Here is a 268,137-nt window from a genome sequence, read left to right as displayed (position 1 = left end):
AAAAGTGACATCCCTTACGCTTTCTTGTGACGCTGTAGTGCAAGCAAGTGTAGTTCTTGTTGGGAAAGAACCTCAATGTGTACTGGTCAGCAGTAGAGGCAGTAAAGTGTACTTCAGTGCTGTGTCTGTAAAGCATTGAATTTACTTTTTTAAAAAAAAAAAAAGCATTATCCTTCATATTAGTACTCAGGACTTGACTATACATGAAACTGAAGCCATACATGGACAGAGCACTATTGTAACTTGCTTGTCGTAACAGTGGTGTGCCTTGTATCCTCCGCTTGTGGAAGTGCGCTCCTGAAAGGACCTGTGTGTTGGTCCCTCTGGTGAAAGGAGGGCTGGGGTTTGGATAAGGAGGGATACCACATGCAGGCTGCCATGCTCCCTTTCTGACTTTTATCTTTCTAAAGCAGGCACCTGTAGGGGGGCACAGGGGACTGAGACTGGGCAGTAGGGTACTTTTTAAAAAACTTAACAAGAAAAATTAATGCGAGTGGGCGCAAGTGAAATTGTAACTAAGTTCTTATTACAGACATTGCGTAAACACCTATTCCTTTTGAAACTTTTGTAAGAGACGCGATTCAGCTACTGCCTGAATATTTTACTTCTTTCAGTGGCTCAAATGTTTGTCTTGCACCTTCCATTGCAGGACTAGCATTTTCCCTTATTTTGCACAGGTATAAATGTGCAAGTTACTTGTAGTAAATTGGTTTGGGATTCAGGTTCTGACACGTCTGATAGTGGAGTCTTGTCGCTAGTGCATTGAAGACGAAGGAAAAAGTCTATCTTTCAGAGCTTACTAGAAAGGCACTGCGTTTCCTAACCACCTTCAGCTTTGAGTGTAACAAAGCATCTCCACAAGAGATTAATCTCTGTGAAGTGTCATCTTCAGAGCTTGAGCCCAAGATAAATAGCATCTCAGATTTTCTAGAAATACGGTGCAAAAAGCAAGTAGTTTATTTAAGTAAGCACCTCCTACATGCCTTTTCCGTACTCGTTTTGGCAGACTGACAGTCTTTCATTAGGTGGTAAAAGTGTACTGGCCCCTGATTTTTCAAAGTTGTGTTAGAATTTTAAGAGTGTCCTGTCCCCTCCAGAGTGCCGTGTATTGCCCCCCCCACCCCCTGAAAAAGGAAGAGATCTAGGTACTTGAAACAACTGATACTTTAATATAAGTGAAGAACAGCACTGTCAGTTCATACAAGGTTGTAGTGCAAACAAAAGTTGTCCTTGGAAGAACAGTAAGGTTTGTAAACTTAGTTTCAGTTGTCACACCAACGGTTTATTGTTCAAAGGAGAAAAAAGAAACAAAACAACAAAAACCAGTTAACATAATTAGTGTGCCTTAGAGTTTATCAAACTGCATAAAACATACAAAAATATTTCTCTGAATGCATAGACTTACTGTTATTATTACAGTCAGATCATGATTAAAGTTTTAGTCTTCTGACATTAACAGTTATTTCTTTGTGGACACTAAAGCAAATAAAGCTTTATTTTTTTAAACCAGCTGCTCCTATAGCTGAATGTTCAGTAATTAGTGGAGGCAGTCTTTAGACTGATTGCCTAAACAAAGGAACTGAAAAGAAATTAGATATTCTTAATTTGGAGCCATTTAAGTACTACTGGTTTTCAAACAGTTATTGCACATAATCTGAACTAGCCTCCAAATTATGCTGAAAAGATAAATATACATTTGTTAAAATAAAAACTCCTTTCCTGTCCTACAAGAAAAACAAAGTGTGAGCCAGAGTTAGGAAATTTTACTTTATCCTGTGTCACAGTCTTGAGCTTCCCAGGAACTGGTCTTTAAAGTAGCCCAGCTCCTGGAGGGAGAGGGGCAGGATTGAGAAGGGGGAGTTCGCAGATGGATAGAGAGCAAGGGGGAAAGGATGACAATTATTTTGAGTGCACTAAGCAGGAATTTTAAGCCTTAAGTAACCTGGCAAAAAACCCTGAGCCCAGAGCCCAAGTGTCTCTTCTGCTGGCAGGAGGGGTTCCTGTACTCTGGACGTGCAGTGCCTTTACTAACCTCGCCCGGAGGAGCCTCTTGAGGGCTAAAGCAGCTGTGCTGCGGGAAGCTGAGGCAGGCTGCAGCCATGCTGCTCCCACCAAAACATCCTGATTGTACTAGTTACAGTCTGAATGTCAACATTACAGTCCAGATCAACAACAACAAACCCTGCATCAGCTGCGCATAAACTCTGCTCTAATGCAGCTTATGTCCTGAAAAAAACAACGCCCTCCCCCACCCCAGTACCCAGTTAAGGTTTTTGGTGCAAAGATCATCATCGTAGTTTTTGGTACAAAAGAAAACAAAAAGCTTCCTAAGGTATAACTTTACAGACTACCACATTAACAGGAAAAGCTTCAGGCTGTTAATACTCCAGCAGTGCTACAACTTAAATACTTTGTTCAGATTGAAAGGGAGTGACTTCAGGGTGTGTTTTAATGATGAATTTTGCCATTCATAAAACTCCAGATGGATGTTTTCATTTCTGACTTGCTTAAATGCGAGGTAAACAGTCTGTAGCCTAAATAGAGTCTGGGTTTTTTTCTTCCCCCAAACAAATCAATTGAAAGCACCTGGAGGCATTCAGCCCTTTTGGTACTCACCTGGCTAAAAACTTTGGCCACCATGTGAAAGTGATAGCAGACTGTGCAACATGTAAAGTTACAGGTTATTTATTTGCTAATGGTGTATGTTTAAATTTAGTATGACTAACCAAGCGCATGGTCTGCTCCTTACATTGTGATACCTCAAGAGTATACTGTTGTGCTTCTCCTGCTCCGCACGCAGCAGAAATTAAATCAACCACACACCGTGTAACCGGTCTGTGAGGGTGGGCTACACAGAAGTTACCTGACTTACCAGAACTGACTTCTGGTGTGAGTAATGCATAGTCTTCTCACAGCGTTGGGGAAAATAAATCAATAAAACCATGGGCACAGATGTGGGATCCCCTCCCTAGCTTCTGAAACATTAGGGTTTTCTTTTGAAAGGGTACTTGAATTTGCTTTCTGACATAAATGCTCTTTAATTAAGAGAGGCTTTGATAATTTTTTTTGTGGAGGTGGAAGGATTAACTTACAATATTCTCACATGGGAAAGAAACATTTAAATGTGGACACCTACTCCACTTACTTACCTTCAACACAGTGAAAGTTTTTCTCCTGTCACTTCAGAGTATTAAATATTTCTGTCCCCGTCAGGAAAGACGACACGTCTTACTGAGTCTTTGTGATGGGACAAGAGATTAAGGACTTGCAAGTTCTATATTTTTAGAGAGCAACTGTTCATTTTGTGCCAAATACACTTTGACGTTTAATTTAATCAGGAAGTTTAAAAAATAAATACATACACACAAACACTCAATTTCCTGAATGTCTCTTCCATGCCTCTTATTTGGTCAGAGTGGGAGTACTCAACATACCGCTCGTCAAGAATTAAGTCTTTCCTGCCCTCTGTTGCCAAAGACAATCAATAAGCTTAACTGAAATACACTGGAAGCATGTGATTTTTAGTAGACAAATGAGGTATCCCTTATCTCAATACAGTATCAAGTAAAAAAATAAAAGCAAAGGGGATATTAAATATAAAAGATAAACTATTAGTTAAAATAGTAACCCTAACAATAACTTAAGGTTTTATACACACTTAGTTCACTGCCTTGAAAGGCAGCAGCATAGAATTACCAGGTTTTCACATTCTAGATGCATCTAGAAGAGTCAGTAAGTCAGTTTTGATGCTCTGCTGTTGTAGCAGGGTCTCTCAGTCAAAGTCGATGCAGCATTTCTGAAAGGAGAGCTGTCGCTTTTCACAAGAACTAACTCCAGCTCTTGGAAGTCCTGGAGTCTGGCAACATCCTTGTCCTTTTAAAGAACAGACAGAACTACGCGTTACTTCTAAATATATCTAGTTGTTATTATTATTTACAATAACAGATAAAGGAAGTAAAAACTAAAATTCCAGGAAGGTCACACCCAATGATAGTAATAAATAATGAAAGAAAAAACCTACCAGTATACTCTCTTTCAAAGTGTGTTTGGGTTTTTTCCCCCTCCTTGAACTGTACATTTTTTTTCTCCTTGAAACTCATTAAGAGTTGACTGTGCTTAACTAAGAGCTGTGACCAAATGCACGTCATTTACAGACCTCCAGAACAGGTATTTTTGGAACAGAAGAGCGCGTTCATTTGTTAATGGCATATCTTTAAATTATTCACATGCCAATTTGTGGGGGTTTTTTTCCCCTTTACTATTTGTTCTTTTTAGGCAAGCAAACAGTGAAGCAGTACATGGCAATTATGTTAACAGCACACTAAGGCGCTGATTCTGACACGTTTTAAAAGTCAAACTGTAATAGTTTCATGCGCTTTAGGAGCTTGAAATACTCTGCCTGTTTTGACAAGAATATTTTTTAGTAAGTTATGATGAAATTTTACGTAAAGTCCAGTAGCCTTTTGAATTTGTGAGCTTAAGTCAGTTTTTAAGACAAGGCCATCCATGTTTTGATGATCGTTTTCAGAAATCCCTTCTCTGATGTCCACAAAGTCAAATTAATCTCAGATTTCAATTCTTACCTTTCTTACTAGTGTATTAGGTAATTTTCTGATCTTCTCTACTTGTTCTGGATTAACTCCCAATTCACAGCAACTCACTCTGAGCAGATCTTGATACGTCAGTTCTTGTCTGTCCAGTTCAATTTCGATGAAGTCATTGTCTCTGAGGTTCTGGACCCTCACCTTAAGCACAAGTTCTGATTGAAAAAAACAGATTAAAAGGGTTTTTTCCTCAAAAAAAAACCCCAAACCAACACAAACCTAACCCTTAAAGTATTTACCATTATCTTTTGAATTCAGGTTTTAATACAATCCCTATTATCTCACTGAGAAATACCATGCAGCTAATAGAAGCTTCCATTTGAACAGCAAGAACTACATGGGGGAACCATGTTTACAGTGTTAAAAGTCTGCCCATCCACGCAGAAAGTCAAGTTGTTACCAAACTCCAAACTACCCGAGATGCGTTTGATGCTATATAATACAGTGCAAAATTTGAATTTTTATATTGCTTGGACTGATCCATCCATCGGTTTCCAAAGTATTACCATGTTTAAAATACAGTTGAACAGTTATTGTACTTAGCAGCACAGAAAAAAAAAACCTCTGCCTACTCTCGGCCAAAGAATTCAAAATCTCTGCCTCTACGCCACATGAGTGTGAAAGTGGAATGATTCGTTAACTTCACCTTTCTCCCAGTCACAGAGACAGGGAAGAGAACGGAAGGATGGGAAATCACACTTCATTACCTTGCATGTTATATGGGAATGTTCCAGTAAAGAAAACGGGCTGAAAGGCTGGCGCGGGACCAGTGGGCGAAGTGTCGGGTTGCAGAGGTGCCGTCGGCGAGCAAAGCCCGGCGCTGCGGGTCCGGGCCGGCCGGCAAATGGGGCCGTTGGGCGCCCCGGGCTCGGCGTGTTTCGGTGCCCCCAGAGCTGCTGACGGGGCGGGTGGCTCTGCTGCCGCTTCCAGTGCGGGGAAATCGTCTTCGCTGTTGCATGATGTAGGCGTGCATGTGCTTTCAACCTGAGCTGCTGATGAACAAGGACTCGTTTCGCACTGGGAAGCAGAGGAAATGGAAGCACTTTCGATCTGGGATTCCGCCAAGGCGTCTGGAATGCTGTCTTCAGTGTCAGTGCAAGGGAATGGCGGGTTGGCCAAGTAGTTTGCAACAATTGGCAAATTTAAATCCTTCACTCCTTGACATTCAGTTTCTTCCTCTATTAACGAAGTTCAAAAATGAGGGGTAGGGGATGGAGAGAGGAAAAAAACCCCATCGTGTTACTGGTTAGGTCTTTCTCATTTTGACGATAGTTAGGTTTTCCTATTGTGTCTTAAAACTACATCACATTCTGGGGCAATCAAAGGATGACACTAATGTATCGTAAGCATGTAACACCTGGAAGGTGAGTAGCTGTAAAATGAAAGAAAAAACTACAAATTTCTACAACATACTGTGGTTTTTAGAAGCAAAGTGGTAAAAGAATAACTGTTGAAAAATATATGATTTCTAGCAGTGTTATTCCAGCACTATCAAAGGAACCGACGAGCAGTTCTTTGCGAAAGCTCATTTTGCAATGCTTTTAATAACACTGCTGTAAATAGTTTATTATGACTCATGCCAACAAATTAAACTGAGTATTTCTTCAGGTACGAGCCTATTTGATACAATACCCAAACCAACTCTTCTCTTGCTTAAAGGTGCTGCAGCAAATTACATTCTTGCCTGACGGAGGATTACAGGAGACTAATACTAATGTCAGAGCAGTTCAGAAAGATCTGCTCAATAGCACTGTTGGTGACTAGTGTGTTTATTCCCCAGGAAACACATGAAAGCATAACAGACAGAAAAATAAGGCAATCATGAATAGAGTTCATTCATGCACACTTGACTGTTCAGGTGTTAAAAACCAAATGCAAGTCATTTGCCGTGAACTGAGTCCAAGAGACGAGCACCTCGCCCAAAAGAAAACAAAAACGCTCATGTAAAGAACATGCCATTCCTTCAGCTGTGACTCTTGCAACCTTAGTCATGATTTAGCTGTAACTTCATTTAAGATGACCATGCACTGTTGATGTAAGAGCGTATCACTGTAGAGAGCAATTTAAGTGCAATTAGCGAAGATGACAGAACATCAATGTTTACAAAGGTGAAGTCCTTAAAATTTTTATCTGGAGTGCAGTACCTAGATGCTGATGGAAGCAGGCACTGGTAGTGCTCAGGAGTGTTGCATGCAATTAACTAGGTTTGCTGTGCATATGAAAAGTGTAAAATGACAAAATCACAGAGCAAAGCCATAGACATAGACTTGCATTATACTGCAAGTCGCAGTATAACAAAATGCTCAGAACTAGCTACTGCTTAATGAGAGCAAACAGGACTGCAGCAGCACGTTTCCCAAAGCGTACAGCTCTTCAATCTCTTGATGACACAGCTCACAATAACAGGCCTTCCTACCTGAAATCCCCAAGTCTATTTGCCCGAGTATGAATTACAGTTATAAATCAGAGCTATCTAATGAGATACGATAGTCCTGGCCAAAGTTCTGCCAATCTACTGCCTCAGATAAAAGCACTAAAAATGCTTTAGTCCTTAGACCAAGAATTCTAGATGATTTTGAAGACAGTACCTCCCAAGATCTTCCGAATGTCTGGTTTCGAAGTCAACTGCACGGCCAGCTCTCCCTTCGCCGTGAGGATGTGCTTATCTGCCCCAGCGCCCAGCAGGCAGGAGACCACCTGGGCCTGGTTCCGCTTGCAGGCCCAGTGCAGGCAGGTCCTGCGGGAGGGAAGCAGAGGGGGTGTTGTGCTGCCAGTCGCCCACCCGCCGCCCCGCTCCTCCTCGCCCGCCCATGTCGGGTGACCACAACAGGGAATAAAGTTTCCTTCGCTGCATCACTTTATTTTTAAAGTTATGACTGCAAGTTCTGCAGGGTAAGAGCCTCTTTTGCCTTGTTACAGGGTAACGAGCTGCTGTCCCAGAGCCGTGTCGGTGGAGATGGACAACTTTAGAAGAGGTCCTCGAGCAAGCACTCGGTGACAGGTGGAGGGAGGGCGGCCTCCTTTTATTATGATCCTCTTTAGCAGTAAATCTCAAAGCCTCCCGAGATTAGCATTTCCTTTTTTGTCCATAGGAAAACTCGGAAGAGCTGCGTCCTCCGAGCAGCCCTGCCCTGGCTCTAACGAGGGGCACCCACCCTCCCGCGGGGAGCCCCGGCCACGTCGGCCCAAACACCCAGCGCCAGCCAAGGCCAGCGACGGCCTCCCCGGCGGGGAGCGGGGCCCGGCAGCTCCGGGCCTGCCCCCGGGCACTGGCAGCCCGGCCCACCGGGGAGGAGGAATGTACCTGCCCGCCGCGCCATGGGGACCCCGGCCCCGCAGCCCCCCGGCCCGGCCCGGCCCGGCCGCCCCTCACCAGCCGTTGATTTCGTTGCGGGAGTTGACGTCCGCCCCCTCGCCCAGCAGCCGCCGCACCTCCTCCACGTCCCCCAGCGCCGCCGCCTCCCGCAGCCGCTCCTCCAGCTCCCGCGCCTCCGCCGCGCCGCTCATCGCCGCCGCGGGGACGCCGGACGCCAGGCAGGGCCCCCCCCGCCCCGCCTCGGCCCGGCTGCGGCCGCCGCTGCAGCCCCACCCCGCCGCGGCGGGGCGGCCGGAGCCCGTCACGAGGGGACGGCGGGACGGGCGGCCTCCTCAGCGCCGCGCCGCCCGGCCCTCTCCGCCCCGCCGCCCGCCGCCGCCCCGGCCCTTCGCTCCGGCCGGCGCCCTCACGGCCGCCGCCATCTTGTGCTGGCGGCCGGGGCGGGGTGCGGGCCGCGGCCCTTGGGGGCAATGCCCGGGGCAAACCGGCCGGGAAGGGAGCCCGCCCTCCGGCGCTGGGGTGAGGCAGGGGCCCGGCGAGGCTGAAAACACCAGAGCCGAAGCGTTTCCTCTGAACGTCTCTTCCCACCCTCGCCCACCCAAGGGACAGCCCGAGCTGCGCCGCTGCCCGGCCCCTGCCTGGAGCCGTGAGGCCGCCATGGACGGACACGAACCTGAGGCCGGGTTCAAAGCCCGTGGGCTGGGAACGAAACTCACCCAGGGTTTCCCCAAATCCCACCCCCACAACCCAATTCCCAGCCCTGCCCCTCTGGCACGTTGCTCGTGCTTCTAATTCTCCTAACTAAATCACTGCAGCATGTGTTGGGGACCTCTTTTTAACTTGGTTTAGCATCAGTGTCTGCTACCAATGAAAAACTTGCACTAAGGTGGGTTTTTTTCTCACCGTGCCTCTTCCATTGCTTACTTTCCTTATTAGTGACATTATTTTTAACGTGCCGTTTAATTTAGGACTTGGGTTGCAGCCAATCATCTTCCCTTTAATCAGCCGGGAGGGGCCGGGGCCCACAGGCCAGACCTGTCAGCTGCATCCCTGTGAGCCACCGCCACGAGCACAAACGGCCCTGACGTCTTTAACGAATATGACAGAGGTTACACGGTGACGCAGTGGCACCTTTTTTACCACCAGAGCACACGCTGTTGATCTCACGTAAGAGACGGCAACGGGCTGAGCAAAAATTTTGCCCAGCTCATACCAAAAGACACGAGCAACTCTATGGGAAACAACTCTGCTAGAGAATGGTTTGCAAACAAGATTTATCCGGTGACAACTGCAAATTGTCCAAGACCTTGGAGACCTGGAAGCCCAGCTCTCACCTGGCCGCTGCTGTCACCGAGACCTTTTTATTTTCACTCGCTTCCTTTTTCAGTAAAAGCTGTCTTAAATGATCACACTTTTTAACCCGTGACCCCTTTTGTCTATTTTCAGCATCTGTAGCATAAAGCTGTAAAGCAAAGACACGGCACGCAAATGCGGAGACACGGCGATACGCTCTAGGAAGCCGAACGCTCTGTTGCGCACTCTGAAAGCTTTAAATTCCAACTTACTAAATCTGGAAAAAAATCCAATAGGATAGAGTGGCAAAATAGCCTTTTCCAAAGTCGTACGTGGCTTCTCAGACGGCTGGGTCAGGAGATGAGCACAGGAGCAGGCCTGAAAACAGCAACACCGGCCCTAGTTCATGAGCAAAACTGCGGAGTGCCACTAGATGTCACGGTGGAACAGCAAGAGGAGCCCGACGTGCAGTTTTGCACTTCTTGCTATAACTGTAAAATGCCTTTAAATCTGTCTCGCCACATCCATAGTGCCTCCACACGGCTTTGATCCGGCGGATTTCAAAGCTCCGCGCAGTGCAAAGGGACATTAGGCAGTGTTTCAACAGCAAGCGCAGGGAAGCCCTGGGCAGTGAGCTGATTCCTTTAGGGTTTTGGGGCTTTTTTTCTTTTTTTTTTTTTTTTTTTTCTTTTTTTCCCTCTACTTGAGCTGTTCTCCCAAGGCCGCTCCAGGGCTTTTAAGGACTCGAAGCCGGCGGGCGATGCACTGAGACGGTCTCTCTCACGCTCTCTGGGGATGAGTACCCTACTCTCTCCTGCCTGTGCCAAGCCCTGTTAAATGCAACTCGGGCTCACCATTGCTTAGTTACACAACGTACTTCTCCCCGCAGTCATGAGATTTCCTCCCGCAAGAAAGACTGGGTAGAAGAGGATTAGCAGCGAGTTCACTTTGACTCAAAACTCCCCACTGCCGCCATGAGCCTTCCTGCGCCTTCCCCGTTTACCAGCACTGGAATTGCACACACCAAAACCCCAGCAAAGCCAAGACCAGGTTCTTTCCCTGCTCCTTCCATCCCTTTTCCCATATGGCAGCTGGGTTTGTGCCCGCGCTTGGCAAGCCCCCACAGTGGCTGTACCTGTGTGGGGCACATGTGCCTACATCTCCCTGCCGAGAGCAGCGGGGGCTGCGCGGAGCTGGATGCAGGGAAGGAGGCAGAGGGGCAGAGGGCCAGCCATCACCTTTGGAAGCTGCTGGGAATTGCACCCACTGCTGCGTGCTCACGGCTCGGCTGCACAAAAGGGAGCAGTCCCTTCGCCTCCCAAATGTCCCTGCTGAACGTCCTTGGCCTTCAGCAGGAACAGGCTGAGCCACTGCGGGAGTGTTTGTGCGTGGAGCTCAGATCAGTGATAATTTGGGGGGGGGGGAGGTTGGTGGTTTTCTGGTTCTCAGAGCTCGCTGTGCGTTCAGCATCCGAGGGGGATCCACATCCACCAGCCGTGGGTGCAGCCCCGACAGCCTGCGGGCAACGGTGGGGAGCGCTGGGACGTGCCAGCGCTTGGCTTGGACATCCTGCTGCTGCTGGGAGTAACCACAGGGGAGAGTTGGGCCATTCTTTGTCCTCAAAAGCATGTTTTCCAGATTCTATTGGTTTAGTTTTAATATCTGTCTTTTTGCAAGCTCCTGGATTGGTTCTTTTCTCCTTTTTTGGAGAAACCATGGTCTGTCTGTTTGGTCTTTGCTTCTGCCTTTTTTTTAAGGCTTATGAAGTTTTTCGTTCCTTTTGTATTTCAGGTTTCATTCCCCAACTCCTTTAACCAAGTTCTTAGCCATTTAAAATTATTATTAAACATCTTTTTAAAGGCTTCATTCCCCGTTACACAGTGATACAGTTGTACGATCGTACTTGAAACACCCAGTCCACAGAAGTAATGTTTCTGGCAATTTCAACCAACCCTGCATTTGTGTAAGGGCATTAGAAGTAAGATTTAGGGATAGTCAGAAACCTTAAACATAGTACTTAATGTGCACGCGCACGCACACACACAGATTTAAAGCCATTATGGCATTAAAGCCCAGGGAAATTGCAGGACTGGTGGAGAATAAAGATAGAATGAATTAAACGTCAAGCCCAATATTCACCTAGATCTAAACTAATACATGCTGCTTATTTTGGGCCTTTCACTGGTGTTTGGATGCGGAGGAGATGGTCTCAGGAGGAGAAGTCAAAGTCACATGGGAGAAAGAGTTTCTATCATACCAGTTTTTGTGCTGGCCCCGTGGAAGTCCCTGCGTGAGAGTTTGTAGGTGAATTAGGTTAAATTCGAAGCTCCACGTTCCCAAGTCTGAGCCTGCGTCACCCAATGCTCGCTTTGTGCCCATGGGAAGAAGCGTGCAGCACGGAGGCTGATTCATCTCATCCCGGGGCAGGTGTCTAAGAATAGCGCAGACAAATCATCCTCTGGAGATGCCTATTGTGTTCTACCTACTGTCAGAGGAGCCAAAGGTAACGAGCTTTCAACCCAATAATTTCCAGCTGTCTGGTGTCAGGAAGAAGAGCACCTGAGGCAGGGTGTCTGGGGCCCTTCCTTCAGCTTCTCTGTTCTTGATGAGAGAAATAAATCCTTCCAATGAATTGCAAAATTGCAGGGAACTCACCGATCACCTTTCTTTTGACCTTAAATCGTGGCTTTTTTCGCCAAATCGCCGAGAAGCAACAACGATGGGGTACAGATGGGGTTTAGGACAGGTCTTAGCCACTTGGAGCATCCCTGAATTGCAGCGCAACCAGCTATCCCATGGATTTTTCGGCCTGGCTGAGCATCCCGCAGGGGCTGGAGGGAAGCTGAGTGCCTAAGAATGAGATTTTTCAGGCGGTGTGAGCACACACAGACGCACACGCCTGCAGCACGGAGTGAAATTTGACGGGGGTTTGGAAACTGACATTGATATTTGGGGGAACGGTTACCTGCAGGGGAAGGATCTGCTCAGGCAGCCAACTCCCTTTCGAAATTACGCACGGTGCGCGGCTCATTTTTTTTTTTTCATTTGTTAATTTAAGAATGTACTTATTTGTAGGACAAACAAATAACTTCTGCGCAAACAAGTCAGAGAACTAGAACCTGAGGGGGGTGGTACATCAGCTCAGGGACTCGTGGTTAAGAAGTCCAATAGATTTTGATAACAACTGGAAATTGTTCAGTGGATTAGTGTCTAAAGCCAGTTTGGCTTCATGTAATGACAAGCCTGAGCTGCAGTGCCGTGGATCCAAACTTCTCCCCCTGAGGGTTGCTGTTGCGGTTGTGGGTAGGGTCCCCAGGCATGAACCCAGTCCCTTCTCAGCTAAGAGATGTCCTAACCCAGAAAACTGAGCAGATGAGGGGCCGCCTTAGCTTTTTCTCCAGACATCTGGCTCCATTCCTCTCTGCCCGTGTCTGCAGTCCCTCGCTTTGCTGTCCCAAGCCCTGAAAAGGCTAATCTGGAGGACACGGGGCAAATATATGTAGTTGCCCAATTCCTGTGTAGGGCCATGTCCTATCTAGGTGTTCGGAGCCAAAAGGCTTCTGTGGACCTTGTCCCAGATCGTCTCCTGCAGGAGCTGGCTCCTGTGGAAAGTGCGCATGCTGTTAACAAGATGATGGAGGTAGTTCACCTACATTCCAAAGAAAAAAATTGTTTTGCTGAGGCAAGGTCTACATTTGTTTCTGCGGGGCTTTCTTCTTTAGAAGAAGGTGGCCCCATACAGGAGACCAGATCAAGGTGTCTAAATTCTCCTTAGGTTGCGTTTTGGCCGTCAAGGAGAAAGCCACAAAAGCAAATCATAATGGGTTACATGTAGGGGCTACGCCCTCTGCAATCTTCGTGGTCCTGAGACACCATGGCTGGTCAATTAGAAACTCTCCCTTGACTTGGATGGGCTTTCAAATGGACTCTATACAATTCAACAGAGTAATTAGCAAAGCTGTAACGAAAGAGGTCTCCATGGAGATTGACAGCATCACCTCCCAGCTGGTACATTCTCTGCCTCCTATTCTAAATTTGTTCTCGCTGTCTTCCTGGCTCTAGCCCATAAGGTTAGCAAAATCTTCCAACATTTGCGATACGTGAAAGCAGTGGAGAGAAAGACAAAGGCAGTTGGGAGAGGGCAGAGAAAGGAATAATCGAGTGCCTTAAGGAAAGCAACAGAAACTGTTCAGACATACATAGTCAGAGTTTCCAGAGCGGGATTAGGCAGAGCAGCACCTCTGCCTGCCTGTCACTTGCAAATTCTTGCTAATACTTTAGGAGCTTATTGGAGGTCAGCACCAAACACCCAAACAGACTAATCTGTATTATAGACACATAATCAAAGTCACAAGGTTTTACATAATATATATTGGTGACAGAAGAAGTGTTTGTTCGAATAATTTTGTCATCAAGATTAGTGTCCATGAAAGCCTCTACTGTGCGCTAACCTGGTTTTTTATGGCCATTGGTGCGCCAGATTCCTCAAAGAAATCGGGAAGGAGCCGAGAAAGTACAAACCAAGTATATGTTCTGAAACAGTGACAGTATTAGGTTTCTAGCCATAGCAAAGTTAAAAAAAAACCAACACAAGTGTGTGTGTGTGTGTGTGAGATAGAAATGGTTGTGCTTAAGCTGCAGCTTAAGACACACAAACAAATTGCGGTAGATGCAATTTTTGCATTTGTCACTTTGTTCAGGCAGTTTTGGGGTTGCAGCAAATCACGCCTCACACTCACACATCACTTCTGCCGCAATGGCAAGAAATTGGGATTTAAAAGACAAACTGATGTCACTTGACCCACTTGTGAGCTTTGCGTTCCCCTCCAGGGAGGTGGAAGCCGTGGCACAGAGGGAATAAGTGGCCCAGGCTCACGGAGTACGTCAGTGGCAGAGAGAGGAATGGGGCCTGTGTAGCTAACAATTCCATATTGACAGATCTAATTGATTTTAAAAGGAAATTAGTTTATGGAGATGTTTGGAAATATATGGAAACGTCTGATTTTCCACCCTGCACAGCTTTGTAACTACAGTGTTATAAAAACACAAAAGAAATATCTGTAAAATTACAAAAGAAGAAACACAAAAGAAAAAATGAATTCAAGACCATTTTCTCTGTCATGGGAAGAGACAAAGTCGCAGCTCAGGCCATGGGGTTGCGGAGATGCACAGATTTTCCAGGCTCATAGGCCACCTTGTTCTCATGGCTGACGCACAGCAAAGCCAAAGGTTTTGTGAGGGTACCCCAAATCCTCCTGTCCCGCTGCAGGCGTTCATCCCACCAAGCTGAAGGACCTAATTAGGAATCTCATTGCCCTAAACTTCCCCCACAGTCAACGAGGAGAGAGAAAGAGCGATGCCAGCCAGACATCTGCAGAAGAGAAATCAGAACTTGGGAGGGCTGAATCGTCCTCCAGATTTACCGCAGTTCACATGCTGCTGCCATGTGAACCCAGGGCTGAAATCACTCCGGCGGCTTTTACAGGTCTCCTGAAAGCTCCTTTGTGGCAGCAGAGCTGACTGAACTGGCCTTCAGGTCAAGAAAAAATCAAGCGCTGGGTGGGATTTCCAAGAGTGTTTGGCTGTAACCTCACCCAGCTCCCCTTTGAAGTCAGCAGAATATTTACCATCGACTTCAATCGGAGAAAAATCAGGCCATTACAGAGCATGTTTGAAACACTCGCCTCTAACGATGCTCCCATTCCTTTGTACCTCCCTGCTCAAAGGCAGCCCGCTGCGTCTATCATTAAAACACAATCCTAGCAATTGGTTAGCTAACGCAACGAGCCCAATGTGCGGGCCCTGGAGGCACAGGAAAATTATAACGATTAAACCACGTGAATCTCTCAAACATTACCTACAATCGCTCTGCCGGCCACCATCACGTCAGGCAATCAAGGACCGGTTCTCTTCAAAACTGCTGCGGGAAAGAAAGTGCTGCGTCTCAGCGAACCCTGCTACGATGTAGGCTGCAGGTGGACTCTTCATGCTGCAAACAATAAAAGATCAAAATAAAAATGTGCGCTGAACTAGCTGAAATCAGAAAGAGCAACAATGAAGAAAGGCCATTAAACGCAGACAAACATCGCGTTGCCAGGGCAGGCAGGGCTGACTTGCTCCTCTAAAGCTCAATGGAAGGAGATCATCACCGCTTTGCAGACATCTCGCACACCTCTAGCCTGTGTTCAGCTCTGCTGCCGAATGAATGCCGGGAGAGGAGCCCCCTGTTCACACCACGCCTGCGTTTAGTCTCCTTCGGGCATTTCGAGGAAGGGTGCCAGTGGCCCAGCAGAGATTTACTAACTCTCTCTGAAGGCCATCATCCGGGTTCAAGCAATGCAGCCCGTATGGTGGCTTGCATCTGGTGGTGAAAGAGGCCACAGGGCAAACTGAAACAAAATAGTTCCCCTCTTGAAAAGACTTAATACACCCAGCTTACCAGGTAGGGGACTGCTCCTGGCAGAGGTCACACTCGGAGCGTGGTTCGAGGACAGACTGTGCGACAGCCAGGGCCGCGAACAACCAGCAAAGCCAACCGAAGGCAATAACTCTTCAGTTAAAAGGAATTTTGTCCTAATTTAGATTTAAATTCCAAGAAGACAGAATTGATGCTAAAAGGATTTTGTCATATTTGCAGAAATGGAAATAGTTCCATTTTGTGAAAATTAATTATTGTTTATAGTGAAGTTTTGGATACCAAACCCTCGGAGGAGCTCTGGGACTTCCAGGTTGTCTGGAGAAGCCAACGCTCGTTGCCTGATGAAAAGCCCAGTCGCTGGGAGCTGCTCTGCATCTTCTGGAGAGGCTCCCAGCCACAGCGAGGGCTTCCAAACTTCGACGGATTTAGTGCTTTGGTGAAGTCTCCCAAGGAAGAACAAGGCCAGGCAAAGCTCCCAAACTCTCAGCTCAGACCTCACCCGCTGAAGGGTTCATAAACCTTCTAAAAGGATCAGCTCAGAGTGATGGTGAGATGGTACCTTCATGCTGAAGTCACAGGGAATTATGGCTTACAGTAGAAACCGGGAGAAATTCTGGGTTTTCAAGGAAGAAAGATGACAGCTGCGGGGGGGGTTAAATTAAATTAGCGCAGCAGGTTAAAACCTTACTGTTTGTATAAGTTGAATCCCATCGCAAACAAAAGCAACGTGATGTTTCTATATGAAGTAGCTTTTTGCCAAGCAAATGGTGCCCCTGGGGTTGGACGCAAGGTCTCAGGACTCCAGCCTTTCACCGCTGTTGCTGTGTGAGACTCAGCAAGTGATTTCCTCCCAGCTTTAAATTCCTAAAAGTAAATAAAGCAGGTTAAATTAGGGTCATTTGCAGACCGAATTGAATCTGTGCAATGGGTTTAATAATATTCATTAGCCTCCTACATGTGGAAGTAAATTAACCCACGTTCCTGGAGAAACATCACCAGCTTTGGTGATAATGTGCCGAGCACTAAGCCTGAGCGCGTGCCAGCCCCGCACCTCGCTTTTATTCTGAGCTTTCATTCAAATTGAGCTGTAACCGAGCAGAAAAACTGAAAATCATAAACAACGACAACAAATGTACCAGTTCAACACTGAGGTTTTCGTGCTATGGCTTATACAGCCAAAGCAGTGCTGCAGGACACGGGAACGTCTCCATTTGCACACCATGGATTTGGCGCCAGAGTTTCCTGAAGTGCTGTTACTAAAGGTGGCCACGAAACTGGCCATAAAACTAACCACGAGCTACGAAAACCTGCAACAAATGAGGGGCTCAAGCCGGTCTGCTGTAGCCGTGTGTCTGCGTGGCAGGGGTTTCCCCACGCTCAGGAGGTGACAGTGCCCTTGTCCAGCCTCTGCGCCAGGTGAGCAGACAACTGAGAGGGTCCCCGTGCAACGATGCCACTGTTTCTTGGCTTTCCAGGCTACGGATCTCCCATTTTCCTAACTCAAAGCTTAACGGAGGGAGCAGGTCTCACTCCACATTGAAGGTGACCGAGAACAGGGCTGGAAGGGACTTTGGGAAGGGACTTAGACCCTCCTGCTCTAAGGCAGGATGAACTCGTTCCCAACATTTGACCTTTGCAATCTCGACAATCCAAAGACACCAACTCCGTGGCTTCCCCGAGTTATGCACAGGATATGTAGGGCTTGGCCTCTGAAAGAGAGAGGGAGAGACAAAGAGATGGGCCAGTGAAAGACAAGGCTCTGAGCCCAGCTTTCCCCCATATCTCACTGATAACCGGTTGATTACCTTCCTTTGTACCCTCTTTGCCTCTTGCTGTGCTGTTTCAGACAGAATAAACCTAGCAATAATGAGCCACCATCAAACCGGCGATTGCTTCCTGCCCAGCTTACGTTAGCAGAGAAAGAGAAAGCAAATGATGATTAGTCGTATGTCTGCACTCAAAGATAAAACCCCCGAGCAGAAGCCATCTGCCGAGGCATAAAATAATAATTCTGGCGCTAGCCTTGTCTGAGAGCGATGCCATCAGCTCTCACCAAAACACAATGTATCGCGGGCCTAATGCTGAGTTCTAGCAGGTGGCCCATAACCCTGTAATAAACTCCCTGACATTATTGATTTTCCCTCCCCAAACTGAGCCCTTTTGTCTAACTACATTAACTTCTGCTTACCGAGCATCTGCGCGTGAGGCAGAATGCACATCAACCGCGGCTCATCTCGGTGAGCAATCGCTGCTCTAAATGTGCCCCCGCTTCCCCGAGCCTGTCCGTGCACGCCGTTATCTGCTCAGATGGGTTATTTCAGAAGCCAAACCCAGCAGTTGTTAGCTATGGGCGCTTACAGGGAACCTTGACAAAAATCTTGAGGAGGGGGAAGCTGAAATATGCTTCCACTGCTAATTATGTATACGAACAGCCCAAAAAATAGGACACGGGTACGCCATTACCATTGCACGCCTTCAGCCTGACTCTGCCCCCGTGTGTGCCTCCAGAGCATGTGGCCGGCACGGCGGCCTTTGCCATTGCTTTGATGTTGGGAGGTGCATCCCACCGAGATCCTGCTCCCTCGGCCGCCCTCATGAGACCCGACTCCTCTAAGAGAGGTGGGAAAGCGCCGGCTGGGCCCCTCCGCCATCCCCTGAGCGGGGCCTACCGAGGCCCGTGGGAGGAGGGCATCGCTCGAAGGAGAAGGTCTGGCCCGAAGCAAGCTAAAACCGAGGTCCAGAGGCATCGTCTGGATTTCTGCGTGGGTTTGGAAGCATCGTTAGCGCTCGAGGCAAGCGGCTGGCAGCTGTGCTCCAAAAGGGATCTGGTGGTGAGGTTCCCTCTCAAATGCCTGGCTGTCAGTGTTAAGTGCAATAAGCTTTACGTACAGACTGGAACATCCGCACTTTGCAAATAAGACGGGTTATTTTAAAAAGTACTTTTCTGTTGAGACATTACGTTTTCGTCTGTGCAGGGCCAAGGAGCCACCTAAGGAGTGTGGATGGTGGTGGTGGTGGGGCAGAAGAAGAGCGTGTCCCTGGGACACGGTCGGGGTCCCCGCGGGCAGGGCAGCTCTCAGTGCCCAGTTTGGAGGAAGGGGCAAGGCTCTGGCCCGGCGGTGCCGGGAGTTCGCGTCAGTCCTGCTGTGCCTGGCAGCCCATGTGGAGGAGGCCTCAAGGACTTTAAGCTACGCTTGGAGGCAGAAGAGCTCCAGGGGAGGCATGGAGGTCCCGCAGCCCGCGAGCACGCCTCTCCTGGCGGTGGGTGCCACGGGCACCCGTTGCACCCCCAGCACAGCCCAGTGCCCGCTCCAGCTGTGAGCCCTCGCCTTAGGGCTCCCAATGCCGCGGTGAGCAAGCCACCGCCCGGCAGCGATGAATCAGGGCCCAGAGAGGGGGTGGTTTGTGTTTGTGTTGGCAGAACCAGCGGCGAGTGGCGTCAGGCCCAGACAGCACGAGAGGCCGACTCGGGAAGGGCCCCTTTGCGGAGGCAGAGATCAATGGGCGATGGGAGGTTCGGCAGCGCGGGGAGATGGCTCCTGCCCAGAGCCCTTCCACAGGAACACCAGCAAATCGCCCCGCCGGCCGCTGGGTGACCCCAGACGAGGATTGCTCGGTTTTGCCTGATAAATACGACCAACGGTTTGCTGGTCCTTTAGCAGCGGGTTAAGAAAAAAAACCAAACCCAACACAATTATACCTTCCTGTGCATCAGAGATCACATTTCCCTCCTCGATTAGAAGGGGGTCACAGCAAACACTGGGTCAACGCTTGGCGCAGCAGAGAAGGGCAGGGACACCTCATAGGAGCTTGGGAAGAGTAAGAAAAAGGGCAAAGAAATTATCACTGATGACAACTAAAGCCAATTCTAGATCAACAGCCCTAACCGGGACCCTGGGCATTCTTGGAGGGCTTTTTGGGACTGTGGTGTAGATGGACATCTGTGGAACATGGGTTGGTCAGGGGCCGTGTGTCCCCACTGCCGGCAGCAGAGCTGGGATGTGGCTCGGAGCCATCAGGGCTCAGGTTTGTCCCTCTGCGAGCCAGAGAAAGCTCATCCCAGGTCCCCATCCAACAGATGCAGATCAACACCATGATTGGAAAAGGGGATCTGGGTGGAAGCGGTGTTTCTTCTAAGGCTTTAACTCATTTGGGAAGATCTTTATAATGTCAGTATCTGACATGAATGAGATGAGATAAGCCATAATTTTGGCATTTGTAATAGATTTGTTCACAGAAATGGAGAATATGGATTCTTTTATTACTTTAAAGAAAAAAATCCACGATGGTCTATGGACAGGAACAGAAAAACTATGCCCAGGAACCTTGACAAAGACCCCCATTCACAGCTGATGTGAGCTGCTGGTGTTCTGGAGAACCCAGTCAGATCCACTGAGGTCAGTGCAGTTAAACTAATTTAAACCAGGTGAGAAAACATCCCTCAGTGAAACCCAGGAGATATCGAGTGCGCTAGGCAGAGCCTGGCCATCCGTGCTGGGACAACCAGGGTCCCCGCTATCCCTGAGCCAACCCGGGGCAGCCTGCAGAGCGGTGTCCTCTCCTGGATGTGCTCCTACAGTTGGGTAACAGCAAGTCTGGGATGTCCTGGCAGGGACGGGGCAGCTCTGGAGGGTTATTCAGAGTCCTCACTGCCTCCTCTGACCTCAGGAGCTGCCTGCCCGCATTCACGAGGATATTTATGGTGCTGTTTTCCTCTCTCTCCCGGCTGCGTTCAAGTGGCCAAGGGACTGATCCTTCATGGGGCTGAGCACTCCCTGTTCCTGGAGCCATGGGAGTCGGAGCGTCTGTCCGGTTTCCATTGGATTAGGCCAGGATTTGATTCCCTAAGAGACTTCCTTGCTGAAAGCATGATTCCTCAGTTAACACCAGTTTCCTGTGCCTCATTTGTGATGTTAGTACAGCGACCCAACAAAACTGTCGTTGTCATTAACGATAATTTCTTTGTCCTTTTTCCCAAGCTCCTATGGGATGTCCCTGCCCCTCTCTGCCGTGCCAACTGCTGACCCGACATTTGGGGTGGCAATATATCAAATCCAGCCATCCAAACGGCCTTTCCTTGAATGACCCCACTGACCTGCAATAAGGACACAATTAAAGCCGCTGAGTTTCATGCCCCGTGCAACCACTCCTTCAACTGCAGTCATTAACCTGCCGCCCCTTGAGCTCCACCGTCCTGGCCATCGCGCACTGAACACGGAATCTGGGTGCCGAAAACAGAAAGCGGTGGTTGGACTTACCTGTCCCTGGAGAATATCCCTCTGGATGGAGAAGAACACAGCAAAGCAGAAGACTACTCCATCTGTCTGATGCAAACCAGTGTCTGATTCTTCTGAGCCCCGCTCTGCTCCCCCGCAGCTGGAATGTGCCTCCGGGCAAAGGGGATCCTTGGTCTGGCAGGGGGGAAAAAACCAAGATGGTGTTATTCCTTCCTCCTTGGAAGGGAGTCCTGCCTGGGGTGGGTCCAGGCGGTGGGCGCCCAGACTGGTGGGTCTCTCACTCAGCGTGGCCAAAGCATGCGAGGAGGTGGCTTTCTGACACCAGGAGAGGAGATGGAGGCTGCAAGAACACCGTGGACCAACCAGCTCCCCACCTCTGGCCCAGCAGGTAAGGTAAACAGCCCCAAAAGACTAAAGATGGCAAGGAAAGATGACTTATCCATGGCTACAGGGCGGCAACCCCATGGGCCAAGGACAAATTCCCTGCTCGTAGAGCAGCTGTCGGGGTGAGACCCCCACAGTCACCACAGCATCTCCTCCAGCGCCCAGGACACCCGCGCTCTTCCAGCCCCACATACAGCTGGTTTCAAAGCTTATCTGTAGTCAGTTTTACAATATAAAGTGTCTTTGTTTAGTCAACAGAACCACTAATACATGTGATTTTGTTGTTAATAGAGCTGTAAGAATTTTAAGTACCTCTTGGGAATGTGTCATTTTTGGTTGGCTTTTTTAGGCATCACAGGGTGCTGCGTTTGTCTTTGTAAACAAGTATTGAATAAAACATTCTGCGCACAGCCGCACTTTGTACGAGTGTCATGCAGGTTTCTAAAGTTTCAGAGAGAATAAATCAACTGCAAACTGCTGCCTGGCGGTTGCCTTCGCTCCTTATAAATAGCTAATTTGGACAACTTCTCTCCGCACGTCATATGAAATTCAAATACTGTGCATATCGTTAATGCGGTCACACAAATCAAAACTGCTACAGCCTCTTTTCTAAGCCTGGGCTGCCACAGAAATGCCACAGCCGAGGGTAGATCTGCTCCAGGTCGCTCTCCCTTCCTCTCGGAGGTGATCCTCGGGCAACACCAGCAGGTCACCGCACTCCGCTGCCTTGCCCCAGGGGAGGAGCAGGAGCCCCATGGCCTGGGGCGTTGCCTGTATGGTGGCCCAGTTCACTGCTGGTTGCACTGGTTGGCGGCCATCATCGCTCAGAGGAGAATTAGGCCCAAACTCAGCCATGAAAAACAACCCTGGTTTAATAAACCCAACGGAAAAACTTCACTAAAGTGAGGGTTGATGGCGCCGGGGTCCCTTGGCTTTGCCCACCGCTGCGCATGGGGCAGAGGATGCGGGGCTGTCCCTCCTCCCAAAGCGTGGTGCTGCCGGCCCAGTCCTGCCGAGCCCCACGTGGGATGCAAACTCACCTGGTCCCCCCCCGGAGGCTCTTGGCACCGCGCGGGACCCATCCCAGCCCGCCCGGATCTCGGCCCAAAGGCTCCAATCCTGGAAGGTGCTGAGCAACTCTGGCTTCTGCCACTTGTCTCTGGCTTTTGGCACGTGTTCAGCATGAGCAGGATCAGCTCCGTGCTGTAATAAGCAGGGAACGAGGAACTCAGCTTGACTGCATTTCCCCCCCGCCCCCCAATGCAAAAATGCTGTACATTCCTTTATGCAGGTTTCCATAGAGTTGAACTTCTACTATTTTTTTGTTGTCGCTGTTAAAGGGGTCAGCAACGCACTGTACAATGGGATCTGGCTGTCGGGAAATGGGGAGGAATTCAACGACACTTTTAACATCTCGCTGGTGGGGCTGGAGGGCAGCATTAAACCCGGAATCCTGGAAACCTCCCCACCAAAGAGAAGAAAAAAGCCCAGAGGAGCCCCGGGAGAAGTTATGAAGACACACTGCTTTGTCGATCCTGGGTTTAAATCAGTTATTTCTTCCCTACTTCCTTTGTTAAAATATGATATTCTAGCTTTAATTGCTTCAATCCTATTACTTGTTCCTTTTGGCAAGCGATTGTGTAGCCCCTTGCCGTGGGGAAATCCCCTGACCGCGGGTCCGTGCTATTTAGACAAGTCCTCTTTCAGAAGCAAATGCCATTCTTAGCATAGGGAAGTACTTTAGGTCTAAAGGGGTTAAGAAGGCCTCCCTGCATTCAGAAACATGCAGGGGTCCCACCGTGCCAGTTCCAGCCTTTTAAACTCTTTCCAGCTTTTTTTTCTTGCAACAAATCTGTCTGACTGCCACCAGGACATAGGAAGCGTGTGCCTGTCAAAGAAATCAAGTTTACTTTTTCTGACTTGTTAACAGAGGCAGGGTATAAATAGAGCTAACTCTGCTCAGACTATTAGCATTTCTCTTAAAATAAGGGGGTAACTTCCTAGGACCTTTAATCCAATGAGGTCCAGACCAACTTGCACTATCAACAGGGGCAGCAAAGGAGCTTGCTGAGGTTTTAGCAGACGTCAGGTGCATTTGGGTTCCTCGAGAATTTAAGGCTTATCCAAAAAAAAAAAAAAAGAAAAAAAAAAAAGCAACCCCAAGGAAAACAAGAACTACCTCCAGCTCGGTCACTGCCATTGCCCTGGAGAAGTTCTGAGATGTTGTTGGTGCTGTTCTCGCGGTGGATGTGGATCTTGCTGGGGAAGAGCAGTGTCCTCTTGCTTCTGGAGGTCTCCCTGAAAGGGAGAGCCCTACCTCCCATCCGGTACTCCCACGCCGGGATATGCCCCAATGACATGAACCCCAACCTGTGGGTCGACGCGCAGAGCACTTGCAAGAGGGAGTGCGAAGCTGACCTGGTGAGTGATGCACGTTTTTATCTCTCCGCGTGGCGGGCGGCGGGCTTTGTCGGCGGGCTTGTTTGCACCCGCAGCCTGTTTCTGCTCCAGGTAGGAAGGCACCGGCGCTGTGCAGGGCTGGGTGCGGGCAGCGCGCGCATTGAATTGACCCGTGACCTACATAAAATAGAAAAGGTTTGGCGATTTATCGGTTAAGCGGGGAGGTGTGTGGCAGCTGTCACTTATGCCGATGCGGGTCCAGCACTCGCTTCGTTTGATCATTTTCCTTGCTTTCTTGTCAAAAGAAACGCCTGAATTCGATACTCCAGAACTCAGCATGCCTTGGGGCCAATCCGTAGTATTTCAGCAGTGTCACCATGCTCTTTGATGGTGGTGACCGTCATCGATGCTTTATATTCCTGAGGGAATCATGTATGAAATCATTTGATTTAACGTGTGAAGCATCAGCCTTTGCTGCACTTGAAACGCAAAGCGTGCCTGGAGTGCAAAACAGGGGCATGATTAAAATGACCGGGCAGATGTTCTCTGTGATGCTCCCAGCTCAAAATGTGCTTAGCTTACAACCCTAAAATTCATTTTTCAACCTGTCAGCGCTGCCAGCTCAAGCTGGCATCTGAAAATACCTGCTCGTCCTGCCTCTGACATCACGTCCAACAGCCAAGCTCCTGCAGCCCGGACCAGGCTGACAGCAACGTCTGCCACGCCGAAAAGAGCCATCGGGTTTCTGTTGTTGCTGCGCTGCTAAAAGGAGTGGGGTGGGGTGGGGGGGCATAGAGAAAAAGGCTGGCCATCAAGTAAACAAAGAGTTTGCTCAGATGGATCCCATGTGTTGTGAATGAAGGTGCTGTTTGTGCTTTTGCCCTTCCCAAATAAGCCCCCTTTACTCCGACTACCAGGTGCGGCAGTGAATATTAAAACACTTTGCATAACCCCAGCAGCAGCAGCAGCAGAGGACGTTGTTTTAATAATTTACCGGTCAAAAAAACTGAAAGCCAGAAGCCACTGGTTAAAAAGATTCGCTTTTGCCTTGTGGCAGCAGAGAGTGCCGGGAGCTCGCAGGGAGCGAGGGGGCTGGAAGCAGCCAAGGGCTCTGCCCCCAGCCGCGCTCCGCAGCCTCGGCCGGCAGCGCTCCCCGTTCGGGTTTCTAACTTTGCTGCTGAAACCTAGTAATGCGCCGCTGGAAATGGGGGAAGAGTTATGTTATTAGGTCATCTTTTTCCCAATAAGGAAAGGATGCTGGGCTCAGGGGAAGCTGTTTAAGTTTGGCGACTTAAAAAAACCCATTTTGTTCTCACTTGCGGAGAAAGCCGTTGGGTGTCAGGGGGGCTGCAGAGGTTTAACGCGGGGTGGAAGCGTGCCCCGTTGTGTACATGGTGGCAGCGTTCGTGGTCCCTTAAAGTAATCCGTAACAACACAGCAGCTGTGATCATATCAAATACCTTTTCTGCAGAGAAGATGAAAATTCTGCTAAAATTAACCGCAATTTAGAGCTGACTGTAGCTGAGACGGGGTGTAATAAATCACTAGAAGAGCGATGCTGCACTTGAAAATAGGACTAAAATAGGACAGAGAAGCCATAATGAGCTGGTTTGTGTTTGTTTTTCTAAATACCATAGAAAAATTATTTTCGGAGCAAGAACTTCCTTACTTTTGAGATATTCTATTATTTCCTCTACAATGTGAACAATTACAAATCCTTGGCAGTTTCACCTCCAAGAGTAGGCTGTTAGTCTCAGGGAATTCAAATAATACTTTACATACTTCTGTGGAGAATAAGAAGGATTACTGCCTACAGCCATATGATAAGACTTTCCATCCGCTCTTGTTTCTCAGGGCTTGTCCTCAGGCATTTCGGAGAGCGCGGAAGGGGGGTTGTTGGTTCGGTAGTCAAGAAGTCCATGTGACTCTAGGAAAGATTTATGATGAGGTTAGTGTTTAAGAAACAGAAACACATTTTCCTTCTCGAGAGTCTTCTCCTGAAGCACTTCAGAAACTCCAGGGTGCTTAGACACCTCTCGGGAGATGCTGGGGGGCGGCTTCTACTCATTGCCAGTGCGGACACTGAGTTTTGGACCACAGACATCTGTGGCAGACCAGGTCCCCGCCTTGAAAGTTTCTGGTCTCTCTGCTTGCTTGGTCTCTGAAAAGGACTTTACTCTGTCCCCAGTAATGAGCGGGTCATTTTCTTTCCCTGCAGGAGTGCGAGACCTTTGAGAAGTGCTGCCCTAATGTCTGTGGAACAAAGAGTTGCGTGGCGGCTCGGTACATGGATGTCAAGGGGAAAAAAGGGCCGGTGGGAATGCCCAAAGAGGCAACCTGTGACCGTTTCATGTGCATCCAGCAAGGCTCAGAGTGCGACATCTGGGACGGGCAACCCGTCTGCAAGTGCAAGGACAGGTGTGAGAAGGAGCCGAGCTTCACCTGTGCCTCCGACGGGCTCACCTACTACAACAAGTGCTACATGGATGCAGAAGCTTGCATCAAAGGCATTACACTGAATGTAGTCACCTGTAGGTACCATCTTACATGGCCAAACACCAGCCCCATCCCACCAGAAACAACAGCTCGCCCTACTACTGCCTATTCTGAGACAACGGTCATCGATATCTTGCCGCCTGCTCTAGTGAACAACCCCGTCCATCAGTCAGTCTACGTGGGAGAGACCGTCAGCTTCCTCTGTGATGTTACAGGGAGGCCCAAGCCAGAAATCACGTGGGAGAAGCAGGTTGATGGGAAAGACAAAGTCATTATGAAGCCAAATCACGTCAGAGGGAATGTTGTGGTCACCAACATTGCCCAACTCGTCATCTACAACACCCAGCTCCAAGATGCAGGCATCTACACCTGCACCGCCAAAAACAGCGGTGGCCTTCTCAGGGCTGATTTCCCTTTGTCAGTCATCAAAGGAGAACCCACATCCAAAGAAGCTTCCCAAAACAAAACACATTTTCCAACCGATGAGTGCCTGAAGCAACCGGACAGTGAAGACTGTGGGGAAGAGCAGACCAGGTGGTACTATGATGCAAAGAAAAACAACTGCTTTACTTTCATCTATGGGAACTGTAACAGCAACCTCAACCACTTTGAGACCTATGAGAACTGTATGCTAACGTGCATGAACGGCCCAATCAACATTTGCAATCTGCCGGCCCTCCAAGGCCACTGCAAAGCCTACGAGCCCAGATGGGCCTACAACAGCTTGACAAAGCAGTGCCAGTCCTTCATTTATGGCGGGTGTGGAGGCAATGAGAACAACTTTGAGAGCCGGGAGGCCTGCGAAGAGATGTGCCCTTTCCCGAAGAACACACACTGCAAAGCGTGCAAGCCACGCCAGAAGCTGGTGACAAGCTTCTGCAAAAGCGACTTTGTTATCCTGGGCCGTATAACCGAGCTGACCGAAGACCAAGACTCGGGACATGCCCTGGTGACAGTGGAGGAGATTCTCAAAGATGAAAAAATGGGATTAAAATTCCTAGGGAAGGAACCACTAGAAATCACACTTTTGAACATGGACTGGAGCTGCCCATGTCCCAACATGACCACAGTGGATGGCCAGCTCATCATCATGGGAGATGTCCACAACGGTATGGCTGTCCTACAGCCAGACAGCTTTGTGGGGACCTCCAGCATCCGGCGCGTGCGGAAACTCCGCGAAGTCATCCACAAGAAAACCTGTGAGCTTTTGAAAGAGTTCCTAGGATTGCATTAACCTCCTTCACACGTGTCAGCCTTCCAGACCCGTGTGTTACGTAGGGCTAACAAGCGCTAGGCTAGTGCACAAACTAAACAAGCGGTTTGAAGATACACCGTAGGAATTATGCAGAACCCTTATTTTAATCCATTAACGATGCTTAGCAACAATGTAGTATGGTCTTTGGCAAGCACGTAAAACAGCAGCAAAAGGCTATTAATCTCGCATTGAAATCAATTCCTCCATATAGGAGTGCCATTTAACTAGATGACTCACTGCAGTAATTATACAATTTTTATGTAGCTTCCATCATAAAAGACGGAATTCATAGCATTTGTTTAGCTAATTGGTACACAGCTAAGTCATATATAATGTCAACTTAATATGTCTCATTTACAGTATGGAAACGTTATGGTAAGTCATTAGAAGTAAGTCACACTCTTGTCTCCTTGTAGCAGCACTAATATTTCAAGAGAAAAGCCTGTAAATTATTGTCTATATTTACAATTGTGCACATTTAACCAATCTATGCGTTATGAATTTGCTTCTTTTAATTGAAATTTTCCTAGCAGTTTTCTTTGGATTGTACCTCGTTTCTAAATGGCAACTACTACCTGTCCTGCAACCCTTACCGGAGAAAAAAACTCCCTTGATCCTATGCCCAGGACAACAGGTCCCTGTAGAAGCCCAAGGCACAGTCTCACCCCAAAATGACTTCTCTGTCACCAGAACAAGGTCAGCAAACACCCTCATTCCATTGCACTTCCCTATTTTTGGTTTAATCTATCACAAAAATGGTTTGTCTGTCACAAAAAAGTCCAAGGCAGAAGGACGGCAGTGTGCTGCCAGCTGTCTTGCTTTTGAAAATCCTTTACATCTGAGCGTATGCAGCAATTTATTGCTTATTTTCATTAGAAATCCTGTTTTTATAGGTGAGAGAGTAAAGTAAGAGGAGCCAGAACAAAATTCAAAGTAGAGAAGTGCAATACTTAGTCTGCAGACTGCACTACACAGACACAAAGCTGCTGCAACTAAGACACACAGACACAGAGGCGCAGAGTGGACGCTCTCTGAAGGCGTTTCTCAATTTGACCCTTTTAGAGCATTCTTTCAAACCACAGAAAACATTTTCCGCCGGGCCGCTGTACATACGCGCGTGAATAAATACCCTGGGAACGACAGCACGGGCTGTGGGTGTAAGCGTGCGCGTACACATAGGATTGATCATTTTAACGTGTGTGTGTCCAAAACTGTAACATTTGCCTATGCAAAAAAAAAATTTAAAAAAAAAATAATCCTTAAATAAAGAAAATTCTGATCCTGGAGAAATCCTGCCTCGCTAAGGACTGTCATTGCAGGGGAGGGGGCCAAGGGTGGCACGGGCCAGCCCTGCCATTGCTCTGTGTCGGGTGGGCTCAGCGGTTGCTTTGCCCAGAGCTTTCTGCCTTGTACCAAAGGCCAGTTTCAGGCTGGACCAGTGTCAAGACACGTCTTGGGGAGAGGAAGGAAGGTGCAGCGAGCGCTGTGCCCTGGTGCCATCTAACGGGCAGGACGGCGGCTGGTGCCCGGCGGTGGGCATGCGTCTGCTTTGGCAGCCATCTGCCGGGGCTGGGGGCGGTGAGGGCTGGGGGAAGGAGATGAAATAGGGGCCCGCTGGGCTTCAGCGGGACGTGGAAGGCTCTAAACCCCCCGAAGCCTGCAGGCGTTGGGTATTTTGCTGGTGCAGGGAGGAGGAACGGCCGCGAGGGTAACAACGTTGAACGTGGTTTCTGTGAAGGCTTTCCATGCCCGGCACCAGCAGCTGAGCCACGGGCAGAGACCACGGCACGATGGAGAGCTGGGCTCCTCTCCCTGTGTTCCGGGCTTGGGTCATGTCTGAAATGCTCCGGCAGCAGGAACAGATCTAAATCTCCGGTTATTTGTATAATTTCAGTAGAAGCTGGGTGGGAGGGAGAGGAGCCTGGACCAGACTTGCTGGCTGAGAAAGTACCTGCTTGGTTTTTTTGTTGCACCTTTCCTAAGCTTACGTGAGAAAAACTCCAATTAAAGGTCCGTAATGTTTGTGTATGTTCTTGCGAAGACTGTTTTCTGGAGGCAGGAGACGCCAGCCCCGCTGCCCTCCTCTGCCGGATCATCCCTGGCAAGTGCCGCTGTTCCGATGGCTCATCTGTCATTTTTCAAGGAAGCCGTAGGAAGTGCCATGTTCTTGCCATAGTTTCTAACACAGAGGCATCAGAGGATGAAGGTTTAATAAAGATTGGCTTTATATGGCTCTTCTTTTCCAAAAGCTAAAAGATTTTGCAAGTGTGGGAGTGTTGGAGTGACTCGGGAGACATGTACCCGGTTGTTCCAGAAGCGCTGGGATGCCAACGTAGCTGACAGCAAAAAGCAGACGATTCATTGCTTTTCCAGCTCACACGTTACAGCGCTTAAGCCTGGGGTCTAAAATGCCATCTTAGCTTTTACTCACGGTGAAAACTCTCACTCCCATGAAGGAAGCACACACTTAAAGCGAAGTGAGTGTGCAAGGGCTGTGCAGGGCTCTCCCAGCCTGCTTCGGGCACGCGGGGCTGGGGTGTGAGGGCTGGCTCGCACAGGGCATCCCGGGGGACGTTTTGGGTCATTTTCCAATGCGGTGCAGTGCAAGGGGACACCAAACAGGCCAGCCCAGCTCCCAGACACAGTACAGCCACGCTCGTGTAGCTCCTGCCCAAACCTACAGAGCTGGGCTGCTTCCGAGCCCCGCAGTGTCTGTGGGACGCATGGGCCAGCATCAAACCCAGCCGCCATGCCACCCCAGCCCCACGCAGGGACACGGTCCCAGCTCTGCTATGGATCAGGTGGATCCGTTCAGCTCCTGTGGCCACGATGGTCCCGTTGTCCGGGACCAGCTTGGTGCCAGCAAGCAGCCCCACGGTGACAGGTCACCCAGGGAAGACAAATGCTGGACGTGACCAGCCCTGTTGGGAGTGACGAGCCGTGCTCTGAGCCCCCTGGGGCAGAAGGAGCAGTGCCATGGGCATCCCCTTGCCTGCTCGCCAGGGGAAAAACCATCCCTGGCCATCCCGGGAGCACCGCACCTCCCCGTGGCACGGGACTGACCCTGACCCCGAGCCTCTGCACCTTCTCACCTTGAAGAATTCAGCTTCCTGCTCAAAGCTAGTATTTTAGTATCTTATTAAATCCTTAGGAAGCCTAAAATTCAAGTCTGACCAGTCAGCCAGCCCCAGGGAAGCCTACGCACAGGGCCAGGCGCTGAAGGGTGGCGTTAAAGCCTTTGCAAGGCTAATAGGCACTTGCATGTGGCTCCTGATCAGAAAATCCCTTTTGTGGTGCTCACGCACTCAGTTTTCCGTCCTGCTCTCCAGGGTGCACCTCTCAGGGTTGCCAGAGAGCTGGAGGGAAATGCCAGCGTTTAAAGTTTGTATTAAATGTATGAAAGAAGAGAGAGAAGGGGAAGAGCCTGCTTGATTCCTCCCCTTGCATGGCAGCAGGCTGGGAAGGAGCGTGAGCTCCTGTTGAGGCTCCAGGGAAGAGCTGGAGGAAGGATGCCACCTCCAAAGCCACGTGGCCACGGCCATCAGCTGCTGTCAAAGTTCTCCTCCGCCTGCGGACACCAGAGAAGCAGCATTGCCCGCAGACACCGGCACGGGAAGCAGCAAGGGAGCAAAGCCATGTTAGCCGGGTCCGAGACCTGCAGGAGCTCCCCGGGGCTCAGGGACGGGTCTGACGGACATTTCTGGGGGCAGGAGGACAGCGCGGAGCCGCCAGCACCAGCACCGGCGTGCAACACGTGAATCTGTAAACCCTGCAGCCAGAGCTCGGTGGAAACCATCCAGCGTATGGATCCGAAAATGAGTCACAGGTTATTGTGCAAACCCTCTGCCCGGCCCAGGGAGCAAAATCCCAGCACAAAAGTGGTGGCGTGCAGCTCCTGCACGGGGCACTGCTAGGCCACGTCCCTGTGGGGCCTGACGGCCGGCACGGCCGGCAGAGCCGGGCACGAGGTCCCCGCGCTGGCACGCACGGAGGGATGGCTGGGGGAGTGCTCAGAGACAGGATCCTGCACCAGCGCAAAGCCCAGAGCAGCTGAGGTCAAAGGAAAGAGGAAATTGAGTGTGTTCTCATTGCAGGGGCTCGAGATGAGGTCAGGCAGAAGTTTATATGGGCAACCAGCTCCAGAAGTAGGGGCAAACAGAGATGATGACGCCATTGGAATATGATTCAGACAGCAAAGGTATTTAAGAGCTTAGCTCCCAGTTGTTTCAAAGGGAATTAGGGACCCCTGCGAGAATTACTGCCTGGCCACGGGTCCGGGTTCCTGCGGGAGGTGGCTGTGACGAAGGTCACGCAGGGCTTCAGCCACCACCTAATGACTTCCTGCAAAACGGAGGAGTCATTCGGCTGGCACCAAATTAGCACCTTGCACCACGAGACCCGCTTCCTCCACCCGAAGCACCTTGCACCCTGCTCTGCTGTAATTCCTGCGGCGTGCACGTGCCGGGAAAATCTCCGCGTAGATAATTAGCAGGAAACGATCATGGCCAGGCTGGGTATCTACACCGAGGCCGGATGGAGCCAGGTTTCCGAAGGCACGGCTGTGAAAATGTCACCCTGAGTGACAACTTCGAGTTTAGAGCCTGTGTTTTCATACCAAATATTTGGTGTTTTCCCCTTCACTGGCGCTGGTTACTGATTGACTACAAGTGACCTCCAACTGCCTTATTGATTTACAGCGGCTGTCAAAGGACAAAAAATGGGCCCCATGTCCAGGATCTGAGAAATACTCTGAATGGAGGTTGCACAACTGAATAAATGTTCTGCCAGCTCTTTAAATCTTGGGGGGAGTGGAAAAAAAAGTCAGCTCTAGCTCCTGATCTACAGTGCAAACACCGGTGGGATATGAAGATAACGCTGCAGCACTAGCGGACGTATCTATTAGCCAAAAAAGCGGCGCAGCCTGTTCAATTCACAGCTATTTATGGCTGGGCAAACGATACGACATTCAGGCCTGAGAGTTTAGAAAGCGAATGGAAAGTCTTCCAAAGGCTGCTCTGCAGTTCAGGTTTCAGTCAGGAAACTCTGATTTCGGTGTTTTGCTCTGCGCGCATCCCTGTTACCACCTTTTTGCTCAGCCAGCCCTCCCCGGTGCCAGCCTCGCTGGTCCTTACCCATCCAACTGCTGAATTTTGCGCCCAACCAGCAGGGTTGGGATGGTCTCCTCCAAACTTCAGGGTCGCTGGTGGGCACAAACCTGTACGTGCTGCAGAAGCCCATGGCCAGCGCAGCTCTGGCAACGGCATTGAGAGCAAAACCCAACGGACAGGAACGTTCATGTTTCAGGATTACGGGCAGTTTGGGGTGGGGATGAACCTCCTCCAGACCCTACTCTGGGCCCTCTTCTGCGATCCTCTGGAGCTTACAGGATGGCAAAGGCCATGGGTCTAGTCCCACCTGGCAACTCCTACCCCCTCTCATTTGTCCCAGCGATGGCTAGAAATGCAGGAGGAAAGAAGGCTAAGGAGAAGAGAATGAGGAAAAGATTCATCTAGAGGGAGGAGGGGGAGCATTTTTTCACCTTAAACTGTCATGACAGCACGGTAGTTGGACTGGATTAGCTGGTTTCATTAAAAGGAATTACCCATAAAGGGGTTTGTGCCTTCTCTTCCTCCGTCGCTCCACCCCTAACACACCCAGACCGAGGGGGTATTGTAACACGTGTAAAGGACACGACTTCTTCTACTGCTTGAAATAAATAGCAAACCAACAGCAATAAGTCTCCAGGATCAGATGGTATTCACCCAAGGGTAAAAGTACTCACGTAAAAAATTGCTTAACCATTAACTGCAGCGGATAACCTTTGCTTCGGGCTGCGGCAGGACCAGAGGGCAGAAGGGGGCAAACATGGGGCTAATTTTAGAAAAGATTTCCTGGGGGGCTGAGTATGAAAACTCAGCAAGTCTGGTAGAAACCGTAATAGAGGGTAAAACTCACGGCTGAATGATAAAGATGACGTAAAGAGGAAAAGTCTGTGGACTTCAACAGAGGGAAGTGATGCTCCGTAACACTTAACTTTCTTTGAAGCCATCACGAGGACAGAGATGGTCCAGCTGATAGAGTCGAGTTGGATCAAGGCCTTAGAGCAGCTTCCTCACCCAAGGCTTTTTCTGACATTCAGCTGTCCTGCGGGGAGAGGTCAGGCAGTCTCTTGAGCCAACAACTGGTTGAAACATCGGCAGGAAAGGGTGAGACTGAAAGGTCAGTTTTCACAAGGAAGGGAAGTTATCGGCAGCGTCCCAGGGGACCTGGGCGAGGGCCTGGGCTGCTGGACGTGGATGGTCTGGGAGAGGGATGGGAGAGGTGGGCTGCGAAGGTTGCTGTTGAGATCGAGTTATTTAGCGCTGCAAAAATGCAAGCTGACTGCGAGGAGCTGTAGAAGGGTATCGTAATACCAAGTGACAGGATGATAAAATAGCAGATGAAATGCAATATTCGTTAACACACATGGCGGGGGGGGGAGGTGAGCCCTCGCTGTGCCTTCCTATGATAACTTCAAACAAGCTGTTCCCGTTCGAGCCCCGGATGATCCGCACACGGATCCGAGCAGGGCGGCCGGTCCAGCCTGTCTCTGCTGCGCAGGCAGCCCCCGAGCCCATCCTGCACATCGCACCTCTCCAAGCAGCAGCACACCCCTCAAAACAGCTTCACGACTTAAAACGCTCCCATGAACAAGCACAAAAGCCTACGGACATCTTAAAAACCCAGCAGCACTTGCACGTCATGCTCAGCCAGCGTTGGTTACTGCCTTGCTAAGAAAACGCTACTTGCTATTAGAGACTTGCTCCTCAGAGCGCCAGATAAATCTCAGCCACATCCCAGCCCCAAAAATCTTAAAATACGAACCTTACCTCCAGCTGCCCCCACAAGCACACCGTGCTGCAGGAGGGACGATGGTCACAGACACAAACCCTTCCAACTCTGGAGCCCCGAGTCTCTTTAGAAGCTGTTCTGCAATTGCTGCATCTATGGTGCTTGGGGACGACGCTGGAAATCACACAGCTCCCTCTGGAAACGACTCCAAGGCTGGCCTTGGCCAAGTCACTCCATCCCTGGACAGAAGGCAAGGTGCAACCAGGACCTTGTAGAGACAGCTGTGGGGCAGAGGAGGTCCCACTGCCCTCAACAGGACTCACCATATGAACAGGCAGGGTCAGGTTCTCCATCCAGCAGCGTCCAACCTATAATTTAATCACATGAGCCAAAAACAAGCACCAGCACCGAAGAGTGACACACACCATTATTGCCCCTGCCACGGCCCCAGCATGGAGGACCCAAGGTCTTCCTCACACGGTCACATCTTCCTATTTTTTGCAATATTTGGGGTGCAAAGAGGGAAAAAAAAAAAACAAAAAAAGCCTCATCCCTGATCCCTGAAATGACGCCAGATGGCTGGAAATTGGGGCAGGAGCGTCCAGCTGCTCCCAGCGCCTGACACGAGATGGCGTGTGGCGTCAGGGTTTGGGGACCTCGCACGCACGGGGCCCCCGCCGGCTTGGGAAAGTGAAGCACCCCCCGTTGGGGTTGGATTTGCTTCGCCCTCGTCCATGGACCTGTTTGGCGGACACTTGGCTGTATCATTCAGATCTTCTGGGTGGCAAGCCAGCCCCCCTGGAGCTGGGTGGCCAGGTCTCATTTGACTGACCCCATCCTTGTCTGGGCGCTAAGACAGCCGGAGAGATTTTAAGGTTTATCGGGGGGAAAAAAAACCCAAACCATAGAGTAGGGAGTGTGGTAAGGCAATCACATCCATTCCCAGGGCTGCAGGAAAAAGAGACAATGTATAATTTAGTTGAGGCTTTTTCTCTCCCTGTTTGCAGATTGCAGTTTCTAAATATATTGGTCCAGTTATTCAAAATTATTCATGAATCTCTTCAGTGAATAATACTTGACCTGCAGATCATCCACAACGCGAATATTGCAATCAAATTCTCCGTTCCTGCTGTAATTTATTGTAGCTAACAGATGTACGCTACATGCAGGTAATTAACTCAGGATGAAACTCCAACTCTGTGTTTGATTAGAATATTTGCAATTCACGATTTTTACTGTGCTAGCCGGCTCCAAAAGTCATCTAATCAAGAGATGGGCAAAAGCACCTTCTCTCTGACATAACGACACTGGTACTTCTGTTGGGGGGGTGGGCGTTCGGGTGAAGGAGCAGCTGCTCACAAGTGCGGGCCACCAGCGCCGCAGCGCTGCGCACAGATGCAGCCGGTCTGCGCAGGCTCAGCAGGGAATAAACAGATTAAAAGGAAAAAGTTAACGGCTTTCTCAGATCTACTCCCCTAACAGGCGTGATAAGCAGGACTGACACCAAAATCTCCTTATCTATTGGGTCTCTGATGATGCTTTTCCCCTGAAAATATCAGGAGCGCGGTGGGGGTGGGCATTTTTCTCCTTCACTGTCCAGCCCGTGCCTGCGCTCGGGATTCCGGTACCGCGTTTGTCTTATGGGGGGGCCTGGAAGGGGGCCCCAACTCTGCGAAGAGGGACGGAGAGCTGCAGCTGACCCGCGGGGAGCTTGCAGTCCCAACAGAGGGGCGAGGGGAGGGAGCGAGGGGTCCCTCGGTGCCACGCGGAGCATCCCGGGTCCCGCTCCTGGAGGCTGGAAGGGCTGGGACCACCTTTCTGCAATTGTTACTTGTTGGGCTTTCGGTTACAGAAATATCTAAGCGCAGCCCAAAGCACTTAGGGATCATGAGTCACCTCTCGGTGTCACAAACTGGGCTTTAAAATCTTGTTATTTCTTTTAAATAAATAAGTCCCTGGGTGTATTGTTCGTTCTTGTAATTTGCCTTCAGATGGCAGAGCCTTTCGGCGATCACAAGGTTACGCTTTCCTTTGCTGCCCCCAGCATTAAACGCATGCTCTTTTTCTCGCTTTTATTTGTGAATGGAAGTTTCAGGTCTCACTTAGTCACATCATCTCCAAAGCAGGAGCTTTCGGGAGTCTGTCAACCCCGAGGAGACTCACAGGAGGGTCAGGAGGAGCAGTGTTGCCACCTAGGGACCTTCCGCGAGCTCTGGAAATCAGAGTTTTCTCCAAGACGGGATGCTCTGATGCCATTTCACTGGGGGAAGTGGCAGTTTTCCTGCTCGCTGGAGGTTTGGAGATGGTCTTTTTGGCTTGGCTTTTGTTTTCCTGCAAAATTATTAGCCCTCGTGGCTCAGGAATGTGTGCCAGCCAGAAATCCTGCCCCGCAGCCACCAGCTGCCCCATAAACATCGTCACCCAGCCCCTCCGCCCCGGGAATACATCCGTCCTGAGGTGCGCCTCTACACCTGTTACTTACCCATTCCATTTTTCGTGTTCAGCCGTAGGAGTTTTCCAGCAGACAAAAACTGCAGGAGGATTTGCTGCTCCCACCCCGGCAGGAAGATCTACACACGAGCGAATGATTTGTAACGAATACAGCGCAAGATAGATGGAGCTGCTTCTCTTGTTCACAAATTATTCACAGGCTACGGGCTTGAAGAGGAGAACTTTTTCCCTTGCTTTGTAAAACACATACACATGCATTTTTTTATTATTATTTATGACTACTTTCACTGTAAAAAACACTCCTGAGAGCACCCTTTTGCAGAATTATTGCAGCTCACAGGTGGTTTAGTTGGTAATCTCGAGAGAGGACAGGTTTGGGTTTTTTTTTTTTCCCCCTTTCTTCTTTTTTTTTAGTCGTTGCCTTGACCAGTGAGACTTTTGTCACGGGTTTGAGCCTCTGGGCATTACAGGGTGATAAAACCTAAGTTTCTGGCCTGCACTTTTCTCCCCAGCCTGCTCAAGGGAGCGTATCGCAGCAGCGGCTCCTGGGTTTTGCCAGGAGAGCTCAGGCCTTAAATCAAGCTCCAGGGCAAACGCTCCCGAGCGAGGGTCTGCGACGTCATTCTGCAAGCGTTGCCCAGCCTGGCGAAAAAAGTGCTGTTTCCAGATCCAGGAAGGTTTCTGGCAAGAAGGGAGGTTTCTACAGCCTCAGGTGCCACCACGGGAGGAAGCGGTGGGAGATGGACACGTAAATAGAAACAGGGACCCCCGACACCCTGAAGGGCTCAGAAAGATGTTTCTAGGTAGGACCTTTGGAGTTCTGCTTATATTCCATATTTCCCATATTGAGGGACTCGTTTTCTTTTTCCGGATAAGACTTAACTTCTCCCCACTTCCCTAGCTAGAATTAAAATGCATCTCCGTGTCCTCGGCAATGCTGCGAGGGGGGCAGGTCCTCCATCCAGCTGTGCTACCGTCGCGTGCGACGTGGAGTTTCCCTCCCGGGCCAGCCGGGCGAGCCGAGCAGCTCCGAACCTCGCCCTCGTGGCAGCCGCAGCCTGGGGATGTCCCGCAGCCCTACGAAACGGCCATTGCTCCGGTCTGCCTAATAAACTCTAACAGTTCCTTAAAAACAAACAAAAAAGATAAATAAGTCTATTTTTGCCCTGAAGATCCGGCCGCTGCTAGGTGCTAACTAGGTCACTCTTCAAATCCCTGTCTTCACGGCGGGCGTGCTGCAGACGTGAGCACGTGTGGCTGCGTTGCACATCGATTCGTGCAAATCATGTAACATACGCAAAACTCATCGGCCCGTGAGCTCAGCAAATACACAACCGGTGCGCGAAGCCATTACTGGTAGGAGCAGATGGGTTGCTTGCTTAAATAAATGCATTTGCAAACTTGCAAACTCCTCCAGGTCCTGCTTTCAAAACCACCCGTTTGTTTATAGAGCGTGGCGTAGCCCGGCTCCTGCGCCCTCCGCTCGCCCAACCTTCCCTGGAGGGCAGGTGCTTGCGTTTTTGCATAAGGAAAATCTGAAGGTGAATACATTTTTGCAAACATAACTAAAAAAAAAAAAAAATAAATATAAATACCTCTTTCGATTTGTAACGTATGAGTAAAGCATTGTTTACATTCGTGCACTGCTAATTGGAAGCATCCATAACACGAATACGTCAGCCTGAGGCAGAGCAAAATAGACACAGAATAAAAATATCTACAGTGACCTGGTCCTGCAAACGCTGAGTAACTTTATGCTCTGGAGCAGAAGTGCCTTGAACAAAATAAAGCAGCATTGCTTCTGGGGCTGCGCACAGCGGGTGGCTGGAGTTAGCAAGGGCACGGGAGGGAAATAAAAAGCTACATTTTCCCTTATTCTGCTGTTGCCTCCTCAGCTGACAGAAAAAGTCAACGGGCTGGGGAAAAGCGCGTTTGTTTGCTTTGCGGCTGCTTGGGTGGGTGTTGCTCGTTCCCCTGCGGGAGCCCATTTCCAGCCAGCCCAGTCCTCCGTCCCAGCGCTCGCACAGCCCTGCAACCTGCCAGAGACCTTCTGCGGGACAGGAGGAGGAGGAGGAGGAGGAGGAGGAGGAGGAGAACATGCTCACGTGGCTCATCAGCTGCCTGCGCAAAAGCAAGCTGGTGGTTTCAGCCCCGTTCCCAGAGCACAATCGCCGAGAGCAGAGACACGGCGGGCTCTCAATGGCCACCTTTGTTGGCAGCCACGGGCAGGAGCGCGCAGGCTGCTGACGTGGCACCAGGCCGTGTCACCTTGCCCTGTCCCCTGCTGCGGCCGCACCGGGAGGCTGGACGCGGGGAGAGCCCTTCGGCTACAAGCGGGGGCTCAGACCACCTTCCTTCCTAATCGTTATGTTCACTTTCACGTCTTAAAATGAAAGAGAAAAGAGCACAAAGAGCAGAGCCCAGGGAGGAGGTGGAGGCATTTCCCCTTCAATAGGTCCTTCCTCTTTCTTCAGTTCCTTATTTCCCCCCCTTCCAGTTTCTTCCCCTACCTGTCGAGACACGGTTACCGCGACACGATGGCGGAAAAGCTGCAATTTTAATACGTGAAGCTGGTATAATTTTAAATAACTGCTTTAAACCAAAACCAAAACCAACCCAGAGGAAGAAAGCGTTTCCTCCCTCCCCCCCCCAACTCCTCTGCCACCCGCAGCACCCGGTGACACCGACCGCCCCGCTCCACCGGGCAGACACCCGCCCGCCCCGGCAAAAGCCAATGTTTACATTTGTCACATATATTTTTAGAGCATCCTAGACCCAGCCGTGCCTCAACCCAGCCCCGTGGGCCAATTGCCATGTCGAAAGGCTCCCCTCAGCAAACGTTACTTCACCGCTGGGACGATGGAGGGAAGAAAAAAAAATGCCCAAGTGAGTCCCGGCAGGAGCCGGCTGCAGGGTCCCCGCTTCACCAGTCCGTCAGGTTCTTCCAGTTCGCCAGGACAAAGTGCGCAGCGAAGGCATTTGCTCTGCAAGTGGCCTCCCAGAACCTGACCTCTGCAAGGGCAAACGACGCTTACAGCGGCAAAGCGCCCGGCACAGACCCTCTGCCTGGGCCGGCCGCACCGCGGGCGGGCATCAGCATAAACCCGCTGGGTTTTGGTGGGCTTTTGGGGACTGCTTCTGGGAGGACTTCAAAGAGTTACAATGGGTAATGACCAGTTTACAATTTTCCTTCTTTTTGTCTCAACTGGCTCATCCCCATGCTGCTCGGATGCTGTTGAGTGTTACACACCAATTAACGCGTCTGTTGTGGGCACCACACGGCCCGGGTCATCTCCCGCAGAAAGGATTTGTGCCCCTGTCTATGTTAAGCGACAGTCGCTGCCATTTCATCCCGCTCGACATCAGCTCCCTTGAAAACATCCCCAAAAAGCAGCTGTCCCCAGTTTACGCACACCCCAATCACGCAGAGGATCCTGAATGGACGGAAAGCAAATACCACTTTCTCTTTTCCCGTGCTGTGGGAGGGATCGCGCACTTCACAGGAGAACAAGGGCCACCTTTGTGGTGCCAAAGTCCACAGCTCACCTCGTCCCTGGCTCCTCCACCTCTCCTCTGACCCGTCCCCACCTCGAGGACGGGGACAGCGATGCCACATGGGGCTTTTCTGAGGATAGAAGTCTGTTGATGACTGGGCGGTGCTTTACAACAGCAGCGACGTTGTACCCCCGGGGTCTCCCAGGGCTCTCAAGCGAGAAGGAAACCTCACGGCTCCTCTGCAAGGCACAGAAACAGGGCTGCACCTTGTGCTGACGGGGAATGGAGGCCCACCAAAATGGGAACCGCTGCTGGAAGCCAAGGAGCAGGCGAGCACAGTGAGCAGGTCATATCCTTTCATTCCTGGCTCTCCACAGCATGATTTATCAAGTGGTTACAAAAAAAAAAAAAACCCCAAGTAAAGAAAGAAATAACTGGGTAGAGGTTATACAGCCTGGGCTCCCCTTTGTCTTTCATCCTGCCCAGATAAATGCCATTATGGGAAAGGCTGGAGATCAGACACAGCCCTCGAGTTCAGGAGCTCCAACGGGGAGTGGAAGAAAAGGCTCTGGATGAAGATAACTGCAGCAGTCACGTGACTAATCCCAACATCTACGGACATCTTCACCTCTGCCTGTAAGAGCTATGTGATCCTAAGCATCCTTAAGGAAAACAACTCCACTCTGGCTAGCAGGTGACGAACTGCTTGCAAATAACACAGATACCTTTTTAGATATGACAAAAGACCAAAATATCCAAGATGATGGTGCCCCACAGAAGCGGCTCGAAGCCGGGGCACTTGAGCACAGATAGCTCTTTCCGAAAAGCAACCGGGAACCGGACGACGCGAGACCTGGCCATAGCATTCCCAGCCAGAATGGGCCTTTTGTTCCAGCAAATGCAAAGGTCGTGACTGGGAACGGGCCAGTTGCCGCCCCGCAGCAATGCCCTCGGCAGCAGGGTCGGGCTGGCCAACCTCAGATCTCTCTGGAAAACAGGCAAAGCCAAAATCGTAGCTCTAAGCACTCTGACTTTTGTAGAGAGTCATCTCAAAGCCAGTCTCACAGATGACCCCTGTTCTCCACTTACATATCATTCATTTCTAATTTCGTCAGGCAGACATTTAGGAGTGGAGTCTGTGCAGGCATCCAAAAAGCCAAACTCATTGGAGACCTCAGAGCAAAATGTATTTTAAAATGCATTATTACCCACAGAGCATATATAGAGAGGAAAAGTTTCAGTGACTGTAAAAGGCAAAAAATCCGCCCTGCCCAGTTCAGGTTTCCCTGCCCCCAGTTACCTCTGCTGTAGGTGAACAGGGTCATCATCCTCCTCTCCGTCCATCCTCCTCCTCCTCCTCGCCTCGGTGGGCATGGGGGTACACCGACTGCTTCAACAGCAGCGGCGGCCGCGGCCATCAGCCTGGGAAGGGCTTCGGGATGCTGCAGGAGGGAAAGGGATAAAGTATATGATATTAGTACAGCAGGACTGTTTACAAGATTTAAGAGTCCCCCGTTGCCATTGACAATTAACTATAGACTAGCAGAGGAACATCGTTCTCTACCATAATTATGTGTATTTTTAGATAAACATGTTCCACAAATGCTTTGTAAAGGAAGCTTCTTTGCCTAAAGCATCTCCTTCTTCTATAGCCTCCAGTGGTACAGCGTAAACCGTGTCACTAATAACAATTGTTCCTGCATTTGTTTCTTGAACACAGATCACAAAATACACAGTTTATCTGGGAGTGTCTGTATACTCTTCTATTTCTGTCCTTCTTATTCAACCCTGTAGAGTAAAACAGGCAGCAGTGAGTCCGGAGAGGGACACAGCCCTGCCCTGAAGAGATTACAGTCTCCATCAGATAATACGCTGCAAATTATACATGGTGAGGCACAGACCTCGGCACGGGAAGAACACTTGGTTTGGGAAAGAAACTAAGAAACGCAAGTTTTAAGGAAGACCTTGAAGGAAAAGAGAAGAAAAATAGAGAGGGGGAACCTAGGAATTTCAAAGAATAAAGGAGGTGAGAGTTTGTACAGCAACACATTTAAAAAAGGACTGATACGTAGAGATGAGATCCGGACCCTACGTTTAACCGATCTTCTGCTGTCTGACTTCGGGCAGGGCAGCTGCTCCAAATACCGAATTCTTAAAACCAGACACCGAGACTTCAGAGACACTGAGAAAAAACAACCTTACCGACCTCCGAAAGTTCATCGCCCCCAAACGCATGCCATCTACTGAGGTGATCCTCACGTCAACCTTGCCGACAGCTCTCTGGTGTCACCATCACCTTCGCTCACCTCCCACCAGCCACTGCCACATGGCATGCGCGGGGACAGCAAGGCGATCCCAGGCAAGGTGGGACAGATGGCTTGTAGACCCAGCAGCTCCACCACGTGATGCCTACGCTTCCCTCCTATTAATTGGGCCAGTAGAGCACCTCCCATAGTAGCTCACCAAGGCTATGCCTTCGTTTGTAGGCTCAGCCGGGCAAGAACGAGCCCGGCAGATGCGTCGTAGCGGGGACAGTGCGAGACGTAAGTGAGGCAAGGGCAGGGAGAGGGGACACCCTTTATTAGGTCAGCTGCTGTACTTGGAAAAACTAGACACGCTTTCAGGCGCATAAGGCTTCCTCGGGTCTGAAATAGAAGCAATAACCTTAGAGCTAAATACAGGTTGAGAATAATTGTTCTGAGTTAAACTTCATTATATTAATGAATTAGGCAATTTGAGGGAAAGGGTGATTGGTTCCTGTTGATCAAAGGGAGGATAGTAGCCAAAGGACAGCTGATAATGTCATTTATGGCACAAAGAGAGGGCGAGAGAGACAGCAATAATTATTGCCTAGGGATGGCCGGTGGTAGCAAAAATTATAATGTAATACGCAATCAATATCTGAGTGATTTTTATATCCTAGAGTCAGGAATTTTAGTAGTCGGATTGTCTTTTGAAGCAGTTTTGGAGACCTTCCTTGAAGGTCGGGAGTGAGAGGTCAGAGATGCAGCGGTTGATCTCTTACCGAGGGTTTCTGTCCTTTATCAGTTTGTACAAGTTAATTCGAGTTGGTTGCCGGCAGTTGTTGCCGCCAGACTGTCGGATCTGTGATCAAACCACACAGGCAGGAGGGCGGTGGTAGGTCTGGGTCCTCCCGTATCACTTAGACATCTGATTCCATTAAGCAGCCGTGGTTAATTGCCAAAACTTCTCAGTTCATCGCTATCCCTTAGATATTTTGTTTCCTGTGAAGTGCCAGTCCCAGGGAACCTGTGATTTCCTAAGGACCCAAATGCTCACATAAAAATTAAGTTCATAGAGGACTCATAGAGAGAAGTTCGAACATTCTGAAATCTATTTAACTCTATACCCAGAAGATAAATGAACACGGTGCGAGGTTGATTATTAGTTAAGATTACCTCATAATTTCTAAAATATTCTTGGAGGCCGGAACCACAATTTCTTGAGTGGTTTGGCAATACTGAAGGACTGTCTTTAAGGACAGCACTAACAGTCTAGAAGGCACAAATGGGGAATATCATTACGCATTACTTAAAAATGAAGTACCGACTGTTCTCAAGTAAAAGAGGGTCTATGGCTCGAAGCAGTTAATAAATATGAGATTCACAAATACCTGCAAAGTCAGTAATTGCCGCAGGCATTAACACTTTCGGCAGCAGTCAGGAATTTTTCACTCTTCCCATTAAATTGCCAAACGGCGGTGCTGCTCGTACCTGACTAACCCCGAGAGACGGACAGAGAACCCACTGGCTTCAAAAATACGTTGCGGTTATCTACGACATCTGAGACTCAGCAGGGAGTTAAAAGGCTCAAATTTGGGCTTAAAACCACCGAAACTACTCTTGACAGGGCTGAAGCGATCTGTTGAAGGCTGGGCAGACAGTTCATAGCACAGCTGGCGGCAGAAGCCTGCAGCCCTCTCTCTGTGCTGGCGCGCAGGGTGCTAAACCTTATGGTCTAACGAAAATCAAAGGGGAATTTGTTTTAGCTCGTAAAATCTGTATGCAAGTCTAATTTTGACCAGCAGCAACTTCAGCGAGTAGGCTGGTGTAAAATTTTCACATGATTTGTACTGGAGGAATATATACTTCCATATCTATAGAAACACCCACAGAAATTCTTTTAGAGAATCACAATAGTCAGTATGTGAGATCTCACTGCTCCGACGGTGGGTGAATCAGACTCTATATACCATGGACAATGAGAATCAAGTGCTTCACTTTTATATGCATGCCTTATTCCAAAATGCAAAGGTCACCTAATACACCTTAAGTGAACTGTACAACGGAGGAGACTCTCAAAGGCCACCGAGACTAAAGGCAGTAGACGGAGGGAATGGCAGGTCAACCTCAGAAGATGCTCCTGTGGCACACAGCAACTGGATGAAGTTCCTTATTGACCGCAAAAACACAGCAACAGCCAGCTGACGTCTGACACTTGCTAACAGGGAATTTCAATGGAGACAGAGGAGGAAACCAACACAGAAAAGGGCAATGACTTGCCCAGAGCCAGATCTGGAACGTGGGGTGCCTGAGTTGTCATCTGTTATACCATGTTCATCACTAACCTGCCACCTCCCATTTCCATCAACGGGACTAAAAACTCCCAGGCTGTTGCGTTACTGGACGAGGCTGCCCAAGCAGCAAATCCATGAGACTGTGAGCATCTAATACAATCCTTAACTGTATTCTGACATTCAGTAGTTCTTCACACTATGCCTTTAGAGAGAAAGTCAAGTAAGCCGCAGCCCATCAAGGGGTGGAGGGAGAGGGCACCTTTCGGCAGCCAGAGCCTGGCGTGCCCAGCTCTGCCGTGGCACAGCAGCTCCTGGCGTGGAGCAAATTCAGAGATGAGGTCAGAGAGAAGTGGAAAGGGGTGAAAAGAAGAGTGGCGTCAAAGCCCATCGCAGCAGAGCAAGTAGCGAGAGACGGCGAACAAAGGGAGCACGCACAAGCTGGTCCTTCTGAGGATGCTGTGGGAGAGGCAGAAAAGACGAAGGAAGGGGTTATGGGCGTAGCAGGGAATGGATATATTCTGCCAAGGAAAAAGAGGGTGGTTTTCCAGGTCTGGTTTTAGTTACATTAGCCTGCCCTGTTGGTACAACCTTCTCAAAGCAGCTCGCAGGGGCACTAAACAATAATTAAGGCACTACATTCCCAGCGCTCTGTTTTGTTTCATGCTACGGGCAGTGTTGAAGCCAAGGGGAAACGGGAACGAGTGCAACGAGCTCCATGAGGGCACGGAGACGACAGCCTGTTTAAATGTAATGGTGTCCCAGCTCTCAGAGGAGGAGAGAATCTCTGGTTTCAGGCCTCTGAAGCACTAAATTACCCAATGAAAACTACAGCAAGTTCCACCAAAAGTGCAGCCGTCAATACTACAGATTGTTTTGAGCAAACAAAAGTTGACAGAATAAAGGACGGGGGTTGAGGGATGTCTGTGCTGTACGCCAAGGTTTTTCTAAAAATATTTTACACCTGCTATTTGTTCCGCACACTGATCATATTTTGCCTATGAGGTAGAGAACTCGCAGTGCCAAAGGGAATGTGGTTTATGTTCCCGAGTCTTAATGCTTTTTCCCTTCTGTAAGGCAAAACTCCTTACTACCGTCACTAAAATAAAGCCAAGAGGACAAAAGTCACACGCGCACTGCCACGGTAACAGTTTAACCGTTCCTCTCGCTGATCTTTGGAAACAATCCCTTCAGCAGGATTTTACAGCTCTGGCACTTCGATTTAGCTCTGGCACTTCGATTTAGCAAACTTTTTATGCAGCTCATGAGAGGAATGCAGCCAACTCTGTACACTCAATTTAAATCAACTTGCTGATGATATAAAAAAGAGTGCTGAACCACCGGTTTGCTTCATCTGCTCCAAAACTACCAACACAAACTCGGAGGTATTTATTCCTGAAACGTTAATAGAACAGTCTGGGGCGTCAGATCAGTAAATGAGCTCTGGTTTGATCCCATGCTGGCCCAAAGAGCTGATTTAACAACTAGTTGTTTGGTTACTTGATATTTCAGAAATGCAACTGGGCTGTTTGCTGCTAACGGGGCAGGGATACGGCGGGACACGGGGTGCTGGGTCATCATCTGCTGCCGCTGTCTGCACAAGCAATGTTAATAGCTTTCTAATGTTGCACGGAGAAGGGTGGATGGATCTTTTGGTGGCTTACACCCTGGTCTCAATTGGTATAAATGATGATAGCTTAGCTGGAGTTAAAAGAATGACAAAACTTGTACTCACCGAGACAGCAGTGCCCGTCCAGCCTGTGCCCTCTGGATCCCCGTCGGCAGCAGGAGCCTTTGCCAGCAGGACACAGCGACGGAGAACTACGTATTGTCAACTCCACCTGCGAGCCGGCTCTCCTTTGCAGAAATAATCACATCAGTTTAAATTTGGTGACCGCTACTAGACTTCCGATTAAGAGTAAGGTCAGCTGCCTACCCACAGAACAAATGCAGCAGAGACCACAGCTGCCCGTTGAACCCCCTCCGCCCTGCCCGGCCACGATGCCCCCGCATTCCGTTTCACAGATCCCAGATTATGATCTTAAAAAGTTATCACATTGTGCTGAACTGAGCAAGCCATACAGCTGAAAGTGCGCTGAACTTGTGCCTGGGTGGGGACTTGGAGTGAAGAGACAGGATGCACTAAGCAGCATTGAGGGGGGACACATATTTAAGGTTGTACCCTTTTCTTCACTGTAAATTAAAGACACCTTCCGGGGTTTAACTTACACTGGCAATTTTAAGGAAGTAAACTGCATGTTCACACGAGAAAATACAAAAGAACTTGCACAACTGAGCAAATGCTTCCTTTCCCCCCCGCCTTCACTCCTTTTTAGGTCCCCGCTCTCGAAGCAAACGCCCTTACCTGGCAGCAGGCTCGAGAGCACAATGCTGGCTGCGTGCAAGTTAAACCAGAGACTGACTTGGCACTCACTTGGAACAGAATGTTGCAATGTAAATGTTTGATCTAACAAATTCAGCACCAAACTTTAGCAAAAGATAAATAAATGGGTGAAGTAGACTGAAGAGAAAGCACACATCTTTAATTTCTATAAAGAGAAAACATTCAAAGTCTTCCGATTTGCATTCTCTGAGAAAACTAGCAGCTCTCTCTACAGATTGTCTCCTTGCAAAACACCATCAACAACCCAGGGAGAACAAATCTCTGCTTATTAAAATCTTTGTATTAAAAGGTGCTGCAAAAAACCACCTTGTTTCCAGAGATTCCTCCTTGCTGCAAACCACCGCCCTTCACACGCGGAGCTGGAAGTGAACAAATCAGCATGGGAAGAGGATAAGCTCGATGACCTTTAAGACAAATAACCTCAGTTTAAATCACAGGAATAGCAATATGACAGAACACGCAGAATCATCTCTGCCGTCAGAGGTGCTCAACCTCCTAGGCAGTTTAGGTATTACTATTATATTGTAAATACTAAAATTGTAGTAAGTCTTAAAGTCTAGGCACACAAATAGAAACAATACACAGAGCTAACATTCTCAACTTTTCAGTAATTCATCCAATATTTTTTTTCTTATTCTTTTTTAAAGCAAAACCATCCACTTAAAATTAGACACCAAACTTTTAAGTACAGTTCTGTCTACTGATGTGCCCTTAGTGGAAAGATAAACCAGATGGCAAACTCAATAAAAAGGAGCCAATTAAATACAGACAGACGAATGCCTAAAAAAACATTCGCTCCATTATTGCTTTTCAATTGGTTGCCATGGCATTAGAAATCGATAGCATCGTCAGCCTCCATCTCCCCCACATCCATTTCTTCGCAGCCTGACCAAAAGCAAAGATCTCACGCTTGGTGTAGAAAAACACCCTCTTCCTTGCAGCACTAGGCTTTTCCCACCAAAACTCTGCTTGCAGCAAACCGGGGGTAAAATCAAGTGCATCAAGTAGGAAGAGAGTCTCAAAATCCAGTTTCGGAATACTAAAATTCAGATAATTTTAATCCTGTTCCACTCCTGCAGCTCACAATTCATCATCATGAGCCAAAGGATGACCCACTTGGCGTGTTGTCATCTCTTTGTACAACTGGAACCGCCATGGAAAATAAGTTGATGTTTGTTAGATTTACAGATTAAAGTTTCTCTTTCCCTTGACAATGTCCACTAGCAAGGAGCACTATTTGCCGAACAGACGGAAAAGAGTACGGGATGTAACTTCAAAATAGCCCTGGAAAAGCTGAGTTGTTTTGTCAGCCTCCGAGTTTCTCCTCCTACTCACATTCACTGTTTGAGAATCAATTAAGTCAGAATCAGTAAAATCCACTAAAATAAAACCCTTAAATGTCACATTGTACTTGCATTACATTTCTCTTTTTAATAGAGCATATAAAATAAAAGTTTACAATGAGTTTAGTAAGCTGTACATCAGCACTTTTATTCAGTCTAGTTTCTGAGCTATTAATCCCCAGTAGAGAAGCAGAACGCTGATGCACTGGTCTAGGACCTCTCCAGATAATAGTTCAAATCCGTTCTGATGACACGGAAAGTGAATTCCATTGAATCACCTGAGTCCCTTCTAGATACGTCATATCACACAATAACTGCACGTTTGCAAAGCTTATAGTCTTAACTCTCAAGGAAAAAATAAAAAAAATAAAATTACCTTCTGGCTTCAGTGAGCTGCAGTTACAGAAAACAAGTGAAAGTTTGCTCAAATAATTGTAGGCAAGTCCTTAATCAGGCTATGTGCTTTGTCAGTAGTATTTTAGGTAAAGCAACTCATTATTGTGGTGCATCAATACACAGCAAGCCTTTCCATCGCTCCTTTGTGAGGCACTGAGTCAGACTTTTTTGCATCATTAGCACTGACAACACAATAAACGCCGCGCTCTGATCTTCAGCAGAACAGTAAAAACACAGACCACAACAGTCAATTAATTTTGAAGAATTTTAATACAAACTTAATATAAACTATTTCAGTCCCTCTTAACATGTAAGACACTGACTCAAAATACTTTTATACCTTTTTTCAAGTATTGCACAATGTAGGTACAAAATTAATATTTACGATTACATTTTCTTCCATAATATATAGCAAAAATCTTTAAACTTTTAACAGAAAATACAATTTGTGTTTCTTTTGAAAAAAGCAAATATTTCGTACATTTTAATTCCACCACTAAGGAATATTCTGTACACAACTTTTTATTTTTTTTTTAGAATTGATGTCTTTAAGATGGATATCTTACAATTTCAGTAAAAAAAATACAACATGAAGCTGCTGCAGCTGTCACAGATCACTGTAGTAAAAAGATATAAATGCAATACCATGTTGTAGAAACAATATATATACTCTGATATTTTACAAACTTTGTACTAAATTAAATTATACAATTAGAAAAAGACCAATAAACCCACCTATTAGTGCCAATTTTTTTAATATATATACATATATGTTTGTGTACATATATATATACACACATGAAAAAATTAGCCACGTCCTTGCTATATCTTAAATACTGTAAGAGGCCTTATTTTGAGAGTATATTTTTGTAATGTACAGTCAGTATAAAATAATTTTGTGCTTGGTTGGCAAATGAAAAAAAATGATGCATGTTGTATTTATCTAACCAAGCCTGAATGTATTCATACTACAAGCCTTAAAAAAAATCTCAAGAGGTGGAAAAAAAGATACACCCTTGGGTACGTGCATTTTAACTTGTACAATAGTATTTACTTGTATTTCACTTTCGTTTTATTTTTAGTTAGCCATAACTGGCTGGAATTGCTGGTTAGAATACTGCATGTTGTTTAAACTAAAATTCAAGCCATCCACAAAAGACTTCTCATTTAGACCTCCATAGGCTGCAAACATATCAAAGGCATTACTGTACTGGAGAGGACTGAGGTTAAGGGGGCTGTCACCAGGAAAGATGCTACTGGTACTACCTTGACCCTGCATGTTAGGGAAAATGAACTCCTTTGCGTTAGGAGAAAGGGCAGAAGTCTTCTGCTGTTGTTGCTGCTGCTGCTGCTGACTGCCTAAGCCAAGCCCGTAGAGAGAGTGCATGGAGGAGGAAAGGGCTTTCTGCTTCAACAGGTCATTGACATTCAAGCCAAGGTTGGTGGGAGAGGTGCGGGCGACCTTGTTGCTACGGCCGCTATTCTTCATTTTGGTCGAGCCAAACTTGGTGGCAGCAAATGTGGCAGTGGTGAAGGTTAAAGGCTGAGTGGAGCGGGGCATGAAAGTTGGGCTCACAGCAGCAGAGTGACCAAAGGGAGGAGAAGGAGAACTAGACACTGAAGATGCTGGGTCACTAATTGGCATGAACACCTGGGCCTCTGGGTTAAAGCTGTTCTTGATCTCCTTATCCAACTCACATCCATTTTCATTATCATCCACATAAAGCACTTTCACTGGTCCCTTTTCACCGATTTGGTATGAAACCTCAAATGGGTCAATCCAAACACTAAGATCCTGAGGCAAGTTGCCACGAACATCATCAATGTCCAAACCACTCTCTTTGGATGCTTGTTCTATGACTGGGTCCACTTTCTCCCCTATATGTATACATCTAAACCCTGATCCTTTGTATGGCTTTTCTGGATACCAGTGGCCTTCATACTTCTTCTTAAGAAGTCTTTCAAGCTCTTCACCAAAAATGTTGACACGTCGTCTGGGAAGCTTATTGTACAAATATGAAATAATAAAATTGAGTGCTACTTGGATTTCAAGCTGCATAGCTGCTATGCCACAAAGTTATAAGTCTGTTTCAAAACCCGAAGAAAGTGTTCAAGATGCCACAGGGAAACAAAATTTCATTCAAAGTGCTGATTCTAGTCGATTATTATCCTTCACCTTGAGTGCTCTTGTTCCTTTAAGAAAAAACAAAAGCAAACACATCCAAATAAGGAAAGCATAAGATCAAGCTCCAAGGCCTATTCTCTCAGCTTCACCTCCTGCATAAAATAGGTTACTTTTTAAAATCAAAAAAATGTGCATCAAACTACTTATGTTCATGCCCACGGAAGGTAAGGATGTCAATTACATTCAGTATGACTTAGAAACAATACTGCAGAAGATGCACCAGGCATGTGTTTACATATACAGCATGGGGCATTTCAAAATCACATGAGCTTGACGTTTAGTTATTCACAAAGCAGCAAGGATAATTTTTAAGACATCACAGAACTGCCAGGCCTGTCAAGGGTTCAATTACCAACCCGTATTTGGATGATTTATAGTACTCAGCTGCAAAATTTAGCACCAGACTATTAGTTCAGCTCGAAAGGTCTTAGTCCAAGCGTCATTTATCATTTTAAAGTTTGCAAACATATTGGTTGCACCATAAGCTACAGAATTATAAAAATGTTAACAGTTGCTTTAGAAGGTTTCACACAAATAACTAAAATTATGCAACATTCATTTTAAAGTCCAAGCAAATCATCCGCATAAACTGTGCGCTGGCAAAATTATGCTAACTGAAGAGAAAATGTCCGCTGTACATATACAACAATTCTTCCTCAGAATAGCTAAAATGATAATGCAGCCAATGCATACAAAATAGATGCATATATCTTTTGTCACAAGGGTGGCAATGACCGTGACATTCTTACAATAAATTAATTCAAATTTTTTCCCTTTCTATGAATTATTCGATGTTATCACATGTAATATATTAAAATTACTAAATTCATATATTGGGTTATCTGTAGCTCAGATTTCAAGAAGTTAGGGGAGCTAACAGGGCTTTTGACAGCCTCAAAACCAATTGCTTTTCTCCTTCTCCCTGACTCCATTTTACATTTAATATAAAATATGGTTGCCACTGCTTCACAAAGGACAAAAGAGAAATTATCTACCTATAAAGTTAAAAAAGGGACAAGAATCAAGTATTAGCTCATGTACTGCTAATGAAAATCCTGCAGTACCTTAGCATAAAAGGTACTCATCCACAGGAGACACTTTTGTTCAAAAAGTTCCAAAGAAACAAAATATGTGTTTTTTGGCTCAAGTTAAATGTCCAATGAGAATTTAAATTAAGTGTGCTTTTCTGCACTGCATCACTAGGAATGAAATTTAGTGTAGCTGTCACTAAAGAGTAGAGAAATCAAACTCAATATCAAAATCCTTTAGCAATGTGAATGCAAAGCTTTTTTATTTCTTGCTCCAAATAATCTCCTTTTAAAGTCTGGAACCCTATTTCCAAGCCACTCGTGTTCTCCCCAACATGGTATGGGAATAGTTTGAAAGCCTGTACGATAAGGCGACCTTTAAACGTTTGCTGGATCAGCACTGGGTGGGGATAAGGAAAAGATCAAGGGCAAACAGAAGATATTTACAAAAGGCACACAATCGGTACAGAAAAGCTGATTGGGTGGTTAACAGGGTCATTTAAACATTATTTATTAATCCATCTGGTTTGTTTCCCTTCCGCCACGTCCTTTAGGAATGAAATGATCCTTTCAAGGCGCACTGGGCAGACGCTGTAAATTTTCCTAAGCCCCAAAAACTGATCCACGGTACAAGCAGCTGGTCAAACAAATCAAGAAAGATCATTTAAAACTACTTTTTTTTTTTTTTTTAAATTATAATCATTGCGAGGGGAAGCGCTCCCCGGGCCGGGCCCTGGCTGAGGGCAGTGTGGGGAGTTACATAACGCGGCGGCCGCCCCTCATTAGCTCGCTGCTCATTAGGTTGCTGCTCACAGCCCGGCAGCAGCAGGAGGAGGAAGGGCATTTTCTGAGCCCCTAAGAAAGAAAACGAAGAAGAGGAAGGGGGATGACTGGAAGGGGGATGGTGGTGGTGCAGGGCCCTTCTCCTCAGCCCAGCACCCCGGGCTCGGGCACCCCCTCGCCGTGGGGCAGGGTCCCGCAGGGCGGCTGCCAGCGCTGCCCGGAGCGGCCCGGGCAAACAGCAGCCCTTAGTCAGCCGCAGCCGGCAACGCTCACTCCTCCCAGCCCGAGCGCCTCCAGGGGATCGCCTTGGGAGGGACCCCCTGGCAGCCCGGCTCCCCGGGCCGTGCCCTCTGCCTGAGGGGCTGCCGGCGGTTCCGTTCCTGCCCCCCCCCCCCCCCCGCCCTCCTTCCCGTCGGCTCCTGTGCCGCCGCGCCCCCCCGGCCCTTCCCCTCTCCGCAGGGCCGTGCCCGCCTCGGTCCCCGGCACCGCGGGGTCGTGACCGGCTCGGCACCCCCGCCTCAGGGGCCGGCGCCGCCTCAGGTCCCTCGTCACGGCGGCCGGGGCCGCGCCCGCCTCAGCCCCCCGCCTCAGGGGCCGCCGGGAGCTGCCTCAGGCCCGCCGTCACGGCGGCCGCCTCGGCCCCCGGCCTCAGAGGCCGGGCGGTGGCTGCCTCAGCCCCTCGCTCGCCTCACGGCCGGGGCCGGGCGGTGGCTGCCTCAGCCCCCCACCTCAGCGTCTGCCTTCGGCCTGGGCCCCCCCCAGCGCAGACGCCCGGGCCGTCCCCCCGCCCTCAGCGAGCGGTACTCACCCGGGTGGGTGTGCGGGGGTTAGTGCAAACGATCCCGGCGGGGGTGTGAGTGCGGGGTGGAGGGGGGGTGGGGGCGGCTCAGCACCCGACCCCCATCTCGGAGAGCCGGCTCCCTTCGGCGAGGATGGGAGGGGAAAGGAAAGAGAAGAAAAAAAAAAAAAAAGGGAGGGGGGAGGGTTGGAAAAAAAAAAGGGGGGGGAGGGAAAGGGGGGGAGGGCTGCGCTGCTCACACCCCCACGACGGGCGCGCTCGGCGGCCGCAGCTGGGCTCCTTCTGCTACTGCCTCGCCGCCCGGCGCGCCCCTATATATCCCCTCCCTTCCCCCGCCCCCCGCCGCGCGCCCCGCCCGGCCACGCTCACAAATCCCGCCCTCCACTGGCTGGCGTCGGGTTTGGCCCCGCCCACCACCCGCCAGGCCCCGCCCCCGTGCGCGCGCGCAGGTCCCTCTGTTGCCTCCTCCCCACCGCGGCGTGGAGGGGCCGCTCTCTACGTCAGCCCGCTCCTCACCTCACAACACCGTTGCGTCACTGCCTACGTCAAACCCTGCCCTCGCGCCCCTCATCTCCGCAGGGACGGGAAGGGGTGGGGGGCGCGATGAACTACATCTCCCATGACCGCCGCTGCGGGGGGTGGGGGGGCGGGCGGTGACAGCGCACGGGGAGCTCGGCGGCGGCCATGGCGGCTCCGCGGGGGTCGGCAAGGAGGGCGCCCCACAGCCCCTCACAACCGGCGGGGCTGAGGCCGGGGGGCGGCCTCCCCTCAGCGAGGGCAGCCCGCCCTCACGGGCGGGGGCGCGGCCCCCTCACCCGCCCCGCCGCGTCTAAAAATACTCCCCACAGGTAGCAACGCTGACCGATTGGCTGCCTGCCCGCCCCGCTCGCCGCCTGATTGGTCACTGCGGATCGAGGAGGGAGACGTCAAACCCCAGTTTTGGGGGGGAAAAGAGTTACCGGGGCGGTGCGGGGGGGGGCGTGGGCGCCGCCTGAGCCGCCGCCGGCCCCGCCGTGAGGAGGCTGCGGCGGGGTGAGCGCGGAGGCGGGCCGAGGCGGGCCGCCGGGGGCCACCGAGCCCGGGTTGGGCCTGTCGGGAGGAGCCGGGCGGCCCGGCCTTGTCTTAACGCGGGGCTCGGTTAAATCTTGGGGCGGGGGGGGAGCGGCGGGGCCTCCGCCTCCTGCCCCCAGAGGCGTTTGGGGTGAGAATCAGGCCCTCTCTGCGTTAAAATATCCCTGGTTTTGCTCTTTAAATACCGCTTTCGGGTGTCACTGGGGTTGGGGTTGGTCGGGTTAGCTTCAAACCGGCGTGCAGGGCCGGCTTTTGGAGGACAAACTGCGGAGGTTGATTTTGTTTTGCTTTGGGTTTTTTTTCCTTTTTTTTTTTTTTTTTTTTTTTAATCTCCTCCTCTTGCTCTGTGTTTGTATAATAATAAAGCATTTTGGCATAGACGCCACATGGGCCCCAGGAGAGATTTGGAAATGCCAGTCAGAAGAAATGCCAGAACTTTAACCCTTTGGAGCTTGGAATATAGACGAGACTGTGTGGGAGGCGGGAGCCTGAACACCGAAATGTTAAGAAAAGGAGGATAGTAGGAGGAATTGTGGGGATTTTCCACTGCCGAAAATTTCTGCGAGAAGGCCAGATTCATTGTAAAACACATAGTCTGTTATTCAGATGTACCAGTGTTGATGCTACTAGGATTGCAATATTGCAAACAACTTGAAAACCTTAATTCAGGCTCAAAATAGTTATGATTTTTTCCCCCTATTTTTCATTAATTTTTAATCGTAAATGGTTGCAGGGGCCTTCAATGAAAATTGGGTCATCTGTCATCACTGTACACCCCAAATGGAAAATAAAAGTATGAAGAGTATAAAATTATACACATTGGCAACCGGGAGACTACTGAGAATTGCTGTAGCTGGGAATCCAAACGAGTCTTGGCTTCTTTGTTTTGAACAGGTTGTCATTACTTTTGCCACCAAAGTTAAGAGACCATGTGAAATAACTATGAAACAGATAAGGTGAGAAGGCAAATACAGTTGATTTTTTTTTTTTTTTTTAATTAGAACTTAGAAATCTCCCTAGTACAACAAACGCTGAACAAATTGACAGGTATAGCCATCAGCCGTGGCAGTGAACACTTGGACACGTTCCTGTGCTGACGGGGGTAGCAGCAGCAGCAGCAGATTTCTCTTTGAAGTGGGAAAAACTGCACAACTCCGTAGATCGATGTTTTCAGGTGAGATTTAGTAAGGCGCTTTACAAACCGAGTAACTGTGCTGCTGAGTTGCTAAAAAAAAAAAAAAAGGTTGTAAAAGCAGAGACTTCCTTTTAAATGGCTTTAATGCTACATGAGAAGCATTAGGAACTGAATTAAATATACAGAGCTAATACATTTATAATCGAGGCAGCTGTGGGATCCTTTAAAGCTGTAAAAATGATGTACTTTTCTGTGGCTTATGTAAAGGAAGCTCCTACTGCAGTCAGTGCTAAAATTGCATGCTGTTAAACAAATCTGATGTTGGATGTTGAAGGCAGGTGATTGCCCTAAGAATAACCTCTTCAGGTCAGCGAGAATCAGGCCCATTCCTAGCGGCCCAATGGAAGTTTCAATTCGTTTGTCTGAGAAGAAAACTCTGACTTTCAAACTGCAGCGGTCATTATGGTGTCCACATATAACGCATCAGAAGTAGGTGGCCAAACTGTAGTAGTGTTAAATTATTAGCCCCTAAAATCAGAGCCTAATCCAGGATCACTTGTATTCTTAAAACCTCAACGGGCTTTTTGATCCGCAAAGAGGTCAGAATAGGGCCTGCAGTATTTCTCAGTCCTTTTGACTAATACATTGCAATAACAAAACATCTACCTCTCCCTGCTAGAAAAATCTTTAAAAATGCAGTCAATACAAAATAACAACTCCAGCAGCAAAGTTTTACTCCCGTTGCCAATTCTATTCAACTGCAAGATTAATCTTAAAAGAAGAAATACATATTCTCGTCTTTCCTGACAAAACTTGGCAATTTTTCTCACCAGCAGAGCACATCAACAGGGGTATTCCAGAGCGTGGCAGGGAGGCAGGAGTGAGATTGGAAGTAAGACGACTTTCTTAATCTATATTAAACGAGAAGGGCTTTGATCTCATCCCCTGTTCGTAGCCATATCCTGCGATGCTGGCCAGCAAGACGACCATCAACAGAAACCAAACTACAATTTCTGCAGAGCCAAGATCTCTGCAGCATCGAAGGCCTACAGCTCTGCAAGACCTTTTAGAGACTAGATACTCTCTGCAAAGGGACATTCTTTTTTCTACTAAAGCAATCTAAATTTGGTTCCCGAAATAATTGGTAGCACTCTTTCAAAATCTAAATCAATATTATTTATTGATGAATATGATACCTAAACGCAAAATACAGTTTCTTAGTCTTGAAAGCTGTTTAAAGGAATTAAAAATAGCTAAGAAAATTTTTACTAATCTATGTCAACATGGACAAGAATTTAAGCGCCATAGAAAGCAAGGCCCAGAATATCCACCACGCATCTGTGTCCTTTTCTTCTTCTCTGCTGAATGAATGTTGCTGTTCCTTACAGAATATATAAGATTTATCCTGACAGTGGACCTAAAGCTTTGTAAAGTACATTCCCAAATATAGTACAGTCTCTTTTTTAACGTTTTCCTATTTAGGGGAACAATTCTTCTTTTAGCGTGGGAGCCTGGGCTTTGATTTTGAAGAAATGGAAAGCTTTTCCCATTGTATTCGTCCCTCTCTAGCCCAGTTTTATCCATTTGCTGATTTTAACACCAGTTCCTTTTCCCCATCATCTATCAGTGTGAGCGACCAAGCCTGGCTGCTCTCCAGCATATAGCTTAACAGTGATTTTGAAATGTAGTGTAGATTCTCTTACGTTTCACTTCACCAAGTGAGCAGAGATTTTTCCGTCAATGCAGGTCGTAGGGGCTGTTACACAGTTGCCCGGCTTCAGGAGCTCTCGGCCCACAAAGATTATTTTTTTTTTTTTAGATGGGAACCACAAAATCAGCTTGTATGTACACGCTGTTTTGATAGAAGAACCAAGGAGAGAATTCAGCCCAAACAGAGAAGTTCATGGGACATTGTCCCAGCCAGGTCATCTTCTAGGGGAGCCCCAAGCTCTCCCTCGTTATGTGAAGGGGCAAAGGGTTAGTTACCTCCCATCGAGAGCAGGCGGCTGGAAGGGGCTCCTGCCTGCGGGTTTCTCTGCCAGGTTAAGGGCACGCATGGCAGGACGTGCGCGCCGTAACTCTTGTTTGCAGACTCCTACTCCCAGGACAAACAGCCACAGCCAGCGACTGGCTGCAAACCCTGTGGCTCCGCAGCAACCCAGGCTGTGCCCGGACTTGTTCCTCCGGAGCGCAGGGCGATGAGGAATTCCGAGGAATGGGATTAGTGTCCCAGGGATATGGGAGCATGCAGGGAAGGGCTGGGGGAAGGAGGACCTGGGGGTTAGATAAATGTCTATTGGTCTTGACAGGGGTACAGTTAATCCTGCCGCAGAGGGGGAGAAATAGCCTTTGAAGTGGAAGGAGGGAAACGTTGGGGTGAAAGGGGGAGAATGGAGGACAGAGGGTACAGTAATGAGGGGCTGTGATTGTGAGAACAGCATCCCTGCATCCCATCCTGGAAGCCCAGAAAGCCCGGGTATCGATTCTCATGAGATGCTCTGGGACTGGCCTGGCCCACGCAGCTCAGCTGGGCGGGCAAAGCCAAGCACCAGCCACCCAAGTTCCTCTGCTAATATAGCGTATGATGGTAGCGGCTCCGGTGATGCTAAGATTTCAGAAACTTGGCTATCAAGAGCTGGAGCTTGTATGCCAAGGATTGAGAAGCAGCTTCCAGATCTGGGGTATCTACAGCTTTGTGCAGGCAGTACACTCTGAAAAAAAAAATCCTTCTAAGCTGCTACTTTCTTAGATATTAGTGACCCTTCTTTAAAAAATAAATGAATAAGATTTTGCTGGGCCAGTATCCGTAAAGGGGACTGATCTGCAGGAGCTTAGAGCTTACAAGACCATCATTCTCTCTTAAGTGGCATGCTACTAATGTTATAGCTTGCCTGGCAAAAGTTACTGGAGTCCTGAGCAAGACACAGAAGGCAGCTGCTGGGTAAGAAGGGAAAATAAAAACAGGAGAAACCTGACACACTTTAATAAAGGCTTTGCACCAAAGCTTTGCTCTTCCCAAAGTTCCAGCCACCTTCCAGGATGAAGTAAAAAGTTTTGGGGGTTTTTTTGTGCTGAAGCTGGTATGAGGCAGGATCCCTTCTTGAAGAGAAGCCTGGTATGTGACATTTTGAGAATGGGGTACAGATCCTGAGAAGACCAGGTAAAAAGAGTGAAATGAGGAGTAAGGAATCTAAATAAAAATGCTGAGAAAAATAACGGTCACAGGTAGATAGATACTGTAATAAGGCGAGGGGGAGGGAAAATGGGAAATATGTGAAATATTTCACGAGTATCAGAATTTTCTATAGCTATGAATAAATGGGCTGAAGAAGAAGGAAGGAAGAAAGATTGATTTTATACCTTAGAGAGGTTGACCTTTGAGGAAAGTTTTATTAAAATCCAATATAATTTTTTCCTCGTGTTCACCTTTGCGCTGGGATTCTGCCAGTTTAATGTCAGTTAGTTCCGCAGTATCTGCTAATAGATGAAATTATGAGGTTAGGACTGTCCTAGCTGATAGCCATGGAACTTCTTAGTTAATCAGCTTCAAATGCTTTACTACGCTCATTCCAAACAATGATTCATAAACAGTTTTAAAGAGACAGAAAGCTGCTTTTTAAACTGTAAGGGCTGCTTACATGAGCATGAGGAAATAACTCAGTCTGCCTAAACCGAAAGAAGGAGCAGTGGAGGGGCATCTGTTCACCGAAAATGCCTGATAAACACAGAGATTCTGCTAATTTTTTGACATTCTGATTATCTCCAGTTAGGGTAAAAAAAGATGATCTAAGAATTACCAGGGGGGTCCCTTTGAAATAAATGAAACCTCAACTTTCTTTAGGCAAAGATCCAGACAATAATATTTTTCTTGCTAGCCATGATATCCTCTAAGCCACTGCTCCAAATTTGCACCCTTTGGCTCTCCCAGCAATGTTTTTTGTTTACTTCGTAAGGATCAGATGAACCCCTTACTATTCTCTAGTCCTTCGAGAAAACAAGGTAGATGCGTCTTGAATGAGAAGAGGAGGAAGGATGTTTCCCACAAATTGACAATTTATCATAGAGAAGCAAGTAGAAGATACCTCGATTTTTGCAATAAAATCTGTAACAAAACATAATTTTAACATCCCTAGGAAGACCTCACCTGGTTCTTGACTAAGAATTTAAAGCAACCAAGCACAGTACAGCTCAGTACGAAAGCATTCATATCGTAAGCTTTCAGGTGGGAAGCAATCTGTTTTTCTGGAGCACGACTGGGTTTCTTGTGCCTTTCTGCAACACCGTCCCTGTAAGTAACGGTGCTTTGTGCAGAACCCAGTACTTGCCCAGGGCTTTGAGAGTTCAGTTAGTGGCTGCTACATGACATGCAGAATATCACATTTAGGAAAGCCAAAGGTTACAAGTATTGATACTGGGTCTGAGAGCATTAATTTGAGAAGTGCTGAGTTAACCGGGTGTGCCGTCAAGCTGTGACCATGTGAATGATGGCGACTTCAAAGTAAAATGAGTTCAAATGTCAGTGCCTTGATGAATACAGTCTGAAAATCACTCTCATGAGAGGAAGATCATGGAAAACTCTCTTCTTGTTAATAAAAATCCGAGGGTGTTTCTTTTCAGATGAACAGAAGCCTAGTGACTCTATTTGTGCAGACACGAAGAGCTAGTTGAGTGGAAAGATGCCAGCTTATGACAGCTGAAGGTTTGACCCTGAATCTTTAAGAGTATTATGCATGGGGAAAAAAAAAGCCAATGGAAACTTCTCTTCAATTTGCTGCGCTCCTGATCTGGCCCTTATTCAACTCTTCTTAAAGTCCATCAGGTCATGGTGACAGGAATAATGGAGGGCAATGAAGATTCAAGCTGTGTGTTTGCTCCCAAGACATACAAAGTGGATTTTAACACGGTTTGTGCATCCTGATTTTAACACAGTTCATGTATCCTGTTCTTGTAAGGAATAGTTCATGGAAGACTGAATCTGTCACTGGCATTCAAACCATCATTGAGTTTACATTGTTGATTCAAAGCATAGTAAATCACTCATTTCCTCTCCAGCTCCTGATTCCTAAAGGTATAATTGCTCCAAAATAATATAATACGTGCCTTAAAAGATTAAGCAAAAGGTCACATTAGCATAACATCTTTCCTGGACTGGTGGCAAAATGCTGTGTAAACCTGGAGCCACACCTTGAAATCTCGCAGGAGCGTCAGGGAGAGAACACGGATTCTTCTGTTTCACAGCTCACAGACCTTTACCGTGTGATGGACAGACTGAGCAATCCTCACGTACCTACATATATATAACCCGCTTCATTGTAACAGAATGTTTTCTCTTGAATACACAGACCAGTAGGAGCTATTATCTCATATTATCTCATACGCTATTATTAATGTGCAAGACTTCAGACTGTATCTGCACACAGCGGTGGACCTGTCTAGTCTCAAGAGTAGCCATAACTAACAACTTCAGAAGAAGGGATAAAACAGGCACGTTGCACAATTACGTTGGGTTTGGCAATGGGAAGAAGAGATTTCTTCTTGATCCCAGATGATGATTATCTTCTACGCTGGAAAATGAGCTCTCGGAGTGACATACTTTTTATTGTAGCTAATGTAACTCAGATTTGTAAAGAAGGTGATTCTGCTATATGACCATATTATCTAAATTGCTTTGTCGCCAACGCATAGAAAACTGAATATAAAATTGCCTGAGCATAATTGAGTGCTGACTCACCCTCGATTAGGGTAAACGGTGCAGCGTTCCAGGGCGTCTTGGAGCTTTCCATAGTCTCACAATCCTATGTGAAATCTTCTGATTGATTTTTCTCCCCTCCAAGCAAACTTGCGTTCCATGCTCCTATTTGAGGCTAGATGCTACAAATCCAGCTGCTGTCACAAGACATCCTCCCCCTGCTTCGTTATCTTGATCAATTTTCTGCTGAAAGTCTCATCTTTCATCCTGGCTGGTGCAGTTGCCTCCCTTGTGATTATTCCAACTCCCGGCTCTCCATATTCATAGCCACTCTCCGAGCTCCAACTCTAACTCTCTAGTTTCTAAGGCTACATAGCTGTGAATGTTTTCTCACAAAACCCTTTTCCATAAATTCTCCCAATTTCATTTCAGTCAAATCTGAGGCTGCATCATTTTACATACATGGCAGTGCTCATAGCAGACTCTTTTAATAAAAGCACCTGCAAAAATGAGCAAGAAAACACAGCCCCAAGTATTTAAATGGATTTTTTTTTTTCCTTGAAAATGGCCTCATATCACAAAACTCCATTTGGAGGTGTGACTGTGGGACTATCCTTAAAAACAGAAAAATTTTCAGGTATTGAAATGTAAGTGGAAGAAGGGCAATTTTAAGAAGCAACGCCAGAAACCCGAGGTGAACTGAGCCACGGATACTGGGCAGAGAGCTCAAATTTAGCTGACTGTGGCACTAAGACAAACCAACACTTGTGCCTTTGGGTAACCTCTGCTCCGACTCTGTCACTCAGGTAGTGAATAGAAGGCGTGGAAGAAGAGCTGTGACATAAATAATTGGGACAACAGCAATTATTAACCAGCAATCCCACCCACAAGGATTTGCAGAAGACGCCAGCCCGCAGCTGGAGGATCTCGGAGTGAAACCAGTGATGGAAGTGGCAGAACTTGGTTTAGTTTCCAGCTAGCTATGAACATCTCCTTTCTTGCTGACTGAAATATCGCATTAGTAGCTGTTGAAAATCAGGTAGGGAAGAGGCTGAAATTTGTTTCCTTTAGAGGTGGGACTGGTTTCATATCAGGTAATAACTCAGAAATGAAGAGTAACTTCGGCACACACATCAGGCTTTGGTTCTCCAGAAGCACTTGTCACTGCACAGCCCAACCTCGTTCCTTAGCAGGAATTTTAACTTTTGTTGTCTGGTAATAAATCATACCTGCCTTCCCCCAAAGAGGATAAATCTCATTTATTGCCAACTACAGAGAGGTAATAATGCAATTGTTCCTTCATACGGGGAGACCAGGCGTCTGTTACCTAGAAGTTCTCTTCCAAGTTGGATCAACTTTTCTCCAAGTACTTCAATCCGCAGAGTAAAGAGAAACTCAGTTGGAATGTATTTCCAGAGACGAATGAACCCCCAAGATAAAAGAATAACATTGATTGTAAAAAAATCACCATAAATATGGTATGGCGTGTGAAATCCAGAGCTGATCTAGAGCAGGGTCAGAATACATCCAGAATTAAGGATCTGATCTCTTCTGGTTGATCTGCACAAACGCTGTACCATCACAAAATACAGGCACATTTAAAAGACATAATAAAAAAAAAAAAGAGAAATCTTCAATGGCGAAGAAAACAACACATTCTGAGAGAAAAAACGACTGTCTGAACCCTTCAAACGTAGCAGTGAAATACATGAAAATGTCCATGGCTTCCCCAGCGGGGTTGGTTGGTACTCCCAGCCTGGGCTGCCTTTGACAGCTCTCTCACTTCCACTACGAGAAGTGTGTTTTCAAAAGGGGGAAAAAAACCCAGATGTTCGAGCTCAGTATTTCTATCCAGATTGCTCTTGCTAAACGTTTGACACCAGCCTGTCCAAGTGACATCCGAGTGGGGACAGCGGAAGTATTCATGTCCCCGATTCAGCTGCATCAGGGAAGTGCCCAGATGACAAGGAAGAACATCCCCGGGAAGACTCGAGGGAGGCCCTCGGGGGGTTGCAGTGCAGGGCGATGTATGCCGACGTCTGCATCGCAGCAGTCGTGCCAGCGACTCCAGCGTTTAAATGTTTCATCTCCAGCGACTGCTGGGTTGCTGGGCTGCAATTTACCATCGGGCTGCTGGGAGGAGCGTGGGCAGAGCGGGGAAGGCAGGGGACCCTCAGCTGAAAGCCTGAGCTAATTCTGCAGTGAAGATAAGCCCTCGGATAGAAATTCTTCAAAGGGATGTGACCAGGCAGACTGTCACCATGGGGGTCTCGGAGCAGGCAATAGGTCCCCCTCCTTTAATAAATAGAAGAAGATACAAGATGGTCAGGGAAGAGTACACTACTTAAATGTGCTGGAGAAACAGGCAGAAACATCTCTGGTTACTGAAGCGCAAGGCGACAGAGGTGTTTGAAGGAGCAGTAGCGCCCGTGTAATCAAACGGGAGCGACTGTGCTGGTCCTGCCCCGAGGCTTGTGCTCTAAACTATAACTAATGAGTGTAAAGGCACTGACAAAAAAGCTTCCACAGAATCCCTTTTCTAAGGCCTTTGATTTTACTGGAACATGCACAGCAGTAAAATTCACATAGCCAACGGGAAAGCCACGTCCTGGCCTGACCCTACCGCAGAAAACAGCAAAACAAAGGGGCAGGGATTTGGGGTCACGTTTGGGGAGGATCCATGATTCAGCATGTCAGTTTACTAAATCTCCTCTAATTTGTCATGTAATAAGGGAGTGGGGCAAATACCTGCAGCTCCAGGCTGCTGCTTCGTTGCGAAAAGGTATGGCCCAGCCAGTGACGAGCATCTGAAGAATAAATGACTCTCAATTAGGACAGTAGGTCAGAAAGAGCAAGATGATTCATATCCAGGACATACTCCAACCATCCACAATAACACTCAGCAATTCTAGAGAGCTTTGTGTCTTCAAAGCGCCTACAAACACCCTGTCCTTTCAATGGCACTGGCAGGTAACAGGCAGCGGGGCTTGAAACGTGCGCTCGAGACCTGCTAATTGTTGGAGTCATTGAGCTAAGGTGGGAAGAAACAGATTCCACTGTCCCTGCAGCGATAGGAAGGAATGAGGCAGCTCTGCCCTGGTGACAGCATGCCACCACTGGTCTAGAAATCAGGGGACACGGGGATTCACACCCCAGAATTAATAAATAAGGTCCCCAGAATTAATAGCCTCTTTTAGAGAACTGGCTGTATGCAATTTTCCCAGGAGCAAGCAACAGGTCGTGACAGATGGGGTTTAGGAGAGCTTGGCTCCTCGGTCGGCACCCTGACAATGCCTCCGCTCAGCTGTGCAAATCGTATTTTACTTGCTCGACTGTGAGTTGCTGGGCAGTGGGATGTAATTTTCCATGCTTGCAGTTGGCGCTGGGTTTTACCTTGACTTGCATTTGACAGCGCAAGCTCTGTCAACATTGTTTCACCTCTTGGCAAATAATAATTAAGAAGCCTGGACGATAGGTATATATTAGCACCCAAGAATTCAATGGCCAGCTCTAGCCTAGTCACCGTGGTTTACTCCTCTACAACAAAATGCCTTTTCCAGATTTACCTGAAGAGTGGGATGTCAGAAGAACTCAGGGATGCCAGACGTATGCTTGGTTGACTTTGATCTCTCTGAAGACAAATCTTTTAAAGTTTAGATCAAGGAATCTTTTAATGAAACAACGAAATCGTGCCACTTGTATCAGTTCCAGATATAAATAAATCAGCTAGAAATAAACAGGAGCAAGGCAAACGTAAAGGAGATGGCCGTGCGCTGCAATGTCAGTGCAAAGTGACTGTCTGATGGATGATAATATGGCTGGCTCAGAAAAAAAGTCAGAGTTTAAGAGTCTTGCTGCCAGCCATCTGGCAAATCTTCCAAAATATATTGCAGTAAGACTTCACTGAATTGCTAGCTTTTTTGCATCTCCTGCTACCAAGACAGTCTATTTACTTTTTAAGTGTAGTGATGATTTGGAAATCTCTACTAAGACTCTCTCCTTAGGGACTCGTTACATCCCTCCCCGTAGCCAACTCATTGTCCCTTCCCTCCACCTGTCTGCCATATACGCATAATCTGCCCAAAGTAAAGATGCTCTTACACATTTAGGGGGTCACTAAAACACCAAGCACATGTAGCTGCTCCGGCTGCTGCAGCCGCGCTCTCTGTGCGGTCTCAGGTGCCGTTCCCTTGTGCTGCAAACGGAGGCAGGAGCTGGTGGCAGGGCATCCCTCCTCTTGCTCCAGAAGCATCGTTACTTCTCACTTGGAACGGAAGGGCGACATTTCGTACGTCTAAACAGTACAGAGCGTATTTTCATAACTGAGTAATTTGGACTCTGTACCCCATCGGGCAATAGTAAATATTACCACTTGCCACTTCCTAATGATCTGTGGCAACATAGAGCGATAAAAAATTATGGTCACTTAAAAAAATCGTTTTCCATTCCATGAAAATTAAAAATCTCTTTACAGAACGGGCTGCCCTGCTGAACGCTAATGAATTTTTTTTTTTCCCCTGTTTCATCAGCTCCTCCCACCTGGTCCATAATCCGCTGTAATCAAGTCCGCAACCCTCCCGAATTGCGATGAAGGATAATGGCTTGTGGCCATAGTACTGAGAGTACCGGAACGCAGATAACCCTCCGACACGCCGTCTGAGAGGCAGCTGGAGATCCTATCTGGTGTCCAGACACTCCTGGGTTCTAACATGGACTCAGTAAAAGCTATTTTCAGCCTAAACGATCTTTGATACTGAAACTAGAGTTAACCTGGGCAGTGAGTGGAGGAGATCATCTGCTCTGAGAAATAAACCAAGGGAGAAGGGGGAGGAAGAAAAGCAGGAAGACAGCAAAGGAGACGAACCTTGGGGGTGGGGTAGGGATTAAATTGAAAACACGCACTGATGGAAAAGGAGCACAGGAAAAAATTATGTTGTTGCATCTCCCCATCAGGACAGATCAGGGCCCTGTCCCCCCTCAACTGCCAGCCGTGTTCACCATTTGTAATTCTCAGCCTTCTTAGATAGATGGGGCTAAGCAACAAAAGCTGTCTCTTTGCAGCCTTCAAGCTCATCTCACCTTTGTTACAGCTCGTTTTAGACATTTTTAGTCAAATTGGTTTGGTTCTTTAATATGGGCTTGACTCTAATTTCGCCATGTACAGCGGTAACTTGTTAACAAGCTGCTCCAGGAGATCTTTATAGGACAGTGGAAGGCAGGGAAAGGAAATAATTACAGCATTTCCACCTACGGTAGTCTGCTTCAGGGCAGGTATAAATAGATCCATAAGTGTTTGTTCACTTAAAAGCGAGCTCAGCCTAACTGCTTTTTCAGTTGCCAGCAGCAGAATTGATGGTTTGGTTTTTTCCTTAAAAATGAGGGCAAAGATCATCTACTAAATATCACCCTCCCTTTCTCCAGACCGCAAGTAGCATTTTAAAAGTTTCAGAATTTTTACCAAATCCAGATGTCGGGTGTATAAAAGTATGGGCAATTTTTCAAAGCCATTATATTTGTGGAAAGGAGGACTAATTAGATCAGAAAACTCAATTCAGCTTCAGAACTGAAGAAATTAATGAAAAAAATAGTCATTCACATTTCGTTCACTTGGCGCATCCAAAAAGCTCTGGACCGATTCATGCAAACAGTAACTCCCTTTGGGGTCCCACCACGAGTTTTAGGAAAGCACTTGCTAAAGTGTCTGAAAACGCCCCGTTTCTGGTCCGTAGGCAGCTGAAGAGCAGAGCGGGCACAACCCAACGCCCAGCTGGGATGGGACTGGGGTCCCAGCAGGTCAGGGGGGGATCCATCTGTGAGCAGAGCAGCAGGACCCTTCCTTCCAGCTCCAGCATCCCAGAAACAACCTACCCGACTCAAAGAAAGTTAGGAAGCCTCTCCCCGGGGTCCAGCACACCTTGGTGCGGGAGGGAGAGGAGCCCAGTGTGGTGGCCCATCCAGGGTGCCCTGGACCTCTCTCCTGGAGCCACCCTCCCGTAGCTCCATTTGCTGTCCCACGGCTCCGGAGCCCAAAGCCCTGCCAACATCCACCTTTCCCTGCATGAAATTGTTTAAATAAACTTTCCCCACCGTGGGCTCACAGAAATGCAATAAACATCATTTAGGTAGTCTCCTCGGTAGCTCTGCTGATGGGCGGGCTATAATGGCGTTACGGGGGCTTTCTAGGCAAACCTGCTGGATGCTGCCTCGGGCCTCCCGTGTTAAAGCCTCACCTCGGTCCTCGGCTATAGCCCACGAGCACGTACTCTGCCACTGCCTATTGTTCAAGCTACAGGTACTATATTTAACTGAACAATAGCTAATAAACAAAAGATATTTTAAGTGGTCTGCGGTGTCTGCTGAGCACCAGCTGCCCTTTTTGTGTTTTACTGTGTCTTCAGTCCTGATGCTCAGGTCTCCCGACTCCCATTCAGCTGCAAAAGCCCACGGCTACAGCGAGAGGAACAAACTAATCTGATAGGGAAATAAAACAATTGATGGCTCATAAAAGCAAAAGGGACAGATATTTGAAAGGCAAAAAAGCAGAACGGATTCAAAGCTAATTGTAAGTCCTACCACAGGAGTGCCGTAGAAGCAGCGAGTTCCTCCACGTTCCTCCGCTCGTGCCCCAAGCCAGCCAGCTTCACGGGTGCCCAGACTCAAACCGGTGATTCCAGGTAGCGTTAATAAGGTTTAGATCAGGATGAAACCACTCTTCTGCTCGCCTGGGGATGTGATTCAGACCTCCGGTCTTGTGGCATGCGGCAGCCTTGGCTGCTTCAGGCCATGCTGAAGCACCTGGAGGTGCACATTTGTGGGTCCCAGCCCAAAGCCCTGGGACAGGAGCTGTGTGTAACCAAAGGAGGTGAGCTCTGCTGGAGTCTGCAGAGAGCTGAGGGAGGGAAGGAGCTGCTCCCAAGTTTCCCATGGGGAGCTGACTCCAAAATCAACGGTTTTGAAGGCAACAGCAGCTCAAGCTCCCCAACAGCACAGCGATACGTGGCTGTAGGCGAGGAGGACAGGAGGCTGAGCCCACTCACCCAATACCCCGCCTTCCCCCTGGCAGGGCAGTGGGTAGAGTCAGCTGCTGCTCTTCAGGGAAAAGAGGAGCCCGGGACCTGCTCGGACACCCCTGTGGTGGGGGGTGACATCCCTGGGGCTGGCAGGGACCCCCTCCACGTCCCAGCTGTCTCAGCTGCAGGGTTTGGGGCTGTCACTTCGCATCCCCCGTCTCTCCCCGAGGCAGCGGAACGAGGGCAGTGGAAATCTGAAGTAGAGAGATTTACTTTACTCGAGGATTCCTATTCAAAGCTACAGCTATTGACAGATATTTTTTCTCTTCCTGCGTTCAGTGGGAGGAAGCTGATAGTATTTATTAAGCTGATCTCAGGCACCGAGGCTCGATCCTAACTCCAGATACGCAGGCAATCATCAGAGCCTGTTGTGTCTGCATGAATATACTAATCCTGCCTCTGCTTTCTGAATACATAAAGTGATGCATAGGACCATTCATCTATGACAGAGTCGTCTTGATGGCTGCAGAGGGCAAGACAGTATTTTTTAATATGGAAAACTGTATGGCAAGCTATTTTAGGACCTTAGGATCATTAACATTTTTGAATGTCTGAGAAGCTGCTAACATTTATAAGACTTTACAACCAAGATCCATTCTCCCAAATGGAGAAAGAGCTCATATTTTTCACATACACTTTAGATATTGATAATTTTCTCATTTTCTGATATGACAGGGCTTGGGGATTTTTTTTCCCCGCTGAGACAAGATGACTGACAGAAGGAGATGAGAATTTCTCATAAAGAGAAGCAATGCCTTTTTACACAGCCGAGGCTGGAAGAAAGCAATAATTGTCCTAATACGCAGGCACGGTTCTCCAGAACGGCTGATGATTTATTTCCAGAGACACCGCTGACAAAAATGCCAGGCATGTCTTCCCAAGCCAAGACGTGAGGTGGGATCGGTTTGAACAAACCCTCGCCCGCCTGCCGTGCTGCCGGTCTGGGGTGAGTTCGGTGCCAGCCTGGGACACCCCGTCCCCGATGGACGTGGATCAGTGGAGCTTCACTGACCGGCACCTCTGCCATGGCAAGTCCGACCCGCAGTCCCAGAGGTGGGCTCAGTGGATGCTGGGGCGCTTAGAGGCGCCGGGGAGCTTTGGGCAGAAGTTAGAGCTGCCACTGCTGAACCCCTTTGGCCCCTGCTTTAGAAAAAAACCCAAACAAACCCCAAAAATGGAGAAGCTGCCTCCAGCGCTTGGGCCAGCGCAGAGCCTGGGAGCAGCCCAGTGCCCACCACGGGGATGCCTGTCCTCGAGGGTGACCACTGCTCCTGTATAGCCCTACAGCGGCCGAGCAGCTTTGCTTTCTGCGTGGCTCCTCTATAACCCCTGCCTTTTCCCAGGGCTTGCACCTTTGCAGTGGCTGTAGCTGTTTCACTGGTCCACACAAGCCAAAATTTACCCCCCTTTACCTGCTTTCCTCCCAGCCTCCTCTTCCAGCTGTTCTTTGTCTCCTCTCTCTATCTGCATCTCATGTTCTTCTCTGCTGTTCCTAATAGCTTTTATCTATGCCAAGTCCCATCCTACTCATCTCTCATTAAACCCCAGACCTTTCGCAGAGCTTTTCTGCATTGATCTCCCAGCCAGCTTTTGTCTCTTTGACATCTAGGTTCTCTTCGTTTGTACTTTTCTCTCTGGATCTGGGAATAATTCTGCCTCTATTGATGTTACTGGATCCAGGCCCTTATATTTTATTAAACTCCTCAGGGTAAGGATCGTGGCTTTCAAGGGATAGATGCGTATCTCCTGCTTCGCAGATATGATGGTGGGTACGACTGCTCCCTGCACCAGCAACACCCAGGGTGTCAAGAGGCTGATGTGCATCACAAACAGAAGGAATCTTACCCTGTGCTCGATACTGGCCCAAGAGAGACGTTATCCCTGGCAGATGCCAGCTCCACAGAGACATTTTCCATGGCAGCTCTGCCCAGGAATAGATCCTGACTTCATTTCAAAGAGGAGCAGGAGCTGGTTGTACAGCCCCGTGCCACTCGCTGGAGGACGGCATGGCCAGGGCGAGTGGGGCAGGGGTGGCCTCTGCGAGACCCATGGTGCCTCTGCCTTCTCCTGCTCATTTTCCGATGGCGTGTTTTGCTCTCCTGCGGCCTCACACCAGGATCTCGATAGAAAGCTGCGGATATGAGCAGCCCCTGCCGGCAGCCACCGCTCCCCGGGGCATGAGGGGTCCAGGAACGCACGCTCTAAGCAGATCTCTGATTTGGAAAACTAGATGGTATCGACTATTTATAAACCTGAGCTTAGAGCGAGGCAAGGCCAGCTGGAAAATACGCCACCGTGGGGGAGTGAAGGTGCTTAGTTAGGAGCAGAGCAATGGAGGTTTTCAGCCCCGAATTACAGGGCAGCAGTGAGCAAGCGGCTTTGCTTTTTCTTTTTCCCCTCCTACTGATTTAGTTTGGAAGCATTTCAGAGGGCACTTTCTCCTGTTATATGGTGATAAAACCCTGGGCTCAATAACTGAGATCTGCTGTCTGGCATCAGAGCAATACAAATAACAATAAAAGAAACAAAATAGTGGTGAGTCAGGCTGGTTTCGACTTGGAAAAACATCAGTTATCCTTATTACTCACCAGCTCTGTCGTCTCCTGTGGGGGACTCTGCCGGCCACCAGTGAGTCTGCAGTCTAAGGGAGGCTGTATTTAGCTCAGACCCTCCTAGGAACGGTTTTCCCTGGGGTTTCGGCGGGTCAGCGGTTGCGTACCCACATCATCAGGACTGTGGGTGCGAGCAGCCTTTTTGCAGAGCAAGAAGCGTTTTGCAGCTGAGCCCAGTGGGAGCACGGGGCCGTAGACCTGACGTGGCATGGAAGGGCCACAGCCCAAGGTGGGGTGGACAGTCCTTGAGGTCTGTGTCTTCATCCAGGTGAAAAAGCAGGAAAGGAGCCCGGAGGGGGGACAGCCCTGTCCCCAAATGCTGGCTGGGGTCGCCCATGGGCTCCTGAGCGATGTGCGAGCCACGGCTCTGCCGTGCCCCGCAGAGCATCCTCACAACAGCCCAACATGTCTGAAACACACCCAAGGGGCCAAGTCCGGCTGGAAGTTGATTTTTGCTATCGAGATTTGTATTTATTAATTTCTAGCCCGTTCGCTTTCTTTTGGCACCATTTTTCTCTGCAAGTGAAAAATTTAGCCTGAATCACAGCGTGTTATTTCCACTTGTCAAGATAAAGGTTAATGAAATACCAGGAACTGCATCACAAATCTAGCTCTGTATCTATCAGAGATTTTTATATGGCATGTTATGCTGCACAGCCTATGCCTAGAAAAGGCTGTGATTAAAGAAAAACCAAAACTGTCAGAGGTCAAGAAATTCACAGTTAGAGCAGCTGAGCCTCTGCCCTTCGCTCCTCACCTCTCGCCTCTAGGATGAGGAAGAAGCCCTTCCGCAATTGGCACAAACGAGCGGGGGTCGAGATTTAATCCGGCACACGCGATCCCGCAGGAGTGCGGTATTTAAACAGCATTTTCCTTTGCAGACATTCTCTGCCTCTGGATAATGGCTGCTTGGATATTTATACGCTATGTAAATAATATATAAATTACATATATCATAGAATATCTCAAGTTGGAAGGGACTCATAAGGATCATCGAGTCCTATAAACATATACAGGATTTAGAAGCAACATAATGCTGTATTTGCCATGTAGCTGTCTTCAAAGAGCTTTGCACCAGAGGTGCCAAGAGAATTTGACATACTTGTTGCGAAGAGTTTCTCATGCCCTGAACGGGAAAGCGGGGCTGGCAGGAGGGTGCGGGGCGAGGGGCTCCCTGCCCCGGGACTTGGGAGTCGAGTCCAATTATACAGTGACAGACACCCCCCCTCCCGCCCCCGGCTTCGAGATCCGCGGGCACAAGATGAGACCCCACACGAAATAGGTGGAAATAGAGAAGATGCACCCGCTGGGCAGCAGTTGGAGCACGTGAGCTTTCGGGAAGGAAGGGAGGAGCTGCTTTGTTTTCTTCCTTGGGAAGGCCGGCGACGACGGATGGATGGGATGAGTGTCAGAAACTGCCGTTTGGGATGAGTCAGGAGATTGGCATGGGGCGGTTTGCATTAACACCGGCTTGGATGCGGGCCAGAGAGGATTTCCAAAATTCACAGCCAGCTATTTCTTGTCATAGGGTTAAAAAAAAAATATAAAAATCCTATAGCCTGTTCTTCCACTCCAAGGCATGCAATCAAAAGCCTGGGGAGATTACTCTGAGGAGGTTTGTTTGTTCTGTAAATATGGTTTTAAAATCTTGAATACAGATGACTAAGTTTAAAAAAAAACAACAACCAACCAGCAACTCAAAAACTTTCAACAGAGCAAACCCTCTCACAGCGAATCTTTTCCCTCCTCCGAGGTGGATAAAAAAGCATTGTTGTGAAATCCCAGTGCAGATTTTATTATGGGCTGAATCAAAATGCTTTGGAGTGTTTGGAATTCAGATCTGAAGTTCATCGTTTCAGCCCATATGCTCCATATAAAAGTAAGATAAAGAAAGGGAGTACTTTTTCTTCCTTTTGATATGCAAAGATTTAGATGAAATACTTACTTTCCAATTTGCTTTTCAGTAGAAATTCACCAGAGATCCTACTGAACGTGAAACACCCTGTGAAACCTGAGGAGCTCCCGAAATGATGGATGGATCAAGAGCCAAAAGAATATGTACAAAACATCTGAAGAAAGAGATCCTTAATCACCCTCTGAAGCCTGTTGATTTGTTGCCGTCTACTTAACTTAGAGCTTGTGCTGTCAGATATCTAACTTTAAAATTTAATGACCCATTTGAAGGAAGGAAATCTCTGTTAAAAAGACCCCAGCCCTGTCCCTTCAGCCGAAGTGTGAGCAATAACACGCTTCATCAGATATTCTCAGCAAGCCCCTCCTTAAAACAGCGGCACCAGGTGAAATCCGATTTCCCTAATGTTTGCAGGCTACAACGCAAGAAGGAAAATATTTAAGATCTTATGCATTCCTGAAGACCAGTAAAAAACCTGGTGCAAGCTCCCTTCCCCAGGTCATTTGCTAGACCTCTTTCATTAACAAGTATTTTAATGTTGAAATTGAATATCAATACTATTTTTATTAAAAAAAAAAAACCAACAACTTTTGCCCACTAGATGGCTGTAATTGTTACGGCCGTGCTTAATTTTTGGTATCACATTCCCATCTTTAATGAAGTCTTCTACCTTTTTTTGTTATTCTATATTATACCGTCTCGATCTCCAGCGCAGCGTTTGAAGCGATGCAAATTTCAGCTGTTTATAGAAAATTTAGGTGTTCAAAATGGCTGCTGCAATGGGTTTGTGCCACGTCTGAGGAACAGAAACCCGCCACCATCTTGAAGGATAAAGTGGGAATTATTTTCTCATTATTGCAAGAAATACCGTGTTTTCTGCTAATACAAAGACTGGTCAAAGACTCAGGGCCCTTCGGAAGCACTTTTCCGACAGTGTGCCATTTAACGTGAGCAGCTCGTGGTTGCTGTTGTATCACAAAAACGTTGCAAATCCGATGGCGGGGAGCCCAGAAGGCGGGATTGAGCGTCTCCTGCGTCCTGGATTCAGTGGAGGAGCTGATGTGAGAAGGCAGCAGGATCTGCTGGAAGGGGAGCTCTAACGCCCCATGGCAGGGAATACCATCGCGCTGCTGCCTGGGGGGGCTCTGGCCCGGGAGCAGGAGCGGGTCCGTGCCATGGAGCCGCACAGCATTTGCTGCCTGCGCTTCCCCATTCCTGCATTTTTCCAGAAGCTCCACCTAAAGGGAAGGACCACGTTGGCTCAGGTGCAGAGAGAGACTTCCCTGATGGAGCTGGCGAGCAGGACACGAACACTTCATCTGAACAGAGCCGCTGGAATAGAAACATCTATCATGGGTTTGACAGCTCTCGACTACAAGATACATGGAACGGGAACTGGCGCTCTCCTCACTTTTTAAGCCAAACGCCAGTTTTTAAGCAGTATGCAGAAAAATTTGTAGCATCCCTCCACTGGGCATGAGTCTGTAGGGATTCGCCGAGGCATCGCCGCAGCCCCTCGGCACGGTGCCTGGGTCTGCTAGCGGCTTTGCAGCCCCTGCCCACGTCAGCTTGCCGATAAATCGGCCCTCAGAGGGAATTATTTGTTATTCGATGATGAGTTTGCCCTCCCACTTCAGTTCCGCCCCCAAGGGGGTGCTCAGGGTCCGGCGGGTTTCGTAAGACTTGCGGGCAACTTCTCAATTAAGTGTCTGCAAAGAGGGTTTGCTCGAGCGGGGCCTCGCGAGCCGCTGGGATGGAGCAGCGCCTTTCCCCTCGTTAACAGCACCGCACCAATAACGAGCGCACCCCCAGCACCGCAGGTAATTGGAAAGAGAAAAGACCTCTGGCAAAGCGGGTGCTGCAACAAGATTTGGTTCAGAAGCAGCTCAGGACCGCTGTAGCGCCACTTTAATATCGGTCAAGTAGATAATTTCACTTATTGCTCGCTCTTGCAGAAATACCACGTCAAAGTGCTTGGAGGCCCCAACCGCAGTCAAACCGGTGCACCGCCCCCCGCTTTAACTATATTTCTGCCTAATTCAGTATAATTAAGCACTCTCTTCTTGTGTGTGCGCAAACGGGTCCGGTGCCCTGTGGGTGGGGGAGGTGGGCGCTGGGGACGCCGAGCCCCGGCCCCTCTGGACAGCAGTGCCCGGCGCGCCCTCAGCCCCACATCTGGCACAGCTGCCCCCTCGGGGTGGGCGCCTGCGGCAGGTTTGTCTTCTGCCCTTCCCAGTGGCCTGCAGAGCCAGTGGCACGGATTTAAATACCTGAGCATTGAAATCACGTTCATCGCCCTGCTAGCGGAACACCTTATAAAGCGATGTTAATCAAGAAAGAATAAGGAGCCTTCAAATTAATCATAGAATCACAGAATGGTTTGTGTTAAAGATCACCCAGTGGCACCCCCTGCCCTGGGCAGGGACACCTCCCACCAGCCCAGGTTGCTCCAAGCCCCGTCCAGCCTGGCCTTGAACCCCTCCAGGGATGGGGCAGCCACAGCTTCTCTGGGCAACCTGGGCCAGTGTCCCACCACCCTCACAGCGAAGAATTTCTTCCTAATATCCAGTCTAAATCTACCCTCCTCAGTAGTAAACTCACTCAGTTGTAAGTAAGGACAAAGGGGCTCTCATTCTAAACTGGTCCTTATTTCTAAGGCTTCTACAAAACAGGAAAAAGTATTTTTTATTCTGTAGCAAAACACTTGGAGATTAATGGATGAAAAGAGCTAGGTACTGCTCAGGAGGATGGAGATCTTTTTTACCCTCTCTTCCCAGTCCCTTGAAAGTAATTCCTGCTGTCATCCTTTGAAACAATCTGAGTAAGTCCTTAAAACTCAAGGCACTTCTTTGAGATCCTCTGACTTGATGACTTTTCTGTCTCTCTGTGCCTACAGCGAATCTTGCTGAACAGGTTCAGCCAAAATAATCTCTGTGCAAACACTCTGCAAATCGATCAATGCCATATCCTGTATCAAACGTCCGACCTGGAGCCCGCTGAATAAGTGGATGTCTTTGCTACAAAATTAAAACCCAGAACTTCATGTAGCATTGTAACCATGTAGATTTGAAATAATTTAACTTTCAGCATACGAGTTTTCGGTGCTGTAATAACAGCAGTATCAATAGCCACGTTTTCCGAGCATTGTGAAGGACGATTCCTTAAGGTCAGCGTCCTCGCAAGAGTAGTTTGTCTTTGGTGCCTGATTTAAGACTATCTGGAGCAGACCACGAAGGCTCCTGTTAAACAGTGATGGAGTTTTGGATGCTTTGTATTTTCTGGTAATCACCCCGGAGAGATTTTAACCTGTGCACACAAAATCCAGAAGTACGCAGAACTGCAAGATGCTCTCAGAACGACGGCAGCTGGCTCGCGGAGGGGATGGGGCTGGCTGAAGGCCGCGGCGCCGGCTCCTGCAGGCAGCGAAGCTCCCTCCGAGCTCGGCGTTGTGGAGCACACGCCCTCCCACCAGTTCACCTTCACCCAGCAAACCAGGTACCGCGGGGACGGGCTGGGTAAGGAACGAGCCACCTCTGCAGTATAAGCGCTGGGGAGAAGGAGAGGCAGGGCTGTCACGGGCGCTCCTGGCCTCGCCTAACTCGCCCCGGGAAGATGCTCGGGTATCCGGGAGAGTGGCACACGTCAGACCGGAATTGAGATGTGTCAGACCCCACCAGAGTTGCCTGAATTGTGGTAGAGATTTCCAGCTCAGACTCAAAGAGCTGGAGGACGCCGCAAAGGCTGAGAGCAACCAGGTTGGGTCGGATGCTGCTGGCTTTTTCCGGCCGAAGCACGTTGAGCTCCCGGGTCCGGAGCCAAAACCCCCGCAGGAGGCTCCAGCCAGGGTCCCTGGGCGTCCGACGGGGCCTCGGGGAGGTCCCACGCTTCCCAAGAAGGGATGTCTGCCACCTTCATTAATCTTATCTAGGGATTGCTCCGAAACAAAGCATTTCGTGAGCCTGAACACAAACACTGGGCAGCGCTCGGCGGCGAATTCTTTTGCACGCTCCCTTTTTGTTTTGTATGATTTCCAACATTTCTGGCAAAAACATTTCCTCTGACTGTTTTCCTTCTAGAAACAGCCTCTTCCAGATAGGGCTGCTCTGCCACTATTTAGCCGGGTAGACACGAGGCTATTTAAAACACGGAGCTGGAACATTAGCAAAACACTTGTCTCATTCCAAGACAAGCAGGGGAGGGGGGTGCACGGCGCAGGGTGCAACCTTGCTCGTCCCCGGGAGGTTTGTGCCTGCGTCACGCCGATTTGTGCTGAATTTAAGGCTTCTGGGGACGGAGTCTGTGACAAAATCTGACAAGATTTTTTAGAAGGCGCTGGTTCGCAGCCTTGAGTACTGATGATTTTTGGCTGCCAGCTCTGGCGCACTCTGCGGTCAACGGTTTAATTATTTACCAGGCTATATACGGCACGGCTCAAGCGGCAACCATCAAACCTGACATTTTGATAATGCGAGGGTAATTGGGTTATTTTTTTTTTTTTACTATTCTCTTTTTTCTCCCACCAGCTCAAAGCCCCCGTTCTGCCGGGAGATGCAGAGTCATAGCTCTGCCGGATTGGCTTCCCGCCACCTCGCTGCTCCTTTAAAACCCCATACCTCCCATTGAAGGAACTCGGTGTCCTGTTCGCCAGGAGGACGTCAATGTTTCTATGGAAACTCTTCCCAAAGATTCTCGCTCCACGCTGCCGCCGCTGCGTATTGTATGACCGGCTTTGTACACTGCAATTCATTATCGAGGCTGTGACGAAAAGGGAGCAGCTTTCTGCCCGAAGGGAAAAAGCATTCAAAAAAAAAAAAAAAAGCTAAAAAAACCCCACCTTAATATTAATAAAATAAGCCACTAAAACCAAAGGTGCTAAAGCTGTTTGGTACTCGAGTTATGAATGGAATCTGCTCGCCTGTGCTTCTTGTAATGAAAAATACCCTTTGCTGAATAATTAGCTCAGCTAAAGCAGCTTATAAATTCTACGTAAGGTCCTTTTTCTTCTGAGTAGCTAGAGGAAAATTTTCCACCTCTCGCCATTACAATCACGATGATGGATGAGTGTCACGTAGATAACAAATGGGCCTGAACAGGAACCCTGTGCCTGAACTGCTTTGGGCGCGGGGGAGGCTCAAACCCAGGCTCAGATTTCACATTTGAATTAACGTCTGCAAAGGGGGACACAGAATTAATGGGTTGAAGGAAGATTCACATTAATTTCCCATTTTCCTCAATAACAGGAAATCGCTGGGACCAGCGGAGAGCGTGTTGATGGTGCTCACGTACACCTCCCTCACTAATTATGTCCAAAGGTGGCCAGACCGCGAACCCTTCTGCAAACGAGCACCAGGTGTTCCATACCAGGAAGGCAAAAGGTCTGGATTTTGTTCCCACTTCTGCCCTAGATTTGCTGTTATGTTATATTCAGAGGTAACTGTTGACTTGGAAAATCTGCAGTTTCCAGGTGCGGGTCTGAGGGACGCTGGGAGCTGGTTTTGAGCAGGGCTGGGGAACCTTGACTCCTGCTGGAAGCGTCTCAGGAACTCAGACTGCAGGTGTCCCAAAAAGCAGGGACCCCGACACCGAGGTACTCCATTAGTGACACTTGCAGAAGGGCCACCCCTTAACCCAGCAGAAGTTTGAGATCTCTGGAAGAAAGAAAACATTACGTTTATCTACTATGCTGGGAGACAGCACCGAGTAAAAACCTGAGTAAAGACGAGGACGAGGGGAGACAAGTACTTTATTTTTAAACCGTATGAATTTCTGAGTAGTTCTGCTTTGTCGCTTTGCTAGGGAGGAGGGCAGGGTGGGGAAAATGGGAATTTCAAATCCTGCTGGCTCCCTGATACTGTGCTAAAGACTTGTATTACCTTTAATTGATGTTTCTGAGTGCATCCTCATTGATTTACTGCAGCCGCGCTCTTTATGCAGAGAACATTCTATTCTCAGAGCGTAATCTAGAGCCATGCAAACAATATAGATGTTTCCTGATAACATAATTTAGAAAGAGGAGATGTAATTACTGCCTATGCTGAACACACAGCATCTCTGTGCTTGCCAGTGCACTGCGAACCTGTGACCCCTTTCGGAATCCGTACAGAGAGAAACTCCCAAATCCTTCAATGTGGTTTTCATTTTCCTGAAAGCCTTTTCCATCGTATCAAATACGCTGGCCCTCGTGCCTTTGATTTCTAGCTGCCTAACGATAGCGCATGCTGAAATTATTTAGAAGGATCTCAAAAGCTCTCAGAGATGAATCTCAGGGATCATTCCTGCGGAAATGTGTCCATTGGTGGAAGAGGGGCCAGCAGCCACGTGGGCTTCTGCTGCCGAGGAACGGGGAGGGACCCGGCGCGTTCTCCCTGGGGGAGCTTGTTCTTTTAAGAAGTGCAATGAGGCAGGTTCTTGCTTTTGGGGACTTCTCTTAAATACTTGAAGAGGAGGCTGGAACTCATCTGTCCTGCTGCGAGAGAAGTCTGCTTGCCTATATGTAGTCCAGTTGCTGTGATTGAAGATGAGTAGTTGGAGCGCTTTGGTCTTATAAATCATCCCATAAGCACTGCGTTTCGCTGACTTCCCGCTGATGGAAGGATATACAGGGTGAGACATTACAATCTGAATTTTCTTCTCTAGGGTCACATCTGTCTCAGTTCAGTAGTGGCTGGAAAGCCTTGCCCCGTAGTGGGGTTTTATGTGAAATAAGCACGCGTCCCTCCACTGCACGGTCAATTGAGATCCATATCACAGAGAAATCACCACTGTAATTGCTCCCTGTACCAGCTGCCTCAGGAAAAAAAAATAATAAAAAATAATAAATAAATAAAAAAGTAAATCAATGACTGAAAATTGGCCCTGGAGACTCAATAACTCTCCTCTCATTTAGCGAGCGGTCCCTCCTGAACACTTTTCCACGTTGCAAAGCCACCACATAATGGAACAATTCAGCTCAACTGACAGCCTCGGCTAAAATAGCCCCGGCGCTGCCCGGGGCGATGGCAGAGGGGGTGTAGGTTAGCGCCGCGGTGCTTGGCAGGGTTGGCAGCGGGAGCCGTGCCCACACTGAAAGAGTTTTTGAAATGACTTCAGCAAGACCAGAATTAGCTCGTAAGCCTGATGCAATGGATCAGTGCGAGGCCCTTTTGTGTTTTGAGCTCCCGCTCGTCAGGTACCGGGCTTCTGCCCACGCTCTGCAGCAGCTTTCCGGTTGGAAAACGGGCAGTTAACGAACAGGTACGTGTTGGGTCTGGGACCCCCTGTCAGAGGAGAAGCCCCGACTCCACAATCTGTTTCCTTGCGGGGATCTGATGGAGCCTAAATTTAATTTGCCCTATGAGCCTGGGTAAAGCCCAGCTACAGACAAAAAGCATTTTCTGTTTAAAAAAAAAATATCTTTAAACATGGTCCTAAATAGGTCTTAAGAACCAAAGGTGCATATTGCAATTGGACGTTGGGGAGCAAAAGAGTTCAGCAACCGTCAGGATTAAGGGAGAGCAAGGAGACCAGCTTCAGGGAAAATAACAGCAACCGAACACAGCGTGACCCTGCAGAACATACAAGAAAAGAGGAACCGGTTTACACAAGTGAGGGTAAATACTACTGGCAGCGTTAATCTTTTAGTCTTCATACCGCTACGTATCCTCCCAAATCTGGTGGGACCAGACAACCCAGTGGGTTTGGTTTAAAACCAGTTCAGGTTGATTCTGCAGAATTAGCATGGGTGAGACTAAACCGTATCGCTCGTGACGTAACAGTTTTACTGTGTTCATGCTAAGAAACCAAACTGAAGTTTAATTTAAAAAAAAAAAAAAAAGCCAGCCATTTTCAAATAAGGCAGAAGTGCAGATAAATCAATGACAGAGAGGAACTAAAGGTGAAAGTTGAGAAAAAATATAAATACATTTATTTTTGAACTTTTTAATTCAAAGTCACAGGAAAACCATTCACTCTGTACGGTTCCTGGGGTTTCTTTAAACAGGGAAAGAAGATTAAAATACTAATCTCTGCCGATTTCCCTGTGCAGCAGCAAAAATGAGCGTGGCTAGAAAGACTGACCTATGAGAAAAGATTAAGAGGAGCTAAATTTGTACAGCTTGGCTAAGCAACAACAGCGGACGGGGGACACACAGGCAGGGTGCAAACCCAGAGAAAACGGAGTATTATTTGGAAAAACAACAGGGTTAGGATGAAAATTAAAGGAAGGTCAGGCAGAACACTAGAAAAATGTCCTTTAAAGCCCTGTCATATATTTTAAGTAATGAAAGCAAAGGTACTCCGAAAATATAAGCACGAAGCTGAACTAAACGCTGGTGTGAGGATCGTTGGACGCGACCAGTGACTTCAGGCACTTCTGTTCCTGAGTGTCCAAAGCAAATCACCGTTAGAAAAGTGACGGCTCAGCTCGTACTATAAATCATTTCTTCTCAAGCTGGGCATCCAGCAGCCACTGAGCCTTTCTTGAAATCTTGAGCAAAAAATAAACCCCAAGGAACAATCCTGCGCGCTGGGGGAATGGCCAAGCTCATCGAATACATCTTTGTCATCTCTGGTTTCCATGACAGTTGCATAATCAGACCTTTATGTAAGAAGAGGTTTCCTCCTTAAATAGCAGCCTATGATCTCATGTGCACCTACGGTATAGCCCATTTGAATGGAAATGACGTGCCAGTCATGTGTAAAACTAATTTTTTAACGCTTCTGCCTTATTTTTTATTTATTTATTGTGGCAAACCAGCCCGGAGAGTGCCGCTCACACATGACTGACTTCTTGTTGTGGTGTTTTATTGGTCCAAAAATAACCACCGTCCCCAGGTCTGATGAGCGGCCGGGCTCCACGCTTGCTCAGCGATTCAGTATGGAAAACCACTGCGTATTCCCGAATCCCGAGCCCAGCGCAGCGCCTATACCAGCAGCCTTCAAGCGGCTCTAATCTGCAAAGGTTAATTGTTGCCCTCGGACGTGGTGTCAGGTTTGCCGCGGGGTCGGGATTTCCTCGCCACATCCCGCAAGGACCGGGGCGAGGGCTGTGACGGGAAAGCTCCAGGGGTTTGTCTTGGCCAAACTGGGATTCCTCGGGGCAGGAGGAAAACGCCCAGGCAGAGCCTTCCTTCCTCACGGCTCCTCCGAGCTCCCGCCTGTGCAGAGTCCCATAAAGCAATGCCAAAAATACAGATGCCTTCCCATGGGCGATATTAATTGAAATGGGGGGGGGAAGAAGAACCGGCCTGTGAAATCTCAGTCCTACTCCCACCTAAGTTCATGTAATAAGAGCGAAATGCAAGCGAAAGTAACTGCAGCTAAATCTGCTTGCAAAAATAAATAAGTAAGTAAATAAATAAATAAAAAATCAGCTACCTGAAAGAAGCGGCTTTTATCTAAAGGCTGCAGACATCAGCAGCCTAGGGAGTTGATCCCAATAGGCAAAGAGTTCTTTATATGGTTATTCTGGGGTATCAGAGACTCTCCAAAACCTGTTCAGAAGCTGTGTCCGCTTAGTCGATCCCGAAATGTAAGTGGTCCTATTTAGACTGTTCCCTTAGCGCTTTTTTGCATCACTCCGCAGCATCCACCATATGCAAAAATATCCCCCGAGAAGAGGCAAAGGGGCAAGAACAGAAATGTAACCCGTTCTGCCAGCCTTTGCAGCCTCAAATCGGTGGGGCTCTTGCCAACCTCTAGATGTTGCGGTGCCTTCTCTCAAAGATCCCGCTATTAGAATAACACAAAGTATATTACGGACGATTGTTCCCAATGTCAAACAATCAGCAAAAACATCTCCGCCTGCTCCTCAGCTTAATCTCTCTTTCTCCCACTGAAGCTGATTTAGTCACAAAGACAGAGGGGAAAAATAGGATGGATTGGGGTTTGCAAGTGATGGGCAATTGGATTTTGTAAACCCAGCAGTATCTCGGAGCAGGCTTCAATTTTCCCTCAACCCCCTGCAGCTCCTATTAGCCTCGATAACTGCTTCTAATTTTGGCCAGGACATTCGCCCAGATTTTTGAAGGGGATGGGAGGGGGAGGGGGGGGTCATTTGATTGTGCAAAGCGACTCCTACCTCCGTGCAGCAAACACGGGCTGTGTAATGGCTTAATTACAGCGAGCTTTGCCGCGCCGTATCGCCGGGCTCTGACGCGCGTTACGTAACTGGATTGTTAATGCTTTTTATATGTTGGCGGAACTGAAATTAAAAGAGGAAATTATTCTCCTGATGCTCAACTCTAATCCCCATCTGTCTGTGTTTTTACTTTTCTGCACTTGCAAAGCTCCCTGATCAAAAGGTCTTGAATAGATTCCAGATTTCCAATTTAGTTTGCTTATGCAACCCAAAATATTATGGCAGTCTTTCCTGGGGGCGATTAAGCATATATTTTCAGTTCCTCCAATTCTCTCTGTTCCAAGAGCGCTAAAAATGGCATAAAGCTTTAGCTCATTCCATACCGTTAACATCACAAACAACTTTTTTCTTTTTTTTTTTTTTCTTTTCCTAAAGACTTCTTTAGAAAGATAGGAATAGCCAAGAGCTTTGCAGAGCAGGAATATATTCCGAATAAAATGTGATTTGTTAAATGTCCCCCATGCCTTGGCAAAACAAAGCAGGGAGTCTGTACTGACAGAGCTGCAGCCAAGGCAAACAAGAGGGGAACAGACGGGCGAGGAGGGAGCGGCGTCCTCAACAACCAGGGCAGATTCCCGAATCCGAACCACTTGAGAGCTCTTTGGATCTAGACTTTTGCTTAGTCCCATCCTCAGGATGAGCTTCGGCTGGACAGCTGGGAATAGATCCGATCTCTCATGTGGTACTTGGATCATCCCTGTCTGAAAATTGGCACTGATTTTTTTGTAGCCATTTACTCTTCTTTCCCATTCCCAGCCCTTCGCCTGGCGCTAGAACTCCATGATCAGCAGCCAGTTTTCATTCAGGCAGGGAGGAGGCTCCTTATGCTGGAAAATGTAGCTTTTTACCCAAAGTGACAATGAATAAACCCAAAGCACCACTGCTAACACTTGCATTTCATCGTCTCGGGTTTCCAAGCGCAGGACGGGAGCCAGCACCCACGATGCTCATCCTCGCCGTGCGCGGTCTCAACGCTGCGGCACGGGAGCAGGCGACAGGGGGGATGCTCGGTGCCATTTGCCTTGGGTGCACTGTTGTTAAAGAGATATTTTTATTTTTAAATACAGAAGGAAAGTGTTTGCCCACGGCTGATGGGTGCCTGCTGGCACAGGTGACGGTGCCTGATGCCGCACACGGGAGGGTGTCACCCCTTCTGGCCAGCGATTCCGTGCTTACGGCAGCTGGCGAGTGACTGCGTCCGGGTGCAACTCTGGATCAAAAATTTGAATGGCGCTTTCTCCAAATTTGGATTACGGAAGTTGTGATTTAAGGCTGATGCTGAATCCCAGAAAATACCGATTTCTGGCTCAGCCAAGGCTTGGAACATTTCTGCTTTCCAGGATAATTTGATTCGAGAGTCCGAGCGCTGCCAATCTCCCAGGTTTCAGAGGAACTCGGCACGGGAGGTGGCCAGAACCGAATTGGTGATCTCAGGGGAAGCCCGGCTGATCCCAACCTGCCTGGGTTTGCTGGACTCGGCGTCCGACCATCTCTGCTGACTATTTTGACAAAGTGCCAAACTCTACCCAGAACATCTCCAGCCTGAGCTCTCCCTCCAGCGGGGTCTGGTCTGAAACGCACCGACACGCTTGGAGCCTTGCAACGCTTGAAGCCTTGAAACAGGAAGGGTGCAGCAGAAACCCCCACCACAACAGGGACGCCCAGAGAAGGCAGCAGGGCTCAGATGTGCTCGGCAAAGAGCTCCGGTCGGATTCCACGGGCCATTTATTATCTGTATTTCAGCAACACCCACAGGCTTCAGGCAGGGACCTGCGCTCTGCGCGTACGACATCCAAATATAGAGCAATACGACAGCGCAGCCACAAAGCTCCGCTGGCTCCAGCAGCAGCCCTCCCCTCCCCGCCCCGGCACCAGTCCCTCCAGCCCCAAACTGGGGAGGACGGTGTGGGACAGCCTGTGCCACCCGGGGAGGAGCCGCTCACGCTTGTACCAGCAATAGGCTATTTTAAGGAATTTTTTCTAATGTTTTTAGCAGCGTGACAGAGCCACTGGCACTACAAAGGCAGGAGGGTAATCACCTGCCAGAGCTGCTCAGGCTCCGGGTTTGGGGAGTATTTCAGCATATGCTGAAAATCCCTTGTCTCTGGTTAACGCGAAGCACGTGTTTAAATGCTTTGCTGAACAGAGGTGGACTTGAGGACATACCTAGCTTTAGGCATGTGCTTAACTACTTTGTAAAATTAAACTGAAGATAATCAAGTGCTTTTGCTGAATCAGGCCCAAGTGCTTCTCAAACCCCCATCCTCTTAAGCAAGGCATCTTTCATCAACATTTAATTGGAAAACATGCTCAGAAAAGACAGTTTAAAAAAAAAAGAAAAAAGTTAAAGAGCCAGGAGCCTTTAGAGAATGGAAATAAATAACTAAAAAAAAAAAATAATCTGAGGAAATCATTAAGCTGCACAAACCAGCAGTGGTCTTTAAAAAGAAACTTTAAGTTGTGCTAGTTCAGCATTTGCACATCGATGAGAGATGCTGCAGCTCCAGGGACCTGATTCACAAAGGATTATTTCCCCCCCCCAACTCAGGCCACAGATGCTGCCGCCAGTCGGGCAGGTTCAGCCTCACACGTTTGCCCTTCGGTCTGGCCCAAAAGCAGGTTATTTTGGCAAACCGGGGTGGGAGGAAAGCTGCGGTAACCGGGGTGCGCTGGGGCAGGCTGTGCGGGAGAGGTCCCCGATCAAACGTTGCTGCAGCGAGCACCCCGCGTGTAAACAACCCCCGATCCCCCTTCCGCCTGACCGCCACGTCCCAGCCCTGACAAACCAGCTCCCTGCAAATCCAAACTAATCCAATTCACACCCCCGTCCCAGACAAGCCTCCCCATGGTTTTTGGGCTCCCGTCCCAGCACGGGGTGATGGTGATGCCCCCCATAGGGACGAGCCCCGCCATAGGGACCAGCCATGGCATCAAGGGGGATCGTCCCCAGACGAGCTCGGCTCAATCCGATTCAGCTCTGGCACCATTGGGGTGGTTTTGCCAGGGGATGGGGTGTACAGCGGGGGGGGGCGGGTTTAACCAGTGTGGAAAAGGTTTGATAAATGGGATTTGCACATTCTCAGATGTCTTAATACAAAGTAGTAAAGCTTAGATAGAGTTTACAAGACATGGAGTTGTGCTTTGCAAACCCTTACTCTTTTTTTTTTTTTTTTAATAGGTCTTTTGAAGGCTAAACTAACTGCAGACAAAATTATTGACATGCACGTAACACGCAGATCGTGCCCTCTCCCCCTCGCAGACTTTCATCAAGAGGAGATTTCCTGGTTCGACTTCGGCTTTCAAATCTCAGGCCAGGCTGGCAGCGTTTCAAGCCAACTTGGGCTGATTTGGAGCTTGGATGCAAAAAAACCTCAGTGACCCGAAACAGAAGGAAACGTGCCTGTTCCCGCATCGGTCTGTACCCAAAATGCTGCTGCTGCTGGCCCGGCTGCTCAGGGCAAACTCGCGGGGAAAAGGGCACCCCAAAAAACAAACCCCTGGCCAAATATCCGCCTGTGCACGCAGACGCCACCATTATCATTTATACTCCGTGCAGCGTTCCTCAACAGCTCAAGAAGAAAGTGTTCTTTCTTTAGGAGCCTTGCCTTCCTCTCAACTACAGTTGCCCAAATAAATCTCAAGCGCCAGCCCGCCTGACCTGGTTGGGATTTTTTGCTCACCATAAAGTGTCTACCACCGGGCGTTTTCCTCAAAATTTGATTTTGAAATTTTATCAGAACAACAAGAACATGAATAACCTATAATTCCTTCCTGAGCAATTTGTTGTAAATATTTAAAGGCTTTAAAAAAAAAAAAAAAGATCAAAGAATCAAGGTTACCGTTGGTACCGCTAAACCCCACGGTGCATTTCTATCCCATTGCTGGAATTACATAAATCTACACGATTTATTTTTTTCTTGCACAGATGCTTGGGGAAATGCAAACTTGAAGATGTGCTCGATGCCAGTGCTTCCCAGCGATGGCATTAAAATTCCCAGCTCCCACAAACATTCCCGGCAGCACAAGGTTTTGCAGAAGGCAAGTGGAAAGGAGTCCTGCGCTGCCGCTTAGTTAAATGCTCCCAGGATTCAGAGTAATTACTTCCCAGCACACCTGGTCAGCTCTACGAGCAGCAGAGCGGAACGCTCGAGTGCATTTTCACATTGGCCACTGCAAGAAAATCCTGTTTTGAAGCCACGGGGGCATCTCGTGAAATTTTGAGATACAAGACCCATGGTTCAGTGACCCATTCCATACAGGACGCGGGCTTCCACCCCGGGTAAACCCACCGGCCAGCACCCCTCCAGCATCCGAACCCAATAAAAAGTGCCAAGTAACAAACTTTGGAGCATGTGGAAAAGTGAAACATCCAAAAACTGGCCTCAGAAAGTTCATGGACTTCTGAGTTTGTGCCTTCAGACCCTGGCTAAGGCGCAGCTTGTGTTGCACGGGGCTGAGCCCAGAGCAGGGAATAGCGGCCGCCGGGCAGGGAGGGTACCCGGGGGCCGTTTGCCAGGGCTGAAGGTAAAACCCTCGCCCTGAAGACACGAGTGAGAGCAGACGGCAGCGTTTTCTCCCTGCCAGCAGGTCTTGAAGGCTTAAAAGCTTTGCTTTGGTTTTAAAATGCTTCTTTCAGCATTGTCAATGCCCAGGGAAGTTTTAAATTTTTTTTTTAGTATTTTTGTGTGTGTATATATAAATATATATATAAAACTTTTAAAAGTTGAAAGAAGGTCAGAAATCCTCTTCCCTCATTTGAATTCCTCATTCGAGCAAAATTCCTCATTGAAGGAATAATATACAATTTATTTTTTTTTAATTTTTAATTGAACGCTCTCAGCACACTGTACATTTGAGACGATGTTTTTCCACAGCCGGGGCTTTGGAGCCTGTTTAAGAAAGCAGAGCGTTCAGAGCGAGTGGGTTACTCAGTATTTATTTGGACAAGTAGGTTTCAAAACCAGGTATTTTGCAACCCCTCGTCACCACGGGTTTGGGCCTGAAGCCGTGCTGCGTTTGGGCCGTGCCTGCTTCTGGCAAGAAACATCAGCTGCATCCATGGCTCCAACCCATGGCAAGTTGGGCTTGTGTTTTAAGCACAAACTCTCCTTCACAGGGCTCTTAATTCCTCACTAATTGACAGCCTTCAGTCTCGGTACCCCCGAGGTACCGAGGTACCCCCGGGCTGAAGGGCCCCGTGTCGTGCTGGGCAACTTCAAAGTCATTTTAAATAGCGCGACTGCTTGTGCTATTTGGGATCTCGGAGGGAATCCCAGCTCATCCCCAAAATATTTCCATCGCTTGCTTGTCCTGACCACCCTGTGAACCCAGGAGGTCTGGCAGGTCCAGCGGGGTTTTTGTGCCGGTGCCAAAGCAGAGGTCAGCACAGTGATACCCGCCCGGAGATCGGGGAGGCTTATTTACCAAAATATTTTCACTTTTTTTTCCCCCCACCTCCAGATAAATAATGAAGGACCTACTAAATTGGAAGCTGGGACCATGCTCGCCGGCTCGACTGTGAAGCTTTTAAAATATAACATTAAAAAAAATAATCAAACAAAAAAATTCTCACTCTTCAGTGTAAACCTTACTTTCAGGGTTTTTCATTATGAAAAACTGCAAAGTAGTGATATCCCAGGTCAAACTGTGATTGCTGGAGACACTGCGCAACTGTATTTCAGGTAATTTAAAAACGCTTCTGAAAAGCCATATATGGGATACTCAACGCAAGCTATGAAACTTCCTATCAAAGAACCTCCCTTATTTTTTCCCTTTCGTCCCCGGCACCACCACTTTTAAGCTGCCCCGGGGCCGCAGTGAGGGGGAGCCCAGCAGCCCCTGTGTTTCCCGGGAGGGGTGACCACATCGCACCCCCCGGGGACCCGCCTTGGAAACGCTGTATTGGAAACAGAGCCCTGAAGCAGCGCAACCCCTCGGCTAAATATAGTTGTGTAAAGACGGTTTATTCTCCTGCAAGAGCGAGGGAAGCGGCGGCTGCCCCCGGGGACTTTTCACACACTTCGGCTCTGGACGAGCCCTTCGTAGCCAGGCTGACGGGAGCAGAATTTCAGTGCTCGGGCACAATCTGTTATTTGCTGCAGGAAAAGCACTGGTGCCTCTGGCAGACCATGATCTGCTTCATACACGCCTTTTGTACCACTAGAAACCATCACGGCTGGACACACGACATTTATCATCGCCGGTTATAGTAGAGACCCTCTCATGTAGAAGCAGTTAAAAAAAGAAAAAAATCCACGCTGCCCTTTCCTGCTGTAAAATAAATATGTTGCTATAAGCATCTCTTTTTTTCCCCTACCCCCATTGCCATTCGCACACAAACGTTTGCAAGAAGAGCTAAAGTGGAAGAACAACCAATCTTTTCCTTTCCTTTCTTCTGGAATTAATTTCCAACGCGTTGGGGTTTTAAATTGCCTGATAGCAAAGTCTAAAAGAAGTATGTCTCCAGGATGGCCTGGGTGTAATCTAACAGTATTGTAAATCTATCAAAACCAACATAAACTGTTATTTGTATTTTTCTGTGTTCACAGGAGAAAAAAACGTATATACTGAGATAAACTGAACCTTTCTCTTTGAACTTTTTCTTTGTTTGAAATAAACACTCTGGAAGGCAGCAAGTTAATCATGCTGCAAAACGCATCAGGTTTGCAAATTCAGATTATTTTTTTTATTTTTTCTTTTCAATGAGCAAGTGTTCTTGTGATAACTTGGGGAATTATACTTTCTGAATGGTGGGAAAATACACAATTATGTCACATCCCTTCAAATAAAACACACTAGTCAGGGAAGAAGAAAAATTCTTTTTCTTTGCCTCTGTACTGGAGAGCTTCAGTTGGGGATTATAATTCCTTTTGAAATGCTCCTTCTTAATGATGTTGCTCCTATTCATGTTTCTGTCTCAGCGTTTCTGAATTGTTTTAGGTATTTGGATCTGATTTCTTAACTTGGAAAACATATTTTCCCCCTTATAGAGTAACGCTACGTCTTAAAACCCTTTGTGTTTTGATGTTATGAAGTAGGTACTCTTGACATAACTGTTAATGCCTCGTGGTGCAATTAATCGTCTTGCCGCGTTTCCGAGGGTAAGTGCTGTTTCTGATACAGTAAATCACTCGTCCCCATCGATGGGCAAGTCTTGGGCAGGCTGGGGGTCGGCTGCTCTCCCCCTCTCTGCACAGTCTGACCCCAGCTCGGCAAGAACCTGCTTCTGAGCCCTGCAAGAAGAGACCAGAGCAGCCAGTCCGACCTCTTCCAGTGCCCTCAATCCTCCACCTCCATGTTGTACCCTTGGGGCAATCCCCTCCTCTCCTCACAGCGCAGCTTTCTCCCCTCAGAGCCTCAGCAAGGATGTGACACAAACCGATAACCGTCAACTGGGCTTGATGTGGGCTCTGGGAAAAAGCTCAGCATCTTTCTGCGGAGCTTTCCAGGCAGCAGCTGGCATTGTTTAGCTTTGAACCTCTCCGATTAAACTTTTCCGCAAAATTTATTTTGATGGGGATTTTTCTTGTTGCAACAAGAAGCCATGCCAGCTTTGGGAAAAGCCAAGCCGTTCCAACCAGCGGAGAGAAATGTGCAAATTGCAAAACGTGGTGAGTTTTTCAGGATGGAACGAGCCCAGATGGATTCTCCTGTTTCCTTTGCCAGGAGGAGAAGTGACTCAGAGCTCGTGCATTCTATGGCAAAGGCTCGGCACTGGGCCACGGGCCCCAGGGACAGGACTGGGACAAGAGAGCAAAGGCAGGGTTCAAAATCAGACACTTTTCAATTACTGGAGACCAAAGAACAGATCCTGGCACATCAAAGTTGAAGGACAAGCATAGTTTTTGGTGCTTGTTAGAAATGTCTGCTTTTTTCCCCAGAAATCGGCTCCTTGTTTCCTTAGTAACCCCTCTTGGTAGAAGTAAATGCACCTGAGCGTAGCTTAGCAATGGGAAATTTCTACATACGTTGCTGCATCCATTTCCACCCACTCGCAGTGTCTCCATCAGCTCCCATGTCAGCCCTGCCGTTACACGGTGTACGGGCTGACGGCTCCAGGAGTAGGTGCAGTTGGAGACTGAGAAGCCCGTTAACCAAAGTCTTAGCGAAGCCCAAAAATAAACCCTCACCAGTCACCGTTGCAAACGTTGCTCCCAAGGGATGGGGAAAAACGTACGCTGCGATGTGTGCGCATAAGCCTGCCTACGCCTCTGTGTGGGAAGGGGTTTAATAGAGAGCCGAGAAAGAGCCTGCACGTAGGAGGAGAAAAGAGCAGATGTTAGCAGTGCCTTTTTGTTTTCCTGGACGGCATGGCAGGGAGGGAAGATGGAAAGGAGAGCTCCCCTTCTGCAGAAAGAGAAGCTGGAGACGGGTAAGGCTTTTTCCATTGGATTCAGGGGCGTTTGCAAGAGCAGCGCCGGTGAGACGAGGACTGGGGGCTCACTGGCAGCACCACGCAGCCGCCATCCTGGAGCACCAAGCACGGCACGAGCCTTGTTCTGGGGTGTCAGGCTTGGAAACGACTTCTCACTGTGCTTGTGGAGACTGGAGCAGGTCCTTTCACCCTCCCCCAGGGACTCTGGGGCTGGAGACAGTCACAGACTGCCAGACTCGGCGTTCTAAACCTATGGTTAGGGGCTTCTCCCGTCACAAACCCCTTATCAGGTTTCCAAATATACCCATGGTTCCAGTTCCACTACAAAGACTTTGGTGACTTTCCAAAGAATCATCTCTCTCCCCAAAATAGCCGTGTGGGATGCAAGTACATGTAATTCGACGTGTAACGCTCAAAGCAGCAGAGGGCTGGATAATTCACCACATCAGACGGGCGCATTATGCTGCAGGGCCATACTACTGCATTCAATACCTTGAATTTTATGCCAGGCTGTTCCATAATCTACAAATTCCAGGTGGACGGCAGCGCCCGGTGAGCCACAGGCACACAAACCCCGCTGCTGCCAGCAAAGAGGCTCCTTCTCAGGAGAAAGGACTTGCAGGTCAGATACAAAGTGCAAAACTAAGTCAGAGGAGGAGCGGAGCTCTGTTGATGTGGAACACGGGACTGGAAGTTCGGAGGGCCAAATAACGCCTGGCCTTGCCACAAACGCCCTCTGTAATTTAGTTTGCACTACAGTAGCTTTTAGAAGCCCTGAAGGTAACCCTCAGCGCTGCGCGGCAGAGAGTCCCCGCTCAGAAGATTTTTTTCAACTTTAAATATTGCACAGAGTTTCTCTGTGCTCGGAGAAGGGCCGGGACTGCATAAATACTGCAGGAGTGTCTGGATTCTACAGGCAGAGGCCATTTGGGTGTCAAACTAATTGTCCTAGCCACGTTTTTATATGTATTTATATATACCTATATATACTTCTATTAACTGGCAAGGGCTGAGCAGGCTGCTCGCCCCGCGGCTCAGCGCAGTGGCTTTGCGAGGCGGAGATACAGGGGCCCTTTAAAACTTGCATGAATGAGGCTCTCATAAATTCCATATTTGAGAAACTCTGGCTGTATCCTTTGGTCATAAAAAGAAATTAAAACTGCATATAACATTCAGTACCCTGTAATCCCGCTGCGCAGCCTTGTGCCTGCATAAATCAGAGCCTCTCATGAATATTGCACTGTACCTGCAGCTGCCTGACCCACATGTTTAAAAAAGATAAATAAAATGAAAACAAAGCGACAGTCACGTAAAGGCTTCACAAACAGCACCTGCTTTCTGAAAGCCTGAAAGGTCACCAAAAGCAACCTGAGAAGTACACAGATTTCAGGAACCCGATCAAAACCTTAAAAGGAGGAGAGACCGCGTTTTTTTTCTTTCCTCCCTTGCAACAGTGAAGAAAGCCCTGTAACGCACGGCAAACCCTCTGGCAGGAGTTTTGTGGTTGGGGAGAGGGACAAGCTGCAGAACACCCCGAGGGTGGCGAGGAGAAAGGAAGAAAAGCTATTTTATAAGCCTGGGAGAGGGAAGGAGACCTGAGCTTCAACAGTAAAGCGCCTTTCCGCCAGAAATAACTCACAGAAGTTTAGGATTTCAAGTTTTGCCTTGGTTAGAGATAAGGATCCACTCCATTTTTGTTTTTTTTAAATCCCAGAATTTTACAGAATAAAAATCTAGGTTCCTGTCCAGCCCCAAAAGAGAGAGCAGGAACCGCTGCTATTAGCGACTTCCCCAGAGACCTAGAAAACGCATCGTGGTGCTCAGGGGGTGGGTTTTGGTGCAGGATCTTCAGTAGAGGACAATAAGATTCAGCCAAGAGATCACCCTCTGTCCCCTCCACCTTTCCCGGTTTGTTTGCTGCCCAGCAGGTCTCACTCCCGGTATTTGAGCATGGGAACATCACAAAGGCAGGCAAGAGACAGCGAAAAGCACAGTGTAAAGCCACCTTCTCTGGAGGGACCAGGGACCACAGACCAAGATTGTCACTCTCTGGCCACTTACTGGCTTTGCAACCTTTCCCAAGTTAACTGCTTCTGCCTCGGTTTCCCCCCTTGTGAATCGTAAAACTTTGGCTACTTCGAACTCCTTGGTGTCCACCAAGCGTCCTAGAAGATACCTGAGCTTTGGCCTGCACGATTTTCCGCGGTGGTTTGTAGGGACCTGCTGCACACTACCTTCCCACCAAATATGGGGTTTTTTTTCTTTAAAAAACCCCTTTCAGCTCCTCACATCGCAGCTTTTCCCACATCCACCAGAAACACAAGGCAGCATTGTACCCCCCACCCCCCATTGCTGTATCGCAAAAATCCCATGTCTTAAAACATTGAGCGAAGGTTTGTATCGTAGCCAGAGAATACTGTTAAAAGGGTATCGAATGCTTTTTCCATTGCCATTAATTGAGTGAAGAGAAAACAGACTCTGCTGCTGTCATATCACATCAAAATAATTAGCTCAACTATAAATAGCGCAGCTTACTCACTTTTTTGCTTTTCCTCTCTTTTTTTAAGGTCAAGACTGCAGCCAAAAGGAGTAGCAGCGCATCCCAGAAGAGCATCCCTCGCTTCTGCTTGGATTCAGACAAAACAGCGAGGCGAGGAAGTGCATCTGTAATCAATGATCCTAAGGCCACACAATTACATCATGATTAGAGAACTAATTAGTCCCATTTAGGTAAGAAGAGGGGGGGGAAAGAGTGTTAGCAAGCCCACATCTATGCAAAATTACGTTAGCTTAATTAATGAGCATTTTCAAACCAATTTTAGCTCAACTGCCTTTGTTTTCGTTGGATGGTGCCTCTGTATCAAGTTAGCTTATTCTTTAATCACTTCAGCTTTAAGTAGAGCTTCTACACGAGTCAAATGAGTAGAACAAGCTGTGACACCAAGGCATTTTCTTCACCTTAATTAGGGGGCGTCAACCCCCAAGCCAGAGGGAGCCCTGCCCTTGCGTTTGCGGCAGCTGCCCCTCGTCCCCTCTGTCCCTCGTTAGGGGTTATATCCTGAATATACCTCTGGATGGCACCGTATCGAGATCCTACAAAGAGCAATAAGAATAAGCAGTCGTAGCAACACTGAGCGCAGCGCAGGCTCTTTTACTCTGCTCCCGCACGTTAAAACAGACACAGCTGTAAGAAAGCTACTTATTGCTTGACCCAAACGGCAGCCGCACCGTGTTCCCGCAACCTTCCTGCTGCATGAGCTTCGCCATCGTTTCAGGATTGTCACCGTGTTAACAGCAGTTAATACCTCCAGCAGCCAACAGATCAAATCCACACTAGATACCCGTAAATCGTAGTAGCGTTAATTAGAAGGGGTCCTTGAAGTTTCTGCACGGGGGCTCTAACAGAGCTGTTTGTGCGAGGTTATTGTTAGCCCCTGGGAAGCCCTGATGCTTACAGCTGCACTTAGGTATTAAACTCCTTTTCAGTGATGTTTATTTTGTGCAGTACACAGTCTCAGTTCCAGTCCAGGGCTTGCACAACGGCGTATTTAGATCCACCTCCAGCCGCTGTATGAAACCTGAAATAATCCTCTTCATTCTTCCTAACTTCCCAACTCTTTCTAACATCATAAATCACAGACGCCTCACCGTGCTCGCTCGGGGCCTTTCTGCAGCAGTGTGTGAGGGGGAACTGAAGTCTCTCTCCACTGTTCAAAGCAAAAGAAGATTTTCTGCCATCACTGAGTTTTCACGGGAGCCGGTGGGAGTTAAATATCCAGCTTGAAAAATGTATTTGCACTCAGGCAGGTCTGGCAGGTCTTCAAGTGGATCCTGACCTACTCGCAGATATTCCTTCCTGGCTAGTCTCACATGCAACCGTATTTTCCAGATACGCTTATCTACCTGCCATATGCAATGATGTACAACACTGAAAAAAGCAAAGTGGGTGATTACCTTTCCCCAGTCAAGTGCAGTAGAAAGGTCAGGTTTAATGCGAAGCTGAGGGGCGATGAAGTGACACAGAAACCGTACAAAAATAGAGCGTAGCCACGCTGAAAGGCGAGCGTGTCTGCTCGTCCGGGTGAAACACCCAGCAGCACAAATGCACCATTCATCTCCACAGAGGCTCTTTATTGCTCCCTAGTCTTCAATTTGGGATGTGGCTCCACTTCCACGGGAGATACCTTTTTTAGGAAGAGCCTGGGAATTAAGCAGGTGAATTATTTTCATCTGCGTGGCCTTCGGCCCCCCCGAGAGCCCCCTCCTGCAGCATCCCCCGGCCTGGCCGCAGGCTCCGCGCAGGACCAGTGGCATCCAGCGGCCGCCCGGCTCCCTCGCCTCTCCCCAGAGGAGGGGAGCTGGAGCCCACCCGGATCGTCCCAAGCTTTTACAATGGAAAAGATATTTTTTCCCCAGTCCCACCCTTCCGATGGCTGGGGAGCTGCCACACGGCGCACAGGCAGCCCTACAGTTATGTTTTAATCTTGGTAGTATCTTTGTCCGAGCACCGCCGGACCGACAAAATGGGCAGATTGTTCACAGAAATGGAAATAAACGCACAATCCAGCAGCTCCTTGCGTTTGGAGGAATACAGTGGCAGTCCCTCTCCATGCCCTAAATGCAATCGGATATTTCACAACCTCTACATCTAAATTAGATTTTGCTATGTACGTTTTTTTCTCCAATCCCCGCCTAAAGCCTGCAGCAGATTTCAAGGAGAAATTCTGACCACTCATTAGGGTTCAAGCCCCAGATCTGAAGCCCTTGTGTTAAAGATTCAGGATCAGCCACAGAACATCAGAGCGGCTCTTAAAGTAATTCCACAGCTGACAACTAGCTCCTGCTTTTACTCTCCTGCCTCATTTTTGAGTTCAGGATTCAAAGTGCCTTTCCAAACTCAGCTCTGGGCAGACCTGCTTGGGTGGATAAATGCCTTGAAGGTTGTGGGTAAGACATCAAACTTGGAAGTGGTTATTCTTAAAGCTGAGAAAGGAAAGCTTCTGAAGCTATCTAGGATAGGTCGATAAGAAATAATGGAGAATTGTTTCTTTTAAATACAAAGAACAATTCAGTCATAGTATGACTCGTGATAGAGACATTATGAAAGTTATCAGATGAAAGTCTGCATGCTAAAACTCTTTAATATTGAAGAGAAATGTAACAATTTACTGTCCGTGCTAAAGCCTGGGCTTCCTGGAAGAGTGTCTTGCCTTGCTTCTGCTGCTCTGCATTCCCTGGATCTGCCTCTGTCTTTTAAATGAGTGCCATGAATCACAGTCTAATAATAATTTTTTAAATAATTACTTCTTTCCTAGGAAGTCAGATCAAGCCCAGTTAAAAGTCAACTCTGTGAATGTGCCAAATATTTAGAGAATAAATCTAAAACCCAATAGTAATCTGCTTCCTTTATCTACAGATACTGGGCGTGATCCAGATACCAGCACTCCCATTATCTCCCGTGGGCCCATGGTGTGCAGCTTATCAGGGGAGTTTTCAAGGAAAAAAGAAAAATTACATGTAGAACCAAAAACATATTCCAAAAAACCACTAACAGCTAATTCTGGCCCGCTAGAAAATCAATATAGGATCTAAACCAGCCATCTAGACCTTCCCTGTTGAAAGTCTGCTTTCTAGCAGGGCCCCCTTGAGCACCCTCCCTTCATCTGAAATGTAGCACCGCTAAGCAGAGAGCTGGCTTCCAACCTCTTTAAGGCCCATATGAAGAGTCCATGCCCTGCAGCAAGTTTGGCAGTCAGCACTTTAAAAAATAAACTCAGCTACAGAATGATGATTTGCATAGTGCATGGTGACTAAAATTAGCCTGCCTCCTCTCCATCTCGAGAGGAAGTCTGCCTTGCCGCTGCAGTTTCAAGTTTCTTGGCTTTAAGAGAAATTCATAGCATCCGAGGAACACGGTCGTGTCTCCTGCGCAGTTCTGCTCCTCTCGGCTGGCTCTCGTCTCCAACCCGAGGCGATGGCTACGCCTCAAAGCTGTCCTGCACCACCAGCAAAAGCCTCTTTCTTCCTAACGTGGGAAATCAGAGTACGCTGAAACCTGTGAAAGCCCCATTTTCAGTATGAAAATGCTTAGAAGATGATTTATTAAGGAGCGAACGTGCTGCAGGTCACAAGATGGTCTGTCCTGGACGTAGGAAGGAAAAAAACCTCTCTGAGACTTAATCGCCACATGAGACAGAGGTTTCTTAAAGCAGAGGTGCGGTGAGAGGTGCTCTGCAGAAGACATACACAGTGTAAAGTCGTTTTAGGCTTGGTAGATTAATCTTCATTAGCTATCGGCTTAATGTGAGATACCCCGACTTGATTCTCAGTCATTGCCCCACATCATCCTTGCATAACAGCTCGTGTTCCTCCATCATCATTTAATATTGTGACCTGGCTGGCCAAACAACTCACACGCTCGCTCTGTCTCATTTAATTCTGCAGATGAATGGATGTCCATTGGAGGTTACGCCAGTCCACCATGGATGTCTCTGATGAATTTAAATTATTCAAAATGTCAGTCATCAGCTAAGTGCTAAGCTTTTTTTTTTTTTTATTTCAGCTCGAGATGTGGCTATAGCCTCTCTCCCCGAGATGTATAAATAATTCATTTCGTTATGTAGTGGGATCGCTCAGGCCCCGTGCTACAGAGTGCTGCTTGCGCAGATCCCCGTCTCACCTACTGCACGAACTCAGCTCGGCTCGACCGTATTCCATCCATCCTCCACAGCTGACGTTCGGGCTTGGGCCTGGGCCCTTGGACCACGTTTCTCAGCGTTTTGTTTCCTCCATCACCGTGAGGTTCCAGGTACCTTCGAGTCTGAGTTTGTAGCTACCAGAGGTTCATAGCTTAATGCTTGTATTAAATTTGTGCAAAATAACCCTGCCGTAGCGATGATCCAGTTAAGTATTGGGTTTTATATTTTATATGAACGTAAGCCAGCATCTAATTTCGTTTTCTGCTGTGTTGTAGAATTGAAAGGTAATGATTCACTCTTAAAAATACATTTAAAATGATTTAGTTACTACTTTGACTACAGCCTATATCTTATGGAAGGAGCCCAGAGTAAAAGCTCACTGATGTGCAGAGTCCTGGCTGGTTGCAATTAGGAGCAGAACAGCCCCATGACATGAAATCTGATGATACACTGAACTTCTGACCTACAGCAGAAATCTGATCGTCACAACCCAGCTTCTTCTTCATTTCAGCTCTGCTCAGGAAAACAAAAGTCTTCATTCAACGTTCAGTTTTCTCCACCCTTCACCACTGGAATTTTTATATGATCTGAATTAAATATGCCAGTCTTTGAAGGTAAATGTTTTAAGTGGCTAAGCGAAATCCATGGTGTCTTTCTGTTTCTTTAGCTATTGTCATTAAGCCTTGTACTGATCTGCTGGGCTCTGCAGGAAAATGAGGTGCTGCTGCATCCAACTTCACTGTGGTTTAAGCAGAATAAAATACTGAATCTAGTATTACTGGATTTTATTATTTTTTTTCTGGACGGGAGGCAGTCATTGCTTTTTGCCAACCATAGCCACATTCTCTGCTCCGAAATTTAAGAATTAATCCTGAAGTCCTTATTCAGGACTCCTAATATCCAAGGCAAAGTTTGAGTATGGCATAGACTACCCGAAATTTAATTACCGTGCAGCGGTGATGAGCTGGGGTAGAGGTACCCAATAACCTGCGGTGTGTCACAGCCACGGAGCTGACACTTCTGCAGCGTTGTGTGAAGATAAGAAGTTCTTAAATGACATGCCACCATGCTGGATGGAGTCCAGTTCAGCAGACCTCCTGATCTGAGTTTCTGCCCAATTTTACACACATACACTCTTTGCTCATCAACGGACAGCCTCCATGGGAGCCAAGAGTGCGTAAGAGGACGACGGCTTTACCCACCCACACTTCTGATAAGCTAAAAACAGATTGAAGGTCCAAGTCAATTACACTTAAGCATGTGACAGAATTCTTTGCTAAACTGGGGCCTAAGTCAGTGTGATCTTAGGGTGGAACGCAAATAACTGCTCTTGGAGGAAGAAGAACGGGCACAAGAACGGAGCCAAAGGTTCTCCTGTGGTGACGGGCTGGGCCGAGCAGCAAGAGCCTGAGCAAATGGGAAAACAACGTGATCCGAGAGAAGGAAGGATTGTATGACTGGCTCCGTGGCTACGGCTTGGGAGGAGGAATTTCCTCGTGGGAACATTGCCAGGAGGGTGAGGAAATTGCTTGCTTTTCTAAGCAGAAGTAACTAATAAAGGAGGGGTGAGAACAAAGATTCTCGCCTGCGTTGTAGGCAGTGTCACTAGGACATAGTACTAGTGGCACTTTGAGTTGTGTTGGCTGAAATAGCATGCTTCCTTTAGACTTTTAAAAGTCAGATAAAGTAATAGAGTTCATCTCTCGTAAGCATCTGTGATCACCATTCAGGAGGTCTGCAGCAATGGCTTGTGTAGTCGAGAATAAAAACAGCCCAGGACTAAGACATCAGTCCCAGATTTCACCTTAAGTTCTGGAGACCAAGTGTTAGTGGAGTCCCTGGAGCTCTTCATCACACCGAGCTGCTTCTGCCGGGCTGCCTGCTCCCTGTTTCCACACTTACCTGGGGGCGTTTGGGCCACCTCTTAGTTCCTTGTTCTAAAACATGCTGAAAGTGCTTCATCATGAAATAAGGGAGAGCTTTGTCCCTCTGGAAGAATTTGTGGGAAAGGCGTGGAAGGACTAGAAAAGATTATCAACACATGTTTCAGGCTTTTGTCCCTGTTGGAAAATAAGTACATTGCAATCTGGATAGAGGGGTCCTTAGCTTCCCTGGAGAACATTTCAATACATCAGGAACTTAATACTGAAATTGGTAGAGCTGTGCGTGCCAGAACCCGGCCTCACCACACCCAAAGACACGCTAGATTAGATAGAGCCAAAAAGTCTGTGAAAGGCAGAACCAACCAACCTCCCAGAAATGACCCACTCCCCCCAAGGGGGCTTTGGGGCTCTGTGCTTGCTGAAAGAAGCTTGGAGCTGTGCAGGAAACCTGTTTCTGGAGATATTCCTACTGCACGGAGGGAAAAAAGACTTCATGCATGAAGGATCTCTGTGATTACATCTCCATTTCGTAGGTGCCATCTACAATTGGTTACAACCCAAAAATGGTAACTACTCCTGCTCAGAAGAGACAGGAGCCACTTTTCTCCCATTATACCAGAAAAAATTGTTTTGAACCGACTCTTCTAGATAAATAGCACTTAGATGTAAGTGTAGCTCTCATGATGAGTCTAGTGTAGGGTTCCGCAGTCACTTTTCATGCCAAGGATCACAAATTAATTAAGAAAATCTTGTCGCTTGGAAACTCTTCTATTCACAGGCGCATCAAATCACTGTAGCAGTAACTTGCATGGAAAAATAACATTAGGGATATTTTTATTTTTAGCTGTCTTAATGAAATATAGCAGATGGAAATAAAGAGGAGAAGCCCGTCCTATGTGACTAGCCATCTGTCTGGGGATCAGCAACAAGTATTTCATGGATCACAGCTAGAAAATTAGTGGGTAATTAATGTCAGTCTGCAAGCTACCTTACAATTCTTCACTCTCATTATTCCACTCTATAGAGTGGCTTTCAAATGCCACTCATAACTTACCCGGCCATGAGAGACATGCTCATAGCACCACCCTTAGCTTTAGAGTACTAAACCTTGGGTTGAGCTCCAATGGTTCCCTGCAGTCCCTCCCTCCTGCACAGAACTGCAAAGCGGTCAGTGCTCACGTAGCCATCCACTCGCCATGAGCTCCACTACCAGGATCCTAAGGACTATTCCAGCCGATCTAAATTTGCCTTAAAGACATCCATATCCCGCCCTCGGTTCTGTAGCACACCAAGCACTGGGACTGGCACAGGACCATCCCCTGTACTAGGCATGTCATGGAAACCAGCTTACTAACTTGAACAGGGAGTAAAGATCTAATATCCCAAACTAATATTTTTGTGTTGGGTTTCTTACTGACATGTAGCTTTTCCAAGTTCGTTAACTAGCTAGTCTGGAATCTCGCTCTTCAAAACTGCTCCAATTACTTCTACGCACTGTTGAGTTGGAGGAAGCCTGTCTTGTTTAATGACATCCTAAACAGACACACAATCCTGAACGCTGCTAAAGGTCACACAGCCCGAGCTTTTGGAGATGAGATACTTATTCAATGTTGTCATCGTTATACCCTCTCGGTGCTCACACATGCTGCGTTACGGCTGCAGCGTTTTCTCCCTTTCCTTTTCGGGAAAATCAATGCCTTGTCACAAGAAAGTTTTTATATTTCACCATTACAGAGTATTGCTTATTCTTCTCTGGTAACGGGATATTGTTATCGGGCTGTTTTAACTTTGTTTATTACCTCCATTCTGCTAGCTCCTACAATTCACTTGATACTGTTTTGGTTATTTTTATGCTTTGATTTAAGAACAGCGTGCTCCAAGACTGCACTTTAAGAAATGCCCCGAGGAACAGAGCCACGGGAGTCATCAGCTCATTTACTGGACTGTTCTGAGCCCTACACGGTGCCTTAGGAAATAACCTCTCTTCCTGGAAATCCACGGCTAGCTGGTAAAACTCTACTATATGGCGTAAACATAATTAATCTTCACCAAGCCCTAGACACGCAATATCTGAACCCAACATAGCAGGTGGAAATTTTGTTGTTCCTCATACAAGGAAAGTGGCCCTACCAACAGAGCTCAAATCTAGGGAAACCAATTTGTAGACCTTTTTAGCTATGTCTCTTATTTTTGTGGCCCCTTTTTTCCCCCCTTCTGAATGGTAAGCAATCTCAGTTTGCTGAAAAATACCAAATATTCGCAAACAGGTTTCAGTTTACCCCTTTGCAAGCTTGCAGGTACATTTACAAGTCGTGGAAATGTCCCCTCGACTCCATGACAATAACTTCACCATCTCATCCCCCTTCCTTTAGATCAGCCGAAGCGCCGGTGGGGGCCGTGCTCGGCAGCGGGGGCCGAGCCGGTGGCATGGCAGCTGGTCCTTCTCAGCATCGCACCCGCCGAGGGCGTCGGGGCTGGGGCGGGATTGGGATGTCAATTAGAGGGAGGCCATCAATCAGCCCCTCCCTTCCAGCTCTCCTCCGAAAATGCCTGTTAGGAAATTATTAAAATGCATCCCTGCTGATGCCCCCCGGCCTCGTCTACCGAGGTGTAAATGAGAGGAGCAGATGTGTGAGTTCGGTGTGCACTGTTTTTTCAGTGGTGCCACCGCACCGGCTCTGTGCCACCGCGACGCTCAGGCCAGCACCGTGACCCTGTGCCGCACGGTGGCTGGGTGACAGCCGGGCTCAGCCTCCCCGTGCCAGCGAGCGGGGTTCTGCTTTGATAGAGTCTCTCTGCCTAAAAAAACGGGGATTCTGTAGCTTACCGACTTCATAAAGAAATGGTGAAGATCGTCTAATGGATGCTCGGAAGGGTTGCTAGAGAACTGCAAAGTGAGAGCTTATGAGATGTAAAATGCCATTTGCTTTTCAATGAAGAAAGGATAAAAATATGATCTTAAAAACAAACATATATGGAGCGCCATGTGCCTTCTGCACGTGCTTTGCTGCAGCCCGGTTTGGGGTTTGGTTACCTCAGCACATCTGGGTGTGCACACAGCGGCTGGAGGGGAGGGATCGAGCATCTTCTGCTTCCTGGAGGCTGGACAGACATAAAAGCCGACGTGCAGAGATGCTTGTGGCCCGGAGAGGAGCGATCCCTGCTTTACTCCTTCGCTGCACCGCTGGCTGCGCTTTGAGAATATGTACAGCCAGAAGACTGACTTCCCTGATATTTTATATCCAAGCTAAGGCAGTAAGATAGCAGGGCGGCTCCAGGCCTCTCCCTCCTTTCCTCTCCACCTAAAATTTCAAGCAGGCAAAAGGTTGCACAGAGACCAAGAGGAGGAGAACTTTTTCATAAGCTTTACCCAAGCCAAATCCCCCAACGGTCAGCTCTAAAGTAGCTCTGGAAGAGCAGTTAGCTCTGCTGTGGTTTCTGTCTCAGCCACAGGAACAAGCCTGAGCCTTTCGCAAGGCCGGCAGCGCCCGTTGCCCAGCGGGCTGCCATGGCCGGGCTGGTGCTGCCGGCAGGTCGCAGCCAGGCAGAGCTCGGCACCGGCCCCAAAAACCACCCAGATGTTGGCTGAACTGGCTGGTTTGAAGCTTGTCTGGGGCTCCGGGCACACGCTGTGCACATCCTCAGTTTGCCTCCCAGGGACCACGAGGAGCCTTTGCCAGGTCTTCCAGTACCTTCTATTTCCCACCCATCTCAGCCCGCTGTCGACAGCGCCCGTAGCAGCAGGCAGGCAGCACTGAGCTCGTTTCAAAATCCACTTCTGCTTTCGCAGCCAAATTAACCTCCCAGCTATCCAGGAACAGTAACAAAACCCCATGGCTTCATGGGCTCGATGGTCTGTTAATGACGCACAACGTAATCATCCTCCCCCTCTACGCTGCCATCCCACACGCAGAAATCCAAGCCTTTTTATGGTGCGTTTAACCTGGAGCTCTACCTCCCTGTAGGGATATGGCTGGGATTTTCAAATGAGTCCACTGGGAATTTGTTGCTCAATTCCAATGGTGTTTCTGGGGATTTGGCGAATAACTCACAGCCTCTTTTAAAAAATCACAGAACGGCAACGGAGATAATTTGCAGGTTATCCACAGAGGCAGACTGCTCGAGGTTCATTACAATACCAGTTAAATGTTATTTATCTCGTTCATCGTCTCATTCTAGTTACTCATTTTCCCTGGAAAGCCAAAGAGTTGGACACAGGAGCTGGCTGGACAAGGTTCTTCTTTCAACTGTCGTTCTCTGTTTAGAAATAATACCTAGAAATATCTTTTTCTACACAGTCTTAAGCCGCCAGCCAGGGCAAACAACTGCTTATTACAGGAGCTCGGATCCAAAGTTTACCACCATTCATGGGGAGCTGGATCCAAGGTTTTGGTTTGGCTGATGATAAAGAGAGGCGAGCAAAGCCGGGTAAACCCAGATCCCGACTCCTCCCGGTGTCAGCGGCCAGGGCCTGGTCTGCTTCCAGCTTATCTTCACAAAAGCCCATGGTCTGAGCTGCAAAAGTTAATTTTGAAGCAGCAGAACTGGGTAAAAACGCATTGCTGTTACTAACAGTAAATAAATATACGAAGCAAGGCCTGCTGCGGTAAAGAAAACTGCACCTGAGCGGTGATATTTGGAGCCCTGAGCTGCACCCCCAGGACTCGCACCCGGGGCTTGCCGGGTGGCTGCGGTGCCGGGGGGGCGGCTACCCCCGGCCCAGGCTTTTCTGAGAGTTGCCGGTGTTCGCTGGGCTGTCAGCCAGCCCAAAGGGCTTCGGGCGCTGGGGTAGGTGACATACAGCGCAGCTGCTCGGGGCGCTGGAGGAACGCGGAGGGCACGTATCATGCTATTTGATCCAAGGAATGGCAGCGGAGTCCCGGCGAGCCCCGGCAGGCACGGCCGCTGGAGCGGGGCTGGGCAGGGAGAAGGCGCATCGGCCGGGTGCTGCTCCAGTGGCAGCACGGCCGTCGGCCGCCGCAAACCGAATTCTCTCCCTGATCCCTCGTTTCACCGCCCAGACACAAACACGAACTGGCCTTTGCAGCTGCAGCAAAAGGGCAAGCGGGTTTCTTTTCCCTGGCAACCCCGTCCGGACCGTTCAGATGTTGTGAGTCAGAAATCCCCAGTATTTTTTTGAAGTCTGAAGGCTACTGAGTTGCAACTAATTCCCTGCCATTGATCTTAACGTTACTGTTTGAGGACTGTTTTCATTACAGCAGTAGTAAGAAACTATAACAGAAAAAAAACCCAAACCCCAGATTTTCTTTTAGTTGCGCAATGCCAGGAGGCAGATATAGAAAAATGACTGCAAGCCTTCGCACAGATATAATTACATTGCAGAAAACTCCATCCTACTCCTCAGCACTTAAATTCTCTTTTCCAGCAAAACGCGCCGACTGAGCTGGGGTGTTTCCCAAATGAAGGCAAGTTCCCGAGCCGTGTTGTCGGATGCCAGTCCGATGAGCACGTGCCTGAATGCTCTGCTGAACCTCTGTCTCCCAAAGGACCTCTCAGCTAAACACCTGGTAGCTGCTGGAGCTTATAGCGCTGAGGATCCTCATGGGACAGATCCTTCATAACCCACTTAAAAATCAAAATATAAGGAAGTCAGTTCCTGCTGGTATTGGTTTTACCTGCCCTTGCTAAAACATCATCTTCAGTTTCCAAACTCGCTGCTGCCTTTCTTAGGACCAGAATGATAACCAGGCTCATCGGGCTGGAGGATTGGTGAGTCCAGGCTCTCATCCTGCTTCCTCGGTACTTGGGAATCATACTGCGTGGTTTGGTTTAGCCGTCCCCTAAAATAAAAGAGGTGATGCATGAAAAAGGCAATAAAAGCCATAGTCTTATCCAAAAGCACTGTGCCTAGCGAAGTGCTGTGGCCCCAGTGTACGCACCTCCCTGCTGGCTGCCTTTTCTCTGGGGATGGGTGCTGCAGCGGGTCCCCGCTGTCACCCTCTCCATCCTGGGCGACAGGGTCATGCGGCACTCCCTGCTTCCTTTCAGGACATGCACTTTTTGATTTTACTCATTGATCAATAATAGCCAACGTGGTTTATTTTCACATCTGCTTCAGTAGTGGGGGGGGTGTCAGGTGGGCTTTGTGTCCATCTCAAAGTGGTGGAGACCAGCCCAAGTCTGGGAGGTTTTGTGAATGTTCTGCGCAATGGAAAAAGTCTGATGGGGGAGAGGAGGAGGGACCAAGCCAGGAGAAACTTGCTGCTGCTTCCAGCCAGGGCTCAGGCAGGGCCCAGCATGAACATAACTCTTAGTGAAGGCTTTTCATCTCCTTATTTTTTTTTTTCAGCTCATGGACAGAAGTTGAAGTGTGTGTTTCCAATCTAGAGGAGCAATACCGAGTCAGTCCTCTCTGCAGCACAGCTCCAGGTTGTCTCACCCACCTGTATGAACCTGGTTTTCTCACCCAGTTTATATATTAAGAGCTACAGGGACATTCTTACTGGTAACCCTCATAAAGTGCCCTGCCCAGGGGGGCTGATGGACCTCCTTGTACCAACTGAATACGCACAGAAAGACCTTGCCATTGCCAGGCAAATTAACGGGTAGAAAGACACAACATGTGCATTAAATCATATTGAGCAGTCCAAAGGATCAATTGCCCTGTTCACATAAGGGATGGTGGAGAAAAAGAAGCTTTCGAAGGGTTTAAGTTTCGGGCCCGTCACTTTGCTGTGCGTCTGGCCCTCCCACACCGCCTGGCAGACAAATCTCTCAGACGGGGACTCTGTGCTCGGAGCCCTCCGCTGCCGCTTGCCCTCCGCAGACAGACACGCGCGTGTGTGAGTGCCACACGTCACCAGCCTGCGCTTCCCAGCAAATTAGCAGAAACAGCACGGCATTACATTTGCTGGGATCTACCTGTCAGTCAAGGAGACTCCTATGGTCCTTCCTGATACCAGGATCGCAACCGTCCACTATTTGCTACTAAAACTTGAGTCTCTGCCCACGAAGACTGATGGAGGCATCCAGCTGGTAACGTCTCACACCCGGACCCGGGGCTTGGCCTCCCCCCTGCCTGGAGTGGCTGCAGCAGCAGCCAGCAGCGGGGGAGCTAGACCATAAAAAGCGCACTAAATAAACCCAATCTTAGCACCAAGGTTGATACAAAAAGCCATAAAAAGCAGGGACAATAAAAAAGAAAAATGCACGGCAGCATCAAATCCGAGACGCTGACATGAAAGGATTCTGTTTGAAAAAGCCTGCCCAAAATTCTCTCTCCTGAAGGTGATCGCCACGTCCTGTCCTAGCAGGATTACTGCTTGCACACACATGCATACGTCAGCTTGTATTCATAGCCCTAAAATGTTCCTGTCAGTTGTACGCTCCACAAATACCAGCAAGATCTGAGATTCTGCTTCCCCCTCGCCCCAGCCCACCCCTGGTGTTGCTGCATCTGCTCGTTTCATCTATCATTGCTCCCGTCCCCGTCTTCGCCTGAGCATATGTTGCAGGAGGAGAAATATAATTAAGTTTGGAAAATTCATCTCGAGGTAACCAGATGTCTTGCACCACCTTCAACATATTTCCCACACCTTAATTAGTGGAGGGAAAGTCACTGCCCGTGGCTGAGCGGCGCTGACGGCAGCGGGGGCGGCCGGCAGCCCCTGCCTCGCCGCAGAGCAGACAGGCTTCACCCTCCGACGCGGGGAAGCATCCTCGCCGGGAACGCATCCTGCCAAGGCTTTCGGAGCGCTGCCGTGGGTTTGGAGAGGACTCAGCTTCTGGCGCTCATCACCTGTACACGTCCTGATTGCCTACACGCATGCTTGAGCTGTGACTTCCCTTTGTTTTGCTTCAGGGCTGCGTGCTTGATTTATTACAGTCAGACAAGTGTGGTTATGCGTTCGAACACTGAATCTGCGTCGTTAATTTGGGTCGTTACTTCTGGATGCTTGCTGGGTACCTTGGTGCCGGATGGGCAGTCATACAGCTGTGCTCGGGCAATGCAGTCGCAGGAGCTGCATGCACTAGATCAGGATTAGCTGTGTGCCTACAACACAGACATCCACCAATAACCTGTGAAAATGACCTTTCTAGATTGCTGGTTTACAAGAAATGCCTTGTTATTCTGTAAAAAGTTGCAGGAGATGCCAGCCTGCCAGTCAGGACCAGATATTTCCAGAGCAGCAGTTTGCACGGAGCAGCGGGGCTAGTTTAGCGCTCTGCAAAAATCGTTCCTTCCTCTGCCAAAGCCTTAAACCCCTCTGACAGCCTTGAGGTGAACTCCTGGCCTGCGGAGAGGGACGGGATTGTGTGTAGGGGTCGGAGCGATGCTGGGAAGCCTGGAGATGGTGGGAGCAGCTGGGAGAAGTGCTGCTGGGAGGATGCTGGACGCTGCCCAGGTCACTCCTGTCAGCGCAGAGGGATGCTCGCTCCAGGGGAGGGTTTTCCTTTTTCCTATCTATGTCCATGCTGTGTGCCTGCTGTCTAGGGAACTGAACACCGGCTATTTCTGTACCCCCGTCAGCAGCCAGGAGCGATGGGGTATCCCTTTCCCAGCCCCGCTTCCACCCCCAGGGCCAGGTGTCCTCCTCCCGTCCCAGCCTGGCGCTGGGTCCCTGCCAGAGGCCCCGGTGCCAATGGAGGGGTGACGCAGCACCGGTCTCCCTTGCAGGAGCGGGGAGGGACGGGGGAGGGACTCTGAACTCTTCTCTGACTTGTGCCCTTATCACCCCCCAGCTCCCTCCTGTCTGCACGATCCTGCTGCGTTCCTGCCGGGAGAACCACGCTGGTGTTGCATTTGCCGCAGGGATGTGTCTTCCCTTGCCGAGAGCACCCCGGAGTTTGCCAAGCTCACACCTCAGCTGCGCAAACCCCAAAGCAACACCCCAAAACCTGACATGACATCCCATTTCTGCATCATCAGCTGCGTTTGGAAACGGCTGAGATGGACCCACCGCAGTCTCCGTTTCCATCAGAAACAGCCGTGCCCATCCCAGGAGCAGCAAAGCCGTGCCGGGGCAGTCAGAGGGATGCAGGTTCTGCCCTGGGACTGGGCTCTGGTTCTGGGCTCAGCTTCCCTGGCTGGGTTTCAGCTGCCGGCCAAGCGGAGCGGTACCCGTCCCCCTGCACCCTCCGAGCCGCCTCGGTGTGTCCCACGGGGACAAAAATACCTCCCCAGCTGCTGCCCACCTGGTGCCTGAGACGAGTTTAGGAAACAGCAATCAGAAACTGAAAATAAAAGGCTGAAAAGAGATAGATACAGGGCTCGCACCAGAAGTGAGAGAGTTAAAAATAGAGGTGATACGATCCGGCAGAGCTATAGGTCATAATTAACCGCTCGAGTGTCTTCAGGCATCGAGCAAGTGCAATAGGAAACTCACAGGGGTTTAGCAGCCGAGACGGCGTGTCCTGGGCTCCCGGCATGCCACCGCTGAAAATAGATGTGTGGACAGTCCCCTGGCCAGCTGATGCCAGGCACCCGCGGCGGGGGGTACCACCCTCCGTCCCGCACTGGGGACCGCCACACTTCTTTCACCCCTGCCATAGAGACGGGGATTTCCCCTGGGATGAGCCACCCCTTTGCAGGGTGAGCCAAGGCCAGGGAGGAGCAGGCAGGCGCCAGCCCGGGGGCACCCTCACCCTGCTGGGCACAAGCCCACTGCCGTATTCCAGGTGGCTGCCAGGGCTGCTGGGAGACGGGTGCATGGACGAGCTGCAGGAGCTGCTTGCAGGGAGCCTGCATAAGCCTCAGGTGCAACAGCATTTCCCTCGTGGCGGTTTGGGAAGGAGAAGCCATAGCCCTGGCTCGTCTTTGAGCCTTGGGACCAGGGGATCGGGGCTTTCTCGACTGCCCGCGTCAGGCCGCGTGCGGCACCTTCCATGGGGGTTTCTCCGTGTCTGCCCCTCACCAGGACCAGCACTGCTGCGTGGCTTGGTTGCAAGCCAAGCTTTTGTCCAAACCCTGCTTGATGCTCAAGTGATCGAAGCGATCACGGCAAAAGGCCTGGATGTGTCCCATCTCCCCCGAGCGGGGCCGTGCCCGCTCTCCAGCTCCAGCCCTCCCAACACTCTCATCTTTCACCGAGCGCAGCGACATCCCCCCGGCCGGGAGGGACCACCCGCTCCTCAGGGTGCCCCATGTCACCAGGGAAAAAGGGGGCTCGTAGAAAGGACGAGGGTGCAGGAGGAGACTGTGAGAACCGAGCAGGGTAACGCTGCCGCAGAGGGGGGTTCGGCCCTGGCCCCGCCGCTGTGCTCAGCCCAAAGCCCCACGGGCCCAGGGCTCAGACCACTGCCCGCACCCAGTGACGTCTTGTAACAGTCACGGGGATGGATCTGGCAGATCGAAATATCACGGTTAGTTAAAAGGCTCCTCTCGAGTCAGTTTATGCTTGATATTTAGTTTCTGTATATATAGGACATTGCGCATGAGATCAAGTGGAAAGTTTCTTCTTTAATTCCTCCGGAAACAGAATTATTCAACTGAGCTGCTATTCCCTGGAAGCAGGAGACCCAAACATTACGACACTGTGATAGAGGAGAAACTCAACACCACCACCACCACAACAGCCCTCAGCTGATCCATTTTCTTTTCTGTGAGCAGGAAAGCTCAGACAGGGAGAAAGACATTTCAACCAGTTCAGCTCTAACAATCATAGAATTGTCTAGGTTGGAAGGGACCTTTAAGATCATCAAGTCCAACCATCAACCCAACACTGCCAAAACCACCACTAAACCACGACCCTAAGCACCACATCTACCAGAGTGAAATAGGTAAGGATTTTAAAAACAAATATATGACTTAATTGATCATGATCCTAAGCAAAGTTAAAGCAGCGACAAACCATAAAGAATGTGGTGGGTTTTGGTGTTGCCTATTACGGTTGAAGAAGCCTGATGTCAGCCCTGGGCTGGGCACAGCCCCTGCACGGCCAGAGCTGAGCTGGATGGGAACAGCCCGAGATCCCACCAAAGCTGCCCGTGAGCGCTGAGCTCGGTGGGGGAGGCGAGCGCTGACCCTTTGCAAAAGCACATGGGTACCCACTCAGATGCCGGTTCCCCAGCTTGCATCCCCCAACGTATCTGCTTTAACTCCTGCACGGAGCCTCTCTTACCTCTCGCGGGGTTCACACCTGGCCCAGCAGATGCCCGTATCCCATACGTTCCTCGGGGTAACGTTACATGGTAGAGACCAGACGTAGCCCGATGCCCTGGGAAAAGGGCGGCCTCAGGGACGAGCCGTGTGCCCGAGGGGACAGGGGGGGACAGCTGGGCTCGTGCAGCTGTAGCCACGCAGGGTGCAGGGGGACGGATACACAACAGGTTTGTCCTGGGTGTGAACAACTCAACACTTTCTAATCAGCATCTCGCTCTCATGGCTCCTGCTCCCTGCCCCCAGGTCCCGGTGCTGCTTCTGCACAGCATGCACAAGACCTGGAAGGAGACTGAAGGGCATTGCGTCTGCCTGGGGCTGAGATTTAGCAGAACTTTGGATTTCATGGCACAGCCAGTGCCATCCTGACCAGCAGGAGCACAGCACTGGGACCAGGAAGAGGAGACCAACATCATCTGCACGGCCATGGCCAAGGGTGCATCCCCCAGGGGTGCCCTGGAGACCTGCCGCGGCTGCAGAGCTAGACTGGGTTTGAGTCAGAAGAGCTTGAAAGTCATAATTTTATTTTCTCCCATTCTCCCTATTTTTGGCTTCAGATTCTTGGATGTCTCCTGCCTACTCCCAAAATATGTGACAAGGAGTAGGCTTGAGATAGTAACAATATTAAAATGAGTCAAAGTGCAGCATGAACTGAAAGTTAGCACAAATGCAGTATCAAAACTCTCAGCAAAAATATCAGCCAAGGAACAGGAGGATCCAAGCAGGAGATCCTCTCCAAGCAGGAGATCCTCTCCAAGCAGGAGATCCTCAGGAAAAGACCAGGGAGCAAGGGGGGATCGCAGGCTCAGCAGGGTCCGCTGCTGCACGGTTTAGGAAGCCTCATGGGGACTGTCACACGTTCGATGTGCTCTGCTCAGCACAGCTCAGTCTGAACAACCGAGGAGGGAAAATCCAGAGAGGGATGGAAATGATCGGAAAATATGGGTTATGAGGAGAGAGAGAGAGATAACCAGGGTTTGTAGTCCATGGAGGGCCAAGGGAGATATAGTAACAGCCTCCAGAAGTTACTGCAAATAAGAAGGGAATAAAATTGGTTTCTACATCCATTGACTGTGAAAAGGGTAAAACTGTCCCAACTTGCTTTGCGTGACCTCCTGAAAAGCCCCAGCCGAAGGGATGCCTTATCTCTGACATTTAAATCTGCTCTCGAGTCAGTGGTGAAGAAAGCTGACCTGCCTCGGGCACAACGCGGATCCCTCTGGAGCCTCCGCAGGTCCCTCTTCCAGCTCAGTTCTCCTCCAGCAAAGACACAGAGGCCTTTCAGGGAGCTACTGCTGCCTTTGACAGATCTCCTGATACTCTGGTGAACCGACCTGGGCCAAGCCCAGCTGTGGTACCCACGGAAGAGAAGCTGATTTCTGGGGAGTGCGACGGGAGCAAGGAAGGAACCAACACAGTGAGAAATGCTCATTTGCCTCATGCTGACCCCTCAGCAGGAATGGGTCTGGGGAGGAGGTGGACCACTTGCAGCTTCCAAATTAAAGTGACCTGTGTTAACAAATCACAGTTATTCATCGCCGCCTTTAGGGCACAGAGTCTTCTCTGTAGAAAATATATGTTGATGCTGAGTGATCCATTTAAAGGCTCTATTCTTGAGCCAGACATTTGAGCATTCAGCTCCGGCCTGGAGAAGTACAAAAAACTTCATGAACAAAGTTGGGAAGTGAGGAAATGAAAATGAGCCAAGCATTCGAGGGATCAATCAGACCGTGGAACAGGCTAACACGAAGCAGCAGATGCCTCATGGTTTGTGCAGACGCCAGTTGGGTGGAGAAGATGGCAAACCAGGATTATAACAAAGGGGAAGCAGAGATAGGAGAAAAAAGGCTTAGAAACCTCGTGGACCACCTCGGCGTTTGCCAGGAGTGTATGGTGCCGGGTAATGCCCCTCACTCCTGCACGGGGCAGTGACCCAGCCCAGCATGCCCATGTGCCACGAGAAACAGCAAACCTAATGGCCATCTTCTGGGAAATGAGAGCGTGCTGGCTTCTGAATAAGTCATTTCATTGAGGAGATGGAAAGAAGCGAGATTTTTCCCCAATCGCCAGAGTTCCTAAGTCTAAAGTCGTCATTGCCACCCTTGTCCTTCCTCCGTGGTAATAAAGGAACTCACAGTATTTTGGGGGGGAAATCTTATTTCTCACGTCCCTTCTCACACCCTCAATTTAAGGCTTGCAGAGTTTGTAATCCCACAAGAAGCAAAGCGGCCGCTTCCCGTGGGGACATGAATAGCCCCATTGAAGTCATGTGCTGGGACTTTACGTGTGTGCTGAGAAGTTTGCAGCACTGAGGCTGTCGAGCCCAGGGGTCGTTTCTGGGAGAAGCGTCCCTGACACCCCAAGCACCCCACAGAAACTAAACGTACGCAGACCGTGGGTTCAGAGTCCCTCCTTCGGCAGGCATAGGGAATTGGAAGCCTGCTCCGGGAGGGAGGCACACCACAGTCCGGGTGCCCGTCCTCGGGCCACCAGCTCAGCTCTTGGCATTTTTCTCAGCTCCAGCACTTGTCCCGGCCCTGAACGGACCAGGACAGTCCCTAAATTGCACTTACCCACAGAAAATGTTTAACATTGCCCAAGTAGGTGCGTTTTTGATAAAAACATTTAATTACGGTACTTCCTAAAGCATCCCAGAAAGCACAGTGCTGTCAGGCAAATAAAATCTCTAAATAACTCCCAGCTATTAAAAGCCAATAGGTTGTCGCACCCTCCACAGCCATAAAGCCTGCAGAAATAAAGACGCCAGGTACTGACGCTATTCAAAGGGAGGGCACAACATCATGTCACCGTATGGTGACGTGGCGCTGGCCAAGTCCGTCAATTACACCGCGTACATGGCAATGGCTCATTTTTTTGCTAGTGCCCAGCTTTCCTGGGGCGCGCAGGCAAACAGCAGCACCCACACCAGAACCCGGCTGCCTCCACACAGCAGCTCCCACCTCTGGGCCAAAGCAGCCCAAGTTTGAACAATCCCAGAGTACAACTGAACCAGCTGCAGGCCAGGCTGTCTTCAGCCCAACTGCTCGCTGAGTGACTCCAGTACCCTTGAGAAAGTCGCTGCCATTGTGCGGGGTGACTCATGGCTGGAGGGGAAGGCAGGATTTTGCAGCGCCGGTGATTTATTTAGTTTTTGATGAGAAGTGATGAGAGCTGCCCAAGTTCAGCACATGCAGGGTGTGAGATATACTTAAAAAATGGAATTGTACAAACAAGAGAGGAAACTGCAGCAGCTGCGGGGATCAGCAAACACTCCTGTGTGGTTCGTCCAACCACCAAAGCTTCCCTGGAGGAAGGCGTGCTGCAGCCTAAGGCCGGTATTTGGGAATAGAGCAGCTGGAGGACCAGAAGGACCACCAGCACTGAAAATCCTCTGAACTGTGCCTGTCTGGTCTGCAGTTCTTGTAAGCCATGACCATTCCAGCTAGTTCTTTAGCTCCCATTTTCTCTTTTGGGGACCAGCCTGAGAAGAGACCTATATTTTATGGTGTGCAGATACCAGCCTAAAGCAACGCTGAGCAAGCAGTAAGAAACGTGGTCCAGCTGGGGATCACGCAACCCAGTTGCTTGAGGTGCCAGGAGCCCAGTAAAGTCCGCTTTAACCATAAGAGGAATATGGAAACAAATTGTCACTTCATCAGCAGGGCAAGCCCAGCCAGAGCTGCTGGCCTTCCTCTGGCACAAACTGGAAACGCTCCTTAGGACCCGCTCTGAGTTACTTCTCCTCCCTTTGTCTCATTTAAGATCACACCTTGCAGTGTTTGCAAAAGCCAGCTCACAAAACAGGAACGCCTTCAACACCCAAGTGCCGCTGTCAGCCCGAAACCCTGCTGCCGGCTCAGGCACAGCTTTGTTAAAGTCTCTTCATTCCGCCAAAAAGTTTCCTCTGTGCTCCCTTTTGCGGAGTTTCTGACCCGTTTGTACGATTCCCAGGCTGAATGAGTAGCGAGGGCATATCCAGGGCAAGGCTGGCTGCCGTCTCCTCCGGGGACGCGGTACGGTGATGAACCACGTCTCCTGCCCTCTCCGCTGCTGTCACACGGGGGGCTCAGATGCCCCCAGCCCCTCTGATAAGCCCCACAGCAGTTACAACTACTCCTTTTCACAAGGCCGTGCCAGTTGCAGGCTTTTTGCCTTTGAGATGCCAAATTTGACCATCAGAGCCCTGAGCTTCTTGCAAACCAGGACCGTAGCAGAACCCAGAGGGGAAGGGTCTGAAGAGCCATCACTTTTCCTGGGAGGACCAGCCCCGCAGGACGGTGGTACCTCTCCACCTCGCCTCGCACCCGGGCACGAGCTGCCCGCCCGCCTCTCCATGCACGGCTCTGCAGCGGCTCAGCCGTGGCTTTGGCCCAAAGTTGACATTTCAGGCTTTATTGCAGACACGGGTTGCTATGGTGAAACGACCTTCCGAGCACCCTGAAAAGTTTGGAGATTTGGCTGAGAAATAACTTTTGCAAACACTTGCCAAAGCCGGTCATCCGACGCGCTGTGCTGAGCTGACGGCGGGTCGGTTTGACAGCCCGGCATCACCCAAGAGGCAGCAAAACTGTGTCCTTACCCCCGTCGCATGAAGTCTTTACCCTGTCCTGGAGTTTTACAGCAATGGAAGTGCCAGTCGGACGTTGCTGGGGATGTTCCTGGTGCCACCTGCCCCACCTTGAGTCATCCTTCCTGATTTTCTCTTCCCGCACATGGAAAAGCACAGCCCCCCGCCGCAAGGATGGAGACCTCAGGTCTGGTGCTCTGACTTTGCAACGTGGCTGCTGGGCTCCAACTCACCCCACACCTCCCAGGTCTGGCTGGGCACGGAGACCCCGGCAGCAGCATCCCTCCTTCCCGGGAGCAGTGACATACAGGCACATCTGCAAAGGGCAGAAGAGCTTTTTTTTTTTTTTTTTTGCTACTGAGCACCCACACAGTGTTTATTTGCAAGTGAGTCAACCGGACTCTGATGGGTTTGTGGATGCCGCACAACTCACCTCTCTCTTATCTCAGGGATTTTCATTACCTTTTGGGCAATTTTGACAAGAATTCAATTTTCCCTGCCCACGCACACATCCTGCTGTTCTCTCATTGAACACATCAATTAGCAGCCAAAAAAGTCCTCAACATCTTTTCTCTCCTGGATTCAGCCTCCCCCCTCAGCCTTTAACACCATTTCCCAGTACAATTACCCACCCCAAACTGCTGCCAGGTCTGGCCTGAAAGACTGAAGCTCTTCACCCAGCTCCATGTGCTTCTCATGCCCACAGGCATCTCTCCGCCGTCCCGGGGAGCAGAAACCAAACGCCCCACACGAGCAGGGACAGAGCCCTGCATGGCACCCGCATCCCTGCGACAGCATCTGCCAGGAGCGCCCATGCAGCAGTAAGTGTTAAGTGGTGGAAGAAACAAAGTTTTATCTCATTCTCAGCATTTACCACATCCAGAGGCATATCCAGAGGTATTCCAGCTGCCTTCACAAACCAATGACTTCCTGCTTTTTATTCCTGCTGGGATGCAGACAGCTGCACCGTTCTCCATCAATCCTGTTGCTTCCAGAGGCAGAAGCTGAGTCTTAAGCCTGAAGGCGTAGCAGGCTGCGGGGTCACCTACAGCTCTGCCCCGTTCTTACCCTCTCCTCCCAGCGTTTCCTTTCAGCCACCCTCAGACAGGACACCAGGACCCCTGTCTCACCCACTGCAGCACCCATCAGCTTTTTTTTTCCACCCCTGAACACAAAGGAAGCATCAGCCTAATTTTATTTTAAAGGGAGACCCTGAGAACCACATCTGCAAATGAGGCCATGAGATAGCGTAACGATGACACCATAACCAAGTGCCACCACTGCCACGAAGCTGGTCCAGAGGTGGGACCCGTCTGGCAGCAGCTCCATCCCTGCCCGCACAGAGCTGGGGCAGGGCCCCGGGGCCATGGGGACGCAGCGCTCCCCATCTCGGCCCCACGTGCCGAAAGGTGGAAGTGAAAAGCAGATGTGAAGTCTGGGAAGCTTTCCAATACGTTTTGTTTTTTCCTTTATTCCTCACTTAAGCTCCAGACCTGAGCCAGCCTACGAAGCAGGAGCCCCTGGGCACAGTGACGTTTTGTGCAGTGGCAGCAGCCGCAGCAGGTGATGGCAGCAACCCTCCCCTCCGCTGCAGAGACCGCCTGCGCGTCCCACAGCCCTCGGCCTCTGGGGTGGCAGAGGAAAGGGGAAGGTCCATGGCCAGAGGAGCACCACCCCCCCGGCCATTGCGGCCAGAGCTGCTGCTGGAGTGCGGCTTTCACAGGGCTGCGCTCCAGGCAGGGTGTGAATTAACGGGGTCGTTAATGCCCCACTGCCAATTGAAGCAGGACTTCCCTGGAGCTGGAGAAGCAGCAGGCAGGGGGACGGATGCTGCTCGACACGCTGCCTGGGCCTTCTTTAAAGAGGGAAACTCTTGCCCTTTTCTCTTTCTGAGCATCAGATGCAAAGGGCTGAAGAGGTCCCAGCTCCGGAGCAGCTGCCTCCAGCCCAGTCTCTTGGCTGGGGCCGTACCGGAGTCAGACAAACCCCCACAACTTGACTTAACCACGGCAGAGAGGTGGAGGTGAGGGAGAGCCATCTTCCGAACCCTTCGATGATGAAACACGCAGATCGTCCTTTCCTTCCTTTGACCACTGACTCAACAGCTTCACCCTGAAGAGCTGCTAGAGGAAACCTGAAACGTGGATGTTGAGAGAAAAGCAGGGAGAAGAGGATACTCCAGGAAAATGAGTTTTCCCCCTCCGTCTCCACATTTCCTTTGAATTGTAAGAGCACCATCTTGTGTTTAAACCCAACACGGCCGGCGCCCAGTCCCGGGGGTTCCGGCCTACCTAGAAGCACAAGCAGAGAATAACAACAAGCCACGTCACTTCTCACCAGCTCCCTCCTCACCATCACTTTACAGAGTGTTTTGAAATGCAGGAAAACAATTCTCACGCTTGGATTTGCCATCTCAGAATACCTCTTTAAGAATTTAACTATTATCCTGCAAAATTGCAGCAAGACCTGAACGCTATGCCATGAATCGGAGTATGGTCTGAGGCCAAGAGACCTCCTCAGAGCTTCTTTTGCAGTAGATTTAAGGGGCATTCGTGCAGAGACCATCATAATATTAAATAACATTTACAGACTGTGCTACTCAAATAACTTTCACACAGGATGCTGAAGAAGGGGGGTGATGGCAAGAAGAATCCTTCATTTTGGTTTGCTATTCCATTGTAGAAAAAGGGAAACCATCTCAATCTCTGTCAGCAAGTTTGAGGTTTAGTTTCCAGCAAACAAGTATTTTCCAATAAAAAGCGTTCACATTGAAACATTTTCACTTCCTGTACGATTAACACTTCACATATTACGATTTGAATACCGCTTTTTATAGGAGACTGACACACCTGAGAACTTTTTTGGTACCTGCTGCAGAAGCGGCGAGTGCTTTCCCCGTTATCCCCATGTTCGTTGCAGAAGGACCTGGGTATTTTCTAATGGCTTAAAACTTCAGTCTCCAAATCTCATTCGTAACACCTTAACCCAGTTCACAATTCTATTAGCACTTCTCTCTCAATACAGGATCTGAAAAATTAAATCACTTACCCACAGACCCGAGGTGCTGCCAGAAGGGCGTAAACATTTGCACAACAAAGATTTCTGATGCTTCTTTCTATTTAAAACATACACGCGCTCTCTCGGCACACGGCAATGACATGACGTGCATCTGCATGGACACATCCCAAGAATAAACACTCCGAGGAGAAGGAAATTTGTCAGTACCTATGTTCTGGAGGGGCAAAAATCTTGCAAGAAAACTCCAGTGAATGAAAATAAAAAATAAACGTATTTTTAAGCACCAAGGTGATAAAATTTCAAGTTGGTACAACACTGGTTGTAGGACACTGTTTTCTGAACCACGGATGGATTCATATGTTTGCATGGGCCAATATGAAGTATTTGTATCCTAGAGGTACTCAAAATCAACGGCTTTACGCCAGTCCTTCAGTGGTGCTGAGAAGCGCGTGCCCTGTGCTTGCACACGTGCCTGGGCAGGCAAGGGACCAGCCGGCACCGTGCCCCGGGCACTCCGGGGGACAGTTTTCACTGCACAAGTCATAGAATCATAGGGTTGGAAGGGACCTCTGGAGATCATCTAGTCCAACCCCCCTGCCAGAGCAGGGTCACCTAGAGCAGGTTACACAGGAACACGTCCAGGTGGGTTTGGAATGTCTCCAGAGATGGAGACTCCCCCACCTCTCTGGGCAGCCTGTTCCAGTGCTCTGCCACCCTCACAGGAAAGAAGTTCCTCCTCATGTTTAGGTGGAACTTCCTATGTTCAAGTTTGTGCCCATTGCCTCTTGTCCTGTCCCCGGGCACCACTGAAAAGAGCCTGGCCCCATCCTCCTGACACCCACCCTTTAAGTATTTATAAGTGTTGATAAGGTCACCCCTCAGCCGTCTTTTTTCCAGACTGAAGAGACCCAAATCCCTCAGCCTTTCCTCCTAAGAGAGGTGTTCCAGTCCCCTAATCATCTTTGTAGCCCTCCGCTGCACCCTTTCCAGCAGTTCCCTGTCCCTCTTGAACCGGGGAGCCCAGAACTGGACACAGTACTCCAGGTGCGGCCTCACCAAGGCAGAGTAGAGGGGGAGGATGACCTCCCTCAAGTTGTGGGGGGGGAATCACCCCAATCCCTTATAGGAAAGGTTTCCCAAGTATTTTCAGTGCCCTGGCCACTTGTTACATACTAATCAAGATAAATTGTTGGGACAAACGTGAGTAGGAAGTGGCAGATGAACCAGAAAAAAAAAATTAAAACCTGGTTCTAGGTGAGAAATGAACGTCTTGTCACGGAGTTCTCATTCTTCTGCCTTATAAATATACTACTTCCTTTGCTGTGTGGTAAGTAACCAACTTGCATTTGAGCCTTTTGAATCTCTGGTAAGGTGTTAAAACTCAAACACCAAATTCCAGTGCCGGCGCCTACCCCAGCCGAGTTCAGGGGGTCTCCTCTCGCTTCACCCTCCCTCCCAGCGGCGTGTGGCCGCGCGGAGGCGAAGCAGCACGGCAGCAGCTGGGAGCCAGGCCCCGAACAAAGTTTTTCTTCAGAGTTTTTGCTCAGGCCCAGTAGGAGACAGCAGGGGCACACCAGTTGTGGGCAGACTCAAACACATCACTACCCATGTTCATGACGGCAATACTTGGCTGCTAGTGTGAAACACCCACTTACTACTCCTTCTGGTAGCATCAGCCACCTCTGAACTCAACATGAGACTACAAAGAACACACCAATCCGATGCATGTTTCATATACATATTTATATATATTTCATGTACAAAGTTACATTCTGAACCCCATGGATTCAATAATAGAAATAAATACTGAAATAACTACACTGCTATATGAGCTTTTCTGCTCACAGAAAAGAAGCCTCAAGTTTTAACAGACAGCAAGTTTAACGCTGTAGTATCCATCTCGGATTACAGAGGCAAGTAAAATTCAGCGTAAAGTGTCCAACAGACAAAACTTTCAAAAATTACAGACCATAAAATGTTTAAAATATATGTTTAAAAGATTGAGAAATGTGCATCAACAAAATTAATAAAGGAAACTTAATCTTGTTAGAGGGCGGGAGAGACATTTAGTGTATAGAAAAATGCTCTGAGGTGCAACATAGGTTGTTACAATATGGCATGACCCTGTTAGAAAAAACATTTAATTTCCCTAAAGAACTGTATTTGAGTTTACCATGTCTGGTTTTACAGAGCAGGGCCTTCACAAGACCCCACCTCAACAGGGTCACTTACAAGAGTGCTAAGTCAGGTTTAATCCTTTGGTAACTTTTATAATACTCACATGGAAATAAATATTCAGTTACACAGCATTTTAAAAGACACACGTTCTTTAGAACAGTTAGTATAATAAAACAGATTTAACATTTGTTTGTTACTAAGGCAGCCTATGATAAAGTGTCTACGCTCTGCCAGCTCTATCTGATCCAACGCAGGAAGACCTTTACAAGAAACGGACGATGCAGCAGCTTCTACGACGCGTTTCACCTTTACCATGCAAACACCCTTACCCAGGCAAGTCATGTGCTGCATATTTTGTGCTCGAAATGTTTCCAAACTATTAACAAGCTGTAGCTATCAAGAGATTAGCTCCTATTTATATGATGCTTTAATCACATGAGTGTCTGCATAAACGCATTCTCGAGGCGGATTTGGAGGAGCGTATCGTCATCTCGGTGCCGGGGTTTTTTACCTGCTTTGTTACCCTTCAAAGCGACCTCAAGTAGAGTTTATAAATCCCGGCGCGCTGCGATGACAATAGGGACCCATCGAACCTACTGTACCTTAGGACAGGGGATAAAGTTTTTAAATGAGAAATACAGAGAAGTGCACATGCCTTTTATCTACACCCACAGTGGTACATAGTTAACCTATTGTTTTCTTTAAAACCCTTCCACTTTTGGACAGAAACAATCATTCTCTGAAAGATTTGCAAGAGTTGGCCCACTGAGGTGACTAAAATGGCACGGTGGACCAGATACATTTGGCAAAAGACCAGGTACACACTTGCCAGCTTGAACCGCTCCATTAGAGAGCGGGAACGCCGTCCAGAGAAAACGGCTCATCACTAGTTACAAATAAAATGCTATACAAGAACCAAGGAACAGAATTGTGCGCTTTTTTCTTTTTTTCTGAGAACATGAGAATGTGACAATCAACCAGTGAGTAAAAGCTTTGGAGACTGTGTTTTCCAAAGAGGGGGGGGGAAAAAAAAAAAAAAGGAAATTTAAGAAAATGGCAGGAAAAGCAACGGAACTGCACCACTCACAGTGAAGGTTCTGCACAACAGTAAAAGTTTAGACAGCATTTTTCTTAGACATCCAATTTCCTAAGTTAATTCAGATGTGCTTCAGGTTCAGCATACGCGTCTGTAAGTTTCAAATCAGTCTTTCCAAGAGTGTTTAGCCAGTTTACTTTCCGAATTTGTATTTTTTTCAAAAGCTCCTAGGCTTTATATTTAAGCCGAAGTACTTTAAGAGTGACGTTAAAGATGAATTTGGAAAGCAAATTATGAACAACATGCTCTCATCGCTTTTGGCATTCTGAAGAGAAAAATACTACCAAGATATTAGACATCTTTAATAAGGATTTTTACTACATAGTTCATGTCCTAAATACATATTTACGAGAGGAACAGCTGTGTACAAAATATGTCGCTTAAAAAGTATTTATACATATAAATCTAACCAATAGACCTGAATGGAGTTTTTCTGGTTTATCAGCTATGATATGCATTTGAAAAAGCTGCCTAAATATATATTTACACAATAGACTTCAGCTGAATGTGTTCATTTAAAAAAATTAAGAAAATATATAAACACATGTTTGCCTGATAGACCAGAACTGCTCCTATTGCATAAAAATGTTTAGGCAGTTTTAAAAAAGTGTTTCTATATTTACTCCTCTGAAACTGTTCAGTTCTCTCACATAATCAAGTCACTAAATTTCTCTGCTAACCCAAACGGAACAGTCCCAGCCTTCTGGGGGTAAATGCTGGATGTTTATTAAAACCCCGCAAAACTTTTACTTTCCAGAGACTAAATGAAAGAGCACATCTGGGTTTTAAAATATTCTGAAGTACAGAAATCATGAAGCATTTAACTCAGGCTTGATACTAATGTAGGAAATTCAATGTAAAAGGAAGACAGTCTTCAACTCACATTTATGGTTAAAAAAATAGATGGTGAGTAGACAGAATGTCAGCCTAATATTAGAGTCTCCTGACTTTCATCAATTTACTCAGTGTTACCTGCTAACGTTGTCACTAAATTTTTATTTTTTTATTTTTTTTTACTAAATTGGGGTATGCGATTACGAAAAATACATTTTGTACCTAATTATCTGGCACTAGAGTTCCTTTACAATCTCACTTGGGCAGAACGCAGTTTTCCTGTACACTCTCAGTCTTTTCTCATGCTCTAATTAAGGTCTCTAACCTTCACACATGTAGTGCCTCATGAGTTTGACCAGCTAGGCAGAGAAGATCATTCTAGTGCTTAGGACATAAAGAGTTAAGACAAGAAAAGAACAAAACATACCCCCTGTTCAAGAATTTTACCATTATTTTCAGCTTTAAATCATCCTAAGAATAACCTTTGGAAACCGAGTTGTTCCATATCTGGAAATGCTCAAAAAAATGCTCAAAATCGCTCGTTATTGAGGGCAGCAGTTCTCAAACTTTAAGGTTCAATAGTGAAAACATGTAATTTTATTTAAATATTGTCATCTTAATTCCTATACAATCCCCTCTTCCCCCCATAAATTCTCATGAATGTAACAAATTAAGCCATATACATTATGTAAGCAAGATTTTCCAGGTTTGAAAACACAAGCTGAAGTTTACAGTTTGCTTTAGCCCTCACTGAATATTTGGATGAGTCTTAATAATCCATTTTATAATTTGTCAATTTTTCAATACTCTGGGAATAACTTTGCTGTTTTACTCAATGCATTATACAGTGAAATGAAGCTCAGTTGTAATAACGCTGAACTCAAGTGAGACTACCGAAGAAGTGAACTACATTAGATTGCTGTGGTACAGTAAAACTGATGTCTCAGTTGCTTAATAGGGTGTGCACACCAGTTTTGAGAAAGGTCTGATTTCATTATACTGTTCCATGTAACACGGGTGCAGTAAAACAGCACAAGCTAATTCCTGTATAGTTAAAGGTATGACAGATTTGCAATATAAAGTTAAACAGCAAAGAAATGCTTCAACATCATGTAGTGAAACAGGTTTCACAAAATAAAAAAAACATGCAGAAGCTTTTTTTTTTTCTTTTTTTTTTTTTTTCCTTTTTCTTTTTTAAGGTCTCCAGCTGCATCCTACAGGCTCACTCACCGCCACACATTACTTGCCACACTATCAAGTGACTCCTCTCAGCTTTGGCTACAGAAGGTTCAAGTTGAAGAGCCTCTCCAAGGAGTTCAGATTCTCCACCCTCATCACCTGAAAAGCAACAGCTCAGATTCAGGCAGACAATAACAACCAGTATTAACACCAAACGCAGCAAGACAAGTGACACCTAGGTTTACAAGAAAAACACTGTAAGAGACAGTAGCTGCCATATGCGCATATAAAAGCGTATTCAAGATTATGAATACATACATTACAAACTGAAAGACTGTTGCATAATTATTTCAGAGCCCAGTATTCTGATGGTCATATTCTTCAGTTCTAGCCCCCCAAATTAACTGTAGTTTAAGTATCCATATTCTACATATTTCTTTACTTATAGCTCTTTGAGGCAGAGAAGCAACTACCTCATTTGCAAACTCGCAGTCCCTCCCAGGCAGAACTGGAGATGGTTACGCTAAGAGAAAGAGTGCTAGCATAAACACATAAACCATATAAAGTGCTCTGGAAATACGAGCAGTAATTGAGCACAAGACAGACAACGCAACACTCATGTCTATGATGAACCTCTCCCCATCTTTCCTCTTGTTCTAGTTATCCTAGCTTGTCACGGCTCTGCACGCTGGCACAAGACAGCCTTAAGCCTGTTCTCCATTATTGCTCTTCAAAAGAGCAGAGCAGTTTTATAACTGCGTCTAAAGTCTTGATGACATGAGCTGACTCGCATCAAAGGTGACTGACTAACCACTAAACAAAACTGCACGTACACAGTAACAAACACCAATACAGAGGCAGCCTTGTGGTACAGAACGTCAGTTCAATCAGATGAAACGGGAATGGACCTACAACTTCAGGAAGGTTTCAAGTCACACTGTGGCTGGTTTTCTGGTTAGACTACTTTGGAGACCTGAGGAATCTAAACACAGAATGGCCTGAGCTTGCTCTTCAGCCAGTTTGCTGCACTGATGTGGTAGCGGCTGAGCTAATGCAGCTCTAGTACTGACGCTGAAGCTCACGGCTTTGCATCGTGCTACAAGGCCAGCAAAATGCACGTTTGGTACACAGCTATACCAGCTCGCTCGCAACAAGCACAGAGTTTAATACCTCACTACAGTGTGGCACAGAGTTGCCTCAAGTCCTGTCTCCGGTGTAACTCCCCTTCATTGACTAGTGGGATGACAGAATTTGGGCTGGCCTTCATAGGTTCTTCTTTGGAGTGTTGTTTTGGGATCTTGGTGGTTTTGGGGGGGTTTTTTGTTTGTTGGTTTTGGTTTGTTGTTTGGGTTTTTTTGGTTGGTTTTTTTTTTGTTGTTGTTGTTGTTAAAAACCACTACAGACAGATTAAGGCAAAAAGTCAAAACAAGGTCTAGGAGTTGTGACTGCTTTTTATGCACTTTTTGTCAAGGTCTTCAGCTGCAGATTCTAAGCATACAACAAAGTGAGAGTGGTTATAGTTCTACTTCCCCAAAAGCTTCAATTAAAAAAAAAAATGTTTACACAATAAATCCTTTATGGGGTAGATCACGTAAAAGTGCTATCCAAAAAAAGCAGCATTTAAAATAAGAAGCACACACAAAACCAATGGTGAAGCACATTTTCCCCTTTTCACTCAAAAATGAGTAAATTTTAGTTTGAGTGTTCTTCATGTAACACATGACTTTTTAGAGTCAGTCTGCATATTTAAGCAACTGGACATATTTTCCAACAGTTGGGGACAGAAGACTAACCTTTCAAAGGAAGAATGACAACATAAATGGTAAGGCGGTACATGGCTACAAAGCACAGTTTCAAATAAACCTTTTTACAGAGTCAGCTCAGAGGCCGTGGTCTACTGGGAGAAGAGGAAACTGAAGGTGCATGTGTGTGTGAGAACACATACTTCTATCCTCGCACTCGCTCAGTAAAGACTACGTACTGACCACACAGACACGCTCTGCAATCGCAGTGGAAGTTATTATATGGTTAACGACCTTTCACTATGAAGAGGTTACAACTGATTTTAAGCTCAGTATTTCTTACCCATTCTGAAGTCAATATATCCTTCTCCACCACTTATCACCAACATTGATTTTAAGGGACTCTGGTTGAAGGACTCTTGGGCCGGTTTATCAGCTGTTAGCTCTGTTCCACCACTACTCTGTGGGCAAACAACCTGACCTGGATTAAAAACAGAATACAGTTTTATGCCACATCTCACAGAATACTACCACACCTGTATTTGGTCATTGGACGACATAGTTAATCCCTAACGATACACTTAACTTTGGATTCTAGTATCTCTTCAGCAAGGGACAGAAAGCTAGCTTTGCCCCAATTTCATCTCTCTAAAGAGAGATCAAGAATCTGCTCAGGTCAGTTCAATGGAAATCAGAAAATTAAATGCCTCTTGATAGATTTCACAGCACAGGCATGCAGATCTAGAGAATGACACTGAAACAGACTTCAGGACTTTCAGAGACACAACTGAAATGATTCAGCGCGTGTCAGCCCATTAAGCAAACTTCTGTCATTTACTTCCAGCACATGAGGTGCACACAAGCACTGAGAGGGTATTCAACCAGCATTGCCCTTCTAGGGAACTCTTAGCTTTTTCAACTGAGATTCTTTCTTTTGGGGGCTTCTCCCTTAGCTCATCCTTCCTGCAGGATGTCAGACGCTTAAATTGGACCTTATATCAATTAGCAGTTGACTGCCGCCTTAATAGGCAAGTACTCACCACAGCACCTTTTTCCCCAGAAGGAAGCAAAGCACTTCTTTGTGACCAAACCCTTTCCCTCCCATTAAACAATACTGCACTTTGGAATCAGACAAGTCTTGTAAACAAAATATAATAAATTGTTTCTGGATGTATGATTATTTTTTTTCCCCACTTGCTATATTTGCCTAAACACTATGTTTAACTATGAGGGAGAAAAAGAAACTTCATTTGAAGCACGGCAATAAAACCTTACCAGGTACTGCGACAAAGAATTTTACAGCATCACGGTGCCCGTGGAAGCAAAGCTGCGCATGTGCCATTGAACAATACGGTATAAATGTTCCAGGAGTGACTTTGTCGCTGTTTTCATCACCATATACACGTATTACACTCCCTGGACGGTTTCCGGAGCCTGCTGCTGCTTTATTAGCTGTAAAAGAAAAGAAGTGTTTTCTACTTGAAGACACAAATTACAGGAACGGTTATTTGTTAAGAAACCTTATGGTACCATCTAAAAGCTAAAGCCAACTTAGATAAAAATGAAACAGGAGGGCAGCAATGCCAATTCAAGACAGAGCTGGAAAGAAAAAAAGATTGCATGCTTCGTTATTTTAAGTACATCAGAAAATGGAGCAGGATTCTTATTAGTCTAGCATAAACATCAGATTTTAATATCCTACTTTTGGAAAAAAATAATTTGTGAAAAGGACTGTATCTTTCATAGAAAATAAGTACCTCTAATGTGTTTCAGTATGAGCAAATTCAATGTACTTAAACATATAATTAAAGACAGTTTCATTCCAACTAATCATAGGGTATCCCCTTGCCAGCAAAGATTCTCCAAAAATAGCCACCTGTGGGCATGAAGGAGCTACCCTATTATAATTCTACATCTAGTTTTTACTGAGAAGTTTTAAAATCCATTAAAACAGAGAAGTACTCATGCTAGACATACAAGCCATCTCCATTCCAAAGACTATCAAAGGAGTGAAAGAAACAGTGATTTGTAACAAGACAGTAAATGATGTGGATTAATGACAAAGTTATAAGATATGGTATCACATTGGCTGGAAGAAAAACAAAGTCTGTATGAAAGTTCAGCTGCAACACAGGATGATATACTAAACTGCTGAGCAGATTGGTGGCTGTTTAGCAAACATAAAACTGCTGCAATGCAGTAACTGCAAGTGGAAAAACATTTAGGAACATACAAAGGGTAAATCTATAAGGAGTGGGAAACAGCCTTGAAGTGGCTATTAGAAGCCTGAAAACAGATTTTTGTTCAGGATCTGCACTTACCCCTCAGCCCCAGTAAACGTCCCTGGTGGAGGATTACAGCTAAAGTGAGAAAGGAGGAAAGGGGAAATGGATAGGTATGACAGTAGAGGAGAAGGATTAATGAGAACCCACCACTCTTGTATTTTGGATTTTGATAAGGTAGAGCTTAAAATTTCAGCTCCTAAAACAGTAAATATCTAATTACAGAAGATTCAATAAAAAGTCACAAAGAACAGCATCTTGTTATAAAAGTTTCAGGACAAAATGGACAACAAAAGCACTGACACTTTCACGTGCTTTATTGCTATAAAGTTTATTATTGATTAGCAACTTTTCCCCTTTCTCTCTTTCCTTTGTAGGAGGCTACCAAAATAATATATAACAACTCATGTTTTCAAGTGCCCTTTTGAAACATCATCTGTAGATCTGGAAAATGCCCTGCTATTGAGACCCAGGGAACTGAGATATGCAATTGCTTACGCAAGGATAGGACTGTTTTTGAAAACCATGAATACTTCTAAGAAGGTTTCTCAAACCCATTAACAGGCTACCCATGAACAGTTGTTCTGATGCATGAACTAACAAAACTGATATTAAACAGAATAGCTTTAATAGGGATTTTTTCACGTTCACTACTGTTTTAAAACAAACTCCTCTGGAAACATTAAATTAAACTTGACGCAAATTAAGAGCTATAATTTTTGAAAGCATGATTTAAACTACTTCAAATTCATGATAGGAAGTCTGTCCTTCCTTAGTACATTCATGCAATGCAAAAAAAGACATTTACTGAATGGATGGACAATGTAATGGAACAGTATGAGAAACAACGCATGTATGTGCTGTTCAACAAAGCAGATACAACATGAAGAGTTTTTGCTATTAAATAACCCTAAGATTCCACCTGTCAGGCTGTACTACTTTCTATATAAGAATACTACAATTAGGACAAAGGTCTATATTTAGTTTTCTGCAACTTCTGTCCATGTGTTTTAGTCTCAGGCACAAGCGTTGGTTGGGTTTTTTTATTATAATTGTACATTGTTGTTGTTTCAACATTGCATTGTTGTTTTAAATGCAATCAATTTACACACAGATTCTTCCTAAGCTTTACCTATTTAAGATTTATTTTGCCCTTGAACTAGACTGTTCCCTCCTCCTGAGGTTCAAGTGCCCATGCCTGCATGCTTTCTCTCCCACCCCCAAGTAGTTTCAGCCCATGACAAGAGTTTGGGGTCTGTTTTTAAGCAGATACCTGGATGCGCATGATTGGAATTTTACCCAGAAGTTAATGCTCTATTGTAGAATGTGTTTACAACTCTTACAACTTTGAACGTGCCCGTTAAAGCAGTCTGTACTACTGCTGCTCCAGTCCTTTACACCAGCTTTGTAATGAATTCTCAAGAACTAAAGCCAATCACATTGCATTAGCAACAATTGCTAATCAAATTGCTTTGCTCAAATCAAACAAAAATCTACTTTGGTGATCATATGGCAGTCAAAAGTAACATTAATTAGAAAACTAAAGCCATTTCTTACAAGCAATCAACTTCTATAAATACTGCTAATGCTCGTAACACCTCTAAAGCTTCAAAGCATCTCTTTCATTCAAGCCACAGCAACTCTGCTCAAATTGAAGTACAGGAAATTTTGGAGATACGCTTTTTGCTCAAAATAACTGAAAACATGTACACAGATTAGGTGCTAAACATCACACAGGCCCAATCTCTTACGAACCTGAAAGATTCAGCCTGTCAGTAAAGCTTTCTATCCATTAGCAAGCATCTGAATGGGTTTAATATTCTCTTTTTGTGTCTACAGCATATTGCACAGTGCTATTCATTTATATTTTACTTACTTTCTGTTAATGGAATGGAGATGATGACACCATTTCCTGTTCCTACCCATAAACGATTACAAGACACCATAAGAGCTGTGATTCTCACAAATGAGAATCCCAGTTTACCAGTACCTAAAAACAAAAGATGCTTTTCATCAAAAATTATGAGCAAGAATAGTTTTAGTTCCATAACAGAGAATCTTAACTCTAACTCCCAAACCACGCAGACAAGTAATTCCCCCCCACTTCAAACAGAAACAAGGTAGAGGAGTACATTTCAGTTGTAAAGATAATCTGAGAGGCTCTGCTAATTAAGTTGCGAACCCATACAGAAAGAGATTAACATTAACTGTGAGAAAGCACAAAGCGTATAACAGCTCCATAATGCTGCACAATAAAAATCTTTTGGAGCACCAGGGCAGCTTCTCAAATAAAACAGAAAAGGTGAGTTTACAGATGTAAGATAATGGTTTCTCATTCATTAAAATTAATTTCTCTTCCATTAAGCACTATGAGGGGAGAGGAAGAAGGCTGACCAGCTAAGCACAATGGCACAGTAGTTACTTGTATCTGTTGTGTTATGTGGGTGGTCAAACTGCTCTTATATAAACATTAAAAAAAATATCAGGAAGCTTATTAGCTTCAATAGCAATAAAAATTTGCTTTTTTGCATTTTCTTTTCAAAAAAAAAAAAGGCAATTTTTCCAGGCAAGTAATGGATTCTTCCCACTTTCAGATTTTTTTAAAAAAAGACATCAGTACAGTTAAAAACAGAAAGATTTTAGTGTGTCTATTGATGCCCGCCCAACCCAACCACCATTGTCCTCATTAGTTCTGAGTTTTTAGGGACACCTTAGACATCAGGTAGGATCAACAGACTGTATCAGAAGACCTATCATCCTCATCATGCTTTTCAGACTGACTTAGGCTTCTACTTCCAGATTCAAGTTTTCACAAAGAGGATTTGACTAGCATTCCACCCACCCTTCGCCCTAGCTTGCAGTGAGAACTGCCTGATCCATAACAAGAAAAGAAAGCTCCAGGCAGCAAGAGATGTAAGAATACAACAGTTTTTTCTTATCAACTTACCTAGCATTTTGCTTACATAAGGTTCAATGTCCACATCTTGTAGATGCTGATACGTGTGCGCATGATAGAGACGCAGGGTGGAGTCCAAGCGAATAGACACCCATACCCCATCACCCACCCATGCCAGCTGTCTCACTTGGCTTTCTCTTCTTGGGTGCGCATCAAATGACTTCTACAAAAAATTAGATTTTAAATTAGAAGATGAAACGAAGGAAAGAGTAAGAAAGGCTTCTCTGTTGCTCTTACACTGTCAATACTGGCAATTTTCATAAGTCATCTACAATCCTCTCATTTGCAAGACGACTAGCAGATACAGTGTATAGCTTAGTTACAATTACCATATGATGCTGATAAAGTCAATAGTAGAAGTGCTGATTCCCTTCCCTAGAGCGTGATCTCAAAGCCATAGTTTCCTACTGCGTCTTCATTTATATATCACATCCCAACCTACTCTGGCGTCTGTCTCCATTTAACCTGGAGCCTTTTCGGTATGAGATCCTCCTGTCACAGCACAAGGTACATATGCCCAAAAAGTGGTTTTCTCCCTAGTTCTGTCAAGCCTTGCTCTTGCCTACAAACCCACCCATACAAAAAACACTCTTCTCCACCAGCAAAACAATTAGTTTCACTGTTGTATGAATTCCTTCATTTCAGTTTTCCCATACATATCATCTTCTTCACAAAAATAGATGATTAATTGGGTGCTTGATATTTTCAGAAGAGCTGAGCAGTCGCCCACAAAAGGTCTGGCCCATGTCTCAGGCCAATTAGCAGAAGCTGAAGTATTAATACTGCTAATGGCTTTCAGAAACCTTTGCCACTTTCTGTATGTGAGATGCCAGGTACAACACTGCAGAAACACCAGCTTACACACCTTGTATAAACAAACTATTTAATAACTGGAGGAAGAGTACACTCAAGATTAACACTTACGCGCCTCTAAAGTATGCAAAGAGAGATCACAGAGCAGGTTACAGGCGGGTGGAGAACCTAATGAGACATGCCTGCAGAGTAAGCTGGCAGCTAGCCGTATGAGCTCTGCACAAGGACACTTTCCAGTTCCTGGCCAGCTAGAAGTGGAGAACTAAACCCCCAAAAAATTGGCTTCAGTAAATGAGAACTGTCTCCTCATGGCTTAAAATCTTCTAAAACAAGGAAAAGAAAATGTAATAGTATTTCCCAAGACAAATTTGTTTGGTAGCTTGTTTTCTGATGAACAAATAACTTCTCTGGAGTTACTCTGGAGTTTGAGCTGTTGCATGAGATGGCATTAAAACATAACATTTATTCATTTTGAACACCATTTTAACTTGCCTCTATTTTCATGGCCTTCGGTTGAACAACATAGATTTTGTTCCTGTAGCCACACCAGACCTTGTCATGTACCACTGTCATGCATCGTATCGAATGATGTGGCCGGCCCAGGTCTAAAAGGTGATAGTTTGTCAAATCCCATTGACCATCTTTAAAAACAGAAGAAAAAGAAGAAACAAAACAAAACATAGGTTTCTATGAGTTTAAAAATATTTTAAAGTACAGGTAACTATCTTAACAGTCTAATTTTTTAGAAGCACTGTAGTAATCTAGATAAGTCAATACAAATTTATGACTAGACTCCTCATTAAAAAAGCAACCAGTTATACGAACTACCAACATCCCAAATGATACTTTGTTTAAAGATAAGGTTGTACAGTGACTCATGTTCGAAACACGTCAAAATATTTTTCAAAACAGCAAGTTACCTAGTGCTAACTGCTTTATTTGGTATACATTATACAGTATACATTACAAGCAGCAACTACCCACACAGCACCAGGCACTTGCTGCTTGACTGAACAGAGAAATGTTGGCCAGTGCATCAAGATGTTTTAGAATATGCTGCAAGATCTTCAGAAAGGCACCTGAATTCTACTAAAAACATACTAAATTTGGTCATTTGACACTAAGTAAAATTCTTCTGTAGGCTGAGCTAAGCCACAGATCATCACTGACATTTACTTGAGATCCTTAAGGATTGTGAACCACTAGAGTTTGAGATGAAAAAAAAAAAAAAAAAGAAGAAAACCGAACAATTTAATCCCAGATGCATCTTTCCCAATATTTGCATTACTGATGTGCAACCTCTGTAACTCTTCTAAATGCTGAGATTTAAATGCCACAAGGAAAAGAACAAATGAGTAGGGAGTCTGTGGAACGAGGTAACAGCTAAGTTCCAGTTACTCCTAGTAAGACCTTCCCCTCCCGGTCATTATTCTGGAGGCTGAAGAATGGAGCTCGTCCAGGAGTGGTTTGGCAGATATTCTGAAGGGATGCTTACAAAATTCTCATTGAAATACTTGGCCACAGACAATTATTAACACTAATAACAAAACAGGAAACATAACTATTGAGCGTGATGGAAAAGCAAAAAAGACGATGATCAAAGCAGACTTCACTGCTTTTCGCTATTTAGCTTAGATATTCTCCTTCTCAGAGTAAGGAAAAACTCCAGGAATGCACCAGGACACTGCAAAAATGGTAACTGAAACTGCAACTGAAATACTAAAGATTTCTCAAGACAACCTGTAAAAAGGCCATTGGGGAATACAGTTTCAAAACACTATTTATAAATGGCACATTTCTTTCCTAAATACCGTTACAACTTCACTGGTTTCAAGGTCTAATAGAATGCTTACCAACTCCTCGGTGAAATATTGCTAGTGTTCCATCAGCTAGTGCAACTAATACTATTCCTTTTACATGTCTGGGAAAAAAAAGGAGGCACAAGAATATACACCGTTAAACTGCATTTCTCAAAGTGCAAGTTCAAAGCAAGGTATAACCGTTTTATATTGCAGCGTACTTTCTATATTCACGTAAGCCCTAGTGCTTTGATTTCTACAATACAGCTCAAGAGAAGGGACAGTAACAAGGCGTCAAAATCCAGTTCAGAAAACTTGAAATATATCTATCTACAACGCCTGAAGAAAACAAAGGATAACAACCTATAGCTGTTTTGAGTATACAGGTACAAAGAATACCAAGTATACAGTTACAGCTCATTATTTGAGCTATAGTATTTCCAACAGATACAAGATTCCTTTTATTTTCCTTACTCCCCAAGCGTTTTCCACTGCCCCTCAAAGAATATGCATGCATTTATGGCAACTGACATTCTCAATATCTGAGGAGGAAATATAAAACTACTTTGCAAATATTTTAACAAAAGTTCATTATGATTTACATGACATTCTTTCAGGACTTACACAATACTGAGAATAGAATCTTTAAGTTTAATGGCATGAACACATTTCCTCCACTGGGCCACTGACGAATGAACATAGAGGCTGCAAAGACAAATCAGGAGGGATTAAAAGCACTAGGAAAGGTCTACCAGACAGGAAAAAACCAAGCAAAAACCCTATAATTGAAATCCACAATCAAAGGGAAAGTAAGTTTTCATCTTCCACTGAAAACTATGTGTAGACTGAAAGAAAAGCTACATGAGCAGGCAGAATGGTTTTTCACAGGCCTAAAACGTTACCAACTCCCTTGCAGATACATCTGCAGTAAAAAGGGCAACGTACTTTTCTGGCATAATGAAATACTGGAAGTTATGGAGTTATCAGACCATAACTATTTATCTGACTACAAAAAAAAAAAAACCAACCAAAACTTTTCTGCAGATAAAAGTGTTATCCACCAAAAAGAGCTTACTAATCACCTACAATACTTTCTTTGAATTCTAAAATTCCTAAATATAGCAAAGCGTACAAAATTCAGGCTCTCTTGAGGTCATCTGGAACTTAATCTTGACTGGAGACAGTTATCGGGCCTGTAAGCACAAGAAGCAAGTTTAAAATAATTTTTCCAAATACATTTATCAAGATTAGCATTTTCTTACCATCCATTCTGTGCTCCAAGCCACATTGTCGGCAAAAGGCTACTCATTTTCTGTGCTTCTTCTCTCACTAGATCTTGCTCATTTGGCAAAACTGCAATGTCTTTATATAACTCTGACTCAGTACTGAAAAAAAAAAACCACAACAAAACAGTTAAATACATTGAATTTTAAGAAGATTGTAAGAAAACGTAAAAGTTAAGTTTTAACTTAAGAAAAAAAAAAAAGTATCTGTTTCGTCCCCATGTTGTGTTCCTGCAAACATGGTTTTTTTTTTTTAAAAATACATTTTAAGAGGCATGAGAACTATGTACCTAGGGTGGTACACTGGAGACGCCTCTGTTGTATTCTGCACTCCCAGAGGATCTGTAAAGACATGCTCTGTGTAGACTCCAGTCTGTGCAATATCAGCTGTGTCTTCTCCTGTCCCTGCATTGACTTCTGTTGCTTCTGTTGCCTCCTCTGCTGTTGGAATGTTCTCATCTACTGAATTACTTTCAGTTGCAATATCTATGGAACAAAACATTTGAAAAGCTTTTAACAATCTCGAGAGAAGAATTCTCAACTGTTTAGAACAGCCAGAACTTGATAGTTAAAACTTAGGTGAATAGCTGTAATAATCAATCACAATGCAGAGTTTGTATTTCATCTAAATAAAAAAAAAAATCAGATGAGAAACAGTGCAACCTACTAAAATTTGGGTATCAACAAGTGTCAAATGCAATTTATGTGGCGACTCAGTGACTGATAGCACAGCTTGCCCTTTAACTCGATTAACCAGAATAGCAGTGAAATCCAATCAATTAAAACACACACAACTGTGGCACAGTATTATACACCAGAAGAAAATAAATGACGTTCAAGTCCAATAACCCCACATGCATTAACAATCCTATCACTATACAGCTCTGAAGGGTATATGACAGAAAATATTAAGAATGCCTACAAAGGAAACAGATTCATTTAAATCTCTATTAAGACTCTCTAAGATTTAAGGCTTATATCCATCTACATTCTCTCTAGTCATCTGTCAGCAAGATCTACATTTCAAATACCAAATAACTTAAAAGCTCTCTTTAGACCACACACAAGATACATTCTTTCAAATACTTTTGAGAACTGTGTTTAACATCTCTCCACAAAGTTTTCAGCTAGAAATACACAGTGCAAGTACGTCAGACTTATGGGCCACTTCCCACAGAGTACCTCACTGCTTACAGACAAGCTATTCCGTTAGTACCCGTACCATTCATTTCTCAGTTACACCTAACGGTGTTTGGCCAGCCTTGGCACACTTGTAAGATTTTCATACCCGACTGTTTATCTGTCATCGGTGAGCCACCGTTTGCATCGTGAGCTACAGGTGCTCCTGTGACACCCTCTGCAGTGCAGCCGACCACGGTTATTCCTCCCAGCAAGCTGTCGGTTTCCGCAGAGCTGTTGCTCGTCATGCTCCCACACAGAGAAGACTTGTCCACTTGGCTGGGATCTGCGTCTTGAGACCCTTCTTCTCCCGCAGGATAGTCTGTCTCCCTTGCCCCTGGAAGAGATTCAACTCACATCTTTCTTGTGGGCATAAAGAGGAGTCACTTTTCTATCTAACAACAAACTAAGCTTTCAAACTGAACGAACCCTCCAGCAACTGAGATTTAACATGCAGATACCCATCTACAAGCTTATTTTAACACGATCAGCAGACATTAAAGATGCCGTCACAAAGCTCAAAAAGCAAAAGCAGTATCTGCACATCTGAATGTCATACGCTGTATTCCAATATGCAGTTTTCCAACTAGTTTATTTCTATTTCAAATAATTTTTCTATTGAAATTAGATTTCGTAACAGTGCATATATGCAGGGATACCTTTCTACATCTTTATGAAGAATTTAAATGCAATAAATCTTTTGTTCTGGGAGAAAAGCTGCTTTTCTCTCATACAACCCTCTCGAATATTTTTAAGATTTAAAATATTATTGTTGGTTTCTTGAAATTTTTATCTTATCTTACTATATTTATGCTGGTTTGATTTTACAAGTTATACATAGTTTCAATGGAGCAAAACCTCAGACTTCACTGCAAAGAGATTTCTTCTGAGCTCACTAAACAAGACTACTTCACCAGAACTAGCGCTGCAGACTTCTGTAAGTGTAAGTCAAGAAACAAGAAATTCAAAAGCACAATTAGTTTTTCTCCAGAATCATAATATCCTCCTAATTAAACTTCCCTCAGTGCACTCTCAACATACGCTCCCAAGGTAATAACGATTCCTCTCTAGGAAGCTCCAAGACTTGCTACTTATCTTCAAGAGACTGAAGAGGTCTAAAAAACCAGCACATTTTTCTTTTGTGATGTTCACAGTTCCATAAAACATTGGCACTATTGCACAATTTATAATACAGCAGACAAAATAGTTGCTCCTGGTGACTGATGTCTCTTTACCTTTGAGTTAAAATAGGTCAAGAGCCAACTGAAGAGTGGAACAGTAGAATAGAAATCCAATAGTTTTCCCTCCAACTAAACACTTTCTATTGCTGTGGTTACCGTTAACACTTTATCACACTAATTAACAAATATTTGGCTTTTCATTGTGTAAGAAAATCCAAATACAATACAGTTAAAGCCTGAGCTAAAACATCACAAGTCTTTACCTGGTACGCTAGCGATACAAAGCACATGAGAATTGCAAACAATGAAACTGTCCAGAATATTTCCTGGTTGATTAGCGTCAATGATGATAACTTTTGTAGCAGAATGCGTGCTAGTACAGATCCAAACTAGACTGGATAATTCTTCCTGATGTTTCAGCTCCTTCTGCTGGTCCTGAAGGAGAATAAAGGCAGAAGTGAACAACAACAGGAAGGTGGAAAAGAACTATTGTATTTGATCTTGTATGTTCTTACATTATCAACTTCAGAAATATACATAAATGTGTGTTAAGTTCAATATCTTTAATGCCATTGTAACATTACATGTATTAACTTGTTCTCTATGTACGTGGGACATAAAGCCCCTCATATTTCATACTTGTGTAAAAAACTATGGAAAATAATTACACCGCACAGTTATGCGGTCCGACAAGTATAAAGCTACAGAAGGATGCTATTTACGTGCCAGCTACCACACTTGGTATCGCCACAGATTAAAGTACCTAAAGTCCCCAAGCACTTCAAAATTAAGCCTTTGTTTCTGTGCCCCTAATACAAATTCCATTCATTGCTTCTTCATGAAAACATGAAGACTAACACATTTTTAAACAACTGTACAGACACCTAAGAAAGCTTTTTTTTAAATGGCAGTCAGAATGATTCTGTCACCAATGTTTTTTAAAGCAGCCAGCACTGGTATAAGCAGTGCATCATTTTGATATAAAATTGATTTGTTTCTCAGATTTGCCAACAAGCTGGCACACAGGAATCACACAAATTTTGTAGATGGATTCAATAACTCAAATATCTTGGGTTGATGACTACCCAAGAAAGAATTATTCATTACCAATAAACCCAATTAAAAAATTTATTATTAATCTACATATATACAGTAAAGATGTTTAACTATAGAAAATATTTAACATGCCTTACTGTGATCTTACCTTGAGCTCCTGGTCTAGTTTATCTAAGCTACTTTGAGATCCTGTTTGCTGCTTGTTGCCGTCTGCGTCCATACCAGTCACATCATTGTAGAATACACTGGCACCAACCACAGACCCGCCATCCCGTGTTTTCCCCCCTGAGAGGTTTACCCCTACAGCACACCACAGCTTGAAAGAAAAAGAAACACTTCACTTACACATTAAGCTAAAAAAAAAAAAAAAAAGATACCCCTATTGTTACATATACTGAATTAAATCAATATTATTATATATCTGCAGTCCATTTTAAGGAATTGATGAAGACTGAAGTCATGTACATTTCTACTGAAGCTTGAATTCCGATTCCCCTGTGCTTTAAAAAGAAACAACTTCATTTCAAAAGGAAAATAATCATGTCTAAAATAAAAATATTTAAGCTATAGGTCGTCCAGTTCTCTATATCATTGGTGTAAGCGTCCTACCTTCATAGAGGTATCCTTCTCATCTAAAGGTCTCAGGTAAACAGGTACAGGCAAGTTCTTCATCTTATTGTCAACCTGGCCACCATTTGCCACCTAGGCAAAAAACAAACAAGCAATCAGAAAAGCCTTCCCCTTTAAAAGAGGTTTACAGTCTTTGGGCTCAGCTGATCAGACTTTGTTAAACACGATTAAGAATTCTGCATTGTGTTTTTTTGTAGAAAGGCTTTTTTAACTGCAAAAGTTCAACAAAAAAAATGCTGTAATCACTCAAAACACAAGCTGTGAAATTATCCTCTGTTCAAATTTCACAAAACACAGAGTTGTTACCACTACATTTGAAAATATAAGCATAATACCTGTTTGTACTTCTGAGGTAGACTCCAGCCAAATGCTTGCACTCTACCATCCTCTTTCTGAACGTGTGCTTTCACTTGGCGGTACTGCTCCCTCTTCTGCTCTCTGCGGGAGGCTAAACTGGCTTCGGTTCTAGGGAAGAATCATTATTAAAGAACCTGTTATTTATGCTCTTTAGAATTCTTTCTGTAATGGGAGTTGTTATTAAACTCAATAGACAAGATCTCTGTGGAAGCACTGGGTTACCAAAGAGATCACTGGTTTTTCACACATCAGCTACAGAAAGCCAAGTTTCCCATGAGCTATTTCTAAGGGACCCGTGAAAGACAGGCAAAACCAGAGAGTCTATTGTCAGTATTCTTAAAGAAAATTAGCTTGGGTTATGTACCTCTACTAGAAGCTTTACGAGTTGTAAAGACGCACAGGAGGAAAAAAAAAATTACAGATACTTGATAGTCTGACTGGTGTTATTCCATTTTTCCACTGAACTTAAAGTGAAAGTATCTGTACAGTTATTGCTGAACTACAACACTTGCTTATAAAAGTTTACCAAGTGCTGCCTCCTGTGCCTGAAAGCACTTTTATAAAAGCCAGTGACATTTGCCAAATAGAGTACTACTGCCAGGAACCCAGCATACGCATCCAGTGCTGTGCATTTCAGTCCGCACTATGTTGATTTCTTGCGTATCAACACTCATCTCAGGAGAACGTTATACCTATACTTGGCAGTATGCTATTTATCTCAGGGGATTAAGAGAGTAAATACTCGGTAGAGCATATCTAGTACTGTAACACCAAAATGACTTACTCTTCACTGAGGAATTCAAAGGCTTTAGATTTGTCACTAGGTAATTGAGATAAGGTGCTGCTTCTTTTCTTGACTGATGGAGTAATATGCGAGGTTGGAGCATTGTATTTAACGTTGACAGGAGGTTCTGGTTTCTTAGCTGTATTGCTAGATGAACTGAAGAGCCTGCTAAAACTAGAAGAAAAGAAAAGAAAGATGAGAGTTCAGATTTGTAAGATACATCCAAATTAGACTATGCAGACAAAACACTGCATATGCTAGCCTGCTCAAGCCAGTTAGACTAAGAAACTGGAGCCCAACATAGCAGCAGCCACTGCACAGTCAGCAACACTCCCAAAGCACTGAAACTCACGTCAGTAAGAAAAATTGTTAAAGAATTATCATCCCGTTCGTTTATCAGGTTTAATGGGATCTTCACCTTGAATGAAGATCTACAGGGAACCAACAAAATGAGGATGTGAACATCACACCCGCTAGAAAGTTTTACGAAGCATATTAGTTCATGCACTGAGCACTTTAAAAGCCCCACCATTTTCTAGGCTAAAAGATAGAATAGTTATTAGCAAACCACAACATCAAAAGGATTATTTGACAAATATCTTATTGTGAATAACACTGGTTTAGATTTAAGGAGCTTGAAGTTAGAAAGAAAAATTTAACAATCAGTAAGTGGTACTTCACAGAGGAAAAGGAAGATGAAATAAATGCAATCCATTCAAGTTTCTATTTTTCATCATAAAAAAAAAAATCCAGAAAAATGTTCAGAACAAGAGCCCTGGTGCATATTCAGCTAGAAAAAAATTACAGCACTTTGGCATTTAACTTCACAAAGTGCACAGCCATTCACTACGCAATGCAGCTTACGATACATTTTGTCTTCAAGAACAGTCTTACCGAGCTGGCATGCTAGGTAACAAGAGGAGAACAGTTAAGACATCTTAATCTGCCAAAAGATAATTAGCTAACACACAAAAATGTGCCAGCTAATTGGTTAGGGTCTTTTATTTATTTTTTGCCAGCGAGTTGCATTTCAATACTTACAACTGCCAAATGCTTGATCTCTTCTTTTCTTGCATGGCTGGATTTTCTCTTGATGCTCTACAAGAAATGAATTCCAAGTTTACTGAGTAAGCATTAATTAAGAAAAGGAAAGGAACAAACAGTGTGTAACACTTATTTAAAAAAAACAGGATAACATATCAAAAATATCAAAGCTTACTTCTTCACATTGCCACTTCTTTTCTGATCAGAGCACAATATTGAAATTCTCACTAGATGAACTGAAGTCACATAATAAACATCATCCACATTTATTTGTATCACAAGCACAACTGGGGACTGCTTTTCAGACAGAAGACACAAATCTGTGTAACACTGCAGTGAAAACAACTAGAAGAACGCAGCCAATAATTTTAAGTTCTTCTGCCTCCTGTTTTTTTAAATATTTTAACCATTGCCTCTTATTTTAAGACCTCTTATTCTTCAACATATCATTAAATAAATTATAAAAGTGATTGTTCCTGAAGCCATAGATGCATTAACAGAGATACGAGAGGATTTCTACAGGAGACCACAGCTACAGAAAAGCAAAGAATGTCTGCTTGGGAATAAGTATTTTTCCTCTCACAGGCTCAGAGCTGAAATGGCTCACAGGTATTGAGGACAACAGAAAAAATTAAATGCCATTGTTATACCTGACCGGCAGGCGGCACCAAGTGACACCGTTACCTCTGGACGGGACACGGCTTGGGGGGATGTGACAAGAACAAGCTGGGCTGAGGCCAGGGGCAGGAGACTTTTGTTTTTAAAAAATCATACCTTCCAGACAACTCAATATTCAGGATGCAAATTAGACTGAAACACCACCTTTATTGCTTATATTTAACAAACCTTGTGCAGTTTTAAAATTGTGTTCTCTCCTGAACAAGCCAAGTCCCAACAAATGGCTTACCCTCAATCCGAAGACTGTAGGGTATTCCTGTTTTGACCTCCCAGCTGACAACTGGGCCCACTGCTTTGAGGTACGGGCACACATACACACAGGAACGTTTCCCGCCCACCAATTAATTGTTATTTACAATTACCAAGTTTTGTAACTGTTCCAAAATACACACATTTCTTCATATGATGTGAAATAAGCATCCCTTGAAGTACTACATCTTCACTGAGGTCTCACCAAGAACCCATTTGGACAGGGTAAGTTCTATGCTCATAACTTGAAAATAAAGCTATTCACGGGCATGCAGGGAGACAAGCAAAAGGGCAATTAAGGCCTCATAAGCGAACGTACTGACCAGATCCCTCTGCAGCTAAAAATCAAAAGCTTGTAAAATCCAAGGAGCTCTATCAAAGATTTTAAAAGAGCCAGTTACCTTATCATCTCCGTCCATCGGACAGCTTCCTGAAGCTCCATCAACCTCTCTTTATACTGATTTCTTTCCATCAGAACACGGGCCATTTCAACACGAGTAAAACGCTTCCGCTGAGCGGTGGGGACATCACTCTGAACACACAGAAAAGCAAACATGGGACAAACAAAGGAGCACAGTAGGGCCTTGCAGAGTCAGCCTCTGCCTTCCCGTAAGAGTCAGTTTAGGGCACAATTCCAGGTTCCAAATCGTTTGGGCCTTTGTAAAACTAACTCAATTTTACCTTCCTCTCCTCCCATCCTTTGTATGTAGTATAATCTGAATAAAAACAGTTCTTCAAAAAGAATGTGACACACAATAAATAGGCAGAGAGGAAAAAGAAAACCAGACATGGTCAGTTTAAGTTTACTTGTGCTCTTTAGATCTTCTATATTTTCTATACGTGGACGAAGTTTACCACCACTTATTAAGCAGTAAAGTTTAGTAGCGCTCCCTAAATGCCTGTGAACTTCTAATGTCACACTGTGAATTATACATACAAAAATAAACACACACACAAACACCTACATCATCATCATCTTTAGCTTTCTGTCTTGCTTCCTCTGCTTCTGCACGAGCTCTAAATACAAAACAAAAAATAGCTGCATTAGATACCACAGTGGTATTTTTTTTCTTTCTTTTTCACAACCATAGAATTAAACTTACTTTCTCAGCTCTTCTTCCAGTTCCTTATTCTTCTCTTCAAGCTTTTGTTTTGCTTGTTTTACAGCCTCTAATTCACCTTGTAGTACATCCTTCTCACAGGTCAATTCATCCACCTTTGCTATCAAATCATTCTTCACTACATTCAGTGCATTTCTACACAAACATTAAAAATACACCATTACAAGGATGACTATGGTCTCAGTAGTTTAGCTTCAGCCTGATTTTATTCTTCAAGACTTACAAATTTCTTACATAGAGCTGCTGTAAAAAGATACAGCTTTCTAAAACGAGTCAAACCCTCTCCCCCCAAATCTCAAATGCTCAAGCGCGTTCACACCTCTGTATTAGAAGAAAGTACTGATAAAGCAGAACAGTTTGCTTAGAGGCTGAATTCCTCAACAGTGCTCCAATGGATTAGCTTCTGCAATTACTGCCGTGTTTCTAACAAAGAGGCAGGGCGTTGATCTCATTAGGACACGGCACTGCATTTCTTGTTGCCTTACAAGGATAAAAGCAGCTTTTGCTTCTTAGGTCCTTAATTTCTAGAAGGATACCAACTAAGCTATGTACTTAGCCAAATCTACATACAAATTCAAAATACTTATACCACCACTACTCTCAGAACTGAGAGCATATTTGAATAGTTTCAACTTTCTGGGTATGAAGATATTGAAGATATAACAAAAAAACCAGAGGTCGGTATTTTTTACATACACATTCTGACTTACTTTGTCTCCAACAGCTGAGTGTTTTCCAAAATAAGGTTTTCAACTTCACGACCCATTCCTTTCCAAAGGAAACAAACACATGAAATTAACAGATAAAATTGATGTTATTGTCTTTGGTTGTTTTTCCAAAACCTAGGTTTTGCCATTGTCTAGAAACAGTTGAATTTTAAGTATGACAAACTTGGCAAAAAAGCTACGAGCTATCTGAAGTTTCAGGAGCGACCTACTTTCTAGAGTTAGCTTTCCCCTCCACCTTCTTCCCAATCTGCCTTCAGTTAAAGCCTGAAGACAACCCTGGCTGACCACTGGCTAGTGCTGCCTCCACCTACTCTATGTATAATTTGGAACAGGTTACAGTACTAGTAAGTCAAAAAACAAGCATAGCATTACTGGGGAAGTATTAGTCCACAAAAAGTTAAGTTTAAAACACTGGACTGTCTTTTATACCATGTTAGATGCAAAAGTACATCAGTTACAGACACAAGACATGCTGAATTATAAAGCTCAGACTGTGAAAGCCCTGCAGATTTCCCAGAGCAGATGGTACCTTACCAAAGAAATTATGGTCTTTAAAGGCCATGCATTCCATGTAGAGCAAAAACAAGAACAAGAAACATTTCATGTAAGGTGTAGTATGAGCGAAGAGCAATAAAAGATTTAGACTTATGAAGTAAGAGTGAATTAAAACAAAGCCACCACCAAAGATCTGAAGTGGAATGTGATGTGATTAGAAGCAGGATTTATATGAAAGACAGATGTTAAAGTTAAGTTTGTCACACCCATTTCTACTGGTTAGACCTCTTATAAAAATCAGTAGCTTAATGAAAGCCTATCTCATTTTCTGTGAAATAATTTAGAAGCACAGTACTTGGAAGAAATGCTAAGCCCTTCAGTAAAAGTTCCAAATCAATATGCTGCTATGGAAAAAAGTGAACATAACTCTTTAGGTAATTACTTCAATATGATTTAAATTTCTAGAAATTAATTTCTCACCCTATCGTCTGCATGCCTCAAATAATTTGTAGGATTTTGAAAAGATAAACTTTCAGGTAGAAAATAATTATTTTACATCTTGAACAGCAAAATAATTACCACACTGATAATGGCAGAAGTTATGCTAATTCACAATTAACACAACAAATGAAAAAGGCATCTTAATGGTGGAGGCCTTTTAAAATACTCTATGAACACAATCTTCTAAGCAACTTTGATAACAGAAGACTTAAGATATTTGGATAACAATAAAAAAAGGTATCTAAAAATAGACATGCAAGTCAAAGGTCCCTCTTTGGGAATTTCTCTCTCTGGGTTTTGGATTAAAAGTAAATGACATTTAATACTGAAGGAACTTAGATCAGCTATTGTTACTTTAACAATATCTAGAGAAATCCCCTACACTACAGTCATCCAGAGGTTTTATTCGAGTGGCTATTGCTTTTTAAATGTTTTCAGTATTCAGAGATAAAAGTACTTAGGATCAATTCCAACAGGTTTCAAGATCCTTTATAATGCAAGAACAAAAACTAGAAAGCCAGAGTGCAAAGGTAAAAAAAAAAATAATGTTACCAAGCAGGGAAAAAATGCAGAGAATGTATTTTATGAGAGCAGCAGCCAAGAACGCCTAACTGTAGAAGCAACAGATTTCAAAGAATTTTTTTTAAAAAAAGAAGCATACACACCAGAATATTCCCCTGGGTATGCAGCCCAAGAGAAAACAGATTAGAGAATCCCAATTAACTACTTTTACAGTTTAATGCTCACTTAGAACAGATCCAAATGCTTGAAACACATCGACTACCCTGGATGCAGATGTGGCTTTTAAGTAACACAGAGTAATTCGGACTGTGGTTGTGCTCGAAGTGAAACGGTGATTATATAGTAAAACTTTCAGACCAACACATTCTGCATAACAAATGCAGTTATAACAATGTGTTCGTTTTGCACGCACTGGTGTGTAGTTTTACAGAAAATGGTAATGAAGTCAGTGACAAACTTTTGATATGTTATACTAAAAAGTATATTATTTTTGCCCATGGAAAACAAAGCATCTATTACCAGGAAGTCCTGACAGTAATTTGATTTCTTTAAACAATTTATCATATAGATAAGGGATGGAAAGTGCTATATGTAAATAGTTCTTCTCAAGTATCTGTATTTTTGCATGCAGAATGTGTCATCAGTTGTCCCTGTGACAACAGAGTGCAAGAGTTTTGGATGAAGGTCGTTCCAGCAAGGACGTGGTGGTCCTCACTCAGGATTCAAAGCAGCAGAGAGCGACAACAAAGAAAACCCATCTCAGACTGGAGATAGGCCCACTACTCCCAGGGAGTAATACTTTGCAGAAATGTCACCTGCTTGATGTAAAATAAGTTTCTGGTGGAACACTGAACAACCAGAAATCCAGATTGCACACACAACGGTTCTAAACAACACTAGTAACAATCTGTATTTCTGCTGGGTCAGACGACAGAAGCAAACTGCTGATTTTCTATACAACACATTCCTAAAACACATAGGAGTTGCATCGGCATTTTATACATTCCATAGTACCAGCTTTCATTATTTCAAAATGAGGCCTGAACACAAATATGTCCCAAAATATCTTGTTATAATACATGACACTCATTGTTTATAGAAAGATCCTTCTTTTAATGACCTTTTTGCTCCTGATCATCTCGTATTCCCAAAACCTACATTCTGTTCAGTCAGCACACAAGCAGCAGCAAGCCGCTCAGAGAGAGGAGAAACGTGGGTTCCCCCTCCCATTTCAATTAATGGTTTGATTCTCAAATTACCCCCACTGCATTCTGCTGCAATTCCTTCTTACATGTTAAATTCCACAGAGAGGTGATAAAGCCAGGCCATTACAGATTGGGCACAATCGCAATTAATCTATCTAAAACTAGTTCAAGATAAAAATCCTTGCTCAAATTAAAAAAAAAAAAATCTTTGTATCAGAGAACATAAGGGGAAAACTGAAATACAGAATAGTGTCACAAGCGCCCCTAAACATTAAGGCTGATATTATCATATTGAAAAAAAGAACAAACACTTTCTCCTGTTTTTTTGAATTCCAATAACCACCTTAGGATGATATTCAAAAGATTTTAATGCAAATGAATCCTAACAGTAAATCCATCAAGGATAATTAAGCTCTACTAACTAAACTCCACTAACAAGGAATTTCCTCTTTAAATAACCTTTCTTACCCAGTAAATCTGCACCTTCATCCACATCTCCAATTAGGCCAGAACCAGCTGATGACAACTCTTCAAAGAGCGACTCTGTATTACGGTCAAATGCTTTGTTCTCTATGCCTTTGGTTGGAGTGCTATTCAAAGAATTAAAACAAGACATAAAAAAAGCAGAAAGAAAACATTCCCAAATTGAAGAAAGTTTTCTCCATGTTTTTACTACTACTTCATTCGTTACCCCCCAAAAAAAAAAAACAAAAACAAAAAACCCAACAAAACAAAGCAGAAGTAAAATTTTCAGAAGGTTTCAACTGGTGAAGAGTCACAAATTCTATTTTCAAATACTATCTTGGCATCAAGTAAAGATTCCAAACTTGAGGTATCTGCTGATAATGAGCTGGTCAGGATTTTAATAAATTAAAGCATATCAAGTTTTGGCATACAGAAATTCAGCCCCTTAGTCAGCCCAAACGCTTGAAGAACAAACAGCTCAGCCAAACTGGAAATCATTTAATATAACAAGAACGCAAGAGAACCAAAAAGAGATCAAAATGTTCCTCTGGCCAGAAAGGGGGCTTCTCTCACACAAAGATCTTGCACTACTAACATTCACTATATAAGGTCATTTTTTCCATCTCACCAGACGAATGAGACACAAAGACGTGTAACATATTGGAAGGACTTGGGGCCAGACCCTAAATTGTCCAGGGCCTGCCTAGAAGATCAGGCACACCCCCCATTACTAAAACAGCACTTGGTTATTTTTAATGGGGCTTTAGACTTTTTGAAAGAACTGTTATCCCCCACAAGCAAAAGCCTACAAAGAAGCAGACTCAGGAAAACCAACACTGGGATTCCACCATCAGAATCTGATAAATAAATGCTGTAACATTTGCAAAGTCAGCCATAAGTCCAGATTTTAAAGATACGGGTGAAAACACAAGGGCCCAGCTTGGAAACTGCTAGTACCTTGAAACCTCGATCTAGTGAGAAAAGGTCTCTTGGTATAGACCCTTTGCTTGAAATACGGAAAGAATATTTATTTAAGCATTCTTAAGTCTGCTGCAATACGAAGTACCCTGAACATTCATCAGGCGCAGCAGAACAGAAGGAAGAACTGCTGTTGCACTTAAAACCTCCTGAGGAATCTGGGGAAGTAAGGTCACGGAAGTAGCAAGTTCATTATACAAAGCGTGTTATCAGTCTGGTAAAACTTCTAAACAAGTCACGAGTTCAAAACCAAAGTCTGGTACCTTCTAAAATTGGTCTTCCTACTCAAAAAAAAAAAAAAAAAAATCACAACACTCAACTTACCTGGAACCCTTATATCCACTGAGATCTTTATCCATATCCAACTCTGGAGTTGACTCAATGATTGCCTGAACTTCAGATTTTTCTTCATTTTCATTTCCACCTAGGGAAAAGCGAGCGGTATGTCTCCATAAAACAAAAATCACTGTGACATATGACATTATCTAAACATAGTTGTTATTAATCAGTCATCAAGTTAGTAGATTTCAGTTCAAAGACTTAAAGTAATTAAATGAGAAGGCCTATGGATTTTGATACTCTAGTGCAGACACTGGGATTTCTAAGTCTCTCCTGAATTTAACTTATGTCATCCAATGGTAATTATTTCCCACTTCTTTTGCAATCAAAACCAAGCAGATGTCTACCATCTCAGGACTTTTTCCATCTAGATGAGTGCCACTTCGGCTGTTTACAAGGAAATGTCATAAACAATTCTAATTCTAGGAAAATATAGACTACAGCCAACAATAAACAACAGGCTTGTATCTCTTACCAATATTCCGTACTCTAAAAATATTGAGAAAAAACATTTCTCATTTGTGGCACAACAATTAAGATATTTCATAAAGGATTAAATATGAGGCCTATAATAACCATATACTAAAGAGTTTAAAGCAGCTCACCAGTGGACACATTTCTTGTCTCTTGAGCTACCTGTACTTCGATATTCTTGCTTACGTCCAGCTTCTCATTCGGCATATCCGTGTCCTTTGCAAGCCCTTCAACATCTTCCTTTTGAGGAGTTTCAGCAGGCAGCACGGGTACATCTGAGGGAGCTGTGGATGCTGGAGTAGTAGATTTTGAGCCTGCTTGGCTAACGTCAGAGAGCTCATCCTAAAATTGAACAGTTACCATTTGAAAAGTGCATACAAACTTAAATTATTGTTAGAAGAGCTACGTAAAGAACAAACACCAACATTACTGTATTTTACTGAAGAATAGGCAAAATAGGCAAATGCAAAGAAACAGGAATGGAAAGAATATACTTTAAGCCAGTACTGACAAATTAATCTTTAGACTATGGGTGTTTCACTTCTGTTGAGAAGGTTATAGCTACATAACACATGTCCTTATTTTTAATACTGGTGTTTGATCTCAGTTGATAATTATAGTGACAACTTTAGGATGCTTTTCTGTTAAGTCTTCCAGACAACAGGCAGCATTCCCATATTAATAACCCTTCTAGCTGCACAAGGAACTGCTGAATCTTCCCAAAGCTGTTATAAAATTAATGGTTCAACATGTGCATGATTTCTTAAAACATCTTCTTAAAAAGCAGACATTGAAGCACTGATGCAGAACATGGATTTACCTGACACAGTATTTGCAAGCACTTCACTCAAACTGTTTTTACACGCTTTCCAGTCTGAACTGTAAGCTCTGGATGACATTGGAACGAGACCTTGAACTGCAGTGACTACTTGTCTGGTTAGATTTCATGTCAACTATAGAACATCAGTAAATAGCTCCTTCTTAGAAGCTGATTCCTGGCAACAGTTTACATTAGAGTGCCGCTGCATGGAGAAGGGACAGTATGGCTGTTAATGCTGCAGCTGGACTCCAGATGACGATCGTTACTCAGCCAGGGCTGCATCAGGCACTGCATTCCAGGGCAGGCTGGACTGCGATACAACTGGAGGCTACACCTGGGAATAACAACAGCCCTTTTCTGGACTTTGTCTCCTTTCAGTCGCATTTCACCCCTCGTTCACAACCACAGTCATACCAGCATCCAGATGTCTAACTAAGACTTAAACAGCACGTAACAGTGAAAAAGCACTCGCTGCTGATATGAAAACAAATTTGTCTGTTTAGGCCAATATTTTCTAGCACACAGTGTTAGAGGAATCTCCTTGGGAAAAATAAAGACAAAACATCAAGGCTGGTAAGTGCAAAATGAAGGCAGAATGGTAAGTTTTCAGAAAAAGTTCTTTTAAGGGTTTTTTTTGGGCATCAGAGGTGAAAGCAAGGCTCCTAGACAAGTCTGCAACATTTAAAGAAGACGAATCTGTTATCTCAGGAAACCTAAACTTGTCAAGAATGAACCAAGTTTAGACTTTGTGAAGCATCACACTGCTAGCATCCCTTTTTGAAAAGGAAGTGACACTAAATTTTAAGGTTATTTAAAAAAAATACAGGCAAGACCTGCATATAGACACAAATTCTCTCATTCGTATTTAGTATAAGATGACTAAAAACTAAGAAACTCTTACTTTTGAAACTTCTTGGCAAGATAAGATTTTAATTTCTGGAGTCAGGGAGGAAAACACATTTATGTATATCAGAATAAATGAAAAGCTTGCATCCTATAGTGACATCCCCACATGGAATTTGCAATCTTTAGAAATAAAATTCACTACTTTCCAATTTTCATCCTTTTTTAGTAAATCCCCGAATAACTGGTAATTAATATTTAATATACTGACAAAATTATTCAGAAATATAGTCCACTAACAGATGCCTTTAAAGGAATAAAACATGTTCACTTACCCGTAGTAATACAAGGCAACAAACCTGACATATTAACGTATTACGTCCATTAAAAAAAAAAAGAAAAAAGCTACACAATTTACCCACTTGCCTTTTGAACTGGTGAGGTTCAGCTGATGGATAGTGATTCATACTTCAGCAGGCAGATACAGAAGGGAGGAAATGGTTACCCCTTACCAAGGGAATCCGGAGTTCACACAAACAGGGAATGAAACCTCAACAGAGCTGTTGGCTCCGTTCAAACATTTCTACATCTTTGTATTCCAAAAGCATCCACTAACTGATGCAGCACAGACTGATCACTGACTTTCACACACAAAGCTCAAGAAAACCAGCTTGACAGCACAAGAAAAAACAGTGAAGAAAATGGTCCTTTCCTGAAAGGAATTTCAAATAATCCCATCTATTTTACATTTCTAACTTTACTGTCTAGCTTATTTTTTTCACTAACTCTTGGAAACTACGCTGATTAAACTATCATGAGTGTTTGTTTCTAGAACTAAAGAAAATGAAATGCAATTCCATTAAGTGACAACGAATTAATCAAAATATCTCAAAGCGTAAGCATCTGAAAGGCAATGCTGGGTTGACTTAGCAAATTTGACTTTTTTGGCAATGTTGCCAAAAGATTGTTCTGGAAAAAAGAATTAGTTTAAAAATTAGATAATTAAATCTGAAGCAGCAGCAGCTCATCTGCAATGCTTTGCAGAAATAAGCAGAAGAGAATGAACGGCACAGAACTGTATGTTGTCTTACAACAATACCCAGCAACGTCACGACCGTACAAGCTATGGGATACCCAGTCTTTTCACTCTGGGTTGCTCCCCAACACCTGCTCTTTGTGATACTTTTAGAGGAAACACTGACTGTTAGTGAAATGCTCGTGCATGAATGGAAAGCAGATGCCTGAAAGCAGCAGAACATTGCTTGTCCCTTGTACTTGATGTTAGAAGTATTTAGAGGAAATAAAAATTATTAGAAAAAAGTTTCAAATTCTGGTTATGGCTTCAATACATTATATTATTCAACATGTTCACTCCAGAAGTACTTTACATTCACGGCTAAAAAGTAAAGATGCTGCTTTGAACCTAAGGAACTTACTCTGACTAACTAGGTTTGGAAAATTACAGTCTGTGCTGTTTTGTAAATTCTCTTTTAGCAGTGCATTATTCTTAGAAGAACTATACCAAGAAGCCTATTTTGACAATATATAGTAACCAATATGATTTTCTGAGGGGAGAGGATGGGATCAGAGACTTCCCTTTTTACCTCATCTTCACTTACTCTTAGTCATAACTTCAAGTTATATTTCAGTCAGCTCTCCTGAAGTCTGTCAATTTACTGATGTTAACTGACATAGGACAAAAGGAATAGGACAAATTTAAGATCCAAAAATGATCCTAACCAAGAGTTTGTTAAGTGGTAAATTTTTAGATCCAAACTCCTGTTGTCACTTTGATATGTTTATCATTACTTACATTACTTAATATATTTAGCCATTACTTACACTTCCAATTATCTCCAGATGACCTCTAGGCAAAAAAAAGTCTGGGTTCCAATTATGTCTGGATAGTTGTTTTTTTTTTTTTTTAGTTCTTACCAGTTGAATATTCCCCTGCTATGGTATTAAGTTCATTTGGAGGAAATTCCTCTCGGCTGTATGCCTTTTCAGAAAAAACAGTACATCCATAGTCTTCCGAAAAAACCTCATCAACATAAAGATACAGGGAGGCTTTACACATTCTGGAGTTCTTCACCCTGCAGATGCCTCCTCCTGCTGTGCTGTTAGTGCGCCCTAGTCCCGACTGCCGGATTCACCACACTCCAACACCACTCACCCATTTTTCCATTTCTGCAGCTTGTTCTATGCCACCCTCTCACTGTTGGAACACAGAACAATTGCAGGAATTATAGCCAAGCTACATGTAAGGGAAGTCATAATTGCTGGCTAATTTAGGAAAGTGAGGTCATTCTGAACTCTGTGGTATACCTGTGCTATACGCAGAGAGCAGGCAGAGGCTGTGTTCAGAGTACTGCCCGAGTGGTAATTAAAGCTTTCCTTCTAAAAGCATATGAATCCAGCAGGCCTGTTTACACTGTCTAATTACATATCTAATGTGTAAGGAACAAGTGACTGACCTTTGGTCCTTAGTCAGAAAGAAAAAGCGCACTCCTGTGACTGAAAGGAGAACTAGCCTGTCCTAGCGCTCATTTGGGAAATGCAACCCAAACTGTTTCTTCCAGTAAATAAGTTCCCTCAAAGCTCATTTGAGTAAACAACATACCTGGCTCACACAAAGATGATTTAGGGTTTTCCCTCCTCTCCTTCAATTTGCGTTTTCTCCCCACTAAGGATCTATAACCTGTTTATGGGTGTTTCTCCTACCAGCCCAGGCAGCCGAGCTGCGTGCTCACCTTCAGGCTCGTGTGGGACCGTGGCTGACTCAGCTCGTGGAATTTCCAGTGCTCTGACCCAGGCGTTTCCCCCGCTTCTCTCTGAGTTTCAGGCGTAAGTAGCGCATCTCCTGGAGGTAAGGGGAAGATGCCCAGAGATATCGGACGCTCCTTTCTGTTTGAAAGAGAAACAGGTTTCATCAGCCATTGCAGATGTCACACAATTTCTTTTCCTCTACACCTCCAAGATCAGGAGGGAAGTGCTAAAATTATAAATTCAAACATTCATACACTACTCTCTACTAAATATACCATACCACATACACAGTTTGTATTACAGCACATAATTCCCCAGCTCACACTATTTAATTGCAACTAGTCTATTCCATGGCCTGAGGCAGCAGTCATTGACGGCATCACAGCTAATCTATAGTAAACAAGTTATACACAGAAGTGGAACACAAATAGGAGTATAAGATGAAAACGCTGCCTTATTTCAGACTAAATTACAGTTTTCAGCAACTACTCTTAAAAATATCGGTTTTCACTTTTTTTTTTTTGCAAGATACAGTACCACATAACTTCTACAACCGCCAACAGCTGAATCACGAACGGAAGCATTTGGGAAAGTTGCAAACAATCAGCTTAACACCCAGCTCTTTGCAAAATGTATGCTATTTTTCTTCTGAAGATCACAGGAATTACATGGATTTGTATAACTGAAAAAAAAAAAACTGGGTCAAGGAATTACTTATGTTAAAACTAGCCCAGCCAAAACTTCTGTAGTTTTAACAAAAATCAGTTTAACCCTCTACTTCACCCTAAAGCGGCACAAAAGCTTGTGCAAATAAGGCAAACTACTTCATCCCAACTCTTCACCATCTCTGCTATCTTTATCACTTCCCTATGGCAAACAATGTTTGGAAATTCCAAAGTTTCATAAATTGACCCGCCAAAAAAAATAATGCCCAAGTCAATCTTGCTGTCAGTAGTGTGATCGGTGAACAAAAACATTAATTCTTCCTGCTGGCAAGGGACAAAAACATTGTGTAGAACGCAATTCATGGGATGCTACAGCCAGCCCTGAAAAAGGAAAATATCAGCCAGGCATAGAATTGAGATAAAGAAAAGTGTTTGTTCAGTCAGAACAACAAAATACAGAAAAAAGGACTGTAATCAACTAGCACAGCTTTAAGCACACTACGGACAGAAAATAAAAGCATGCACGAGTGATGGCAGAAAATTACGCTTCTTGAGAGAAAGCACTGCCTGTAGGTACCCCTGCAGAGACAGTCCTGACAAAAATATTAAGATTTGAGAGATCTCATATTTTCGCATTATAAAAAGTCAAATCACAACCATACATACTTTCTTTCGCAAAGCTTTTCACAACTTAAACATAAGTTAGGCAGAATTCTACGCAGAATACCCACATATAAGTTATATGCAAAAGGAAAAGCTAAACTTTTATTTATTTATTTACTTTGAAGAAAAGGTAGTCAAGAAGGGATTGTATTTAACAATTAAGCAGTAAACACCTTTTGGTAAATTGCACATCACCAAAAAAACAATGTTCAAAAAGTAAACAATTTTAATTGGCATAAAACTTTCCAGTCCAGGTGTACAAAAGATGCTCCCTGTCACAAAAATCTTTGCAACTACTTCTCACATTGCACGTATCTTGGTCTTTCATCAATATTATTCCAAGTTAGGTCGTTAATTAGGAAGCAATTTAGCAGAGCAAAGTAGGCAGCAAAGTAAAGCAAAATCGGTCAAGGTTGTGAAATAAAAAGCATCAGATACTGCTCCAGCATCTGCAAACTAACTGTGCTGAAAAGTCTTCAGGAAAAATACCCACAGAACTAAAGAGAATTTGATCCCAAGGGTTCCCCCTATTGTAACAGGTTCTGCTTTTCTTTAGGTTTCCCACAACTCCACTGTGCGTGGGTAACAAAAGCCACACCACACCATGGAAGCTGATGGTAAGAGACAGGCTGAGGCGGTTTCATTGGTTAAGAAGTCCAGTGACAAAAGAAGTAAAAAAAAGCGGCCCTTGGGTGGAAGGGAAAGCGGTGATAAAGCCTTCATTGTGGAGGCCCTTCGCTTTGGGAAACGCCTCCCGGAGCAACGGTTCAGGGCAGAGAGATTTGCTTCCGTGCAGGATAGGCCACAAAGCTCAGCTTCTTTGCAGTCTTCAGAAGAGGGAATTTCAACAAAATGGGTACCAAAGGAGTTCACAACTGACATTTGGGTTTTTTTGCAGAATAGTTCATTATGAACCCATTTTGATGTGCTAAACGCAGTTCAGGTGCATCGCAAAACTACACAGTACATGAAAGTTGAAAAGGGGGCTTATTTTGGAAGTGAAGGATACTATACCCGTGCCTGCATTAAAAGGAATTATCTGATTAGACTGAAGCAATCTCAACTTATTTCACTCCTCCTTGACCAAAAAGCAAAGAACCCCTTCTCCTCCCCCAATGTCCAAGAAATAGCTGAAAATACGACAGCGAGCAGAAGGCAGGCACGTGTTTTAAAAGCTTAAACTAATATTCTGAAGTGATGTATGGAAGCATTTGCAGGAACCGTAAGGATAAGCAACCAGATGTCTGTTCTAAAATCCGACTAGTGTTAAAAAAATAGAAACAATTATTCTACAATTAGGTTCCTTCGGCCTATATTTTTTATCTTTTTAAAATGAATAAAAGATTAAGGAACTGAGTTCCAATAACTCTAATTCCTAAACCAACAAATTACTAGGGGCGGGAAAAAGCACAGCTTCCCCAAGCCCCTCAAATCCATTAAATATTCTCCAGGGAAGTAAAAGCACATTACAAAAAAAAAAAAGTATTTCTTAAACCACTTGATATTTTAAATATAAGAAGTCTGATAAAAATTATTGAACACGAAGTTTAATATTTTGTGGGGTTTTTTTGTTTGTTTTTTTTAGAGTTGGGGATTATTTGTTTTGGGTTTGATTTTCCCCCTTTTAAACAAGGGCAGCCTTACTAACTAGTTCAGACTATAGATAGACAGTTACACTTTATTTTATTTCTTTGTATTTAAATATTCATACATATATATTTATTATCGTTGTTATTAATAATCAGTATTTCTTTTATCTATTGATTAGCTTTAAACCTTTGGAACAACCCTTCTGTGCTCAGAGACGCAAGTTAAAACATACAAGCATACAAAGTCTACGTGCACCATGTACTATGGAGAAAAAGTCACATGCCTCTTTCAGAGAACACCACTTCCAGCATTTTTCCCTCTTTAAATAAAGTTTACTATTCAATTTACAACCACAGTTAACGTATGTCAAGTTATTGGGTCAGAAAGCTACATTTTAAAACTTTTCCAACTGTTTCCCATTTGTAATCATAGCACTAAACCATGTCAAGATTACTGTTGGTCACAATATTCTAATGCATCTCCGCTACTGCTCCAGGCAACTAGGACAAACAGCACATAACTTGAGGGGGGACCGAGCTGGCAGCTTGCCACGCAAGTACCGAAAAGAGGAGAGGATAACATTTGGCTGAACAATAGTGAATAGGCTTTAAGAGCTCTAAAGCTTAAGTAATGAAAGATATTATTTTTTTCCCACCACCCGGTAATCAGATTTTTTAAAATAACGTGATCAACTAATTACTGCGGTTTTGAGCAGATCACCAACTAACTGATCTTATATAATTCTTTTGATTTAAAGAAGTGAAATTTAATAGTACAAAGCCTCAGACTGCATACATTTATGGCTACACAAGATCAGCCAAGTACCTGGCAATACACTTAATGGGAGCTTTATCCACGACATTATCACGGCTTTTTTTGAAGGTTACAGTAAATCGATGTAATAGCTTTCTAAAAGACGATACATAAACTGACCTTGTACTTGTTTAGATAAAAGACAATGAAATTTGAATGTATAAAAAAAACATACTGCCATATCCTAATCCATAAATGTTCTGTTTACAAAAGAATTTGAAATTTATGCATAATTTACATCTTTAATTTATCCTTGCCCTTTCTGTTTGAAAGGAAAAAGGAAAGCAGAGAAAGAGGACGAGCACATGAAGGCAAGGTTCAGTGGGTCAGAGTACCTGAGTATCCTCGGCAGGTTCTGCGTCAGAGCTGGCACACCGGTAGAAATAGAAAAGTGCACGAGCAGCAAAACCGAGAGCGATACCAAAATCGCGGAGTTAATGACCACCGCCCCGCCAACGAAGCCAAACACAAACAGCAGCATGCAGCCAGGATTCATGGCGCTGCGCTGGCATGGTGAAACGCCGGAACCGAGAAGGCTACAGAGGGGCCGAGGGTGTATCTTTGTAGGCAAAGTCTGTCATTCAGCCGCTGCCACAAAAACAATGCCATCAGCAGCAGCTTTCCGCTCTTCTGCGGCGGCGGCGGCGCAATGACATCACCGCTCTCCTCCCCCCCGCGCCCCAGCCGCCGGGAACCTCACAGCATCTCTGCAGAGACACAGCCAGCCCCGGAGCATCCTCCCCTCCTTCCATCCAGACTTCATAGGCTGGAAAGCATCAAAATCTGCATAATATATTCACATCGAGCCCTTAGGACAAACGGGTACCACCACACGCACCTTATCAACCTGTACACAAAGCCGTGGCAAGATCGCAATTATTTTGGGCCAGCTGCTGACATTTTCCCTGCCTACCCAAATGCAAACATGAGAAAAAGCAGAAATTGTTTAAGGCCGATGCACAAAGTATATCTCAACGCTTAGCAAAAGCCTCTTTCTATTGATTTCTACACTATTCTCTTACCGCATTCCAATCATACAACAAATCTTTCTGATTCAGCCGGACTGTTGTTGTAGGATTAAAGAACAAAGTCTTGCAAACACAAATGAATGGATTTTTTTTTTTTTTCCATTTCAGGGCGAGAGCTCAATAAATAGCTTACCTAATTCTACTGTGTGTTGTGGATTCTAGCTGATCACCCCCTGTTAGCTGATGAAGTTTGGTTCTTTCCAAGTGCTCCATATAATTGTGGATCATCTGTTTAAAATGACAGAGAAACAACAAGAAATATTTAATACCATTTACTTTTACTACAACTGCCTAATTCTTGGCCAATACAATATAATCTTTCCCTGTAATGCTAAAAATAGTAAAAGCATTCAGAAACATTAAAGAAATAGATAAAGAAAGAAGCAAAATCATACAGTGTGTAAAACCACAAACCAGAGAGAAGCCCACAGTAAATAAAAAAAATTGGAGAACTTACTTGTGCATTCATGCACAGGAAACATCCTAAGGGCACACAAAGTGCATGTGGTATTACAAACAAGAGTTTTGAACAGAAGTACCATGTGCAAATCCATCCCGGAGGGCGTTTAAGACCTCCATGTCCAGCAGAAATTAAAATTTATTACAGGACACAATACATTTCACTATAGCCTAATTGCAGAGTGCTGTGAAGGTCAAACAATATGCACCTCATCTATTAAACATAATGAATCCACAGCTAAGAATCAAATTATTTCCATAGGCAGAAATCTGAAGTCAGAATCTCTTCTCTTTTTTTCTTCTAACATTCCAATAAATTTAAGCTTTCTGTATTTTCTAGAAGTGAAGTTTGGTTTTACATTATCTGGACTGACTTGTCATAAACAGGACCGAGTGCCTGTGGATTTTCAGCGCTCGAGAAGAGCTTTGCTTGCTCTCTCTCTTTTAACAGAGACAGCCACAGGCCAACACACCGACTCCTGCAGTCATGATTTATTTAGTGAATCCCGAATCCAATCGGCCAAGGGATGATGCTACTAATATGTAACTGATCCGGAACATGCACGGGGAGAAGTAACAGGTATCGCTGCATCACTCCAGAAGGTTAATTTGAACATACGTCTGTGAAATGAAAACGGGGAAAGCCTGAAGAGACGCCTACATGACATTTGGTATTTTTAGCATTTCTACACTCACATTCAGAGATGAATAGGGCACTTGCAACAAAACAAAAAAAAAAAAAGAAAAGAAAGAGAGAAAGAAATCATAGGTATACTGCAAAGGAATTTAGTGTACTTTTTTCCCCAAGACATATTCAGGTCACGTCTCAAAGGCTTCCTCTAGAAGAAAAATACCTATCTGTAAAACTGTAATTTCTTCTGCTATTCTAGAAAGGGTATAAACACACTTTTAGAGCAGTGTTATTAGCAGGCATTTGTACAACCAGTATTACATAACCTCTTATTTTGGGGCCATTTGCATACATTAGGACTGAGTTCAGCAGGACCTGGAAACCTGCATCTCCATGGTACTTTCAAGTCAGGGCTGATGTATCCGAGGCCGATAAGCTTCACCTTCTGATGCTACTGGCTTCAGTTAATGTCAGCCTCTCCACAAACACTGCCTGCCAGCGTTAGCTACGTATGAATAGATCTTCTTAGTCTGAGACTTTTTTGGTAGAGCAGACTGGCTTAAGATATCCTGATCGATGGATATTCTATAAATCACTAACTTATATGGTAAATACTGGTTACGTACAGATCCTGGTTTTCCCAGCATTCACCTGAACTAATTAATATAATTCAGACCAGAAAAAAAAATCTTGCTATTTTTAGAGAAACATTATATAATATACTTTAACTGATGTCAAAAGCTTACAAAATTTATCCTCCAACAAAATGATATAAATGCAGTGTTTCACTAAGACCACCTCATTTGCTTTCTGAACTTTTTAATGCTTGATCATACACAGAAGCAATCAAAAAAAATTGGAAGCTCCACCTTTAACTGTCCACATTTCTTGGGGTTTTTTTCTGCTTCCACCAAGCAACCAAAATTAGGTGTTCCAGTGGTTCCTGTGCATAGTTTACACAAGAAGTTTATTACAATCCAAATTAATTTAGAAAATCCAGGAAAAAACCCAATGCATAACTTTGAAATGCACATTAGGCCATTCTGTATGCTGTTCATGTATTTCCTCATCGCAGGAGGGAGATATTACCGAACAGAAGCCGACCTACCTGCAAACACTTCCCTTTGCAGCACACCAATTGGTCTCTCTACGTAAAATTCTACACAGAACATCTGTGGTGCTTTTTAGCTACTGAACAGAAGCTGAGTAACTAACTAGTACCCTTCCAGGGAACAATTAACATATGGGAACAAAAGAGTAGGGTCAGTAAAACCCACACAACTTTGATGTTTTGCAGAGTACAGGGTTTAACCTACTTTCTTCCCTCCCATCAGTCTATTCTTTTGTTTACTGAAATGTCTCATCGTGTTTATTACCCAGATACAGAAGCTGGAGGGCAGGTCAATTTAAAGGACTATGTAGTTTGGTATTGTTCTGCTGATAAAAATACAGCTGATGGTAAAATAAGCAAATCTGAAGGCCACATACTTCGGCATAAAGTTTGCAAGCTACAAGAACACAAAAATAAAATGAAAAAAAACTAATGTGTGCATCATATGCACATGCATGGCAATCTGTCCACAGGTTCAGGCTCTATATACCAGCGATGCCCCAAAAATCAGAAAAACAGTGGTACTGTCATGTGAAGCCTACGCACTGCCTCGAGCCAGGGTCCCAAGGGTAAAAGCTGACGATACTGGAATATTGTCCACAAGCAGCGAAGCTCCTCACCCTCCCTCCCTACCCACGGGGCCCGAGGAGCTGTAGAGTTATGAGACATAACACACAGGATCTCAACTTCTAGAAACCAGTTAATGAAAAGGTTGAAATAAAAAATTAAATACTCTAACTTCTTGGTAAGTTAGTGAGCTAACTGCTCATCTACAACAAAATTTTGAAGACTCCCTCCAAAGCCCCTGGGATTTTAACCAGACAACCTCCAGAGGCTCTTTTCAATCTAAATTACTCCAAGTCTCAGCATATCCTTGAAGTTGCATCCTGATCAAAAAAAAAAAAGTCTAATGAATTAAAACACTAGAAATCTCACGTGCTCAAAATTTGATCAAAAGTTTTGATGTTTGGAGATTACTCAGCTATCCAAAGAAAAATATCTACTATTTCTGACAATTTAAAAAAAGAAATAAATAATTGCTCTATACTCAGCACAATTCTTACAGAATTTACAGTAAAGGACAGATGGTAAATAAAAGACTACATCTACTACCCTTCTCTTCAATACAAGTTAGAGTCAATATTTCACCACCCATAACCTTTACTACTGCCAGCACACCTTGCTGCCCCTGAAGTCCACAACTACTTTGAATATGATCAATTGTTCCAAGGAAGACATCATAAATGCTGACCGCTCTTCATCTTTGTTGTAATTAAATACATTGCTCAATTACCATTAGTTGAGGGGATTAAAGAAACTCAAAACTTGGAAGAATTGCCTTATATAGTTAACAGCATTTCACAATTCATGTGTTAGCTCATTTTAGGGCACAACATGTAAAAACTGACTACAAGGAGTTTCTGAAGACATTAAAACATGAATATGAAAGTCATTCCCTTCAAATGCAAGAGACAGCAATGCAATGTCTTTCCATCTCAAAAACTACTCAGATTGGTTTCCTCATACAGCATGTGACACGTTCTGCAACTATAGAGAGTGTAACAGGTTTTTCTACATCCTAAGCTTTAGCATCCGGCAAAAGACAATGAACGTCCTGCCACTGGTGTCTATTCCTTCCCTTACAAATATGACCGCTCCCAATGTACACAAACCTGACACTTTCTTTGTCACAAAAAAAACGTGTATATATCACGTTGTGGTTATTGTTACCTGCACCTTTTCCTTAACCAGGTTGAGAGCATCTCCTGTATACCTTCCTTTCTCTTTCACTCCTCCTTCCTTTCTGTGTCAATGCTTTAACTCCCCCAGGAGTTCAGTAATTCTTTCGCTGTCAGAATTCTTTCTCTGTGCTACAGCCCTCGCTGTTCATCCTGCAGATCCAATCAGGTTTGGCACAAGCGGCTCCTCCCTTTGGGAATGTGCGACCAACTGTATATATAGATCCTCCTGTGTCCCACATAATCTAGATTTATTAAGGTAATAGACATTTCTAGAATCTCCTTGATACAGTACAAGAGTCCTAAACATACTTCCACGTAACCATCTTTTACCTTTAAGCATTTGTGGTGAGCTTGTCACCTAAGCAAAAGCATCATTCCCACTGGTGAACCTGATGCATCTTTATCCACATAGAAGACGATGTTGCTGGCAGATACAATAGTATGTAAAGACATTAAATTTAGGCTTTGTGCATCAAGCTGTTAACACTTAGCATACGGCTTTAGAAAACCTATTTGCTTGAAAAGATATCTAAAGTCTAATCTCAAACCCACGATGAGTGGTACCCATGCTTAGCCACAATTGTAATTAGACATCTCCACTTAGCCTTCTCTTCCTGTTTCCCTACACAGGGACTTGCTGGGGATATCTGTTTATCCAAACGAACCTGACAAAGTACATTCCCAACGCCAGAGACAGGCTCACTGCTCTGTCACATCGTATCAGTGCAAAACACTGAGAAACTTCCATGGCCCAATTATGCTTCATTAAACTAAGCCCATATTCTGTGTGTCAGGGAAAGAGATATTGAACTATCTTAGCCTCACATTTCCCAAAAGATAAAAAGAATTACTTCCTTAAACAGAAAAAAAAAAGTGTTATTTGGAAATCTGTGCAGAGAAGTGCCACAGGTGTTAGTCAACTCTCAAGTAGATGCTAAAGCACTGCTTTGCCTCAGTTTCCCAATTGGGTAGTAAACGTAAAACAGTCTGCAGCCAAGCCTTTAAAAAGGCAGTGCCATAGTTAGGAAGTGTGCCCCATTAACTCTGCACAAAAAGAAAATAACACCTTTTACCTCCTACTCCGGGGGTTTGCTCTGAAAGAGTCACTAGCAGCACTGCATCACCTCTGTGCAGCAACGGCAAAAAGCACCAACTGGTACATGCAGAAGACAAAACTGCTTTTATGTAGGCAATATAACAAGGAAACTTTCTATTAAATAGAATAGTATTTGAGATAAAAGGTATAACTGAGTAATAAAACATCTTTCTAAGAGCAAAGGTCCAAATATTTTTGGATTAGACCGCTGTCAACCCTTCAGCTTTCTACCACGCTGTCCAAATGCCCAGCTACATGCCACCTTCCCGTCTACCAACTCAGCCGCTCAGGTTATCATACCCTAATCCATTTAAAGTCAAGCCAGCTCGCTCAAGCACAGACCTACCGGGGAGAAAGCTTAAGGGGATATGCGCCACTCATACTCATTAGCTCGTCTCCCGAGCTGCAAGGAGATAGAGGCTGATTTGACAGAAGGGTCTAAAGCCTCTTCCCAGAGCTTTAACAAGTCAGGGCGGCCCTACCTGCTGTCCCCGAGCTGCAAAGCCGCCGGGCTGCTAGGGCAGGCTGGTGCCATTGAGCAGCAATGCCGAGGAGCCCTGTCCCTGGCATCACTGGTGTAACTCCCCATGGCTTAACCAGTTTATGTAGGTCTTGGTCCATTTTGACTGGAACTGTTAAGGTGAAACGCCCGTGAGCTGCTGAGCCAGCAGCGACCCCCAGCACAGGGCAGCCAACAAGCAGGCTGGGTTAGTGCTGGAAGAGGACATGGTCACAGAGCCTCGGTGAAGCCAAGAGTTGGAAGAGAAAGACATCTGAAATACTAAGCTGTGAATTAAAGAATAAGGGGGGAAACAGAGGGAAGCAAATACTGAAGATAGGCAGAATAGAGAAAAATGGTTAGAAATTAAGATTGCAGAAAATGCAGTCAAGTCGCATCTTTAATGTGACACCTGTCAAAGTAATCACTGCCAACATCTTTGAGCTAAAAAAAAAAAGTAAAAAAATATCTTTCTAATGCTCTGTTCATTATTTGGTCAATTGAAAGGAAAACAATTGCCATTTCACTAAGTGCCAAAGATGGATCACTTGCAAAGACAATGGTGAAACTGATTCAGAAGGAAAAAAAAAAAAAAAACGTTCCTAGAAAAACATGGAAGTAAGAAAGGTTTCAAAAACAAGTATCATGATAGAAATATTTAAGCCAATAAAGTCAATAATGCTTAAAGGAGGTTGGATATTTGCCAAAATATATTGCATTAAAAGAAAAGAGTTACTACACAGACCTAAAACACTGGAATTTGTTACGGGAAATGGAAGCAGGAAATCACAAAGGGGATGGAGGAAGAATGGCACTATTATCAGACAGCCCTCTCCGGTCCCCAGGGATTTCAGTCCCGGAGTTTTAACCACACCAGATAGCAGCACTAAAATGCTGACCCGAGAGAGTCTATGGCTGAAGTACATCAGGAAGCTGATACTTTGCAAGATTGGCAATGGCCTCTGTGATTGTGCTCAAAAATGTCTTTGCAAATGAAGATAAGGAGTATCTACTTCACTTCCTGAGGTTAGTCACACAGCTGATAAAAAGGCTGCCAACTCCTGGTAGCTATTCTTTGCCCCTAGTTGCCAGCCCAGAGCTGAGCTTTCACAGCCCACAAACCCACTACCCCATCAGCTCTCCATGTCCTATCTTGAACATACTGTTGTACTTCAGCAGCTGCCAGCTGGTGGTCTGAGAATTTTGGGTACCTCTAGTAATGTGTACACACACTTGTCACCTAAAGACAGATCAAAATCTTCATAGACGAACCCAGAAATAACCTAAGGTAAAGGTTTTTGGTTTTAGAAGCTATGTAACATAAAGGGAGAGGTGAAATATTCAAAAGGGGAAAAAATGCTGAGACTGGGAAACAAAGTAAGAAGGAAGTAAACATGCTGAAAGGAAGGGGCACAGAAAACACGAGACCTGCTTTTAGGGGCACAGAGGTATGAATATACCGTGCAGCATTATAACTTATTTCTTTATGAAGGAAGGACATAGTCACCTCAGTAATAATAAAGCCCAAGGAAACACCTCTCCCTACACCAAAGAAAGTGAATTTAAGATGTAAAAGCATTTAATAAATTGGAATCAAACCAGCAAAGGTTGTTGTCCATTTTGGAGCAAAACCTACGTAAAAAGATATTCAGAACATTACATTAGCATTTCATGAAATTAATGGTGCCCAAAACATTTAGTTATGTTGAACGCTGCAAAACAGGATTCAATAAAAATCTTTCTGTGCCATTTCTATTGTGATGGTACCCACAGGTTCAAACTAAAATAAACCAAAACTTTGCAAGCATGCGGTACTCTGAAGTACTTCCAGTTCAAAAGGATGTAAAACTTAAGTGGGCAGTATTAAGCTTTGTCACTTCTTATTTTACTTATATTTCCAATTTTCAGCAGATGTAGCATTCTAAAGCAACTATTTAGTAACAAACGTGATCTCAAATACATTAGGATTTCAGTAAACATGACTACTTTTTAAGAGCCGCAGAAATCTTGTCATTGCAATACTCCAGGGCTACATGCTGACTGTGGTTCCAAGCCACTTCCAGCTCTTGTCAGTATAATACAGTCATCTTAAGATCGCTAAGGAAGTATTAAAGGTAACCAAATCAGACATCTGTGTTTGCTTTCCCTTTCCCCACATGTGGTCTTCTGAACTAGGAACAGTCAGTATTGCATTCCCCACTGTTAGAGACGATCTAAGAACAGCTATCTGACCTTTCAAACAAAGGCAATCAGAGTAAGGAGGAGGACTGCGCTCAATACTGGGGCTTCAAATTAATCAGAATTATTCAGAGAACCTAGTGATTTCCACACTAAAGCAAGTATATTAGTTAGACAGTAAGCATCCCTGCACGGGAAAGACAACCTGCTGCTAAAAATCAAAGCACCCCAAGTCCGTTTATGCTCTAGAACCAACTTTAAAAGTGTGGCTCTTATTTATTTAATTTAACAAAGTCAAACTTGTTCCGTCTTCATTAACAAATACTGTTTTCAGTAACTAGCAATAAGTATGGCAGAACTTGTTTTAATCATGAATCTCAACAGGAGGCCAATTTTTTAAGGTGTTTGTTCCTTCAATGGTAGAAGTAAAACCAACACAGCAAACTGCTGGAAAGAATACTGAGATTGCAATTTCATTTCTATTTCTTTGAAGTTTGCTAATGTGCTTTGAAGAATTGTCTTTGAAATGTGAAAAAGCAAATTCCTATTCTTTTTTAAAAAGACTTCTGAGTATCTGAGAAAGCTATAAAATTGACAAACGTCTAATCAAACTAACATGGAGAAATAAACACATAGATGTGAATCAGAAAAACTACATACCAAATGAAGCCAGGTTACAATCAACATTACCAACATAAACATCCAAGCATCAGTGAATAAACTAAAGCATCCAGTAATTTCCCTAGCTGCACACAACATGAAGCTTTCCATAAATCTACATTTTAACAGATACCCCGAATTCATCTTGGCATAATGACCTACCTCTGTATGCCTTGAATGAAGTGCATTGTATTCTTTCTTGAGTTCTGCCTCCCTCTCCTCAAGTCTGCTAACTGGAAGAAGAAAAATTAGAAAAGGAATTAAAATTAAATTCAGAGTTCTAGTAAATGAGACCGTGACTTGCCTAGGACTAGGCAACCGGCTCAGAGATGAGCGTACCCTTAGTAGTGAACAGCAAAGAGCGGGATAAAAACTATGTTGGTTCTTGTGTTTTTGAACTCTCGACACTTGAGCTTCCCAAGTACAGCAGCAGCAGCACAATCCTACAATTTGCAGTTCTCATAAAGAGCTGAAGTACTATTTTCCCCAGCTGATTGCAAGTCCAACAAGAAGGGAGTTTTATGTTCAAAGACAGCTTACTGCTGGCACCAATCCAGACTGTTTCACACGGGCACATGGAAAACGTAGGATGAGGCAGAAGCCACGTTACAGAGCTAGACTCAGTCTCGGATGAGAGCCGTGAGCTCCAGTTAAGGTTCTACATTGGTTTCCCAGAATATAATAATCACACATAATTTCCAGAGGTGTTTAACTAGGATAAACATAAACAAGGTATTTTTTTTAAATAGCTTCAAGTCATATGTTGTGGTACAGAAATTAAGACTTCTGCTGGTATTCTGAGAAATTAAAAATACATCTAGCAGATTTAGTAGAATTTGAGGCAGCAAATTCACATGAAGAGGAGGTGAGCTGGAACAAACTATACAATTGATTTGCAGAAAAATGAAGAGAAATCAGAATGTTCTTCACATAACTAATTCCATCTTTTTGTTTAGGTATTTTTGAGCATGATATTTATGCAATATAAGCATATGTTTCAAGTTCGGTAACCGAGCTTCTCTTCTTCCACTTGTCATGTTTAAATACCCCTGGGAAACTTCAAATTTATAGTTACTTGTCTCCGGAGAGCCATTGCCAAGCACGCATTATCTGAAGACAAATGCCAGCGTCTTCTCTGCCATTTGCACATTTTCATACGGCCAACTGGGCCTTCTGAAAATTAATTCTCAATATAACATTTCTTTTTGCTCCATATATCTGTATTTTGGCACAGTATTTATCCTAAGTATGTTACAATCAAAAAAAAAATCTTTGCCAGAGTCAAATGCTGGAACCAAAATACGTAATTGTCTACTTACTCAAATCTGTGTAAACAGTCTTAGCTCCTAATCTAATCTTGCTCTTACAAGAACATTAAATTCCTTGACACAACCTTTTGCACTCCACCTATAAATATCTGACCAAAAGCATTAAATCACATTTTATTTATACTAACATAAGATTGAACACTTTCATTTCTGCACTGTTATCAGACTGAAGGAGAGTTCTATGGGTCAAATAGCAGTAAGTGATGTAAGAGTGTTTACAGCACAATATACCAAAATATATTTTAAAGCACAATACATACATAAATATGCATACTTGAGACACAATGCAGGACACAAATCTTATCTAATAAATGGAAGATTTTTGTTTATTATTTTTAGGCAACAGATGCTTTAAGCCTCCCTATACATTTAAAGAGAGGTTATATGGAAGTTTGTGGTTAAGTGCCTACAGAAACAAGGGTCAGAATTTATAGTTACAAAGCATGACATGACAAACCAAATTTTACCCGCGATCTTAGACTGGCCGGTATTCTAGTCAGAAGTAATTACATTTTACAACAGCTGGCCATCAGAGACAGCCTAGCAGCGAGCAGTGGGTAGGTACAAGGCTGAGCTCAGCAGCTCTCGCTGCCCACACGCCGTCCAGCGATGGCTGCGCTCACTGTCTGCGGGCTTTGCGTCGCAGTTCCCTGCCCCTCTCCCTTCAGGCAGACCAAGGGCCTGGAAGCCTTTCTGCTGTGCTAGACGTGCTCTAGGACAGGCAAACAGCCTGGAAATCAGAGAGTGCAAACTGCGTGACTAATTGGCTTCATGTTTCTGTGAAACTAGCTCCTTCTCCTAGAAACAGTGTCCGAGCAGCATGCGAGGGGTGGGCAGCCGTGCCCAGCTCCATGCCCACGCTGCCTCCTGCGAGACCCCGCTGCTCCGCGCTGGGCGCCAAAGTCACCATTCAATGCAGCCTCACCAGGAACCTGCAAAGAAGCCCCGGTAATGCTCCCCGACGCTGCTCAGTACACTCATGTCTAGACAGCACAGCCAACACCAGCTCCTAGAGATTCATTTTATCTGGTGGATTCTGAGAAAAGTACTCGACAATGCATTTAATGAAGATTAACGCTACATTAAGTGTTACAAGCAATCTTCTTTCTTTGTAGCTATCCATAACCTACCTTCATGAAATCCACAAAAGTGTTTCCCACTGTTATGGATATAAAACTTTCACAACAGTTGAGGTTCCCTAACGAAGCACACCATTTTCTCCTTCTACTGCCCGATTTTAAATAGTTCCTTAAACCAAGTCATAGAAGACAAATGCACATATATATGGGTACTGCATAGTCAAGGAGGATATCTACGTTAAATCTGAAAACTATTTTTGTTACAAAGGTTAAAAAAATGACAGCCCTGGAAGATGATGTAATTGACATTCAGCATTTTCTTCTGGAAGTCACTGCCAGCTGCGTAACACATGACAGTCCTACAGCTGGAAGCTTCAGTCACAAGCGGATGTACACAAAATTTACATACCCTCAACAGACACCACCATTAACAGTCCTCAAAACAGGCTCTTCCAATACCAGCAGGATGATACACAACACCAGAAATCTATTTTACCCAAAACATGCCTCCCATCAAAGATAAGATCAAACCACCAAGCTTCCCTTTTCCAATTAAACACCGTGGAAGAGAACAGATGTTCCCTGAGGATCAGAGATCACCACGGACTTGAACACAGAAGATACCTGAATGTAGAAGACCACGAGATTCTTGCCCCAAAATCTTGAAGAAACTTAAGTCGCTATTAAAGGTACACTCCCCATCAGCAGTAATGGGAAGCGAAATAGGAGACAAAAAATGCCTTCCACTGGCACCCAGAAGTACATTTAAAACCGAATTGTCGCCGCTTCCATTTTACTCCACCAGCACACAAAAGAGTGGAAGTCTGGCACCACCTTGATAACATCCACCCCAGAGGGACGGAGCTGGGTGCTGGCACTGCCTGAGACGCTGGGTCTGCAGAGTGGCAGCCAGACACAATTCCCATCAATGTGACTTCTAAGTAACAATAAAAAAAAAGCTCCTCTGATATTTTAGTCTGTGACTTTCTTCCACTACGGTGGCAAATTCTTAATGCGTAGATGATAAAATCAGTTTGATGATATACATCGTAAAAGTAAAATATCCATTGTCCCTGTTGTAAGATGTCTCTTATAAAGCCATTATATCCTTGTTACATCATGGAAGATATTACACTGCAAGATTGCATTGTGCAAGACACTGTATGTGCAAAATACAATAAACATCTAAGAAGTTTCACTACTCATGGTTGCAAGTCTACCTGGAAAAATTTCCAAGGCCTTTCGGCATCATAAGCATGAGCATAAAATGCAAATATTCTATTATTTTTCGGCTGATAAAAAAAAAACATCCCACTGAAACAACACCACAAACTCATGCCCAAGGTCTACCTGCAACCTTCTCCAGCGCTGTCAATACTCTTAACACATTCAATGACCTGAAGTACCAACCCTAATCAGACTTCTCTCAAATCAAACCAATCAAGCCTAAAAAGGGGTGATTCAATATTATAGCAAATTAGAGAGAAGCCTCCAGACTTTCTGCCTCCTGACAGCATTACGAAGAATTGGGCAGCAAAGCTGCCCACCCTGCCTGTTCAAAAATCAGAGCTTACCTCCCAAGTCTGATGGCTTTTACCAAGTTTGGAACACCCTCCATCTGTATGTTGTCCTCTGCCTCAAACTGCTGATAAGCCTGAGGGGGAGAAAGAGAAACAGACCTGCTAGAATGCCAAATCCAGTATGATGCCTGCAAGAGGAATTACAAGTTCCTACTACACAAGCCAGGCCAGATCCAGCTCGTTACCGAGCCTCTTCTAGCACTAAGACTATATGAAGGTTCTCCTTGGACAACTTTCATCCAACTCCATTCATAGAAGAAGGTCCCATACTAAAGTTAAGATCAACCATAATCAATCTCCAGAAGGAGCATAATCAATCAAAATCTAGTAGGACCCTATGACCTATTAAGTAGTTGCTAAAGAGCAGACACATCAACCATGGATTGAAACGAGGACTGAAGCTACCAAACAAGTATGTAACCTGAAAGTGTAAGACCAGGAAATAAGCACCACAGAAAACTTGTAAAATTATAAATTCGACTCCTTGGCAAGACCAACATCTTCAAGGAGCTCTGACCACTGTGAACTACAGGTCTAGTTCTCAGATTAAGAAGTAGGGCTCTTTCAATTATGAAGATAATTTAGCTGTCAAGAATTCTCTGTTGATAGCAAATACCAACACATACAGCTGCATGGTTCAAGTATCCACTATGTTTCAGACCCACAAAATCACTGTAATTTATCACCAAAAACCCGTCATGAAGTTTAAGGAGATTTTTTTAAGTATTCTGCCACAACCATTTAATACAAAGACAACCTTATGCCAGGTTTAAACCTCATAAAGGTTGAAATTCAAATGACCAAGGATACATACAAGCCAACTTCTACCCAAAATCAAGTCAAAAAATAACTTGGATCTAGTACCAACTTCTCGCCTAGTCTTTGGCCAAAGCAGTGTTTCACTGAAAAAAGTTTTGATTGATTGACTGCTTTGAAAACAGTGGGATGCTTCATTTGTACACTTGGCTATTGAAGCAAGTAACGTTTTTTAGAAAATCCAACATGAAGTCAGCACGAACACAGAAGCTACAGCAGAATGGGTATGTTTTTAGAGCCAGATAACCAGTGACAACTCAGGAATGTAAGATTCTACAAGACATGTAAAGCCGTTTTCTTCATTGCTGCAATATTTACAGCAACAGAATTATTATAACAATTAAACTCCAGCACCTAAACCACTAGCACAATACTCCTTTAATTTTAAAAAGTACATGAGCAGTTAATTATATGCCAGTGGATTTCAACCTCCTCTCACCACTTTTGTTCAGGTATATTAATAGACGAGTTTAAAGCAGGCCAATCACTGCTCTAATTTTCTACTCCATTTTATTCTAGCCTCCAGTCTCGCAGCATGACAGGGTGCAATCTCCTGAGCTAACTGTACCCTCTGCTCCATCTAGTGGACTGCTGACTCCCCCAGCACAAGAGAGAGCCAGTGGGTGCTCCTGTAGCTTCACAGGACAGGGCAGCCAGGAACGGAACTGAGAAATGCTTTAGTCAGAAACAAAGCCCTTCCTTTCCCGTACACTTTGAGGATCACACTTCTTACAGAAAGATTCTTCAAATTTAGTACGTGATACCCGAGGCACAGCGTAGGGAAGGGCAGTGGGGGAATCTGCTTTGTAAACAAACTAACGTAGATGAGAAACAGCAGCACTGAGGGAAAAAAGTGGCAAACGGCTCCAAATGTGTTAATCAAGAAATACAAGAAGTCAAAATGTTCTGTTCCTTCTTTGTTGGAAATAAGATCAGTTCTGCTGCTCTCAGTCTTTGAAAAATACATAGGAACAATCCAGACCCCCACTGAACAAACCTCAGCTTTTCAACTTCTTTCAAGATCTATTGAAAAGCTTTCTTGTATTCCTCAGAAAAAACACTACAGTCGAGCCATACCTAGAAATAGCATTACTGACAGACGTATTTCGTATCAGTTTAGTTATTCTCATCATCACGTGTGCAGATACACAAGTCACAAGTCAAATCTCAAAACAACGTTAAGCTTCACAGCTGAAAGTTCGTATTAGAATCTCCTTGTTAACTAGGCAGATCTGTGTTAAATTGCTGCTGCAGCTCTGTGCAGGTGTATCTCAGAGTACTGGATGTCTTCAGACTATACATCAGGAGGTTGTGTACCTGGGTGTACATTACAGTAATGCTGGTATCTGGAGAGCTTGAACGAAAATAAAATACTTAATAACTTAACATCTGCAGAAGATTCAGAACAGAACCTGGTCTTGCATTTTCTCCTGAAGCCAGTGAAAGAAATAGTTCTGTTCGCTTCAGAGGAAAACAAATCTGCATGTTTTCAGGTCAGCCGCCAAAACGTTTGTCTCATATCCCAAATAAAACCTACAGCAAGCTATATCAACTGCTGCACGATGTCACCTGATGTGGGAAATACAATCATCCCAACACTTGCGTCAACATTTGCAGCTCTGAAGACCAGGAGTTGTTTCTTGGTTTGGTTTTTTTCTCTTTTTTTTTGGGGGGGGGGGGGCGTGGTTGTTTTTCACATATGTAGTTTTCCCCAAATATAATCTAACTTGAGCATAAATTACAAAGCTAAAGTTTGGTAAATTTAGGAGGTACAGAAACATATCTGTGCTTTGGTTGTCCTGTCAAATGCAGTATATCGCTTTGGCTGTACTTTAGCACTAGGCAGATGCAGAAAAGGAACCAAATCTTTCAGCTCCCACAGCCTACCACCTCCATCAGAAAGCACCTCAACCATGTAGACACCGTGTTTTTCAGATTCTCTCGTAAATAAGTTACACTGAGAATGATTCCTCCAGAAAGCATCCTCCAAAGCTGTTCCGTTCCTGTAGTAAGTCAAAATATACCACAGTCGTCTTTTACTCCATAAAAAAGAACTGACATTCCCAAAAAGGAAGGCAAGACAGTAAAAGAAATTAAACCTCCGTAGCCCCCACAGAATTCAGTGGTACATTATGTGGGCGCTGGAAGGCACTTACCCCACTTGGCAACCGGAGACGGAGCAGTACCCATAGTATCATATTCCCTCATGGAGCGTTGCTGGACAAGTGAGCTGAGTATTGCTATTACAAGTTTTTATAGCTCTAAGTGCCTGGTTTTCCAGAGTCAAGGCTGAAATTTGAAATGTTCTAATGCCACAAGCTAATTACAAGCAGAGCTAGGAGTTCCACCCTCACAGCAAAGACTTCAAATAATGTGGAAGTCAGATATATTCAAGGTCTTGTAAGAAGTGTTTATATCAAAAGAACCTCAGACACATCATGGAAGCAGAAGGGAAGGTGAAGAAAAGAATTTAAGTGTTAACTTTTATTTTTTGAAAGCCTGGCATTTCCATGCTTGGTGCACCTCCACAATATTCAGAGATGCCTTCTGCTGCTGAGAAAACAAACAAACAAGAAACCACAAAAGTCTAGTTAAGTGAAAACCAAAATGAGACATTTGCTCACACTCAGTAAAAGTTTGCCAAAGACCAATAGCAACAGCTTCTGAAAACTCTGCCCGTACCAATATTGTCCCTAGACAAAACTCCAAGGAACTCTGTGATATTTAACTTGCTTTAACTTCCACAAGCCAGAGGCCCCTAAGAGCACCTACCTCCCTGCAGAGGTAATGCTGACAACCAACACGCCCCAACGCGAGGGCAGAGGCAAACCACGGAGGGTTACAGAGAGGAGCAGCAGTGCAAAACGAGATGAGGAGATGGGTGAGGGGCCAAAGAGCCACACCACTGCAGCACATTCCTGTCCTCAAACAGAAGTCGCAAATCCTTATGCCTCGCATCCCAGGATGCAACATGTCACACCATTTTTTGACAGCAAATTTGACTTAGGCAACCACCACAATCCACCAAACACCGGGAGCAAGTGTTGTATACCATGCAAGAGTAGTAACTCCACGCGCATCTGCCCCTGCCATTCAGCGTTCCGTCATCTACTGTGGCTCACAATCCGCCCAGCAGTGCCACCAGGTCAGCTCTCCCTCCTTCCATTTCCTCCTATGAAAGGGCAGAGTACAGCAGTTCACTCACCTAGGAGGGAGCTGACAGCAACTTATTTAAATTTGTAATACAGGGAAAAAAAAAAAAAGTCAGTGAACCACAGGAACTCGGTAACTGGTTGACACAAAATAAGCTTCTTATTTCACTTCTTTAATTTCAGATTTATTCCAACCCAGCTGGTTGAATACATGGCTATGAACGTAATCCCACACGATAAATTTGAGTGCAAAGAAATATTTCCCTTTTTCTTTAGCGTGATGATCACCAAGACTGCAAAAACAAGCACTTAAAATTCAGGACATAACAAAACTACGGCTTCTTGAGCAACTTGATTGAGATGCAAGTTCAAGCACAATCATGCTGAACCTTACCATGTAACTTAAGAGGTACCCTCTCCCAACGCTAACTAGTCTTCACTAAATGCTCAGGATGGACAGTGTTCAAGGGAATCAGTCGAAACTTTTTAATGGACAAAACTTGTCCTCACACACCTTGCTTATGTCAGGAAAAACACATATAGCGCAGGAAGTACTCCACAAGAACCAAAAAATCTTGTAATTAAAGTACTGCGTGAGATCGCGTCTTACCTGTTTTCTATTCTAAACTATTAATCATACCATCAACAGATGTTGCCATCTCAGACTCTATACTCCAACACAAAAATGCAAAGCCAGGTTTTATTTGTTTACTTGCTCTGTGCCAGGCATTTGCAATTCCCATTATCAATGACAACACTACCACTATTTTGAATGTTGATATGGTAACAGTTGGCAATACCACAGGCTAATTTAAATCCATGGACAGTAGTACAGGAAGTAGAAGAGAAAAAGAATTATAGCTAGGAGACTTGTAGCCGCATCCAGTGAATTCAAGTGACACATTGGTATCTTTGGTATGGTAGGACAAATAAATCACCTTGCCTAGAAAACAAGATAATGCAGTAGAGTCGGACAACTTCGCAAATATGTACACCAGTATGGTTTTCACACCCTAGAAATTTAGATCACTAAAACCAGTTCACTTGCATAATGTTCATTAGATGTTCAACAATTGTGTTTATGTCCCCTTTGATCTTGCTCGGCATCAGCAGCACGTCAAATCTTCATAAGTCTTTCATGTTGTCCCAGACAAGTTATCAACCCAAATCATAAGCAAAACTCAATGTTCAACAGAGCTCTACTGTTCCTCCAAAGTTACATTTTTGCTACCACAAAAGGTTTTTTCCCCCCTCAATAAAAAGATTTTGGAACTGTTTAAAAGTCACATGTTCTATCACCCTAACTTCATGCTGTTATGATAACTGTTTCAACAACACTACTTCTTACCAAAACAAGCAGTTTTGGCCAACAGTCATGGTTCTACAATTCAGTTTCTCATGCAAATACTTTAATTAATATGATACACACACACAATGTAATTAAAAGCTTAAAATCATATATATATTATTGAAGGCTTAATATTCAAGGCTAAAAAAGAATGTCACACAAACAGATTTGCAGAACAACATAAAATGGCATTATGTACATCAGTATATAAGTGCAATTTCTACAAGAGAAACTCTGTGTATAGTGCCACATACATTGCCAGGAATCCAAATGATTTTTTCTTTTTTGTGCAACTAATTTGTACTTTTTTTGTATTAACAGAAAAAATAATGGCCTATATGACATGATGCAATCTTGGTGCCATAATCTTGTTGTCAGAGTACAGGGTTCCCTGTTAACAAGTTGTTTGGGCTGTGGGCTCAGAGCATGGGCGTTCTGGAAACAGTGTCCTTTGTTACCAAAACAGACCACTCAACTCTCCTTCCAATGTTTTCTTTTCCCTTCTTCTGATGCTTTTGAACACGCAGACACGCTTCCATTCACAAGAATCACAGCATTTCTGATATGAGTCTCTACAATATGCTTTACAATTACCCATTTTAGCCTGACTTGATCTATAAAGATACACTCGTATAAATCAATCATCCCGGTTTTCACTAGGAAAGACTGCTTGACATGTTCCTCCATCACAGCCTGTACAGAATCCAAGAATATTTTAACTGCAATTGACCTGAAGTACATGCTTCTAAGATTTCCCAACAGCGTTTCTAAACCATTCAAGTTTTGGAAAGATTCACCTCTGCATGCCACCTATGTTAATCTTAACACCAGCGCACTAATACTCCTACCCTCCTATAGACTCACTCATGCCACTGAAAATTATACTTTACAGGAAGATTATTATACCGTAAATTGAAAAAGAGAGCTATGACTTATTGCATTATGGGCATGAAAAGTGGCCAAGTAGAAACACAGGAAGAAAGAACAGTGAAAAAGAGCTGTTTTGACAACTGGCACTCTGCTTTTGGAAACTGATCTTATCTCAACCTTATCAGGCTTGATCTATTCTTACTTTACATTTCTGTATGGCCTAGCAATGAAAGCTGTATAGTAATCGATAGACACGATAGTCTTATGTCAATAGAAATTAGCTTAGAAGCATGACAAAATGTTCACATTAATTCATATTGATCATTATTTTCTATACTGTGCTAAAAAGGTTAAATGAAAACAAAAATCATAACCCTCATTGCATGTTTAACAGACTCACAGCAAAAAAAAAAAAATGAATCCATTATTAGCAGCATAGGTCTTTTATCTTCAACTTAAGACTGCGGGGCAGGGGAGACGAAGTGAGAAGATAAGACTGCTGTGGGTTTGAGGTGTTTGGGTTTTTTTTCCTCTAAACTTTATTCAACCAGAAGCTGAAAAACTGTTGATCAAGTTTCATTCAATGACCATGTACCTGGAAAAGAAGCAGTCCAGCAGAATATCTAAGCTACAATATATTCACATTGTAACTTTCAGGATTTCAGGAAAACTGATCATTGCTATCTTTTTCCAGAACTTACGCAGGTTTTCATAAATTACACAGAACACCTCTAAAAGTGGAAGTGTTCTTCCTCACCTCTTTTCCTGTAAAAACTAAATGCCTCAGAAATAAGTAATTCAGCAAAAATTATACCAAAGCTAATGAGAATCAGCATCAATGGTATTCTCATCCCAGTAGTGCTTCGAAACCCAAAGGTTACATTTATTTTTAGCACAGACAACAGTTTAATGGGAAGAAAACTAGCTTATTTTATGATTACAAACAAGGCAATAAGTTCTAAATACCTCCTGCAAAAGTTGCTAAACATGAAAATAGCATGGTCAAAGAGGAAAAAAAACCAAACAAGTACGATACCAAAAGAATCAGGTTACGAGTCACAGGCTTGGATCTCATTTGTTTGCCTTAATTCTAAGGAAAACAAACCTGCACAAGAGTTAAACCTAGTTATCTGTGGAGACTGACTCTTGTTCAGGGAGTGTAGCAATAGGACAAGGGTAATGGTTTTAAATTGAAAGAGGGGAGATTTAGATTAGACATCGGGAAGAAATTCTTCACTGTGAGGGTGGTGAGCCCCTGGCCCAGGTTGCCCAGAGAAGCTGTGGCTGCCCCATCCCTGGAGGGGTTCAAGGCCAGGCTGGACGGGGCTTGGAGCAACCTGGGCTGGTGGGAGGTGTCCCTGCCCAGGGCAGGGGGTGGCACTGGGTGGGCTTTAAGGTCCCTTCCAACCCAAACCATTCTGTGATTCTACACTTATCTTTCAAAATATGGGAAATGGACAGCACAGATGTTTAGCATATGTATTATAATTTTACAGAATGAAATTTAAAATGCACTAATGTAACTTAAAGGAAGTGTAACATGTTTTACTTACTTTGATCAGCATAGTTTTTTGCTTTTAGTTCAAGCTGTCGAGTTTGTGATTCTAATGCTTCCACTCTGGTCTGCAAGTCCTTTTTCTCTTGTTCTTGAGAATCTTCAAACTCAATGAATTTCTAAACAAAAAAAGGTGAAGTTAGACTCAACAATTAATTACAGATTTTTTGTAAGAAAAGCCTGAGTGAAGTCCATTCTCTACAGAGGAGGAACGGGTTTACAGTCATTCCTAGGTTTAAAAAGACTTTCACTTGAAGCAGCATGTAGGAAACAACGCAGCAGCCCTTCACAGCAAGGAGGGGTATAAGCAGGTTTCCAGAACAGAACAGATCTGCAGCCCACATTTAAACATCAAGGACACTAACTATATTAGTCCAGTGTCCATCAGTCAAGCATCCCACCTAGGTTGCTCTATGTAATTGCTATCAACTAAGTGACAACTACTTCAGAGAAGCTTGCTTGGCTAACATAAATATGAATTATTTCACTCTGGTTCGTAACTTCACACACTTGCCTGCCAACACTGCATCCAAAATTACATGCTATCTTTTCATTCCTACCCAATTTCTGTTATCATTTGATAGATTATAAAATGCTCACAGTCTTCATCAAATACTTCATAACCATCTCCTACAATCTGTCAACTGCATAGAAAACTATTCACGGACACTCTGCAACTGTGCTGATCACCATCATCTTTCTGCTACCTTGGTGTACCAAAATTGTTTCTCACAATATTCTGGAGTTCACTGATGCGTGTATGAGTGCTTACATCTTATAACATTGAAGTTACCAACGCATCATTATAGCGGTTTCAAAACCATATTTTTTGCTATTTTATCTTAACCAAAACCATAAGAAATTCAGTGTGTACAGGTAGCACAAAGAATACTTCTAATAGCCAAAGATGTCTTAGGTCATGTAGTTCTCTCTATTCTGCGTTGCAAGAAGGCAAGGCCACAAACACAAGCTACGCAGAAGGCTCATCATACAGGGAGGAAAAGCATACCAGAAGCCTTCACAGAAAAAAACCAAACACAAACAAACATCCAAGACAGCTACATGGTCAGAAAGCTGCAGCTGGGTACCACATGGAAGCAAAAAGACAGAGGAGGCAGCAATTTAAAAATAGTAATATTATAGGTGATGCAAATATATATTTTTTCCTATGTATTGCTAGGAAAACTTAGTGGGAGAAATACTTCAAAAGCTCACACATCAACTTTTAATAAGCTACTACTAAGTTTTAGCCAATGTATTTTATAGCTTTTAAAAAAAGTAGAAACTCATAACCCTATAAAAAGAGCTTCAGCTTAACAAGGTCATCAGAAGTTTTGCTTAAAAATTACTTCAGATGTAGAAATGCATCAAAAACTATCAAGTGGAACAAGAGTTCCTTTCAGATAAGCTCTCCACGGCTATCACAGGACTAGGCATGGTGTTCATATGACTCTGCTTGAAGCTAAATCATGAAACAATTGAGAAACAGCTGATGGCAGGCCAGGTAGCGCTGCTTTGGGTTCAAGGATTTAAGATGAGTTCTCTCACTTCAGAAAGACAGATGTGCAAAAGTCTCTCTACCCCCTCAAAACAAAGTTTGGGAATATTAATTTGTCAACATAATACTGAAAAACTAAAACTTTAAACTTGTTTCATGTCTCCTTTGTAGTAAATGATACATGAGTTTTGCCCCTTTTATATTAAAGATTCACGTCATGTCTGGCTTATTCTTAGCAGACTCCCTTTTTAAAAAGGGCTTCAAAGTTTGACACAAACTTGGCACTGGGGCTAAAGACCAACATGCTTTGTTACATTAAACATAGGAAAACATGAAAGACGAATTATAAAACTGTAACATCTTTGTTTAGTTGCTTCTCTGATGATTTCCCAAAGTCAGATATGTCTCATAACTTGCAAAAGGTCAGCGACTATACTTTTGAACAAACAGCCGTTCAAAGCCATCAATGTCATTGTTACTCATGAACTAAAGATAGATGTCATTTTACATCTCCTCTAAAGTTCTTCAACTGCAACTATTAAAAATGGTTTTGTATTAAAGTTAAATGGTTTGATTATTTTTCTTCATTTTGTTAAAGTTGGAATTCAAGTTACAGCTCTTCAGAATATTTTTATAATTAGAGCTGGGCTATTATTTTTTTTCCTCTGCTGAAAACTATACTTGATCAAATTATGGATTGAGTACTTTAGACTTTGAATGTTTCTGTTTGGTTTCATCTCTCTCGTAGTATTAACACAGGCTGAGTCCCAGGAAATTGGTCATCTCATCCTGACTAAGCCTGTATGACTATGATGGAAGGACTAGTCAGATAAACCGCTGCAGCAGCCAAGGACAGGTTGAGCACCCATATTAAAAGACTTTTTATTTTATTTTTAAATTTACATTGACGATACACTCAAATATTGCACATCACCTGCATTGTTTAAAGTAAATGCAGCAGCATATGCAGGAACACGTTAGCCACTCAGCATACAGGCACTAGACATTCTTGTTTCAACCCAAGCTACTGGTTACACAAAATACCAAGGCAGACATTTAAAAAAAAATTAATCTAGCTTTCCTCATTTTAAGTGACATCCTGTCTAGGCCACAAAGTCATATCTTACAACTCTAACAAGAAATGAGGGGTTTTCTTTTGTTTGCTTGGGTTTTTTTTTTTTTTTTCAGAAGAATAAGCTGAAAGACACCAACCTGCCTTTAAAACAACCAGACCACAAGATTATAGAAGATACGGCTAGAACGGTCCTTTAAAGGTCATCTTGTTTCAAGGCTCTGAGGCTCCGTGTTGATATCTGGAACCTAATTTTGATTAGGATATCATGAGGTACAAGCACAGGATATGATGCACGTTGCCTCCCGCATGTGCCTACTGCTGAAATCCAAGCTTGTGAAACCTTCATGAACTATGTTTGGTAACTCCCATTTAATCCTTCCCATTTTCTCCAGGCAGTATCAACTATGTCATTTCAGAAAGACGTTTGTCTAACCTGTTCCTAAAGACCTCCAATAAAAAGTATGAAAAGGTACTTCACAAACAAGATTCAGAAGCCTTTATGTAATCAGTTTTAAATCTACTTCAAGTTCACAGCAATAATCATTACAACAAACATGAACTGAGACTACACAACGGAACAGCACAACACACACATTTGGAGCCCTCTTTCATGCACATAACCATTTCATCACTTAGTAACACAGTACTATCCAAATCAAACCTTTCTTCCTATATTTATGTCATCATCTGCTTCCTTATGTTTAAACTTGCTTTCCCATCACATGATCCAGGTGCAATACTAAGTGTATCTGATGTCCGGGTTCCACCTACTTGGCAGCCTTTATCACCCTATGACATGTCCCTCAGTAACTTTTATTGCCGTGATGCCAGCTCTCCAGCCAATGGCATGTTCTTCCTGGAGAAGGCAAAGTTAACTATGAAGGCAGCTCAGCTGGACTTGGGGTAGATAAAAATACATGTAATTGAAAACAACCAAGCAAATTCTACACTATTTTAGCAAGCTTTTTGTATAATGGATCTCGATTTTGCTCTCATATAAATAAAAAATACTTAAACTCTTACTGCAGAGTGTTCATTTAACATACAATCCTAAGGAAGAAAGCTAATTTTGGGAACAGGAAGAACTTAAACAAATTCTCATGGTGGTGAACCCTGCTTCATGGTTGCAAAAGTAGCAACCATGTATTGAACATTAGTTTTCAAGAACAGCTTAATCCCACCAACAGCAGAAAAGCTAGAAGATGTACTAGACAGCTTGACATGGCTAAAAAGAGTAGATTTCATCCTGTTCCCAAGTCCGCACAAAACCCCTTCTGCAAGCCACACACCCCCGGGTATAGAGCAGTACACTTCTACAAGAGTAAAATATATTAATGTATAAAATAGCAGAACCCCAAATCCTTCTTCCTCTCCCACTTCTTTGCGGCAGGGCATGCTGCCTGACATTCACTAAGTGGGAAGATAAGTTATGCAGAACTGTAAGCAGAACAGCAGAATAGCTGGTTCCTCTATTTCTTTAGCTATCTCACAAAACACACCACGTTAAAAGTCAGACAAGTGACCTCACAGCAATTAAAAAGATCATGGCTTTTACCCAGAGGACTAAGAAGTAGGCCCAGAACTTCTGAAATCATATTTTTTTTAATGTCACTATAACAGAAGTCCACAGGCAACAACTTTCAAGATGTTTCTTTAGTAATGGCTCTTAAGGAAAGGAAATAAAGGAGGCAAATTAGGACAATGGTGTAAAGAAATTCCTATTCAATTAGTAAACCATTAATATTCATCAAGACACGACTGCAAATAAAAATTCTTACAACAGCAAGCAGAAAGTAAAAGAAGCTAATTCTTCAGGACAGTCAGAACAGATGATACGGAATATTTAACTCAGTAGCTCAAAATTCTCGATTTTGCTAACAGATTACACAAACAACCTCCACAACCAAAGAAACGCACTAAACCAGTAACTTGTTTTCCAAGTAAAACAGTTCCTTTCGTTTCAAGCGTACTGCACCCATCAGATTGTCTCAACATTCAAAAAAAAAATGGTTGCAAGTCAAGTCTGAATAAAACACGTACCTCTCATAAACATACCATGCTTTATCTATGACAGACATTTTCACACATGTACAACATAACTGACCTCAGCACATACCAAAAAGATGACCTTTGCACTTACAATTGAAAATATGGTCTTTGATCTAATTGCACTTTGGAAAGCATCAGTAAGCTGTCTTGCAGCATGAGTACTAGTTTTTAGACTGCATAATCCTTGTCCCCTCAAGTTAATTTATCATGACATAAAGAAATGGAGATCAGAGTGAAGTACGCTGTCAGTATAAGCACGTACAGCTCCTGAAGAGCCACAATAACACTGTTAATACCATATTCTATTTTATCATATTGTTACAGTTTCTGTTCTCTGCCCAAGGCCTGCCTTTTTTTTTCCCCAACGTGACAAATGTTGCTGGTGTATCAAGCCTGACTGATTTTCTCATGAACTAGTTCAGAAAACATTTATCAGTCTTTTAATAAAAATAAAATATGTTTTCTAAAAACGCCTTTTACATGCAGCTTGTGTCAGAATTAGTGATTAAGTCTTTATGGCAATAGTCCCCAGACTGAAGTCCATACAGCTCTGTCAAACATGTTTGACAAGGAGATGAATGGTCTGTTGGTCCAAGAGCCTGGGGGACACTGTTCCCACAACATTACTTTGTGGCAAACTACTGAAGCCCTGGAACAATTTGCAGACAACATTTTTCACTCATTCACAACCATAACATATACAAATATTTGCACAGGGCTAATGTTTTTCAAATTATGTTTTCGTTGTCAATATTGTCTTTACCGTAGGTGTTGTTATTTTTCTGATTTAGGTAACATTTAGAAGGTAAGCACAACAACAGAGGTAAGCACGGGACACGAAGTCTGGAAACAGACTTATAAGATGGCTTGTTCTATTACAGATAATACTGTCAATCCAATTTCCTACAGGAGTTTGGCAAGACAATGAGCTGGAGGAAGTTATCCTGCACAGCCGCTTTCTATTGTATCGCTTTATAATCTTACAGAAAATAGTGCTTCGCAAGCTTATTTATGCTGAAGTAATTCTTAGAGATTTTTTTTTTTTAATTTTTGTAGTAATATCCTAAAGAGTTTATGCTGTTGAACAGTCTGCACCACCTGTTGCTGACTGCAGCTTTTATGTATCAACTTTGAGGAACTACAGTCTAAACAGCACTTATTTCCATTTCTTTTTGCAATGTTGCAATGCCTCCTCACCCTTTTTTCCGAATGCCCTCTACAGCTGATGCGAAATGGACTATCCACCTCCTGCCACGGAGAAAACCCGGAGGGAAAGTGAAAGAGCGGCACAGCCAGGGCACGGTTCCATGTTGGCCCTGCAAAAGCAGCGCTGCTTTTCCTCCGTGGCCCCGGTGCCGGGCAGAGCAGCGCTTCAGGTGGGTTATTTCCGAGTCCTGCGGGAAGAGCCAGGCCGAGGAGGGGGCCGAGGGGGGGCACAGCCGAGCTCTGCCACGGGCTGCGCTCACAGACCGCACCGCGCTGCCCGCAGCGGCACCGACCGGCTCCTCCGCGGCGCCGGAGGCCGGGCAAGCGGGGCGGGCAGGGACTGCCGACCGCAGCAAGGCAGGCTCCCCGCCGCCGCTCCTCACGGAGACACCGCGCGGCCTCAGCTCCTCTCCCGGCCCCTCACACGGGACTGTCATGTCACCCCCTCCCCCGGCCCGGGCTCTCCCTGCGTGGGAGCGGGCAGGAGCCGGGCCCAGGTGCCGGGAGCACCCCACCCTCGGCGGCCCCGAGGGCAGGAAGCCCCCCCCGCGCCTCCACGGAGGAAGCCCGGAGCCGCCGCCCGCCTCGGGAACGGGCCCCCGCCCTCCACCGGCTCCGCTGCCGCCTCAGCCCGCGGGCCCGGCGCCCGCCCTCACCTCCTCGGCCTGCTTGCGCAGCGCCTTCTCCCGCTCGTACTGCGTGAGGAGCTGCTCGTTGTCGTCCCGCAGCAGCTCCAGCTCCACGCTGGTCTCCTGGCTGTGGGCGCACACCGAGTCCAGGTTCTCCAGGACGGCCACCACCAGCGGCATCAGCTCGGCCACCACCTCCTCGTCGTAGCGCCCGATGAGCCGCTCGAACTCGCGGTAGATGGAGCCCGCCAGCCCCGACACCCGCTCCGACATCATGGCGGGGCCGGGGCCGCCGGGGTCCTCCTGGTATACCACGCCGTCCGCCAGCTCCATGGCTGCCGGCGAGCGCCTTCCCTGCGGGGGCCCGGCGGGGCGGCGGCGGCTGAGCGCGCTCCCTCTGCGGCGGGGCCTCGCCTGCGGCCGGGCCGGGCGGCGGCGGGAGGGGGGGACGGAGCGCGGCGCTGGCGCACGGCACTGACCTCACCCGCCGCGCCGGGGCGGGGCCGTCGCGTCACGCGGGGGGGCGGGGCCACCCGCCGCCTGCAGCGGTGGAGAGGGCGGGGCCAGGCGGTGATGTCACGCGTGGGCGTGGCCGGGGCGGGTGAGGCGATAGCGGCCGCCATCCTCCGGGGTGTCCGCGGCGGGTCAGCGAGGGAAGAGTCGAGGCGGTCGGTGTCGGGGGGCTGCTGGCCCGCGCGCCCTCTCCCGGGAGAGGGGCTGAGGCCATGTCGGTACCAGGGCTGGTTGCCGGCCGGTCGCGGCGCGGGGCTGGAGGAGAGGCGCTGAGGCCCGACGGGCCCAGCCCCGCGGGAAGCCGGGCCGCGAGCTCTGGGGGTGGGACGATTAACCTTCGTCTCTCGGAATAGAAGAGTTCAGGAAACGCTATCGGGCAGCTGGCGTGGAAGCAGCGTTATCGTTTATTTATTGCGCCCGCAGAGGCATAAATAGACCAAGTGATTCATTTTGGGATGGCTGAGGGAGCTGAACCGAGGAGTTAGGCCTTGGCAGCTCCCAAACCCTGCTTGGGGCACTGCCTTGGGTAATTCCGAGGACAAAAAGACCTTTTATTTCTAATAAAGTCCCCAGATAAATTAGTATTAGAGATCCTGTTTTATTAGCAGTAGCACGGCTTAGAAAGCATCTTCCAGTTGCTAAAAGAGACTCATTTTCCTTGGATTTGGAACACTGAATTCCATTCCGGATTACATGTTTTGTCATGGGAATGATGGGAGCTATTCTGGACATCTACTGTAAATTTGAAAACGTCTACTGAGATTGAAAAGGTTTAGAGTTGCTTCACGTTTTCATCATACAGTTTTTATCATACAATTCATATTTGGAGAAATCACTGTTTTTCATTAAGTGAATGTATTTCGTGTACAAGGGAGCTGAGGAAGCCGGTGGCCTAGTGGCAGTACAGGAACAAAGAAATGGGTGTTTTAAAAATGCAAAAGCTTGAGAAGTGGTGGAGCTTTAACTGCGGTGATTGCATTAATTTCCACTGGAGAGCAGTAGAGATTTGCAGTGTATTTTCTCTCATTTGGACTGATCTAAGACCGAAACTGTGCTTTAAATGCATATGCTGCATTGTCCTGTTATGTACTAAGCTAGTGGATCTGCGCAGGAGTGACAAAGAAGAACATACAAAGAAGAAGTTTCCTCAGCTCTGTATATTGTGTTTTCACGTGAATTGTGTTTAGACATCCTCTTAAGATACTATTTAGCATAGTGCAGCCAGGGCATAGGCAGTTCAAGTAGGGCATAGGCAGTACAAATTTCTTTATAAACACAGGAAAAGGAAAGAAAAGCTGTTTGCCTTTTATTTATGATCAAAAAAATTACATCATTTTAGCTAAAAAATAATTTTTAAAAAGACAATATGTACTTTCCTACTCCCATCCCCTCAAGTGAAATTTTCATTTAAATTATTAGAAATGATCCCCATGAAAAGATTTTTTTTTTTCCTCATATTTCTCTCTAGCTGTTGTCCACTAAGAAAAAAAAATGCGACTTCCCTGTGTTTTCCTGCTGTCTGCCATGGATTACCATCTTTGCTTGGTGCAGGAGTGTTGAGGGAAGCTGTCTTTCAGAATTTCACTCTCCCTTTAGGTCATACATCATTTCCCATTTTTCCGAGTTGTCTGCGTTGCGGGAGACACTGAGAGCTTTTTGGGTGGGGGTTATTGACTTGTGTTTTTTTTACTGAGCCTGAATAAATCTTGTAGGAAGGCTGCAAACAGCCGAAGTTGAGAGGTAACTCCGTTCTGCTCTCAGGACAAGGTTGGCGAGCCATGTCTAATCGCAGCGGACTTTCCACCTAGAGCTCCCCACGTTATTCATGCATAATACTGCATAATGTGAGGACAGCTCTAAACAACTGCAGATTATTGTGAGGATAAAAATACCAGTCTTCTTGAATGGTAGCAGAGATCATTTTCTCTGTGGAGGGTTTTATAGTTACTGACATCGTACTTGGCAAATTGCACCAATACATTAGCTCAAAAAATGTACGTTCTGGCAGACAGCAAAAATGGGTCAAGGTGTCTGCTGACAGCCTTTAAGGGAAGGGGTCTCTGAGGATGTGCTATTTTTATTCTCTTTCTATTAGCAAAATTGATAGATGTGGCTTGCTTTCACAGCTGGAGCGAGTCCATCACTGAACAGGCCGGCTCTTGCTGCTAGAGTTGCAGTCAGACTGAGAACAGGTAGAAGAGAGCCATTTGTGCTCGTGTTTTATTTCTAGTCACCTGGGGAGGGTTTCTAACATGGATAAATGAAGTATTTAAAAAGAAGGAATGTTAGAAAAAATGACCTGGGAGTGGGAGCCAAGTTACAAGTGGTGTAAAAATGTATTTTATTGACAGTCTGACCACTGTGATCACGTTTTATGGTGTGCACCTTGCAGTCAGCGTGAGATCAGAAACTCAGGAATGGATTAAAAATAGAACAAGTTACGGAATTACATCCTAGTTTTTTGCCAGGAGATTAAGAGACTTTGATGACCTGTCAATTTAGTAAATTAATCAAGTATATGAAACAGCACAAAGAAACCTGATAGCATTGTCCGTGTAGTTTGAAAGCAGTGTGGTAACTGCTAGAGTAAAATGCAATTCACAATCTTGGAGAAAGAACTGTCTGAAAAATAAATTAGTTTTCTGGATTACAAGAAAAATTATATTCCCTGTCCCTAGAAACAACAGTTTATTCGAAAGTAAATTGATTTGCAATTTACCAGGGAAGAAAATTAGCCCTTGAATTGGTATGGGGTGAGAAGAGTTTAACTGGGACTTTATCCAGAGAAAGAAATTGTTGTTAACAGCTTCATCTGTGGTGCCTTATATCTTAAAGCGCAACAGAAATCAAGCTAAAACCAGATGACTGATGGCAATACTTAGCTAAAGGAAGAGCAGTATAGCCATGAGCAACAAACCACACCAGGCATACGAGGCTGATTGTAAGGAGCAAGAGTTGCACAGCACAAAGTGCAAGTCCCGATGAGAACTCCCCAGATGTTCTGAGTGGTCCAGATCCAGGCTGTTAGCCGAAATCATTGTAAAGCTGGGACCAGACCAGCGAAGATAGGAGCCACGTTTCAATTCTCCTGAAGTTTGGAAACATTCACAGGCAGTCTTTTGCCTCAGGCCTGTTTTAAAAGTCTGTGCTGGTTTTAAGTAATGTGTAAATGGCTTGAGCTCGGCGACTATGCTTAGTTCACTCACTGAAGACTTTGAAGGTCTTTACTTTCTCTTCCCATGATCAGTTCGTTTTTAGGACATTATTTGTCTAGACTGTCTACTTCTTTGCATTTTAGGTAAAAATAGGTAATTTTCAATGTAATTTAGTAATTTTGGTAGAATTTTCGGCCAGCAAAAAAGCTGCTTCTTTGTACATTAGAAATATCAAGAAAGCATACTTCCTTGGTGCTTCATGTACTATACAATGCACAACATGCTCTGCTAATCATGGATTAATCTCAAAAGTGACAAAGATGGCCCTTATTTAAGGAGGTTAAAAGACTTGGCGAAGATCACACAGCAGAGCTACGGTAAAGCTGCAAATAGCGCTTGCCTGCTTTATGGCAAGTCCTAAGCTTTAATCGTTAAATGACGCAGTTTTAGCAAGGCTGTAAATAGATGTCCTGTTGCTGCTTTTTAGTGAATATTTTTCTAAACATCCTGTTTCTAGAGACCTTTTTTTAAATATTACTTTGCCTGAGTGAGGATTACAGCATTAGAGTTTGCAATAATAGTGTCTTAATGAAGACACTACTTAATGAAGACATAATGACATATCTTAAATAATCGTGTATTGAAACAAGAGAATAAAGCGGATTGTCATTATCAGGAGAATCCTCAGAAATTTTAAGTCCAGAATAACTCAAAGGGGAACTTGTTAGAATATATGGTGCTGTGGTTTTTCAAACATCTTTCATTAAGTCGGAGACCTTGGAAAAAAGAGTACGTCATAGTATGATCATACCTGGATAAAAAAGACCCCCAAATACTAGTAAACAGGTTGTATGAATAGATCCTTATGTCAAATGCAGATTCTCCCACCAGGACTAAAAGTGAGACGTGGGTGCGTGATGGATCGCAGCGAAGAAAAGGGATCCCAAGTAAGGAAGTGCACACTATCAAAAAGCCGAACTTATCCCTGTTCAGCAGCAGCCAAGTCCTGCCCAGAGGGAGGTGAAATCCATATTATTTTACTTTCCAGAAGAGTCAGGGAGTAGAGCCCAGGAAGCTCATCCCAGTTTGAGAAACAAAACCAGGACAAACACAGATTTCCTCTCAGCAGGACGGGCTGCGAGTGCGGGAACTCGGGTGTCCAGATGTTTTATCCTCAGATCTCTCAAAGGGAATAAAATGCTCAAGGCAAAACAGTTACATGGCAAATTGTTGAAGGGTGTTTTGGACTCAGAGATCTAATGTGATAGAACCAGGGGAAAAAAACAAAAAGAAGCCTTCTTTAAGAAGAAACTTGAGCAGGACGGTACGATAATGAGATTTTTATGAAAATAATTTTGTGTGCCTTTTGTGAAATAAAAAATGAGATTCAGCAGCTGAGACTGAAATGCTTAAAAAAAAGGCACTTTTAAAATAACTTTAAATACCCCGGACAACAGAAGATCGGCGGGTGACGGTGTGAGCCGCCGGCGGCCGCCCCGAGCTCGCGGCGGGTGTGCCCCGGGCGGCGGGGAGGGACGGCGGGGCCGATGAGGGGGAGCGGTGCGGGCCGGTCCCGGCGGGGGGTCCCGGGAAGGGCCGGGGAGGGCGGGTGTCCCCGGGGGCAGGGGGGGGTCCCCGGGGGCGGCGGCACCCGCGGGCCGGCCGCACAGCGCCCCCTGCGGGCGGGAGGCCGCCCCGTCGCCATGGCAACCGCCGTCCCCCGGTCGGCGGCCCCGCGGGGGCGGCTTAGGGCTAAGCCGCGGCGGGGCCGGCAGCGGCGGCCGCCACCGGCCGTCAGAGGCAGCCGGGGCCGCCAGCAGGTGAGAGCGGGAGCGGGAGGTGCCGGGGAGAGAAGGGGAGGCGGGGGGGGGGCCCGCCCGGGCCGGGCATCCCACGGTTCCGCGGGGCTGGGGGGCGGTGGGAGGAGCCCCCCCCCATCCCCGGCCAGACCCGGGCCCGTCTCGGCGCTTTCCTACAGCACCGGGACGGCCCCAACGGCCGCCTCCCGCCGGCGACGTCCTCCCCGGGGCTGCGCTCTGCGCGCTGTCTGCAGGCACGGGCAGGGGGACGTACACACACAGGCGTGTGCCGCAAAACCGCGCTCAAAACCACCCAACCGACGGACTTTACAGGTGAAAGTGATGCACAGGGGGGTTTTCAGCCCACTTTGCCCTAAATTGCGGGCAGCAGCCTCCCGTGCTGCACTCAGAGACGTGTCTGTGACAGTCTTTACCTTCCATTCCATTTTAATATTCCTGATTTTAATCAGGAATTTTAATTTTTTATCCATTCCTGATTTTAATATTTGCTAATTCCTCGCTTCTGTATTTGGCCACACTGTTACTCTTTTAAACTTACTTTTCTAGCACTTGTGAAAACCCGGTGTACGGTGACTGATTTATCAACTCAGTGCAGCTCATGGGTTAACGACCTTCAGATTTGATTATTATAATAGCTGACATTACACGCGATACAGGGCTGTGATTGCACTTGCCTGCTGATCCTGGAATAATGACTTTTATTCCCTTTCTCATTAGGACGATGGCTTCTATCGCCGAGCGGACGTTCATCGCCATCAAGCCTGACGGGGTCCAGCGGGGACTGGTGGGAGAAATCATCAAGCGGTTTGAACAGAAGGGATTCAAACTGGTGGCCATGAAATTAATACATGTAAGTGTTCTTTAATTTGTATGTCTTCCTTTTCACATAAGCTGCAGCCTTAAAATAGAACAGCACGCTATAATGACAAATGTAGTCTTCAGAACGATTAAACCCAAAATTTTGAGAAGTCTTTGAATATTTTGGATATTTTGGAAAAATTCCAGTTCCCAGCTCTGGCTAAATGCTTTAGACATGCTAAGCACGCTAATTTTAGTAACTTGATGTCCTTAGTCTGAAGAGAATATTTTTTTAGGTTCATCCTATAGCTAATAAATACCTCTGCATATCTGCAACAAATACCAAATCACGAAAACTGCCTATATTGGAAAAAGATACTTTTCTATGTTCAGCTGAGGTTAAAGCAAACAGTTAAAATTTATATTGACTGAAAATACTTCTAGGAAGGTGCTAGAAATGCTGAATTTTCAAGTGCGTGCAAGTTTTAGGATTAATAGTGCTGTGTGGTTAATCTATGTGATTTCAGTATGCTCTTAAGGTCTTACTGTAAGCTTTTTTGTTTGTTTGTTTGTTTTTTAATGCAGGCCTCTGAAGACCTCCTGAGAGAACACTACATTGACCTAAAAGACCGGCCGTTCTATGACGGTCTGGTGCAGTATATGCACTCTGGCCCTGTTGTAGCTATGGTGAGTTCTTAAAAATTAAGCTCAACTAAGAAAAATTGACTGTTTAATTGTCTTACCTGCAATAAGATCGTGTTACCTGTTGAATTCTAGTTTACTTTTAGAAGGACTTTAAAACCTAGATTCAAGTACTGTAATTAGGGAGATGTACTATTAACTCCTTTTTCTCTAATCTTTTTTTCAAAATCTTTCTCTCCTCTGAGTCAGTAAGTTGAGGAAGAGGGCAGGGGTAAAGGGGGAACCAAAGCTGTGACCCTGAGGAACAGTAAACCTGCACAAAAAAACTACTGTGAAATGCCATATATTAAGTATGCTGAAAAACGATGCTAGAATATTTTTATTATGCTCCTAAGCTATAGCAGCTTTGAAAATCTTTTCCAGTCTAACTTCATTAGAAGAGATTTTCTCTTTTTTTTTCCTTGACAGTGTATTTGTAAAATAGTTGAGCTGGAGGTCTAGATCTTCAGTGAGCAGACAGCTTTGGAAGGCTGTTTACCATATTGAAATTTAAAATGACTCTCTTCCCATCCTTGGTGAGGAGAGGTGTTGTGCAGCAGAGAACTGCAGCAGGTGCTTCAAGAATCTGACAGAAAAATTGGGGATAAAATATGTCTTGCTATTAGGAGTATTTGTGTGGTGATTTGTGCCATGATGGACAGCATTGTGTAATTCTGGAAGGTATGATTAACTCTTGCTACTTTATCTACTGCTAAGATTTAATAATCTCGATGGATTATTTTTTTTTAAGGTGTGGGAAGGTCTTAACGTGGTTAAGACTGGAAGAGTGATGCTGGGGGAGACTAATCCATTTGATTCAAAGCCTGGCACTATTCGTGGTGACCTCTGCGTTCAAGTTGGAAGGTATATTTTGGAACTGTTGATGTCATCTAAAGAGGCTAAATGTCCAGTGGTATGTGATGATTATATGTCATGATACGTGCAGGAACCGTGCTCCGTCCTTCTCTGTCTTACACACGGAGTGGCTGTTTCCTGTGCCTGTATCTGTCTGTGCCCGGACTATCTAAAGATGGAAGGCGAGTTTTTTGACAAAAACCACCGAGCAAAGCTGGGACTGCATACTCAGTGCCTGTTGCTACTTTACGGTTACTTACAACTTCTCTCCATAACAGAGACCACTTCAAAAAAACGAAGCTTGCTTTGCTTCGAGTTTGAGGATTCTATTACTTTTATATCCACCTTTTCTTTTCCTAGGAACATCATTCACGGAAGTGATTCTGTAGAAAGTGCTGAGACAGAGATCAATTTATGGTTCACTCCTGAAGAACTGGTTGATTACAGAAGCTGTGCTCATGAATGGATCTATGACTAAAACTGAGCCTATACCTCCTGATATCCTTACTGTCTGTAAAGAGCTGCCAGCCTCTAGCTGTTTCACAGCCCTGCACATAAACCGGTAGGAACCTGTCTCAGAAATCCGTGAGATTGCTCTGTTGTGAATGTTAAACGTAGTCAGTGTTTGCTGCTGCTCTGGTTAAAAAAAACTGTCAAGCTACAGACGGAATTGTACTTTTAAAAAGCTGCTTCTGGGAGTGAGAGGTATGAAATTAAAAGGCAGAGCATATAACGCACATACTTTCCTGATACACTCTGTAGTCAAAGAGGGCATTTTGGTAAATAGAAAAAAAAAAAGGTAAAAATTTATTTGGTAGATAAATATGCAAATGAACCAGCATCAAACAATAATTTTGTTAAAATGTTAGGGAACAACTGGTGATATGTAGATATGCTGAAAGTGTGCCCAAATGTTGAGGACTGAACTTGCTATCAAGTGAATCCCCATGCCCAAAACAGCTGCAGAAGGAGCAGATTGATTTCTCCCTCCAGAACACACCCTGCCTGCACACACAGCATAGCTTTGATTAAAAACAGAACTTTTTGCTAGATTGACACTGTTTCTGCTCGCTTCCCCCCTCCCCCCCCCCCCCAGATTTGTTTAGTATTTTAAGGAAGGATTAATAGGCCAGGCTTTCTGAAATGCCCTTTTATGTGAAAAGAAGATTAATGTGAGGATGGATGAGGGAGATCTACCTTCAGCCACTTTGCAGCAGCACAGGGCAGCAACAGTGATGTTTGCTTTATTGACAGAACAGCTGATAATTTAGCGACGTTCTCATTTGTGTGGTCTTTCCCTTAATAGCTGAAACTACAAAGCAAGCTGTTCTTGGGGGAGGTATTTCAGAAATGACTGTAGCAATATTTATTTATTTAATCATGCAAAGGAATACAGCCATAATAATAGTAAATGTATTTCAGTAGAGGTGTCTGCTGTCAGAGAAAAGGATCAGCCTCTGGCAGAAATTTTAACAAACACTAGCTGGACTGGACGAGGCGGGAGAAATGCCTTGGGGTCCACATTATGTATTTATTTACCTGCAACATTGTATTCATTAAAAGCAAGAGTTTCATGAAAGTGGTCTGTTCAAACGCTCGATTTTTTCCCTGTGGTGAATTCTAGTTTCAAATACTAAACCGTGCAATGAATGTTGAATTCAATGCTCATGATACTTTATAAAGGTATCTACCTCCTAAAAAGAGGTTGTACAAAATAAAACATTTGCTGTATCTTAAGTGAAATAAAAGGAAATTTTCATTATATTGTCTTAGATCTAATTAATAAGGAGAGGGAAGAAATTCCCTCACTACCAAACTGTACCTGAGGTTGTTAGCTTCTTTTCTGAAAATATTTGGTGTTATAGAAGATAAATAATGAAGTTAAAGGCTGTTAGAAAAAAGGGAACACGTGACAAACCTGTGCACAAGATGAGTGCTCTCCAGTTCCGCTTTCGCTTGAAGGATTACTTGAGATTTCTTTTTCCTGATTGCTTACTACAAAATAGAGAAACTTGGGTTACCTGGAGACATGGGGGTTGTCAGAAAGCTACTGAGTATTCCTGAGTATTACTGAGTATTACTGATTTTTAATGCGCTGAGCCCGAGAGGAGGGGGAGGTCAGCCGCCTCGGAGAGCGCGCACCGGAGGTGTCTGGCTGTTCCAGTTCCACTGACTGTAAGTGCCTGGTCAATGGCAGGCGGCGTAACTACTGCAAAGGGCATTTCTTTAGTATTACAACTGCAGCGATGGTGTACGATTATAACTAGCTCAGGAAGAGAAAAGGTGTTTTGTAAATTAGTGAAGTACCAAGTAGTAAACATAATAAAAAGTAACAACGCTCTTCCTAATTATTCTTATGACACGGGTCCAGGGGCTGTGAAGTTTCACACCTGATTTTTGACACTTTGCAGCTTTATCTTCACATATCCCAACAAAATCACTAAAAAATTCCCTGCCTTACAGCTCCTCCCTCACTTTTCTGTGAGGGGTGTGATTTCAGGCAGCTGTAAGGGGCGCTGCTGGTGAAGCCAGGCGGGCAGCGCGACCCGTCGTTAGCAGAGGGCAGGGACACCTCTGGAAATGGCACAGGAGGAGAGAGAAGGCGGCAGGTGCGGCCCGGCCCGGCCGCCTGCCAGGCGCGGCGGGGGCTCGGCCCGGCCGAGGGAGCGCAGCGGCAGCCGCCAGGCCCGGCACCCGCGTCCGCCCCGGCCCGCTCCGCTCCCCGGCACCGCGGGCTGGCGCCCAAGCGAGCCCCCAGCCCCGCCCGGCCCGCCCCCAAGCGCCGCAAGGCGGGCGGCTCCTCCTCTCCGCAGGGCGGGGGATCCGGCCACCGCCCGCCTCCTCCTCCTCTTCCTCCGGCGGCTGCGGTGCGGGCGGCGGCGGCTGCGGGAGCTCCGGCGAGGTGAGGCGGGGGCCGGGCCTTCCCCCGCGCTTCGCGCTCCGCTCCCTGAGGGGAGGCCGGGGGGTGCCAACGGCGGGCGCTTCATGGCGGACGGGCCGCCTCAGCCCCGGGCGCGGCGGCCGTGGGCTGCGGGCCTCGTCTCAGCGAGGGGGGCGGAGGGGAGGGCGGGCTGAGGGTGGCCGGGCCCGGGGCAGGCTCAGCGCCAGGCCGCTGCCACGTGGGCCCCGCCATGGTGGGGAGGCCGCCGGCGGCCTCCGACCTTGAGGCGGCGGCGAGGCTCAGGCCTGCGCCTCCCTCTGTCCCGCAGCGCGATGGCGGCCAACTGCGAGCGCACCTTCATCGCCATCAAGCCCGATGGGGTCCAGCGGGGGCTGGTGGGAGAGATCATCAAGCGGTTCGAGCAGAAGGGCTTCCGGCTGGTGGCCATGAAGTTAGTGCACGTAAGTCTGTCTCCGACGAAACCGTTTCTCTTGCCTGCCAGAATAGCTACTTCTATATATATATATGTATATATTTGTATCTATGCGGCTTTTCCTGCATCAGCGTGGGAATCTGATGCTGAATTTGCCCAACAGCTGGAAGCGCCGGATCACATGTCAGGCCGAGCTTTCTATCGAGCACAAAGGTTTGATCTCTCCCGTTTCCTCAGGAAACACAATTTGCTCGGATGGCTTAATGCAGCCTAATTTGAGCGAGCTGAAATGACCTTGACCGAAAGGTTGTATCGGGTAACATCATCCAGACGTCTTGTACCCAGCTTATTGCTGAGGATTACTGTAACACAAAGAAATGGTTTTGACAACTCTTAACAGTGACACTACTAAAGGAAAGGTGGTGCGTTGTGCGCTCCTTTAATTTTACATTAGGGATTTTCATTGAAACCCATAACAGCATTGCAGCAGCTGTCGGTAATACCAAGGACTGGTGGACCCAGTCACTAATGCTGTAGTCTGACAGTAGTAACACCGTTTGTGGCATGGTATTTGGAAGGTGGTATTTAATGTTACATCTGTCCTTCTAAAGGCCTCTGAAGACCTTCTCAAACAGCATTACATTGACCTGAAAGACCGACCATTCTACCCTGGTTTGGTTAAATACATGAACTCTGGACCTGTTGTGGCCATGGTAAGCGGCTTGATTTTACTTACAGACTACTTTCTTGAATATATTTGTCTTGCTCCATAAATTATTCAAAACATTCTGATACACTGTTACAGAAACGCTCTTTCGAGCTACCCAGTTCCTGTAGTCTCAGAAGAACACAAAAATTAAGATGAAGGCAATCAAGCAAGAAGTTACTATTTATTAACAAGGAGAAAAGTGTGCATGTATAACATGCATATTAAAATGCTTAGCGTGGGTTAAGCAAAATTCCTGAAAGCCAATCTTCTGCACCAAAGAATCTTTTGTTTTGGGCAAAAAACCAAAACTCCCCCCAAAACAATAAAACTGCCCCAGTAGCATCTCCTTTGTTGTGACTATGTACCTAACCACGAGCGCCTGCAACTCACCAGGCTGTGCTTACCCGCTCACTCCAGAAAGGCGTGGGACTTGGCCTTGTACCTCAATCAGTTAACTCTGAGGCTCGGTAAAGTATTGATAGTCCTTTCTATAATACTTCCAGTTTACATGTTTTTTTTTTCCCTGGTCTTCTTTACAGGCCTAAGAGAATCTACACTAGATTAATTTTTTTAGTGGTGGAGCCCTTGTTTCTTTGCAAAGTATTTTATTAGCAAAGATTAACTCTTGGTATTTTGTATAAACACGTATTAATAGGATTTATTTTCTCTTTTCCTTAAGGTATGGGAAGGACTCAACGTGGTTAAAACTGGGAGAGTAATGCTAGGGGAAACAAACCCTGCAGACTCAAAGCCTGGTACCATCCGTGGTGACTTCTGCATTCAAGTAGGAAGGTTTGTGCTCAGTTATCAATTGAGATTAAAAGCCATTTTTTGGGGGGAATTCTAAGTTCTTGTTAGATACCCCAGTCTGATGGTATTTTATTTGCAGGTCACAATCCGTAACTGCTACTTAAGAAAATGGCTTGGTACAAAACTGAGTGTTTTGAAATACAGCTACTCGTCAGAGGTTCATGTAAGATCAGTCAGTGGCTGGTGTGGTAGAGTAGCCCTACTCACCCCTGCTAGGCTTAATTAGCTCTTATAGCGGGGGTATTTGAATACTCTACCCAAAATGGTAGTCTTGCAGCTCTAGATGCTTCATCTGAGTTTTTGCCTATGGAGAACTACGAGGTTGCTGAAGGTGTATTTTTATAGGAAACAATTCATTTGTCTTCTTCCACAGAAACATCATTCATGGCAGTGACTCTGTAGAAAGCGCGCAGAAGGAGATCAACCTGTGGTTCAAGCCTGCAGAGCTCGTTGACTACAAGTCTTGTGCACATGATTGGATCTATGAGTGAAATGGGTTTCCACAATGAATTGTGCCTTCGTAACGCATCATCTCATTCCAGCTATTGACCTGGGAGCAATTACCACCACAGTTATTTTAGTCATTTTTCAGCACTGTCAAATAAATGGATGATACAAACTCATTTGTTGTGGTGCGTTCATTATAAGACAAGACTACTGTGTTCAAATATTCATATTGTCATTTCACTCAGCTGTTCGATGTTTTTGTCTTGTAGAAGGAACGGTTAACACAGCCTGACAGAATAAAAATTCGTTGACTTTGTTCACTGCAAAGTTGCTTTGAAGGCTACTGAAATACCTTACAGTCGTAAAGCCAGCTTGCAGAGGGCGAGGAAAGGGAGGGCCTGAGCTATTTCCAACCTAGCAGAATTAAACGAGAAGAAAAGTGTGGTACTGCTCTGTGACAAAGTTTCCCTCTACACAACTATTAATTATCTGTGAAATACCAGGCCTTGTTCTAATACCACCCTCTCATATTAAAAAACCTTACCTTGTGCTCTGACTAATTACCCAGTTACTTAAAACATGCATGGTTTAACAAATTGGTTTTTTTTTTAATCTGCATTCTCTGAAGAGAGAAAGCTGGAATGCATTTATGTACCTGCCAAGGAGTGCCTTTTGAACACCACAATCAATACTCAGAAAAAGACTTTTTATCATTTTTATTTTGTGTAAAAAAGGCAAATTTAGTGAATTATTTTCATCTTGTACACAAAGTTATAATTTTAATGCTTTTCACATCCATGCTGAAAATCTGCAGTCTCGTAAAAATGAAAGTAACATTAATTTCTCCAAAAGCATTTTTCACTTAGTTATGTACATTGCATGAGAAAGCTTTAAAACTCTCTCTCATTGACCACACAAATTACCAAGAAAATAAAAGATTAAATTTGTACAGATATTGATCTATATATCAAATACATACAGAAACGATGTAAAAACCCTATTTGTTTAGTCTTGATTCCCGCCCCAACATTTTCCCAGGGGCCAAAGCTGATGCCTTTTTTGTATAAATGGCTGTGGCTTTTTGTTTTAAATACGAAAATTAAAAGGAAGAAAAATTCAGTTTAAATCACAGTTTTTTAAAATCCCTTCCCAATAAAGGATTGTTACCAAATATATTAGCACCATCGTACAAATATTGATGGGAGAGGGTATTCACATCACATAAAACAACAATAAAAAACAAACAAACACTGAAACCCGTGTTAGTATCCGTAGAACAAGGAATTGATAACTGCTTTAGCTTTCCTCAGATGCAGCAAGGAAAAGGTTAAAGAGTTGTATTTAAAATAACATAAAAATCAAAGATCAGCAGAAAGATTTTGAGCAATAAAAGACGGGTAGCTGCAAAGTAAGGTACGTAACTTGTGCTACCCCACGGTTACAAAAACCTGCTATGCCAAATGCTGAGATTAGTTTGATCCCGTTGAAGATTTCAGATGTCCAACACTTTGCTGCTCTTTTAGCCCAAGTAACACAGCTTAGAGTAAAGCCAAGAGAAAAATACCTAGAGCCATGTTACTGACAAATGCTTTACAAATACAGTGAAGCCCATACTATGGATACCACAGCCAACAGGGAGCCCACGCTTTGAAGAGACCGCTCTAAATAGCTGGCAGAGTTTTGCTGAGGTTTTCCTTAAACCTCTCCTAAGCAAGTGACTTCGGTTAGTTCCTCATGCGGTTTGCTTAGGACAGATTTCACTGTACTTGACAATTACACAATTTAGGTATATTTTGAATTCAGAAACAAGAGAAATTTCACCCATGAATCTCAACACGCAACTCCTACTGCGGTCATACGTGTCTGAGAATGCAAGTCAACTCACATACTTTAGTGTTTAATGAATAAAATACCTATTTTTAAAGAACATTATAAAGACTGACAGACTTCAAATCCGATTCTTACATTCAGGAAGTGTGTTCAACTTAAGTGCTAGTTTTCCTTCTTGACATTTGAAGACTATAACTCAGAAATCAGGTATAAGCCTGGGCAATACAGAGAAGCCCAAGCTTTAGTGACTTGGCAATATACCTTGCTCATTACCAACCCAAATTTTCACATTATGAAACACAAATTAATGCAACAGTTTTTCTGCTGAAGTCAGAAGCTATTGATTGATGAGAGAAGAAAGCAGGATTGTGCCAACCTTGTTGCAGCTGACTGGAAATCTGCAAGTTGCTGCATTAAAAATAAAATCAATAGTGATGTACTTACCAAACCAAATCAACACTTGCAGAGCTGGATTTTACTGCAGGTTAAATGGAGAACACAGGAAAAAAAATAATCAAGGCTTAAAGTGTCATTACAATGGTCTCTAATCCTACTTCTCCAATCCAGGCTGTTCAAAAGAAATGTCATGGGTGGGTCAGAATCCGAGAGAATGTATTTGAAGTCCACCAAGCCCGACAAAGTCCTTTTTATGGCTATTTTAGAGAGCTAAAATGTCATCACCACCTGAAGTTGCAGACACTTATAATCTGATTACCAGATTCTGTCAACATAAGAAGCTGTTGTTAAAAAGGGGTTCACTATTTAAGAAATTTTACCAGTATGGGAGAAAAGAATTCCAGACATTTCTACACTATACAGGACATTTTTTACTTCCAGTAGTAAATACAAAACTTTACATAATTAACCCCTCTTGCATAGAATGAGGTAAACCTGTGCATATCACCAATACTATGTACCCAAAGTTAGAGCAATATTTTAGAAAATAACCAAATTGCTGGTTTTCAACTTTCTATGCACTTTTTTTTTTTTAAGCTCAAACAACAATATACAAAAATGGTCTCCCGGGGCTCTGTGGGTTGATATCCTTAAAGCATTTCTTAGGCTGTAGGAACACAGGTGTTAATAATTTTAATTATTTTTTTTTTAAGCCCTAATTTGTGGTAAAGAGTCAGATGATCATTGTACTGCTCTGAAGGGGACCTGCTAAGACCCAGAAGCACTTATAGAACATATGCAGTTAATTCCTGAGAGTTTAGTTAATGAACCTTACTGGTAAAAGCTAAAGCTCTTGATGCACATTTTTCCAGTCACAGCTCTGCAGGGCTGATTAATCATTTCACTAATCAACTCCATGAGTGACATCATTTACAAAAATGTACAAAGTTTAAAAATATGGAAAGATAAAACCCGAATTATTAAGAGCTCATGCCAAAATACTTTGTATTTCACTGGTAGTAATTTTCACCCTTTTACATTACTTTTGCCTTTAAAAAAACCCGGACAGTTAAGCAGGCAGGGCTAATGGGATACCTGAAGTGCGACACAAGGATTCCAGGCAATAAGCAAATCCAGTTTATGAATTACACACTAGACAGTATATGATTTACATACTGTTCTCAAGTGTCAACTTCCGTATTACGCTATTGCAGCAAGAAAAGAATATTGCAGGCTGTGCACAACTGAACTAATTTTTTTTTTCAATCCATAATGTATGGCTCCTTTTAGCTCACCTGAAACCACGTGGAACATCAGTTTTGAATGTTCAGAAATATTTAAGATGGTAAGGAAATGTCTAGGTCTTTCTGAATAGAAAAAAAAAAAACCCACAATCGGAAGAATACTCAGAAGTTCCTTCTTACTACCAAGGGAGGCCTCAGTTACTGTTCATCTAAGTTTCTTCTTCAGCCTGAATTCATAGCTAAAACTAATCTTCCAAATGAGGGAATTTGCTGAAGTTCCAGTTTGGCATAGGGCTCTGTAAACATTTGCTGAAGCTTTCCAAGATTACAGACATTCATATACAGATAAGAGCTTTGTAGTCCCCAATCCAATGCCCACTGCAGTCAACGGAGACAAGGCTACTGATATTAATGGGCACTGAATCAGACCCTAAGGAACTTTTTTTTTTTAAAAAAAATCTTATATAAAAAAAGTATTTTAAAGTAAAGAAAAACATCTTGAAAAGTTAAAATCTTCCTCAGGTGACGGCTCCGTTGCAACTGGGGCTACTCACTGAGTAGAGCTTTACAGGACTATCTTCCACACACAATTTTTGCCTCTAAATTAAGGCTTAAATGCCTTATTTTCACAATTAAAAAAAAAAAACAAAACAACCAGAGGCGTGACCAGTGCAGTTCACAAGAGTCTAAAAGTCTCCCAACTTGTACCAAAAAGGTTCATTTGTTATGACAGTTCATTTGTATTTGCAACTATATCTTCCTCCAACCGCTTCCCACAATCATGCTAATTAAACTTTAATCTTACCAAAAAATTAGAATTTCAGTTCTTGTTAACAATGCACAATAAATCTGAACTGGAAAATATTACAAAATTCTTTCAAAAGCTTCAAATACAACACAAAAGTGTCCATTTTTGTTTTTAATAAATTGAAAAATCTTTTTCACTAAAATAGTTTCCCCGCCCTTCCAAAAAATTCTGAACTGAGTCTAACTCATCTACAGTTAGCAAAGTGCCCCAGGTACAGTCTCCTGAACTGTACCATCCAAGTGGGAGCAAAATCAGTCAGTCTTGGAGAAAGGCTCTTTTCCTATCACCAATCCTCTGCCCCTCACTTTTCTGAGCTGCCTTATGGTTCTTGTTTGATGTAGTAACTGGCAGATCCATTGCTTTCCTGATCAGATGCTCCTTGAAGGAAGCTATACTCCTCTCCATCCAGCAACTCCTCCTTCAGCTGCAATGAAGTCACTGAAAATAGAAGATGAACATTAAAGATCTATGAAATTTCAATTAAATACAACTTTTCCTTACATTTACTAACTTTAAGTAGACCCCAGCTTTTCTATTTTCTTACATTCTGTATTTTAGTGATTCTTCTTTTTAACATTCCCACAGAAAACAGATGCTTTCTGACCATAAATTGAACCTTAAGTTATACTCCAATATTAACATATTTGAACAAGTTACTTGCAGTAATTTATTCTCTACAGGGTTTTCTCAAGAACTTAGTATTTTAAAACACTGGTTTAAGAAGGTAACTGAACATATTAATAGGAATAATTACTTGCTCAGAAGAACACTTATTTTACTGTTTACTCTTGTTTACTTTCTATTAAGTCTCTACGCAAGTAAAAATAAGATTAACTGTTAGCCTTTTAAAATCTACAAGTCACATTACTTAGACTAATTACTGTAAACGGTCTATGTGAGACGAGTAAAAACATTGACAAAGATCTCTCAATACATCATTAAAATTTTAAGATCCCAGAAGATAAGTTTCATTCAAGCGAAACATCTTTTTTGTAGTGTTAATCTTCTCTTCTTTCTTTTGTAAAAAGAAAATAGAAATGAGATCTAAGACATAAAAAAGATGTTATGAATAGCAACAATGTCACAATTACTTTTCCAATTTAATTAATGAATAGTGATAATTATCAAAATATGAGCATAATGAAGAGACCACTGAAAGCAAAACATGTCAAGACTTCCATTAAAGGTGCAGTACCCACATTAAAGGGTTGATTATACAAAAATAAATGATTCTCTACGACCAAATGAATGAGAAGAGCAAAGCTTGTAGCTACTGAATACAAAGTTTATATGCGTATCTTGAAATGCAGAAATATGCAGTGAAAGCAAAAATAACCCCCATAACCTGTTGCTACTAGTAGCCCTGCAATAACTTACAAGTCATTTGATTATTCTTTTATTATTTTTCTATGTCATCTTCCATGTTGAACCAAACTCTTGTGCTAAATAAAATTTGAAAATTAAGATATTAAAAATGTCAAAAAGTTGCAGTATAATGCAAGCCCTCCTCATTATTTTCTTTAATAGATACCTCCTCCCGCTTTCATAGCCCACAATCCATTGATCGTTTTTTTTCCCTAAATACTTTTCCCTACATTATGCCCAACTCTGATCAAGAATCGTGATCTGTGGAGGACAACAAAAGCACTGTCTAAATAAGACATATAATTGGTTATTTGGATATGCTGCTAATACCTTAAGCAAAGGCTACACAGAGGTCAGGGATACAATCTGAAATCCACCAGGCATGTTCTTTTTCTTCTCTACCCCCAGTATTTGTAGAATGCTTCTGCAGGTACAAAAGTAATAACAGTTTCCATAATTTGGCTTGCCTCTGGCTAATGTAAACCTAAATCCTTACATTTAGATATTTACTGATACTATTCTTCATTTGTCCTTGTTATACAGCTTTTAACTACAATCCTCCATAATAAAAGCTACCGCTAAACAAGAAAAGTTACTTGAAAAAAGGGTAATAAAAAAAGCCAATGGAAGTCATCTGACTGATCATCTTGGAAGTAAAACAGATGCAGGTGCGCAAGGTACTCCTTTTTTAAGTAGTCTCAGTGATTTGCCTGGAGACAAAGAAAGACTGTGTCTGGTGCGGTGTCATTTAGATTCCCCAAACATCTATAGAGAATGGAGCAACATGGCCCAAAGTATGCGCAGAAGTAGGGTGAGTCTCTCGGAACAGTCTCCTCCTGCAACAGGCTGGCTATAGGCTCTTTTTAAAAGCAAAGCTGTCCAACAGTTGCATTTCAGTGCTTAAAAGATCATTTCATATGCGTCGAAAATGCAGAGTACTCACGTATGCTAAAGAAGCACCATGACTTCGCTAGAGAGCAAAACCATTTCATACTACACAAGATGAATAAGTCTGAAATCTTCTCCTGTGCTTATGACCGTACAAGAGGGGAAAGAGTTGTTTAGTGAGCCTTACCAAGATCTTTGATAGACAAGAAGTTTTAGAGCAGGTGCCTGTCTCATCACTAATCTTACACTAATTCCATGCAAAGCCATATGGGCATCTCATGCAACATGTCTATGTCCTAGCTACAGCTCCTAAAATCTGAGGCAGTACACGATGCTGAGGAATATGCATGCAATTATTAAGTTCTGACTGATATCAAATGAATTTTTAACGTGTTATCAGGGTTATGCCCTCCTCTTCCCCAGAGATTTTAATTTAAACACCTTTGGAGAATGACAAGGCTACATCACCAATACAACTGATTTTGTCCAGCCTCTCCAACATTCAGAACTTTGAAAAGCTCCCCCAAAATGATGATAGAAAACATCGGGTGTCAGAAACCAAAGAACACAGGTGTTTCATAGGAACTCAGAGATCTAACGACACAGAAAACTGAGACTGTGCATGTCTGTGCACTACATAAATGCGCTTTAGCTGTAGATCTGCAGTAAGAGAAAAAGAAAAGCTGTGCAGAAATGACCACTCCAGAATGCTCTCTCCTGAGCAAGACTTATCTTTTGCATCAAAGACTCTGTTAAAAGACAGGCATGCACATACAAGTAGCAAGCTGAAGTAAAAATAAAGGAGTTCTTCAGAAGCGTTGAGAGGTGCGCAGAAGAGTCAAGATTTGTTCTCAGGCTCTAAAGGTGGCAAGTAGGTTACTGTGTCCCATTCTGTTAACGGACAAGAGAAACTGTCTGGGATGTATTCCACAGTCAATGGGAAGTGCAGATACGGCAGCCTACTTAGACTAAAGAAAGTTTAAGGGAATGTAAAATCAATCAAATCTGAAGGTAAATCTATCAACCTAGCAATTGTCCTGCCAGGACAGCATAATCCAGTTTGTCTGGATCATGTTGCTACAACATATTTGTTAGAAATAATTTGTTTTCCTGCTACATTATACTGCCATATATATTAGGAAAAGGGAAGAGAAAAAACCACCAGATCCTTGAAGTTGACTTCTATAATTGAAGATTGATTACCTTACAGAAACCATCCCTAAATAAGCTCAAAATTTTAATCTACTTGCTCAATATTACTGATGAGTTTAAGATTTTTTTCCCTATTTACTCATATAGATGCACAATTATACTGTCAATACTTAAACCAAAAACACGTTTTGCAGCAAAAACAGGGAAAAGATCAAATTCTAAAAGGACAAACTCTTTTCACATATATTTTCTATATTAGTAACCCACAAAATTTCAAATAATGCTTACATCTGAAGATCTTTTTGCAGATAACTGTTTTTCTGACACAAAGGCAAAAATCACTCCTTATTTACTTGTACAGTTACTTTTTCTGCAAAAGATAACGCACACTAACTTCCTGCTTATATCAAATATTCCCACATCCACGTTACCATTCAGGTTTACGGACTACATTTTTGTATTTTAAAACTCTGCAGAGCTCCCCTGTGCCTTTGTGCCTCAGTAGCCTACAACTCATCATCCTATGAAGTTCTAAAACAGTTGCGACCCTTTTCTATGATTAATTCAGTGATGTGGTGCATCAGTGAGAATGAAAAGCTCTAACAGAAAAAAGAAAACCAACCAAAATTTAAAGAAAAGAAAAAAAAATAAGAAAAAAAGAAAAATTGATGAGTCAGCACATTACATGCCAGACCATGCTTAGCTCCCCACCCGGTCTGTCATTTCCCTCTGCAGTAACAGAGGCTGCTGTGGCTAGTTACCTGTTTTGAGGCTGGGACTGAACTCTCGGCTAGTCCTGGGAGGCTGGAAGGCCTCCGGGGCTGTCTGTGCTGGAAGGGTTCGATATGGAGGAGGAGTCAACTCGTCATCACCAGAGAAGCTCCTCCGCACCTCACCTGTCATGGGTGGGCTGGACAAACTGACAGGTTTCTTCCCAACTGGTATCTTCCTCTCTAAACATCAAGTCAAACTAAAATAAACGCTTGGGTTAAAGTGCATTAGGTAACTCAGACTGTTCACTGAGAAATGGCTCTGCTTCATATTCACTGATTCTGGAAGACAAGGGCCTGTTCAGTGGTACCATCCAGTTATTATTGGGAATATTGTTCTCAGCCACACTTTAGTTACTGAATTCTATACAGACTGGCTGGTAGGACTTTCATTGCATTGCTTAAAAACACAGTCCACTTATTTCATACCCTATCAATGAAACACAAATGCCATAAATTGCTTCTGCTGCAGCTACACTGCACAGTCAATATACAATCCTCTGGTTGGACACTCAAGACATACAGGCTCAGCTTGAAACTGCAGTTGTTTCAGTGTGTGTGCTTAAGAGATAGAAAGGATGGGTCTAAGGAACCAATACAGTCCAGACAAAGTTTATCACCTCCAAAAACATAGTTTAAAAATGCGTGCTCTTAATTACTTTAGAACGGTGCTTCTCATTTTTACAGTGCCTTACAAACATCAATGAGCGTTTTGGTGCTTAGAAAAAGTACCTTCAAAAATGCCTTCAAATTATTGAACATTGCATTCATGAAAAAGCATTATGAAAACATTTCCCATGCAAACTATTAATGTGTTCCTCCTTTATCACTAAGACGCTCCAATTCTGTGCCCGAGGAAACTTCTCTACGATATCAGGCATGCAAGCACTAGAATACATCATCTCCGCTGCTTTCAGCTATACCAGAACTACGGTTGCTAATGCTGAAGTATTCTCAGCACTGTCAGATAAAGACATGACAAACAAAAGCCTAGCCCTGAATAGAAAAGGTAACTAGATTATGCATATGCTAGAGATGTCACCATGCTTAAATATTTTTACAAGACGACTTCAGGATGAGCCTTTTAGAGAGATAACACTGTTGTCTACAGAATCCTGGCTTTTAAAACGTTGAGGTAACATTATCATTTCAATAACCCTATTCCATATATACACCTTTCAGAAAGCAGGTAATATGAGCAGATACTGCCTGCTATATTATTAACGAATTGTCTAGGCAAACTGATAAGTTACACTTCAAGTGTTCACCTGCACAGCTTTCTGACCAGTATATGAATGACTCAGAGACATTCTGGAGCGCGCTGTGAGTACATATGAGAAAAATATGCAAAAGTAGCACTTCTCTGTGCTAAAAATAATCTAGTTTAATTAAGACAAATACAGAGTTTCTTGTTAATCAGCTGTGGTTACCGTGTGTTACTATGAAGGCATTACTACTGCATTATACCTTTTTACAACTGAAACCCTTTTCCAAATAAGACTTTCTATTTATTTTTATTGTGAAAGTGCTGAACGATAAAAGGCTACAGAAAACGTTTTTAGTGTTATTTCCTGTGACTCAGCACATGTTTACTCATAGTAGGTTATGGCAACAGCAGGCAGCCAACAGTAACTTTTCATGACCTGGTTCTCTCATCTCCATTTGATAATTAAGTAGACTTTTTAGTATTGAGTAAACAGTCCAGAAGAGAAACCCAACAGAAGTTCTTCCTTGTTTCCATAGCCCACATTTACACTTCAGGCTACTGAGAAATGAAGAACAAATTCCACTACAACAAATCTCCATCCTATGGCACAAGATAAAGGGAATTTCCCTTCCAGTGTTTCTGTCACACTTACTGTAAGAAAGGTATCAAGAAACTTCTGCATAGATATTAGCTGGAAGGAGAGGGATGAAGTAAGGAGCAGGATGGTCTAGCACAGCTTGCTAAACAGTATCTGCTCAGAAAGTCCAGAATTATTCAAGAATAGGTCCTACACAAAGGTAATTAATGATCTTTCCCTAGCTTAAGGCAACAGCACTCACCATTTTCTCTAGATATTCTCAAATCAGCAGGTTTTTTTGTACCTGAATTCTATTTAAAAAATACTGATGCAAGATTCTGAACACGACCTGGATTTTACCATTTATTTCCTCAAATAGCAGAAAGGAGAAAAACAGTGCAACGTTTGAGACACTTAACAAGCGGTTGTAAGAACTTCGCAGACACCCGTGGCACTCACTGGTCATCTGCTTTTTATGTACGAAGACCAAAATAGCAAAGGTTGCCTTCTGCAACGACTAGTGAAGAAGGTTCTACTCTACTCACAATTTAGCAGGAAGACAAGACTTTTATTTCCTCACATTAGTTCTACACAACTGTAGCACAGCTCTTCATTTAGGTCAGTTTTTTTATCACAGGCAAAGCCCCAGATAAAAACAAAGTTTTAATCTCATTTGACACAATTCTCAAAATTGCTGCAGGAAGCTAGGGTAGACCTAGCGCATAGTTTAGCTTCAGGTCCTACTCAGAATGAGGATATCTTTTGTTCCTATCCCAGGTCAATAGGCCCTCCCCTAGCAACTAGAGCAGGAGCAGTTACTTCACCTTGCATAATTCAACCTAGTAACTGGTCCATTTAATCAGACTTTACAATGAGCGTCAGACTCATCTAGAGTTCTTTTCCCCTCACCATACTATTATTAAATCTTTCACCTCACCAATACTTTCCTCCCATACCTATTCCGTTATCAAGGAACATTGGGCAAAGGCACATGACAGTCCTTAGAAATCAGCATCATCTTCTGGAAGCCTCCGATTGTAGCATTGGCAGTAATATTGAAGTCATCAACATATTCAATGCTTTGTAAGATAAGGCTGTCCAGAACTTATAAAGACTACATACGGATTCACCATCAGGAAATATATGTTACTGAGAATGGCTGCAACGCAGCTACACCTCACATATATAGAACAGCAGTATGGATTTCTACAGCCTCCATATGTCAAAGTGAGTTTTTAAGGGATGGTGGAAAACTATCTTTCAGAGAATGTGCCTTAACATTTTAGATTTGTACTTGTATGAGTCTCAGAGCAACAAAACTCTCTGGAAACAAGTCTAAATAAGTCAAGATGACACAGATTCTAATGGTAAGAAAGGCCTAATGTTTTCACTTAGAAGAGTATTTCACATAATAAAATCTCTCCTAATGTCACATTAAGGACTGTTAAACATTAGTTAAGTTTGCTGTCTTGCAGGTAAAATAACTTTCAACAACAAAACTGTTGATTTGATTGAGTGGCTGCTAGGCTGTCCTATTAAGCAGGGGCCAACTCAAGATGACAGATTATAGACCCTTTTCTGTAGCCGATCTGCCCATACGTCTGCAGTGTAAAATACTGCACCTTCTTTCCAACTCTCCTCTGTTTCCAAGAAAACACCAAGAGAATGAGTCAGCATAATGATTTGATGCTGCAAACATAATATGCATAGTTAAGCTGTCTGGAACTAGGCCATCTACTTCTATCAAGACAAACTATTCATTCTCATGAATTCTTCCCCCCCTCAATTGCAATGGGTTCTTCTTACAAAAAAAGATACTATAAAATCTTGAGTTAAACATCATTAAGAATTGTGTAGCACTTAACAAGATTATAGGTTTACCCTATGTTCTCATTTACCATGTTATCTCTTGCACATACATTTTTCTTGTACAATGTCTGTCATGTTGCTGCTGCTCTTCACTCAAGAGGTAGCTGCCTTTCAAAATTGTCAAATTATTGGAAAAATGGATTAAGAACCTCTGGAATAAAACTGCCATATGAAACTACAATATTTCTTAGAGGAGAGAATACAGATGGATCTAAATTCCAGAGAATAATGGGAGAAGGCACAAGGTCCTCTTAGGATTGGCTGCCTCTGCTCTCTTTATTTTACTGATACAAAAACAGATTTTCAGGTTAAACCAACAGTCAGGGAAATAAAAATGTGGAGGAATGCAAAATGTGCATTTATGCAAGTTCAGACTGGTTGTGAATTTTGAAGATAATTTGATCCCAAGGGAAATAATTACTATGGAAACAACCTGAATACTTCAGATTCTTTAAAATGTCATTACTATGTTTTATAGTGACAACAATTGTCACATACAGCAATGCTATTTATAAGATTATTTTCAGAAACAATAGAAGTTTTATTTACATACAGCTTCACACAGATATCTCATCTAAAAAACTGGCAAATACGTCATTTTTTTGACTTAAAAAGGAACCAGCTAGATGGTAATTTGAATTTCCTGCATCTTGTTCTTTCTGATCTTATTCCTACAGGTTCTTATTCCTACACCTGTGTTACAAAGAACAGAGTTAAAACTGTGCTGATACCTGAGTATTTTCTGTAAGGCAGTATACCTACACAGTCAATGTATTATTTAACTAAAGTGATGCCCAAATACCAAAAATATTGTAACTGTAGTCCACCTACAATTCATATAGATTATTAGCAACAAAAACCCTGTTGCAAATTATATAAAAAAAGGTTATTCTCAATGAAAAAGTTCCTTTTATGGCATACTGCACCTTTAAGCATAACACCTGTTTACACACAAACATTTCCAAATAGAATAGGGGCTTAGGAAGAGACCACAAACTTTTTAAAACAACAGGAAAAGTGCAAACATTGTTTTGTCACCCACTTTTCTTATGTCCTTTGTATTGTTGCGATTTAGCTTTTTTCTTCTGTTTTGATGAACTTGACTGGCTATCTCTTGATGCTGCAAAAAAATTAAGAATTCAAAATTAGAGTTTACTATTTTGGAAAAACACTTCAGAATGCGTCAAAGCTGTTCCCAGTTACAGAATTTCTCTGCAGTGACTGAATGAAGGCAGAATTCCTTTATTGTGGGAAACACCTCCCATTAAACTACTACAAGTAACTCCTATAACCCTCCCATTAAACAACTACCAGTTCCTGAAATACAGTTGTCAAATATTATTGTATAACTTGACAGGACAAGTCTTGATATACTAAATAAAATACAGCCTTCTCACATAAATAGCTATGCACACGCTGAATTCCATCAATTTTTTTTATGTAAAGCATATAAATTTAATATCTTAAAGCAATATAAACTCTCTGTGATACTATCCAGAACTGACAAGTGAGTAACAGGCTTTTTCCCTGGATTAAATGAGCATCTTCCGGCATTAAAAAAAATAGTAAGTAGCCACAGAAATTCCCAGAAGTACTTTAAAAGTCAAGGTGGAAGAGATTAGAACTGTAGACTTCTAAGCATTGTCAAGAATTTGTTCTGGCTTTGTTATGCCTGTGACCTAACTTGAAAAGGATGAAGTAGGAAAATCATCTCCCATGAACAAGGGTCAGTAAACAACTGTTGCATTATTTACAAAAACAGGAACTTACATTGTGGCGCTGGCGGCTGTAGTTGATATCCAGTTAGCTGACACCATCCCACTGGATAGAGGTCTGGGGACTCGCAATCTACCCACTGATCATATTCATCTTCCCACCCATCAAAGTGTATCCTCAAAAGACGATGGATAATGCGAGTTACTGTGGCCACACATACCAGACGAGGTTCCATCAGATCAACAGCCTCCAGTTTCATTCCAACATGAAACCCATGGTTTGGAACTTCCTGGAAAAACAAACACAAGCAAGACAAATATCAGTAAACAAACATGTTAATTAAGATGGTTTAAGCACAGTGTTGAAATGAATATTTCAGACAACTTAACATAGAAAAATACTAAGTATTATTTGTGAAGTTTCATGTACCCCTGTATTTATTTAACATTTCAGAAATATTCAAGCTTAATATACTCAAATGGTTCTTATTTCTAAAAGTCTCCATCTTAGTTTTTCAAAGTTGTATTTAATGAAATGTGTCAATCCCATGGACTATACAGACAGAAATTTAAAGAAAATACTAATTACAGTTTAAATATACACATATAATGTTTATTACCTTATTGAAGAGCTTTACAGGTGCTGCTATTGAGTCAGTTTCCCTGAGGTAGTCAAACCATTTAAAAGGGAGTTTTGCATAACCTGTGAATTTTAAACAACGTTTTCATACATCAACTGCAAACATCATGCATAAGAACAACAACAAAAATAGTATATTGGCACTGTGTTATGGCTAAAAAGACCACAAAGAAGCAAAACATTAACATCAGAAACTTCCATTCTCTGAGCTTTGGTCTAAGGGACAAGACAGTTATCTGGACATTGCCCATTTGCAACAAACAAGATGAATGAACCTCTGGATAATATAGAAAGTGTCATTTAATGTTAAGATTAATCATTCATACTTGAAGCTGTCCACGTAGATTCTTGATCTCTACAACGCCCCACACAAATGACCCAGAACAGATCACATAATTAAGCACATCCAGTGTCTTTCCTGTGGGGAAAGAGCTCCACTATTGAAACACTTGAATTGTTATGAATAGAGTGGTAAGAACAAGCATGGATACATAAATAAGGCTAAAAATAGCAATAATATGGAAAATTACAGTATTTTTTCTTTTTAATTTCAAAAGCTATTATAAAGGGAAGAAATTAATATCTCAAATATATTTAGCTTTTGTTCACCTACAGAATAAGCATAAAACACAAAGGACTTTTTTTTTTTTTTTACTTTGGGCAACTTTTACAACTGCTTAAACCAACAATTCTCAAATTCTAGCTACGGAAATTCTAGCAGCTTGGAAGACTTCTTTGTGGCAGTATGCAGTGCTGGACTTTCTGAGAAGATTGCAGCGTAGTGGGCATGGCATGGGGAGCTATGGGAAAATGCTGGGTCTCCTCTAAGGCAGGACAGAGAGCTCCCACTGAGTCATAGCTCCGTCCTGCAGGGCCAGACTCATCGGGGAGCTACCGTTCACTGCCCCAAACGCAAGCCCATTCTTGAAAATGTCTAAGCATCTTCATCTTCTACTGATTTCAGCAAGAGATGAAGATGTTTGGAAGGAATAAGCTTATAAAGTCCAATATTTCAGAGCAGTTTATTTAAGTTCTCCACATTAATAAATGTAATTTTGAAAAAGAGTGTTCACATTAGGTATGCAATACCCGCAAGAACAAATGTAGCTAACAATTAATAAGGGTAATAATGGATCAGTTCTGCATATTAATGCTTTTCTTAATGCACAGTTCCTCTGTCCAGACCAATACATTTGTATGCAAGCCCTTTAACTAACTTCTCACCACACACACACTAGAGACATGTGCACGTGGTCCTTGTTAGAGTAGTCGGAATTAAGAAACTGTCTATTTTCAAGCACAAAATTTGGAAAGCAAAAACACCTCATAAGAGCTAAGAAGCTTTGATCACTTTGATCCTATTAAATATGTTAATGTGCATTATGGTCTGTATTTTACTCCTGTTAATTCCTCTTTCAAATTAGACTATTGCATGAGTGATTTATAATCTCCTCTCAGTGGATGACACAGGACTGTTACGGAAAACTACAATAAAGGAAAAATTTAAACGTAGATAAAGAATAAGGTTGCCACAATACAAGAAACACAGAAGTATCATAAATCCGTTAACAACAAAATTCACATACTATTGTGTAAGTAATGTTTAAAGAATAAAGAGGAAAAATTTCATCATAGGATGGAGGTTGTTTCCTATTCTGTATCATCAATTTAAGGTATTTAATTCTAAATTGATTGATATTTATTGATATGCATGCTTTTTCTTCCACAAAAACTTTTCCTATTGCAAGAGGCTCTTGCACCACATATTTCTGAGGGGTGATTATGCCTATGAATTTCTAAATTCATATTCACTAAATTCACTAATTCAGCAGCAAATTCAGCACTAATGCAGCAAATTAACTAAATGAGTTGACTGAAAAATAATAGTAAATCTGTCCAACTGCGCTTTCCACGTACGTAAAGATGACAGATTCATTAGTGTACAACAATGAAAATGATATGAAATTATTTTCTTCATGTTGCATTACACTGTCTTTGTAGTTATTACCTAGAAAAATAATTTAATAAATACAAGTAGAAGCCTGCAAGAATAAGAATGGAGAAAAAAAATCCATAAAAAAACACCATTATCTGCTGTTACACAGATAGTTACAATCCTCTTTATAAATTGCTAGACCAAGAAAATAAAATGGAAAATAAAGGCAATACAGTCTTCTGTAGGCATACATGCTAGTGGACAGACAGCTTTTTCCTCACAGAAGGGACTACACAGCATACAGCTTTAATGGCTACTTCCTCAAACCTCAAGTTTGTACATATTCTTCAAAAAATTGACTGGTATCATTGCAAATTAGCCTGAGTCTGAGATTCTTTACAATGTTTGTTAATCCTTTTTGTGACCAGGACTACCCAAGCAATGACATATTCTGAACAGTCCTTTTAGTGACTAGCATACTTCCCATTCACTTAATGGATATACTATTCAACTAGTGGCTATCCTCAATTTCTGACAGCAAAAGCAAATTATTTTAGCCAGAGAATCAATCAGATGTTCAATTTGACTTTTTCTAAATTAAAAGTTTCTTATCGCTGTTTTAGATTACTTTGAAGTTATGCTGTTGTATTTGTTTCAGACTTGAGAAAGTCCTAAAATGTGACATGAATTTTGTAGACTGAGTTAAGAAACAAAGCATATGGCACATACAATATCACTGAAAAATATTTAAAATAAAAGGTGGTCAGAACACTATATGTACCTCTGGGTGGAGTTAGTTCAATCATGTTAATTTCACAGAAACCAACAGGGAAAATAGAAGGGGAAGTGGCATGGTAACAAAACCAATCAGACCCATCTGCTGCTTCTGAGCCATCAATCCCAATCATAAGATAGCCATCTGCTAAAACCTTTGTAAAGAAAAACAAAATTTTACATTAAATACCTTTATCTGTGTGATAAGGCTAGAAAGAAAGCATGCCATGTTTCAAAAGAGTGAAAAGTAACTCAATAATAATGGAAGGACACTTAGAAGGATATTCAATCACATTGAAACAAAAAAACCCCAAACTATACCTGTCCTCCAAGACCATGTGTACTATTGTCAAATGTACTTTTGTTAACTGCAAAGTCATGAGATGAACACTTCCTTTTTCTGACCTCCAGTTCATTTTTCTTGTGAATATCAGTTCTACTTCTAAAGTTTTATAATTCACTCTACTCTTTAGCTTGCAAGGATATTCTGCACACCATTAATAACAAAAAGACTTGAAATCATAACCACACTCCTCATTGGTACAGTTATGCAATTCTGCTAAGAATTCAAGCTAGGAAAAAAAATACATCCTTAAAATGTCTTCATAGACTTCTGCAAGTAAGCAAGATGAGGCTTCTTTTTAAACAGTTGCAAAACATTTGGTGTAATTAGCAGAAGGTTGTCCTGCAAATTAATCTCACTAAAATATTACACTCTAATTAGAGGTAAGGCTGAATTTCCAGAGATTAAAGTCAAAATAAAAAAAAATAATTACACAAGTATACTGTTTTTCATAGCAGTTGTATATGAACTATTAATGGGCATATTCCATAATCATTCACTGTGTGAATGAACTGCATTTATTTTGGCTTTGAGCTTTTTGTTTCAAACCTGAATAAAGCTGAGTGAAAAAAGGATTCCTATCTACCTTCCTAAAAACCACATTTGTTTTCTTACCTTTCTAATAGTTGCGACACATATTGCCGAAAGGTTTAAGGGGTCTATAGCTTCCAATTTCATTCCTTCTTTAAACCATTCTCCAGCTGCATCAACCTCTTTTACCTAAAGAATCACATAACAGCACCAGAAGCTAAGAATGTAATAAGCCTGGAACAAATTATAACCCCACACCAAAGTAATAGATTGAAATACCTGTTCTGTCATCTCAGCTTATGTCAAGGAGGCCAAATGAGGCAAGTGTTTGAATAAAAAAAAAAGTAATGCTTGTGCTGGACATATTCCAGGGCTTAAGGAGAGTTTCAGGTCTGATTTACACACACCAGGAACCAAAGGTTCTCAATCAAATTTGAGAAAACAGCGCTCTTGCTAGTTCTTGCTAGTGAACTCACCTTCATAAATAGATGTGAGGGTGCATCAAAATGTCCATCCTGTTTTTTCGTAATATCTACAAGGAATAATAATACATATTATTCAGAAGTTTTGTTAATAGAGCAGACAGCATGTTTTTCTGAATATGTTAACTAATACAATGCAATCACTGGTGTGGGAGGCACATAGTTTATAATAAGTCTACCACCAAAGTCTGGAGGACATAATGCATCTATTTTCCTTATTGTCCTCTACCTGAAATACCTCTATTACACAATTTACGGAAAAACCCCAATGTCCAATATTTGCAAGACTATTTGATTATATTACAAAATCGACACAAATATGCATGGAAGCTTTTGCAAAAAATTGGCAAGTAAACTACTTTGCACTACATTATGATAGAAAGTTATATTTACATATTTTTAATATAATTATAATCACTTTAAATACATATATATATCTGGTTTTAGCCAACACTTGAATACTACTTTCCAAGAGGAATCCCTGGAACTCTTAGAGACATTGTCTGGGAAGTAGCACTGCTCTTGGTTTCTCCTGCTACTTTTATTTATAAATACTTTCAGTGAAAGTAAGTACCAGGAAAACTGAAGGTCTTCCTGAAGGGATGGCTTGTAGAATGTTTTACAGAAATTCTGTTTCTGACAAGGGACACAAGCTCAGTGGAACAGATAAATATTAAAAAACCGACTTTGTTGTTTACAAGCCATAAATATTTGAAATTACAAGTATTTTTGTATTTTAGATAACAGTGGCCTTAACTGTGTACCATCTATTTGACTGTCACTTCATCTTCCCTGCCCATCTCCTAATGCCCTCTAAAACATATAAATCTGGCAATATAAAAATATTAAATAGGCCTTAAAGTTGAAAGCAAAAAAAATTCAGTATCCAATAGGATATTTGTCCATGTTGTATTGTACAAAAGAGACAAATTGTGAAGAAACTAGGAGTTTGTGGAGCATCACCGTGTAATTCCAGGTATCAGCATGAAAAATGAGGTTTACCATACTTGAATATTGCAATTCAAGGATTTCCTGTTGATCATTTTATCTTTCTATATATCAACATACTACAAATAAACCTCAAATTTATTCTGTCTTTTCCAATGCTGCAAAGTACACTAATTATACTTTTAGCTGAAACTCCCAAATGCGATATAAGTGGTAAAACCCCTGGGCTGCACGGTATAAATTTTTAAAGATCATTATTCAAGCTAGTTTTATTAATTTTATAAAGCGACAGTATTGCTTATGTCAGACTTCTCCAAGCCGACACTGGCCCACAAAGACACCTCTAACACACAAGCAGCTTACCAGATCTTTTGAATCTGTGTCCTATACTTCGAGACCAACCAATATGATGAATGAGCGGACTGTACATATGGCACCAGAAGTCATCAGTTTTGTCTTCACTTTCTTCATACACCAATCTTAACCGTCCCCCAATGACACTTTCTACAACTGCTACCCTTGTTCGACAAAGGTGCGTTTTGTCAACAACTTCTACTCTCATGGAAGTTTTGAATGGATACTGCATACTCTCAGACACCTTAAAGTAACAGCAAAAAAAACATTCTGTAAGAATAGACTCCATTTTCCCTTAGTCATCTGTCTTCTGCTATTAAAGCGCAGTATCAATGTACTTTTTATTTAATTCAATTACTTGTTAATTAACCTGCAAAAATGACAAATTATTTGTCTTATATTTCATTGTACATGGGAAAAATGAAGTGTTTCAGAAAAATAAGTAGAATGGATCCTACAATACTTTAATTATCTCAAGTACAGCCCCTAATGCAATTCTCACATAGGTTACAGGAATTTTCCATTGACTTAATGAAAGTTTGTTCAGTTGTGAACAATGGATAAAATTACCTTGAGAAACAATTTTAACAAAAAAAAACCAACCCCAAGATTATTTTTTTCCCCTCCCTTTGTCACCCACTCAAAATACAGCACTTTAATTATATTGAAGGTTTCTTTTCCATGCCTTTTAAAGCTCTCCACTCAAACGTATTTCTTCATAATATACCAAAAAGAAAGGAAGGGAATGGAGTAATGTTAATCTGCCTTGTGACAATACATTGTGCTTAAAAATCAGTATCTGTCACTTGCCATTTCCATTATGAATTCCCCAAAGTGTTGAGATCTTGCCAATTTAATTTGGTTTCCAACTGAGCCAATTTTTAAATAGAAATGAACAACTGCAGAAAGGTCTTTTGTTTGTTTGGGTTTTTTTTAATATTAGATGCAGTTTAAGGCAACAGTAAGTCTCATATTCCTACTAAAAACTATGTACCCTTTCACAATATTGTTAAGTAAACTTAGAGCACACTATGCAGGCAGCTGCCACACTTAAAGACATGACTTAAAGATATCAAAAAATGTAGTCCAGAGCAGATGAAAATATTAACATTTAAAAAGTATGTACTTTATTGCATCTAGATATTTGCTATATATGCCACATTTTGTTCAGTTTCTTGAAATAGTGCATGACAAAAATCATTTGTGAATTAGAAAAAAATCAGTTTTAATTTTTCTTACATATCACAGGGTAGCTTATTAACACTTTTTTTTTTTCTTTAAATTGGGGTATTTTAAAAATAAAATAGACTAACTAGTTTTTAAAGGAAATTACTTTCCGCTAGAGGAAACAGTTTTCCAAAAATACTGACAAGTGTGGACATAAGCGGAGGATAGAGATTTCAAGGAAAACTGTATCTAAGAGAAGAAACTATTGTATCATCTTCACTATAAAAGGAGCTAATGTGCCATTGTAAAATACTTCAGTTCTTCACATTGTGCTGCAATTTCGCTTATAGTACATCATTGATATTGCATCAGCCTTACCTTCTGAGAAAAGTCAGGAGGAAGTGTTTTGGCACCAGTAAGTCGTTTCACTAGAAAAGCTTTCCAGTTTGTGTATTTGTGTTGGATGGCTGTTGCAAATGAAGGGGAAAAAATAAGCCACTGATTTTTAATTGTGTCCGTTAGAGACAATATTAGAGTCTGGAATATGTAAAGAAGAAGTCCCAGATGACTGTTAAAAGGTCTGGATGACAATAATGACAAAAACCTCTTTAGAGAATGAATGCTACCCAAGATTAAGTTTATGGGTATGTCAGGGTGAAGAATTTTATAACAAAATATAAGTAAAATCAGTGCATGTTCACATCACTGATTAGCTAACTGCTTCCACCTCAATCTTAAAAACTAAGTCGCATCAGATGGGCTACTCCAAGAAACACTTTCAGCATCAGTCAAGTTCCTTATTTTTCCAGAAGTTAAAATCCTTTATTCATAACTGTTGAAAGACTTCTATGGTAAAAAAAATACTTTGATATCTGGACTATAAGCAAATTTAGTTTAATAAATAGTAGCCTTACTGATTGATATAAAAGTCTTTACATACTTCGAGGAGGGACTAGGGGCTTCCCACTGGTTGCACACCAACCAACTGGGTGGATGTCAGACCCACAAACGTTGCACCAGAAGTCAAGACTTGAATCATTTTCAAAGCCTTCATATCTTAGCAGAGCATTGTAGCCTGAAAGAAAGCAATCCGTTAAAAAAGGACAAAAATTAAACAAGATTATGAAATATGTATTAATATTTCTTTACTAATGATATTAAATATTACATTTGATTCGCTAGACTAACTTTTTATACAACATTATTCTTACTGCACATTTCTGCATGTTGTTAATACACAGAATGGATTACTTTGATAAATTTGCACATGCTATCATGTAAGCAAAATGTTAATTAAAATTCCTGAACTATAAACCTTTAGAAGTTATATGTAGGAGGACAAAATTAATTACCCACAATATCTGCTTTTCCATATCTTAGCTATGTGACCTTGAATTTTTAGCTTTTAACCAAGAAAAGTGATTCGTATAAGGAGGCTTACTTGCTAGATATTATACCATTTCCTGTCTCCTCATTCTGCACTGCTCTTACTGTACTCTGAGGCAACATAAAATAAAACCCCAAGCATTCTCATGCATCACTGAAGCCACTGTAAAACAGTATAACATAGTGACAGTGCTAAAACATATAACCTATTGACACAGGTCTGACAACCTAACCAGTGTCAACATTCTACTAACCAGGTGATCACTGACTGAATTATCATCTCTCTTCACACAGTTATTTTGATTATTTTCATCATTTCAACTAAAATATATTCACCTGCTAATTTTACAATTCCAGCTATCCAGAAGACTTTGGTAGGTAGGCTGCAGTCGGTGTTTGGAACCTCCACTCGCACTCCTTCTGAGATATCCCCCCAGCATGTCCCCATGGGTGCCTATCATTTAAGGTAGGGGGGAAAAAGTCACCAGTTCACCACATGAAAATAATTAGTTTTTGTTATATCAGTGTTTTACAAGTGACTTTAAAAGACAAAACAATCAATATACATGATAAGATATAAGAATGTTTTTAGAAAACACTCTACGGAAACCCAGTTTGGTTTCAATTTTCAACATTATATGTAGTATTGTAATTGTATACAATTATCACTGTGAATTTCCTGCAAAAACTACAGGATTCCAAGTTTGAAAGTCCATAAAGCACAGCACAAATTGCATATACTTACAGGTCAGCTTTATTCTATTATGTTTCAACTAGGTGCAAGACACTGATTTTAGCGAGAATGGTGTAACTCCTCTGCAATTCTACTTGCAAGAAAATTATGGTACTTCAAATTCATACCTGTACCACATACATCATAATCTTTACACTTTGTAAATCAAAAATATTCCTGAAAGTGGGTAGAAGTTATTTCTTGGATCTATTGTGATTATTTATTATGGTGGGGCTTATCACCCACTGGTCCACATCCTCTCAGAAGAAGAGGCTTTCATACTACTTGCAAGTGACCATTCCATCAAGTAAGCAAAAAGAACAGAAGGCTGAGTGGCACCTTTTTAACGAATGCCAAAAGGAAATGCAGAGCTAGATTCCTCACAGACTGTCCTGAAGGCTTAGGCTAATGTGTTAGTAACAAGAAGAAATACAAGCTTGATGAACTACTAAGGATTTGTGGATATTGGAGATAAAAGTTACATTTAGTTTGCTATTTCAAGGAGAACACTTTGTTGAACAGAACATCATGAAAAGATATTCAAAGCGCGAATTGTAGAGATATCAGAAACGCACAGTGCTCAAGAATCTAAAACCTTAAAAGTTACTCAACTGAAGTTATATTGGTAACAAACTAGAAAATGACTCAGTCTACGTTAAACTTGAGACCGCCAAGAAGGGAAAGATTCAGATTCAGGGTATTTTAAAACAACAGTCATATCAATTCTAAGGTGTTCTGAGAAAAATAAATTCTTATTGGTTCAGAGAATATCCAGATATCACAGGGACAACTGAAGGGATCCTCTGGTTCTGTACGTAGTGTGTGGACAGCATTCTAAGGCTGTGTCTCATTTACAAAGCTCTTTGCAAAAACAGAGAACTTAATCGCTCAGTGGGAATAGCCTCCAACTTCACAAAATTTTAGCTGAGAGCCACAAGTGAAGAAATTTGGATTAATCCTGAATGTTTGGAAATCACAGTACTGGAATTTTGCTGGCAATCAGCAATAGCCAACTAGCAGCACTAAAAGCCAAACTTATCTTAAAAAAGGGATACCCTTCAGTAGTAGAAATATTTGAGGCTAGGCATGCAAAACTTAAAACTAGTTTTAACTATTAAAGGAAAAAAGTTATTACAATTACGCCAGTTTCTTATTCTTGAAGCCTGCTTTCTTCATGTTCTGCTATGTCCCATCTACACCAGTCTAGACCGCAGAGCTCTTTTCTGCCATCTGGCAGACAGAGAGAAAAAAAAACAACTTGAAAGATGATGGCTTATTTTCACACATGAAATATGCAGATACTGCTTCTTAATCAAGTCCTACTACATATTCACTATCATCTCTAAATTGACACGTGTAGCTTTCTGAATTGAATTGGGGAAATAGTTTTTTCAAACTGCATATTTTAGTAAATCTTGTTGTCTTGTATAGAGATATAGATGAAGCCAAACAATCAAAAATAGTAGTGCTGAATAATTTCATAATCCAGCTGCACTTAATTGAAATATATTTTGCTGCTGGCTCACCTATTCAGCTGATTCAGAGAAAAGTATATCGAAACACTTCTTAACATCAACCAGTAACGGAAACGTGACAAATTCTTATTTCTAGAGCATGGATTGGTATAGAGGGAAATAGCAGAAAGTTAAATTTGTCCTTGTCTGTGAAAATATTGGTTCTGCTAGTTCTCCTACACCAATCCATATTCCTTCCTTTAGAAGGAAGCCATCCCTGCGTAGCATCACTACTGAAACGACAGATAACATTACTGTCCCTGAAGTGATGGTTTACAGTACACCTGGTATACTGCACCATCTTTTCCTTTTTCACTCATTACGAATATTCTTAAGGGAGGAAGACTACATAAACCAGGGCTATAACAGCCGTCTTCCTTCATATCTTCCCTGACTTCATCTGATTAATCAATCAATGTTTGCACAGTGCTTTGAAAAACTCAAAAAGCACCATAAAAGCATGAAGTCTTATTCATCTGCTGTCTGGAAGGGTAGCTATGAAGTCTGGATTGGCATAGTGCGAACTAGCAGAACCATAATTTACAGGTAAGAACAAATTTACCTTTCAGACTCATGACGAAGAAATCCACTTCGTGTCACTCCCAAACAAGGAAGATTTGGTTCATCCCTTCCTGCTCCAGGAGATGACCTGGGAGGGTTTATCTGTGAGCAGCAGCTGCCTTCTCTGCAAGGTAAGTTGCAATCAGGAAGGTCCTGTTCGACAGGAGCTAAAGGCTAAGTATCCCCACAGGCCTGGCTGAACAAAGAGCTCAGGAGTTAAGCAATTGGCTCCTAAAGGTTAGGGATGGCATTGACACTGCCATGATTTCAGACTTGAAACTTGAATCAGGATTTTAATGGCAAAAGTGATGCTACCAGTTCCTGAAGGGTAAGGGTACTATGCTCAAACCTTGTGTGTGAACAGTACCCCCACGAAGGATAATGCCAGAGAAGACAAATGGTTTAAAATAGAAAGTTCAAAGCAAAGCCCTGCCACCTAGTGTAAAATCCTGGAAACACTCCCTTAGAGCAAAATATTCATTTATTTTATAACAAAAGAAACCAAGAGAAAGAAAATATTTCAGCTCAGAATAAAATTCAACTGGAAGAAATACTGAAAAAATCTTAACTTCAAAAAATGCACATCTCACTAGCAACAGAGTGGAAAAGAAAAGTGTCTCTTAATTGTGCATTAAGTTGTATACTAATTAGTACTGACAAATGACTCAAAGCACTATATTTGCTTTCATTTCTAGGAATGGTTTGAGCTAATAAAAGCAAATATGGAAATAAGTGAAAACTGTTTAGATGACAATGAAATTGGAATGCAGGTTAGCAATGAGCACATTGTAAGTTACTAAGCTATAACACAATATTAAAAACATTAAATTAAGAGTCTTTCTCCTTGCATCAGCTACTGCTGCATGTCTGATCAATGCAATACAAACAAAAAAACGTGCAAGGCGCACAAACTGTAATTCTGGCTCACAGGCTTCCTATATGACATAAGCCAAAGCAGCTTCCCTACTTCAGAACTATAAAGTGGCCACAGTTGCACTATTGCTAGTGAATTTCACGAGTGTTACTCAACACTGCAGTCTGGAATGAAGGTAACGGGAAAGTACAAAAGGCACATTAAGTGCATCAAAAGACTTTGAAATTAATTCTGCTTATACAGAGAAAGAGATAGAGAAAACTTTGAGATTTAAACGCTTTAATTCTAAAATATAACTGTTTTTAACTGAAAAGGAAATAATTTCCCAGGCAAAAAAAAAAACCTGATGTGGGAAAATTACATCAGACCCAACTGAAGTATGTCTGGTTATTAAAACAATAATCAATAAGCCAAATCCCACATCTTATAATATCAAATATCCATAGAGATACACCCAATATAACCAGACGCATATTTTATCTATATTTATCATATTTTAAGAGTAGATATGTCATGATTTTACTGCCAATTCAAAACTTTTGTTTTGAATGGAATAAGCTTTATATATTCAGTCTCATGGACATACACAACACATGCATGGAATCCATAAAGGGATGGTAAACAAACATCAACTAATAGAAACTTTTATGAATCAAAGCAATATAGTACACAGAAAACACAGCAATAATCTTTCCAGACAGACAAAAAGAGCATTGCTTCTTTTAATTATCAATGGAGAGTGGGAGAGAGAGAAGGATCTAACAAGAGTACTACTGCGTTTTCAGATTCTGACTGGTTTAAATAATGTATTTTTGAAAGAAATAATTAGAATAAAACTAAATGCAAATCACACCCTTGTAACACTAATGTCCACCAAAGTAGAAATCTCTAAAGGAGATTGCAGGAGTTGCATTCTACTTGCATATAAAAGGAAAACAGGGATGGAAAAGAAACAGCATTCAGGCTTAGTAGCACTGTTGCCATGTAGCCTGTGAAAATTTTCAAGGTTAAATATGAGCATGAGTATTGTATCTGTTCACCTTATTGGTGTACCATTCAACTTAATGAATGAAGCTGTAAGAAATGAAGATATAACTCCTTTTAATATGGAATGTTACAGCATAATTTACAATTGAACTATTGTATCTGTATCCCAATTAATGATGTCGTACATCATGAAGCATTTGTTGTTATAATAGCACAGCCCATGTTATCAAACAATACCTTTTAATATGTACCTATGAAATTACTTATTATAGCATGTATGTAACAGTGAAAGCAAAGTACAAACATGCTTATTTAAGCATGTGGAATTTGATACAAATTCATGAAGCTATACTAATGCAAGGCTCTGTTCTGGGCAATAGTTGAGGCCTCTGAACATAAAGGCTGCTATTCAGAAAGTGCCAACTGCCAACAGTCCTCAACTCCTACTGATTTATGAGTTGACAGGGCTCAGCATGAATCCCAGAACTGGACAGAAAATGTGTCTCTTCTCCCCGTGAAGAACTTCCACAAATCCAAATGTTTGTTTTGATTGCACTTTTAATCAGATAATTTTGAGCAAAATAAAACTTTTGCAAGAAGATGGAACACTTCAACTTCCCAAATAAAAAAAGTATGCTCAAAAAACAGTCAGAAAGTTTTTTAAGAGACAGAAAGTACTGACTATTTTAAACAAGATCTAATAATCAGAATTTAACAAACACATTAAAGACAGACTTGCTAGATTTTCCTCATCCCCTAATTATATTCTGTAATGACTGAGGACTTTTGTTTGGAATTTTTGTAACTCTAATACAAAGAAAATCAACCTCTTCCATTTCAGATTTATAAAAAGTCTTCATTTCAGATTTATAAAAAGTCTTCATTTTCTTACACTACCTGGCAGCATCACGGACAGGGAGGAACTGACTAAAAACCAAGAAAAAAAATTCCAAATCCAAATATATAACCAAAAGACCAGTTCAACATAATGGAGCAAGCCTGACTCGATCTAAAATGCCTTCTGCAACTTTTTCTAATATTGCATGACCTGGTTGGTTTGATATTCTTTAGTGCATTTGATGATTTTGTACCTTGAATATAAGAAAAATAACTTCACAAGTGGTTTTAAGCATCGTCCTTTTCCTTTTCTCTTTATGGGAGCATGTACAATGAGTAACTGATAGTGTTCAGAATGGTTTTAAAGGACAGATGAAAACAAACATACCTATCTAAAAAGTAGCCATACTAACACAGTTTACAATATAAGTTTCATAGCCCAAGGCCATGAAACATATTTGGATATTAATGTTTTGCAAAAATGAATTCAAGAATTAAAACGGACTCTCCCTCTCTCTCACACGCACACACAAAAGGATAGCACATATTGAAAAATACTTACGTGTTTAAAACAGGTAACAGGAGCTGCTGTAAAGCTATTGCTATTGATGTAGTTACCCCAGCTGAAACCTTCCACAGGGACAGCTGCTAAGAGAAAGTTATTTTATTTAGGAAGCTGCTAATGAGCCACAAATCTTGTATTACCAAGAATTTGTTCGAGCTCTGTTTATACGCCATTACCTGCTTTAGTCTTTGCCTGGTTTTGTAAAGTTGCTTGGTACTGAGCATATGCTGCTAATTTAGCCACTAAAGGTTGTTTTTGTAGAACTTTAGCCTTCTTTGTCGGAGGTTTACCCTAAAACAAAAAAAGCTAAGTAAATAAAGTCTTTCCAAACTCCTACCAGGAAATTTCCATAGATCTGTAGTGTATCTCTGGTACATTTAACTAAAATTAGAACAACACAGAATGGAAGTTGACTAAGTATCACAAAACTACACGTAATATTAAATAAATTTAAAAACCAGTAGCAAAGAATGTCCAAAAGATGGCTTTTGTACTAGTATTCCAACTTGAACAGCATTATAGATTCATTGTTGTTTACCTGAAAAAAAGATAGCTTTTAAAAGCAGGTCAAAATGAAGCACTTTTAATTTAATTTATACCCATGCAATTTCTTGGTATTTGTTGCAATGAATTTGAGATAGGATATAACAGTATTTCATAAAATATTATTTCAGTGTTACAAATATACCTTCAGGATTATTTCACTAATATTTTAAGTGAGCAGACAAAAAAAACCATTTTGCAAATCTATATAGTTAAGAAAACCCTCAAAAACAACGCTAAATAAACCTGAATTTCCTGAAATTTAGGCTAAATAAACCTTTATGCTCTCTAAAGCCAGAAAATATCTTGGGTATGAGATGCATGTAATTTCAAGTCACTACATATGTAGAATGAAGATTTTTACTGATCTTTTTCTTGCAGAAGGGCCACTGTAGCAGAAATGAAATAAAGTGTCAGCATTGTCTGGAATTTGCTCTGCTGAGCAAAGTAATTTGTTCATGACTGATACAGTTCTGAGTTTTGGCTTACAAAGTTACTCATGTGAAAATTTCAATGTCTTAAGAAACTTGACTTATCTTAAAACATCATGCAAGTTTTACAAACACAGACTATAATAAGTATATAAAGAAAATGGTGTCTGTACCGCTACCTGAAGTCTGGCCAGAATGCTGGCCTTCTTGGAGTTCGATGAATAGCTTCTAGAGCATGACACACTGCAGAAGCGTTTTGTTTTAGAGTAAAAAGCGTCACGGACACCAACCATTCCACACATCTCGCACGTAGCTAATCAGAGGAGAGAAAAAGCCAAATGTTAAGATTTACCTCAGTAAAAATTCAGAACAAGCGCAACATAAGGAAGGTCCTGTAGGTGGCACCACCAAACAGTTCCTCTGGGTTTGACCCCGTAGAGAATTGCACAGAAAAATAACTTAAAATAAGATCACCACCACAAATATCAGTGAAACACCAAGAACCTCAAGTTCATTGGTGAAAGGGTGTCTCCTTTCTGCTCCCTGTTAATTTTACCACAAGTAGAAGTGAATGACCCAGTTAAATCAGCTAAAGCCCATTTTTGTGTTTTCATGGCTCTCGAGGAAATGTCTGCTTTGAACCTGGGCCTGCCAATCTTGATTTCCTCTAAATATTTAATACTTCCGACCTGAAATAAAACCAGATCTCTTTTTTGAATCATAAATTAGTATACCAAAAAGTACCCTAGCCCACCAATATTCTCTTCTAGCTGGAATCATATACTACGGAGGTAGACAGCATCACCAACAGAGTTGTTCCATGATGAGTAAGACTTTGGGACCAACTTATGCCAATGGGACAATACCAAGATTCTACCAGAGAGTGCTCTACTAATCACTAATGATTTTGGCTAAAATATCGTTTGCCTGATGATAAAAGCAATCTTCCCTTTTTTTGTTGTGGTTTTTTTTTTGTTTTTTTTTTTTTTTTTTTTTTTTTTTTTTTTTTTTTGTTTTTTTTTTTTTTTGTTTTGGTTTGGTTTTTGTTTTTGTTTTCCCCCCCCGCAGTATACTCTATCTCACAGCTAGTGGGCAGTGAACAGGTATACGCTGACAGATTTTAAACAGCAGCAGTAATGAAGTTTTTCTAGTATAGGAAGAAATATATTTAAATATATCATATACATAACAAAGGGTAGAGAGAATATATGCCAAAGTGTAGAGAGAACACACAGACATTTTCATCAAAGCTCAAAGAATAAAAACATACATGAGAACTAGATGATTTTTAAGCTCCCTTCCAACCCGAAGCATTCTGTGTGTGTGAGAGAACATACACATGCATGTGCATATATACACAACACACATTTGATGGGAGGGTGAATGTTCTCATACTATTTCTTCCCTGGCAGCAGGATTCAAAATCTGTCTTATTTCAGTTTAGCAAAAATCAAACAATTCCCCTCCCCCAAACAAACTACCCCAACCCTGCAGCTGTTATGGTCCATTTCCAATTGGGACCAATATTTGGGATTGCACACTCACAACTCACAGCACAGGCTGAAAAACATAAATATCAAACTCTTTGTACTCATGCACCACATACTTACCCATACCAGATTTGCCATCTGGATAAGTATAGACCTGTCCATTGTTCTTTATAATTGGGAGACTGGACGGCAAAGGAGCAACCTCCTCTTCACTCTCTTCTGAACTGGAGCTACTGCTCGTGTCCTCACTACAACTATCATAACCGTCAAACATCCCGAATGAATCACGTCTTTTCCTTTCTGCTCTTGAAGTATGTTCTGTCTAAAAATTAAAAAACAAACAAACAAAACAAACAACAACACCACAAACCAACAAACAAAAATCCCAAAGAATAGCAGAGCATTCTGAATGCAAATATTTCAAAGTCAAGCTTAAAAAGTTTCAAAGGTCAAAGTCAGCCTTCAAAAGTAGATGTACTAACAAACTACTCTATCAGCACAGAGATATGAGCCACATATTGCCAATGAAATTAGTGTAGTCAAAACTAGCCAATTTTTGGTATTGTGATACAGAGGAACAAAAATCTATCTCACAGTCCACTGAGAATACACAGCAGTAGTCCATACATTTTTTTCTTGGTATCTTCAGAGCTCATTAATCCTGATGTGCTGAATAATGACAGCTACAAAGATCTTATATGCAAATTAGCACATTCCAGATAGCTGCAGCCAATTTCACTAAAATTCATTCATTTGAGAAAGCTGGGCAGAGAAAAGACAGTTCAACCAGGACAGCACTATTCCCTAGGAACAGAAATGAGAGTCTCTCTCTGCTCTCATTGGCTTGTGAGGTTATCGATAAATCACTCGGCTTCCCTATGATTCAGTTTCTCACGTGTGAATCAGGAATACCTCTCTACCTCACAGGGATGTTCTGAGGATTAATACATTAACAATTATGAAGAGCTCAGTTACTATGGCAATAGGGTCTGTATAAATGCAAAAAGATAGAAAGGTGACTAATTTGCCACTGTTATATACAAAAACTTGTTATATAATAGTTTTCCTGTAACAAAAAAATCTGAGGTGAAATAAAAACCATACAGTTTTAAAACAGACATAATAGTTAAGCAGTTTCCAGCAAAGACATTAAAGAATTATAAACAACAGATTAACTGGTGTTTTTTTTTTCTGTTGCACATCCAATATATGCATTTCAATACAGTGACAATTTTAACTTTATTAGTATCTTACACAGCTCTACCGAAACAAGGCTACTGCTACATGAGCTGCTCTCATTAAGCTAAAAAAATAAAAAAAAAAATCAAAGTATTTCCATTATCCTTAACAGTATCTACTAAGTTTAAGAAGAAATCACAGATAAAGACAAGACAAAGAAAAATTCTACAACAGAAGCACAAGTTAGGAGAAGGAAGCACAACCAAGAAAACAGAAAAAAATTTATTAAAAAAGCCTTTGCCTCTATTTCCTTTTCCAAGAGCTAATTTTATTTAAAAGTCATTGTAGACAGAAAAATAATAATATGATTGGACTTTCCCTTCTTAAATTGCATTTGGATTCATAGCTTTAAGATTTCATCACAGTAATTCCCCAAATCCCTTTTCTAGAGAGTATATGCCTGAACATCTTTATTGTTGGACACCATCTGAGCCTTTTTCTGCCACATTATCCCTTTTTTATAATATTCTCTATTCTCCTTTGCAATCTAACCAAATCCTATTATGGAAGGATTTCCTTATAGTTAAAAGGGAAAACTGATTTCCACACTGACCCACTCCTAGCATCCAATTAAAAACACCCCCCCCCAAAATCCCCAAACCATTAAGCACAAAAGCTTACACAATAAGGTAAACAAATTTAAAACACTTAAAGCAGCTCTGAAACAAAACAACAACAAAAAAGTGAGTGTTATGTTAATTGTGCACACATTCCTCAGCCAACAATTCAAAGCTATATTAAAACCAATCAAAGCTTAGGATAGGCCATAACTTGACAGTCCTTGAAGGAACTGACATCTGCCTGAAGTGGCTAGGCTAACAGTCACAATCATTGGAGGAAACACTGAGCAATGGCAGAACAAAACCTAGTCCCGACCTGCACTGGTAACAAGTCACGCCTGTACATTATTACCAATGCTATCAGCCAACAAGAGGCAAGATCAGTTATTTGTTTGTGTGTGCACATGTGTGTAGATGAAGGCAGAAGTTGAGCACAATGTTGCCATAGATACAGTGTTCTGCAAATAGTGCCAGTAATTTACAGATCAGAACACGAAGACTAGTCATCTTCCTCAAGATTTCATGAACACCTTAGTGTCTCACAATAACTTTCCTTGACCACAGCCTCTGCTAAGAAATGAAGTGCAATACCATATTAACCATTCACAGCAGTAATACCAGAACACCATGATGCCTTCTAGTATAATGGACAGATACTAGTGGTGTTTCAGAGCCCATTGGCAGGATCTCCCTCCTCATTCACTCATCCTCCATAAATCAGCTCATGTGATTTCACTAAGAGATTAGGGCTCATCCCACATAAAGGAGGACTTCAGCCCTTTAGTGGAGGCTGCAGTGCAAGGTAGTTTTGGAACATCCCTTTTCCATTCCCGACTGGAGAACTCTGGACCCACACAGCAGTTCTGCTTTGCCCAGTATTTTGCTGGTAGAGATCTGAAACGCTGTAGCAGCTCAGAAAGAAGTGCAGCCTGCTCCCAGTCCCTCCAACTCCTGATGCTACCAGTAGAGAAACTCTACAGCCAGCACTGCAAGGGAAGGCAAAAGCAGAAATGGGAGCTTGGAGACAAGACGAAGGACCAGTGGCCCAGAAGGGAAGACAGGCTGCTCCAGGCAAGTTGAAGCACATTCCAAGATTACAATTGCAGATGCCACAACACCACATTTGGCTCATTTTTTTGGGTTCTTCTTTTGCATCACATACATTTAGAACCTCAATACTACCACCAAGTCCTCTTCGACAAAATATCCACAGATGAGAAAGAAAATATTTTCACTTTATACACGGAAAGTTGGGCCCTCTACTAAGCAAATCATTCTTCAGCAAGTTCCTAAGTAGCAATCATCAAGTTTGTCAAGTGTAACTACACTGTCAAAACAAATCTAATATATCACCTTTCCATTTACTTTATATTTGGCCAAATTGTCTCAGTTCAAGCTACAAGCGATTAAAACCAGCAGCTTTGCTTACTGTTTTAAAATAATATTGTAGTTTTTATCCAAGTTTTTGCCAGAAGTGAGCAAACTTGCCAGCTAATCTATGTAGGGCATTCTTAATCTTAATGTATAGATATTATCCAGATCATAATTCTGGGGAGATTACTCAAAATATGTTTTGTGAGACCTGGAAAAGGTACCATTTTGCAACAAAAAAACCCCAAAGTACTTTGTGTGCAGAAGCATGTGGAAGTTAGGAAGATGACATGCAAATAGCTATGCCAGAATTTTGCTAGAGCAGATCAAAATACTTCTATTTTGATAATAAACACCACTAAGGTTCTTTTTAACCCATGTTGAGAGACAGCATTTGTAGAAACAAGCCAACACCACATGGAATCTCCGATAACCCTACCCGCAGAAGTTAGAGTTCCTATTCTTTTGCAAATCCCATCTAACACGTGATACAGAAAAAAGTTAGGGTACAACTCTGAACTCAAAGGTCAAAAATGGCATCCTTACAAAACAGACAATATATGCCTCAAACAGAACCATTACCAAGATAAAACAGCTGCTTCAGTAAGAGCAGCAGCCTGCAATTCCTGCTGAGTTCTTGCAAGTGATGAGCAGCAGCATGCCTGATCAGCTGAGCAGCCAGATCTTGTCTGGCTGACAGAGAAGCACCTAACCATGGTAGCTACAGGACCTCTATGAATGGAAACCTCAGAAAGAACAGCTCATTACCCTGCAAGGTGTTCCCACTGAATTTTGATACACTGTCTATGAGAACACAGTCTTTCAAAAAGCTACCACAGACTAATAGCAGTAGTAACTTAATCTAACAGTTACAACCATAGTAAGGTCAATTCATGTTTCACAATATAGGCATACAAGAAAAAGTTTCCTACTCCTAGAAGATGGATCTAGCATTAAAAATCATGCTGAGGAGGTTGTTATTTCCTCAAAACTGAACCAGATCAGTGTTCTTCGCCTTCTAAAAAATGAGGCAATAGCATCCTGCCTATCCACAAAGCACACTTTGAGCAAGAGTCTGGCTTACTATAAAGCATAGAACATTTTAGCTGGTTAATACCAAAAGAGCAGTAGCTTAAGTAACTCCACCACCAATAGAGAATCTATTGGTATATTAAGCAGAAGCAATGCACAAACGAACACGTCAAACTTTTAAGCATACTGGCTAAGGCTTATTTTCCTAATGAGGTTACCGGTTCCTCAACAGGAAAGATTTTTAGACAGAGCACTACAAAGTCTAGGGTAAGCGGGAATGGCAAATGAGCCTGTATGAATATTTGCTTGGGGGTTTTCTTGCATACTTTTCTTTATTGAAGGGATGGGTGGAGAAAGGAACTCTTAAGAACTGCTTTCTTATTCTGCCCAACTTCCCATTTTCCTGTTCTTCCTCTCCTCCCTGTGAATACTTGGCAACAATGTATTTTTAAGAAATACTCTTAATTAACCATTACACAAGGCAAATGGTACGATAAAAGAATACAGTTAAGGAAACTGGTTTCCCTAAAAGCATGAAGGCAACTCTAAACAAATACAAAAAATAACTAGTTTCTCTCACTCTCTTAATATAAAGTCTTTTACATATACAGTTGATTTTGGTCAGCACATTAGGGCATACACTCTTTGAGTGTAATAACTACCCTTTCTGCATAAAAAATTGGTCACAAAGGATGAACAATGCATGACCAAAACACAAAATAAAACCATTTAATGTTTAATTAGACATCAAATACTTACTCAGGAAATTGCTTTAGTGTCTTGATGAAGACTATGCTCAAGTATTGTCAAAATTTACGAGAAAGTGTTTTGAAGGTGAAAATTTGCTACAAAAAACATTATTAAGTAACCAAACCCCTTGCCCTCAAGCGCATCCTTGCCCTCAAGAGCATCCTGGCCAAAGGCGGATGACCCACAACAGTCACAGAACGGTTTCAAACCACTCAAAATGGTTGTTGTTGCTACTGAATCAATTTAGTGCTTGAATTCAGAAAGGCAGCGATTCAGAGCTTTGAGTACAAGAGCTGTAGCTTAACAAAGGCCTACTAGCACCTATAGAGATAGGCATCACTTTCTGTATTCAGATCTAACTCCCAGAAATGTGACAGAAGTATGGACAGATGGTATTTGAAGCCAAGGTCAACAATGAGGTCACCATAACCTTCAAGCCAAGGGTCTGTGATAGGACACGTTTACTTTCATCACATATCCTTAACAGATCATGCATTTCCCATAGCGTATTTCCAAGTTGGTATTAAATTTGATGCACAGCTTTTGTTTTCAAAAGTTCATTAACATTTTATGCTACAAGCTTAGTTTTAGCTTTGGCTGTTAGCATTAAGGAAACAAGACGATGGAACTAATTTATTACAACTCTTCTAAATGTAAGCTGGCCAAAATAATTTACTGTAGTAATACTAGTTTGCACCCTGTGGAACTGAAGTCTAATTGTGCCTCATAGCATGACAAAAAAAAGAAAACTCAAACATGGTACCAATTTAAAGAAAACATACTTTCAGCTTTCATTAAAAACAAACAAACAAAAAAACCCCAAAGCTAAACATCTTGGGATTCCTGGAAATCAGAACCAACCAAACTTACTTTTTTTTATACAAGCAACTCACCTCTATCTGGAAATGTGCCTTCCACTCTTATTATAAGTAAAATCTCTGCTGGAAAATTACAGAAATGTTTTTTCCTGTCTCTTCATTTGCTATGTATGACAGCATTTTGTCTGAAGCCAGTTTCTGCTGTTTGCCAATGGTTTTGTCCATAGCCTCTTCCCCAGGGGGTTTCACACAAGAGGGGAGACTCTTTCATAAAAAAATATATCAAATTAGCAGGCAATTTTGGAGGGGGTGTGTGATGATTAATATGTGAAATATCCAAGTTTTGAGAAAATTGAAAATCTGTTACAAACTCCATTATGTTTCTACAAAGCCCTTACACATAGGAGTATTTGGAAGAGGCAAATACTTCACTTTAAACACTGTGTTACCGTTAAAAAAAAAAAAACCAAAACAATTTAAATATAAAAAAAACCCCAAAACACACCACCAACCCAAAACCAAAGTCTTCAACACCTTAATTCACTCCATGTGCTCAGAGCTAGATTCAGCAAATTATCACACATGCCCAGAGTGTACCGACTTACCTGAGAAATGAAGGTATGCAGTAGTAGTTTGCAGAAGGTATCAAAAGCCTTGCAAAATTAAATCAAATTTTAGAAGGTAAGAGAAATGAAAGCCAATGAGAGGGAACTTTTGTACATGTTATTATTACTGCCACAGTCATCTAGCTCTTTAGGGATCAACAATGAAGAGAATTCTTACTTTCAGTCTACAATCCTTTTGCACATGCACAAGCCCACACACTCTCAAGAACAACACGTAAACTATTCTTGTGGCATAAATAATAACTTCCACACAGGAGAGTATTTACCTCTGCTATGTTCCCCTATAGCATACATTGCACACTTCCTCAAAACGATCCCTAGGCAGAAGCAACGAGTAAGGACTACTAGCCTACCAAGTTTGACTGTTTTTTTAAAGGAATATATTGTTTTAGTTCCCGTTTAGTATTCCAGATTAGAGTCTCTCATAGCTTTTTTATTCCATTCCTTACAAGCCGAAATCAGACTGCTATAAACAAATACAAATAAGTAAATGCAGGTTCTTAAAGCTGCAAAATAATTTTAATTTAAAATACAGAAGACTGCCCTGCAGCATTGTTTTAACTGTTTTTAGATGTGAAAAGTCACAAGGGTTGCCATGCACGTTTAAAATCATTATTTTTTAAATGAATTATTTTTTCCACACGCAGTAGTTTCTTCCGTAATTAGCATATACTTTGTAGTAGGATTTTTTTTAAGCCACACTGAACAGAAATTGCTACACTTTAAAACATTTCCAGCAACGACCTGAAAGTGAAACTGGTTTCACGGGTTTACTGCTCCCCACACTGAGAACAAAGTCACAATATAAACAGTCATAAAAATTATATAGAGGGGAGAAACTGGATGCAAAGAATCCTGAACTTTCGAAGCGCTAGTAGTAAAGAACACAGCACTCAAAGCGAGCACAAGTGGAAAACTAAAACTTAAAGGGTTCAACCACAAGAGGAAGTTGCTGAAAAAACGGCACTTCACTGGACCACTGCGAGAACGCCTGTATCACTGAATACGAGATAATCTGAAACTTTTTGCTCCCGACCTGGAGTGCCGGCAGGAAGGAGGAGGAAAGGAAAGACAAATAAACCCCCCGCCCGGGCGGAGCGGACCGGAGGGGGGAGCGCAGCGCTTGGCCAGCGCAGGGGATCACAACAAAGGGGGACCGTCCGCCGCCGCCTCCACGTGCCCGCCGCTCCCCGCGGGTGACAGGCTCGGCGGGGCTGCCAGCACCTCTCACGGCCCCAGGGGACCGGGTGGGCTCGGCGAGGCTCCCCGCCACCAGCACTGCGGGGAAGGCGGCCTAAAGCCAGCACCACCCCCGCGCAACTCATCCCCATCCCGCCCCCACAGAAGCCGGAGGGTGCCGGGGCTGCTCCCCTCCCACGGGCGACCGGCCGCCCCCGGCGGCTTCAGCCCTCAGCCCCCCAACCCCGCCACCGCTCCTCTCAGGCGCGCGCCCCCTCAGCGGGGCAGCCCCCGCCTCCCGCGAGCTGAGGTACTCACCAGGTCCTTTGTGTTTTCCATCAGGCCCTCATGGGCAGGAGACGCCCGCTGCCTCTGCCCCCTCCCCTCGGCTCGGCCCCCTCCGCCTGCCGCCTCCCCCTGCGAGGGGCCGGGCCCGCCGGGGCAGGAGGCGGCCTGGAAAGTTCAGCCTCTCCCTCCGCCGGCAGAACGAGCCCGACTCCCTGCGCCGGAATATCAACAACATTCGCATGGCGCCTCTGCGCAGGCGCGGCGCCCGGCCCACCGCGCGCCCTCATTGGGCTCACAGCTGTTTGGGGCTTCCTCGCTCGCCGTACCCCCCCGCTGGGCGAAACCATTCGGAAACGGAGGGGGGATTCAGCGGCAGGGCAGAGGCTGGGGGATAAAAGCAGCGCCGCCGCCGCTCATTTTGCCTTCCAGTAGACAGGTAGTACGCTCAGAGCTGTCGCTGGGCCGCCGGTGAGGGGCTGTTATTGTCACACAGGGCAGGGGATCCCTCCCGAGCGCGCAATGGAGCGTCCCAGCCGTGGGCCGCGTCACGTGGAACTCAGGATGGGAGGGGGGAGGGGAGAAAGGGAAGGCAAAGAAAGGAGGTCACGTGACAGCGCCTTGAGGCCGGCGGTCCGTGGCTGGGTCACGTGGGCTGAGGAGGGGCAGCAGCGAGAGCCTATCACGCTCGGGGGGCGGGGCGAGGAAGGCAGTATAAAGCGGTGTCACGTGGAACGTGAGCACGCCTTCCGGTTCCGGCGTGCTTGTGAGGAGACATGCAGCGTGCGGCGGCGCCTCGTCCGGGCCCGGCGGAGAAGAAGAAGAAAAAAAAAATGAAGAAAATGAAGAAAACGAAGAAAACAGTAAAGCGTCTCCAGCCGCGCGCGGAGGACGTGGCAGCTAAACGGGCAGCGGCAGAGCAGGCGGCGAAGGAAGCGTCTCGCCGCGCCCGGCACTTGAAGGCGCTTGGTCGCGCGTCGGGAGCTGAGCAGGAGGAGCTGGAGGAGCTAGAGGAGCTGGTGTTTGGTGACAGCCTCAACGTGGGGGAGGACGAGCTGCTGCAGCGCCTGGCTGACCCCCAGCGGGTAGGACTCTGGGCATTGCCCCTGCCCCGCGGCCCTCCGTAGGCCATGGGCCCCGCCGGGGGGTGGCGCGTTCGGCGGGCCCGAGCGGTGGCTGGGGCTTCAGGTCCCTGCCCCCGCCGTGTCTGTCAGCTGCCTGCAGACATCCGTGGCTGGGCTAACAGGGCCTGCTTGGTTGTTTTCAGCTGAAGGCTACAGAGAGGAAAAGCTTCCAGAAAGACTCTAGCGATTCAGAAGTAGAAAATGAAGCAAAAGGAAAAATCTTGTCTAAAAAGCCAGCCTGGGTGGATGAAGATGATGAAGCTGAGGAAAAGTAAGTTAAAGTTTGGATGTAGGAATTATGTGTCATGCTTAAGAGTGACTGTAAGTGGCTTCAGTTTGAACGACATTCATGTTGTGTGTGTTTTCTCACTGATAGTGTTGATATGACCCATCGGTATAGGAAAGACTTCATGAAAAGCGATGCTGAGAAGATCCTTACTAAGAAAAAGCTAAAAAGGAGGCTTGAAGAACAGTGAGTTTCATTAATGTTTTTGTAGCTGACTTTATTAAGATGGGATAAGATATGCCTGTGTGACATTCAAAGTAATTTTCCTCTTTACCCACTGTATTCACGTGGACTGTTTAAAGCTAGTGCTTTGTACAGTATTTGCACCACTTTTAAATCCAAAATAATAGTAAATAGTAAATAATAGTAAATAAAACATACGTTAGTTTTGTCTAAACTAATTTATTTAATACTTGCTTTAGTAGAGGTGCACAAACCTTTAATTTGTCCTCTAAGGAGTTACACCAGAAACTTTTTATAGCAATGTGTTGCTTTGTAAATAGGATGATGGAGATGGTAATTTAGGGTGACCTGAAGAATGAGCTGAAATGTGAACATAGTCAGATGGCAAAGTAGAACTTTAGATGTGTTTGGGTTGACTTGGTGTTAGCATGTATCACTCCAAAGAACAGTGCTTTTATGTTTGCTATCAATTAAGTCAGCCAACCACAGAAAGCTGAGTGAAACATTAAAAAACTTAGATAGTGTTCAAAGTGCAAGTAATCTTGCAAAGTTATGCCTGTGGGTCTTGTAAGTACGTAACATATAGAAGGAAGTTACTTTCTCAAAAAAGCTGGGTTTTTTTCTTATTTTCCCCTCACCCTTCTCTCGCTAGGTTTCAGCGAGCTATGGGAGGAGTTCCTGCCTGGGCTGATTTAGAAAACAAGAAGAAACCCAAAAAGACCGCAAGTGATAGTAAATAAATCCATTATTATTCTAATAAGTGTTTCTGCATTTCCTTATTCACCTTCTTAAAAAGTAATTATTTTTTATATTTTCTCAGTTTCAGTAGTGTGATAATATGCTGAATAAGTCAGCTTTATTCCTTTCTTCTTTCTGTGTGTGTTTGATCTAATTTGTTCCTGTAAGGAATTTGTGGCTCTCGATGTGGGAATATTTGTGGAATTAGCCTTTTCAATGTGCTTTGTGTTAATTAGGTGATAGTGATGAAGATGATGATCTGCTATGCAGGACTGGCAATTTTATCTCAAACTCAGAGTCCCTGCCAAGAGGTATTTTGAAGGTAAAGGCAAGCCTATCCTTCTGCCTCGGTTTGAACCTTGTGTGCACTTTGACTTCTTTGTCAATGTTTATGTCATGCTGTCTAAAAGTTTGTCATAGGGTTTGAAATCTTGTTCTTGTAGTTTAAAGAGCAATGAAATTGTTTGTCAGCATAAGCAAAAGTGTGTAAGTTACATTTTGTTTTAAACTGTTTGATCTTTGTTCTAGATGACTACCTGCTTGCCTGCTAATCAGGAACGTTTTGCTAATGGAAAATTGGCAACTGTGCAGTTTCATCCATCTGCTCAAGTGGTCATGACTGCTGGACATGATCGATCTGTGTCACTCTTTCAGGTGAAGAATTTTGTTCTATGCTATGTAAATGGCCACTAATACAGAATCTTTATTTTTTTATAAGTGTACACAAGATAGCCTGGAATGATAGACATTCTTTTTTCTTTTCCTGTGATGGTGTGCTCACAGGGGTTGTAATGTCTGTGGTGACAATGGAATTTTCCGGGTTGAAGGCATCTTGTTGGAAGAAATTTCCACCTGTGACTTCATACCAAACACTTGCAGAGTGTAGGCAGTCTTAGTTGTAGTGGAGTTTTTAGTTGAAGATTTGTTTTTAATGTTTGGTTTTAAGGTTTGTGATGACAAGGAGTAATGAGATCTTTTTTTTTTTTCTTAAGTTGTTTCCAAACCCTACAGTGTGGAGCAGCCCACTTTTATTTAAAAATGTAATATTGCTGTGAAGTCATTTTGGGGGTGGAGAGACTGTGCTGCAGCAGGAAGCTACTTATCCTGCAACACTCCTGCCTGTTCCTCTGAAAACTAAAGATCATAACTTTATTTTGGAACTTTCAGCATGGCCCAGTATCAGTGAAATGGTCAGACACAAGTTGAATTTGACACTCCCACAGGGCTGCAGGAAAGAACAATATGAAGCTAGTGTTTCTGTTTAGAAAATCACAATAGAAGATTATTTGAACAAAGTGTGGGCAAGACAGGGAAGAGTAAGAGGTGTGAAGTATATCCAGGAAGGCTGGGAGTGCCTGATTTATAGGGTGAGGATCCAAGAGCCTGGTTATTTGTCGATTGAAAAGAGGAAGAAATTGATGTTTCAAACTGGTGTACCTCTTACTGTTTAAGTCTCTTATACTGGCTAGTTGATGTGAGTTTTCTCTGTAGAAGTATTTGGTATGTTTCTTAATATGATAATCTGTTTTTTTTTTTTGAAGGTTGATGGTGTAAAGAATCCAAGAATACAGAGCATCTATTTGGAGAGTTTTCCAGTCTATAAGGCTTGTTTCAGTGTTGATGGAGAACAAGTTATAGCCACTGGTACTCACCATAAAATGTTCTTTGTGTATGACATGATGAGTGGAAGTATTATTCCTATACAGAAAGTAAGAGGTACGTTTTATAATGCTTTAAGTATCTGGGCATAGCTGAAGATGTACCAAATAGCATGTGAATTTGCTTTAAAAGGAAGTGCAGTGAATTGTTGGAGGTAGCATTTCTAATTTGTCTTCAGGCATCTTTACTTGAGTGCCTTTAGCTTTAGTTTGTATGGGACCTTAGAAGTTAATTGTTACATGTAAACAAGGTTGCGTTGTAGCTTTACTGTGACAGTCTATTACAGAAGTGAAAAGCTGAAGTGGAGTCAGGTCTTAGTCATATTCATCATACTTCTGAATATTGAGAAAAAAGGATAAACTATGCCAATTTGAAGTTCTGAATCTCTTTTTAAAGGTGTGGAGGAAAGATTTCTCAGAAATTTTGAAGTCTCTCCAGATGGATCATTTATGCTTCTAACTGGAACTTCAGGTTATCTTCACTTGTTGTCAATGAAGGTAGTTTCTTGTCATGGTTTGTGTAGCTTCAGTTTCTTGGTACCTTTTTCCTTTTGAATCTGCTTGCTTATATTTAATCTGAAAAGTGGTCTAGCTTTCAGTTGAAACAAAGGTATGACGCATACTGTGACAGCCTTTAAAAATGACCTGCTGAATCAATTAACTCTAGCTTTAGAAGATTATTTTGGGGTGTCTGGGAATTTTTTTTCTCGTTGTGCAGCTCTCTTTGGGACTGGTGGAGCTAAGGCCAGTGTTCCACGGGGTTTTTAAGCTGTCACTGGAAAAAGTTGTATTTTAATGTTCTGTTTCAGCTGATTGCATGAACACTGTGCTGGCAAATGGCCTCAACATGGAAACGGGCATCTGAGGGCGGAAAAAATATAGGACTGATTTTATGGGCGCTAGTGAATGCTGGTGTACCATGTTCATGAATCATGCCATCTACTGTGATTCATAATGCATGCAGATTTTTATTTTTCAGTTAAATTTTAAAACGCCATATGATGGTACATGGCTTTGGTTTAAACTTTTACTAGGAAAAATACTTTTTTTAAAAAGGTACAGTTCTGTTATATAATGAAGACCCTTCATTGAGGGACCAAATGAGTGTTTATTGAACCAGCTGTAGTTGTGCAATAATAAATTGATCGTGGACTCCTGAGTGTCAGCCTCTGCTCTGCTCTGTAGGCACTTGAAAGTGTTGGTGCTGTTCTTTTAATGTCAGTGTAGCTAGCTTCAGACTTTTGTGGGACAGGAGTATGGAAACAACTTCCCTACAGATTTTTGGCAGAATAATTGTAACCATTGTTCTTCATCCTATAGACAAAGGAACTGGTTAGCACTATGAAGGTAAATGGAAGATGCACTGCATCTGCTTTCACTCCAGACAGCAGTAAAATATATAGCTATTCAAGTAAGTATTCTCTCTAACAGCACTAATCATAATTCCATTTAAATTGCATAAGTCTAAGACATTTATTGTTTTACAAAGATAATTAAAATACTTTAATTTTGGCCTAAATGGCCTAAAAATGCAACCAAGTGATCAGTCATTAAAGAGTGGAGTTAACTATTTTAGTATGCCTTTAGTTTTGTTTTTTTATAGTTGTAAATGAGCTAATAGTTGTCATCTAATGAAATTTATTTTAACAAAATAAACAAACTATGTGTTCTGTATATATGGTTTCTGTAATCTTCTCCTTTTGTTCTGCAACCAGAGGAAGGTGAAGTTTTCATTTGGGATGTGAGAAGCAGAAAGTGTCTACACAAATTTGAAGATGAAGGTTCTTTGGAAGGAAAGTGCATTGCTGTTTCAAAAAATAACCAGTATGTGGCATGTGGGTAAGTGACTTGGATTTGACATCTTCCTCCTGTCTCATTTTGAAGCTCTTCAGTAAACTGATTGGTGGTTGGTGAGAGCGTAGGAACATGGAATAAGTTTGGCTTTATAAGGTTAGATTAGAGGTGAATATTGCCTGTTTTATGATAATTTAATTTGTTCCATGTATATCTAAGTTACCATAACATACTTAATACCAGTATCACTTCTAATGTATTACTGTTGCTATATATGGGTTTAGCGGTTAATTTTGAAATCATATTGACTGAAATTGCAAATTCTGTGGTACAAATACTAATTCAAGTTCTTCCCCCTTTCCTCTTTCCTATGCTCCTAATTTGGCTTCTGCAGTATAGCATGTTAGCATTTGGAAAGATGACTTCAGCTCAAAGTCACAAGCTTGAAAATGTTTCTCCAAGTGTACTTATTGAGATGCAACTTCAGCTAGTGTATCAATCCTTTTAAATGAGACTAGCAAATACTTAAGTACAGTATGCGTTTTCTTAGCCTACTTAAGAGGAGGATTTTTAAGTGGAATTACTCTACAGGGTATAAAAAAAAATAATCAAAAAGCTTGAAACTTTAAAGAATCTTTTGATATCAATCTCTTATTGCTTTGAATTCATTCCGTGTAAAAGATGGCTTATCAAGGCTCTTCACAGTTAAGTGTGTCTCTAAAAAAAACAGCAAACCTCTCCACTAAATACTGTCATAAACTCCAAAGCAAAATCAAGTTCTAAAGAAAATATCATTAGAAATTCCAATAAATAATTGGAAATTACGTTTTAAGTTGAATGGCGGCTATAGAGAACAAGATAGTATGTACTGTAAATGTTACTTTGTGATCTAATCTTTGCTAATTTCTTTTTTTAGTTCAGCTTCTGGAGTTGTAAATTTATATACTACTGATGTCTGTCTCAAAGAAAACCATCCTAAACCAGTTAAAGCCATAATGAACCTAGTTACATCTGCTACATGTGTGACCTTCAATCCCACCACAGAAATTTTGGCAGTGGCTTCCCGTGAAACTGATGAGGCTGTCAAATTGGTATGTTAGCTTTGTTGTACAAGCTTTTTTGTATCTTGATCAAAAATATCCCCGGTGATGTAATAAAACTGATATTGAGCAGAAATGTACATTGCAAAATTTGCTAGACTGAACTGATCAGGACAGATACAAGATACTGTATATTTATAAGGAAATATTTTTTCCTTCAGGGAAGTTGTTCTGAAAAGAACAACTTATGGTCTAGTTTACCTTTTGTTTTTCCCTTTGCGAGGTGCCCTTATTTTGGTGCTGTAAATATAACTCAGCAACAAATGTGAATTTTCAGCTGTTAACTGTAGCGGTCTTACTATGTGGGGTTTTTCCTAGCTCATTCAGAGTTTTGCCAGCCGTGTCAGAATTCTGGCCAACAGTGGAACTATTGAATTAATCTGAGGGTTTGGAAGCTTACTTTTACTACTTAGATGTAATTACTTAAAAATAAATGACTTGCAATAACTGGCTTTTGTAATGTGTTCCCTGCACCTTTCCTCCATATATAAAGTGGCGTAGGATAGGAATATAATTGAATGATTGAACTTAACATTGACCTTCAATTTTAAATTTGTACTTTAATTTGAATTTTGGTGGCTTTTTCCTAATTGTTATAACTAATCACCTATTTCTCAATAGGTACACATTCCTTCATATACTGTATTTTCAAACTTCCCAGTGTTCAGAAGAAAACAGATTTATCTTGCTCAATCTATGGACTTTTCTCCCAGAAGTGGTTTTTTCTCTGTAGCAAATAACAAAGGCAAAGCTTTGTTATTTAGGTATGTACTACATTAAGTTTCATCAATCCCAGATAACATGTTTATATTCTGTAAGATGGGGCAGATGACTGGTAATTTTAAGGTTTGACTTCATGACTTAACTGAGTGGGGATCTGGCTTTCCCTTGTGGAGAATGAATGAGTGTTGTTTATTGTCTGATTATAAAATAAAAATTGTTGCAGACAGACATCCCTGTCAAAACTGTCATTGTCCTTTTTTGAAGTAACTACTATGTAAAAAGCCAGATGTTCTCCCCGTTAAAAACCAGAGGATTGAAAGAAGAACTTGACCCTTTTTGTGAGAAGGGACAAGTGGTTTTTGTCTGCTGGTGTGGTCAGGGGTAAGGGGCGGTAATAATTCAGAGCAGCAATATTCCTTTTTTTAAACTAAGTAACTCTATATGATACTTGAAAAACTTTGTATTTTTAATGTGAGATGTTAACGATTTATGAAGTCTGACAGGGAGAATTTACAAAAAGACTCCCAAGCATGTCTGTAAAAATGTGAATGAATCTTGTGATTTGTTCTTTGTTGGAACTTGAACTGCATATTATAATGGCACTTCAAGTAAATTGAGCATGTGGATGATTGCTATGTTTTGCTACACCTTCGGGTTAGCTAAGAATACTCAAAGTGACATTATTGAGTAATTGTTGCTTCTTTGTGCTGTTCACTCAACAGGTTACTGAAAAGTTTTAAATGTCTCAACTGTTTTTTTTTCTTCAGGCTGAAACATTATTCAGATTTTTAAAAGAAGATACAGGAGAAAATGGACCAGTAACAGGTAAAAGAAGCACTAGAACTGTTGACAACACTACCTTGAGGAACTTTATTTTCATTTTGTTACCTCCACCTCTTTATAGATGGCAACAAGAGGTTCTTAATACTGTATAATCTGAAACTGTTCTCTCTGGATCACTCCTGTAGTAGGCTCCACGCGATGGGCAGGAGTCAGGCTTGTCTTGTCAGTCTCGGCTTTTCTAATAACACTCTTAGAGGGAGTTGGTAGTTCAGCTAAACTTCTGCTCATTCCTGTTGACAGTAGTTTTAAAAATCTGAATATATTTAAATCAAACTCATAGGCAGGGTTGTTAAAAACAGCTGCAGGCTGGCAGATATTTGGCTTGATCCTGTTATGAAGTGATGTGAGCCCACATGAGTCTGCATAACTTCAAATTTAGATGACATAAATTACTGAAATTTGAAGTGTAGCTTGTGTGCAGATACGATTTTATTGTACACTTCAACCTCTTCTTGGAAAACTGGAAAGACTCCTCAACCTCTTGTTGGAAAACTAGAAAGACTTGTAGCCTTGACAAGTAATACAGTAGTTCTGTTTGACCCCTAATGTGGTAACGATTGGAAGCTAAACTCATTCAGGCTGGAAGTGGGTAGTTTTCTGCATGTTAAGCTTGCACAAGATTTTGCGATGGCTAAATGTTTGGAAGATACTAACAAAGTTCTCTCTCTACTGATCTTTCCCCAGGTGTTGTAACCTGCAGATACAAGTATGCTCACAAATTCAAACAAGTTTATTTTATACAGAAGTTCAAAAATACTAATATAACATCTGTGTTTTTGAATGTTGTTTCTTAATAAATGTACCTGATAAGTTTCCAGGCAAGTTCTTTCAACTTTTTCCAATGTTTTGTGTAAGCAAATGATTAAGTAGATTTTTAACAGTTGGCATTCAAGCTACTGTCTTCAAAGAATGCTTAAATGTCTTTATTTATTATGAGCATATGAAGTTTTCCAGTGCTGAAACAGAAAACATCAGTTTTATGTAAACTGTAAGCTCTGCTCCGTGCGTTTCGCTTGAGCTTTTCCATCAGCCAGGTTCATTTGAGACTGGGTTGGAAACAGCATTTTGCTGACTGGAGGAGCAAATCAACCTGAAACCCTGTTGATGCAGGTCTTGTATGTAGGTCAGCCCAACTTAATGGGCCAGCTACAGCTTAAAGATTGCCTAAACTAAAAGGGTAGAAACAGCACCCTCAGTTGTGCTTACTGACTCCTATGTGTCAGAATATGTAACATGGTTTTAATTCTTAAAGGAAGACCACATTCTTATCTTTCTGTGACAGCAAAGCATCCTGAGTTATCACTTCATACTTGATTTTTAAATGAACTGTGAAATTCTAATACCATTGGGCTCGGCAAGGACTGCTTTACAACTGTTGTTGCTGGTTTGTCCGATGGCAAATATCACCCTTCTGATCACTTTGTTCTCGAAGTGGCCACCTCTTTCTTTTTAAATACATGAAGAAAAAGTTAAGTAGGAATCTGCTACAATAAAAACCCTGCTTTGAGAATAAATTGTGAATAATACGTCTGTCTGCTTCACACGAGGGAGCTTTTTGCACAGTAACATCAAGAGCCGAGGTGCTCCACTAACCAGTAGTGAAGTCATTAAGCCTTCAGTGAAAGTGGCATTATAAAAAAGGTACTCTGAGCATGAGAAAAAGCTAATTCTATCAAATTTTTTACGTATACGAGCCTATTGTTAAATGCTTGTCATACTGTTTTAAAAAGTATAATATTGTGTTTTCTGATGTAGTGGGTTTTTAAAGTGACTTTGCCAGTGATTCATTGTAAGATGAGAACTTGATCTCACTAATTGGAGGAAAAAGTAGAATATGCTCTGGAGGTGTTAAATTGACTACAGTGTTTAACCTTATTGCAGTGCTAAGCCTAAACTAAAGGCCCTAATATGGAAGAGTGAAATGAAATTGTAAGTGCACTTTATTAAGATGATTGCTGTGGGATTCCTCTGTTACAAACAAATCTAGCTAATTTGTCTGGGACTGAGATTTTGTTATATTTTAGAAATCTAGATGGTGAAACTGGGTTTATGACTTCACTAGAGGGCAGTACTTAACCACTCATTTGGAGACTCGACTGCTTCATGTTACTGAACAGTATGTCTTGTGCTAGCACTGCTGATGAGTAAGGCTTTTGTTGTGGTTATCAACACAATTTGCCTTTTTTAATCATCTCTGCGTTTCACTGTTAAACTATTTAAACTATTAAATAATTTTGAATCAAAGACTTCTGAAAAGGTAGGTTTTAAAATATATTGTCTTTTACCAAATCTCACTGAAGTACCTCTGAGGTATTTTAATACCATTGAATCTGATTGTCCTGAGATTGTCCCTGTCTTTGCAGAGTATGTGCTTTTCCACTTTGCCCATAAAAGCGTGTGTATATCTATATATCCCAAATCTAGTGATTTGAAGCCATACAGCAAGTCATTAGCAGATCTAGAATTGGAACTTGAGAATTAATGGGTTCCTGGACTACTTTAGTTAGCATAAACACAACGGTTCCTGATGTTTTTCCTTGCCCATCCTGCTGACATCTGGTTGTAAGAGGTCCAGATTGGATGGAGTGTGAGAGTGAATGGAAAAGGTGTTGCCAGACACACTGAGGTCCTTTGTACTTCTTGTATCACTGCAAGTGATTTCAAATAGTGGCAGGAAGGAAGGAGAGATTAGACATCTCTTTTTCCAAATTCTGTGATGTAAATTGCAAATATTAAGCTTGATACTGAGTTATGGGGAGCACTGCCATACAAGAATGTTTAAGCTTTGTACTCAATACCTTAATACTTGTTGCGTTTTTGTCTTCTGCAAAACATAACTTACTGCCCCATCCAATATAAAATAGGGAAGACTTTTGCCTTGAGAAATACAGGCAACCTCAAGACTCTTGTTGCATTTCTTCATAGGTTTTGAGCAATGACACTTTCATGTACTAAGCAGGTCTTCAAGGTTGGATGATACGAAGTATTGCAAGAAGTTGAAACTCTTACTAGTGTGTCCAGGGATATTTATTTGCAATGGGATGAGTTACTATTAAGTGTACATATCCCTCTACTCTCATTCTGAAAACCTCAGCTCTTTGTCAGTTTGCCATGTGTTAAGAGTACTTAAGCTTCTGACCTATTTAAAACATCTTTCTGTTTAATTCCTTTTTTCCTAGCGTGGGTTTTTTTTTTCTGGCATTGCTAAGCTGAAGTTCTTTTAATGAATTATTTCTCTGCTTTTCCTCTCCTTCCATTCTCCTTGGCAAAATAAATTTTATTGATGTAGCCCATTAAATATTTATCACCAAAGCCTTTCCCCTTCAGGCTGTGATCTTGTCCGATTTTGCAAGCTAAAGAGAATTAGTCTGGTTAGCGCTTAGAAAGGAAACCTCCAAGAAAAAAAACAACCCATGGCTAGATGTTAGAATAACACTGGTTAGTTAGAAGATTATTGGGTTTTCTAGTAAGTCTGTCTTGAATCAGCTGTTTGATCCTGCTCGTGTTTGAGAGCTGTGTTTGTGGTGCAAGTGGTTTAGCAAATTCTTAAAGGGCCGAATGATTTTTTTTTTTTTTTTTCCTCCTGTGTCTCATTCAATATCCATGATCGCTGCTTTCAAAATTGTTTGGAAAGTTACGGTTCTGTAAATCTCTTCCATGTGGAACTGTTTCAAGTGCTACCTGATTTTTCCAAATGCTTGCTGATCAGACAGCAAATTAAATTTGCCTCTTTGGATGTAGTGCTGAACCCATCTAGTGGATGTGGCAGTCCGAGCACACCTTGAAAAGAAGCTGGTTTCTTGCCTAAGGATGTTTCTCAAAGTATTTGAAGGCCTCTGGTGAGCCTTTAAATAGATTTTTTTTTTTTTTTCTCTGATTTGTAAGATTTAGGGAGAGGATACAGAGCTCTTCTGGAGGGTGTCTGAAATACGTCTGTACAGGATAAAAGCCTGAGTTACTGCTGTCCACTGCCTCCAGGAGTACTGGACATCCAGCTGGTATCCAATACACCGCAGCATCGCTTACTCTTGCACTGAATTCTGATGTATCCTTTTGGATACCCAGCAGCAGCAATCTGCGGGGCCGTTAATGACACGTTACTGACATTGTTTGGATTTCTTCTGTTGAAACTATGGAACAATGATTGCTTTTTCTGGAAGAAAAAAAGTTTTCTTGTGTATTTGGAGAGTTTTGTCCTGTGCTTGTATGACAGGGAGATAGCAATACAGTCTAATCCATTTTGGGGCACTTCTGTAGAGGCAGTCTGCACCTGTGTATTTTCTTCCAATGATTAAAACTATGCAGGTTATACATCTTATTAAATTACTTTGAGGCCCCTGTGTAAAATCATATAAGCTGATCAGACACTTTGAAATGGCTGCAATATGATTTGGTTTTCATAATAGATATTGTAAAATGTGTCTGAGATCTCAGTCTTCATAGCATTATATTTTGCACATAAGATTGCCTGCCATATGAGACTTCCATTTTGTCTCTACAATATTGAATGTTTTATTATGCTTAAACAGATGGGAGGAAGAGTTGAAGCAGAGCGGAGTTTGGAAACGTGATGCAGGAGCCCCTACTCGTAATTGCTACCCATTGCTATTCTTCTGCCTTGTCAGAAGATCAGGGATCTCTATTAATCATGGGTTTAGTATGTATTCTATTGCATTTTTCAGTCAGTTTCTACTGAATTGAGACTGACTTAAGAAATTAAGCCTAGCAAGATGTTAACAGATTTACACGGCTAGGAACTTGGGGAAGTTGAGCTTCAATTTAGGGTCTTTGAAGACGCATCCATTTTATGAAAAATGAGTAACTTCTGTCTGCAAACCCTGATGCAGTGTAGTGTTTAGCTAAGGGTCTGTATCACATACTGAAATAAACATCCTTAAACACAAGGGTTCTTTATTCCTGTTTAATCTTTGTTTTCAGCATTGGATGCAGATTGTGAAGTTACTGGAAGAGAAAAGATGTTTTGAGTATTTAAAATTCAAAGATAATTGTTCAAAAACTTGCGTTGTCACTCAGAACCTCAGCGTGCTGCTGTTTGTGAGATTGTTTCAGTTACTTGGTGAAAATCTATTATCCCTGATCTACTGGGAGGAATTGCATTAAGAATGAAATAATTAAGCCACGCGTTGTTGGTTTTTTTTGCCTGTAGCTTCTCTCATGAAGGCATTGCAGAAGCAACAGCTTGTTCTGAGCCTCACTGTGCTCCATGGCTGCATTGTCCTTCCTTGGAGGATCTTCATTTGTACAAACGTGTTAGACGCGACTGCAATCACAGCCATGCTTGCGTGTGCTCTAACAGACTTCAGTGGATCTGGGAGACCGTGCAGAGTACCTTTTCCTGCGCACAGGGATTAGATTCTGGAGATAAACTTCTTCAGCAAGCTGAACTGTTAGGTAGGTTGGAAGATATGAACTAGATTACAGAAGAAGAAATTGCGTCCCACTGATCGCTAACACTTTGCATCGATTCCACATGTGAATTCTGCAGGGTATCAGGTTCGTACTGCTGAGTCATTCTTAAAAATACAGGTATCTGTTATTCTGTGGGACAATTGTTAGCACTCTGTCCTAGCTGCAGTATGCTGCAATTCAATAAGGGTGAGCTAGAGAGAACATCGCTGTAGTGGGAGATGAAGCAAGTGTAGTTTGGAAACGAATGGAAAAGGCCTCTGATGATAGGAAATTCAAGGTTACATTTAGTCGAGGACACCCAAGAAGTGGTTGGGTAAATATAATAGGAAAATGCCATGGGATTCATGAGTAAAAGACAAATTTGTGTAAGTTAATTTTGTATGTAACAAAGCCATTATTGCTTATAAAAATATTTATGTCTATATTAACACAAACTAGTCTTTCATCTGCATAAATTTATCTAGCAGAGTCAGGCCCGGAGGCTGCCTGTAATAACTACAGAGGACTTCGTGGGCTGTCAGTTCTCACACCACTTTGTGCTGGGATATTTCAGCTATATCATGTATCGCATACTGAGATGAAGCTGTAGAATAAAGTGGTGTGTACTACTTGAGATTAATTACTGTAAAAGATTTGAGTATTATGGATGGATACTCGGACAAAATTGAGCAAATCTCCCATTAAAGTTTTCTTTCTTGAAAAAAGAACATTGTTTGACTGACCAATGCTGATTTTTCTATCCCTAAATTTGTCTTGACCTATTAGAACTGTATGTAATGACATTCTAGTGTAACTGTGTAAAAGAATAGAGGCTGTACTTGGGATCCCTCAAGTGTGCGGGCTTCAGTTACAGGAAAAGCCAAGCCTGAGTGCTGTTTCCGATTGAGTGGAAAGCACGCTTTTTTGTGAATTATTCCTGTTTTAAGTGATGTGTGACATCAGCCCTGATAGCAAATGGCTTACTCGAAAGATATTGAGGAAATTCAGTAATGTACACATTATAATGGGGTGGATCAAAAGTTTTAAATTTTACATAGTTAAACTTCCTAAGTAGACCTACGTAACTTCGGAGCAAGTCTAAGCTGTTGCAGATTTGAAAGCCTTTTTGAAATTCAGGACTACAAATGATACTCTTTCCCATTGTAGGATGGGGATTATGTATCTTATTTTCTTCTAGCTTTTAAACAAAAGCTGCAGCTTCATACTTATCCCCTAGGAGTGTTGTGCAGCTGAATGCGTGTTTCTAACATTTCTCAAGGTGCTCGCATGAACGGCATGATGGGCAAGACTAGCAAAGGTGCAGATTACTGTGGTCAGAAAATAAACCAGTATTTTGCTTAAAACTCATCCTGTTTTGCTTAACATAAGAGCAATTTGTTCTTACTGCAGGTAGAATGTCCACTCGATGGTCTTAAAGTGAAGGCAGTAATTTAACAAGTCAGTGTCCTGAAGCCCAGCAGCACAAAGTCATGGGAAAATGTTAATGTATTCTTTGATAGTAATCGTCTGTACCTGCAGCCCCTCCCATGTGAAGATTCAGAAGGGCTTTATTAAGGCAAAGCATCACGCATAGTAAGTAATACTAGGCTCATCTCATGGGTGGGGGAAAGAGGTACAGAGGTGAAATGAATTACGTGCTGAGTCAGAATGGGGAATTTCAGCTTAGTTTCTGGATTTCCTGTCACGTTTGGTTTTTGTTTTTTTTAAACACTAGATTAGCTTGTCACACTGAAACCTGCCTTGTTCTGTTCTTGTGTGCATGCCTGCTATTTCCTTTTTTACTGGATTGCAGTTTTTGAGCGATGCTAAAGGTGCTTCATTTATTCTCCAATCTGTTCTCCTTCCCAGATACTTAAATGTGACTGCTGATGAGTACAGCATTCAGATTTTTGTGACAAATACTAGTCTGCGGGATCTGACATCCGTATCAGTATTTCTAACTAACCTGTCAGCTTTGGCAGGTTTCTGCGAAGATACTCATCTTACAAAAGTTCAGATTGTTGCAGAAAATTCACTCCTGCAGAAAAATTTGCAGGTTCCTGTGGCTCTTCTGGATACAGAGGAAGATGCAATCCAGCAATGGGAGAGGGATGGGGGCCTGTGGAAAAAACAGATGCAGTAAAGTTGGCTATGGTCAGGGCCATGTAAAAATAACTACCTTTAACATAAACTTACATAAATATCCTGCTGTCTGCATGGCTAATACTCTCAGAGCTGATTTTCCATTGCGAATTGTGTCTAAGGTCCTAAACATTTTGGGTCCCCATCTGTTTTCACTCTGTATGATAGACATGAAACCTTAAGAGACATGGGATAAACCCCACCTCCAAATCACAAGAAGTAAATTTTTACACAAAGCCTGAAGGAGACTTTTATATTAGTTGTCTGGTTTCTTGTCAATAAAGAGAATTCCGGTGCTGTTAGGGGATTTAGGGGCTATGACATACTTAACAGTAGAAGAGTCACCCCGCAGTTAGCAGAAAGTTTAGAAGAGGCTGTCGATGAGAGTTTTAATCTGTGATGACCTATAGGCTGCACTGGTGCACTGCACGAGGCTCCAATGACAAATGGAAGCGCTCAGTAACACGCAGTCAGCATTGTATCTATTGCTGAAATAATTGCTTAATGCTATTTTGCTTATCTGAACTCAGGGCGTCTTAGTAAACAAATGTCTCATTCCAATATGTACAGAATCGTGTGATACATTCGGTGTACTCCTACCTCTATCCAGAAGGAAGCTGAGAGATACCTCTGGAAACTGCATTTTGGGGGCATACCTTTAAAATTAACAGCCATAGTAACTCACTGATTTGTTTGACTATGTCCTCCAGCAAATCACGTCTTCACCTCAGAGCAATTAAAACAGTGGAACAGAACTTCACTTGAATGCGTTTACTGCTTTTCTCCTGCTTTTGCCATATGCTGATTTCTCCCAGAGGGAGAAAATCTGAGTACCGTGTAAGATTTTCCAAATAGAATAATAAACGAGTGGGTGTTTGAGCTCTGAAAGGATATGAATCTCTGAAGCTGGCTTTGCTGATTTGTTATTTTAGTTGCATAGAGTAAACCCAACATTTTCAGGGGTGTTTTCAGCTCAGAAACATGTGTGTGCTTATGCAAAACATTGCCAAGAACAAATGAAGGTGATGCACGTACAATAAATTAATGAACAGGTCAGGTCTCTGGTATCCCACCTCTGGAAGATTTTACCAGCTTTTAACTACAGTAATTAACGGGTTTGTGCTGAAGGGCTCTGCGAGAAGATGAACCTCTGCCCCAGCCCCTCCCGCCCTCAGTGGGGCACGGCTGCCCGGCAGCCCAGCCAAGCACTCCTCACGCGGCTCAGCCTTCGCTCCTGCCATGAAAGAGCTTCTGTTATCCCGTACAGATGCAAGGGGGTGTTATTTGGATGCTTTTCTATGCAAGGAGGCTCCAGAAGGGCTGCTAAAGGACTGGTGAGACAAGGAGAAGGTTAACGCTCGGCCATTGATGTGTTGTACCTCAAGGCAGAAGTTCCGTGCAGGGAAGATGCTCAAGGGGAGGAAAAACCTCATTTTTCTTCTACTGCTTATCGTCGCCAGATTTCCAGGCACTTGGTGTCTCTGGTAATCAGTATCTTAGCAGTGTGGCTAATGAGTGATAGAAAGCTGGTATTACAGGTCCAGCCTACTGCTTCGGTAAGGCCTATGGCTGCTCCAGTCTGATGCTTTAGAGAGTCCCAAAATTCCCAAGTTGCTCTTTTTCTTCTTTTCTGCCTTTCCCCTGATCTGTCCTCTGGGATCCTCTTCCTTGGTTTCAGGCAGACTCAGAGAAGACCTTAGACAAAAGGTTGCAATAGGTCTCCAGCTCAGCCAGCACTCTTAATCTAAAAATATGAGGCACGTAATTGCTGTTAACACTCATAACAGTTTTAAGTCTGTGCAAAATTAGCCAGTATTTTTAATGGGGCTACTTCACAGTTAGATTATGTTCCTGATGAGTATGTCATTGCTTCATTAGTTTTCTCCCTTCATAGTTTTCCTGCATTTTGATAGCAAATGATCCTTGGCTCTCAAGGACACAGCCAGAGCGCGTGTTCCTGTGCAGCACACGGTGATACCACGTAGAGAGGTACTTTACTATATAAAGTGGGCATGCTGCTTCCAGAGATCGGCGTAGTAAGAAGGGGTGGGAAGAAAACTTGAAAAAATTAAGTAAGTTTAGTAAATTTGTATGGTAAGGATTTTGTATGCTTATATATATTGTGGTGATGAAAGTGAAGAGATTTATATACTCCAGCTACTAACATATACTTCATTAACTTTATTAGACAAAATTACTTAAGACTTCATAAATATCAAATGCTAGTCCCTGCACACAGGGTGGTATCGCAGCATTTATAAGCATCATTAAGTGCTGGAGCATACGCTTCCACATGTATGTTGCAGCAGAAGCGAGATAACTCTAAAGAACTCAGATGTACGTATTTATTTTCTGTCAAACAATTTCATGAATGCATGGGAGTTTTGAAAGTATTTCAAGGAGTTCTGTGTTTCATTAATTGTTTGTACTTACGCTTTATTCTGAAGTTTTTACCCAGCAAAATACCAGCTGGGGATGTTGGGTGTTTCTGTCTGGATGAAGGTTTATGGGGTCATGGTCTCAGACTGCAGAAACCCTTGATTTTTGAGATGCTGAACACCCGTGTCTGGCTGGAGTCAGCAGGAGAAACTCGGGTCACGTGTTGTTACAGAGGATCGGGGTTCAGTCCTTCTCCTCCTGCTCTCGCTGTGTGGAGTAGTCACAGGGTTAAACACTTAAGACCTACTTAATATCAACTATTCACCTCTAAGCCTTGCAAATGAAGCATAGATTCAGCAAGCCCTTACAAAATGGAAAAAAACTTCAACATCATGAGGCTGGGTCTTATTCCCACAGAATTCAGAAGGAGCAGGTACGCATTTCTCCATTTTAGACTATTTCTTACTTACAACACTAGATTCTTTTACCATACTGGGCAAAAGCTCTCTTACTCATACCAAGAACTGTGACCATCCAAGGTATTTTACAAATGGCTACACAATGAATTTGTGCCAGAAACAAAGACAGGTTGAACTTGTTAACGCTGTCACATTATCAGGTTAAATGGAGAAGTCTGTGGTAACTGGTGTGTGGTGGGGCAGCTGGGCTGCAGGGAGCTCTACTTGAGCAGGCTCAGACAACAGCCAGAAGCTCCCTGCATGGAGGAGTTCCTTGGGTGATGGTGGGAAGGCAGGTAAGAGTTTACCTACAATATTCAGCTATTGGAATAGTCTCCCCAGGGAAATGGTGGATTCTTCATCATTAGACACTTTTAAGATTGAGCTGGATGGGGTGTTGGATGGTCTTGTCTAGACTGTGCTTTCTCTAAGAAAGGTTGGGCCAGGTGATTGTTGAGGTCCCTTCCAACCTGGTATTCTGTGATTTAATACAATGCTTTTCTGAATCCTTGAGGTCAAAACTTTGCCTGTTGGTCTACTCGTGCGATGCTGCTGAAGTGCTTTGGTGCAGCTCAGAGCTGAAGTTCCAGGTAACAGCTCTGACGAGGTGTTTCTCTAGACATTTGAGTTTTGTTATTTTGATAACAACTGAGTTCTGAAGAAGGGCATTCCCGAGGGAATTTAAAGGATTTTCTTCAAAGCCCCGGGGATAGATCAGTTAATCTGAACACGGTGAGCTGTCTGGAGTGCAGTATTATTATTATTGCAGAAATTGTCTATTCAGGCAGGATCCCTTTCCTGAGAGATCAGTTTGTATTCACAGATTTATAACAGGAAAGCTGTGGGGATGTAGGCCAAAAGGAGTTGCTGCCAGGACAGGAGACTGCTTACCTGTTTCTTGGTCTTTTCCCTAATTCTCAGCTCCTCGCTGGTGGTTGTGGGTCTGCTGACTGTCCCCAGGGCAGTGTGGGTTGCCAGTTTACAGAGCAGGGAGCAGCTGCTCTGCTCCTTTCTCGCCTCCCCTCTGCTCGGATTAGCTTCCCACGGTATCATCTGATTGAATGGCTGTTTGTTCATTGCTAATCTGCACTCACAAAACTAAAAAAGAACAAACAAAAGAATGTTAATGTGTTGCTGTGACTAGGAAATTCATGTGTCTTCAGTGTTTAATATTGAGAACCCCTGAAATTAGTATCCTAATTAATATTGCTTTGAGTTAATCTGTGCTAGTGATTTTTTTATCATGTTAAATGTGTTAAACATGTTGATGTTTGGTAACATTCATGATTGGGTTGGACGGGGCTCTGAGCAACCCGCTCTAGCGGAAGATGTCCCTGCTTGTGGCAGGGGTTGGACTAGATGGCCTTTAAAGGTCCCTTCCCACCTGAACCGTTCTGTGGTTCCGCATGTGACCGGTTATCCCGAAGGCCCTCCAGCTTGGCATTAGCCTGGTTGCATCTGCAGCGAGCTCAGCAATGTGACTTTGGAAGTCAGCGGGGATGAGGAGAGAGGCAGTGGCGCTGCGGGAGCGGGTGTTGGAGCAGAGGTGCGTCCCTCCTGCTCCCGTCCCACAGGTTTTTCCATTTTCCTTTCTGTGTGTAAAGCTGTTCCATTGCTCTTGGTATGTGTAAAATTACTGCGAGGTCTTGCTGTGTAGTAATTCTTAATTGTGTTAGATATGTCTCCGTGAATTATGCTGACAAGGTTGCCCAATGTTGCTTAGCACCTCCCCTTGCCAGTTTAGGGATGGAGCTGCTGTTCGGGTACGTCCCTTACAAAGGTGGTAACAAGCTGCTGGCTGGGTTTGTCGCTAATACCTGGGTGCGCTTCTAGGTACCCTGTTAGGCAGTACTTTTGTTGATGTGGTCCCTTTAAAGCTAAAAGAGCAATAGATGATTTGTAAGCACGAAAAAAGACCTCTTATTTAGTCAGAAAAAATTTTGTACCAGCTCTGCAAAGAAGCGTCACGTTTTTACGTGTAAATGTCTTGGAAAATCTCAGGGAAAAAAAAAGAATAAATCAGTCTTTTATAAATGGAGCCTTCTGGTACTCTTACTCAGAAGAAGCATATGCAGAGTAGTTTGTATGGATAAACGTTCTCTCAGCTGAACTGCTACCCAAGGGAACAGGGTGTTCTTTAAAGTTCAAATCAAAATTTAAATCTTTCATATGTTCTCCTTGTCTAATAGTATGTAAAAACACACAGCTCTCTTATTTTCCTCCCCATTTCTCTGCTTGGGCAGAAGGATTCTCATTCTGGTAAATCTTTCTCTAACTGAATGAAAACGTTGATCTGGAGGGGAAAAAAAAATAGTTATTAGGCCATGTGGCAGAATTTCTGCCATGATGTGGGTTTTTTTGATCCGTGTGAGAGCGCACAGGAGTGAAACAGCTGGTGAGGCTGTTTGGGGCTCTCCTCTGATGTACGATCTCCAGCATCGCGTGTGTTTATGATCCTTGGGTGTGCTGTGCTGCTCTACAGCTCCCTGTTGGGCTGCCCTGGTCCAGCAGCTCTGCCAGGGGGTACTGCCTCTGCTGGTGCTGCTTCTGATAGCTGCTGGAGAAAATTCATTTGCCGAGATAAATCACTTTCATTGTGATAAATTCTGTTTTTCTTCCCCCTACATCTTTGCTTCCCAACATCACTTCTTTCTTTTTAACATAGCTAGCCCAAGTGGGATAAAAGCAAAGAGTAAGTTGCTGTACCCTAGGTAAAATGTATAGCTTTTGAAAAGCTCCTACGGCTCAGGATGTTAATTGTAACCTGGGACTCGAGCTTGAGGAAGTAAATTAATAACCTCAAACGCTGCTACTGGAAAGGGGAAAAAGAGTGAACAGTCTTTTCCCCTAAATGTGCCACTGTAAGGTCTCTTTGCAGCAGTTTTAGCGATGGCATAAAATCTGGAATTTTTTTTTAAATCCAAAAAGTAGTCCCAGGCGTGTGTATATGTACCAGGGCTGTCCCAGAGTTTTTCCAGTGTTTGGGTAAAATTGAATTGTGTAACGGTGACGCAGGTGGGGGAGAGCAGGAGTGACGAACCCTTTGAGGAGCAGGTGTGAGACCGCAGCCTGCCCGCTCGGTGGGGCTGAGAAAAGGAGGGCCATCGAGAGACTTGTTGCATGGCTGGATTTCTTCCTTTTTTCTTTTGTTCTGCCTCCTGTTTTACCTGGGGCTTATCTTGCTTGTATGTACGCATACATAAATCCATTTTCAGCTTCTCTCAAGTAAGGCCTGAATTCATTTCCCTTGTGTATTTTTACTGTGTATTAAGATGGTATCTGAAGGTCCAGCCATAGAGCAGAGTCCCTTTGCTGTACGCAGTAGGTAAGCACAAAGCAAAAGGATGTTGTCTTCCCTCCAGAGGTTTCCAAGGTTATTTTTTGCAAAAGAAAAACCAGTTTTTTCCAATTTTATTTTTCATTCTGGGGTAGCGAGTCGATCTATTCTGCTGTTTAGCCACGAGTAACACTAAAGTCACTTGAAGAGTATGGAAGAGGGCTAAAATAATGTAACAATCTTCTAAAAATTTAAAATGAGCAGGTTTCATGACCCAGAAGATTAATTCAGAGAGAATCAAGTGATACATGGCAGAGGTAAGACATCTGATGAACAGCTCTGGTACAGAAGGGCAAATGATGTCAGCTTCATTTGGAAGTAACTGGGTTTGTACCTGGCCAGCATATCAACTACAATAACCCGACCTCACAATAACCTGACGCTACAACGCCAGTACAAATGGACAGTGAAAGCAGATGCTTTATTTTAATATTCAACTAGCAGCACTTCAGCAACACCTAATTAATTTATATATAGATATATTTCTATTTGAGAGAGAAAACCACTGTAAAGCTGGAATGTTCCTACAAGTGCCGGTCTGCAACTTTTCCTGGCTTGCAAAGTGTGAGTTTGTTGCTGAGGAAGGGCAGGTGGTCCAAAACCAGCTCAAGAAGTAAGGTATGGACTCCAAATATTGTGAGTTCTTTAAGACCGTATCTAGTTGGTGGACAGAAAATAACCACCACCTGATGCCTGCTCATTCCAGTCTGCAAAATAAGCTGTTGGTCTCGGTTTGTTCTTTAGTAGACAGGTATACTCATCATCCAAAAAATTCTCATCAAATTTAGCACTAATTGGCTGCCTTGCTGGCAGTCTTTGCTCAGAGACGTAAGTGTGAGAGCAACACAGATGTTAAAACATCCATTTATCCTCAGAGTTTGCCCCTTTTCAGTCTGTCTTGTACTTTGTTGTACTTCCTCATGAACTTCGTTGTCATTTATGTCTCTGCACTCTGAAGGTTAAAGAATGTGGCCCTTTGTCTTTTAGTAAAGCAGGTGTTTTTTGCAAACATTCAGTATTTTTATGAAGCCTTGGGGTGAGGCAGTGCCCCAGATGCTATCAGGTCAATCGCTTGCAGGTGAGGTGTTTTGATGGGGTGGAGCCACAGGTGTGGATGATTTCTGCAAGCTCTGTTGAAGGGACAGGTATGCAGAAGAACTTTGTGAAAAGGGGTGAGTTCAATGTATCCCTCCACCAGCTTGTTTGCAATCCTGCTGCCATGTATGAACACTGTCCACTGAAGGAATCTGGTGTTAGCAAATACCTGCGAGTGCTGGAATCCATCCTTGGGATTCAATAACAGACCCGTGCACAGGTAAATCTCTAGTTCTCGTTGATCCTTACAAATCCGTTACCATTATGGTCTGGTCGGTTTTTGGTTGGTTGGTTTTTTTCCAAGTGTCCCTGTCCCTTTCTTTATGGTGTTCCAAGTGCTCCATGTAGATAAGGATTCCCGAGGCAAGTGTGTTAGGAAGCTGTGGGGCTCTGTGGGCTTCAGGAGCTGTATCCCTGAAGATATCCTATTCTGCATCAGAGGATTTAGGGTTCAGCGTGTTGGTAATGGGACTCCATTGTGTATGTATGATGTTCTGTTGTCTTAGTAAATTTTCGAAAGCAAGCTTTTTTTTTGGTAAAGATTAAAACTCTGCTGACTATTTGACTGGCTGAATTAAAATCTTAAGAGTTCAAACCTCTCTGTCTCTCTTTCCATGTTCTCTGACTGCTAAATGATTTTTATTGTATTTCCTTTCGTGTGATAGCCTTATCACAGACTGAAATGCTTCCTCAGACGGAACTGATGAAGTCTCAATTTTCCAAATAGGCTTCATTTACAGTTGCAGCAGCCTGTGAATATTGAGGCTGCTTTCCTTCCCCCCTTTGCAGTTCCAGAGTAAAGAGCATGCAGCAGTGCGAGGAACACAACCCCTAGCTTTTCAATTAAAAGTCCTTATTTCCAGAACTGGGGGGGGGGGGGGGGGCTTTGTCTGGAATAAGTGCAGAGGGAAGCAATGGCTTTTAATTTTCTTTGATCCGATAGTCCACCGGAGGTACCGTCCGAAGCAGTACCCCTGCACTGTTTCTACCATGGTTCAGCATCGCACCAGCTACTTCTAACCTGCGCGGAGCTGGAGCTAATAAATACAGAATGGGAAAAGCACGTTTCCTATTACCGTAGGGCATATATCCTACTTTATATAGCTCTTTTAAAACCATTAAAAATGAAGAACTTGCTTAATGAGTTTTAATTAGGCATTCTTTGGCATAATATGGGCTTACTGTGTTTTCTATAGTGGGTTCTGTGGCTATGATTGTGTATCCCTGTGTTTCTCTGCTGCTATTTGGAAAGACTCATATTTTTACAGGAACATAACCCATTTTCCCTTTATTGTAATTGTTTTGGAATAAGAAGTAATCATCCAGGACTGACCAACTTGTTCTACCAAACACTCTGTTCTCAATTCTAGTAAATTGCTTTGAGAATTGAACAAAGCTCTGCTCAATCATGCAAGATATCCATTCTGAAGAACACCAGGAAAGTAAACCTACTTTAGCCCATTGCAATCATCTTTTTTTTTGCTTCTTAAAGATAAAACCGTGAGAGCATGATTCCAAATGCATGGAAGTTACGAATCTTCATACACTGAATAAAGAGATTAGTTTGATTAAAATAACTTCATGTTCCTCATCTAAATCCCCAGACCTGACAAGTGTTTAACTTCTAATTTATTACTAATAGAGAAATATTACTTTGATAAGAATCTTCCATCTGGATGTTTTGCAGTTACGAGTGAAGGCATCGCACTCTTCTTTGAAGGGACCTGCGCAGGGCTGGCACGTGGCAGCATGAGGTGCTCTTACTGCCTTAAGGAGCTCATCTGGCCCCTGGGTCTCGGCTTTCCTTTCTTCTCTGCACTGGAATGAAAAAGGGCCACCCGCAGCTTGACTGCTCTTGTGTCAATTCATCTCTTATGTTTCTTTAAGCTTATGCTTTTTTAGGATGGCCAGGACTTCAAAGTTTTGCTGATATTTTGGTGTACAATATTAAACCAACACTGAGCCATTCGGTGATCAACTGCTGTGCTGTCTGGAGTGTGATAAGTGATGCACCACTTCAAATCTGGCTGCCAGATGTTACTGCAAGCTTTTTGTTTGTGTCTTGATTCATAGTTATTGCTGAGATAGAGACTTCCTGGAGCTCGTATTTCTCAAACTTAACAGAGAGCAGCCACTGGTTGAACTAAGAATTTTGATAGACTGCTATCCTTGGTGGGTCAGGTGTGCATTTGGTGGGGGTTAAAAATAGTAACCCATCGGTGTATTAAAAGAGAATTCTTCTGCTGGAGTATGGTAGTTAAATTCAGCAAAGCTCAGCGTGGCACCTGTTGGGGAAAAAGCTTAAGGATTCCAAGGGAACAAAATATGAAAGTGGTCTCACTTTGGCAACTCGTGTAACTGTACCAGAAGCTTTTTTTTTAGTTACCAATTGAATGGCATTTCACCTCCCCTGCATGTATTTGCACCTCGTTACATAGCTAGTTGCTCCTTTTGCACACATAATGAAATTTGGAGAGGTTGAGTGCTTCACCTTGCCCCAGTTAACTTGATAGCATTAACTTGCATTAAAAAAAAAAAAAATCTGTTGTGAGGGACTTTTGGGTTGAGCTTTTATGTTTTGCAATGGTGAGCAGGACATATAGGGATCGTATGTAAATAGGAAATGTTTGTATCCACATCTGTGTGAAGAGCTTTATGATGAATAGAAAATGATGAATGTTAGATGAATATTGCTGAATAATGGAGTGAACATCTGTACACTCAGGCTATAGCTTCATAAACCCAGTATCCAAAGCTGTCTTGGTTAAGTTCAGAAGAGTGATGGGGCATCTGGACATGGAAATATTGTCGGGCTTTTGGCTCCACAGCTGGCCTGGGGTGCAGACTGGCACGAGGGTAGGAAGGGCTGACCAGAGTCTGGTGCCGGGGCTGCTCCTCTCACAGCAGCCGCAGCACGCGTGCGGCAGGGACGCTGTGTATCACAGCGTTACAGGGCAGCAGTAACTTGCCCGGGCATTTTATTGGCAGTATGTCCATAGATACCATCTTTATCCCCTGTGCTCCAGACTAAGCCTCCCAGGAAAATGCTGTCCAGAATAGCATCGTTACCTGGACTCTTTTGCTGTTAGTGCTACGTAGATATCTGTATAGATGGGAAAAGATCCCCTGCGATCTTTCATCTTTCTTAGGTGCTAGCACATTACCTGTCAGATTGGGGTCTAAATCTTTCCACTTTTCTTTTTTTCCTCTGTCCGTGTCATTTATTCCTTTTATTTGTTGTTTCATGTCATAGTTGGTTAAGTCTGAAAATAAGCGTGCAGGCTTCAGTGCCGTATCGTGTTCTCGCAGTAACGCACAGTGTAGCCACTGGCACAAGCGCTCTCCCATCTTCTTAGGGAAAGAAAAAAGGTAATCAAAGTTTTTATGGGAATAAGAAAAGTGACATTGGAGGTACTTATTGTTCACAGAAATGCTGCCTTTTCCAGAAGAATTGTGTGAAGGTTTCTTATATTTCATCGTTTCTATTTGTATGGAAGATAGGTAGTGACTACTTGAAAGAAACCATCCACCTCTTGAGTAAATAATATTTTATAGGCTTCTATAGACTTTCTTTCCTTTTTCTTTTAAAGATTATAAAATAGTAAATATGACAGGAACAAAAAGTTAGGGCTTTGAAATCACTGGGGTGTAACAAGCTAATAATGATAGAGCCTTTGAAAAGGGCAGCACACCTGGGAAAACACCAGCATTTTCAAGGCCAGTGTAAATTCAGGTTAGTAAAACAACTAAATAATGTCATCAATTTTATCAGTACAGGCATCTTCAAACACTGGGCAGAGTGCTGCTGTGTCTTCAGTCTACTTTTTCTCCATGAGGCTTCTGTTTTGGAATAGCAGCATCTTTCATTAGTACAAGCTGTTTGTGGTTGGTTCTTTCAGTCTCTACCAAAGCAAAACTCCCACTGAAAATCTTCGCACCAGCCTCTTAGTTTTGAGTGACATAGATAAAATCAGGTCTGTTTTTCATAATGTTTTTATATATATATATTTATATTTTTTTATATATATATTTATATATTACATTGGAGGTACTTATTGTTCACAGAAATGCTGCCTTTTCCAGAAGAATAGTGTGACGGTTTCTTCATTCTATATATAAAAGCCCTTTAAAGATATGTAAAAGATGCATTTAGTAAAATCTAATTAAGGGTTCCTGCTTTTAAGTCAGTCTTGTAAATAAAAGCTACTTAATGCCTGAGACACTATGTCAAGTGCTAGTTCTAGAAATGTCTTTTCACACACATAGAAATAGGGCTAATTATTCTCCCTGTACACTGTTTATGCGTACAGTACACTAATATTACAAACAACTAAAAAAAATAATCAATAGTACTTAGAAAAGGGAAGGAGGATTTTAATTCAGTGAAAGAAATGTTTACCCAGAAGAGAATCCCGGAGTCGGTCTGTGCATGCTCATGGTGCTTTATGGGGCTCATGCATACACAGCGTCGAACGCATCTGCGCAGGTAATTCCCAGTGCTCTCATACGGAGCACTCGGATACAGGTGGCCGCGGCTGCCAGACAAAGACTGTAACCTGTTTCTGTTTCTCTGTGTCCAGAAGAGACCGTGCTCTAGAGCAGCCGGGTTGTCCTGGCAGGTTGCAAATGGCTTGTAGCCTGTTGGACAATGTGGAGATTTTGTACTGTACGTGCTCTCTGAGCTCTCTATTCCCAAAAGAACATTGCTTTTTTAAAGCTTTAATTCTTCATCACGGAGACTCACCTTGCTGGATGTCAAATAGCTGACAGAAGTAGGTGCTGAGGGCAGCCTTATTTTGTGAGCTAGGATCCGGCGCTTACGTGGCAGTCTGGAAATCAACATGGCAGAACAAGTAAAACTTGAAGATTTTTTTTTTTTATAACCTCTATATACTAATAATGTTAACATGTATAAATTGGAAGCTGTAAATGAAGTGTATCAATTTCCTTTTGGATGATGGAAAAATAGATCATAAAAATAAACAGGAAAACAATATTCTAGTCCTTACAATTAACAATTTTTCTGGTTTCTTGCAAGTAAAATTAATTGCTCTGTCTAGAAAATTGATTGATCAATCATTATGTATTTTACTGTTGCAGACTTATGCTTCATATACCTATATTCATTTTATGCTCACTTGTGCAATACCTTATTGCCTTGGAAAGGTCTTTCAGTATTTGCATCTTTATGGGATGGTAATTCACTAATGAAAGAGCTTCTCTAATCTTTGACTGCCGGTGAGCAGTTTTCCTCTTCTCAGGGGGAGAGAGAGCAGAATAGTGCCATTCCAAACTAGCATCGATAGGTGCTTCCAGAATGGGATAGCACGAATGTAATTTGTTTGACTGCATCATAACCACTGCCTTCACTGCTATTATAGTGGCAGGTAATAGGGAGGAGAGAGAAGAGAGGGTGTTCAAACTACTGAAAAGAATGAACGATTAGACTATATGGTAAGAGTACAGTGCGTAATCTGGCTAGGTTCTGGCTGAGGCCAGGGAAAAGCAATTACCCAGCAATAACTATGTAATAACGCCAGGAGTTTGGGCAAGGAAATGGCACCTGAGTGGCTAATGTACTTCAAGGTTGTGGGGGGACCACTGGCATCATGAGATCTGGCCAGACTGTGCTGTCCTGGGCACCCTGTTGTAAAATCCTCTGAGAATAGTAAATAAAGAAAAGGAAATATGGTATCCAAACAGAAGGATATTGATGGTCAAAAAAAAAAAAAAAAAAAAACAAACCAAAAAACTATTTCTCCATGTCGCTGCTTATAGACAAATTTATGATGGAAAAAAGACATTTGTAACTGCTGATGCAATGAAGTTTTGAAATAACTGTCCTGTTGGAATTGTGGAAGGAAGATAAAGCTTGGCGGCTTTATGAGAGGGATTATCACGCTCTGGTTTCCTGCTGCAGGAGGGGTCACAGTAGGAATACAAAGCCCAGCTTGGTGCGGTAGAGAAAAACACACTAAAAGAAATAAATTTGAAACATCATTTTTTTTATGCTTTTTTTTATTATTTAGTACTGTATTTTCTCATTTAAAGTCTCTTCAAAGTTTGAATTGCTCATAGTTATGCACATAATTGACTAAGGCTTTCTAGTATCTAAAGAGGCACCTATTCGGCACAGTTTCTGGATTATTGTCTCTTTAGATAAAAATCTTCAGGGAAAAAAAATTGCACTTTATGATGAAATATTCTGAAACCAGCGATAGAGTGAGACTACATTACATTTCTGTAACACTTTGCATTCAGCATTTTTGAGCTTGCCAAATTGAAGCAGAGGGAAGTTAGGGAGGCTTGTTTAAAGTAATTCTATCACAGGCAGAAGTAGAACTAGGAACCTGTAAAGCCCTATTTCTTCTTTTTATATGGAGTGATCTTCCCTGAAAATGCCACATGTAGCCTACAAAAGCAACTGGAGGTTCGTTCCGTGTGTAGCCTGTGGGGAGCACTCCTGGCTTCTTGCTAACGTTGGAGTGAGTGCTCCGAGTCTGTATCTGTACTGCATCTGTCTCTAACGCTGCTGGAAAAACTATGTGTTTCTTTTTGGCTTAATACAAATCTCAAGTTAAGGCCTTTGCGTGACTGGATGTGTCTGTAGCGCCTGCACTGGCGATGCAGTTTGCCTGTGGTGCAGAGGACGTGGACCCACTTTGGAGGAAACGAATGAAATTTCCCATGGCCATGGTCTCCTGCTGCCATGCACGCGCCTGGGTGAGGCTGAAGGAGTTTATTGAAAGAGAACATAAGCAGGGCCAAGATATTTAATTTTGAAGTGATGGATGTTCTTCCCTTGATGTGTTTTTTTTCTTCGAGAAATATAAGTAATTGTGGGTGCTCTCAGCTGTTAAGAAATGGCTGGTCATTAAACCAAGAAACTCTAATTTCAGTAGATTTTTATGAGGTTAATAAATACATATAAACTAGTCATTAGTGTGTGGATAGCACTGATGGAAGCTACTTTTTTTTCTAGTGAAGCACACTTTTTAACATCTTAATCCTGCAAAAAGTCAACTTGACCCTATAACTCTCCTTGTTGATGGTCATTAAGCGGGAGGCAGCACCACCTCCTTCAGGTTCAAGCTATCTTGGGATATAATAACTGACAAAACCCTGGTACGTTTTGATAGTATTTTTTTTTCCCTGTATGTTTTTTTCTGCATTCGTTTCTAGTAAGGTGATTTTGAGCCATCACCCTTGGTTGACATCTCCCACCAGAAACATGGGATTTTCTCTAATGCAGCTTCCCCTTACGAGTTGTGGGAACAGGCTTGTGATGGGCTTCAGTTTGGTTTTTTCCATCAGTAACGCACAGCCGTTCAGGGACGGGTGTCTCTGAGCATGGGCTACTACTTCTCCATATGAAGTGTCCCCAGATAGTTGGGTTCATTCCTTCCAATTATCAGTTTTCATTCCTAAGTTACGTAACCTTCTTGATCTATGAATATTTCCCATTAATTAATGGATGCATCAAATATTTTCAGTCATGTCTATTTTTAACATAACATTATTTAAAGAGAGTGATGTTCAATTAATTGTGGAAATTTGATTATGACATTCTTAATTCAAAGGATTTTTGGCATGTATTTACAGGTATTCTTTTAATGGTAAGATTTTTCTACCATGTGTATGTGTTTGTATTTAAAAATGCTATGCGTTTAAAGAAAATAAAGCAATATGAATTTTAAACACCTTGGTGCCACGTGATGGCACTCATCTGTTCCTGTTCATCTTAATGAACTTCGGAAAAACATTTGCTTTGCACTGAAAATATTCTGTTTGGACTAAGGATGTCATATGATGTAAAAACAAGAAAAAAACCAACCCCACCTGGTTCCACTTCCCCATTTTGTGGTTTGTGGTTTTGGGTTTTGTGTTTTGTTGTTCCCTGCCCTGACAAAAGGACGCTATTATACCTTTTTAGAGAAATTTTGGGAAAAGTCCTTTTTTTCAGAACCAATAATGGTCTTTTTACGGCTGCTCAGTGTATATGAGGTAACATTGTATTACCAGAAGTAATTTCATAATGAGAAATCTGTCGAGGCTCCTTTGCATGTTGGTAACAACAGCAAGTGATGCCTGAGGCACTGTCAGATACAATGTAAGCAAGGTGGTGCCCCTAAACACGAATCTTTCAGATGGCGTAAACAAGAGGGTCAGACTGTA

The 268,137-nt window shown here is 43.6% G+C and overlaps 9 protein-coding genes and 2 long non-coding RNA genes across 26 annotated transcripts; 6 read left to right on the top strand and 5 right to left on the bottom strand.

Annotated features, from left to right (window-relative positions):
• Positions 1–1,149: 1,149 nt before the first annotated feature.
• LOC134523243 (ankyrin repeat domain-containing protein 40-like) lies at positions 1,150–8,128 on the bottom strand. The gene is made up of 5 exons (XM_063351940.1): positions 7,978–8,128; positions 7,193–7,341; positions 5,312–5,782; positions 4,584–4,759; positions 1,150–3,873 (listed from the first exon to the last, which is right to left on the bottom strand). Exons 1-5 carry the CDS (start codon positions 8,109–8,111, stop codon positions 3,730–3,732), a joined length of 1,074 nt encoding a protein of 357 aa, XP_063208010.1. The 5' UTR covers positions 8,112–8,128; the 3' UTR covers positions 1,150–3,729.
• Positions 8,129–8,245: 117 nt separating this feature from the next.
• LOC134523242 (uncharacterized) lies at positions 8,246–40,483 on the bottom strand. The gene is made up of 9 exons (XM_063351939.1): positions 39,535–40,483; positions 36,717–37,810; positions 34,558–34,602; positions 34,273–34,473; positions 20,890–21,042; positions 17,263–17,340; positions 16,320–16,495; positions 15,075–15,202; positions 8,246–13,746 (listed from the first exon to the last, which is right to left on the bottom strand). Exons 2-8 carry the CDS (start codon positions 36,723–36,725, stop codon positions 15,100–15,102), a joined length of 765 nt encoding a protein of 254 aa, XP_063208009.1. The 5' UTR covers positions 36,726–37,810; positions 39,535–40,483; the 3' UTR covers positions 8,246–13,746; positions 15,075–15,099.
• On the top strand, positions 23,447–28,584 carry WFIKKN2 (WAP, follistatin/kazal, immunoglobulin, kunitz and netrin domain containing 2). The gene is made up of 2 exons (XM_063351938.1): positions 23,447–23,673; positions 25,871–28,584. Exons 1-2 carry the CDS (start codon positions 23,473–23,475, stop codon positions 27,380–27,382), a joined length of 1,713 nt encoding a protein of 570 aa, XP_063208008.1. The 5' UTR covers positions 23,447–23,472; the 3' UTR covers positions 27,383–28,584.
• An 8,625-nt stretch (positions 40,484–49,108) lies between the features above and the next one.
• Positions 49,109–53,805, bottom strand: TOB1 (transducer of ERBB2, 1). The gene is made up of 2 exons (XM_063352313.1): positions 53,662–53,805; positions 49,109–51,050 (listed from the first exon to the last, which is right to left on the bottom strand). The coding sequence occupies exon 2, from the start codon at positions 50,914–50,916 to the stop codon at positions 49,936–49,938; it is 981 nt and encodes a 326-aa protein (XP_063208383.1). The 5' UTR covers positions 50,917–51,050; positions 53,662–53,805; the 3' UTR covers positions 49,109–49,935.
• A 45,791-nt stretch (positions 53,806–99,596) lies between these two features.
• Positions 99,597–109,488, top strand: LOC134523513 (uncharacterized). Its single transcript, XR_010073340.1, has 4 exons — positions 99,597–99,846; positions 102,084–102,221; positions 105,600–105,943; positions 106,524–109,488. It is a non-coding gene; the product is annotated as an uncharacterized LOC134523513 (long non-coding RNA).
• An 11,153-nt stretch (positions 109,489–120,641) lies between these two features.
• Positions 120,642–185,302, bottom strand: SPAG9 (sperm associated antigen 9). Of its 4 annotated transcripts, XM_063351666.1 has the most exons (30): positions 184,842–185,302; positions 178,356–178,476; positions 166,792–166,862; positions 158,387–158,481; positions 153,479–153,632; positions 149,197–149,407; positions 148,577–148,676; positions 147,278–147,399; positions 144,069–144,126; positions 143,341–143,493; positions 143,203–143,254; positions 142,639–142,769; positions 141,308–141,364; positions 140,267–140,440; positions 139,461–139,590; positions 139,105–139,197; positions 138,644–138,811; positions 137,703–137,874; positions 136,368–136,595; positions 135,370–135,565; positions 135,059–135,181; positions 134,421–134,501; positions 133,851–133,918; positions 132,490–132,638; positions 131,176–131,347; positions 130,105–130,218; positions 128,268–128,306; positions 127,222–127,398; positions 126,290–126,427; positions 120,642–124,363 (listed from the first exon to the last, which is right to left on the bottom strand). In XM_063351666.1, exons 1-30 carry the CDS (start codon positions 185,145–185,147, stop codon positions 124,248–124,250), a joined length of 3,969 nt encoding a protein of 1,322 aa, XP_063207736.1. In that variant the 5' UTR covers positions 185,148–185,302; the 3' UTR covers positions 120,642–124,247. The 4 variants fall into 4 exon arrangements, with proteins under 4 accessions (XP_063207736.1, XP_063207737.1, XP_063207738.1 ...); XM_063351667.1 differs by lacking the exon at positions 128,268–128,306 and having other exon boundaries at positions 184,842–185,301; XM_063351668.1 differs by lacking the exons at positions 158,387–158,481; positions 166,792–166,862; positions 178,356–178,476; positions 184,842–185,302 and adding an exon at positions 157,561–157,883.
• A 4,866-nt stretch (positions 185,303–190,168) lies between these two features.
• LOC134523556 (nucleoside diphosphate kinase-like) lies at positions 190,169–194,398 on the top strand. Of its 3 annotated transcripts, none has more exons than XM_063352572.1 (5): positions 190,169–190,302; positions 191,020–191,152; positions 191,686–191,787; positions 192,533–192,645; positions 192,997–194,398. In XM_063352572.1, the coding sequence occupies exons 2-5, from the start codon at positions 191,024–191,026 to the stop codon at positions 193,112–193,114; spliced, it is 462 nt and encodes a 153-aa protein (XP_063208642.1). In that variant the 5' UTR covers positions 190,169–190,302; positions 191,020–191,023; the 3' UTR covers positions 193,115–194,398. The 3 variants fall into 3 exon arrangements, with proteins under 3 accessions (XP_063208642.1, XP_063208643.1, XP_063208641.1); XM_063352573.1 differs by lacking the exon at positions 190,169–190,302 and adding an exon at positions 190,419–190,614; XM_063352571.1 differs by lacking the exon at positions 190,169–190,302 and having other exon boundaries at positions 190,994–191,152.
• LOC134523508 (nucleoside diphosphate kinase) lies at positions 193,815–198,092 on the top strand. The gene is made up of 6 exons (XM_063352476.1): positions 193,815–193,868; positions 195,165–195,538; positions 195,846–195,978; positions 196,562–196,663; positions 197,339–197,451; positions 197,843–198,092. Exons 1-6 carry the CDS (start codon positions 193,815–193,817, stop codon positions 197,958–197,960), a joined length of 894 nt encoding a protein of 297 aa, XP_063208546.1. The 3' UTR covers positions 197,961–198,092.
• Positions 198,093–198,608: 516 nt separating this feature from the next.
• Positions 198,609–236,918, bottom strand: MBTD1 (mbt domain containing 1). Of its 9 annotated transcripts, XM_063352570.1 has the most exons (18): positions 236,727–236,918; positions 235,209–235,256; positions 234,679–234,867; positions 228,954–229,155; positions 227,517–227,656; positions 226,546–226,660; positions 226,367–226,452; positions 220,635–220,752; positions 219,853–219,987; positions 219,291–219,379; positions 217,755–217,989; positions 216,438–216,493; positions 216,046–216,150; positions 215,095–215,242; positions 212,358–212,440; positions 211,793–212,027; positions 211,065–211,142; positions 198,609–202,632 (listed from the first exon to the last, which is right to left on the bottom strand). In XM_063352570.1, exons 4-18 carry the CDS (start codon positions 229,105–229,107, stop codon positions 202,514–202,516), a joined length of 1,896 nt encoding a protein of 631 aa, XP_063208640.1. In that variant the 5' UTR covers positions 229,108–229,155; positions 234,679–234,867; positions 235,209–235,256; positions 236,727–236,918; the 3' UTR covers positions 198,609–202,513. The 9 variants fall into 9 exon arrangements, with proteins under 9 accessions (XP_063208640.1, XP_063208639.1, XP_063208631.1 ...); XM_063352569.1 differs by lacking the exon at positions 235,209–235,256; XM_063352561.1 differs by lacking the exon at positions 234,679–234,867 and having other exon boundaries at positions 236,727–236,914.
• Positions 236,919–237,455: 537 nt separating this feature from the next.
• Positions 237,456–251,288, top strand: UTP18 (UTP18 small subunit processome component). Of its 3 annotated transcripts, none has more exons than XM_063352193.1 (14): positions 237,456–237,778; positions 237,961–238,088; positions 238,194–238,289; positions 238,939–239,018; positions 239,261–239,346; positions 239,553–239,678; positions 240,566–240,740; positions 241,080–241,180; positions 242,003–242,093; positions 242,398–242,521; positions 243,393–243,567; positions 244,198–244,340; positions 245,067–245,124; positions 249,028–251,288. In XM_063352193.1, the coding sequence occupies exons 1-13, from the start codon at positions 237,470–237,472 to the stop codon at positions 245,089–245,091; spliced, it is 1,659 nt and encodes a 552-aa protein (XP_063208263.1). In that variant the 5' UTR covers positions 237,456–237,469; the 3' UTR covers positions 245,092–245,124; positions 249,028–251,288. The 3 variants fall into 3 exon arrangements, with proteins under 3 accessions (XP_063208263.1, XP_063208264.1, XP_063208262.1); XM_063352194.1 differs by having other exon boundaries at positions 250,310–251,277; XM_063352192.1 differs by lacking the exon at positions 249,028–251,288 and adding an exon at positions 245,827–245,955.
• A 67-nt stretch (positions 251,289–251,355) lies between these two features.
• Positions 251,356–253,598, top strand: LOC134523347 (uncharacterized). Its single transcript, XR_010073309.1, has 2 exons — positions 251,356–252,144; positions 252,421–253,598. It is a non-coding gene; the product is annotated as an uncharacterized LOC134523347 (long non-coding RNA).
• Positions 253,599–268,137: the final 14,539 nt, after the last annotated feature.

The sequence above is a fragment of the Chroicocephalus ridibundus genome, chromosome 14 (genome assembly GCF_963924245.1).
Source record: "Chroicocephalus ridibundus chromosome 14, bChrRid1.1, whole genome shotgun sequence".
Lineage (NCBI taxonomy): Eukaryota > Metazoa > Chordata > Aves > Charadriiformes > Laridae > Chroicocephalus > Chroicocephalus ridibundus.
This window is presented reverse-complemented; position numbering and strand designations above follow the sequence as displayed.

What these genes read in the sequence shown, in the direction of transcription:
- LOC134523243 (XM_063351940.1), bottom strand. Translation starts at nt 8,111, where the DNA reads ATGAGCGGCGCGGCGGAGGCGCGGGAGCTGGAGGAGCGGCTGCGGGAG. An exon ending in CATTCGGAAGATCTTGGGAG is followed by an intron (nt 5,783 to 7,192) that starts GTACTGTCTTCA and finishes CTTCGTTAATAG; the next exon opens with AGGAAGAAACTGAATGTCAA. An exon ending in CTAATACACTAGTAAGAAAG is followed by an intron (nt 3,874 to 4,583) that starts GTAAGAATTGAA and finishes GTTCTTTAAAAG; the next exon opens with GACAAGGATGTTGCCAGACT.
- WFIKKN2 (XM_063351938.1), top strand. Translation starts at nt 23,473, where the DNA reads ATGTTGTTGGTGCTGTTCTCGCGGTGGATGTGGATCTTGCTGGGGAAG. An exon ending in GGGAGTGCGAAGCTGACCTG is followed by an intron (nt 23,674 to 25,870) that starts GTGAGTGATGCA and finishes CTTTCCCTGCAG; the next exon opens with GAGTGCGAGACCTTTGAGAA.
- LOC134523242 (XM_063351939.1), bottom strand. An exon ending in GGGATATTCTCCAGGGACAG is followed by an intron (nt 17,341 to 20,889) that starts GTAAGTCCAACC and finishes TCTCTCTTTCAG; the next exon opens with AGGCCAAGCCCTACATATCC. An exon ending in GGATTCAACTTATACAAACA is followed by an intron (nt 15,203 to 16,319) that starts GTAAGGTTTTAA and finishes TATTGTTTGCAG; the next exon opens with CATGAAGAGTCCACCTGCAG.
- TOB1 (XM_063352313.1), bottom strand. Translation starts at nt 50,916, where the DNA reads ATGCAGCTTGAAATCCAAGTAGCACTCAATTTTATTATTTCATATTTG.
- SPAG9 (XM_063351666.1), bottom strand. Translation starts at nt 185,147, where the DNA reads ATGGAGCTGGCGGACGGCGTGGTATACCAGGAGGACCCCGGCGGCCCC. An exon ending in AGAAGGATACCTCTATGAAG is followed by an intron (nt 138,812 to 139,104) that starts GTAGGACGCTTA and finishes TTTTCTTTCAAG; the next exon opens with CTGTGGTGTGCTGTAGGGGT. An exon ending in TTATGTAAGCAAAATGCTAG is followed by an intron (nt 130,219 to 131,175) that starts GTAAGTTGATAA and finishes TTTTGTTTTTAG; the next exon opens with GTACTGGTAAACTGGGATTC.
- LOC134523556 (XM_063352571.1), top strand. Translation starts at nt 190,994, where the DNA reads ATGACTTTTATTCCCTTTCTCATTAGGACGATGGCTTCTATCGCCGAG. An exon ending in CTGGCCCTGTTGTAGCTATG is followed by an intron (nt 191,788 to 192,532) that starts GTGAGTTCTTAA and finishes TTTTTTTTTAAG; the next exon opens with GTGTGGGAAGGTCTTAACGT. An exon ending in CTCTGCGTTCAAGTTGGAAG is followed by an intron (nt 192,646 to 192,996) that starts GTATATTTTGGA and finishes TTCTTTTCCTAG; the next exon opens with GAACATCATTCACGGAAGTG.
- LOC134523508 (XM_063352476.1), top strand. Translation starts at nt 193,815, where the DNA reads ATGGATGAGGGAGATCTACCTTCAGCCACTTTGCAGCAGCACAGGGCA. An exon ending in AGCAGCACAGGGCAGCAACA is followed by an intron (nt 193,869 to 195,164) that starts GTGATGTTTGCT and finishes CTGCTGGTGAAG; the next exon opens with CCAGGCGGGCAGCGCGACCC. An exon ending in CTGGACCTGTTGTGGCCATG is followed by an intron (nt 196,664 to 197,338) that starts GTAAGCGGCTTG and finishes CTTTTCCTTAAG; the next exon opens with GTATGGGAAGGACTCAACGT.
- MBTD1 (XM_063352561.1), bottom strand. Translation starts at nt 236,747, where the DNA reads ATGGAAAACACAAAGGACCTG. An exon ending in TGCATACCTTCATTTCTCAG is followed by an intron (nt 229,156 to 235,208) that starts GTAAGTCGGTAC and finishes TTTAATTTTTAG; the next exon opens with ACAGAACATACTTCAAGAGC. An exon ending in ACAGCCGCCAGCGCCACAAT is followed by an intron (nt 211,143 to 211,792) that starts GTAAGTTCCTGT and finishes ATTTTTTTGCAG; the next exon opens with CATCAAGAGATAGCCAGTCA.
- UTP18 (XM_063352193.1), top strand. Translation starts at nt 237,470, where the DNA reads ATGCAGCGTGCGGCGGCGCCTCGTCCGGGCCCGGCGGAGAAGAAGAAG. An exon ending in TAAAATATATAGCTATTCAA is followed by an intron (nt 242,094 to 242,397) that starts GTAAGTATTCTC and finishes TTCTGCAACCAG; the next exon opens with AGGAAGGTGAAGTTTTCATT. An exon ending in AACCAGTATGTGGCATGTGG is followed by an intron (nt 242,522 to 243,392) that starts GTAAGTGACTTG and finishes TTCTTTTTTTAG; the next exon opens with TTCAGCTTCTGGAGTTGTAA.